Raw genomic sequence first — 243,793 nt, 5'->3', positions numbered from 1 at the left:
GCTGTTTTATGCAACCAGAAACATTTAGGCCTGGGATGCACCTGACATACCTGACATGAATGTTACCTGGCAAAAAAAGTTGTCATACAATAGAATATGTTGTTGGAATTTCTCTATTAACTGTGCCGGCCTAGGAGACGTTCCCAGGCACCCATCCCCCATCCCAGACTCCCCAAGGGCAAGCTTATGACACTTTGCTGGTGAGAGGAAGGTAGGGAAAGAGCTCATATTCTCATTTCCCTACACTGCTGTGTAGGGCCCATAATAACCGAGTCCATACAGAGCAAAGTCTGTTCCAACCTCTTGTTGGTTTTAGGTACAAAACATGACAAAGTTGTTTGCACAGCAAAGTCTATTTTTCATAATTATCTTGCTCTACTCTGCTTATCAGTTATACCCCCAATAATTTGGTCTCTAAATAGTCCAAATTCATATGAATTTGCTTTAAAAAAAAAAGTTACTTCCAATTGTCCATGATGTCACCAGGCAGCCTGTTTCTTGCAAAGAAAATTTGCATTCCTCAAGTGATATTCTTGTATGGAAAAAAGCACATTACACTTCTAAGTTTTAAATGAGAATCTGCAGTCCCCTTTTGCTCCTGTGAGAATTCAGTGTAGGTCTTCAAAGCTGCTGGGCCTGCCTCATGAAGCAGTGTGGAGGATTTCACCCTCTTCGGTTTCTCTGCAATGCCATTTGATTCTAGGAAAATCTGTAAACACTACAACCTCTCCTTCCCGTTCCTTTGTATTCAGGTGGATTCATTTTCCACTCCTTTGCCAGAGATTTAGTCTACTTCTTATTCAATATAATAAAGATATGAAACGCAGACTTGCTGGTAAGAGACTGTTCTTTATTTCCTGGCTCCTGTCATATGACATAAGCCAGGGTTACAAAAGTTTAGACTCCTATCACATGATAGGGGACCAGCATTCTCTGATTCCATTGGCTACTGTTACACAAGTAATATCAAAACCACCACAAAGAATGAAATTGTTAATGCACTAATTTATTTTTACTATCATAACTTTCTTTAAAAAATTATTTATTACAAATAATTTTCCATGTTTATTCTAAGACCAAAAACGAATATTTCTGTGGGAAGTTACAACAAAATTAGTTGATCTGTTTTAGAGTATGATGTGAGTGTTAAAAATGTTATGCATTCAGACATCAAACTTGCCATGAAATTAGTTCTCACTGAAGATAAGTAGCTTTTGTAATATTTAGCAATGTACTCAGTAGTCAGGTTGCCAGTCAAGACTGATTTCCCACTCTGGCGCTTTGAATGCAGAAGGTGGGGGCCCGCAAGGATTCCAAATATTAATACTGGCCACTCCAGGCTTGTATTAAACTCCCAAGGTTACAGCTTTACTCTGACCTTGGATGGGTAGATTCTGCCACCCAAGTGCAAAACCCCTTTGATAACCCAGGATGGTGCACTTGGGAATTCCTTCTTGTGGGGTACCCTCAAGCCCTTTCACCCCCTCCCCCTCGGGGAACAGCTGAGAAAGAAAAACAAAGGAAATCAGCTGTTGCCACCAGCTAATTAAATAACATGCACAAACCTCTTAGGACACAAAAATCCAATTCTGTTCTTAAAAAAGGTTAATTTTATTAAAAACAAAAAGAAAGAAAATACCTCTGGAAATTCAGGCTATTGCTAGATTTTAAAAAAACACTTACAAGGATTAAGCATCAAGAATAACGTTCTTGAGGTCCAGCAAAGGTTACAAGCAAAACAAAAGCATTTGGGGTTAGCACAGAGGAGACCACAAGCCATAAAGTAATAAAGAGATAAACCTAATCGTGTCTTCCTAGACATTTCCTGATCTACTAACATATCTGGGATTTTAAATGAGTAGTTTCTAGGTATGATACCGATGATTTTTCATACCTGGCCCCAAGTTTCTTACAGCATAATTGCTCTGTGTCCGCTTCTCTCCAAGAACAACAACAGACCGACAAAGGAGTCTTATTTCAATTTTAAAAAGTTCTAGCCTTCCCATTGGCTCTTTTGGCCAGGTGCCCATTCACTTCCTTTTACCTATGTGTCGCAGTGGGACTTTTAACCCTTTACAGGTAAAGCAAGTAGAGAACAGCTACTAAGAGGAATTTTATAGCTAACTGGGTGCCTGGGTCCATAAAAGGGAGGTACCCCCCCCTTCATTTATCACACTTTTAGAGAAGGCACAATATCTTTATTAATTGTACAAGCATTCAGCTCAGTCTTAATATGTTCAGGTTTCTGAACACACATTTTGGAAGTGTTTTAAGTGAATTCACAAAAAGGCACTCAATTTGGTTTAAGAGCATCAACAGAGGGAACTAGTGTGGAATAGCTCTTGGGCTTTAAAACCATACCCCAGCTTACTTCACAAGAGCCTCCTCAGGTAGACAAGCTACAGCATTAGCATAACAACCTTACATTATCTCCTTTTCATAGTCACTGCAACGCTACAACTTGATAGTTCAAAAGGGAGAATGTTAAGGAACTTACTTGCAGCCAGCTGAGTCAATGCTAAACATAACTGGTACTGTCTACACAGACTGCAAGGCTGTGTTTAACACTGTGTTAATTTACACAGATCTTCAAGGCTGGCATTCTAACAAGACCTAATTTTCTAGTAAAGACTAGCCCTAGACCACCACTTTTCACTGTGATACAACATTGCATAACATTAGATTTTGAAAAACTTTGCAGGGTCACTTGATTTAGGTTATGTCTACATTGTGCACCTTACAACAGCTGTGACGTTGCAGCCACGCCGTTGTAAGGTGCGCAATGTAGCCACTCTTTGTTGCTGGGAGAGAACCCTCCTGATGACAAAACAAAACCACCCCGAATGAGGGGTGGTAGATCCATCATCAGGAGAGCATCTCCCACTGAAAAAGTGCTGTCCACATTGGCGCTTTTTGTCATTAAAACTTATGTCATGCAGGGGAGGTTTTTTCACACCCCTGAGCTATGAAAGTTTTAATGACAGAAGTGCAGTGTAGACATGGCCTTAGTCTACTATTTATTTAGTGTATACTCATCTAGTCTTCTCAGGAAGAATGTCTGCTAACAAGACACAATTGATCTAGAGTGATTATGTTGCACCTTCAAGCAGGTGCCAACTGGATTTGGTAATGCTGATATATGTAATGATCCCACAATTTTTCAATATACACTGAAGGTTTTTCAAAAAGATCTGTTTTTGAAACCAAAGAGAGTATCTAGGAATCGTCAGAGATACACACATTTGTGTGAGGGACAATCCAGTGTTATCTAAGGCCATGTAGGCCCAGACCTCATGTCAAGTGGTCAGAACCGGACAGACTAGAAAAAGGGGTGGGGAGCGGGGCACCGAGGAAGCAGTGGAAAGTACCTAACAATCCCAGACTGAACAAAACAACTTTGTCATATCCCTTGCTGTCAATATGTAACCACATAAAATAGAAAAGCAATAACAGGAAAAGCGTAATATGGAATCAATTTACTCCTGCTCCAATCAGTTTTAGCCTTGCAATGTTTTGTAACCAGTTATTAAGTAAATGACGAATGTAACTTGCATATTAAGATTGTGGTTTTAAGCTTTATAAGGTTGTCTGTAACTAGCTTTGGAGAGGCCGTTTCCATAACGGTTCTTCCCTGCGCACTGGTAATCAATAAAAGGGCCTCGGGCTGATCTGATTGAAAACACAACGCGTGGATTGATTTTTTTCCACATCTTTGTATTTTTCTACAATAAATGGCTTAATATATTTCTGAACAACAGCAAGAAAGATTCCCCTTTTGGAACCCTACAAATAAGTTTTCAGTTTTCAACAAATCCTTTTCAAGTCTCTTTTAAGGCTGGAATTTTCAAAGGTGTTTAAGGGAGTTAGCAGCAAAATCCCATTAAAATTGAAATGAGAGTCAGGCACCAAACTCTCCTTGGCTTTTACAAACGCTAGGCTTATTTTTTTCTTCAAATATATCCAAAATATGTTTTTTGTCATGACAGGATAACATTATTTTAATCTCTGTTTCCAATATTCATTTTTAAATATTTCATTCCCATTTAACTTTAGTTTCTAGCAATAATTTAGAAGTCGCATTTTTGCAAAGCTCCTGCCATTTCTGAAGGGTAGTCTGAATAACGTTGTCTTTTTTTTAAAAAGTAAACCTTTTCAAAACATGCTTCCACTTCATTTATGTATCTCTACCACTTTCCCTGCTGTTACTCACACTGCCAAAATAAAACACATATGCCAGTTGTCATAAAAAACTTTACCTTTTTGCCTCTTGTGTAATTAATATCTTTTTTTGTGATATTCTTTATACTTAGGGGAAAAAACTTAATAGGAGACTTGAGAAGTTTCAATAGACAATTTCTCAATAAACATTTTGTTTTCGAAGATTATCTCCAAAATACCAGAGGAATGTCTTTTTTTAAAAAAAATAAGCACCCTTCCTTCTCTTCCTCCGAAGAATAATGAATCTGCTGGAAGTTCTTACTTTTCTTTCTAATGGCTGGTTAGAGTCCAGACTGCCGTTGGCTTCACCTTATGCCTTTAAGGGTACATGTACAGTGGGATAAAAGACCCGTGGCTGGCCTGGGTTAGCTGACTCGGGCTCACAGGTCTTGGACTACAGGGCTATAAAACTGCAGTGTAGACATTGGGGCTTGGGCTAAGACCCTCCCACCTTGTGGAACCTCAAAGCCTGGGATCCTACCCAAGCCCGATCATCTACCCAATCATCTACACTGCAACTTTTAGCCCCTCAGCCTGAGCCCCACAAGCCTGAGTCAGCTGACCTGGGCTCTGAGACTCAATGCCAGTGGCTTTTTAATTGCAGTGTAGACTAACTCAGACAACTATGAACAAATGGGTAACAGCTGGTAGAATCATCAGTGTTGCCAAGAGTAAGGTTCTCTTTTTCAGGAAGGATTTCATTGTCCAGATTTGTGGAGTTTTACTAAACCTTTCTATTACAGTAACTGCTTAGAGTACATTCACTATAAAGCATAAAGAACATAAAAATCACACATCGCTAATAAGTAAGGATATAATTTAGTCATGGAGGTCACGGATTCCATGATTTTAACAAATCTCTGTGGCTTCTTCAGCTTCAGCCCCCCTCCTCCTCTGATGGTGGGCTCAGGCTGTCCATTCCCCTGGCAGCCAGTCCCCGCTCTTTATTTTTGGTAAAAGTCACAGACAGATTGTGTGCTTCTGTGAACGTTTATTTATTGCCTGTGACCTGTCCCTGACTTTTACTAAAAATAACCGTGACAAAAACTTAATCTTACTAATAAGAAACATTTAAGCAATATCAAAACAATCCATTGCTACTCTGTTTGAGGAACTGACAGAGCTTGGCCTTTTGGATCATCAAATCTACTGTTTGTTGTGAGCTGCATGATCATGTGGATTCCATAGGTCAGGATCCATAATAAAACTATTGACGTTACCAAGCCCATCCAGATTCCAGGAGAGAAGAAAGATGTACAGTCGCTTGCGTAGGAAAACATGTTATTATGAATATTGAAGCCTTGAATCTGAGAACAAGAAAAAAATAGGTGAGCCCAAATGAATTTACACTACAAAATCTACTTTTAAGATCCATATATTCACTACAAAATCCAGGCCTGAAAAACACTGTGCCCTCAATTTCTATTGAAGAGGACTGAGCACCAACTCCTTTTCAGGATGATTTTTCAATTTCTCTCTCCTTCCAGGAAATTTCGGATGCATGACAGTTATTTGTTTTACAAAAAGGAAGTTGTGCTTCCAAACTTCAGACACTTAGGAATATTTTAAAGGTAAAATTCCAAGGGAGGTATGAGACCAATGTAACTTAATAACTGTTTCAGATTTGCCAACCTAAATGTTCAAAAATCATGAGTCAGACTCCCATAATCATGAGGGTGGATTAAAAATCAAGACAATTTTAAAAAATAACACATTTGGGGCTCTTTTTATTTTATTTTATTTTATTTTATTCCAGTGTTTGAGCATTAGAGTGTGTTTTTAAGCTTTTTTCCAGAACTCTGAAAGCTAGAAACTTACTTGAGGAGTAGGGGAACGGGAAAAAAAAAAGAACTGAGATTCTCACATATTCACATGACTCTGGGAGATGAGTCTTTAAGGAAAACACCAAATATCATGAGACTTGTGAGAAAAATCACAAGAATTGGCAACACTGCATATTTTTGTGAGTCAGTTGTTTGAATCACCTTTCCCCATCATGCAAATATAAGAAAGCAGAATTCCAAAGATAGCTAATATATTTTGCTCCTTATATAATTATCTCTGTGTATGTAATTCTGAAATACAAATTTACCATAGAACCAGCAAAATGGACCTACAAGTGGATACATCATTACCATTCATTGACCTGCCATGAACTACGGTGTGATTTTGTGGTAGTAACATGGTGGTTGTACTAGAAATACTAAGGTTTTCATATGAAAGAGTGATCTGGATTTCTAGCTAGTTAAGAATTTTGTCCATAGGTCTTTTGTGTCCCCAATTCACCAAGGGATAATAAGGGTGAGCATCCCCCAAAGAAGCCGTTTTATTTTTCCCAGGGCTGTATTTATTCATTTGTAATGAATTTGTACAAATTCATAAAGTAATTGCTTAGTGAAAATAAATAAAATAAATATTTCACAGCTCTAGGAGGCAGCTGGAGATGCAAACTTTTGCAACCCAGATTATCTGTAACGTTTGGAAATGTGCATGTGCTGTCTCTCATTCAGTTACTACAATGGCTTGCCAAAATGATGGTTAGTGCAATTCTGCATGATCTGAAAAACTAGAGCAGATGAGGAGGACTTAGCCCCTGTGGAGATAAAGACATCTTTGGAGGTACCAGCATACTTGGGCCTCTTTCAAGAATTAAAGACTGTTTTAATTGTTACCATAGTAGTTAACTTGTTAAATCTGACTGCTTTGCACTATATCCAATTGTATGTTTCTGACTCAAGCAGGATTATGGAAAACAAACATTTGGGTTGGGGGGCTGAGTTTGTACACAGCTTTAGTAAGTGATGCATTACCAGGGCATTTCATCTTAAGCCACTGTTTAGACATCACACTAAAGCTGGAATGGGAGCCACACAAAATGGTTTGAAAGATTGATTGAAAAAAAGCAGATGATACTCAGGGCCAGGGCTACCATTTAGGCGACCTAGGCAATGACCTAGGGTGCCAGAATTTTTGGGGGGCGCTATTTTGCCGGGGGGGCGGCACGCGGGTCCGGTGGACCTACCGCAGTCATGCCGGTGGATGATCCGCTGCTGGAAAGGCTCTGGTGGAGCTGCCGCAGTCATTTCGGCGGACTGTGCGCTGGTCTAAAGGCTCTGGCAGACCTACCGCAGTCATGCCTGCGGCAGGTCCACCAGAGCCTTTAGACTAGTGGACCGTCCGCCGGCATCACTGCGGCAGCTCCACCGGAGCCTTTCCAGCAGTGGACCGTCTGCCGGCATGACTGTGGTAGGTCCACCGGACCCGCGGGGGGGCGGTGAAATGGCCGTCCGCCTAGGGCATCAGAAACCCTGGCACCGCTCCTGATGATGCTTCATGTCATTTTGGTTCTCAAAGGATTGAGCTTCTGTGAAACAATACATGCTTGTTACCATTCTTCCAGGACACTTTAGGGTACTTAACAGAGGTATCAATCAGTTTTTACTAGGGCAATTAAATTTGTTGGAGCTACAGCCAGGAAGACTGAATTTTATTGTATGTGGTGGTATTATTCCTTATTCAAACAGGATTATGCCTAGCAAACCTTTAGGTGGGAGCTTTAATTATACATTCTTGAAATGCTATGTTTACTTTTAGGAAGCAACTGTAGTTTATTTCAGGTTCTCTTATTGCTTTTCTGATATTTGATCATTACTATACGGGTGTTGTTGGATCCCAGCTGGCAAATAAAGATGTGACTCCCTGCAGATTTGCCACCTGTGTAGAAGTTAAAAATACATAGATACATAATCCTAGTTAGTTACTTTTATATAAATCTGTCGCTAAGGATTCCAGCCCACTGTAGGTTTTAATTCTAGTGTTTCAGTTAGTATTATTGTTATAGGTTTGCCTATTTTGTATTTACTGTTTTTTATTTTTAAAATGAAATTGTATTTTGTGCAGTGCCTTGTACATTTTGAATGGTGTTTCCTAATCATTTGACCTTTAATGAAATCTTAACATAGATTTGTTATGTAGATTGTGATGGGTATCCTCAAGGGCAACATGTAAATGCTGAGGTTTGAAATAATTTAGCCTTGAAAATCCTAAAATTCCCAGCCTCGGTGTCTTGGGCATTTGCCCTGAGCAGCAAAAGGGGCTAACAACAAGTATGACAGACACTGAAGAAAAATGCAAAGCCTGGATGCAGCTTTCAGAACAACAACAAGCTTTCATTTAGTAGACTATGCAGACAGCACTAAAGGGAAAGGAAGAAGCACTTAGTAAAAGGAACCTCAGAATACTAGAACAGTCCACCATTGATCTATACACTGGTGCTGGTACTTCAGCCGTCTGTGACGGGTACAGATTAATGACCACATTCTCTGCTGGACTCTGGTCTGCAGTCATTGCTCATCTCCCAGAGAACAGTGCTTTTAGTGACGCTTGAGCACCCTGAACCCTAATCTTATGAAAAGAGCTATACTGGAATCGTCAGAGCTTCACTGGATATTAGAGAGAATACAGTGAGGGGGTGGAGGGGTTCTGGTTGTTCCAGACAAGTCAAACAGTTGCCCAAAGAGTTTGGGAACTAGTAGCCTAGAAACCAAGAGCTAAGAAAACTGCAAAGAGTGCGGCGCATTCACCCGCTTGGGAGCTGGGTCTTCTTCATCCATACAGCCTACTGGGAAACAGCATCTAGTGACCTTTTGAACCAGGGTCTCTGTCATAGGGGAAGATTTGGGGTTTGCCCAAAAGGAGAAAAAAGAGGGGCCTGGACATTGCTGTGATAATCTGTGTGGAACTCTGAGTGAAGTCATAACCCAGTGGGCGGGGCATTAACCTCATCACACACCTCTGCTGTGGCTATCAAACTGAGAGTCAAGTTTCACCACATCATAGAAGAAACTGTTGTCATTTGAAGTGGGGTTTTGTTTATGTGTATAAATATAGAGTGCATAGGTTAATACGTCTTTTCATCTGGTTGTAGGAAATAGCATAATGATTGCTTTAGTATATTTTAAAACCTTGCAACTCTTCAGTATATTTTGAAACCTGCCAACAAGTTCTCTCCCATTTTTAGCCGTTTCTGAGACAGATAAAGCTGTTTTGTTTGATTTGGTGATTTGTGTGTGCACCCTTTGAAACAGTTTAGGTTAAGATAAAGCTAATATCCCAGTTAGGGGTATATTACTTATTAGGGGTCTCTCTGGTAACTGGGTGGGAGCACTCCACCTCATAGATGGATCTGACATGGGTAAGAGCAGCAACTGGGGAGGAGGCACCATGACAAGAGGGTGAGGTGATTTGGAAGCTCCCTTGCTATAGTCTCCAGTGTTCAGGCTCAGTTCCGGGGTCTAACTAACAGCTGTGATGTCCCTCAAGAGGAAGGGTAATTGGGTTGCAGCCTTAAAGCCAATCCCAGAGTGTTCTGGGGACCCGGTAGGCAAGGGGATGCTGGTACAGCTTCGCTAGATAGACCAGGGGGAAGCTTCTGGAATTACTAATGTCCCATCCCTTCCCACAGCTAGGGAACTACACCCAGCCTGTTCCCCCAAGTAAAGCTGAGAGCAGTGAGAGACGGGTTGCTTCTTGTCTCACCAAGATAACTTAGGTTGGGGTCGGGTCCCATTTTATAATATGTCTTCCCCTATCACCATTACCTTGATTGAGTGTATTACTGTCTATTGTTTTTTTCCCTTTCTGTAGATGATTTTATAGTGATTTGTTTTTTTCAGTTGTTCTCATGTTGTTCAGAAGCTGCCTACTCCCTCTTTCCCCTGCTCAATAGCACCCATAATGGGCAAATAGCTTTCTTTTAATGTTTTTTTTAGAGTTGAACTAAAAGTACAAGTGTTATGAATATATGCTGTTCAACACGTACTCTAGCAAGTAATCGTTACTGGAATTGCTTCTGAAATGGCAGTGTACTCACTTGGAACTCTGAAAGGTAAACATCCCAGTTCTTTGCTTCAGTGTTGGCTGGAATCAGCTTTGCACCATAGAGACTGCTGGTTCCCACCAGCTGACAATGAAATGAATACTCAGCAGGAGCAGAGATGATGGAGACATTAAATCTAGCGACAATTTGGTTGTCATGTGCAATCTCGACAGAATCTAAAGTAAACCATTTTCGAGCAGAGCCTTTATAGAACTTCTGGGTCATTAGAAATCTACAGAGAAGAAAAACAAAATAAATAGAGTCAAACTGACAAGGAAAAAGTTATAATATTCATTGGTGTGCATGCTTAACCCACAGTAGAATCCAACAGGGACCATCACTCAAAGAAGAACCGATGGCAGACAAGATTAATCATCAGAAGCTCTTTTTTCAGGAGAGTGCAGTTAGTATCTCCTCATACAGGAGGACAGGTCATTGAGTGAAGTGACTTTGTGAATCTTGTTTTACCACTTGTTACAGTTTTGTATAATAAGCAATGTTTTTGTAATTTGAGTAAGCATTTATTGTTTCATTCTGCAGGGGACTGTTATAGTGCTATATTTCATAAATAAACCAGCAGAAGCTGAAAGATTGTCAGCAGAACTGCAGTATTTTGCAATAAATACTTGTATGGAATTTTTTAAAGAAAAGTATTTTTACGAAGGGTACAGACATGAAAACCACTTTGATTTATCATAGCAACTGTTTCTTGGCCATTTGCATGTTCAAATACCTGAATTTAAACCTGGAGGCACAATTTTATCACTCTAGGTATGTTTAGAACCCCCATCACTAAAATATGAGCACCTTCCAAGTATTCTAAAATAGAAAAATATTGAGATAATATGTGTAACGCCAACAGACCCCGGTCATCAGTGGGCAGGATTGTACCTAGGACCTCTGGAGCTTAGTACGTGGGCCTCTACCACATGAACTAAAAGCAAACTGGCTGTTAGCTACGGCTGTAGAGCAGACTCATTTTGCCTCTCTCTGTAAGTGTTCTTGTTGCCATTAGATGGGACAGAACACCACACCCAGAAGGTGTGTGGGTTACGTATTGAAGTTTCCCTCCTTTGCATGTTGCATTCAGGTATTCCAGTTCTCTCATATTAAATATATTCTCTGTGTCAGCTGAGAGGGTTGCTATTGGAGATTTCACACTCTTTTTCTTATGTTACTATGCCCTCAGTATTTTAATTCTACCTAGTTTAAATTAATTTTGACTAGTGCTAGCTGAAGAATTTTTTCAGTAACTTGCAATCACAGTCAGAGTCCTTGGGGTTCTCCCCTGAGGGTGAGTATAAATTTGGGTATTCTAAGCTGTCTACCCACCGGGAGTATTAGATGTGGATTTTGAAAATTTTAGGTGATATTTAGGTGCTGCTGCGATAGGTGCCAAACAAATCTGTAAATGCAAGTTACAAAAAAATCAAAAACAAAAAGCACATTAAAAATAAAATATGTGTAGGTAGTAATTTTTGTAGCAGATAAATAGGTAGCAAGTAAAATGGACACAACATATCAATTGTCTGACTAACAAAGATGATATGGCTGAAGTATCTATCTCAGAGCCAAAACCAGTCCTTAGTTTGAGCAGGAAACACCTTATTGTAGTAGAGATTCAGGTAATGAACAGGAATTGAATCTCTTCACAACATTTTTATTATTTTTTATTTGTATTACAGTAGCACCTGGGGTGCCAGTCACAGACCAGGACCCCATTGTGCTAGGTCCTGTACAAGCACAGAACGTTGTGAACTGTTGTAAGTCATTTATCTCAGTGCTGTAATCACTATAAATAGAGTGATTGTCCAATAAGATGCCCCAAAAGATGAAACAGGGCCACAACTTTCAATAAAACACACTATCACTTTAATGCCCTGTCATAAACAGATAGCTAAGGGTTAATGTCTCTTTCAGCTGAAGCACCTGACCAGAGGACCAATCAGGAAACCGGATTTTTTCAACTTTGGGTGGAGGGAATTGAGTGTCTAAGGTCTTTGTTTCTGGCTGCCTGCTTGCTCTGAGCTTTGGAGAAGTAGTTCTACTTTCTAGTCTTCTGTTTCTAAGTGTAAGGACAAAGAGATCAGCTAGTAAGTTATATGGTTTCTTTTCTTTGGTATTTGCATGAATATAAGTGCTGGAGTGCTTTGATTTGTATTCTTTTTGAATAAGGCTGTTTATTCAATATTCTTTTAAGAAATTGCCCTGTATTGTGTCATCTTAATACAGAGAGACTATTTGTATTTTTTCTTTCTTTTTTTATATAAAGCTTTCTTTTAAGACCTGTTGGAGTTTTTCTTTACTGCAGGGAAATTAAGTCTGTACTCACCAGGGAATTGGTGGGAGGAAGAAATCAGGGGAGATCTGTGTGTGTTGAAGTGGCTAGCCTGATTTTGCATTCCCTCTGGGTGAAGAGGAAAGTACTTTTTGTTTCCAGGATTGGGAACAGAGAGGGAGATTCACTCTGTTTGGATTCACAGAGCTTGTGTCTGTGTATCTCTCCAGGAGCACCTGGAGGGGGGAAGGGAAAAAGGATTATTTCCCTTTGTTGTGAGACTCAAGGGATTTGGGTCTTGGGGTCCCCAGGAAAGGTTTTTCAGGGGGACCAGAGTGCCCCAAAACACTCTAATTTTTTGGGTGGTGGCAGCAGGTACCAGGTCCAAGCTGGTAACTAAGCTTGGAGGTTTTCATGCTAACCCCCATATTTTGGACGCTAAGGTCCAAATCTGGGACTAAGGTTATTACATGGTGTGCAGCTGGTGGGACTAGAATCCAGAAGCCAGTAGGAATATTATATTTTTCTTTTCTCTGCTAAGGGCTTTTTAGCAGAGAGAAGCAGTTGGTTTTAAAAGGGAACCAGAGAGAATTTTTTTTTCTGCTCTCTCTGGCAGTTTGTGGCTTGCATGTTAAGCAGAAGTCGTTAAGGACTATTAACAGTCTTTTGTCACACAATAGCACTCCCATTGAGAGTCATACCAGCACTATATGAATGCAAATAAAGTGGTTTTTCAGGTTTACTTGACATTGAAGATTAGCTAGAGAGAGAAAAGGAAAAAAGCACTGTTGCTAGGCAGACTTCAGGAGGCAACAGAGAACCTGCAGTTCAGAAGATAAACACCGGAGGGCACCCCAACACAAGAAAACAGGAATCATGACTTCTAAGGCAAAAATTGCGGCCGAAGAACAAATCAAAGAAGCTGAACACAGGCGACAGATGGAGATGAAAGAAAGAGAAGAACAAATCAAACAGGCAGCACACAAAAGAAAACTAGAGGAAGAAGAGTTCGCCCACCGAAGGAAACAAGAAGAAGAAGAGTTGGCCCACCGCCGAGAAATGGAAAAGCACCAAAAAGAAATGGAAAAACAACAAAAAGAGAATGAAGAGAAGGAAAAACAGAGAAAACATGAACTGGAGTTGGCAAAAGCTGGGCTGCATGTGCCAGCCAACCCTAACAACCCGGCGCCAAATATTGCTCCACAGCACAGGAAATTTCCCACCTACAAGGCAGGTGATGACACCGAGGCCTTCTTGGAAAATTTTGAAAGAGCCTGTCTTGGGTACAGCATTCCCGAAGACCAGTACATGGTAGAATTGAGGTCACAGCTCAGTGGACCTTTAGCAGAGGTGGCAGCTGAAATGCCTAAGCACCAAATGAATGACTATAAACTTTTTCAAACCAAGGCCAGATACAGGATGGGGATAACCCCAGATCATGCCCGTCGGCGTTTCAGAAACCAAAAGTGGAAACCAGAGGAGTCATTTCCCAAACACGCCTACTACATTGCAAAAAACTATGAGGCCTGGCTAACAGGAAACAACATTCAAACCTTGGAAGAACTGAACCTCCTCATACAAATGGAGCAGTTCTTGGATGGTGTTCCTGAAGACATCACACGGTACATACAAGATGGACACCCCAAGAATATCGCTGAGGCGGGGGAGATTGGAGCCAAATGGATGGAACTGGCAGAAAGCAAAAAAGCTACTGTCAAGGGGAACGATTACCCCAGGGGGCACACAGACCATAAACCCTACCACCGAGGACAGCCAAAGACCCCACATACCACCCAAGTAAAGCCACAGATACCCTACCCTTCAACCTCACCAGTCTCCAGTAACTCACCTCGGCCCAGTGACCCATCAGATGGAAGATGCTTTAAGTGTAATGAACTGGGACATATCAAGGCCAAGTGTCCCAAGAACACCATGCGAGTGCAATTCATTACACCACCATCACACCAAAGATCCCCAGGCCCGGATGCCTCTCAAATACCCTTGGAGCGAAGGGAAAATTTGAGAGTGGGCGGAAAGAAGGTTACTGCGTGGAGAGACACGGGGGCACAAGTGTCAGCTATCCACCAATCCTTCGTTGACCCCAAATTCATCAACCCAAAGGCCAAAGTTACAATTTACCCCTTCATGTCACAAGCTGTAGACTTGCCTACAGCTCAACTGCCTGTCCAGTACAAAGGCTGGTCAGGAATGTGGACTTTTGCAGTCTATGACAATTATCCTATCCCCATGCTACTGGGGGAAGACTTGGCCAACCAGGTGAGGCGGGCCAAGAGAGTGGGAATGGTTACACGTAGCCAAACCAGGCAAGCTTCCAGACCCATTCCTGTTCCTGAGCCGTCCACAGAGGCCCCGTCTGTGTTACCAGAGACCCAGACAGAGGTAGTGGACCCGGATTCCATGCCTACCACTGAAACAGCCACAGCATCTCCAGTCCCAGGCCCGGAACTGGAACAGCAACCAGCACCAGCAAGTGCAACCACATCTTCAAACTCAACGCCAGAGGGCACCAGCGAGCCAGAACTGGCAGAAGCAACAGACAGCCATACCCAAAAGGCTCAGCCAGAGCCTGAAATACCCTCAGGTGCACCAGCGGAGAGCGGTTCACCAGTAACGGAAACAACCCCATCACCTACATCGCTTCCAGAGGGACCAAGCCCAAGTCCACAGTCTGAGGAAGAACTGGTGACCCCAGCCTCAAGGGAACAGTTCCAGACTGAGCAGGAAGCAGATGACAGCCTTCAGAAAGCTTGGGCGGCGGCACGGAGCACCCCACCGCCTCTCAGCTCTTCTAATCGATCCCGGTTTGTTATAGACCAAGGACTTTTATACAAGGAAATTCTTTCTGGTGGACACCGGGAAGAATGGCAGCCGCAAAAACAGTTGGTGGTTCCAACTAAGTACCGGGGGAAGCTCTTAAGCTTAGCCCATGATCATCCCAGTGGCCATGCTGGGGTGAACAGAACCAAGGACCGGTTGGGGAAGTCCTTCCACTGGGAGGGGATGGGCAAGGACGTTGCCAAGTATGTCCGGTCTTGTGAGGTATGCCAAAGAGTGGGAAAGCCTCAAGACCAGGTCAAGGCCCCTCTCCAGCCACTCCCCATAATTGAGGTCCCATTTCAGCGAGTAGCTGTGGATATTCTGGGCCCTTTCCCAAAAAAGACGCCCAGAGGAAAGCAGTACGTACTGACTTTAGTGGACTTTGCTACCCGATGGCCAGAAGCAGTCGCTCTAGGCAACACCAGGGCTAACACTGTGTGCCTGGCCCTAACAGACATCTTTGCCAGGGTAGGTTGGCCCTCTGACATCCTTACAGATTCAGGGTCTAATTTCCTGGCAGGGACCATGGAAAAACTGTGGGAAACTCATGGGGTGAATCACTTGGTTGCCACCCCATACCACCATCAAACCAATGGCCTGGTGGAAAGGTTCAATGGAACTTTGGGGGCCATGATACGAAAATTCATCAACGAATTCTCCAATAATTGGGACCTAGTGTTGCAGCAGTTGCTGTTTGCCTACAGGGCTGTACCACATCCCAGTTTAGGGTTTTCACCATTTGAACTTGTGTATGGTCACGAGGTTAAGGGGCCATTACAGTTGGTGAAGCAGCAATGGGAGGGGTTTACGCCTTCTCCAGGAACTAACATTCTGGACTTTGTAAGCAACCTACAAAGCACCCTCCGACACTCTTTAGCCCTTGCTAGAGAGAACCTAAAGGATGCTCAAGAAGCGCAAAAGGCCTGGTATGACAGACATGCCAGAGATCGGTCCTTCAAGGTAGGAGACCAGGTTATGGTCTTGAAGGCGCAACAGGCCCATAAGATGGAAGCATCATGGGAAGGGCCATTCACGGTCCAAGAGCGCCTGGGAGCTGTAAACTACCTCATAGCATTTCCCAATTCCTCACTAAAGCCTAAAGTGTACCATGTTAATTCTCTCAAGCCTTTCTATTCCAGAGACTTACAGGTTTGTCAGTTTACAGTCCAGGGAGAGGATGCTGAGTGGCCTGACGGTGTCTACTACGACGGGAAAAAAGACGGTGGCGTGGAAGAGGTGAACCTCTCAACCACCCTGGAACGTCTGCAGCGGCAACAAATCAAGGAGCTGTGCACTAGCTTCGCCCCATTGTTCTCAGCCACCCCAGGACGGACTGAACGGGCATACCACTCCATTGATACAGGTAATGCTCACCCAATCAGAACCCCACCCTACCGAGTGTCTCCTCATGCCCAAGCTGCTATAGAACGGGAGATCCAGAACATGCTACAGATGGGTATAATCCGCTCATCTACCAGTGCATGGGCATCTCCAGTGGTTCTGGTACCCAAACCAGATGGGGAAATACGCTTTTGCGTGGATTACCGTAAGCTAAATGCTGTAACTCGTCCGGACAACTATCCAATGCCACGTACCGATGAGCTATTGGAAAAGTTGGGACGTGCCCAGTTCATCTCTACAATAGACTTAACCAAGGGGTACTGGCAAGTACCACTAGATGAATCTGCCAAGGAGAGGTCAGCATTTGTCACCCATGCGGGGGTGTATGAATTCAATGTCCTTCCTTTCGGCCTTCGAAATGCACCCGCCACCTTCCAGAGGCTGGTAGATGGTCTACTAGCGGGACTGGGAGAATTTGCAGTTGCCTACCTCGATGATGTGGCCATTTTTTCAGACTCCTGGCCCGAACACCTACTACACCTGGAAAAGGTCTTTGAGCGCATCAGGCAGGCCGGACTAACTGTTAAGGCCAAAAAGTGTCAAATAGGCCAAAACAGAGTGACTTACCTGGGGCACCAGGTGGGTCGAGGAACCATAAACCCCCTACAGGCCAAGGTGGATGCTATCCAAAAGTGGCCTGTCCCAAAGTCAAAGAAGCAGGTCCAATCCTTCTTAGGCTTGGCCGGATACTACAGGCGATTTGTACCACACTACAGCCAAATCGCTGCCCCATTGACCGACCTGACCAAAAAGACCCAGCCAAATGCCGTTAAGTGGACTGATGAGTGTCAAAAGGCCTTTACCCAACTTAAGGCAACGGTCATGTCTGACCCTGTGCTCAGGGCCCCGGACTTTGACAAGCCATTCCTAGTAACCACAGATGCATCTGAGCGTGGTATAGGAGCAGTGCTCATGCAGGAAGCAACAGATCACAACTTCCATCCTGTCGTGTTTCTCAGCAAGAAACTGTCTGAGAGGGAAAGTCACTGGTCAGTCAGTGAAAAGGAATGCTATGCCATTGTGTACGCCCTGGAAAAGCTACGCCCATATGTTTGGGGACGGCGGTTCCAACTACAAACTGACCATGCTGCACTAAAGTGGCTTCATACTGCCAAGGGGAACAACAAGAAACTTCTTCGTTGGAGTTTAGCTCTCCAAGATTTTGATTTTGAAATTCAACACATCACAGGAGCTTCTAACAAAGTAGCTGATGCACTCTCCTGTGAGAGTTTCCCAGGATTCAGTCGTTAAAAAGTGTTCTTAAAATGTAGAAGTCTGTTAGTTATATACTTAGGAGTATATGTAAAGGTGTATGTGTTGTATTAATCTGTTTATTTTCAAGTTCTAGAAGGAAATCGCCGCCAGTGAGCTTCCCCACTGTCTGCAATTTGGGGGGCGTGTCATAAACAGATAGCTAAGGGTTAATGTCTCTTTCAGCTGAAGCACCTGACCAGAGGACCAATCAGGAAACCGGATTTTTTCAACTTTGGGTGGAGGGAATTGAGTGTCTAAGGTCTTTGTTTCTGGCTGCCTGCTTGCTCTGAGCTTTGGAGAAGTAGTTCTACTTTCTAGTCTTCTGTTTCTAAGTGTAAGGACAAAGAGATCAGCTAGTAAGTTATATGGTTTCTTTTCTTTGGTATTTGCATGAATATAAGTGCTGGAGTGCTTTGATTTGTATTCTTTTTGAATAAGGCTGTTTATTCAATATTCTTTTAAGAAATTGCCCTGTATTGTGTCATCTTAATACAGAGAGACTATTTGTATTTTTTCTTTCTTTTTTTATATAAAGCTTTCTTTTAAGACCTGTTGGAGTTTTTCTTTACTGCAGGGAAATTAAGTCTGTACTCACCAGGGAATTGGTGGGAGGAAGAAATCAGGGGAGATCTGTGTGTGTTGAAGTGGCTAGCCTGATTTTGCATTCCCTCTGGGTGAAGAGGAAAGTACTTTTTGTTTCCAGGATTGGGAACAGAGAGGGAGATTCACTCTGTTTGGATTCACAGAGCTTGTGTCTGTGTATCTCTCCAGGAGCACCTGGAGGGGGGAAGGGAAAAAGGATTATTTCCCTTTGTTGTGAGACTCAAGGGATTTGGGTCTTGGGGTCCCCAGGAAAGGTTTTTCAGGGGGACCAGAGTGCCCCAAAACACTCTAATTTTTTGGGTGGTGGCAGCAGGTACCAGGTCCAAGCTGGTAACTAAGCTTGGAGGTTTTCATGCTAACCCCCATATTTTGGACGCTAAGGTCCAAATCTGGGACTAAGGTTATTACATGCCCATCCCTTTAAACATGCCCATCCCTTTAAACATGGGCTGCAGAAAACATCAGTGAGGAATTAACATCTTTCCTTTAGGTGGTACACAAGAAAACTGTTCATAATGGAAGACAGTGACAGTTTAATACTTGATTCAAGGTTCAATTAATATGGAGATCTAATAATCATTAAAATATGGTACTACTGGGAAAGTAGTCAACTACTGCTTTTGTCCCTCAGATTTCAGATCAGATTTTCTCAGTGTAAATTTTTCCTAACTGCTAATCTTGAAAACTCAATCCAGGATCTAAGTCTCAAGCTGAGTACTTTTCCCCATGCATCTATCACCTTTAATAACAATCTGCTGGCCAAATTATGCCCCCACATTAACTTCTGTGGAACCTCCTTCAGCCCTAAGTGTCTTTGAACAAGTTGGAATTTAGTAAATAAGTCTATTTATGATCGACAAGAAGGAAGAGAACAAGCTTGACACTCATATCCTAGATTGAGTTTTCAGGACTAGCAGTTAGCCTCTGTGGGGCTAAGAGGAGTAAAATTAAATAATACTTTTTCTGTCACTGAAGTGAGAAGATACGATTTTGAATATACACAGACCTTAAGAATTGTTGAGGTAGCATGTGCCATTTTACACTGTAGCTTTTCAGAGCAAAACCACACTTTGAACTGTAAATAAAATTATCAGGAGAACCATTCTCTTCAGTGGACTTCCTGTCCCTCTTTTCTTGGCTGTCTCAAGATCTTCTTATGAGACTGGAGTCTATCTCTTATGCAGTCTTGGAAGAGCAAAAAACTTCTGTCATAACATTTCTTCCCAGATCTGGACCTTAGCGTCCAAAATATGGGTGTTAGCATGAAAACCTCCAAGCTTAGTTACCAGCTTGGACCTGGTAATTGCTGCCACCAGCCAGGAATTATACAGTGCCTAGCTCACTGTGGTCTCCCCAAAACCTTCCCAGGGGACCCCAAGACCCAGATTCCTTGAGTCTCACCACAAAGGGAAATAACCCACTTCCCTTCTCCCTCTTCCCCTCCAGGTGTTCCCTCCCTGGGTTCCTGGAGAGATATACAGATTCAAGCTCCGTGAATCTAAACAAAGGGATTCCACCCTCTTTACCTCCTCCCAGATTTCCCTGCCCTGGGGACCCTAGGATACTCCCTGCTTCAAGTCCCTGAAACACAAGTACCGAGAGATCTAATCTCTCTCCCCCCTCACCCAGAGGGTATGCAAAGTCAGGCTTAGTAAATCTAACACAAAGAGATTTTCCCCCTGACTTCTTCCTCCCACCAATTCCCTGGTGAGTGGCAGACTCAATTCCCTGGAGTCCCCACTAAAGAAAAACTCCAATAGGTCTTAAAAAGAAAGCTTTATATAAAAAGAAAGAAAAAGGACATAAAATGGTCTCTGTATTAAGGTGACAATATACAGGGTCAATTGCTTAAAAGAAAATGAATAAACAGCCTTATCCAAAAAGAATACACTCCAGCAACTACACACATGTAAATACAAAAAAAAAAAATATAAACCTATTGTCTTACTATCCTTGTACTTACAACTTGGAAACAGAAGATTAGAAAGCCTGGAGATTCCTGTGGTCCCTGTCAGAGCCGAGAAAAGAACAGACTCAGACCCAAAACTTCCCTCCACCCAGATTTGAAAAAGTCTTGTTTCCTGATTGGTCCTCTGGTCAGGTGTTTGGTTCCCTGTATTAACCCTTTACAGGTAAAAGAACATTAACCCTTAGCTATCTGTTTATGACAACTTCTTTTTAACAATGCCCAAATAAACAAGCCCCAGATAATCCCCTGTCATCTCTACTGTATAGTGAAGTTTAAAAGACCTTATGAAATTATCTAAATTCTGTGGCGGTCACTCCTCTTTCATTTATTGTTCTACCTGAGGCTGTTCAGATAGAGGGCATCAATGTTTTATTATATTGTTGCATGTTTCTATGAGCCCTTTACCCATTTTATTAATAGCTCTTAGAGCCCCAGTGGAGGAAAATGTAAGCTTTGTAGTTTAATACCCTTTCTAATTCCATCCTATTTTCTTTTACCTTAGATGGGGCTTGCTACTCTGTTTTCAAGCTGCCATCCAATAATTTCAATTCTCCTTTCAATTATTTACTCTATCCAATTATTTTCTTCCCCTAGATTTCATCTCCTTAGGTCATCTTCTAAAATGTATCCCGAACTAATTTCAGGTGAACTATGTCCTTATCTAAATCATAGTATTTTTAAGGCCATATTCTGTGCTCAAACATGTGCATGCAACTCCGACATCACTGGGAGTTACTCACAAGCCTCCAAGGTAGGATTTGGCTCTAGGTTTCATAGTAATCTTTCAAGCACAGGCAGACCCAAGATTGTTCCACAGAGGAGATCTAAGGACGGTGGAACTTGGGTGGAGGACAGTGGCTCATCCATTTCTGCCAGCTTGTGGGGCTCCTCTGCAGGAACTCCTGGTGCTTGGCTCTTAATAGTATGGGATAAGCATAACTGAGAAGCCATTGTCAATACAATGCTCCCTATAACCTTCCTGATTCACTGTTTCAAACATTTAAAGTGGGGGTTTTGTGCAAGACAATGGGTGTGCAGCCAATTAATCTCCTATGAAGCTGTGCTGCTATAGGGGATAGGTCTGGATTCATGTAGCTGTACTATGTTCTACCCATGGATGCTTAAGATCTTTGGGGTTTGCATGTCACAACCCCTTCTATTCAGTGAATCAGAAAGGAAGCCCTTGGAGGGAGACATGGAAGAAATTCTGTTAAGTGAATCCTTTAGCGTATCCTGTGAGCTTTCCCCTCTTCCATAGGTTCAACAAAGTGGTTGTCTCATACAGGGCTGTGAACTTGTAGTATAAGTAAAGAACAAGGAAGCCTTGTTAGTGAGTTAGTGCGTGGCAATCCAGGATGTTAATCTACAGCACACTAGCTTGCCACATTCTAACTGGCCATGTTACTGTTACTATGCACTGCAAATTCAGGGGATCTAGTACATGGTAGTAGAGTCCACACAACCAGTTGATATGTAGCAAACTAGTGCACTGTAGATCCATGTCCTGGCTTACCGTGAACTAACTTGCCATGTAGACAAAGCCTGAGTTCTAATCCTAAATTAGGCACTTATTCCATCACCTTGGGGAAGTAATTTAACCTTTCTTTCTAACTTTCCCTATCAGTGAAAAGGAATGATAATAATTACCTCACACCATGTTCTGAGAAGTGCTTAGTTAATGTTAATAAAGTGTTTGAGGACAACAGATGGTAAGTACAGTATGTATAGTTAAGTGTTCCCATACTTATTAGGAAGGGTTTACATTTGCAATTTAGGTATCTGATTAAATGGGAGCATGATCCAAGAGAATCACTGGCAGTATGTCTGCCTCCTTTATGGCAGGCTCCAAGAACACTAAAACATATTCTTGACTGAGGAAGAAAACATGCTCCTATTCTAGGTGTTCTCCAAACAGCATTAATTTACTCTAAAATCTTTCCAGGTTGCTTTACATTTCTTCTTCTCTAGATGAATCTGGGATTCAGGGTCATATTAAAGTTCTCTCCAAATAATTAATAAAAAGAACAAATTTTAGCAAACAGATGACTACACATAGGTCTGAATAATTCTCATTAAGTCCATATGCATGTATTTATGTCACATTTGATTTTATCCGCTGCCATTGAAATCTGAGATTAACTTTTCACATTCCAGAGTCTTCCAGAGTCTTCTGTTTCTATATTAGCATTCCCCTTGTTTTGGATTTACTGTTGTGAGGTCTAACAAAACTGCCTCCTCCCCGAAAAACAGTCTTTATAAACTTTAATTCTCTTCACTTAAATTAATTTTCCATCTTACCAACATAATATCTATCCAGGTACATCTTTTAAGTGCTTTAAGATTTATAGTATTTTGCAGGAATCTTTACCCCCTATATATTCTAGGAAACATGGTTATGCTGGGGGATTGAATGAAACCTTGTTGAAGTTGATGGGTTTGACTCTTACCCTTCATTCAGGATAACTGTAAGAAACATTTAGGGGTCTATATGGAATAAAATAGCTGATACAATAGGAACCACCACCTAAAATACAGGCCATGTGCAAGGCTAGTCAGAAATTGAGCTATGTGGGTGGAAGATAAATGCAAATTCAGGGGACTGGGTATTGTTTTGGGTGGAGAGGTGTGCGTGTGTGAGAGCTACGGAGAGGGTGTCTGCACTTGTACATGCAAGAAGCTGCCAAAGACTAGGCAGACAGAAGTGGCAGAAACAACACAGAACACACAGAAAAGGGTAGCACCACAAACAGCCGAAGAAGTGTTTGTAGCATGATCCCGAGAAAAAAACGAGAAAGGTTTTGGGCAAAGTGCTGGCTTGAAAGTGGTTTGGAACTGAGAGCAAAGAAATTGTTTCCTGTTGTTTGCTTTTCATTGTGTTCAGGGAAACAGCCCTTCGTACATTCCTTGTAAATAAACAGGATTGAATCAAAGAAAAACCTGATTCCATCATTAATTTCTCCTCCTAATAGAAACAACCTGCAAGACCTCATATGCTGGGTAATCACTTGGGTCAAAAAGGAGAACAACTTTAACTCCAATAATCTTCCTGTGCTATATTCCCCCTGACAAACATCTGGCTTTCTTAACAAAACATGTCATATTATTACTATCAACTATCACCTCTACATGATGACTGCACACTTGTCTCTATATCCCTGAAATTTCCCCCTCCTTTTAAACTCACATCTCTGACTGCCTCTATGACACATCTCCTTCTGGATGTGTCTCTGTCAACCTGAATTAAACATGTCAAAAATGGAACTCAGCTTACCTTCCAAAATGTCTCCACTTTTCCCCTTCTCTGTACCCCTTGGCAAAACCCCAATTTACCCAGGCTTAGAATTTGCTGCCATTTTCTTCTCTATTTCCACTTCCAAAAAACCTTGCTCAACTCTGATAATCTCCTGCCTTAACTACAGCAAGTTTCTTCTCTTTAACTTCCCTAACCTTTTCCTAGTCTTCCTCTGTCCATCTTCAACCCATCCAAAACACAACTGCAAAAATTACCTGTCTTGTCTGCTGCTCCAGACACTTTCGATCTTTTCCAATTTACATTCAATTTAAGCACCTTGTCTGTAAGTCACTGTACAATCTCGCTCCTGCATACTCCTCTGCTCTCATCTCTCTTTGCATCCCCAAGCTATAGAACTCTGTGGGAATTAGAGAATCATAGACATTTGGGTTCGAAGGACCCTCAAGAGGTCATCTAGTTCATCCCCCCATTCTGAGGCAGGACCATGTATACCTAGACCATCCTTGACAGGTGTTTGTCTAACCTAGTCTTAACCTCCCATAATGGGGATTCCACAACATCCCTAACTATCCTTATAGTTATGAAAAATGTTCTAATATCTAACCTAAAATCTTTCTTGCATCAGATTAAGTTGATTATTTCTTGTCCTACCTGCTGTTGCCATGGAGAATGACTGCTCACCATCCTCTTTGTAAAAGCTGTAACATATTTGAAGACTTATCAGATCCTCTCTTGGTCTTCTCCTCTAAAGACTAAACTCACCCAGTTTTTCTCATGGGTCACATTATCTAAACCTTTTATCATAATGGTGTCCAAACTTTTTCTCTGGCACTTCCCTTTACCAGTAATGGAATGTGCCCATGCCCTTCCCCTGGGGCTGGGAGCCTAGTTGCGGCTGGGCCGGGGGATGCAGGCAGGAGGCAGGAGTTCTGGATGGGAGCAGAAGCCAGTGGCTGGAAGCAGGGGTAGGGGCCGCGGCTGGGAGCCAGAGCCGGAGCGGAGCTCCCTCCCCGTCCTAGGGCTGCCAGGTGTCTGTTTTTCATCTGGAAAGGGGACTTGGGTGGCTCCAATCAGCACCGCTGACTGGGTCATTAGAAGTCCTGTTGCTGCAGGGCTGGCAGGCTCCCTACATGGCTCTCTGGAAGCAGCCGGCATGTCCGGCTCCTAGATGGAGAGGCAGCTAGGAGGGCTCTGCGCGCTGCCCTCGCCCTGAGCACCGGCTTTCTGTTTTCCATGATTTATGAAATAATGACCCATTGAAAGACCTTTTTAACTCATTAGAAAGGCTTGTTCAAACAGGTGTTCTTACAGATAACTCAGTTAGAAATCCCTCTAAGTTTATCAGTCAGGTAAACTAAGGTACCAAAGAAGAAATTTCATAAGTAATTAGGTAAAATGAGATATCAAAAACAAAACAAACAAACAAAGCCAACCAACTACATAGCAAAATCAATTGTGGGAAAGTAACTTTTCCCTCCCCACAAAGGAACTTCTTTGTCTCACATCCTATAAAAGGTAAGAGGTTTTAGGAGTTAGACTGGGAATATGCAAACTGCCAACATTCCACTTCTTACAGAAGAAGAGACTGGAGTGCCATCTTTTCATCATTCATAAAAGGTGGTAAAATACACTTTCTTTCTGTATTCTGTATAGCGCTGTATTAATCTTTGACTAATAATCTGGTTAAATAATGCCAACTGAGCCAGTTATTTGAAATCATGAATAATTATTAAATGCAAATATGCAACAGCAGTCACCCACTCACAGAAGATGTTCAGCACCTTGCAGCACTGGCCATTACTGACTTCTTTTGTTTCATTTTGCAAAACACTGAATACACTGATAGTGCTCACTGAATAATAAGACTGCAATCACGGCAATGGATATGGAACTACTGTTTAGATATTAGACTTACTTACACATCACTATCCCTACTATATTTATTCTGGCTTGTGGAATAGTCCTACAATGGATATGATTAAGTAGATGATTCATAAACCCAAGATCAGCATGGGAAATGGGTACACTTTTGACATTGTTAGCAGTAGGAGAGTTCATGGGCCAATGTCCTATGAACATAATTGTTTTGCTACAATTTTTTTTAATTAAGAGAAGACCTTATCTGTGGACATCTAAAAGGTTTACAGATCTTTAAAGTTATGTGTGCATCCTACACTATATATAAGGGTCTAGCCTATTGGTTGATGAACCTTCCATGCATTGTAAAAAGAGCCAGCATAGAGAAACACAAATTGGTTAACTTATAACATTTTTGAAAGATATCTACATAACTCTACAACCCATTGTAGACTTATTCCAGAACAGAAATAGTGAATAAAAAATTTGCACTTGACGATCCTCTTCTGTTTATGTCCTAATTTACAGATATTCCTCAAGTAGAAAGGTTTTATGAAGAAACTATAAAGATACCTTATTTTTAGGTTGTTGATTCCATCCACTAACCCAGTATAGTTCAATGACAACCTATGAATAAAAAAGTATTTTAAATGTTACAGTGTGACAGTTTAAATTAGGGCATTGCAACTTAAAATCAAACTCAATTTTCTAAATCAATAGACAACTACAAAGAAATTGCACAGCAAAAAGATACAGTAAACTGGACAAATATGACAAACATTTCAAGCAGAAATGCTTCATCTCCTTCCAGCAGGTGTTTTAAAAGAATGGAAAATAGAGAATGCAATGACAAGAGACCTTGTTCCATGAACATACTCACAGCCGGATTAATATCACGTTTTGCCACAGCTTCACTGTTGGGGAATCTTACAATGAAATTGTTGTCTCACTAATGCTAGTGGAGGTTTCAGTGGTTGTAGAAGAGAGACAAGATGCTAACAGAAGCTGAGATACAGCAGCTCAGAGACACTGAGGAAAGTAAAGATAACTATTCTAGCCAAACCTCATTTTAACTGTACTCTCATAAGCAAACAAGGAAAAACAATAAAAGGAAAACAGTCATAAAAAACAGAAACCAAGATTAAATGATTCCTGTGGTGTTGCCTCTGTCATTTTCCTACAAGAAAATGAAACTTGAGGTATTTTATCCAAGGTGGTTTATTAAATTAATATTAGCCTGTTAAAATTGCACTACTTCTGATTAGCTGTTAGAATCACATGCATTTTGTGGTATGGATTTTTGTCTGACTCACGTTGCATTGGCGTCTGAACAAACAGATGAACTGAAGTCCACCTTACGGGACACAAATGTTAAATTTGTCAAATCCGCATGAACTGTTTTGTTGGCTGTGAGGCTGAAATTACTGGCATAAAAAAGGATGCATGTGCTGGTTCCATTGGTCACATTCAGTGGATAGTATGCATCTGTCACTTGCGCTTCAGTGGCCATGAGTCGCCGTCTTGATTCCAACACTACATTGGGTCTTCTGGGAATCTGGGATAACAGCACATTAACAATTAAATTACTAAACAAAACGAAAATTGGGAATGGTACACAAAACTTTTCAGCTCTATATTGTCAGTTTGAATCCAGCTCAGGATTGCAATCACCAACAGTTATTAATATCTTATGGCTGTTCACCAAACTTATTTCATATAGACCACTGGTCTTAGTCCAGTTTCCAATGGGCAGGTATCCTCATCACAAAACCAGTCCCATTAACACTAGCTGGGCAACCTTGTTACAATCTTAGCAAAGAAGACTACATGGATATGGAGCCTATCCTGTCTTTTCATCTCTCCGGTGGCTTTTCCAGGTCAGTGCTGAGTTTCCAGCTCAGTGGCTGGGCATTGTGGGGAAGTTTGTGCTGTCACTGTCCATTGCTATCCTGATGTGGGTAAAGAGAGGACTCCATTCTCAGGCACTGCTGATTGAGAACGTTTCATGAATCCTAGTTCACACTACTGAAAACCCAACACACTGAAAAAAGAAGAATGGCTACATTCTATGGTCTCCACCAGCCTTGGAATAGTAGTGTCCTTAGTGCTATTACCTGAGAGAATTAATTGATTTTTTAAAAATGTTGATATAAGTTCATTTTTTTCTCTTATTGAACGGCAAACAAATTTCAGTTAGCCAAGCTGAAGAGTTGTGTTTTTCTGTTTTGTTTTTTGGCATGCCATTAATTTCAAAATTGCTTAAATTTTATATTTTTTATTTTAAAAACAGGCTACTAAATCATTGGGGATTAGGCTCCTATGACGGTTTTTGGAAAAACAATTTTTAAAATGGCCAGGGGGGCAAGAGGTTGAGGTTTGAAAGTATATAGTTTACTGCACATGCACAGCACTAGCTCCTTAGCAGGAGGCTTCCCAGAATTCCATTTGAGAGATAATATATTCTAATAAGTGTGCAATAGACATCCTGGGTGAAATCCTGGCAAAGCTTCCATTGACTTCAATGGGGCAATGATTTCATTGCTTGTTTTTAGGCACTCAGACAATATTCTATATCAGCGATTCTCAAACTCTGGGTGGAAACTCCAAAGTGGGTTGCGGCCCCATTTTGATGTGGTCGCCAAGGCTGGCTTAGACTTGCTGGGACCCAGAGTCAAAGCCCAAGATCTTCAGCCCTAGGCAGCAGGACTAAGGTTACAAGCCCCCTGCCTGGGGTTGAAGCCCTTGGGCTTTGGCTTTGCCCCCCCAGCCTGAGGCAGTGGGGCTTTGGCTTTGCCCCTCCCCCAGACCATCAGGGCTTAGGCGGGTTTGGGCTTCTCTCTCCCCTCTTGGGGCCCTGTAGTAATTTCTGTTGTCAGAAGGGGGTCGTGTCACAGTGCAATGAAGTTTGAGAACCTCTGCTCTGCATGATCCAACTGTGGCTGCAAGCTATGTTAAATCTCCCTTGTCTTATTAATGCAAAATTCTTATACAGCCTCTGCACTTCTAACAGGTGGTGTCTATGCTAGTGCCACATATGAAAGTATGAAGCAAAAAATTAGGGGTGTGGCAGGGACTACTGAATCTCTATTTATGTGGATCCATTAGTTGAGAACCCTTCCAAAAGGAGTGTCAAAGGACGATGGCCATTACTACAGCATATTGGTTGGAATAGAGGTTTCATTATAGCCTTACAACCTGTCTGTAGACTGTAGCCTCAGAGAACTCTGTCTCCCTAAGTTTCTGCTTAGTTCCCTGCAAATAAATTAATACATCCCAAACTGGGAAAAAAGAGTTAAGGAGCAGTCCTGGGCACAGGTGACTTCACCCCACCAGCCCTGTTGCTCCAGCTGGAGGAGGAGCTTAAAAGAGAGCCAGGCCATCTGAAAAAGGGGAAGACAGGAGAGACCTATCTTGGGAATCCCTCAGTAATGGTACAACAGGAGTCCTGGCTGCAAGGGAGAGGGCCTACTGGAGTGACTAGCCTTTCCCTAGGACTAGGGAACCCTTCACTCCAATTTCTGATGGATTATTTATGGGGCTTTGATCACACCTTGGACAGGGAAAGTACATGGTAGGAAGTGGCCCAGGGAGGCACTCCAGAGTGTTTGCTGTCACTGCCTCTTGTAAGCCCCAGGGTCAGAGCCCTGTGGAGGGTCTGAGCTCCTCTACCACCTTTCATGAAGTGGGCACAAACCCCTTCAGAAATAAGGGGGGATAGAGACACTGTAAGCTTTGAGTCAAGGGTGCAACACCCACAGTGGACAGAGGTGGGCTAAAGACACTTTCTTTTTGGACTACATATATTTTGTTGGACTTTGTTACTCTGAAAAGGGAAAATCAACTGGCAACCTGAGCAGAGGGCTGAGTCGCTACCTGAAGGGGGGATTGCTAGAGCTGGGATCCAGTGACCTAATCACCAGGAAGCAGTGGTAAGCCCAGCCCCATCACAATTGGCTTTGTGCAGGGAGAGGATTATTTTACCCAGTTCACACAAGCATAATGGGCTAAATTAAAAAGCTTTGACTAATATTAATCTAAATCATGCCCTCAATGTTATCTGTTCCCCTCCTCTCCATCTTAATACATAGTATTGTAACTCGGATCCTTTTTGATCAGAGCAGCCAGTTTAGGACCATGAGGATGTTGCAGTTCGAAGAAGATGCAGGAGCCTGGTATTCTTTGATATATTGTTTAGTCTTTGTTTATTTACAAGGAATGTACAAACTTTCACCCCTCTGAATGCAGGAGGAACCAAGAACAAAAAGAGCAGTTTCTAAGCCCACGTCCAGACTACCCCGCTGTATCGGCGGGTTAAAATCGAGTGCTCGGGGATCGATATATCGTGTCTAGTCTAGACGCGATATATCGATCCCCGAGCGCGCTTACATCGATTCTGGAACTCCATCAACCCGAACGGAGTTCCGGAATCGACACGGAGAGCCATGGACATCGATCCCGCGCCATCTGGACGGGTGAGTAATTCGATCTTAGATATTCGACTTCAGCTACGTTATTCATGTAGCTGAAGTTGCGTATCTAAGATCGATTTTCCTCCCCTAGTCTGGACGAGGCCTAAGTTTGCAGCCCAAGGCCTTGTTAGCCAACAGACCCAAAAGCTCACTGTCTAGCTTTTTCCAGCATCACATTGTGCTTACTTGTTAGTTCTTGGTGTTCTTGCTTTTTGCCTCTGCCTCCCTCTCTGTTTCTGTGTTTTCTGCCCTCTCTCTCACTCAGACACACATACCTGGTCATATGCTCAGTGGAACCTCCCACCTTGCCTGCATGGCAATAGCTTCTAAACAGACACTGTTAGACCTTATTTTAGGTGCAGCCCCTTAAGTGTTTCTTGAAACTATCCTAAGTGAAGGGTGCATTAACACATCGGTTTGAATGAGGTTTTTTATTTCATCCCATAACATTTCTCCCAGCTCATAATAATATATTAACCCACATATTTTAAATAAAGAAATATGTCTCCCCTAAAGAAAAGACTATTACAGAAGAAAATATTCAGTTTTAATATAAAACTTTGAATCTGTCCCTAGGCCCCTCCCCCCAAAATGTAATTATTTTTTTTGTATTGAGAAAAAGATCTGAAGACTAAATTGGATTTTGTCTAACAATTGACTGTACATTATGGGAGGATGAGCCCAGCATATCACCTAAAGAGGAGTTTTTAAACCACTTGCTAATAACTGAAAACAAGACTATAGGAGACAATGACTAAGCTATGGGGATTAGTTGAGTATGTCTGGAAAAAATATAAGGGATACATTCTCAGCAGACTAAAGCTTTATTTCCACTGCTGTACTGCCAATACTTTAACCAGGGGGTCTCAGAGAGACTCTTCCCTTTATCCTCTGAAAAAGCCCATATATCAAAGGTACATTTGCCTGCAGAATCTATCAGTTTGTTTCCCTATCTCATGCCCAAGAAAGGAGGCAACACCATTTGGCAAACAAACGTCTTTTAAATGCACTTTGCTGGAACGCTTACACTTTGTTGCTGAAAATAGAGACAATATATTGATAGTATAGCACAGCATTCAAGTGTTTGTGCTATTTAAAGGAAGGCAGAACAAATAACTTTTAGGGAAACCTGGAGGTGCCCTGTCTCGGGAAAGACTCAAAAATAACTACTAGTGTAATATTTTTATGAGTCCCAGGGATAAGTCATCTGTGGCAGGAATGATTTAGCAGGACCAAAAGAAAGAATTAATTCCTTCAGAGGCAGGAAAATCAACCCAACCTTTCCTTCAAGTTGATTCTGGAATTTAAACAAAGGGTCCCTCCAGAAAATCACTACCTACTTCTATTTCAAACATGCATTTATTGTTCTTTTGTTTTTTAATTTTAGGATCTATACCCTGCTGCAACAAACATGAGTTTCTCTGGTTAGAATAATCCTACCCAAATCTATACATTTAATGATAACTACAAACAACAAAATCCCTACTTGGAAAATTAGATAAGATTATATTGTATTATCTTAAATGAAATTTAGTCTCCATGTTCTAAATCTTTAAAGGATATTATTATTTTTTTTACCCTTTATCTTTCTGTTGGGCTTATCAATAACAATTCTGATCTCACATGCACAGTCAACAATCACTGTAGCTGACTAAACAAGGCACATAATGAAAGGGATGCACTTTGCATTGTCTTAGATCAAAATTGGGCTGACGTGGTAGAACTGAGTGTGGACTGAAAGTAAGAAAGGACCCAATTCTTTCCTTTGATCTGCATTATTTGACTCCTAATTCAGAATAATCTATGGTCTTTTTAAAGGAAGAAAGAGCCTCCATGGAAATCCTTTGACCCACTGACATTCCTCTCTCCTTCAGAATGGAGCAGATCCTCAGATCCATATAACTAGTATTTTTATGGTGGCTCTCCCAAAACAGTGTGGTTCATAGAGCTAGGGCAATGGGGCCCTGGTCTATGATTAGGGTTCCTATGCATGGTAGTGCTACAAATAAATAATCAAAACAAAGATTTTAAGCCAAAATGATTATATTAAGCTTATTGTACATGTGCAAGAGAATACAACAGAATGGAAACTGCTTATAATAAATGTAAAGAGAAGTACAAAATTAGTGGGGAAATAGTTATATAAGTAGATTCTAGGATTGTCACTGTGTGTGTCATTTTTTAAAGCCCATAATATCTGAGTCAGTGAGGAGCAATGGAAACAGCTGGTGAAGGGCTCTTTTGGTTCAGAATATGAGCAGGTTGAACCATCACCGGGATTCACAGTTTGTTACCAGACAGTTTTTAAATTCTCAGCCATTTGACTTTACAAATTACACTTGTGCAGTTTACAGCTGCAGTAAGTTATATCTAATACCATGTGCCAAGAGTCGTAGACCATTATGATCTCAGAGATAACCAATTCCTACCCTAAGCAGCAGTTTCGTTTGGTTATCTGAGGGAGACTGCACAGATCAAGGATTACTTGGCTCAACTGCAATGCCCAAGCAACAGCACAGGCTTTCAGCGACTAGTACAATAAACAGTTGTAACAGGATAAACATTCTCCACTGTATCTAAGGATGGGGTTTTTCTGAGTATTTGTCCAAAAGGCAGTACTACTTTTTCTTCTCCAAAAATAAGTTTCTCCATATTCTTTTTTCTTTGGCTGTTTTATGGCCCACATAATTATGGCAACGAGAAAAGGTCTAGTGGCACAGGAAAGAGTATGGCAAAAATGAAGAAATGGCTTATAAAGTGAGAGTTAGCAATGGACTGGTCCTTTCATTGTTCATCCTCTGGACTAGATTTTGGCCATCCCTCTGAGTAAGCTGCCCTGCCATGCCCTGGGAACTTCTGCACAAGGGCTGACCAGAATTCCCGTGGGAAATGTAATCCCTGCTCCCTCCCCCAGGAGTACACAGTACAATATTGTATTTATTCATTAATTTATTTAACCATTTGGAATCCAGAAAAGTATTTAATTGTAATAGTCTATAAGAGCCATAACATAAGGTTGAGGCTTCTCAAAGCTAAAGAGGGGATTTAGCCCTATAGAGTTCCCATGGAAATTAATAGAACTTGCGTGGTTAAATCCCAGAATCAGCTTGAAAATCATAACTGGAGATCTTCTAGTTTGTGCAGGTTATAAAAAAGAGGCATTGTGGATCTGAGAATAAATGCATCCTAAATGATCTGCACTTACATGTGTCATCAGACCTATGGTTGATACCAGAATGCAGTCTCTTCAAATAGGGACAGAAATATTCTATTTCCTTCTGAACTAAGCCTCTGGAATGTAGGCAGCATGAGAAGTAGCCAAAATGCTATTTTATAGGAATGCAGGCTAGGGAGAAACATGTATTGTGTGTGGATTTAGTCACTTTAGAAATTCAGGCTTTAGAAAATCAAGGCAAAAGTGTATTGCACAATTTGCCTAAGCTGTTTCGACTTTGGGGCCAAATCCTAGTCCTTATTCAGGCAAAACTTGCAATGGCTTCAATGGGTGCTTTGCCTGAGTGAAGACTGGAATATTTAGCGCTAATTACCATTGTGTGAGGAATACAACCCCCACACCCCCACCTCCAATTATAGTGTACTGATGTTTTCTCTGTCCAGTGAAGTAATAGCTAGAGATCCAGTTCTGAATTAGACAACCAGAAAGAAGTACCTGGTTAAAACCCCACATAATTAAATCCTCTGTATGAGTCATGTACTGTATAGTTTAAATACTGCCAATACTTGGCAGAAGCATGCACTTGGAAATTCCATCTGCAATGATACACACACAGAGTCACCAGAATACAGCGGTGTGTAGGAATTCACTGACACATGGCACTTTGATGAGTGCAAGGATCCTCGGAAGAGGAAAATTTGTACCAAAGAATGAATGAACTCATGCTTCACACAGCAATCTGTGTGGATCTGTGAGCCAGCTGCACATTGTAGGACAGTAGAATTGAGGGCATTCACCAGAAGAAGGAGAGAGAATTGAGGCAACAATCCTATTTACAAGTGCACAGCAGGAAATGTGTTTTAAAAATAGGATTTGCTAAAATTGGAATGAGCACTTTAGCTCCTCACACAGATTAAATGAAACTTTCAGAAAATGTACTGCTTCTGAGAACGCACTCTTCACATTCATAGATGCTTTAAGCACAGTTGGTAATAAATCATTAGAAGGTTACTTGCTAGCATTGTGAAGTGGATCATACATACTTTATTTTATATCTGTGTAAAACAGCTTCTAATAACTGCCATTGCAATGAATTCATGTCACTTTGCCTTGCAAACTCTCAAGATGAAGCAGTTCTACCTCTTTCCCCATCCTTACCTACCACTCTCATCACACTCTATCCTCTGTTCTTCCTATATAAGTTTAGACAAGTCACTCAGGGCAAAAAAATTGATCTTCTTAAGCAGATATCTTGGATGTATAAAGGAAAAGTGTGTGCATACACCTGCAAAGAAGTAGGGAAGAATGTGGACCTAGTATTCCCTTAATCACTAGTCAAGAAGCCTGGCTAATGCTTGCTTCAGTGCTCCAGGACGACATGGGCAGATCACCTGCTGACCTTACCATATTTCCAGTCCCCACGCCCCACCCCGACCCCAAACACATACACTGCCAGGAATGAACAAAACAGCTCAGGGACCTTTGCTCAGAATTGATTCTGCTCCCATGCTCCTAGGACCCTCACATTATTAAGGCTAGAATTTTGATTTTAGCACCTAAGTTTTGTCAACCAGAAATAGGTGTAACAATAAAGGGATATGAGGCAATGGCTGTAAAGCACTTTGAGATCTTCAAGATGGAAAAATGCAAGTAATGATATGGTGGCTGTTTAGTGGCCTGTGTGAAATGAGTTTGGAGTCTCAGCCCACTTTTCTACAGATTGGTGTGCACATCACAGAAACTTCTTGGGTGCAAGGGTTCACCCCAGCAGATCTTTTTGCAGAATGGGGCCTCTGAGATTTCCTTACAATAGCTTGCAACAAACTGCAGAAGTTCCCTCCATTTTTTGAAGAAAAATTGTGAAGTTTCCTGTTATTTTCTCCCTACAATATTCAGTTTTGCAAAGAAACTGAAGGCTTAAATCTCAGTTATCCTATACAGTTTAGTCATAAGTTTATTACATCAGAGTTTTGCAACTGACTTTAATGGAACCAGGATTGGATCCTAAAAAAAAAAAAAAAAAAAAAAAAAAAAAGCTTGCCTTGAGGAACTGAATAATGTTAAAGATGCATTTTGTGAGGGGCTTGTTTTTTCCTATATTTCCCAACTTAAATTGCATTTGGGACAAACAGAACAAACAAATGTAAACTAGTCCACTCAAAACAGGTAGTGTTTTGGTTTACTATCAGATTTTTAGAACTCATGTGTGTCCTTTTATTCAAATCAGATTTTTTAAACTAATATGAATGGGTTTAATTGTTTTTTAAGATATTGCACTGGAAAACCAAACTGCTGTTGAAAGGATTATTTAAACAACATATATTGGTCAATAGGTGTTCACTGTTGCCACTTTTTAAACAGCGAGAGTAATTAACCATTGGAACAATTTACCAAGGGTCATGGTGGATTCTCCATCACTGACCATTTTTAAATGAAGATTGGATGTTTTTCTAAAATGTATGTTCTAAGAATTATTTTGGAGAAGTTCTATGGCCTGCGTTATGCAGGAGGTCAGACTATATCACAATAGCTATTAATCCTGACCCAATTTTCTCACAAGTAATGGGATTTTGACCCCTGCTGTAGGTAATTTTCCCACAAATGAGAGAAGCTGCAACTTTCATACCATCTTCAGAATTCCCAGAGGAAAACGTGCTCTGACTGGCTGCCTTCCCTACTTCCTCACCTCCTGAGGAAGAGCAGCCAATCACAGATGCTGTAGGAGGTAGGCAGAGAGTAATCTCCTTCCTCACTGGAACTGAGAGAATTTTTTTTTTAAATGGGGATAGAGGGGGAGGGAATTACCAATACCGTTTTCCCAGGGAAGAGTGGTTAGAAAAAGCATTGCAGATCAGGGGAGCCCTACACTTGCCTCTCCAATCTTGTACAGCGAAAAATGGGTTCACTCCTCTCTGCTCTTCCCACCTTCCCTTCCCCTCCATGAGGGTTTATCTTCACTACAGAGTAGATGCAAGCTCCTAACAGTGCCCTTGTCCCCACTCCATTCACACACAAAAAACCTCTCACCAGAGTTTGCTTGTGCTTCCAATCCAGGCTAGCTGACATAGATGGGTTTACATCTTAGAGCCAGAGTGAAAGCAGAACCTGGGCCAATAACCCACCCACTTTGCAGTGAAAATGCAAGCTAAATCACATCCTCCATTGTCTTCCCACTATTCCCTCTCTATGCCCAGCAGGACAGACATTCTTCTATAATTCACTGGGAAAGAATTTACGCATTGCAGTGTAGAGAAGGACACAGTCCTGGGTACGGCTTTACAGTGTAGATATTCACATCCCAGCTAGACTAAACTAGGTGCTCAGACCAGGTGCCACTCACCCAGGTTAATTCTGTAGTGAAGACACACCCTAATGCCACACCACCAGGCCTGGGAAAGTGCGGCAGGCCACTCCTATTAGAACTGCCCACTACTCCAGACCCGGAAAAGTGGGTGAAGCACACCTGGAGCTGCCTCTTCCCAGTTCAGGTAGAGAGTGAAAAACTTCGGCGGTTACTGAAGGAGCAGAAATGTACCAGGGAAAGGGGTTGATTTGCAGCTGGAAGGATGCAGAATTGATTGCAGCATGTCACTGGGAGTTGCATAATTAATTTATGTAGGTGTGCAAGGACCAAATTGCATTACTCACTATATATCTGTGAGAGTTGCCACCACTAATTGTCAGACACATTTTATGAGCAGGGGAAGTTCAAAAATCAGAAGGCAGACCAAAACCACTATTTAATCCTTTTTATTTTATGATTTTTTAGGCCAGTCTCATGATTTTTTCAAATTTTGGGGTTGGCAATACTGTGTATTTCACTTTTTATTTTAAAAATTAATCCTTTTTTATGGAATGTAATTTGAAACCTCTATAAATCATACACCACCATCTTTCATTCCTTGGGGATCATCTGTAATCATAAATGGTAGACTGACAAGATGCTATTAGGCTATTCATATTCTCTGGGTCAAATTCTGCCCATAAGTTACATTATGTTCAGTGTGATCCCATCATTGTTACCAAAGACAGAAATATTTTTGGGGGGCTAAATTTTGCTTTCAGTAACACTGGTGTAAATCTGGAGCAAATCCACTGTAGTAAATTCTGAGGTACTCTAAATTTACATCAGGGTAACTGTAAGGAAAATCTGAGCTTTTGTGCTTTGCAACACTAATGAGTCATAGGGCAAAGGACAATAATATTAGTAAATAGAACCTGTGTGACAGGGTCGTCCAAGGGAACTTAATTAAAGCATGTATTTTGCCACAAAAGAATGTAAATAGAAAGGCGCTTGCCTTCTGTCCTGTTTTCTTATGCTTGGTAGCACAGTTGAGTTTACTGACAATATAGTAAAATTATGTAAGTTAGAGTGTAACTAAAAAAACAACCCCCCACACAAGAGACTCCACAACAGCATGTTTGGCAAAGCTAATCTTATAACTAACAGACTTGCCCTTTGGAAGGAGACTATTCAGAATTTCTTTCTACTTGATATACTTTCCTCACCCCACATTTCTCACATGATGGCCACAAGTGCACTGAAGTTCAGTTAACCCTTACAGCAACAGAGGACCAAATGTATGAACTCATCTCCTGTCTCAACAGAGTAGTTATCCCACTTTCCTGCCAGCTCCTGAGCCATCATCTCAATCAAATGAGTCTCTTTCTACCTTCTCAGGTCTCTGTTCACCGTTCCCCAGAATTTAGCACCAAAGCATGCACCCCTTACTAGTAAGCTGACCATAACCGTAGGCTGCTGGAGTTTGTGGCTACTGATCCCTGTCTCGTAACAGCAGCATTACATTTTGGAAATCTAATTGATGACAGGTGACTGGGGCCAGAAAATAAAACCCAGTTTCTTGCCAGCACACCTGTGTGTCTCACCTTTACTACACCAAAAATACCTTGTGTCTACTGTTCTTCTTACTCCTGTACCCAGTCCAGCCTCCCATTCTAGATAGCTCAAGCCTGGCCTCTGGCATGGACATCCCAACATGCTGGTTCTCAGCCTGACGGAAAGGTCAGGAACAGTAGCAAAGAGAAGATGATCATAAGAAAAGCATAGACTGGGAGAAGAGAGGCATTCCCAGCAGTAAGGAGGTGATGGCTGAGTCTGAAGACAACTCCCAAGAGTCCAGCCCAACTCTGCGACAAGAAATCCTCCTTATTCCATTCCATGACCTTCCAAGTGGGCTTGGCTGGAAGTCTGTCCAGTTCTTCTTTCTTTAGATGCAGACGTGTATTCCCCTTAGGTGTGTGCATGCCCAGCGCAGCACAGCCTTTTGGCTAGTGGTACCCGTAAAGGGGCGGTGCTTGCACCCCGTGGCTCTGCCTTCCCCAACTATATAAGGTGGTGCTGTCCTGACTTTCCTCAGTTCCTTCTCACCGCCCAGTGGCTGGAGTCAGAGCTCTGTGTGGTTGTAGTCAAACAACCTCGCATTTAGTCTTAGCCTAATTTATTTTATATAGTTAGTAACCAGTAGATTGCATTAGTTGATAGTTAGCGTTCCCAAGTGATACTTTTTCTTGACTAAGTGTTTTTCCATCAGAAAATGCCAGTTTGTCAAAATTCTGTGGGAATATGTCAATTTTTATGAAATTTTATTTTAAAGATTTAAAGGAAGCACTTTGTTATTTTTATATTGTAATTCTTTTCTAAGATAAATGAAAATATAAAAATAAAATTACTAAACGTAATACTAAAGTAAAAATAAAGCCTCATCTAAGGAGTCACAATGTGTTTCAGAATGAACATGATGCCAAATCTGTGTGTTTGGCTAGCTTGTCTCTAACCACGAGATCACACATTCTCCATTGCACAAATACACATCCAGGAAAAGAACCCAGGAATCTTCATTCCCTGCAGTCGACTGATATCTGGGAAATAGTAACCCACTGGCAAAGTGTGTGCTGCGTTCTTCTCCACTGGTTGGTCAAAATAAGGGATAGCAGTCACTTCTTTAGCTCAATGGGGGAAGGACAGTGTTATCATTAGGGCCCTACCAAATTCACACCCATGAAAAACACATCACAGACTGTGAAATCTGGTCTCCCCCCATGAAATTTGGTCTGTTGTGTGCTTTTACCCTATACTATACAGATTTCACAAGGGAGACCACAGTTTCTCAAATTGGAGATCCTGACACAAAGGGAGTTGCAGGGTGGGTCGCAAGGTTATTTTAGTGGAGACATGGTATTGCCACCCTTACTTCTGTGCTGCCTTCAGAGCTGGGCTGCCGGAGAGCGGTGGCAGCTCTGAAGACAGCAGCGCAGAAGTAAGGGTGACAATACCTGCCATCCTTACTTCTGCATTGCTGCTGGTGGCAGCTCTGACTTCAGAGATGAGATCTCGACCAGTAGCCGCTGCTCTCAAGCTGCCAAGCTCTGAAGGCAGCATCGCCACCGGCAGTAGCACAGAAGTAGGGGTAGCAGCACCGCAATCCCCCTAGAATAAACTTGTGACCCCCTCCCACAACTTCATTTTGGGTCAGGACGCCTAAAATTACAACACCGTGATATTAAGATTTAAAATAGCTGAAATAATGACATTTGCAATTTTAAAAATCCTACGACCATGAAATTGACCACAATGGACTATGAATTTGGAAGGACCCTAGTCATCATGGTTGCACAGGATGGATTTTTTTTAAGCAACTGGTTTATTTAATACACAGAGTGAGAAAGCTTCCTTTAGAACTTGTTTTACAGTTAACCATTAAAAATTATGACACAAAGTTCAACAAAACACAGGTTTCTCACATATTTTGATTGCCTGTGTTGCTACATTGGCATGTTTGAAGGCTGAGTATGCTACTGATTGGTAGTGGCTTATAGTGACAGACCATCAGAGGTGGGGATGATCATGGACAGCTGGAAGAAATAAATAAAAACCTACTCACTTTTGAGTGCTATTGTCACTCTTTGGGGAGTGGATAATGGGAGAAAGACACTGAGGCTGTAAAGAGAGATCTGGTATCTAATTAGTTGAGCTAAAATAGCTATATTTATTTAGTGCTTAGATTGTGCCCAGCTAGACAGACAGTCTGTGAGCCACTACAACTGCTTTAGGCAAATGAGTGAGTATAAATGAAAGTGAACAATAGTGTTAAATAGAGCTGGCTGAAAAATGAAAAATTATTCTCAAACAAAATTCTGAACTTTCAGAGTGTTATCATTTCAAAGTGTTCAAACATGAATCACTTTCTCTTTTAAAAAAAGTTCATGATTTTTCAAGAACAATTATCGAAATATTTTAAATTAAAAAAACCCAATTCCCAGTCAATGAAAAATGTCAAAGGCTGTTTTGATAACATTTTTATGATACTTTTGACAAAAAATAGTCAACAAATATTTTAGAAAAGGCAAAAAAAATTGATTATATCAACAGTTTCATGAAAGAATTCATTTAAAAATACGAGATGTTTTCTCATTGCAAAATTCCCTTCCAGAACTCATTCTAGTGTTGAGACAAAAGAAAGGCAAAGTACTGCAGGTGGCTGCTTAGCCAAAGTTGGGGCACTGTTCTGTCTACATGTGTGAGCTGTTTCAGTCTATCAGTTGGAATAGCTATCATCCTTCCTAAGCAGCAGTATCTGAGCACTTGAACTGAGTCCAGTAGCCCTTTTGCCACGCTCAGCTCTCTCACCCAACTGTTCACTTCTTCAGAACAACACTGTAAATCCCAAAAGTCTTGAGTTAGACCCCCACATGCGTGAAATTATTTTTTAAAAAAATCATGATTTTTGGTCAAAGATTAGATCATTTGAGGAGGGGTCTGTCTTTGTAATTTTTTTGAAATGCCCCTGTGAGACAGGGTAGCCTAATGCTTGGAGGAGCTACATTAGAGCAGGTTTCTGCAGTTTATAAAATTCTTATGTTGCATATGGTCTCATTAAATGAGTGAATGTGATACAAATGGAGTATAAAATATAGTCTTCTCTTCTCCCCCCACCCCAACTTGTTAGGTTTATTTACACTGAAGCATTTTTCTGTTCCCATTCATTTCCCACTTTCTCAAAAGCTAGGAGTGGGTAGCCAAGCTTCATGTGGTGGGGCGAACCCTTTGAGGACAGCAGGTTGAAGACCTCTGCTGGGAAACTTAAGTTTTTACTTCAGGGTTCTACAGTTGTAACATTTGTGCATGTTTTATCCCAGCTTGAGGAACTACAAATAAAACTTCTGTTTAACCCTCCAGAGACAGAAGCACCTATGGTTCTGTTTTACAAAAGCCAGACCCTCCGCTTGAGGCTTCCTTGCAACCCCTTGATGCTCCCAATATGTATGTGATAATTACAGCATTACCAACTCTTGTTAATATATTCAAGTGATGAGATTATGGCCCCTGCTGCCAGAGCTAGTGGTGGAGGGCCTATAGCTGGGTGGCAAAGAGTGCCTCTGTTGTGCCCTGTTAACAATTCCTCCCTTCTTCAGGGCTCTCCTGTTCCATTCACACCAAACACAGTCTCACAGGCCCTTCAGACCAGGCTTTTACCCTTTTACGTTTCCCCAATACGATAAACTAAAACTGAAAACAACAACTACCCTGCTAGTCTTGAGTTCTGTCCTCAGATGTCTCTTACCACCAAGCCTTCTGCCTCAAGCAGTCACTGCAGTTTCCTCATGCTTCTTATAGTAGAAGCACCTTACCCCATCTGAGGTCTTAATCAGGGTTGGATAACCTAGCCCTCGTAAGGGCAAGCCACTCTGTTACAAGGCCCAACCAAGATCAGGATCCTATTGTGCTAGACACTGCATGTAATAAAGAGATAGCCCCTGCCCTCAAGGGCTCACCATTCAGTTCAAAGAATGGTGGTGAGTTTGTGACACAGGAGTTGAAACCCATGAGACTCATTTCATGTGAGGGCTACCAAACGTCCATTAAGATGGAAACAATTTTTAATCCTTGCTGAATTGGGCTGGATTTAAACACACTCTTAAATAAAATGCCCTAGCCAGTTCTCAACTCCCATTATTTAGAGTATAAACACAAACAAATATAATCAAACAAATATTAACTCGAGTCTAATTCACTTCTAAATACATTTTTGCAATGTAAAACCTTTCCGCTAATTACTCCAGTGTCCTTATATCTACTTTCATACCTATATATCTCTTTTTTCACACAGCAGAATTGAACCCACATTTTTCAATTCTACAGCACAAATCTCCTTCCACTTCAGCCATAGGAGTAACTTGGGAAAGGGATACATGCTGTTATCCTCTAGGTGAGCCAGAGGGTCTCCTGTGCTCCTATCTCCCATTCCCTTCTCCCACTCCTTTTAAAAGAGTGCAGTCCCATAAGTGTATGTGACCAGGGGAGGCACTGAAAGTGCAGGCTGTGAGTTAGGAGGGAGATTCAGAGCTCGTTGAGAGACTCCATGTTGATTTCCCTGGTCTGCAGTGACCCTGAAGAATCCACACATTTGCTACTGGAATTATCTCACACTGTGGGAAGAAGGTAAAATCCACTCCCAGATGGAACAATGTGGGTGGAAATCTATGAACTTCGCTTTGTGGAGTGTTCTGCCTTTGGCCCTTTGTCAATACTGTTACACATTACCCATTCAAGTTCTTGGCTCAGAGAGATAGTCTATAAATATGCCAATGTCCTGGGCCCAAGATATTGAAGATGTAAATAATTAAAGGTAAGTTACTGTCCTCATCAGATAAGAGGAGGTTCATTTCTGCATTTCCTAGTGAAGTCAATAGGAATATAATTATTAAACACGAGATGAACTTCAGAGAGGCTAGAAAACACGTGAACTGATAAAGCACTACAGACGTTAATGTTTTTGCTGAGAAAAGCAGCACTGCAGCATCTAGGGTTAAAGGTTATAATATTGACTTGCAGTTATTTACATGGATATCATACTAGAACATGAAACAAATCATGGGATCTTGCTAAAAACATTTCTTTCTCCCTCTTCCATTCTGATTCCAAAATAACCAAGCTGATCTTTTCCCCCCTGTAGTAACATGCAACCAGCTTCAGCCAGCTTGAAGCAGTTCTTTGGTAATTATTTTAAACAACACTTTGAATAGAATATGAAAAAATCTGGCTGAGTTAGCTGGGCAATAATTAAGTATACTTTCTACATCAACAAGTTAAAGTTTATTTTTTAAATGTAACAGAATGCTCAAAGCTGGGGGGAAGGGATAGGAAAACCCAACTATTTCTTCCTTCTTGTAGCTAGCAGCAATGTATCTCAATATGGCCTATATATCCTCCCCCAGGTTTGAAGGTTATAAATGAGTAAGTGAATCTCCTACCTCGCCCCCCCACACGTACCCTACCCCTCAATCCCAGCATTTGGATGGCATTTGGGCCATTCTCCTGACACTTATTGTCCTTTGTCCTTGGCAAAACTCCCATTATTGTGATGTCAGAGATCATTAACTTCGATAGCAGATACTATCACTTTAATCAGAGACAGAAGAGGTGAGGGTGCCAACTGCAAGTGGATGAGGCAGCAGTTGCAAAGCATGTACAATCAATTAAAATAAAGTCACTGTACAAATGGAATTTTCCAACCCTGTCACTGGCCACAGATGATACAACTATTCTATAGGCAATAAGTAACTGTCACTGTGCTCAGCTGAGAGGCACAGCCTCCACTTCCTGTATGTTTTCATAGCCAACAGTAACACATTCACCACACAGCAGTTTTTGAAATCCCTCATATGTCACAAAGGACAATGAGGAATTGCATCTTGAACCTAGAGTCCTTGCACATGCAAAATACCTGTTGACACCACTGGAAATTTTATGTGCAAAACAGCAACTAGGATCAGGCTGATATACAGAACCAGAAAGTCTGAACAACAAGCTTCTTGAAATTTTCCTCACTACAACTCACAAGAATTATTGTGTGGCTCTGATTTTCATGTGGGACACAAAGGTGGGGAAATGTAGCTCCATCAGAAAAAGCTCACCTCTTCTAATAGAAAATTATTTGTCTGGCTCGGATTGAAACTCTCAAATTACTGCAAATACTAACTTTCTTTGAAGAAGCTGCTCCTCTTGACTCTACTTCAGGAAGCTCCAGCCTCTAGCTGTTGCTAGGCAATATGCATCTACTGCAGACCCCTCTCTCTAGTCTCCAGCTACCTTGTGGCCTGCCAAGGAGTTCCTGGCTGAAGCTGACAACTGAAATGGCAACAGCAGTGGCTCCAAGAGATGAACTACGTGCTGTGGCACCCATGGAGTGGGCCTGATGCCAAGTGTGGCAAGGCCTTTCTAACCCCCTTAACTTCTTGGGACCTTCACCTGAGAGGATGGGGTGACACCAAAAAGACATAGCTGCCCTCCCTCAGTTAGGCACATACAGGCTCCAATATGGGAGATATCAGAACGCAGGTAGAAACACTGAAAATTGTTCCGTCACACAGGAGAGACTGGGATTCCCTTTCCTGATGCAAAAATAAACCACTGTGTTTGCAGCTGAGGACTGACTCCCTTGCATAAGCAGTGACTGAAGGATGACTCTGTGACGCTGCACTCCATATTCTTAACAGTGATATTTTTATGATATGATTGTGGCATAATTATGATGAATTTTGTACAAGATGTGTCATGTAAGGTGTCATTGGAAAAATTATGATTTAATTAACATGATTATTCTGTTTGCATGCATGTATCATTTTTGTATCTGAAGTTATGAATACTATGGATCTGTATTACTCTGGAAAACACTCACAGCTAGCCTTTCAGGTACCACAATGATGAAGCTAGACAGTGCTAACAGCTAATCAACATAGACAATGGGCTATGGAAAAGCTTAGGCTTCCTGTAAACGTTTCAGCTGGCCTGTAAGTAATAGCTGCAATGACTCAGCAAGGGCATGTGATCAGACCACATGATACTGAACTCCATTTTAAGTACCTGTATTTTTCCACAAACTGGGCTGGGAACTGTTTTTGGAACAAAGGATTTCCACCATATGTTAAAGCTATATAAGGTGGGGTGTAACAACATCTAGGGCATCACTCACCACACAAAGACACTCCTGGAAACACCTGAGGAACAAAGACTGAACTGGGAAACTGCTGGCCTCAGGCTAAAAGGATTTCTAGCCTGTGTATGGAAACCTGGGGGAGTGCTTGTATCATCAGTCAGGGTGAGAAATTGCTAATTCATATCCAATCTTTTTAGTATCTGAGGTTTAGTTTGTAGTTTTGTTTATTTACTAGATAATCTGCTTTGATTTGTTTGCTATCACTTATAACCACTTAAAAATCTATCTTTTGTAGTTAATAGACTTGTTTTTTGTTTTATCTAAACCATGGTGTCTTTGAGTGAAGTGCCTGGGAAAAATCTCAGCTTGGTTAACACAGGCTTGTTGCATATCCTTCCCACATCGAGGGCAGAGTGAACTATTTATAAGCTTACACTGTAGAGATCTCTGTGCAGTGCCAGACAGTATAATTTTGGGTTTATACTCCAGTGGGGAGGGGGTGTGCCTAGGGAGCTAGGGAATTGGCTGATGTCTGCTATTTGCACTCAGGTAGCTCAGTTTGGGTGAGTGGCACCACCTGCTGTCGTGTTGGGTGTTAACAAGTCCAGGTGAGGCTGGTTGCATCTCCAACCAAGATGGTTGACTATAAAGCCAATCCAGCTGTGTGTCTTAGAGGGGCACAGTGGTTCCCATAGCTCCCAGGTTGCACCCTGGGGATGACAACCCTTCACATTACCCATGTGACAGAATCTAAATCCAGAGTAATCTTGAACTAGTTACCAAAACTAGTTAAACTAGTTCAGCATAGACTTGTTGTTCTAAGGTATTAGCCACTGAGCTCCAGGCTCATGACCCAGAAGATATGGCAGAAACAAGCAGACAGAGAAAGCCTGGGTAAATCTCTACCTCCTGGTGGATTTTCTATATGTTGCTTCCTTGGCTGTGGTCATCCAGGCCTCCTCTTGCCTGCTCACCAACCACCTCTCACCCACAAGAGAGCTCTCTGGCTGCACTTACTAAACTGGTCTTCCCCATCAATAGAGAAAAAGGACTTTAATCATAGGAGGATTTTGAATTCTACCACATTAATTCACTTTCTCAGAGAGAGACTCTCATCTGGAATCCTGCCCATGTTTTATTGTTGATAAGCATTTATCATAATTGCTTTAGTAGTGCTTGAGGCTATGGAAGCTTCCACTAGAGAGAAAGGTCTGCAGCAAAGAGGTACTACTACTAGTCATGAATTGCTTAGCAACAGCTAGGAGGCAGAATTACCTGCAAGGGAGCCAAGAGGAATAATTGTTCAGCTCTGGAGTGGGTATCTCCTTTGCAGAAAGTGAATGTACATATACAATACCAATCTTTTTATAAGAAGAGTATCATGATTGAAGTCACTCTCTTTTAAGGGTAAGGAATGGTGTCTCATAGACTATAAGGTCAGAAGGGACCATTATGATCATCTAGTCTGACCTCCTGTACAATGGAGGCAACAGAATCTCACTCACCCACTCCTTTAACAAACCCTAACCTATGTCTGAGTTATTGAAGTCCTCAAATTGTGGTTTGAAGACCTCAAGTTGCAGAGAATCCTCCAGCAATTGACCCGTGCCCCATGCTGCAGAGGAAGGTGAAAAACCTCCAGGGACTCTGCCAATCTGCCCTGGAGGAAAATTCCTTCCCGACCCCAAATATGGTGATCAGTTAAACCCTCAGCATGTGGGAAAGATTCACCAGCCAGAACTCAGGAAAGAATTCTCTGTAGTAACTCAGATCCCACCCCATCTAACATCCCATCACAGACCACTGGGCATACTTACCAGCTGATAATCAAAGATCAATTGCCAAATTATTTGCCAAAATTAGGCTATCCCATCATACCATCCCCTCCATAAATGTATCAAGCTTAGTCTTAAAGCCAGATATGTCTTTTGCCCCCACTACTCCCTTTGGAAGGCTGTTCCAGAACTTCACTCCTCTAATGGTTAGAAACCTTTGTCTAATTTCAAGTCTAAACTTCCTAGTGTCTGGTTTAGATCCATTTGTTCTTGTGTCCACATTAGTACTAAGATTAAATAATTCCTCTTCCTCCTTAATATTTATCCCTCTGATATATTTATAAAGAGCAATCATATCCCCCCTCAACCTTCTTTTGGTTAGGCTAAACAAGCCACGCTCTTCGAGTCTGCTTTCATATGACAGGTTTTCCATTCCTCGGATCATCCTAGTAACCCTTCTCTGTACCTGTTCCAGTTTGAATTCATCCTTCTTAAACATGGGAGACCAGAACTGCACACAGTATTCCAAATGAGGTCTCACCAGTGCCTTGTATAACGGTACTAACACCTTCTTATCTTTGCTGGAAATACCTCGCCTGATGCATCCTAAAACCGCATTAGCTTTTTTAACGGCCATATCACATTGGCGGCTCATATTCATCCTGTGATCAACCAATACTCCAAGGTCCTTCTCCTCCTCTGTTACTGCCAACTGATGTGTCCCCAATTTATAACAAAAATTCTTGTTATTAATCCCTAAATGCATGACCTTGCACTTTTCACAATTAAATTTCATCCTATTACTATTACTCCAGTTTACAAGGTCATCCAGATCTTCCTGTATGATATCCCGGTCCTTCTCTGTGTTAGCAATACCTCCCAGCTTTGTGTCATCTGCAAACTTTATTAGCACATTCCCACTTTTTGTGCCAAGGTCAGTAATAAAAAGATTAAATAAGATTGGTCCCAAAACCAATCCCTGAGGAACTCCACTAGTAACCTCCTTCCAGCCTGACAGTTCCCCTTTCAGTACGACCCATTGTAGTCTCCCCTTTAACCAGTTCCTTATCCACCTTTCAATTTTCATATTGATCCCCATCTTTTCCAATTTAACTAATAATTCCCCATGTGGAACCGTATCAAATGCCTTACTGAGGTAAATTAGATCCACTGCGTTTCCTTTGTCTAAAAAATCTGTTACTTTCTCAAAGAAGGAGATCAGGTTGGTTGTAAAACCATGTTGTATTTTGTCCCAATTACCATTGACCTCAGTGTCCTTAACTATTTTCTCCTTCAAAAATTTTTCCAAGACCTTACATACTACAGATGTCAAACTAACAGGCCTATAGTTACTCAGATCACATTTTTTCCCTTTCTTAAAAATAGGAACTATGTTAGCAATTCTCCAGTTGTATGGTACAACCCCTGAGTTTACTGATTTATTAAAAATTCTTGCTAATGGGCTTGCAATTTTATGTGCCAGTTCCTTTAATATTCTTGGATGAAGATTATCTGGGCCCTCCGATTTTGTCCCATTAAGCTGTTTGAGTTTGGCTTCTACCTTGAATGAGGTAATATCTACCTCTATATCCTCATTCCCATTTGTCATCCTACCATTATCCCAGAGCTCCTCATTAGCCTCATTAAAGACCGAGGCAAAATATTTGTTTAGATATTGGGCCATGCCTAGATTATCCTTAACCTCCATTCCATCCTCAGTGTTTAGCGGTCCCACTTCTTCTTTCTTTGTTTTCTTCTTATTTACATGGCTGTAGAACCTTTTACTATTGGTTTTAATTCCCTTTGCAAGGTCCAACTCTACATGGCTTTTGGCCTTTCTCACTTTATCTCTATATGTTCTGACCTCAATAAGGTAGATTTCCTTGCTAATCCCTCCCATCTTCCACTCTTTGTCGGCTTTCTGCTTTTTCTTAATCACCTCTCTAAGATGCTTGCTCATCCAGCTTGGTTTACAACTCCTGCCTATGATTTTTTTCCTCTTTCTTGGGATGCAGGCTTCTGATAGTTTCTGCAACTTTGACTTGAAGTAATTCCAGGCCTCCTCCGCCTTTAGATCCACAAGTTCTTCAGTCCAATCCACTTCCCTAACTAATTTCTTTAAATCTTTAAAGTTATCCCTTTTGAAATAAAAAAACCCAGTCCCAGATCTATTTTTGTTTATCCTTCCATCTAGTTTGAACTGAATTAGCTCATGATCACTGGAACCAAGGTTGTCCCCTATGTAAGCAGAGTCAAGATGAGCTCTACCCTGACATCTGGTGGTGAATTATGGGGAGTGTGGAAAGGAATTTCAGGTATTTGCATTGGCACACCCACCTCACCTAGCATAGACTACGGCAGCCTGGGATGGTTATTTTGACAGCTCTGGGATCCCCAATTTCTTTGTTATTGGGGCAGGAGGAATAAAGTGCTGTCACCCTGATTATGTGAATGAGGAATTATGAGACTGCTTTATGACAGATGTCTCACCATCAATTAAGTAGCACTTGCTAGACAAGGGACATGGGTACCAAAACCTAGTGAATAGAAAGAGGTTGGGGACTGGTGTGTACACTTGATAGTATGGGCTCCTTTTGAGGGCCTGGAACACCAATTGCACATTCTCCTCTTTCCACTGTTGAAGAGCAGAGCTAATTTTGAATCTATTAGGAGTCCATCTAGAGGCTTCTGAGCTGAATTCACATTGGGCCAATGGTGCCTCAGCACCAGGACTCCCCTACTACAAGCTGAAATCACTAAAAGAGCTAAGCTTACTGAGATGAGATCACTGAGTACTGTATTAACTAGTGGTGGAGCCTGAAGGTCTATCGCCAAGCGACTGGCAGAGCAGAGCAGTTTGCAGCATGTTGGAGTAGCCCATGGAACAGTGAGCGGAGTGGAACGGTTTGCGGGGACGGCTAGAGTGGCTCACGGGTCAGCTGGAGGAGCGGCACAGCTGGTGGAGTGGAGTCGGTCATGGTGAAGGCTGCAGCAGAACTCCATGGAGAGGTGGAGCAGTTGGCCCCTGGCCCACATAAGGTTCCCCTTAACACCCTGTGTACGCCCCCCCCCCCAATTTGCACCCAGGCTGCAGGGGAGAAAACTCTGCAGATAAACTTTTGAAATCTGGGGTGGCACTGACCAGAGACAGAGATTTTTGGGGTGATTGGACTTAAGACCCTAAGGGGGAAAGGACATTGCCAAACGTACTTGGAGGTGGGTTTTTTTGGCTTATGGTTTGTGTTATAATCCTGTTTGTGGTGTTTCTCCAGTGTGATGCCGCATTGTTTCCCTCCTTTATTAAAAGGATTTTGCTACACTCAGACTCCATGCTTGTGAGTGGGGAAGTATTGCCTCCTAGAGGTGCCCGGGGGGGGGGCAGTATGTAATTATCCCAGGTCAATGGGTGGGGTCTCAAGCCAGTTTTGCATTGTGTTATCAAAATGGAACCCCTGGATACTGAACCCAGCCCTTGTTGCTGCTAACTCAGAGGGGCAGAAAGGTTACACCTACAACCATTTCTTCTATAAGGTCCTCACTACTCACCAAAACCAAATCTAAAATGGCATCCCCTCTTGTTGGTTCTTCAACTACTTGGTGAAGAAATCCATCAGCCTTCACATCCAGAAAAATCTGAGCCCTATTATTATTACTAGCACTTGTCCTCCAGTCTATATCTGGGAAGTTAAAGTCTCCCATGATCACACAATTCCCATTAGTGTTTACTTCATTAAAAACACTAAAGAGGTCTCTATCCATATCCAAATCAGATCCCGGCAGTCTGTAGCACACCCCAAGCACTATCTCAGGGGAGGCTCTAGTAGCTTTCTTTTCCAATGTGATTTTTGCCCAGACAGACTCTGTCTTATCCATTCCATCACTTATTTCTTTACAGTTAACCTCATCATTGATATACAATGCTACTCCACCACCTTTGCCTTTATTTCTGTCTTTCCTAAACAGAACATAGCCTTCAATACCTGTACTCCAGTCATGACTACTATTTCATCATGTTTCTGTTATCCCTATAATATCTGGTTTCACTTCCTGCACCAGTAGCTCTAGTTCCTCCATTTTGTTATCTAGGCTCCTTGCATTAGTGTACAAACATCTTAATTTTTGCCATTTGGCTTCACTGACATTCTTTACCCGATTATGCACAGACATTCTACCACCAGTATCACCAATTAGACTGGTATCAACACTATCCTTCCTCCTTATGTCCATTCTCCTGCCCATGGCTGTATCCTCTCTTACTTTTTCTTCCCTCTCAATGTTAAATTCCAGCGTGGAGATTACCTGGACATCTCTCAACCATCTCCCCCCAAATTCCTAGTTTAAAGATCTCTTAATCAATTGTGCCAGCCTCCATCCTAGAATTCTATTTCCCTCCTTACTCAGGTGAAGTCCATCCGGAGAGAACAGTCCTCTGTCCATGAATGCTTCCCAGTGGCCGTACATCCCAAAGCCCTCCTTATAGCACCACTGCCTGAGCCATCTGTTGATTGCCATAATCTTGTCACACCTTTGTTGCTCTTCTCTAGGAACAGGCAGAATCCCACTGAAGATCACCTGAGCCTCTATTTCCTTAAGCGTCTTCCTCAGTCTGGCATAGTCTCCCTTGATACATTCCAGTGAGAATCTAGCTGTATCATTTGTTCCACATGAAGAACAATCAGCGGATTCTTTCCTGCTCCCGTTAGGATCCTTTTCTGCCTCAGGTCCACATCCTGTATCTTAGCACCCGGCAGACAGCACACCCTTCTGTTCTCCGAGTCAGCTCTAGTTACAGGCCTGTCTATTCTTCTCAGTAAGGAGTCCCCAATCACGTAGACCTGCCTTTTCCTGGTGACAGTGTGATTCTCTGGTCTATCCCCTGTTCCCTCTGGCTGCAAATCCTCTCGATTTCTATTGTCCCTTGGAGTCCTCCGCAACCCATCCTATATCCTCCTGGGGCTCATATTTGGTATTGTCTCCATTGACTCTTCTCCTCTTCCTATAGGACTAGCTGCTCTTCTCTTCTTCTTTGCCCTCTCACCTTCAGCAACCACCTGCTGTGCCCCTTCTTCATTTTCCAACTCTGCAAACCTGTTCCTGAGCTCTATTTCTCCTCCACTGGCCTGTCTTTTCCTCTGCCTGGTTCTCTTAGTCACATGCTTCCACCGTCCACTTTCCTCACCCAGCAGTCTCCCCTCAGAATTCTTTGGTCCTGCTTTCATCTGGAAGTCTGAGCTCATCCCTTCAGCCTCCTCATATCTTTGCTCCATCATCTGCTCAGACCCCCTTCTAAACTCTACCAGAGTTTCCACCTGCATCTCCAGTCTTCGGATCTTTTCTTCCTTCAGCTCTATCAGTCGGCACTTCATGCAGATGAAACTCTTTTCAGGTACCCCCTCCAGGATCATGTACAGGCCACAGCTTCCACATCCAGTCATCCTCATTGTGTCTTTCACTGCTGCCCCTGTATCGGTCATAGCCTTCCCACCTAAAACCTGTTAGTCCAGGAAACACAAACCAAAACAAACCCCCAACAGGCACCAGAACACCAGCAGAATACCACCCACTCCCTTCACTAGCTTGTCAGTTCCTCTGCCTAGATCTCTAAGTCTCCCCCGCAAAGTCCCACTGAAACTCCCCTGTTTACAGCTCTGTTTGCTGGCTCCTGTGCCGCTGCAGCTGTCTATGCCACTGGCTGGCTGCCTTTATAGGACCCCTAAGCAGAGAAGCCCCGCCCCCAATCAGGGCTCAGCTTGTCTTCCAGCACACTGCTCCTACCAGCCTCCACACACACAAACTACAAAATACAATACACAAAATACAAAAACGTTCTCCTCCAACAGAACTCCCACTGAAACTCCCCTATTTACAGCTCTGTTTGTTGGCTCCTGTGCTTAGCCTCTGTTTGTCAGAAGGTGGAGATGGATGGCAGGATTACCTGTTAGGTTCATTTCCTTTGGGGCACCTGGCATTGGCCACTGTTGGCAGACAGGATACTGGGCTGGATGGACCTTTGGTTTGACCCAGCATGGCCATTCTTATGTTCTCATCAATGGAGAAGAAAAACTCAGTGAAGGCAAATCTCTCATACCGAATAGTAATTAAAAGTAGAAGCACTTCCCAATTCCTTTCCAACAAAACAATATCAAATGAACTGATTAATGAATAAATACTGCATGTGACTAGAACATTCACGGAAAAGTACCCTGAGATATTAGCTTATAAATAGGAGTGAATGCCAAAAACATTATGCTGGATATAGTGTAAAGAGTTTTATTTAAAGCAAGATGCTGGTGACATTCTTCAGACGTAAAGAATAATGCAAAATTCCTTTTCACTTAAACAACACTTTTGTTATATATAATGATCAGCTTCGTGGTTGTCACTGGGGATTGAAACTGTAATCTCTATGTAGAGAATAAACCTCTATAGCATGAAGTGAAGGAATAAATTTGACTTTAGCTGACAGTTGAGTACATTCATATCTTCATTGGACTAAGCACAGACAGAGAAGCACAACACATATTGAGCACGGGTTTACACATAGAATATGATAGATGAATCTTCAGTAGGTGCTGTACTGGCTGCCTCCCACAGCCCTCTAGGGCAGCTGATAAAGCTTGAAAGTACTGCAGTAATTGAATATCACTTGTACTGTGCAAATAACTTGAAGTGTTTTTACATGGATTTGTGTTTAGAATGTAGAGGAGTTTAATAAGGCTCAATTTATGGAATGTAGAATAATTAAAAATGACTGCATTACTTTAATTATTGACTAAAGCCCCAGTTGGCTGAACTGAATCACTTTAAACATTCCTTTTAAATTACTCTCAATTCCTCTAACCAACCCCAATCTTTTCTTTCAAAATTTACCAAATGCATATCTGCAATTTGCGAGTGACTGCTTCCTTCCATTTCATAAAGGAAAGAACTGGGACAACTCGTAATTATTATTGTGGACCTTCTTTAAAATGAAGAATTTACTACTTATGAAAGAAGTTGACTGAAAGCCCTGGAGACTGAAGTCCACTCTTTATCCACAGGACATGGACAGCAGAGACAACGGCATGAAAGTGTCCTCAAATTGATCCACAACTGTATCTTAACCTGGGACCTGAGCCCTGAAAGCCCAAGTCAGCTGACCTAGGTCAGCCAGGGATTTTTATCCCTATGTAGATGTACCCTAGGACACTGAGATCCTTTTCAAAGTACCTGCTTTTAAGTGTATTTTTAGTATAGCCTATATTCTTTGTTCCTAGATATGTGACCTTGAATTTGGCTGTATTAAAGTTTATGTTGTTTGTTTTCAACCAGCTTGCCAAGAGGAACAGGTCACACTGAGGAAAATAACGTGTTCTCATCATTATTTACCTCTCTACTAATCTGTGTGTCATCTGCAAACAGTCCAGTGTCTATATCTATTTGATTACTGTTCCTTCTCCTCAGACTACCATCAAAAAGTGCAATCATTTCTGGCTAAACCTCACGTATCTGGAACTAGATTTAGACCACCAACTCATTTCTCTGGACAACTAACATCCATCAGCTAATTAACAACTTCTGGCTAATAATGACCTGATCTAGGTTTGAACCCTCTAGAGATGAAAGACTTGATAATCCAGTGCTTCATTAAGGCCCTTCTTATGCAAAAGACAATAATTAAATGGGAAAAAATATAAATATTATGCTTTAAAAAATCACAAGTTATGAAGACCACTAAAAAGGTGGCAAATTCACAAATCTATTAAAAATACATGTCAGTAATTGAAAATCCAGGCAATCCTTTCTGCTCAAAGTCTTGTACAGGACTGACTGCTTACTTGTGTAATCCTGAAAGTCATGTACAACATTCATTAGCAAGTATTGTTATATGCCAAAAATGTGACAGCTTTAGACACAGAAGACTACTCACCCTTGAAGGTCTCACTGCAGTATAAATTACTGAAAACTGAATTCCTTGTTCTTGCAGACTCATAGTCAGTCTTCCAATTATTATGTCTGTAAATACAAATGTGTATAGTTTACCAAACTGTAAACTGAGAACGAAAAATCTATGATCATAACACAAGTAACAGCATAGACAGGTATTTAAACTTACTAGTACAATTATTTAAAAGCATCTATATGACACCACAAGTTGCATGATAATTTACAATCACAGAAATGTAAGGTGGGAAGGGACCTTGAGAGGTCATCAAGTCCTGCCCCCTGTGCCAAGGCAGGACTAAGTAAACCTAGACCACCCCTGACAGCTGTTTGGTGAACCTGTTCTTGAAAACCTCCAATGATTGGGATTCCACAACCTCCCTTGGAAACTTATTCCAGAGCTTAATTATCCTTATAGTTAGCAAGTTTTTCCTAATGTCTAACCTAAATCTCCCTTGCTGCAGTTTAAGCCCATTACTACTTGTTCTACCTTCAGTGGACATGGAGAACAATTGATCACTGGCTTCTTTATAACAGCCCTTGACATATTTGAAGATTTCTCAGATCCCCACCCCTCTCAGTCTTTCTTCTCAATTCTAAAGATGCTCAGTTTTTTCAACCTTTCCTCGCAGGTCAGGTTTTCTAAAATTGTTACCATTTTTGTTTCTCTTCCTTGGATTCTCTCCAGTTTGTCCACATCTTTCCTAAAGTGTGGTGCCCAGAACTGGACACTCTACTCCAGCTGAGCTGGATTTACAAAAAGAGAGTAAGAGACATTCACTGCCCTAAGGAAGTTACAGTCCACATTAGACAAGACAACAATTCGGATAAAGGAGGGGTTCTAAAGTTGTGAAAAAAGTACAGTAGGAAGGATACCTGGGAGAGTGGGTTTAGGAAAGTGAAGGAAGAGATCATCCAGCAGATGAGAAAAGGATATCTAAAACTGCTAGTTAAATTACAAATTCTTCAGCTTTATTTTTAATTAGCTGGTAAACTGTATTTATAAGGGAAGAAACTATACCATGTACCCCAGAATGTTCAGAGCATATGATTACTGGAAAGCAAACAAAGCTCAAAGGGTTAGTATAAGTAAGATATGTGCACAATATGTACTATACTGAGAATAATAATTCTACTTGCCTTTGTGAATTTTGGGTGTGATACTACTAACTCTGAAGTCAATGGAAACTTTGCTGTTGACTTCAATAGGAGCAGAAGCAAATCATTAATTAACCCTGCTTTTAACATTTCTGAGAAAAGAAAGTAAGTCAAGTCATGAAGATGGTGGCAAAACTATATGGCTATATATGGAGGAATCATTACAAACTACCAGGTTTTTCAAATTCAGTGGCTTGCCATAGTTTTGCAGTTGTGTTCAGTAAGGGAGTCCAAAGAATTTTCTTATGGAACATTCATCATTCATAAAATCACAGGCTGTAAATTGTCATAATTATCTATCTCAAGTTTGCCAACTGAAAATGCTAGGAAAAATCTCAAGAAACATTAGCTTTTTCAGTGTGATTGATGGAGAAGTCAGTCAGTGGGCTAATATTTCCTGTCTTGGTACCTTTACTGCTTCTTATCTACAAAGCAAACCCTTCCAAAGAATGAATATTTCACAACTCAGCCAAAACAGGCTTCTCATATGGATTCTAAGTGGACAAGCTACAGTAATTGAGTTTAATTTTCATTTATCAGTATTTGCTCTCATTTCATTACCCCTTTAACCTCTTCTATTTAGTGAAATTGTGCTTTCACACTTAGGCAGCTTTAAGTAACTGTTTTTCAGCAAGATTTTACCAGGTTTGCGCAACTAAGCCAATAACTATTTCAATCAAGAGGGGCAGTTATCTAAAGATGCTTTTTTTCAATGATAATCAAAATTTATTTCCTATTAAAAAACCCACACATAGACTTTCCCCAGCAACATAAACGACAGTTTACATTTTATATATTTGATCTAGGAGTTCTGAGAAATTACATCCTGCAGATGTATATGCAGTAGGCACAGGCAACAGTTTCTCTTTAAAAAACTCAACAGCTTGAGTTACTATTTGCAGCAGGTATAACACTAGGTAAATGCATGTGTTTGCGTCTCATTTAAGATAATCAAAGACCTTCTGAGATGATAATACATTATTTAGCATTTCACTGAAACAAGGAGACAAGCGTAGCTATAGCTACCAAGAATATCAATGACTTTTGGCTTTCAGAAAGGTCTAGAGACAATCTGTTTATTCAGAGGAGTTGTCATGTGAACACACTCAGGACGGTATGTTTGATAAAGACTACAACTCACCTGTTACCAAAAACCCACGACACACACACTATCCATTTCTTCTAAAGTATCTTTAAGAATGTTCCTTAGATTATAAACTCTTCAGTGCAAGCACAGTGTCTAACTCTATGTCTATACAACACACAGCACAATACAAGCCCTACTTACTATTTAAGAAATTTAACTTTTAAACATAATTATTTTAAACACAAAAAAGCTGGCAGCAATACAACTAGAATCCTGCAACCATATATTTAGTACCTAACTTTTATATATCCGTTATCTCAATTAAGAACCTCCGCCAAAACTGATAACAGAAAATAATTCCCCTGTTCCCTTCTGAAAGGTCCAGAACCTGCAGTCTCTACTGAGGCTCCCATTAATTTCAGTGAACACTTTATTTAAATAAGAATCGCAGGATCAGCACTGGGACTATCGTATGTTACTTCCTAATCAATCTTCATTTCCTCACTGGACTTTTAACCATTGGGGTGGGGAGGAAGGAAGAGAAGAACTGAGGGAGAGGAAAGGGAATGGAAGGAGAGAAGTCAAAAGAAAGAGAAGGGTCAGAATAAAAAATAGCAAGAGAGGAGAATAGGAAAGCGAAGAAAGGAGAAAGAGGTGAAATAATGGAGAAAAGTAACAGGTAAGAAATAGGGCTTACGAGGAACAGACTGAGAATAAGAAGGAAAGGCGGAATAAATGAGGAAGCGATTAAGGGCCTGATCCCACATCATTGAAGTCTATGGGAGTATTGCCATTGACTTCAGTGGGTGCAGGAATAGGCACTTAAGGGAGAAGAATCTAACTGACAGCTGATATAGAGGAAAGGTTCTACTGAGAAGGAAAGAATCTTAGCAAAAGGGAAAAGGTGGGGCAGGAGCCCAAGTGAATGTCATATACTCTGCCTCAAACGAGAGAGAGAAAAAATACTGAAAGGAAACAGAAGGAACAAAAGACAAAGATAAAAATCAGGGGAAAAACACAGTATCTTGAGGACAGGAAAGAAGTATGGCCCATGAGAGAAAAAAATGATCTTTAAAAAATGAGAGACATAGTCAAAGGGATCTTTTCACAGTTATTACATATACACAGAGAGAAAAAGAAATCTTAACCAAAACCATAGGTCTGGATACTTGGAATTTTGAGGAAGTGTAGTGGGGCAGCTGCCCCACTCCATCAGAAAAAGGGCTGGAACAGGCCAAAGAGGCTGCACAGACCAGCAATCAATCAGCAAAGGCCTGTGGAGAGTCAATCAGGGCCAAGAAAGAGGCAGCCAATCAGGGCCAGGCTGGGCCTTATATAAAGACTGCCTAGCAAAGCCGAGGGCAGCCTCTCCCTGACTAGCAAGGAAGAAGGGCTGGCTCCTGAGGTAAGGAGGTAGCATCTTGGACAGAGCAGTGCTGGGCAGGCTTGGGGAGCAGACGAGAGCTCTGGCCCAGTTATCTGCCAGACTGTGGCCCCTGCTAAAAAGGGTTGAGAAGGTGCATGGGGCCAAAGGGGAAGTGGCCCAGGAAAGATAGGCAGATGAGAGGGGAGAGAAGGAGGGCAGAGGGAGGCTGCTGCTAGAGGGTCCCTGGGTTGGGACCCAGAGTAGTGGGTGGGCCTGGGTCCCCCCCTTGCACTGCATCTGGCCATTGAGGAGTGTGGCCAAGACTGACTGCAACTTGCCCTGAGGTGAGAGGCTAGACTTTGGGGTTGTGGTTGGTCACTGAGACAGCTGCAAGCCAAAGGCTGTTGTTACCCTCCCCTGCTGCCCAGGAAGGGGATGAGAGTAGAATAGTGGATGCTGCTGGAGGGCAGTGTCCTGAAGCAGACACCGCTGAGTGGGAAGTAAGGCAGTTTCCAAATCAGCAGAGCAGGCAATTGGTGAGACATAACACGCAGGAGTGCTCCACAGCTGACACGAGCTAATTCCCACAGGAATTAGCAGGAGGTGCCAAAGGTGGTGAGTCTGGACCCTGTTACACATGGTGGAGAATGCAGGCATAGACGATCACCCCTGATACAAGGGGCAGGGCAAGGAGTGTGGGACTATTGCCCGGATCTGAAATTGTGGAACTGAAGGTGGAGAAAATGGTGAAGCCTGTGTGGCCTGGCTCGCTGAGCAGCAAGGGGGACTGCTTCAGCTGCTGCAGGGGTAGGGCACATGGACCTCATTGGATGCCAAGCACCTGGGACAGAGGCCAGTCCCGGGGCCTAAAGACTGTTTTGCCTGTGGGTGACAGGGACACTACAGGAGGGAGTGCCCCTAACGGGTTGGGGCACAGAGACCCCACCTGGACAAGGAAGGAACTGAGGGAGCACTCCCTGTGAGGGTAGCAGGGGGGCCCCAAACATGTTGGGCCTGTAGGAAACTGGGGCACATGAAGAGGGAGTAGCCCTATGGGACTTGCAGGGCCCAAGCTAGCCCTGCAGGAAGGGCTATGCCAGAGACAAACTGTGGGAGAGCTGTGGCCAACAGACACTGGAAATGCTTCCTTTGCCACAAAGGGGGCCAGTTAAATCGGCACTGCACCCAGAGAAGGAGGGGCAGGCTGCAGGATCGGCCTGGGTCTGAAACTGCCCTGAAGGAGGGGGTGGTGAGAACCAGGGCCCTAGAAAGGGGATTGTCTGGGGTAAGGAGGCCCCAGATAAAAAGTGGAACCCACATGGGAGCTGAGCAGGGCTGGCTTTAGGCCGATTCGTCCGATTCCTGGGAATTGGGCCCCGCGCTTTAGGCGCCTTTTAAATTTTTTTGATTACCCTGGCTACGGTCTGCTCCGGGGACTTCCATGGCCCTGCTCCCCTGACCAAAGCCCCGGCTGGAGCTCCGGCCGGAGCGCGACAAGCCCCGCGGCCCCGGCTGGAGCTCCGTGCCCTTTAAATAGCCCCCAGAGCCCTGGAGTAGCAGGGGGCTCTGGGGGCTATTTAAAGGGCCAGGGCTCCAGCTGCCTCTGCCACCCCGGTCCTTTAAATAGCCGCCGGAGCCCCGCCGCCCCCATGCATTCCCCAGGGCTCCCATGGCTATTTAAAAGGTCCGGGGCGGGGTAGAAGCAGGGGAGCCCCACGCCCTTTAAATAGCCCCCAGAGCCCTGGGATAGCGGGGGGCTCTGGGGGCTTTTTAAAGGGCCGGGGCTCCAGCTGCCTCTGCTGCACCCCCTGCCCTGCCTGCACCAGCCCCGCCCCCTGCTGCCTGCAGCCAGCTCTGCACCCCCTGCCCAAAGCCAGCCCCTACCAAACCCCCTGTCCTGTCTCCAGCCAACCCCTGCCACACACCCCTGCCCGCACTAGCCCTGCACTGCCCGCCCTGCCCTGTCTCCAGCCAACCCCTGCTGCACCCCCCTGCCTGAAGCCAGCCAGTCCCATACTCCTGTCTCCAGCCCTGCCAACCCCTACTTCACCCCCCTGTGGCCCTGCCTGAAGCCAGCCCGCCCCACACTCCCCCGTCTCCAGCCAGCCCCGCACCCCTTGCCCTGCCTGCAGCCAGACCTTACCTCCAGTCAGCCCCTGCCCTGCCTTGAACCAGCCCCATGTCCACTGCTGCCCTGCAGTTCCCAGGCCAGTAACCTGCACACCTGCTTCAATGAGGGGGGCAGGAAGCAGTGGGGACCCACACATGTGAAACGGCAGGGGGTGGCAGGGACCCACACATGTGAAACGGCAGTCATTAATAACCAATCAACAGCATATATGATGCAATGTACATAATATACAATCTTTTTATTTATATAGTTATGGAAAGTAAATAATACATGGAAGAAATGGAAGGCTTTTTTTTTACACTTTTTTCTTTTTAAGTCATCCCTGCCGGGGCCCCGCCGAAAGTGTTTGAATTGGCCCCGCACTTCCTAAAGCCGGCCCTGGAGCTGAGCAGGCTACAGTAGGCACCCAAACCCTTGAGGAAGGGAGCTGGCTGCTCCAGACAGTGGAGAGCCTGTGGCAGGAGAGACATCTTGCAGGCCCAGCTAAGAGGGAAGCTGGGGAGGTAAGACCACATGGGGGGGCAGTTTCAAAGGGGAAGGGTGTGTACTGGGGCAGTTGTTCCACTCCTGGAGAACAGGGATTAAAAGCAGCCAAGCTAGGATGACTGGGGAAGCAGCCACAGCTGGGTCCATGCCTAATCAGGGCCCAGCTGGCCCTGATAAGAGGGCTGGGGGTCAGAAGCTAGAGGACTCTCACTCTAGACCTGGAGTGGGAAGGGCTAGCTGCCTGGGAGCAAGGTACCTGGAGCAGTGCTAGAGAAGGGCAAAGGGAGCTGGGGAACTCCAGCCTGGGAAACTCCCAGGCAGCAGGCCTTGTTAAAGGCCAAAGCTTGTATAGGGGTTGCAGAGGTGCAGCCTGGACTTAGGCAGAGGCAGCTGGTCTGACTCCCTTGCCAACTTCAGTCTGCTCCAGTGAGTGGGGGCTAGACGATGACTGGCAGTAGCCATTGAGGCAAGGTAGGTTTAGAGGGCTGGGGGTTCCCCTGGGAGGGGAGACCCAGAGTGTGGGCTTACCGCTGGGGCAGAAACCCAAGATAAAGGGCACCAGGGTCTGTGAGGGACACGGGGCCAGCGGCAGGTGAGACATCAGCCTGCAGAGGGTGCTCCATATGCTGGAGAGCTAATTCCCAAGATGACCAGCAGGAGGCGCCATGCCCGTGAGTCATCATCTCGCTACAGGAAGTTTAGACTCTGAACCCACAGCTGATCTAATTTCTATAAGATGCTGACCACCACCTACATCATCTTATCACTTCAAGTCAAACTTTGAGGTGTTTGAAATCCAGATCTGGCTTATCTTATCTTACACAAAACATGGTATCTCTAGTAAATAAAACTGCATGAGAGTCTTCTGGAATTTTGTTGTGCCATATTTTAAAACTATGTACAGTGGGGAGGAAACAGGGGTATGCGTGCCAGGGGAGGGGTGACCCCCAAGTGGGGAAACAAAACTCCTCCAAAGCCAGGATGGGAAGGGGGGAAGATCCAGCTACTTGGGGGGAGAGGAGGAGAGCCATCTCCCCTGGTCCTGGGGGCCACAGCGGGGAAAACCTGGTCCTCTGGCTGCCCAGACAGAGAGACCTCCTCCAGCCACAGGGTGCACAGAAAGTGCCCCTCCAAAAGTGGCCACATTTTTATTCCTGTGCATGCCCCTGTGAGGAAAGTAAAGAATTTACTGTGACATGCATACAAGTCTTTTTGAGTTGCTGTTCACTGTTACAGGTCTGCAGTATTTCTCCTGATTTTACGTTGGCGTTGTCAGAAACAATACACAACATTTATTTACGGCATTCTTTTCATGTTACAGGGATGTGATAAATGGCATTTGTTGTTACTGGTCCAAACATCAAGTAGTAGCTATCAGTTGTCAGTAAATAATAAATACAAATAATTAACGACCCTGCAAGGAATTGTGACCTCAAGAGGTCTCTTGATAGCAGTAACATTTGGTAAATGGATTGTGTTGTGCTGCCAATAATAAACAGATTTGCTCAAATATGAAATGCATGATTTAGAAAGTTGTAATGGGAACCCTTTATATAATGCAGTTATTGGAAGAGAACAGTGAGATTCCTATATGATTTTTGTCCCATCAATTCCATAGACCTTCAGCAGGATTTTTTTCTTTTTAAATCAGCAGTTCAGTAACTTTTCATTTTTTTTAAGTTTAAATTCACTGTCACTGATATTTTCAGGAGTTATTGGGCAGTGCTTTAGTATCACCGTGGTTGGCAAAAGATCACAAGCACTGAACGTGAATTGTGGAGCCAGTACACACTTCTACTTTTATATAGCTGATGGCACAATTGAAATGCAGGCCAGGGCCTAGCTTTTGCTGCTCAGGTGTGCAAAGGAAGCAGAAACAGGCCATTTCTTCGCTGGAGCAGTGAGTCTCCTGTACACATAGAGTGGGTATAGCTAATTCCTATATCATCCCACCACCTCTGCAGTTCCAGAATAGGAGAGATCTGAGGGTTGTGGCCAGAAAGTGCTACACTCTGGCAGTCCCTATCTGGCGGAATGTTCCTTGGGGTCTGCTACCAGCTGGTAGAGTTTAGAAAAGCTCTCAGCCTCTAGTTCTCCAGTGTTTTATGCTTTTTTTGGCTAGTGATGCTACCATAGTGTCTCAATGATTCAGAGACAGAGAGCTAATAATTCCTATTTAAAAATCAAATTCACTTTGTCCTATGCAAAAATAAAGCACCCTTAACTTCAGAACTAAGGTGTTCTTCCTGATTTCCAAAAGCTGCCTCTGATTTTAGATCTGCAGTTTTTGGGACACATATAATTGCAGGCACATTGTATAGCCACTTAGCCACCTCCAGTAATGACTTGATTGTGTGTGCAATCACTGGTGCCAATGAGATTGCCCCCCACAATTACTTGCAAGCTTCATAATAGGAGTTCTAATTTGGAGCCCAAGTTAAAACCCTGTGAAAACTAGTGCTGTCTAGTAATTGTTTTACAGCTAGCTTACATACCCGAGGGAAAAGAAAAGCTTTTTAATACAGAAATGTATGCACTGATGCCCCCTTAAAAAGCATTGTGTGGTACCTATAAAGCCAACAAAAAATTAAACTTAAAATCAGGCACTTTTTGAAGGGCCCCGTTATCATTTTACAGAGGCAAGAGAAGCATTTCCCAATCTTTTCAATCACATGTACCATTTTACTAGCCTAAGACCTCAATCTTGTCCTCTTGAGCTGACACCTCCTATTTAGTTGTGTGCACTGTAATGTACAGACATATGAGTGGATGGGCTAAAATTTACAGAAGTAAATAGGAGGCATGGTGAGCAGCTTATCACTGAACCAGGGATGGAATTCACAGTATCAATCACAAAAAGACCAGTCATATTTAGGGCCTGATCCAGTAAAGTCAACTGGGAGACTTCCATGTATTCCAGTGGACTATGGATCAGGCTGTCAGTACCTAAATGTTATGGTGATTGGCTATAGACAAGTAATATAGGGGCTGATAGATTAAAAGAATCCTAAAGAATTAGTAATAGTATCATACCACTTGTTGGGAATCACTAGAAGGTATAGCATAAACCCCTAGGAAAATAGGATCAAATCATGAAGCACTGGATACAGCGGCCACATTGCTTACCATTTGCAGCAAAAGCCTTTGCAGTAGAAATATCATTTAATCTATACAAAAAAGGAAAGATAATTAAAATATTGCATAGACCAGAAAAATATTCTCAAGAAACTTCTGGAGTTTTAGCATGCCCTTCCTATGCTGGTCTGCAAAGCTACTACTCTCTTCTTATTCAATCCTTCATTAAAGTCCATTTCTTTTTTCTGCAAAGCCCATAAGAAGCTAGTTAACTAAGAGATGTATTTATTTTACTCCTGAAAAACTCAAACTTTGCTCCACCATGCTGTTGAATTCCCCAGAACAAGAAACCATGTTACTGGTATTAACCTGGTTCTTCCCTCCCCAGACTCCCTCTCATTAAGTTTTGTCCCCTCTCATTATGTCATGTTGTCTGATATTAGCTTGGAAGCTCCTTAGGAGAGGACTCTTGCCTGTACCTGTATTGTGACATGCTATATATCATTATGCTATCTTAGGGTCCAGTTATGTCTTTGATAGAGAAAGAGTTATGCTGGAGCTAAGGAGGAGCTCCACTGTCCAAGTGATGGTGCATATATGGAGGCACTGAGGAATGAACTGAGCAGAGTGACTTGCTACACCTATGCAAATAGTGTAGCCAGACCTTCTCTCCCTAATGCTCTTATGTTGGTGCTTGATGGTTTGTGTTGGATATATACCTATCTTATGGAGCTGGAAGGGACCCTGAAAGGTCATTGAGTCCAGCCCTCTGCCTTCACTCACAGGACCAAGTACTGATTTTGCCCCAGATCTCTAAGTGGCCCTGTCAAGGATTGAACTCACAACCCTGGGTTTAGCCAGCCAATGCTCCAACCACTAAGCTATCCCTCCCCCCTGCAAGCAGGATAGGTTCTATCTTTACTAAGCACACACATGCTTCTTCTACGGTTTCTAACGGTGCTGGCAGTGCTCCTCAGCACAGCAAACCAACTTATAGCTGCGTCCTGTGCAAGTCCACTGGGGCAAGAAGAGACTACCCAGCATCTGCTTCCCCCTTTTGCATGGGACAGGCATAAATTGGCCTTCAGGGCACAGCAATAAGCAAAACACAACACTGTAAATAGGAAGTTAATATTTTAAAAGTTGCTTCCTGGTGATCTCAACATCTTGCAGTGTGGTTTGCAAATGTTTAGCATCAACTTCAAAGTAAACTAGTTGCTTGATTGTACTGAATTCTGAGAGTTATTAAAGTGTTTAAAGGCTTGAGGGTGTTACAGGGTAGATTTCAATGAGCACAGATGCAAAATAAATTTCAATGAAACTTTAGATTTTTCACATGTGCAATTTAGTTTTATGTTTAAAAGTATTTCCATGTGCTCTTGCCTCTCATGACATCAGTGACAGAAATGTTTACATTAATTTATCACTGCTGTCACTTGGAAGAGAATGGAAATACTGGTTAGAAACATGTCAAGTGGTGGTGAAATTGACAACAGAACAAGTTATTATCAGATAATCAAAGTCCTGTCAAACTCAATAATTTGTATGACTATATTGAGATAAAGCACCTAACAGGAATGTTGACAGCACCTGATAGGACTGCCTATAAACTTCATAGCTTTTTGTTGAAACAGAAACACAGAAATATACAGATTGCCATTCCAGCTCAGGAGAATGGTCCATATAGTTCAGTATCCTATCTCCAACAGTGCTATACCAGACACTCCAGAGAGAGGTGTAAAAGCCCCAGAATCAACAATCATGCAATAATAGGCCTATGAAGGAACTTTCTCCCTAACCCCATCAGAGAGAAGATGGCTTAGTCCCAGAAGAATGAAGGATTTGATAATGTCCTTTAAAATTGTATAATTTATTTTAATATTTATAATTTCATTAACCTGTCTAATGTGACTAAGACTGATCTCAATATTGATATAAACATCCAATCCTTTTTATAATCCTGCTAGGTTCTTAAACTCTGGAATACTTTATGGCAGTGAATTCCACAGGTTAATTACATGTTGCTTAAAATGATTCCCTTTATCAGTTATAAATGTGTTGCCATTTAATTCCATTAGGTGCTCCATGTTTCTAGTATAATGACACAGGTAAAATTTGACTGACCTTCTCTACACCATTCAAATACTGTCCTTCGTAAATGGACAATGAAATAATACAGTGTGTGTATTTAGGACAAAATATTTGATAATAACTTTCTTAATCCTGTAACCCTATTGTTTTAGGGACAGATTTTTAAAGGTTTTTAAGCGGTGCTGTGCTCAGCATTACAACACCTAAGTGATTTAGGATCCTAAATCCAATTTTCAAAAGGGATTTAGGAACTCAGTCACTTTACTGTCAATGTGATTCAGGCTCCTAAGTGTGTAAATTTCTTTTGAAAATAAGATTTAGGATCCCAAATCAGTTAAGTGTTGCAACACTGAGCACAGCAATGCCTCAATAGCTTTTACAAATCTGGGCCTTAGTGACTTATATACATGGTTAATACACATGGAATTTTCAAGAAGGCTTGAAAATATACAGAAATGTCCATTCCAATCTTTATTGCAACAAACTCCATACCTGTTGATTGGCTGTAGCCTTATCACAAATATGTTGGGCTTGGATGTGTCTACTTCCAGCTTAGATACTTCAAACTCATCTATGTCTGTTAGCTTCCAATCCATTGATTCTTGAAGATAATCCAAAAGGTAACTGGTAGCCTGACAATCAACAGCCGATAAAACTAAAGAGGATGATGAAGACTCAAGGAGTTCCTGTAATAAGTATGTGGAGAATTTAGTCATCTGCTTCATAGTTAAGACACTGGTGGATTGCTATAATCTTGATTATGATATTCAAATCTGCACACAAATCCAACAATGCAATTTTAAAAAATAACAAGTAATGAGCACTGGTAGAGATGGTTGAAAATTTTTTGAAATTATTAAAGCTTTGCAAAGCTTACATTTTTTTCTACTTTTTCAGCAGTTTATAAAGTTATTGAAATGTCTGAAAATTCCAAATTTGATTAAATTTTTTTGCAAAATTTGTTTGAATATTTTCACAAAGATAATCCTGCATTTTTCAACCAGTAATGTATTAACATTTTTGCCAACAGGTTTTATTTCTCTTTAAATTGATAGCACGTTTTATTTAGCACATACTCCATATGAAGCCTTGTAAGCATGATAGTGAAAGCATGACAGCTCCTGGTCTGCATTCCCCAGAACATATACAGTGCTAGTTTCCTCACACTTCTACACCAATGTGTCTCAATGTGACACAGTAATTCCGTCTACATAGCTACTACAACATGAGGAAGTGCATTCATACTGCCAGTCTAATACGTAAAGGGCATCAAACAGCTGTCAGACAGGAAATGAATGCCCTTGTAATTGAAACTAATCAATACAGGTAAGCACAAGTTAGAACAGTACAATTCAGTACCAGATAGCCACACTACCATGTCTACACAGTTTGCATCTTAAATACCCATTCTTGATAAGTGCTATGAGTGACTAATTCGTAACAAATAATTTGACAAATCTTGCCTATTTTGGGGTCACAGAATCTCATGCTGTTGCTATTTAAATTTTTATAAGTATTTTCATGAATTTCAATTACTTCCTGGCTTGCTACTCAAAACCTGAATCACAAAACTCCGACTGAGTTGGCTCAGCTGGGATTGATCAAACGGTATAATATCTGTTATTTGATCAGGTGAGCAAGACTTTTATTCAGGTGTCTGAGCCAAACTCTGATGGAAAGTGAATTTAAAAACAAAAAACAAAAAAACCCTCTTTCTGCATGAATGAATAAATAATGCTAATGTTCTGATGATGCTGATTCTGTGTCACTGCAAACCTACACTGTCACAGGCTCCTGAATTGAGACTCTGACAGGTGCTAAGGCCAGTTGGGCCTGTTGCCTTAATACAGTTGGGAACTAGGTGGGCTGCCATGCAGAAATCCAGTTCCAGAATGGCTGAACCATGTGGTTCTTCCAAAGAAGTGTGACAGTAGCAAGGCTGATCCACAAAGGGTGCACGTGAGAGACTAATGGAGTCTAAAACCTAGTTCACAGTATCCTCTCTTTTGCATTTCTTAATATAGGGATAATTGCTACTATATCTAGTGTTCTGATGTTAAACTTGTTACAGACTCTCTCTTAACTAATGCTAGTGTTATGGTGTTGCTAAAGCTTTTCTCCTCCTACTCATTCTTTTGTCCTTTAACACTTTCCTGAACCTTTTCTGTTTTTCTGATTGCTCAGATGTTTTGCTGTTGCTTATGTTTCCTGATGGTATTGATTTTAAAGGAGGGAACGACAAGCTAAGGCTAGACATTTTGACAGTTTCTCTAGCTGCAAAACAAAGATACTTTGGTTGCATTGTCTAATTAGCCAGGATGGTAGAAAAATAACTACAGGAATGAAAACAGGGCCAGGCTGTCTTGGTCACAGGCCTCTGAGAAGGGTTCTCAGCTTCTTCTACAGGAAAATGATGTCATAGCCTGCCTTGCTTGTTTTGATTAATGAACCTGAAGATAGTTAACATGTTGCATGAGAAAATCATGATGCTATATTTAATGCCAATAGTTTTGTTACTTTAATTCAGGGAAGTCTATGGCCTGTATTATGTTGGAAGCCAGACTAGATGATCACAAAAGAATCCCATGACACCTTATAGTCTAACAGATGTATTGGAGCATAAGCTTTCGTGGGTGAATACGAAAGCTTATGCTCCAATACGTCTGTTAGTCTATAAGGTGCCATAGGACTCTTTTTTGCTTTTTACAGATCCAGACTAACATGGCTACCCCTCTGATAGACGATCACAGTGATCCCTTCTGGCCTTATAGTCTCTGAACCCCTTGCTCCCAGCAGCAGGAATTGTTCCAACAATAGTATTAAGCAGTATTTAATTTTTTTGTTAAAGAAAAATTTCAGTGATCTGTGTCTTGATTTATAAAAATCATGAAGATGGATATTCAAAAACCTATATGAGTATTGCACACTTGTCATTAAGGAACCCACATGATGCTTTAACTGTCTAGTATATATTCAGACTAGTGTACATCTTTAGCTTGTCAGAATCCTGCACACTTTAAATGGGATTGAGACTGCATAGAGCTACCCAAAAGGGCCTGATTTTGCATTCCAATGAAGGATCAGGCACCAAGGGGCAAAACCAGTTCTGAGTAATCAAGCTGGACATTGGGAAGATCTGCAGGGGAAAGGGAGAGAAGTCTTCTCCCTAAGCACACAGAGTGACAGTGGAACCGCTTCATAGAAGCTGGAGTGTAAAATCTTTGTAAAAGGACATTCTGATGGCTATGTCAAATTATCATCTGAATGAACTTCATTGCCATTTTACAAGTCACATCTTTTTTAGATTAAACATTAGAGGAACTTTTTAAATTGATTTCATTTGTTTCTAGAAAGATTGTTAATTGCTCTAATTTGTTCTTAGATACAGATACTTTTCTGTCAATTTTGTAACAAAACATATTTTGGGGAAAAGATTCTTATGTTCCCAGACTTTTCCAGCCAAAAACAAGTCAGAAGTAGGCAGGTTTCTTCATATAAATGAGAGATCCTTGAAGTCTTTAATCCGCAAAAATGTCATTTAAAATATCAAAGTTGTGGGTTTATTTTCTATCACACTGATCAATTAGTGTCACGTATTCAAAACAAAGCAAAGCAAACAGAGTTGGAAGAACCATCTGTTTCTACTCAGGTAACAGTCTTTTGAAAATCAGTGACAATCACATGGAAAATTTGTGTTGTCACTGTTTTTGAAGCTTTCAGCTTATATAATGTATTTTATATTTTTAGATTAATAAAATATACTTTACCACAAGTTTCAGGAGGCATACATGAAATTATGCATTATAGTTCTAGGGAAAATTGATGCAATGTACTTTAGCAGGTAACAGTTATTTCAACTACTGAAAGTATTTGTGAAGAAGTAGTTTTTCATTCCACTGCAGTTTCTCAGCTAATGTTGTGACGGTTGTTATTGTATATCTCATTTATTAAATTTGTTCCTGCCCTTTCATTAAAGGTTAACTGCAAATTGTTCTTTTAAAATTGGGAGCATTGCTTGTTTTTTATTTATGTACTTATTTTGCTTCTTTATGATGTATAAAGAGGGCCTGATTTTATTTGTTTTTATTTTCTAGTTTTTAAAAAGACCCTTATAACTATCAGCAATGCCAAGTTTGGTCATCCCTACTTTTGCTTGAAAACCGCTTAATAGTAGGAAGCAGTGTTTTAGAGCATGTTTACCATATGTCCTCACACCATAGCTGAAGGGGAAGTAACAACAACAACAACCTTTATCTAAAAGGTTAGGTAGTCACTGAAGTTAAATAAATGTAAACAAAAACAAAGTTTTAAAGATTCTAAGGCCTTCTCTATCTCACGTGATTGTACCAATTTAACTAAATTGGTTTAGAAGCGGAATTTGGTTAAACTGGTGTAATCCTCTTGTGTAGAGACTCTTAAATCTTGTATCAATGTAGTTGAAGTCAGTACAAGGGTATGTAGCAATAGGTTTCTTGGTAGAGTAGAGGATAATATTTCAGCCTCTTTAAACAGAAGAGGGGAGGGGGACATGGGTGACTGAGGACTGGGCTACACAGTTTTGTACTGCTATAATTACTTTGGTTTAGAAACACACAGTTAAAATGGTGCAACCCTTACTGTGTGTGCAGTTATATGGATATAAAGATGCTTATGGAAATATAGTTTATACCTGTTAAGCAATCATGTTGAGATAGATAGGATTATATGACCCTGTTCAGCCAGTTGGTAAAATGATCAACAGTTTTCACTACCAATAACGATTGCAATTATTTTCAGTTACATACTTACGCTTGTTTTGACCAATTAGATTGTATTTGGCTATCAAAGCGTGTCTATAATAATAAGTCATGTAGCTGTTCATATGTCCATTTACACACATGCAATATCTAGCAAAAAGTTCTGACTTACAATAGTAATTACACAACTGCACAGCTGGCAGCTAATTATAATGCTTTATTTTACATTGTAATTCCATAAAGTTAAGCATCAGTGCAGAGAAAGCCAAAGCTAATACTTGGGAAAACAGTTTGTGGAATGTAATTTGCTTGACAGAAATTCTCCCAGAATGCTAATCTTTGTATTTTATTATTTAATAAAAAAATTATTTGAACCTTTAGGACAAATGGTGTACTTGTAACATCTTTTTCTGTATTAACTGGAAATGGAAGCCTCTAATTGCACACATACTCATTGATCCCAAAAGCTCAAAACAGCTGTTAATGTAGCTGAACAAATCTAATAACTGCAAATGTCTCTGAGGCTTATAACCCCATAACTCTCTTTTCAAGTTACATTTTTTCCTTGTATTACACATGCTGCTACATGCACGCATTCATACTAAATGAGATCTCTGGTTTTAGTCTGTGAATAAATTTGCATCTCTGAAGTTCAAGAGGAGAATGCTCAGGTAACATGGCACAGCTATTACTTCTTAATCACTCATACAACGAAGTTTGTATACTGAGATGTAAATGTTTGTGATCATGCAACATTAAAGATCTGAATTTGCCTAAGGTGAGGAAATTCATGGCTGATTTTCTCTTTGTCCCCTATTGTGTATATATTATGATAGGGTCTTTCATCAAACAATCAAGACTGGATTTCTTTCTAAAAGATATGCTTTCACTCAGCTGGAAGCTATGAGCTTGATTTGGAGATTATTGGGTGAATTTTTATGGCCTGTGTTCTACAGAAGGTCAGGCTCAATGACCTTTTCTGGACTTCAAATCTATGACTGTTCACAAATGCCCAAGTATTGTTAAAGTAATATATATGTGCATCTCAGAGAAAGAAAAATGTTTTGCTTAAACAATATATAATTAAATGTAACATATTTACAATCCTATTGATGGAGCAACATAGAAAAATGCAATTTCCAGTCTCCCTGGTCATCAAGTCCTACTCTAATACCTCCAGACTTCCTGTCCCAGTCTCCCGCCACACTCAGTTTCCTTGTCCACTCAGTCCCCTCCCAACAGCTCCATGTCCAGCCAGTCCCACTCCCCACTTCACCTGGCTCCTCTGATCTGGTCTCTCTCCTCCACCTTGGTCCTCATTTGCAACCCTCCACATACCCCCCCTCCCACACACAGATGTGCCCCATTTGCACTGAATCCCAGTCCCAATCTCCCTCCATGAACTCCTCAACCAATCTCAGTCTGCCTCTGCATCTACTGGCTCCCAAGTCCCTATCCTCCCCACCCCACTTCCTGGCTCCCAGTAACAATCTCTTTGCCCTCCCATCCATCTCTTGTCCCTCTGCATTCAAATCAGACAGCTTCCTTCTCCATGCTGCCTGGGCCCAACAAGAAAGGCACTGAGAGAGCAGGAGAGATGGCTTCCTTATTCTCAGTTTGAGTGCCCAAATCTGGACCCAGTCCCAGCACACCCCACAGCAGTCCAAAGCTGCAACTTCAGGGGAAGTCCAACTTAGTCCTGGGTTGGAGCATCCCCAGTGTAGAAGGAATCTTTGGGAAAAGCTGCTAAATCTGATAAGTCTCTACTAAGCCTGTGAATTTTTTCAAGGGCTTATAACTTGGCCAAATTTGGGTAGATTTCCATGGGGGCAGCAAAAGGCACATCCCGGACATACATGGCACTGCCCTACCAAGTCCTTTCTCCAAAGCATCAGGGTACTAGAGATTTTCAAAGAATAGATTACCATAATGTTTTGTCTTGGGCAAAACAATGCATTTTTCCTTAGCCTCATTCTCAAAAATGGCTGAATCATCTTGGCTGGAAAATTTCAGCCCAGACAGTTAAATTTGGAAAAGTTATAAGTGAACTAAAAGCAGGGTCTTATAATGAGAAATGTCAGGCAATATTAATAGGCAGTACAACCCGCCCCATAAATACATCATATGTACTGCATCCTATGTCCCATTGTTTGGCAAGGTATGGTCACTATGGGTCAGAACCTGCAAAGTGTTCAACTCCCTCTGAAGTCAATGTGAGCTGAGGCTGCTCAGCATGTTACAGGTAGTTATTATAGGAGTTTTAATTCTGTTTTCTGAATCTCATGGAAAGAACGTTTCAGACAATGTCGCAATACCACTGCTGATTCTCTTAAATTCTTTGATCTTTTTTAAAGACAAAGGGGCACGGCCTGTGCTACCATTTAGGCCAACTAGGCGGTTGCCTAGGGCGCCAACATTTGGGGGGGCCAAAAAGCGGCACCCCCATTTTTTTAAAAGCCTTTCAGCGGCCGCTGCGCTGGGAGGGAGAGGGAGTCTGAGTTACCAGCAGGCAGCCCAGGGGTTCCCGACAGGAGGGCTTCTGGAGCAGAGGTGAGCTGGGGTGTGGAGGTGCTGGATGGCTTCCGAGGGGGAGGGAGGGAGCTGCTATGCGGGGGTTCCTCAGGGCAGAGCTGCCACAGGGCTTGGAGGGGGGGTGCAAGTTGGCAGTTTCACCTAGGGCGCGAAACTTCCTTGCACTGACCCTGCAAAGGGGGGGAAGTATTTAATCAAAAACCACACCTTTGACTGAGTGGCTATGCCTCAACAATGCTTGAAGAGATTTTCTTCCAATTTCCCAAATGAATTCACTTCTGCAGTGAGAAGGAACATGTGAAATTTCCACCCTAACAGGAATGGTTAAAGGAGCCGCTGAAAATAAGGGCTTAGAATGAAAGTGCCATCTCAACAATAACTAATAGAAGCAGAGAATCATAGAAGATTAGGGTTGGAAGAGACCTCAGGAGGTCATCTAGTCCAACCCCCTGCTCAAAGCAGGACCAACCCCAACTAATTCATCCCAGTCAGGACTTTGTCAAGCTGGGCCTTAAAAACTTCTAAGGGTAAAGATTCCACCACCTCCCTAGTGCTTCACCACCATCCTAGTGAAATAGTTTTTCCTAATATCCAGCCTAGACCTCCCCCACTGCAAGTTGAAACCACTGTTCCTTGTTCTGTCATCTGCCACCACTGAGAACAGCCTAGCTCCATCTTCTTTGGAACTCCCCTTCAGGTTGTTGAAGGCTGCTATCAAATCCCCTCTCACTCTTCTGCAGACTAAATAAGCCTAGTTCTGTCAGCATTTCTTCATAAGTCATGTGCTCCAGCCCCCTAATAATTTTTACTGCCTCTTCTGGACTCTCTCCAATTTGTCCCCATCCTTTCTGTAATGAGAGGCCCAAAACTGGATGCAATACTCTAGATGTGGCCTCACCAGTGCCAAATAGAGGGGAATAATCACTTCCCTCGATCTGCTAACAATGCTCCTACTATGCAGCCCAATATGTTGTTAGCCTTCTTGGCAGCAAGGTTACTTTGTTGACTCATATTCAGCTTCTCATCCACTGTAATTCCCAGGTCCTTTCCTGCAGAACTGCCGCTTAGCCCAGAGCCAGCTCCAGGCACCATCCAAGCAAGCAGCTGTTTGGGGTGGCCAACGGTGAGGGGCGGCATGTCTGGGTCTTCGGCGGCGGGTCCCTCACTCCCTCTTGGAGCGAAGGACTAGCCGCCGAATTGCTGCTGTAGACTGAAGAAGTGGTGCTAGAGCTGCAGATCGCGATCATAGCTTTTTTTTTTTTGCTGCTTGGGGCGGCAAAAACCCTGGAGACAGCTCTGGCTTAGCCAGTCAGTCCCCAGCCTGTAGCAGTGCATGGGATTCTTCCGTCCTAAGTGCTGGACTCTGCACTTGTCCTTGCTGAACCTCATCAGATTTCTTTTGGCCTAATCCTTAATTTTTGTAGATCACTCTGAACCAATCCCTACCCTCCACCATATCTACCTCTCCCCCCAACTTAGTGTCATCCACGAACTTGCTGAAGGTGCAATCCATCCCATCATCCAGATCATTAATGAAGATGTTGAATGAAACTGGCCCCAGGACCAACCCCAGGCACTTCGATTGATACCGGCTGCCAACTAGACATCACCTTACAGTCCATTCATCCAATCCATACTTCTTTAACTTGCTGGCAAGAATACTGTGGGAGACCATATCAAAAGCTTTGCTGAAGTCAAGGTATAGCATGTTCACCACTTTCCCCATATCCATGGAGACAGTTATCTCATCATAGAAGGCAATCAGGTTGGTCGGGCCTGACTTGCCCTTGGTGAATCCATGTTGACTGTTCCTGATCACCTTCCTCTCCTCCAAGTGCTTCAAAACAGTGGGGCAAACCCAGAGCCCAGTGCCCAGCATAAGTAGCTTCTCTGGATGCTGAAGTGGATGCTGAAGTGGACACACGGAGGAATCCTACCTCCAAGGTTATGGAGTGCATAACGAGGTAGGTTCTGCAAACTCTTACATGGTCCCACTATAGGGCAAAGAACAGGAGGATCTGCAAAGTTGTGAATCTCTCAACCCTCCCCCAGAACACCTATATCTGTCTTGTAAGACTATCCCCGCACAGCGGTCTTGCAAAATGCAGGCTAGGGTGGCCAGATGTCCCGATTTTATAGGGACAGTCCCAATTTTGGGGTCTTTTTCTTATATAGGCTCCTATTGCCCCCACCCCCATCCTGATTTTTCACACTTGCTGTCTGGTCACCTTAATGCAGACATGTGTACATCCTGCACAGCTCCCTGAAATATCTCCCTCACTTGAACAGTCAAAGTGCACCAGTTCTCTGCCAAAGCAGCCTCTGTGGCCATGGAAGCAGGGGCAAGAATTGCTCCTTAATGAAGCAGGCACAATCCTGCTTCGATTTTAAAACCACAGGAGATGAGACACATTCAGACGTATTACTGCAGCCTTTTGAGGATGCAGCCATTAGCTCTTCAGTTACATTTTACTGTAATTTCCATAATTTACTCATTCCCAGATGCACTTTTATACTTGCCATATAGTTATCTGAATTTGGTGTCAGTCATGTTAGCATAAAAACATTATGATCTATTGTGCAGGTGACAAGTTCAAGAGTCCAGGAGTGCAGGAAAAGGGTGAGGAGGAGTGTTTACAACATCTAAAAGCCACATGCTCTTTGAGAATATATATGGTTTGGTGTATGAGATCTAAACAGATTTATGCTTTCGCCCCCCCATGCTCTACTATAAGCTACAGACACTAGCAGCAGGTCCTGCATTTTGAAGGCTCTGTTCTTCCAGCACTGTCTCCCATAATGCATCTATGACAGCCATCTGTGAACACTCCTTCACACTAACCAAGAGTACCTGGGAACGGTGGGTACATAAAGTTTGGTGCGTGTGTGCTTCTGTCAGTATGGACAGTGTATACTGAACATGCTGCATGAGAATTTTGTAAAGATTCTTAATGAGGAGAACTAGAGTGGGATGTCAGAAAGTGCTGACTGTGGCTGAGAGGACTGTTTTCAATGTCAAGTCTGCATTTTTGCTCCAATAAATAACAGTAGCACAACTCTGTAAGCCCACATTTAAAGTATTGAGATGACTAATCACATGCTATAAAACACCTTCACAGTTATTTGTGGGTGCATAACTATGGAAACAAAATAGGAGGCCATTTTTGAAAATCAGGAGCAGTGAACCTATTTCTGTTTCACTTTGTTCAGCAATTTTGTAAGTGGGCTTCACTATGTAACTTTGGAGGAGTGTCACTCTGAGAGTTTCTTATTTTATACTAACCAATATAATAATGTTTTTAGAAATAAGTTTTACAGATGATGATCAATGCACAGAATTTGACTTTCAGAAAGAAAATTGCTATGAAGGATATTACAGTACATGCAATTGCTTTTCTGCAACTCAGCTGTTAAAAGTGAAACACCTTCTTAAATTTAACTATCAAACAGCTTCATTTGAGAATCATTCTATTAACAATTGTCTGTCATGTCAGTCTAACATCATTTTTGTTTGTTTTTTAAATACCACTGGGAGATAACATATGGAATAGAAAGTCTTGCCTGAACATTGTGAAATGGCTTCTCATTTTCATAAGATTCACTGTAATGCGTGAAGTCATCGATGCTAAGCTGAAAAGCAGAAAAATAGTGCAGGTCAGACAGTGTCATCTCAACTCATTACACACAAGCTGTATTCTGCATTGACAAGATGAAACAAATTACCAGTACATACCGTATCTTGAAGGAACAAGACAAGGTTCTTGGAATCCTGGGTAAACACAGGTTGCAGCAGCATATGCAGCTCCTGCTTTGAGATAATGTGTCCCTCATGTAAAGCAGCTTCAGAGTTCCACAGTGAGCTAAAATTAAAGTTAAATATTTTCCTTTATACTTGTTTCATAGGTTGACATTTTGTTCACTTAAATATACAAATGCTGGTAATGATATCATAGTCTTCTGGTAAAGATCAGGTGTAATATCTGAAAGTCTATTCTAGAGGTGAATTCAAATGGATAAATTATTCTACTGTAGTTCATATCAAGTCAGTTGAGTTACACTAAGGATGAACTGGGGCATGGATGAGTATTATTTATTACTACTGCCATCTGTCATTAGTATTTATTATGATTTGTGGAGTGCCAGCAGTATGCTAGATGCTTTATTGGCATGTGTAAAATGGGGACCCTCCCATGAAGAATTTACATTCTCCATGTCCAGTCCTGCAAACACATACTACTAAATGAAGTGCTTTCCACTGTGGATGATCCCTTAGAAGTCAATGACACTGCCAATAGTAATAAACACTGTGGATCCAATTCAGCAAACCATCAGTGTTCAGCAAAGCCTACACTTAACTAAGAGACTGAATGGGACTTAAGTACATGATTAAGCGGTTTGCTGAAAAGGGATGGATTTAAGCATCTATATAGACATATTATTGTAACAGACAGGATATTTTTGAAAAGGAAGTTGATGGTACATGCCACCTTTCTTTTATATAAAATAGATTTTAAAAGTTGGAAGGAAGTCATATTGTTTGGTTGTTTAGAATACAAGATAAAGTTTCCATTTGCTTGCTCTGGATCTTTATAATGGTCCTTTCATCCTCTAGGGCAGTGGTTCCCAAACTTGTTCTGCCACTTGTGCAGGGAAAGCCTAAACAAGGAGCTGCATATTCACTTCTGAAGAGCCGCGTGTGGCTCTGGAGCCACAGGTTGACCACCCCTGGTCTAAGGTAACACTGCAACTCTGGAAAAACAGGAGCAGAACCTCGATCTTGCATCTTCTGGTCATGTGCTTTAACCACTAAACCATGATAAGTCAGTGTTCTTAGCCTGAACCAAATGAGTTCCATTGTAATGGACAACAGATGCACAATTTAGTATTTATTCAGACTGCTATTATTAATTGTAATCTGAGCCACAGGTGAATATGAGAGCATAATTTTTTAATCAGGAACTGTTGCAAGGAGAATCCTTTCAGAACTAGCCCTTTTCATGGGTGAAAATACTTTGGGTGTTCTGCCAGAATGGTGCTGTGATACTGGCAGTCAGGAAGAATAGTAGTCAGCTGAGAATATATTTCACTGTTGATTGCCAGTCGAAAGCAAAGTATATTTCTCTGTAAGACTTCCCAAAGTTTTGTGAGCAGACAACTCAGGGCAGTGGAGACAGTAAATTTATTATTATTATTATTATTATTTATTTGGGAACTCTTATCATTTGATATTTTCATATGCATGTTAAACCTCTTCATTTGTGCTTTGAAATTCATATTAGCGAGTATGCAGAAAGTCCAAGAGCTTAGAAATTGCTTAAGAGGTATGCTTGGAATTTTCAGAGATGGCAAACCCCATGATCTCAGCATCAGTCTTAAATATAAACTTTTAAAACATCAGGGAAAACCTCAAGGATTCACAATTATTATTCATATAGAGCTTTAGTGCCTCAGCTCAAGATTGAACCTCTGCATTTTTTACATTTATATCAGCAAGATACAGCATTAAAATAGTAAGGAAACTGATTACAGATTAATTTACGCAAAATTAGTAAATGGCATGTCTGAGGGCAAGGAGAAAGGACTGCAAATGTTTTCACAATTACCTTACAGCAAATCAAACAGTAGTTTAAAATCAGTTTCCCAAACAGCACTGGCAAAATTGTACAAAATAAATGTTCACAGGATTATTCCAGAGCTTTTACATCTGCAATTAATTGAAAAATACATGACACAGGAAACAGAATTAAATTAGATTCTAAATCAGCCAGGTAAACATTGGTGGGTTTATTTTTTGTTTAGCTCAACACAGGAACAATACAAAGATGTTGGGAAGTTAATAAGCCCATTTTAAAATATGGCAGTCTTGGAAAGGCTCACCTTTCTTAGGCACTGCTCCTTTGATGGCTTTATGAGTTGGTGGGGCACCTTTTCTAAGATGATTTAGATTCTGAACAGTGAACTTCGATAACCCCAGCATCATTGCCGGAAATACAATCTACATAGGTTGGTTCTTATCTCTCCTATTACTTCCTTTTATTACATTATTTTCACGTATAGTGTGTGCATGTGTGTGTGCGCGTGCACACACACACATTGTCTCAAAAACAGAGACTTAAAAAAAACTGTGGCCCTGGAAACTTTACAAGTAGACTAAAATCTGTTTAAGGGCACACTGAAGCCACCAGAGAGACTGCCATTAACTTTGTGTGCTGAATAAATAACATTAGTTCATAACTTAATGTGAACATTTGTTTAATATTCACATTATCCATATAATTTGCCTCTTTATTTTAAATCTCTTAATTGCAGTTGGCTGTGTGTGTTTACATACTCTACTGTCTCATTAAAGAAGGGGTGGGGAATAAAGTTCAGATGCCCTGCTTCCACAGCCCAGGTGTAGCACAAGCCTGCAGGGGATGGGTACAGGAAGGAGTTCTAAGCCTGCAGTTTGCTTCTCCCTCCCACTATCTCCACAGACATCCTGAACAGCCTGAATGTACAGTTTGGTTCTGTGATGGGACAGTGAGGTATACAAGGATATTATCCTATTTGTCTTCTCCCTAGGGCCAGCTTGAATTTGGACAGTGGTTTTAATGGAAGCAAAGATTTCAATAAACCCTGTATCTTGGTCTGGGAGGAGGATAGACTACGATTTAATAAGGTTTTTACATCTCTGACTTATGTGTTCCCATATACTCTTTGTAACTTACAGATAAAATCATTTTTAGAGTTTATTTTTTCATTTGTCTTTTTCAATCAGCAGGAGATTATTAGGCAAGCAATGATATTTTTGCCCTGTGCATCAGAACTAAGCAAGACCATAGCTAGTTAATAAAATGTCACTAGGAATCTGTAAATACAATCACTAGATATCAAGTTCACATGTCATCAGTGCTAGTGGCAAAGGCAAAATGAAAATTAAAGACTAATGGACCAGAATTTCAAAAAGGTACCGAAACATCTTATTGTACGATATCACCACGGCAGCTGGATACCTTTATAGGTGAAAGAATACATTTGGAGTGGCAACCCAGCAATGACCTGATACAAAATGTAATCTTACAAGGGAGAATATTTGATTCTTCTGAGAAAAAACATCCTCAAGGAGCTAAGGGATTTCTCAGCTTCTTCGTATTCACAGTATCACTTTCCTATGCCTATACATCAGAGTAGGTTTCCCTTTAAACTTCTCACAAACATAAGAAAAACTATTATTTTAGTGCTGAGCCTTACCTCTTGCTCGAAATCATTTATAATTTGCATTCACTGTACAAAGAGCCACCTCTGGTCTCGGCATAATACTGGCTGGTTATTGGAAAATGTGAAATGTTTTCACTGACTGTAAGCAAAGAACATTCCTATGACACGATGCACTTGGCTTTACAATTTTGGGACCCCCTAGTGAAATCCTTGTCATTGAGGCACCTAAGTTATTCCTATCCCATCTTTCTTTAAGGTTGCTGTTAGAAATACTAGAATTTGTCAAATTGTTTATATTCATTATAGAAGAGACCATTTTTAATGTATCGAAGTTACAGTAAGGATTGGTGTTAAATGCATTTTATACTTTGCACACTGTGTACATTTGAAATTTCAGGTTTCTCAGATCAGTGTATAGTGTCTGACATTAGAAAGCTTTCAGAAAAAGGCTTCCATGTAATCTGACATAAGAGAGATTTTGAAATGTGTTACTAATTATTTATAATTTATCAGTTGCCTTGCTAGTGCTTTACAAATATTAATATTTTTCATAACATCCATGTGAAACAGGTACAATACATTTTATTAGGCTCAATCCTGCTCCACTTGAAGGCAAGGATAATTTTGCCATTGATTTCAATGAGAGTAAGAAATGGACCCACTGACACCATTTTACACATGAGGAAACTGAGACAGAGAGAAGTGACTTCCTCAAGAGCACAGAAAATCCAGTGATGGATTTACAGCTCAGCCATTGCTGCCTCCTAATTTTGCTTACTTCATATTACTAAACCCTACTATACTTTTAAATGTAGATCTTATCAAATGGTACTTGAGGGGATGCTGATCACAACTCAACATCCTTACTCAACTACTGGCTACACTCTCCTTAAGACTTTATTTGTTTTAACGTTTTTATTTGGAAATAGTTGATTGCATCAATATGGTTAGTTACCAGTTTAAAAAAATACTCGAACTCTTATCTGTGCATCCCAATGTATGTTGGTTAAGGACACAGGCCAGATTCTGCTCTCAGTTACACTAATGTAAGGGAGAACAGAATATGGCTCACAGCACAGTCCATCACCATTATATATGGCAGGTTTTAGTTGGGTCAAATTCCACTCTCCGATAGCTGTGTACAGCTCCTATTGAAGATAATTTGATTTTTGTATGTTTAGCCCCAGGGCAGAATTTGCTCTCTCTCATTTTAAAGGCTCACGCCCTCTGCAGAGTTTACTCATTGACAGAAGGGGGTAAATCCCCTGGTCTTTCAGTGAGCACTTGGGTGATAAAATTTAGGAACAATAAAAATTAAACTAACCCCCCCACCCAAAAAAAAAAAAGAATTACGCACTGCCAAAACAAAGCTAGTAAGTTGCAAAGGAAAATTATCACAGAAGAAAAGAACAGGCTAGAGAGGTAACACACAAAAAGATTCAATTTTAAAGTTGGCTACTGCAGGTGCAGTTCACCATATAAAAGAGCATATGGAGCCAGGATAAATTCCTAATTACTCTTTCCAAACTTGTAACTGGCAGAGTGGTTGTGAATGGGTCCACTTCCTAAAATGGAATATTCACTCATTCTAGAAGTGGAAGGAGAGGTATCAAGACAGCAGAAAATGACGAGTATGGCTTTTTACATCTCCATGTTTACAGCCATCAGCTGTGCCCACCATTCCTTCCCTAAAATGTGATTTTTTTAGAAACCAAGTGAAGATTGAAATGATAAATAAATCCTTTAAAACATCTGCTTTTCTGTCTCTTCTGGATTGTGTTCATAGACCCGTCATGGTCAAACTTTTATGGAAAAATTCTGCAGAAACTAAAAGATGAAACCACCAAGATTCTATAGAACTAATTATAAAACCTATCGCACAACTTGTGTTAATTTGAACAGATTTGATTTTAAAGGGACACTGAAATATGTTCAGACTCAAATGTTACAAACCATGTCATATACCAGTAGTTTCATATTCAGTTAATGAGCTCCTCTTTCCTTGGTTTAGTTTTAATATCTTTGGGCTTAGAGTAATTAAAAAAACCTGTTACTCTTGGTTTAAGGTTCAAACAAAGCAGTGCATAAGAGCTATAACTGCAGTGTTTAAAACCAGAATTATGGACAGAGATATGCAGGAAAGCTTTCGTTATTAGAAAGATCCTCTTTTAAAATACTGCGTGTAGAATTTGGAGCCAAGCATACACAACAATTCATGCAAACCAAAGTCACTGCTGCCTCTGCTTTATTTTTTAAACTAATATACATCTGTTATTTACTTCATTTGCATTCGCCAAGAAATAATTTCTCCCACAACAAACATTGCATTTTCAAAATGCAAAAGATCATGGATATAGGTACATTTCCTCCTGAAAAAGTTGTAGGCATATAAACATGAAGCTGGTTTCACTACATTGCCTGCCTGATTTTCTTGCTGTTGATCCTGAATAAACTGTAATGAACACGTTGCTAACTGCTTGCCAGTGAAAAGTTTGTTTTCATTACTACTATGAACTCTTGCTTTCTGAACACGCCTTACCTTGCAATAACTTTTGTTTAAACACAAAAGCAGCACCACCTTGTTTATAGTGACAACAGATGTTGTATTTACAAGAAATAAAAAGCAGGACAAAGGAACATGGATTCATTTTTTAGTCATTTAGGAACATTTTTGTCTTGAAAAATAAACTATTGCCCGAAGCTACTTTTCTTTTCAGTACACAATTTTAGATCTCTTCCAGTTGTCTGTTTTAAAGATTCATAAATTAGTCAACTTCTACTACCTCCAATGTAGTACAAGCTCCTGAAATTAAAGATTCATCTTTTACTTTCCTTCAGAAAAGAAAACACAAAGCTAACTAATTTAATTTCATTCTCTGTAGTTACATCTGCATTTTTCCTACACTTCTATTCCCCAGAGACCAAAGGTGTAATTTCCACAGATGCCTTAGTGTAGTACTGACATTTGTCAAGTGTGGTGATAATCAGTGATGTCATAAAAGACACAATGACCAAAACACATTTGAGAGAAACATAGCACAAATTTCACACACTCAAATCTGTCTTCAAATGCAATCCTTCTACTGCCTTCATCACCACAGTATCACATTTAACAGAATGAAAGGGCATCAAAGAACTCTATATTGAAATAGCATTTCACACAGAGAGATATTCATTGCACTGAAAAGCTTATCATTAAAACCCTGAATTTACATAGTATACTATTTCTGCATAAACTTAGTAAATTAAGAGGCAAATGCAAATAAAATCAAGACACTTTTCTGGCCCTTATTCAATCTGTCACATCTTGAGTCAGCCCTGTACTCTTTTACAGAACACAAAGGAGGTCAAATGTACTCAGGGGAGGGCTGCTCCATCTCTAAGAGGAGTTTAACTTTAAGAACTCACGGCTGTAAAGAAGGGGACTGAATTTCTTGCAAGGATTCCGGGCCTACCACTGATAGCTCCATAGATCAGGGTGTCATGAAGCTAATAAGAGCAAGGCAAAGAGAGTCATTAGGAAATAGTTTGAAAATAACTTGGATGAACTTTATTACATTTCAAGCATGGTCAGCTGGATGGTTGTTATTATTTACATCACAGTGCCTAGAGTACACAGCTGAGTTCAGGGGGCCTGTTTTGCTAGGCATCATACATACATATGTACATAGAATAAAAGTCTCTGCCCTGCAGGATTTACAATCTAAATAGACATGGCAAAGGAAGTAAGGCACAGAGATTAAGTGATTTATACAGGCCTAAGGTCAGACAGCAAGTCTGTCTACAGTACAACAGGTCTATTGTTAACTTTGTCCTCCAGATTAGTCTCCTTCATCCTTGCTTAGATCTGGTTCAGAAGTGGCTTGTTATCTTGCAAGTCCTTTTGGATTCTTTCTTTGAAGTCTCTCACATGTCAGGTTCAAAAGTCTCATGACCGCCTAAGTACATTCAAATCCTTCACATTCAAGCATCTCTCATGCACTTTCAAAACCAAACCAGTATGATGCCACAAGTTCTACTAACTATCTGACATAATGCACACTGTAACGTGTTCTTTTACATGCAAAAAAAGCTACATTAAAAACAACATTAAGGTGCAAAATTAGGCACTCAAAAGTTAGGAAATACCAGTATTACGATTGCCTGTATAACCTTAATTCAACCTCCTTGTGTGTATGCATCACGATATAGTCTTTAATACATCATCTTCTTAGTGTATGCAAAACATGCCTCTGGTGGCACATGACCAGGATTTATCACTGAATTTGGTCTGCTGTTTGGATCATTAGCTGCCCTGGTTCAGGCTGGGTACTGACAGGGAGTGCAATGTGAATGCTGATCCATGCCCTACTTTAATTACATAGAATCATAGGACTGGAAGGAATTTTAGGATGTTTTTTTATAGTCCAATCCCCTGCACTCAAGGCAGGACTAAGTATTATTTAGACCATAGTGTCTCATATATTGTACATTGGGTCAAGGTCTCAGGAAGGGCGGAGCAGACATGATCATATGTGATTTGTTGCACACACAGACACACAGACACAGACACACACACACACACAATTTGTTCTGGTAAAGCAACTGCTAGATGTTTTAATTTCTCACCTGTGAGTTGACCAGAGCAGCATAGGTACATGGTCCACAGACAGAGCCAATTTGAGCAGCACAGCGAGGGAGTAGAACAGCCGGACTAGGGCCATGATTGCACTCAGGTTAGTATATGACTGACTAGCTGCAAAGAAAAAAAACTGAACATAAGATGAAGGAAGCTGGATTTTCCAGTTTAATCTGCAGTATCTGGATACAGCTAGAAAACTGGTTGGGCCTGTTTTATGTCAAATATATAAACATTCAAAATACTAATTTCACTAAGTCAAACAATGGTGCTAGAATTTTTGAATAACTTTCAGTGCAGCAGTGCAAATGGCCTATGAACTGTACATGCCTTGAATCCATACGCAGACCTCTCAACCGATCATTCTTCAGTACAGTGTTCATGAGGCCCAAATTTATTCCAGACCCACTGTTTTCTCACTATTACTGTAATTTATTGACAACTGAATTATTAAACCCTGAAATGAAGTTTATAGAAAACTTTCCTCATGTTGAAGAAAAAGAATCCCATATATTTCCATTTTCTTCCTCTAATATTTATTACCATGTCCCTAACCTTTTCACTGATTGTAGAAGCTGGTGTCACATACAGAAGTTGGCAGGTTTGAAAGCTGGAGTATATCTGGACACTGCAGCTTCCAGCAAGGAGAAAGAGAGTAAGAAAGTGATGAGATTGGAGCTTAACTAAAACATGGAATTGTTTAATTATCCTTTACTGGGGAAGATGCTGATCCATAAAACAAGAATGGCAAAAGTCAAACCAAATTACAATGTTCTCAGGACCTGGTATGACTCAAATACCTTAAAAACCAAATAGAAGATTAGAATGTTTATAGGAATTTCTTCTGCCCCATCATCACAAGCCTCTCTCTTTTTTAAATGCTGCCCCTCCCTCCCTCAGTGACATTGCTACAGACAAGTCATGCTTCTGCATTTGAGAGTCACCTTGTTAGGTAGTATCGTGTGCACTATAGGCATGCATGGGACTTTCCAATCAGAATAAAAGATGTGGTCCAGGCCTTTAGTAGGTTATGAGCACAATTACATCAAGGACCCAACAGAAAATGACAACAGACCATCGAGAGCAGCCATGGGGAAAGGGCAGGGAACAAGTTATCAGTAAATGCAAGGAGAACTCCTCTTGGAGAGGGCAATTTTTGCCATTGAGAGCAAATCATGGGGCTGAGTAGTTGTGAAAGCTCCTTGTGGGTTATTTTGGTGGTTTAAACATTCATTTAATATTCATTTTAACTATCTGAAATTCTGGATTTGGTGGATTAGTGATGAAAGGCTTCCATGAAGGGGAGAGTTGAATGGAAAGCAGGTTGGAGGGAGAAAGAAGCAGGAGTAATAGGCCCCAAGCATAAGAAACAGCATGAAGAAGGTGGGAGAGCAATTCTGGGAGAAACTATTGGGAAGAGGAAGGGAAGCTTGAGTGAAGTGAAGTGAATAAGGGTCGATCAGAACGTGAGCTGAAGTTGTACAGAGCTCTAAACGTAAGCCCCAGTGTCTTGAATTCATGTGACTCACTCGATTTAGTGTACTGTTTATTGTTGCACAGTTAATGCATAATGTAAGGCAATTTGTTCATATGCCAGTATAAAATCAGCTGTGATACAAGAGGAAAGCTACATTAAAAAAAACAGCAATCCTCCTCATCTCTTACACTGTATGCCCTCTTACTTTTTGTCATAACCTATTCCCAGATTTGGACCTTAGCGTCCAAAATATGGGTGTTAGCATGAAAACCTCCAAGCTTAGTTACCAGCTTGGATCTGGTACAGCTGCCACCACCCAAAAAATTAGAGTTTTGGGGCACTCTGGTCCCCCCAAAAACCTTCCCTGGGAACCCCAAGACCCAAATTCCTTGAGTCTTATAACAAAGGGGAATAAACCATTTCCCCTCCCTTCTCCCTTCCAGGTGTTCCCTCCCTGGGTTCCTGGAGAGGTACACAGAAGCAAGCTCCGTGAATCTAAACAGAGGGACGCCACCCTCCCTATTTCCAGTCCTGGAAACACAAGTACTACCCTCTTCACCCAGAGGGTATGCAAAGTCAGGCTAGTAAATCTAACACACAGAGATTTTCCCCCGACTCCTTCCTCCCACCAATTCCCTGGTGAGCTACAGACTCAATTCCCTGGAGTTTCCCACTAAAGAAAAACTCCAACAGGTCTTAAAAAGAAAGCTTTATGTAAAAAGAAAGAAAAATACATAAAAATGGTCTCTCTATATTAAGGTGACAAATACAGGGTCAATTGCTTAAAAGAATATTGAATAAACAGCCTTATTCAAAAAGAATACAATTCAAAGCACTCCAGCAACTTCACACATGTAAATACAAAAAACACCAAACCTATCTTTGTACTTACAACTTGGAAACAGAAGATTAGAAAAGCCGGAGACAGAAATCCTCTCATAGCCGAGAGAGAGTACAGGCAGAACACAAAGGACAAAGAACTCACACCCAAACTTCCCTCCACCCAGATTTGAAAAAGTCTTGTTTCCTGATTGGTCCTCTGGTCAGGTGTTTCAGGTTACTCCTTTCCAGGTGAAAAAGACATTAACCCTTAGCTATCTGTTTATGACACTTTTGTCTTTTATGCGTTTACCCATCTCCCCCACGCCCAGCCACTTTTACCACCTTCCATTTTCTGAAGTGATGGGTTGGCTGTGAATTATAACAACAGAATAGTGCAGATCAGTGTAAGACAGGGCAAGTGAGCCAATGCAAGACTAAATGGAAGAGAGGGAAGAACTGGAGCTTTCAGAGAAGAATTTAGTACAAGCTCAAGAAGTTCAGTCAGAGCAAGCAAAGTACTCAGTTGGCTCTAGGAATGGACAACCTCTCGCTGGTTGTGACTAGGCTGAGCAAATAAAGTATTTTTCAGTTCATTGGGCCAAACTGAAATATCTGAAAATATTCCAGTTTGATTTGAACCAAAATCTATTTTACTTGAAACAAAAACTTGAAAAAAATCTCTTTTCAAATCAATTCAATGTTTTGAGTCAATTGAAAACAATCTTTTTGACTTTTTGTATTGATTCAGACATTTTGAATGTTTTTCACTCTTTTTTTAATTAGCCAGATGTCAATTTGAAATGCTATTTTGAAAGTTGAAACAAAATATTTTGACTTTTGACTTTTTATGAACAAAACTGTTGAAATGAAATGTTTTGATTCTTTTGAAAAGATTTTCCCCTCCCCTCCCCTCATTTTTTGCCTCATTCTGAACCTTTTGACTCATTCAACATGAATTTGACTAATAGGATTAGGGACCTGGAAAATGCTTTTTTCGATTAAAATACTATTTGTCGTAATACATAAATAAATAAATAAAAATCACTCAATTCTCTAGCACTCTTCATTGGACTACATAGCTATGGCTTTGACTTGCCCACAGCAGGTCTAGAATGTTTCTGAATTGTGCATGTGCCTACTGCCCCAAAAGCTACTGAAATCTTTTTTAAAAAAGCCTAAAATACAGCTATTCTGCCGCTAGAGCACAAGAAGAAAGGCAGAAAGACTTATAATCTGAGAATACATGATGGGGTGATGTTAAGGGTACAAAATGTTATTGGTAAGAGTTCAGTATGTTATCTTTAGGAGGCCTACTTACACCCCTTTATTGTTGCAGGTGAAATGCAAGAAGAATAGGCAGAATTCTTTCCACTTTAGCAATACATGCCGAATGTCCTGAGGGGCCAGTCCAAGAGGAATGGCCACCATATTATTACATAAAAGCTTCTTGGATTCTATCACACCCATTCCTTCTTGGACTGGGAGTTCACACTCAGATGTGACATCATTGGTTTTCACTGTGTGGGCAACAAACTCTTTGCAAAACTGCCTAACAGGAAATTTTTTTAAAAAAAATGTCATTTACCTAAATGCCCTTTTCTCTGCTTATCAAAAGCTAGCTCCAGTGGGGCTTCACATCAGAGCAGCACTCAGCAATCTGAAAAGGGCTGGACTTTTGGAAGCTAGGCAGAACAATGCTAAATGTAAACTAATAGATTGAATCCCCATCTTAACCTACAAGTCATGAGTCATGTGAGCACACACTGGGAGGTGTGTGCAGTTTCTGTGATGAATCCTTACGCCAAACCGAAGAGAGAGAAGAAATCACTGAGATAAGGTGTAAAGGCACTTAGGCTTCCTACCTAAAACATTTTTGATCTGGGTAGGTCATAAAAGGAAAGGAGAAACTAGTACAATGGAGGGAATCATAGGGGAAGATTGTGTTGTGTCTCTTTCCCCATCCCCTCCCAGCCGTCAAGAGCTGGAGTGTGGATTACCCAGTGTTTGAGTTGGCACTTTGTTTTGAATGAAGTAAGCCCTGAAGAAAGGAATGTGAAGAAAATGGTAGTTGGGACTGTATTTTGCCATCGTCAGCTGGTTTGCGTGCAGTTCTAAATACATTTGCTCCCTTTCCTTACTTTGATTTTTCATTCCTAAAAATAAAACTTTCCTGACATGAATAATAAAGAAAGATCTGGCCAGGTGCAAGAGAGGCATAACAGAAACTGGGGGGAGAGAGTTTGCACAAAAGATGACTTGCCAAGACTGAACTAGAATGTGAGAAGTGCTCATTGGTTCATTTATCTGGCTAGAAGGTGCACAGATAGGAGTCTACATGTCTATATTGACGCTATCTAATAAGAAAACATATATTTTACTGCTATATTTTCCCTGGATACTTCCTGATTTGCACATAAACTAAACTCCATCTTTAGACACCTCTGAACATTGAGGTGTTTGAAATTCAGCACGAATTCCAAATTTTGTGACCCAGACAAATCTGGTTTTTAAGTGTTATTACAGTTTTATAATGAAGAAAGAGGATAAAATGTTACCTTTGTCAGCTCTCTAGCCACAATTAGTTTATTACATGAAAAGAATATAAAGGCTCATTTCCCAAGCCCATATTTAATTTCTACTCATAAACCTACACGCACCCATTTCTCCAGATTTATACGTTTTCTTTTTCAATCCTGTGCAGAGTCTGTAACCCACCTACCTCAATCTGTCAAAGCTCAAATGGAGGACCCAAGAAAAATAGTAAGCAAGGTAGATGTAGGCTTAATTTCTTTTGCATCTAAATCCTTCTTTTTTTTAAAAAAAAATCTATTTTATAATTCTGCATTCCTGATATAAATAATTCTGAACAGAAAAAGTCTGAATGCCAGATTTGTGTGGGACGAAGTTAAATTTAGGACTCTAAGTTAGGAAGAGAGGGATGTCTTTTGTAAAGGAGTATCAGAGGGGTAGCCGTCTTAGTCTGGATCTGTAAAAGCAGCAAAGAATCCTGCGGCACCTTATAGACTAACAGACGTTTTGGAGCATGAGCTTTTGTGGGTGAATACCCACTTCTTCAGATGTATGTGGTGGAAATTTCCAGGGGCAGTATATATATGCTAGCAAGCAAGCTAGAGATAACGAGGTCAGTTCAATCAGGGAGGATGAGGCCCTGTTCTAGCAGTTGAGGTGTGAAAACCAAGAGAGGAGAAACTGGTTCTGTAGTTGGCAAGCCATTCACAGTCTTTGTTCAATCCTGAGCTGATGGTGTCAAATTTGCAGATGAACTGAAGCTCAGCAGTTTCTCTTTGAAGTCTGGTCCTGAAGTTTTTTTGCTGCAGGATGGCCACCTTAAGGTCTGCAATAGTGTGGCCGGGGAGGTTGAAGTGCTCCCCTACAGGTTTTTGTATATTGCCATTCCTAATGTCTGATTTGTGTCCATTTATCCTTTTCCATAGAGACTGTCCAGTTTGGCCAATGTACATAGCAGAGGGGCATTGTTGGCATATGATGGCGTATATTACATTGGTGGATGTGCAGGTGAATGAACCAGTGATGGTGTGGATGATCTGGTTAGGTCCTGTGATGGTGTCGCTGGTGTAGATATGTGGGCAGAGTTGGCATCGAGGTTTGTTGCATGGATTGGTTCCTGAGCTAGAGTTATTATGGTGCGATGTGCAGTTACTGGTGAGAATATGTTTCAGGTTGGCAGGTTGTCTGTGGGCAAGGACTGGCCTGCCACCCAAGGCCTGTGAAAGTGTGGGATCATTGTCCAGGATGGGTTGTAGATCCTTGATGATGCGTTGGAGGGGTTTTAGCTGGGGGCTGTATGTGATGGCCAGTGGAGTCCTGTTGGTTTCTTTCTTGGGTTTGTCTTGCAGTAGGAGGCTTCTGGGTACACGTCTGGCTCTGTTGATCTGTTTCCTTATTTCCTCATGCGGGTATTGTAGTTTTGAGAATGCTTGGTGGAGATTTTGTAGGTATTGGTCTCTGTCTGAGGGGTTAGAGCAGATGCGGTTGTACCTCAGTGCTTGGCTGTAGACAATGGATCGTGTGATGTGTCCGGGATGGAAGCTGGAGGCATGAAGGTAGGCATAGCGGTCGGTAGGTTTTCGATATAGGGTGGTGTTAATGTGACCATCACTTATTTGCACCGTGGTGTCAAGAAAGTGGACCTCCCGTGTGGATTGGTCCAGGCTGAGATTGATGGTGGGGTGGAAGCTGTTGAAATCGTGGTGGAATTTTTCCAGAGTCTCCTTCCCATGGGTCCAGATGATGAAGATGTCATCAATGTAGCGTAGGTAGAGAAGGGGCGTGAGTGGACGAGAGCTGAGGAAGCGTTGTTCCAGGTCGGCCATAAAGATATTGGCATATTGTGGGGCCATGCGGGTGCCCATAGCAGTGCCACTGATCTGGAGATATATATTGTCATCAAATTTGAAATAGTTGTGTGTAAGTATAAAGGCACAGAGCTCAGCAGCCAGTTGTGCTGTGGCATCGTCAGGGATAGTGTTCTTGACAGCTTGTATTCCATCTGTGTGTGGGATGTTTGTGTAGAGAGCCTCTACATCCATGGTGGCTAGGATGGTGTTTTCTGGGAGGTGACCAATGCATTGTAGTTTCCTCAGGAAATCAGTGGTGTCACTGAGATAGCTGGGAGTGCTGGTGGCATAGGGTCTGAGTAGAGAGTCCATATATCCAGACAGTCCTTCAGTGAGAGTGCCAATGCCCGAGATGATGGGGTGTCCAGGATTTCCGGGTTTGTGGATCTTGGGTAGTAGATAGAATAACCCTGGTTGGGGCTCTAGGGGTATGTTGATTTCTTCTGGTGTTAGTGTGGGGAGTGTCCTGAGTAGATGCTGTAGTTTCTTAGTGTATTCCTCAGTGGGATCTGAGGGAAGTGGCCTGTAGAATTTGGTATTGGAGAGTTGTCTGGCGGCCTCCTTTTGGTAGTCAGACCTGTTCATGATGACAACGGCACCTCCTTTATCAGCCTCTTTGATGATAATGTCAGGGTGGTTTCTGAGGCTGTGGATGGCATTGCGTTCTGCACGACTTAGGTTGTGAGGCAAGCGATGTTGTTGTTCCACGATTTCTGCCTGTGCACTCCGGTGGAAGCATTCAATGTATAGGTCCAGATTGTCATTTCGACCCTCAGGAGGAGTCCATGTGGAGTTCTTCTTCTTGTGCTGTTGGTGGGAGGGCACCTGTGTATCTCAGGAACCAATTCCACCACGATTTCAACAGCTTCCACCCCACCATCAACCTCAGCCTGGACCAATCTACACGGGAGGTCCACTTTCTTGACACCATGGTGCAAATAAGTGATGGTCACATTAACACCACCCTATATCGAAAACCTACCGACCGCTATGCCTACCTTCATGCCTCCAGCTTCCATCCCGGACACATCACACGATCCATTGTCTACAGCCAAGCACTGAGGTACAACCGCATCTGCTCTAACCCCTCAGACAGAGACCAACACCTACAAAATCTCCACCAAGCATTCTCAAAACTACAATACCCGCACGAGGAAATAAGGAAACAGATCAACAGAGCCAGACGTGTACCCAGAAGCCTCCTACTGCAAGACAAACCCAGGAAAGAAACCAACAGGACTCCACTGGCCATCACATACAGCCCCCAGCTAAAACCCCTCCAACGCATCATCAAGGATCTACAACCCATCCTGGACAATGATCCCACACTTTCACAGGCCTTGGGTGGCAGGCCAGTCCTTGCCCACAGACAACCTGCCAACCTGAAACATATTCTCACCAGTAACTGCACATCGCACCATAATAACTCTAGCTCAGGAACCAATCCATGCAACAAACCTCGATGCCAACTCTGCCCACATATCTACACCAGCGACACCATCACAGGACCTAACCAGATCATCCACACCATCACTGGTTCATTCACCTGCACATCCACCAATGTAATATACGCCATCATATGCCAACAATGCCCCTCTGCTATGTACATTGGCCAAACTGGACAGTCTCTACGGAAAAGGATAAATGGACACAAATCAGACATTAGGAATGGCAATATACAAAAACCTGTAGGGGAGCACTTCAACCTCCCTGGCCACACTATTGCAGACCTTAAGGTGGCCATCCTGCAGCAAAAAAACTTCAGGACCAGACTTCAAAGAGAAACTGCTGAGCTTCAGTTCATCTGCAAATTTGACACCATCAGCTCAGGATTGAACAAAGACTGTGAATGGCTTGCCAACTACAGAACCAGTTTCTCCTCTCTTGGTTTTCACACCTCAACTGCTAGAACAGGGCCTCATCCTCCCTGATTGAACTGACCTCGTTATCTCTAGCTTGCTTGCTAGCATATATATACTGCCCCTGGAAATTTCCACCACATACATCTGAAGAAGTGGGTATTCACCCAAGAAAGCTCATGCTCCAAAACGTCTGTTAGTCTATAAGGTGCCACAGGATTCTTTGCTGCTTTTGTAAAGGAGGACAATTTATAGGTCTGATAAGCTAACATTTATGAATGGAATGTCTGCAGACAGGGAAAAAGAGACTGTCATCAGTTATGTGTGAATATGACCCAAGAAACAGAGTCAGAAGCTGACATATTGATGGTGGCACTGCATATTAAGAGATCCATCAGCAACCTGAGATAATGAAAGCAGATGTGTTTATTCTGGGCTTTGTTTTTAAAAAATGAGTAAGAGATTGCAATTCTTATCCCAGCTGTTACTGTATTTCCCTTTGAAGAAAGTATCTGCTGGGTACCAAATGTTGGTTACCAATAACTTTGCTACCGTCAACTATTTAATCTGTATTCCTATTTTATCATTGTATTTACAACTACCTTTTGGCACAAACTGGGAATGCATGTTTCCTTAATTGGGACTCAGCCTGTGGGAGGCAGGGAAAAAGGTTACTTGGAGACTCTTTGTTCCTCATCCTCTGAGATGTAATTGGAGGGTAATAAAGAGGTAAATCTCTGTAAGAGCACACAGCCTTCTGTTGCGAAGAGGGAGAGTCAGAAAGCATAAATTCCTTGCCAAGTTAACTGATTATCCATTTAAGCATGTGGGAGGAAAATTGGAGCATTTCCCTTTGGAAGTGGATTGAGCTGTATTGCTTGGTGTTGGGAGGAGGGGTATTACTACCAAGGAAGCCCTGTCTGGAGAGAAAGGTCCACCTTGCTGAGCCCCAGGTGCTGAAGAGGACTGATCCACTCTCGTGGAAAGGCTCTGATGGGTAGGAGGGAGGGAGGGGAACAAAGGCTCCCACATGCCATCCAGACTCTGAGCCCCTTCCCATGTCAAAATAAGCACCTGTGCGCTGGAAGCAATGGCGGAAGACCCTGGGGTTTGTGGTTAAAGTCCTCCTTAAAAACCTCATCTTATTTGCTGAAACTCCTTCTAAAGCAGCTAGGGAAGTTTGTGTGTTAAACCTCTCTCTCTTCTCGAGGGAGCCAAATTTATCAATCTGTTTTGCTTTCTTGAACAATTCTTTTTTATTTGGGCCCTGAAGTAAGGTGTACCCATCCAATGTAAGGGTTACGTTCATCTCACGAACATCTTGGGCACCTTGGGCTCCTGGAGCTGCCAGAGTGCCTCTTAACCTCCATTTAAGAGTATCCTTCTTTGCCAACCACTCATTCTCTTCCCTTCTATTCTGCAATTTTTCTATCCCTCTGAAATTCTCAGCTACTTTATCCATTTCTATCCACTGGCTGTCTAAATCTTGCTCCAAACTGTGATGGGGAGCACTCACTCCGCACTGGACAGCCAAGTGTTAACTTCTCACTGTGGGCTGAGGAAATCACACCCTCGCACTCCTACTGGGCATGCTCGAGGTGTAGCACCAGTATAAAAGAAAGTAGCCCAGCTGGCTACTGCAGAGGAAGGATATCTGTTACAGGCGCCTACCTTGGAGCTGCAGCAGCCCCTGAAAGGAGAAGCCAGAGACACCAAGATCCTGGCAGATGCCCCACTGTCTGTGAGCACCCCAGGGACTTCACAGCCAGCGGGACCAGCCCAGGCAGAGAAAACCAGGAACTTCAAAGTCACTCAGACCATGGATGCAGGAGTCATAGTAGGAAGCAGCCCAGTGGAGGAACTAGCCATAGTTGGTGTGCTGTGGTTAGATCCCTGCTGACAATCTCACTCGCTGCTGCCTGGGCTGGGACCCAGTGGATTAGGGAGGGCCTGAGTCCCCCTACTCTGGCCACCATGCCATCCTCAGGTGGTGGCCCACCCCTTTTCTGGCTGCTAGGTCTCACTGCCCCAAGAGCCAGGATATGCTATTGAATCTGGCTGCTAGGCCACACAGCCCCACAGCTAAAAGCCACTTGGTGGACTTAAGCCTTTAGGCCTCACTTCCTAGAGGCAGAGGGTGGCTTGAGGGACAGGGTGCTCTCATCCTGCAGTGGATGGTGACCCTCTACCCCATTACAAAAACCATTAACTTTTCCCCTTTCAAAGTTTATTGTCTCTTTCCAGGATGGAGCCACAGGCAATATAAGTTATATAGTGTATATATATGGAATATAGTGCCTGCCACCACGTCCTCACTGAGCTGGCTGAGGGTCTCTTGCAAATGATTGACATCTTGTCTTTCCCATTTTGATTGATCAAACGACCTACCCTCTAGGTAGATAGCAATTTAGATGGCAAAGGTAGTGGAGCAAATAATTAAGCAATCAATTTGCCAACACTTGGAAGATAAAAAGGTGATAATTAACAGTCAGCATAGATTTGTTAAGAACAAAATGTGTCAAACCAACCTAATAGCTTTCTTTGACAGGGTAACAAGACTTGCGCATGGGGGAAGCGGTAGACATGGCATATCTTGACCTTAGCTTTTGATACTGTCTCGCATAAACAAATTAGGGCAATAGAACTTAGATGGAGACTATAAGGTGGGTGCATAACTGGCTGGAAAACCATTCCCAAAGAGTAGTTTCAGTGGTTCACAATCAAGCTGGAAGGGCACATCAAGTGGGATCTGGCTGAGATTAGTTCTGGGTCCGATTCTGTTCAATATCTTCATCAATGATTTAGATAATGGCACAAAGTTCATTTATAAAGTTTGCACATGATACCAAGCTGAAAAGGGTGGCAAGTGCTTTGGAGGACAGGATTAAAATTCAAAATGATCTGGAGAAATGGTCTGAAGTAAATAGGATAAAAGTCAATAAGGACAAATGCAAAGTACACCACTTAGGAAGGAACAATCATTTTGTATGTGTGCAACTAGGAGATGACTGCCCAGGAAGGAGTATTGCAGAAACATCTGGAGGTCATAGTGAATCACAAGTTAAATATGAATCAACAGTTTAACACTATTGCAAAAAAAGAAAAAAAACACCACCAACATCATTCTGGGATGTATTAGCAGGAATGTTGTAAGCAAGACACGAGAAGTAACTCTTCCGCTCTACTCCATGCTGATAACGGCTTCAACTGGAGTATTGTGTCCAGTTCTGGGTGTCACATTTCAGGAAAGATGTAGACAAACTGGAGAAAATCCAGAGAAGGGCAAGAAAAATGATTAAATCTAGAAAACATGACCTGGGAGGAAACATTGGAAAAATTGGATTTGTTTAATCTGGAGAAGAGAAGACTGAGAGGGGACAGAACAGTTTTCAAGTACATAAAAGGTTTTTACAAGGATGAGGAAGAAAAATTGTTCTCTGTAACCTCTGAGGATAAGACAAGCAGCAATGGGATTAAATTGCAGCAGAGGTGGTTTAGGTCTGGACATTTAGGAAAAACTTCCTAACTATCAGGTTGGTTAAGCACTGGAATAAATTGCCTAGGGAGGCTGTGGAATCTCCATCATTGGAGATTTTTAAGAGCAGGTTAGACAAACACGTCAGGGATGTTCTAGATAATACTTAGTTCTGCCATGAGTGCAGGTGATTGAACTAGATGACCTTTTGAGGTCTCTTCCAGTCCTATGATTCTAAATGGCATGTAAAGGAAGTAAGTTATCTCTGCTCCATGTTTCAAATGAGTTGGCTGCCTCATGGTTAGGGACAGGAGTTAATAAACCTTGTCATAATGTGGGTGAAAACCTAAGTGGAAGTATAAGTGAAAGAAACTTAACACTTACTATTTGATATTTCCAGTTGTGGTGACTAGCAGTTTTCTTCCATGTGCAGGAAGCAGATTTTCCTCAGAGAAAAGGGGAAGATAGTTTAGCCTCTGTGTATGAAAGCTTTGTTACAGATGAAGGCAAAACTGAAAGTGTGAAGCTTTTTATCTTGCAGCTTTACTAAAACTCTTAGTGAATCCTCTACTCCAGACTTCTGTGTCTGGCTTGTTTGAATAGTATGCCTGACTGCACTTCTCTACTCTTTCAACAGGAAACTTCACTATCTCACTGTCAGCCTGGGAGCACAGTGATCAGAAGGGAACTTCCTTTTTCCTCTTTCAGCTTGTTAACCCTTTATGAACCTTTCTATTTTAGAGAGATGGGTCAAAAACACCTCTCTTCAAAAACACTTCTACACACCTTAAAAAAATTTCTCTTCAAGGGACTAACACAGGTGTCTTGGCAGGTTTCTCAAATTTGGAGTAGTAATAGGGTTTCTAAGACCTGAGTGAAATGATTTGTTAATGTTTAATTAAAGTCCCTTTAATTAAGGTTATTTTTACCTCATTATTTGATTTGAGAAAAACAATTGTTTGTTTTTATGGCTTTTAAGATTATAAACAACTAAAACCAATTTATTATATTTCCCTGAAGTACTAAATAATATAAGAATCAGATTGAGCTTACAATGTAAACCAAATTAATCAATTCAAGGAGTTAACAATAGTATGCATTAAAACTGATTAACAAAAAATCGAGACCCAAAATTGATCAAATTATTACATGAGCACAATCCCAAAACTAATATAAATACAAATTACTGAATAGTTTACTTAATAATTCTATTACTATGCAGCTTATTTATCAGTTTATGCTTTTCCTTGTAGAAAGAATGGGTTAAGGCTATAATCTTTACATATCTAGAACTTTTAATGATCTGTGGTAAGATTTGCTTGGAACCTTGGTTAATTGATGACCAATTATAACTTGTACTATGGGCTTATGTGCACGTGCTATTATTGGCCCCCCACACCCTAAAGAGCTAGGACAAGTCTCTCCTGGCCGGTATCTGTGCCCAGGTGTTCTGTTAAAGAAACCCAACAAAAAAAAATTATTCAGGAAAAGAAAAAGGAATCGCTTTTCTCCTTGCTGGATCTGAACATAAGAATATAAGAACGGCCATACTGGGTCAGACCAAAGGTCCATCTAGCTCAGTATCCTGCCTACCGACAGTGGCCAATGCCATGTGCCCCAGAGGGAGTGAACCTAACAGGTAATGAGCAAGTGATCTCTCTCCTGCCATCCATCTCCACCCTCTGACAAACAGAGGCTAGGGTCACCATTCCTTACCCATCCTGGCTAATAGTCATTAATGGACTTAACTCCATGAATTTATCCAGTTCTCTCTTAAATGCTGTTATAGTCCTAATCTTCACAACCTCCTCAGGCAAGGAGTTCCACAAGTTGACTGTGCGCTGCGTGAAGAAGAACTTCCTTTTATTTGTTTTAAACTTATTAATTTCATTTGGTGACCCCAAGTTCTTGTATTATGGGAATAAGTAAATAACTTTTCCTTATCTACTTCTCCACATCACTCATAATTTTATATACCTCTATCATTTCCACCCTTAGTCTCCTCTTTTCCAAGCTGAAAAGTCCCAGCCTCTTTAATCTCTCCTCATATGGGACCCTCTCCAACCCCCTAATCATTTTAGTTGCCCTTCTCTGAACCTTTTCTAGTGCCAGTACATCTTTTTTGAGATGAGGCAACCACATCTCAACACAGTATTCAACATGTGGGCATACCATCAATTTATATCAGGGCAATAATATATTTTCTGTCTTATTCTCTATCCCCTTTTTAATGATTCCTAACATCCTGTTTGCTTTTTTGACTGCCTCTGCACACTGCATGGGCATCTTCAGAGAACTATACAGGATGACTCCAAGATCTTTTTCCTGATTTGTTGTAGCTAAATTAACCCCCATCATATTGTAGAGCTTTAGAGTCAGTCAGGGACTGCAGTTTGGTGAACCACACAACATTTTTTAGCTGAGGTACCATCACACTAGTGGGCATTGTCCTCCAGTCAACTGGCTGGTCTGTAGTGTTTTTGTCTTCACTTTCCTTGAGACCAGCTCAGGGAAAGTAGGACCATCAGCTGTCTGATTGTTGTTGTGATGACCTCAGGAAGAGCATACTTTTCTTCCCTGTTGATCAGCCTGAATTTCAACCTTAAAAGAGTCGGTAAAGTCCCAGGGGACCTCCCTGGAGATCTCTCTCTGTGTGTGGAGGGGTGTTGATATGCATCCGTTCCAACTTCAGCCTGCTCACGTAATCCACGTCTTCTTCTCACATATGCATTCTTGAACCTACAGACAACCCTCTCCGGAGGCAGTGTTGATAATGCCACTGCCAAGCTGGCTGATCTTTCCACATGAGAAAGGTGATTTTTCAGTGTTATCAGGCTTACTATCTGGGCCTGTGTTACTCCAGCTGTATAATCAGAAGTAATAAGCACAAGGCTATTATTAATTACTTAAGCAATGTCAGAAGTGTGGAAAATCCTTTACAAAATAGGTAAGATACCCTACCCTGAGCAGCTTATCAACTGCGCTGAGACTAAACAGAGAAAGCAGGTAATATAAGAGGAGGTAGGACAGTGAAAGGGCAAGGAAGAGGACTATGATTATGAACTCACATGGGAGGCTACTGCACGTCTTGAACGTAACAACGGTTTTCAAAATTTATTTAACAAACAGTAATTATTCAGAGCATAAACATCTCTGAAGTGAATTTAGAGAAGGGTAGGAAAGAGGCATGGCATTTGAGGTCAGGGAAGGATTTCTCAGCTCAGGGAGACATGAAAGAAGATATGGGGATGGATTTGGAAAAAAGGACACAGGGTACTGAAACAAGAGACTTTACTGAGCAAGAGAGGCCTGGGGAGAAGGGGATAAATGGAGATGAGGCAAAAAAGAGTTAATATTCAGGGAGGATTGAAAGACAAGAAATCCTGAGATATAATCCCAGCTGTACCATTGACTCGCTGTGTGTCCTTGAGAAAGTCTCTGTATCTCTGCCTCAGTGTCCTCTTTTCTAAAGTGTTGTGAGAATTAATTAGCTAGCAAGTTACAGTTTGTATATTCAAGACAGTGTATAAATAAATATATTACAAATATTGTAGTGTTTCAAGCAACTGTGCTGCAAGTCTTTGATCTAAACAGCTTAAGGTGACAAAACAAAAACTATAAAAGGAACATCCATTTTTTCTAAAACATACTTGAAATGACTTCCTAGTTTGAAATGCAGATACAGATCCTCAATTTATACCCCCACCTCCTTCTTACTAACATAATCTTGGATTAAGTTTAGGGCTTGTCTACATGGTGGGGTAATATATACTATGCAGTTGTGATTTCTAAAACACGCTAACGTAGTATGCATTAATTAGTCCATGTAGACCCTGCTGGTGCACTTAGACATAGGAGTTTCAAATACAAAGATAATTAAGCTAAATGGAATTAAAGCCATTTCAATTCTGAATGAGAGTGTCTGCACAGGGGGTTAATGCAGTTTAACTAACCCACCTTAAATTCACACCTTTATTTAATTTAGATTAATTTTCCTGTGTCCCCATGTAGACAAGCTCTAAATTAGCTATGCCTGTTGGAGCTTTCAAGAGTGGGAATACGCAGAGGCCATTCAATGAACTATTAAATATTGTGTTAAAATGGATCTAGATTATGTATTACTGTGTGGAACAAAATAAGATATAAGATATTGGAGATCACAATAACTTGAACCTGGCTCATACCCCTCTCAGTCAGCTTTACCTGCCCCTACTGCTATTGCATATGCAAAAGCTCTTTTGTTTTTAATACTTCATCAAGAGATTGGTGTTTGTTTTGTTTTGATGGCATTTGTGAATTAACTTACATTAACAGCCAAAAACCATATGAACAGCTAACTAGATTAGAAAAAAATCCTAAAGTAAAAATCCTTTTTATAACATACATGTAAACAATATTATAAGAAATAAAAAGGTGAAAAGCATTCTTCTTACTATGGTAATTCCAGTAAATGTATGGGGAAGATGATAAAAGCAGCAATAAAGAAAAGCTAAAACTATTTGCTCTAAAAGAACAACAACACAGGCCACATCTAACTAGGTTTGGATACTGTTGCAGTCCTGAGTGCTTAAATGACACTAGCACATATTCTATTTCAAATTTATGATGGCTATATTTTGCTCCATCCTAATGATGTGACTTAATTAGGATTTCAAACTTACGAGCACCTTTGTCAGATTTTTTTGATTAAGTTCTATACTGGTGTCTCATGTTCTCCAAAATTCAACCCTCTAGAACCCACAATGGCTCAAAACAGCCATTTTAAAGCTACTCCAGTGAAAGACTGAAGCTTTGACCTTGTACAAGTACAATCTCCTAGTCTTTTCGCTTTGTGAGCTGAAAGGCTAGAAATTTCATTCTCAATGAGTCCATCAGCCAGCCATTGTCTCAGATACATTGTCAAGTATCCAATTCAGTTCAGTTTCAACAGAATTTAGCAGCAATTTACACACATGGGAAGCCTAAACAGCATGTCTAAACAGATACTACACAAAGCATCATTAAAGACTCAGAGGTATACAAAAGACCAACAGGCAAAGCATTTGTGCAAATGAGCTTTCCTCTACTGGACCAAAACACTTGTTTTCTTGTGAATTCTATAATCTCCAGATGCGGATGGCACACACAAATTATGAGACCAGCAGCTGAGTCCAGATTTGCCTGAACTAATTCCCTCATGCTCCTTGCGGACCAAATATGAGGGTCTATTTTTTAATGGCCACTTTTTAAGAAAAAATAATATACTGTATTCATTTATCAAAGGATGGAATGATATCTACAGGATTCATGCTTTTGCTTTCACCTGTAGCCCCTCTCCCGTACAACTGACCCAGTATGAAGTTGTTCAAGATAGGATAAGTCTGCCTTGGGGCTTTTTACACAACTTTAGGAAACTTGGCCTGTGTTATGTGTGCATGTGTATCACCTCAGACCAAACCCACTTAGACAAACAACCAGGAACAAAGTTTTATTCTGTTTTATCCAGCAGCCTCCTCTCTACTTGCTTGCCTTGTGCTTCCAGCTTCAGTCAGTGTTGAAACTTCCTGCTGGAAGGACAGAGGGGACTTTGTATAACTCAACCCTCTTACAAATATGTTCTAATTCCCACAATAACTAAACCTCAACACAAACAAGCCAATGTTCTCATTTTCTATCATTTAAACTCCTCTCAGGGTACTCTTTAAGCCCTTTTTGGTCCTACCTGTAAAGAAACATAGAACAGGATAACAGTTCAGCAGCTTCCTCTCTGCTTGCTTGCTTCGTTCTCACAACTTCAATCAGTGCTGAAACTTCCTGCTTGGAGGGCAATAGTACTTCTTGGCAAGAACCAGGAAGTTCTCTCAACATGTCACAGCTTGTAGTTCCTAGAGCTGCTACTGAAGGACATGACCTTTCACCTCCCAACTTTTCCTTTTTTTTTTTTTTTATTAAAAGAGCCTATTTTCTGGCTCACAGATGTCCATTCCTGGCATCCAGTCTTGTATTAAGGCCCAAATCCAGCAAAGAACTTAACTCAACTGGACTACTTATGTGCTTAAAATTATGCATGTGCTTAAGTGTTTTGCTGGATTGCAACCTAGGGGCCAAATCCCATTAAAGTAAATGGAAAGACTTTTGTTGACTTTAATAGGCATGGTTAGATCTGGTCTTAAGTCTCTGGTGAATGCACAGTGCTGTTCTAATATGGTTTGCTGCTAAATGTATATTTACTTATTTCAACTTTTAAGTGCCTCTACTTTACCATAGGCAATTATACTAGTCAAAGTAGTAAGCCCTTGGAGACTGGGGCCAAAGAAATGCCTAAAATAGTGGTTTGAAACAACTGAACAGAACTTTAGAACAATTTCATGTAACTTTTTATTGAATTTATGTAACAGAAATACAAAGGGGAAAATGACATAAGTAAACATATATTTAAGGGAGAAAACTGACTCCTGCTGTAACTTCAGATGAGTTAACCAAGAGATTAACATGTCCCAAACAATCTATTCTTGGTATTACAAAATACAGCCACAATTTTACAAACACTGACATATGAGTAGTTCCATTAAGCTCACAGGGATTACTCTCATGTGTGTTAAGTTATTCCTGTGCACAAATGTTTGCAACATAAAGGGCCTATATTGGGACAGATAATGAAATCTGTAGCTGAATGTGGATTACGTATTTTTGTTTTTGACCAAAAGGCCTCACCTGTTTAAAACACAGAAGAAATGAATTAAAATATTATAAAAAGTTTTATTAGTAGTATATATTGTTTAAAATAGAAATTGTGTATAAAGGAAATTCTCTAAATCTCCTCAATATTATTTATATTGCAGTAGCAGTAGACACTTAAGGATACAAGACGACAACCTCAGGTTTGAAGAGCTCATGGAATGATTATGATAAATTTTACAAATTATATTCTAAAAATGTTTTATTTTATGTTTAAAAACTTAACAGGCTTGCAGTCACAGAACATGAAATGCAATTATTACAATAAGTGGTCAGGATCAGAGTATTGGATCCTTGGAAGTTTATCTTGATACATGTTCCCCGAGTACAATTAATCTATAGATGAAAGAGGACAATTATTTACTCCAATTAAGTTAGTCATGTTAATCAATAATTCAGATAACAGCTTTATGTCTGAAGAGTTATGCTTTTGAACCAGCAGGGATAGGCTTAGTTATTAACAGTTCATTTGTATGAGCCTGATCACCATCTTTATGCAAAAATGATGCTATCTCTGGAATCTGAGAGAAAAAGTTCTTTGCCAGGATATGTTTGTGCTTTATCCTGTGAATAAATACCATTTCATATGCCTGAAAGGTAAGAAAATCCAAATTTTATTAAATGCAATCAAAATTTCTTATCTATATGTTGCTACATATCCTGTATAGTATAAACACTGCACTAGTGACCTACAAACTGTTTAACAAACCAAACCATAACATTCAAATCCAGACATGTTACTTAATGCAGTAAGATACAGCAGAAGGTAGTCCTGTATAGCAGTCTTTTAAGGCCTCAGTCTGGAAGGTACTGAGTGTCTCCTGTGAAGTGATGACTGCCTTAAACTCCTATTAAAATCATTCAGCATTTCCCCAGACTAGGTCTCTCTACATTTCCTTATTATCTTTTGAGTGATGTGAATTTATTTTTTATTATTATTTTAAAATTTTGAAAATCAGGGGGAGACTGGCAATGCTTAAACTTGTGCGTTTCTAAGCTAATATGTAAGGGAACTTTACCTTCTTTGGAATTGGACTGAAGCTTTTATAAATGCTCATCAGGGCATACCATTTTAAACCATTTTGTAGCATTTTTATGCAGCCTTGGTTTTGATCCAGTGTTCTATTTCTAGAAGTTCAATCAATTACCCAATATTCTACAAGGTAGAAATGTCTACAAGATACAGTACTATATTTAATTTGATATGAGAATAATTAGATTAAATACACAAAGAATGCTGTGGGTTAATTGAAGCACACTGGAATTTCAGTTTTCAGACTGTAGTTCAATCCAGGAGTGTTGTTAATGAAATTACTTTCACAGACCTTACTAAATTTCTGGTGATTAGCAACCCATACAATCATAAACAAATTAACTCTGACATTAAATGCAATGTTAGTCTCTTAGTCTCCCTACTCTCATCACTAGTAGCATGGATAGCTATTAGAAGGGAAATGTTTAAACTTTTAAAATTGAAATTAAGTAAAAAAAAATCTATAAAATATTTTGGGTGAGGTTAATTTTCATTTTAAACACAAACTTAAATTTGGGGCCTCAGCTAGTGGAGACTGTTCCTTTGTCTAATGACGTCAAGATTGGTACAATCAGGCAAGATAGCCACAAAATCAGAACTTTTGCCAGCCAAACAGAGGTAAGAGGGATACTGCCAGTTATATAAACAACAATATGCACAAAGGAATAATTGAGATTCCAGTTTCCTGAGCAGCCTTGTTGATTTAATGCAGGAGTGAGGACTCAAGGAAGGAACTCAGAGATTCCAGTTTGAAATTTATTTTATCTTTTAAAAAGTAATGCCACTAAGTAGTGCCATATGCCATTTAGAACTGAACTGGCCACCAAACAGCCACTACATAGCCACATACATCTTACGACACTACCGACATAAACCAGTAGCCTAGAGAAGGAAGACTGTAACCTATTTTACCTGATACATCTAGTTGTTAAGAAATCTCTTGAGCTTTGAAATACTAAATATTTCACTGTATTAAGTCCAGGTTCCTCAGAGTGGGACCTCTGCCAGGCTACTGTACCTTTAGATAGAGGACTTTTCCTTATATGTAACAGTTTCAAGGCAGTAGTTTCAAGGATTTCCTTAACAAATTATTTTAATTGATCTTTGATAACAGAGAATAGCAGATGTTGTGACATCATCAACTCAGAATAGCACATAAGCTTTTATAGTCTAATTGCAGGTGATCAAAACTCAAATAAGTGTCAGTGACACTTAAATGTCATCCTTCTGAAAAAGCAGATGTGGACAATCTTACTAAGATCTCAACAAAGGGGTAGTCATTATATACAGGACTATTTTTATGAAGCAGTTATAATGGGCCAACTGAGATACAGAGGACCTAAGTGCAAAATTTTAGTCACATGATTATAATAAAATGCAAAATACACGAAGAAAAATTGCATTAGTTCCATTTTACCTCTTGAAGGTTATGCAGCTTGAGATGTGCTTTTGCCTCATCTTTACTGAGGAGGACTGTGTTCCATGGAGACCATTCACAGTGCTTATCCCATCTGACCATAACCAAATCATGGAGATCATCCCAGGCACTAAGAGCTGACTGACAACCCCAAATGTTCTCCACCATGTACTGTAGATCTTTTTGCTGTAATTGAAAGCAGGTTGAGAAGAATAAAGCATGCTTAATTCTACCAGCAACTCACCTTACCTAGCCACCACTTAGGAAATGCTTTGAATTAGAATTATTTTGTGTACATGCCATAGAATAATTTTGGGTAGAGGTGGGTAAACATTTGAGTCATCTAGCCTACCCTACTACAGTATGGGGTGGCAGGATTGATTTAATTCTTCTTAGATCATCCCTAAAAATCAGATACTAATTTATTCTGGATTATTTCTGTTTATGGCAATCCTATATCTTCTGTTGACAGGTTGCTTCATTGCTTATAATTTTAAAGTTTCTTATATTTAATCTACATTGTCCCTGCTCCTGTGTATGCTGATCCCTACTAGTTTGGTCCTTGCTCATTAATAAATATAACTGATCCTTCTCCTTTATCAGCTTCCTTTATATTTGTATTTTAGAGTACATAATTAGTTTAAATTTAATAAATAAGTTATGGTACCATTCTATGTTACTGAAGTCAAACTCAGCACACAGCCAGAATAACCTGGGCTGGAGGACTGGGAGGGGGCAAAATCCAAGTAACTCAGGATGCACAATATCAAGAGGCTCATCCCCTGGATAAGCATGACAGGTTTTGCACTTCTCCCTTCTCACCCCTCTGCTTCTGTCCTACAAAGAGTTAATTATTGTGTAATGATATTGTTACTCATTCTCTCCCTGGAATTGTGACATCCTGCAGTGATGCTGCAGGATTTAAAAATAGCTAGTGGTTGCCCAGTTTGTACTGTAAGTTCTTTATATACAGACTTTAAATCTGATATTCCCCTCTGTAAAGTCATGTTTCACCTATACTTATTTCACTTTGTTTCATTTATTACTAATCATCTGAAATCGCTACTAATTATTTTAAAATAGTCTGTGAAGCAAAAAGTGGTTTGGGGCCACAGTTAATGTTGAACTTTGGCAAACTTTTCTATAATAAATACTCCATCACCAAGTTTTCTCTGCATTGGAGTAATGGAAAAAAGAAGGAAAGATTTAGTCAAAAGGATTCTTTACTAGGCCAATGGACTTTGAGGTAAGGCTTCTTCCATACCAAGCATGAAGTAGGTCCTTCTTCCCTTCTCCCAAAAATAAATCACTTGACTTTAATAAAATAATAGCATTTACATGTTAACAAATCAGATTCCTCACAGGGGGTGATTGGAATCATTCCAAGTCAATACTCTTGCAAAATGTCGCATCCTATACTCTCATGCATCTTGCTTCCAAATCCAGAACCTGGTCCTGCTACCACTGAGACCTTTGACTTGAGGAAAAACAAAAGGGTTCTTTGAATGTGTTGGCCTTAGAACCTTTTTGCCTCTGTTGTGCTAAGGCTGTGTACCCTACTTCCCACACTACTGAGCCTCGTTAAAGCTGGTCCCACAGACCCCACTTTCTTTAGCCTTCTTAAGGTTGGTCTCATCTCCACCTTCACTTTCAAAATATGTTTTTTCCATTTCATAGCAAGTCCTTGAGTTATTACTGTACTTTTTGTTGAAAGTCAGATACTAGCAACAAGACATATCAGCAAGCATCTATTCCAAGCAGTAGCTTCTTTTAATGCCACATTGCACATCACAAATGCTTCTTGAACTTGCTGTCATTTTAGTGCCACTTCTTACCATATTTATATGAGGTCCTTGCAAGTACTTTAGACTGGCAATACTGCTTGGCTCTTCTACCTTATCAGATTAAAGAAATTCTGCTACAGATAAGTTCTGTCCTTCAGAAGACGGATATTTGATGTTGAAGAAAAATCATTCTGGTTATGGTGGAAAAGTTTGATCTGACAGGATGGTTTTGCTGTATTTCCTAAAGGTGGTCAGACTATGGATTAATCTATATCATCTCTAGAAGTCCATTCCACAGCTGGGTCCCCTCGACAGATTGCTTTGACCTCTACTTTGAAATGCTTTGTGATTTTCATTGTCCCAAAGAAGTGAAACTGCCTTGGTGGCTCACAGATGGAAATTCAATCTTGAATGTAGTTAGGACCTAACCTATTAATTGCTTTGAAGATTAAGATCAAGGCCTTAAACTGGCAGTGGAAGTTGACTGAACCTTAACCAGAATGATTTTTCACATTGGAGGAATTTTGAGGTGTTCATGGTGGCCGAAACCATGGAAGAAATGGTCAGCTACATTTTGTACCAGCTAGAACTGCTTCCACTGGTTTAGCATTAAGCTTCAGAAACAACAATGTATAGAAATCCAGTCTCAACATGACAAATGCATCCATCAACTTGCCCAGATCCTTATCTAGTAAGAAGGGGTAAAGTTTCTTATCAAGCTGGCAACAAAAGATAAGTGTAGTGCTTTTTAGTTTCTAAAATGAATAGGATGCTCTCATCCATCCTGGCATTAGAGGGAGAGAAACTGGTGTTTCTTCCTCCTCCTCAATCCCCTTTGGAAATTTGGAGTGCTTCTGGAGATTCCTCTGGCTAATCATATTTGTTCAGGTAATAAGACTCATTATTACCCTCACCCTCTCCTTGATGCAAGTTCAGAATACTAAACAAACCTGGGTGGCAGCTGCATAAATAGTACTAGAGGAAGCACAGACTCCATATCCACAGATGCTACTGTGAAGTTCCCAAGGCTGGGCTGCCATCACTAGCTGAAGAGAGCCCCTTGCTGTCAGTCATTAAAAAGGAATGAGTGGGGGCATTTAGTGGCCACCAGTGTTCCAGGCAGAGGTAGGCATGTACTTGCCTGTTATTGCTTGTCAGCCCAAGACTGTAGCTGGGGAAATTCCATGAGTCATGTGCATGAAGCAGAGATCCAAGAGTGAGAATTTGTCATTGGGCTTTGGAGAACAGCCAAATTTTAAGGCAAGCAGTAATTTAGCGCCAGTACAAAGAATATAAACTCTCTTTTTAGTATTTTTAAACAGGAAAAGTACTTAATAAGAACAAACAGAATCTGTATAATCTATTTACTTGTATAATATTTCTTAACATGGGCATGGATAATAGTAGAAGCCTAATCTTCTATTATAGCATTTTTGGTAAAGCACTACAATAAGATATGAAATATGTTTTACACACTGAAAATAGTCAGAAAGTGTGCTTCTATTGTTGATACTGTAGTTTCTTAGTGCCAAAACCTTGAGAAAATTCTGCTAATCTTGGGCTTTTGGATTACTTTAGATAACTGTGCTTTGAGTGTACCTACTAATTTAAATACTGACAACTAAGGTTTTTTTTTTAAAAAGGTTAAGTGTGTGTGAATGAGGAGGTTGTTCCAAATGTTAACATGTTCATTGATTAATCATATAATTGCCAAGGATTATAGAAGATACTAAATAGTTTAGAAAAGTGAAACTAACTTAAGTAAATCTTAATTCTAACAAATACATGCAAAACAAAATAAAAAAATCCAGAAACCTCTAGATCCAAATCTTCTACTAACTGTAACATCCAAGGCTCAAAACTGGACTTCTCTGCTTTTTCTTTACCCAAGAACTCAATGGAAGACATTAGTAATTTTAATAAAATAAATAATACTTTGTATTTCTATAACAGCTTCCATCCGAGGATCTCAAAGAGCTTAACAAATATTAATACTCGGAACACCATTATAAATTATCCTTATTTTATATATGATACAGTGGCATAGTGAGATTAAGTGACTTTTCTGGCATCACAGAGGCAGTCCGTTGCAGAGCTAAGAATAAATTTAGATCGCCTGACTCCTGGTCCTGTTCTTAGACCCTCCTTCCTCTTTCCTGTTTTTATTATTTTACAATCACTTTTGAAAGTCTAACCATACTTTAAGATAGTAAGAGTGTTTCTTTGTATTCATCTATTAAAGAGAGAACCATTTGTTCCATATTGTAGGGAGAAATGTATGTAGTTTTTGGTTATCACTGTCTAAAATTAGAACTACCACCCTATGTAATAACTTAGACCAGTTGCTGTTAGCATCAGTGATATATTCACAGAAACAGGAAAAAATGGTGCTCAACACAAACACATTAATATTCACTATCAACACTATCCTTTCACACAGTACCTGAACTACATGAGCGATTTTAGCATCATCCTGGTAATCAGCTTCAGATTTTCTGAGATTTTTTAGCATAAGCTTGTATTTCAAAAAGGCTTCTCGACGCCGGGCCTCATTATCGAGCTTGCAACAACGGCGACACCTGCCGACAGTGCGTGAATTAGCAGGCACAGAGAATTCAGTAGAGGGCAAGTAACTTTTGCAACCATGACAAAAATAAATGTTTTTATAAAGCTTTAATGGATCTGGTGGAACCTGAAGAAGGATGATAAGAAAGATGCTCTACTATACATATATATAGGACTGAATGTCTTCCTATTAAATGAGTGAGTTTTAACATTACCAAGAACATATCATGCCTTACAGTACACAATACACCTATTGGCTAATTTTGCTAAGGCTTTACATGCAACTTGATGGCATTTCTCTATCTGTACATAGTACAATAACTTTTGAATGCCGCATTCGATCAATTCCCAAGTCTCAGGGAATGTTCTAGACATCACTGGCCAATATCCTATTGATTTGGTGGAGAATCAGAAAACCTAAATGGGAAAAACGGGGGACACATGGAGACCTGCCACCTGATTATCCCAGTCAGAGCTTCACTGTCTATGGATCAAAAAACTGATTGATGCCACGCATTAACACTTTCATCTCTATCTCATTTTTGCCTATCTTCCCAAAAGTTTAAAGTGTTGATACCTTGAATGACTTATCTCATAGACAAAAAGATTAATAAGAGGAAGAGAACAACCTCGGGCACTGGAGAATGCATGTGTACACATGGCCACTCGCATGGGGGGTGGGGGAGAAAGGGTATAGAAAGGAGGAGGGAAAGGGAAGACACAGAACCCTTGATGGGGTAGGGACCGGGGAATCCTGGCATTTGGTAGAGGACAGAATGAAGAGCACATTGAGCTCTGGGCATCAGAAGGTGAAGTTGCAGGGAGTCCCTGAAATAGATGGAGATGGGAGAGTGGCATAAGGGAACTTGTTGGGTGGAATGGAGGAATGCAAGGAGCCTTTGGAGTTTGCAATAAGATCGGCCCACACAAGCGACTAAGTGTGCAACACTTAACATTAAACATGCCTTTAAGTTTCAAAAGGCAGCAATACTTATCTGAAATTTAAAAAAAAATCAGTTTAGCTATTTTTAAACATCCTTTGTTCTTATTGTATTTATTAAAAATATTTAAAGAACAAAACAACTGATTTTATAGGACTAGATTAAGACCTCAGCTATTATGGTCCAAAGCAGAGGTGGGAAAACTTTTTGGCCCGAGGGCCACATCTGGGTGGAGAAATTGTATACAGGGCCATAAATATAGGGCTTGGGAAGAGGTTTGGGGTTTGGAAGGGAGTGCGGTATGCAGGAGGGGGTTTAGGGCAGGGGCTGGGGTGCAGGAGAGTGTGGAAGGGAGCTCAGAGCAGGGGGTTGGGGTGCAGGAGGGGTGCGTTGGGGACTCAAGGCAGGTAGTTATGGGGCTCATGGCAGGGGGTTGGGGTGCAGGAAGGGTTTGGGGTGCGGGCTACGGCCCGACGTTGCTTACCTCAAGTGGCTCCGGGGTGGCAATGGCAAGCAGTGGGGTTAAAGCTCCCTGCCTGCCCTGGCCCTGTGCCACTCCCAGAAGTGGCTAGCATGTGCAGCAGTGGCTCGCCTGCAGGTACCACCCCCAAAGCTCCCATTGGCTGCAGTTTCCCATTCTCAGCCAATGGGAGCTGTGGGGGCCGGTGCCTGCAGGCAAGGGCAGCGCACGGAGCCCTCTGCCCCCGTCCCACTCCCGGGGCTGCAGGGATGTGGTGCCAGCCACTTCTGGAAGTGGGGCCCGGGCAGGCAGGGAGCCTGCCGGCAATCCTACAGGCCGGATTGAAAGCCCTGATGGCTCGGATCCGGCCCGTGAGCTGAAGTTTGCCCTCCTCTGGTCCAAAGCAAATTACTACTAATTGTATGGAACCAGATACTAAGCAACTTTAGAAATACAACAGAATGGGGAAAAACAGCAAAACAGGACTGCTGTAAATCACCATGTAATCTATCAAATGCAATGTATCACATGAATCAAAATATAAAAGTGAAGATTATGGGCCCCTTACTATTTGGGCATGTGAGGATTAAATCATAAGGGCTAAATGTTTCTCATTTTATAAAAACATGCAGAGGGGAAGAAAAAATGGTTACCTACCTCTCGTAACTATTGTTCTTTGAGATGTGCTGCTCATGTCCATTCCATTATAGGTGTGTGTGTGCCCATGTGCACAATCACTGGAGATTTTTGCCTTGGTAGTATCCATAGGGTTGGCAGTGGCACCCTCTGGAGTGGTTTGCTCATGCATTGGTATATTAGGCACTGCCAGCCCATGCCCTCTAAGTTCCTCCTTGCCGGCAACTCTGACAGAGGGGTAGGAGGGCAGATAATGGAATGGACATGAGCAACACATCTTGAAGAACAACAGTTTTGAAAGGTAGATAACCATTTTTGTTTCTTCAAGTGCTTGCTCATGTCGATTCCATTCTAGATGACTCACAAGCAGTATCCCCGGAGGTGGGCTTGGAGTTCATGATCATTTGGCTTGCAACATTGTTATACTGAAGCCAGCATCATCTTGGGCCTGCTCGTTAAATGCGTAATGAGATGTAAACATCTGGACGGAAGACTAGGTAGCAGCCCTGCAGATATCCTGGATTAGCACCTGCCCTGACTTATGAAACAGCTTGGTCCTTTTGATGCAGAAGGCTAGCACCCTCCTAATGTCCACAGAGCACAATCTGTGCTCCTCCTATGACTAATGAGGTTTTGGAAAGAAGAAAAGTAAATATATGTCCTGGCCCATCTGAAACTGTGAAACCACCTTGGGCAGGAAAGCCGGGTGCAGACACAGCTGAACCTTATCCTTGTAGAATACTGCACAGGGCGGCTCCGGGGTAAGAGTAATCTCAGACTCTGTGGGCAGATGTTATTGTGACCAGGAATGAAACCTTCCAGGAGCGGGGGAGAAGGGAGCAGGAAGCTAGAGGCTTGAAAAGGGGACCCATGAGCTGCGACCATGTTCATTCCATTCTAGGTGTGTGTGCGCCCATATAAACTGCTTCCATTTGGCCATGTAGGTTGCCCTGGTGGAGTGCTTCCTGCTGCCCAACAGGATTTCCTGGACATGGGCCAAACATTCCTGTTCCTCCACATTCAACCATGCAGCAGCCTAGCCGTCAGATGTAACACTGCCAGGTTTGGGTGCAGAAGACTGCCATGGTATTGGGACAGCAGGTCCGGCCGTAATGACAGCTGTAACAGGGCAGCCACTGAGATGTCCAGCAGCATGCAGAACCAGTGCTGGCATGGCTACACTGGCACTCTAAGGATAACCTTTGTCCTGTCCCACTTGATTTTCATGAGGACTCTGTGGATTAATGATACCGGAGGGAAGGCATACATGAGGGCCCCCAACCACTGGAGCAGAAAGGCATCTGACAGGGAACCTCTGTTGATCCCCCAAATTGAGCAGAACATGTGGCACTCTCTGTTCTGCCTGGATGTAAGCAAGTCCACCTGGGGAGTCCCCCACCTCTGGAAGATGATGCTAACTACCTCCGGATAGAGAGACTGTGACACTACGCCCCACATTCTTCAGAGAGATATTATTGTGATATGGTTATGGCATAACTATAATGTACTTTATGCAAGATAGGTCATGTGAGATATCATTGAAGAGGTTATGATTTACTGAATATGATTATCCTATTTGTATACATGTATCATTTTGTATCTGAAGTCAGGAATATTGTCTATGCATCTATTACAAATGTGTTTACACCTGGGAAATGCCCACTAGGCAGAATGCAATCAGTCTTGATGGCTGGCTGGGAAGGGCCATTAGGAAGAACAACAGGTTTTAGAAGAAGCTAATCTCCCACTGGGAAGCCTTCCTGGGGAGCCCTCCTGAGGCTGCTACAAACAGCTTCTGAGTCATGGCTGCTGTGATCCTACACGGACATGTGACCAAGTCACCTGGTACTGAACTCCATCTTGAAATACCACTATTTTTCCAATGACCGGACATGGGAACCAAGCTTGGAGACAAAGGGTTCCTGCCATATGCAAAAGCTATTTAAGGCAGTGGAGTGACATTATCATGGTTCTTCACTGATTCCACACCCAAAGAGATTCTTGGAAACACATGAGGTACAACAACTGGACTAGGGGAGAAGAGTTGGACCGAGCCTAGAGGAATTTCTAGCCTGTGAAACCAATACCTGGGGTTTTTAAGCTGCAAGCAAGTGCAGCTTGCCCCTCAAGAATCTTTGCAAACTGACTAAATAAGCAATTAGGGAGAGAATTTGCTACTCATATCCAATCTCTTTAATATATTAAGCTTAGATTGCATTTTTGTTTATTTGTAGGTAATCTGCTTTGGTCTGTTTGCTATGATTTATAATCACTTAAAATATATCTTTTGTAGTTAATAAACTTGTTTTTGTTTTGTCTAAAACCAAAGCTGTGACATAAGGCACTCCAACCAACCCTCACGGGCAGGAAGAAGGAACTGAGACGGTGTAGGGCCGGCAGCGCCTAATATTCTGACGCATGAGCGCGGCACTCCAGAGGGCACCACTGCCGACCCTACAGATATTGCTATGGCAAAAATCTCAGATGCCTGTGCATATGGGCGCACACACACCTAGAATGGAATCGACATGAGCAAGCACTCAAAGAAGAAAATAAAGATGTCATATGTGCTTCTTCCCTCTCACTATGCTCTGCAGGACCAGTGGAGATATGGTGTGGACAGGGGCCAGACTCAGATCTATAATTGGGCTACTTTCATCAGCTTGCCAAGTCAGTCCCCATGTTTAGCCAGTTGACATTTTGAATGTGCTCCTTTGCTTGTCTCCACTGCCTGGCTGCCATTTAGCAGCCATCCTATTTGTGATGTTGTCTGTACCACATGCCAATTAGAAGGCCTGTGGCACCAAATACAAACATAGCTAAATCTGTAATGTTTAACCCACCTGCAGATAACCCGACTCCTCAGAAGAGACAGATCTCACCCCCCCTCCAAGTCTTGGCTATGACTGAGCTGCCGTCTGACTACCACAAAGTTACTGCCTCTAGGTCCCCTGTCCCTACTCCCTGCTGCTGCATAGCCAATACATGCTGGTTATTGATACCCAGTCACAGCTTACTGGGTCCCCCTACCCTGGATGCCAACAAATCTCCAAGGGATGGGGGACTCAGTTAGCTGCTCTTGGTCAGTACTGGTTGCTAAGTAAAACAAGTCCGCCTGAATGCCTGCAAGAAGGCAGAAAGCAGATGTAAAGAGCAGGAGCAGCAGCAATACCACCCCAGAAGCACAGGAGGAGCAACTGTATAGGCAGCAACCTGATCCCCACCCAGGGGAAGGTGAGCATGCGAGGCCCAGTGAAGCATCATACCCCACACAAGACAAACTGAGCCTAATGAAGTCTGAGGGCCTCCAGGACCCACTGAGGAGAAGCCAAGTTCAGCGAACCATCTGTGTCAAACAGTTGAAGCTTTTTATCCAGACTTTAGTCTAAGTGGGAAGTGGAGCCGGTTGCTTAGATTGATTGTTCACTAGCTTCTTCACCACTCCATAGCTGTGGCCCCTTTTCATGAGAGAATCATGGGTCATACAGTTTTAACAGAGGAGTGGATGTGTCTGTGTTGTGTTGGAATTATCCAGTATAGGCACTTTTCCCATTCGTGCATCCAACTATGGTATTTCCGCAGCACTGCTTCACTACATCCTATTTACCAAGGAGCTCAGAAGATAAGTCTTAGACGAGGGTCTTGTTGTTTAATGAATCAATTGTTTCACTGAATGAGTATTGCTTCTAATGGCATGGTAAGTATATTAATTTGTACATATATTTATGTGGTCATAAGCCATATCACACATCTTTAATTTTGTACAATATACAGTTTTTGAGGATACTACTAAATAATAATTAATGGAGATATCCTATCTCCTAGAACTGGAAGGGACCCTGAAAGGTCATTGAGTCCAGCCCCCTGCCTTCACTAGCAGGACCAAGTATTGATTTTGCCCCAGATCCCTAAGTGGCCCCCTCAAGGATTGAACTCACAACCCTAGGTTTAGCAGGCCAATGTTCAAACCACTGAGCTATCTCTCCCTCTCATGGATGCACACAGCAACTAACTCTCTTGGTCAGGCTTTCATTATATCCCACTTTGACTACTGCAATCTTTTCCTTCTTTGGCCTCCCTAAAACTCTCATTTTCCCCTTCTAGTCCAAACAAAATGCTGCAGTGAAAGTCATCTTCCTGCTAACCATTTTGATCAAGTCTCTCTCTTTGAATCTACTAGTTCCCCATTTGATATTGCATCAATTGTAAGTGTCTTGTCATCACCTTCAAAGTTCTACATAATTCTGCTGCTTCCTACTTACCTAAGCTTGCCTTACTTCACTCCCTACAGCTCCTGTGCCCTGCGAATGCTCCCACACAGAGAGCCCATTGGTTAGTCTCAAAAAAAAAAATCTATACTGCTCTATATATGTGGTATGACCTTCCTGAACTCATCTGTGAGGCTTCTACCATTTGCACATTTTAGTTCCTCTTGAAGACCCATCCCTGCAGTTCTACCTATGGCCAATCTTACATTAATAACAAGAAAAAAGCATATGATGTTTCCCATTTCCTCTCTCCCATTACCTTATGCATGACGACCCATCCTTAAAACTACGAGTTCCTTGGTAGAGAGACTAGTTTTGCTTCTCTGCCTGTAAACACTGAACATATAGTGAGCACTACCATAGACAAATATCATGATTATAATAGAAGAGAGAAATACCTTAAGTACTCTAGCAACCTCAGGGTTAAAGATTGGAGTTTTAATATACTGAAGAAACAATGTGCATATTCTTTTTCTGAGTCCTTCTAGATTGCATTCTTTCACGCCTCGCATCATAAGATCAGCCTCTCTGTCAATTAATTCCACTATTTCATGGGTGAGTTTACACTCGTGTTCCTACAGAAAAACAAATAAAGTTACAACACAGATACTTGCTGATAAGCCACTAGATTTAGAACAAGTTGATATTAAAACAAAACATGCAGTATATATTCTATATACCATTTATACTCTACATGTATGCATTAAAAAGAAGCTTAAACCCTTCTGTGTCTTGGGAAGCATGCCATATAGAATATCCAAAGAAAGGACAGTAGTATATAGCTATGTGTGTGTTATATATAACACCAACCATATCAGCATAATGTTCTGTGGTGAAATCCCTGCAGGTTTGACAGAGAATTATAGTAGAAAAATATTCTTTTCTAATGCTACCAACCTTCCTCTACCACTATCTCAAAAACACAGAATGGGAGATGGATGGTGACCGGTAAATGATGCCACTTAAATTCAACCTTTGTTCCTCCAATAGAAATCCTGATTGTACATCAATTCCAGTTTTCCCCAGAATGCAGATTTGATCTGGATCATTATTATTGTGAAACCAACAAAAACCAATAACTATAAGCTCCTTCAGCAGCAGTTGATTAACCAGCACTATTTCTAGAGCTGTTCTGACTTTGGACCCAAGGCAAAATCCTCACTTTGGCTTCATTAAGATCAGGATCAGGCTCTTCTATTCTATTTAGGTACAAGTACCATCACCAAGGTTGCTGAGTACCTTCCTGATGTTCAAACAAGGAAATCAAAAAAAATTGTGATAATTTTTTATCTCCACTAAAAAGGGGAGAGGAAATCAATGTTTGTGAGACAGAAAAATTGCAATCCAAACCAAGAGACATTTCATAGCCAAGCTTCTGAAAAGGTATTTCAAATACTGCAGCATAAAAAATAAATGAATAAATAACATTAAAAGTATCTCTCCTGGTTTTATCCAATTACTGTAATTATTAAACTTCATTCTAAAACTACATTAAAATGTAACACAAATTTAACATTACAGTGGAGGGTTATAACTTTAAAATTACCTTAAGAAATCAATACTTATCATACAAAGTGATAGTGAAACATGAATTTATATTAAATTGACCTTTCATAATTTAACAAATAGCACTAGTTAGCACACTAGGCTTTCGTTCATGCCACCACATCCTCACAACTGTTTGCCAAGAGAATCCTTGCTGATGTGTCAGCACCAATTGAATGATTATGGCTCTAGGTATGGAAAGTATAACCAAAAGCTAAACTTAATGGGAAGACCAAAACGTACCTTCACCGTATGTTTGAGTGTTAACAGCACATCCAGCCTCTCATCTTTTGGGAGGTCTTTCATACTAATGCTGCGGTAAATCTCAAGCAGTTCTCTGGAACGTAGTGTAAACTGGGTATCCATTTCAGTTATTTTTCCATCATATGCTTTCCATCTTTTTGGCTCTGCACACTTCAGAAACAATTTGTATCAACCAGAGTTATTTTAACTTGATCAACAGCCGAAAAAGTACATTGTGTTACAAAATGTCTTTCCTTAATAAACAAGGACTCAACTTTAACACTTATCTAATACAGAAGGCTCTTTCTACTATCAATATATCCACAATATGTATTGTACCCTAGAGTAAAGTTGCAATATTATATGACTTGTAAAAAAAAAAAAAAAGGCAGGCCATAATAATTCAGACTTACAACATACTAAAAATAAAGGACATTCTCACACAGAGAAATGGTTTATTAGTTTAAAATGAACTTACTGAAAGTGGTACTGGAATACACACTCAAGATCTGATCCTGCAGTCATTAATCAGGCAAAACTGCCACTAAAGTTAATGGAAGAACTGCCTGTAAGGATGGCAGGCTTAAGCCCTTAAAACCTATTCTGCTGTTGAATATTTTCTGGGAGATGTTATTTAAGATGAAATATTATCACTGGGTTGTAAAAATGACCAGTTTACATATATACTGGGTCCAAGCAATCACAGAATCAAAGAATATCAGGGTTGGAAGGGACCTTGGGAGGTCATCTAGTCCAAAGCAGGACCAATCCCCAACTAAATCATCCCAGCCAGGGCTTTGTCAAGCCTGACCTTAAAAACCTCTAAGGAAGGAGATTCCATCACCTCCCTAGGTAACCCATTCCAGTGCTTCACCACTCTCCTAGTTAAAAAGTTTTTCCTAATATCCAACCTAAACCTCCCCCACTGCAACTTGAGACCATTACTCCTTGTTCTGTCATCTCCCACCACTGAGAACAGTCTAGATCCATCCTCTTTGGAACCGCCTTTCAGGTAGTTGAAAGCAGCTATCAATTTCCCCCTCATTCTTCTTTTCTGCAGACTAAACAATCCCAGTTCCCTCAGCCTCTCCTCATAAATCATAGAATCATAGACTATTAGGGTTGGAAGGGACCTCAGGAGGTCATCTAGTCCAACCCCCTGCTCCAAGCAGGACCAATCCCCAGATTTTTACCCCAGTTCCCTTAATGGCCCCCTCAGGGATTGAACTCACAACCCTGGGTTTAGTAGGCCAATGCTCAAACCCCTGAGCTATCCCTCCCCCCAATGATGTGCTCCAGCCCCCTAATCATTTTTGTGGCCCTCCGCTGGACTCTCTTCAATTTTTCCACATCCTTCTTGTAGTGAGGGGCCCAAAACTGGACACAGTACTACAGATGAGGCCTCACCAAAGCCAAATAGAAAAACACGTCCCTCGATCTGCTGGCAATGCCCTACTTATACAGCCCAAAATGCCACTAGCCTTCTTGGCAGCAAGGGCACACTGTTGACACATATCCAGCTTCTCGTCCACTGTAAACCCTAGGTTCTTTTCTGCAGAACTGCTGCCAAGTCACTCGGTCCCTAGTCTGTAGTAGTGCATGGGATTCCTCTGTCCTAAGTGCAGGACTCTGCACTTGTCCTTGTTGAACCTCATCAGATTTCTTTTGGCCCAATCCTCCAATTTTTCTAGGTCCCTCTGTATCCTATCCCTACCCTCTAGCATATCTATCACTCCTCCCAGTTTAGTGTCATCTGCAAACTTGCTGAGGGTGCAGTCCACGCCATCCTCTGATCATTAATGAATATATTGAACAAAACTGGCCCCAGGACCGAAACTTGGGGCACTCCACTTGATACTGGCTGCCAACTACACATAGAGGCATTGATCACTGCTTGTTGAGCCCGACAATCTACCCAGCTTTCCATCCACCTTATAGTCCATTCATCCAGCCCATACTTCTTCAACTTGCCGTCGAGAATACTGTGGGAGACCGTATCAAAAGCTTTGCTAACGTCAAGGAATAACACATCCACTGCTTTCCCCTCATCCACAGAGCCAGTTATCTCACCATATAAGGCAATTAGGTTAGTCAGGCATGACTTGCCCTTGGTGAATCTATGCTGACTGTTCTTGATCACTTTTCTCTCCTCTAAGTGCATCATAATTGATTCCTTGAGGACCTGCTCCATGATTTTCCCAGGGACTGAGATGAGGCTGACTGGCCTGTAGTTCCGCAGATCCTCCTTCTTCCCTTTTTGAAAGATGGGCACTACATTAGCCTTCTTCCAGTCATCCAGGACCGCCCCAGATTGCCATGAGTTTTCAACGATAAAGGCCAATGGCTCTGCAATCACACTCTCAGATGCAGTCCAGCTTTTCTAAATAGTCCTGAACCACTTCTTTCTCCACAGAGGGCTGGTCACCTCTTCCCCTTCTGTGCTGCCCAGTGCAGTAGTCTGGAAGCTGACTTTGTTCGTGAAGACAGAGGCAAAAAAAGCATTGAGTACATGAGCTTTTTCCACATCCTCCGTCACTACGTTGCCTCCCTCATTCAGTAAGGGGCCCACACTTTCCTTGGCTTTCTTCTTTTTGCTAACATACCTGAAGAAACCCTTCTTGTTACTCTTAACATCTCTTGCTAGCTGCAATTCCAAGTGTGATCTAGCCTTCCTGATTTCACTCCTGCATGCCTGAGCAATATTTTTATACTCTTCCCTGGTCATTTGTCCAATCTTCCACTTCTTGTAAGCTTCTTTTTTTGTGTTTAAGATCAGCAAGGATTTCACTGTTAAGCCAAGCTGGCTGCCTACCATATTTACTATTCTTTCTACACATCGGGATGGTTTGTTTCTGCAATCTCAATAAGGATTCTTTAAAATACAGCCAGCTCTCCTGGACTCCTTTCCCCCTCATGTTATTCTCCCATCAGTTCCCTGAGGGAGTCAAAGTCTGCTTTTCTGAAGTCCAGGGTCTGTATTTTGCTGCTCTCCTTTCTTCCTTGTGTCAGGATCCTGAACTCATGGTCACTGCCTCCCAGGTTCCCATCCACTTTTGTTCCCCTACTAATTCTTCCCTGTTTGTGAGCAGCAGGCCAAGAAGAGCTCTGTCCCCAGTTGGTTCCTCCAGCACTTGCACCAGGAAATTGTCCCCTACACTTTCCAAAAACTTCCTGGATTGTCTGTACACCACTGTATTGCTCTCCCAGCAGATATTGAGGTGATTGAAGTCCCTCATGAGAACCATGGCCTGTGATCTAGCAACTTCTGTTAGTTGCCAGAAGAAAGCCTCGTCCACCACATCACCCTTGTTGCTCACACTTCTAAACTTAATCCAGAGACTCTCAGGTTTTTCTGCAGTGTCAGATTGGAGCTCTGGGGCTCTCTTACATACAGTCAATCTTCCCTCAGTCAATCAGTCAAGCATTTATAATTCTGACAACACTAGTTCTTGGCATTTTTTGACTTTCCATTCATAAATTTGGGGAAGATCAAGCCCTATAATAGGTGTTGCTATTGCTGGACCTCAAGTTCTCTGTCTCCTAGATCCAAGTGTGTTAGTGCCACTTTCACATTTCAAGAGAATAAGAGTATGGGTATGTCTACACAGCAATGTAAGCCTAGAGTTAGTGGGACTTGAGTCAGCTGACCTGTGTCAAGGAACCTTGGGCTTGAGCACCTACATTGCATTTTAAGAGAAGGTTAAGAATTTTCTGACCCATGCTGAAACCTAAGGTTCTGGCATCCACACTGCAGTGCATAGACATGAGTCAAAGTAACTGTATCCCACACTGCCTGGTGCCCTTGCATCTACCAATGTCACTGCTCTAGCCTTAGGAAGGTGGTGCACTGGGGAAAAACTCCACTGCCCACTCTGCATGTTATAGGAAATTTGAACGGCCTGCCAGCATAACCTGCTGAGCAATCCTTGTGTTCTGTCTCTGTCAGCTACCAGAGCCAGCCATGTGAAGGAGGCACCTGTTGATGAACTGCTCTTGTTTGTGCTTTTACTTCTGTGTCAGGAAACTAGCAAAGCATCTGCAAGGTGCTGATGGACATTTCAGTGGCATTTTCTGTCTCAACAAAGGTCCCTGATGGATCTGTAGGAGGAGGCGGTGGCAGAGGAGAACCCTGGTATTGTAGACTCTCACTGGCAGAAGCTGCTCAGTATAATTGGCATAGCTACTGATACCCCCTATGTAGACTGCTGCTTCTGGTGCAGGGCCACAAGCACAGACTGGTGAGACCACATTGTCATGCAGACATGAGATAACCAGCACTGGGACCAGAACTTTTGCATTAAGAAAGCTACATTTCTGGAGGTTTGTGAGCAGCTTGCCTCCACACTCCAAAAGAGACACACATGAGATCACCCTGGCCAGTATAGAAGTAGGATGCTATAAACTGTATGGAAGCTGGCTAGCCTGCTGCAGGTCCATTGCCAACCAGTTTGGGGTTGGAAAGTCCATTATCGATACAGTGGTGGCAAAGATAACTGAAACAATCAGGTGTGTGGTTTACCCAAGGTGGTGGGCATTAAGGATATTCCAGAGGTAACTGCTAGCTTTGAAAGAATGGGGTTTGCTAACTTTGGTAGTGACATTGATGGGATTCATGTGCCCATAGTTTGCCCTCCTCAAGGAGCAACGAGTACATAAACCACAAAGGGTACTACTCCATTGTTATGTAAGCACTAGTGGACCACAGCGGCAGATTTATGAATGTCAATGTGGTCTGTACAGGAAAAGTTCACAATGCCAGACTTTTTCATCACTCAGGAGTCTACATTCATGGACAGACTGGGATACTAGTGCCACCAAATGACATTGACATAAATAATGTTACTGTTCCCACTGTTATTTTGGGGGACCCTGTGTGCTCTCTTTTGCCTTGGCTTCAGAAACTGTACCCTGATTTCAGAGAGCCTGGCAAAAAAAAGGCTTAATTACACTTTCAGCAGGTACAGAATGGTTGTTGTATATCCTTTCGGCACATTAATATCACATTGGAGGTGTTTACAAACCCATTTGGATGCCAGTGCAATTAATGCTTGTGACAGTCTATACTATTATGGTCACCACTTTTAAAGGCTATGATAAGTTTGTACAAAGTATGTCTTGTGAAGTATCATTTGAAAAGTCATAATCTGCTGAGTATTATTGTCCTTGTAAAATGTGCATATCAACATTGTATAGGAAGTTATAATGTTCTACTATATATCATTGTTAACATGATCCAAGGGCCAGATAAGCAGGTCCAAACCAGTTTTTCAGAGACAAAGACTCACTGGTATCCCAGCCAGGTGTTAAAGAGCAATCATCGGCTTAAGCAGCCATTCTTCAGCACCGGAAGGGTGTAAACAAGAAATTTACATATAATCTCAGAGACTGTTTATACCTCACATAACAAGACCCTGTTTGTCTGCACCCCGGTGGGGGTTAATCCTCAAAGAGGAGAGAGGGTATAAGAATGAGAGACAATGGCCTCCACCTCACCTCTCCTCCTTCCATGTCTCTGCTCATGACATCTATGACTCTCAAATAACTGAAATAAGGAGGAAGTGGTCCCAGGCTGAAAGGAGATGCAGACTGTGAAATCTATAACAGTGTATGATGAGACAAAAACCTTTGCTTCTAAATTCACTTAGCTTGTTAAATTAGATATTAGTTTGTGTATTACTCTTTTATTTACTTTAGTAACCAATCCTGACTTTTAAGCATTATCACTTATAATCACTTAAAATCTATCTTTCTGTAGTTAAACTTATCTTATTGTTTTATCTTAACCACTAAATTTTGATTAGAGTGTGTGGTAAACTCCATCTGTGATGCCAAGGCTGGTGCAGATATCATTTTCCTTTGCTGAAATGATGGACTTACCATGAGTTTGTATTGTCCAGGAGGGTACTATGGAGTACAAGATGCACATTTCTGGTGTCAAGACTGGGGCTAAGAACATGCAGGAGTCATCCTGTATGTAATCCATGAGTGACTGGTCAGAGTGCTTATGTTTAGCTGTGAATGAATTTACATGCTAAAGGCTATAAGCAGGCCAGCAGTGGATGTTCTGACAGCAAAGCAGTGTAAAAGGCACCCTAGGCTAGATAATTAAGGGCACATAGTTGTTAAACAGTCCAGATTGTACCCTGGGGAATGTCACAATGCTATCTAAATTACTCTGGCTTGCTGTGCTCTTCACAGCCTTTGTGAAGCCAGAAGTGTGCCATTCCCCCTGAATGGACCTATGACAGCGAGGGGATGCTGAAGGGGTGAAGGGGTACCCTCAGCCAGAAAATGCAGCTACCACTGCAGGAGCTGGTTGTACCCAGGCAGCAGAAGTAAGGGATGCTTTGTGTACTCACATTATGGACTTGCATGGCCCAGTAGAAGAGGAGGAATAGTACTTGTATGAATGTGTTTTTTTGAGGGGGAACAATTGGCTCATTGGAGGGGCAGTCCATGGGGGAGGGACAGTCTTGATGCCATGCATTATAAGTCACAAGGACATGAGGAAGATGAGTAAAAATGAAATTGTATGTGGTTCGGGGATTCATCATCACAGTGAAAGCCACAAGCCTGTGAGTTTTAATCCCAGCTCTACCACTAACTTCTATGAAGTGCTGAGCAAATCACTTAGCCTCTCTGTGACTCAGTTTCTCTCTCTGTTAAATAAGGATATTCATACTTTCCTATCTGCAGAGCAGAGTTCTAAGATTTAATTAGTGTTTAGACAGCATTTTAAATGGGTAAGGCGATAAAAACTTCTTACCACCTACTGCACATGAGTGCTTGGAGAATAAATTCATGACATTTGTGAGGCACTCTGAGGCCATGTCTACACTACAGCATAAAATCGAAATTATTAAAACCGGTTTTATAAAACCGATATTATAAAATCGATTTTATGCATCCACACTAGGGCACATTAATTCGGTGGTGTGCGTCCATGGTCCTAGGCTACCATCGATTTCCGGAGTGGTGCACTCTGGGTAGCTACATTAAAGGAATGAGACCAATAACTTCGATTTCCGTCCACACTAACCCTAAATCGATACAGTAATATCGATTTTAGGGTTACTCCTCTCGTTGGGGAGGAGTACAGAAATCGATTTTAAGAGCCCTTAAAATCGATTTAAAGTGCCTTGTAGTGTGGACGGGTACAGAGTTAAATCGATTTAATGCTGTTTAAATCGATTTAACTGCGTAGTGTGGACCAGGCCTGATAGTACGGCAATAGGGGCCATATAACAAATGTGATTAGTGCATATTAGGAACTAAAAGCCTGTAAAGTTTTATTTTAAGAAACAGTTTAATTTTCAACTTATGTAAGCACAAAAAAGCAAAAATCATTGAAAATAGGACTTTATAATTGCAAATTTGACCGATTCTTAACTATATCATCACTAGGTATGGAACTATAATTAAATGAGGTATTGTGTGGGGCTATAATTAAATGAAGTACAGCTAACTGGAACTGATGGTCTGGAGCCAAAACTGATTAAGAAATCTGAAAGAAAACAGGACAGGCTCTATAATGAAATCCTAAATCTTTGAATTAGAGCTGGTAAACTCCTGCAAAATTGGAAAAAAGCAATTTTTACTCTACCGACAGAAGGTTTATTACTTTGTTTTGTCATGCATGCATGGTACGACAAATCCTTTAAAAATGTTAACCTGTATCATTAGACTCCAATGCCAAAAAAGCAGTCAGTTCTCTAATATTACACCAAGACAATTGGTATATGCATTCCATTTCTGGCCACCTCCCCCCTCTCCCCAATTAAAAACTTGACCTTTGGCTCTCCTAGTTTGAGACTTGTTGTGTCCGGATGAGTTGAAGTGCAAGGTTCACTTTAAGAAATGCTGATTACAGCTAGTTGAGACAAATTTACAAAATACTTAAGTGATCTAGCAGTTTTATACAGTGCAGAAGGTCTCAAAAATCCGGTCACCAAATCTACAACAGCAGGGTTAGAAAGTATAAAAATCTTGTTATAATCTGTCATTTTGGAATTTCTAATGATATTGTAAAATGGTACTATAAAAATGAAATGATGCACCTAAATGTAACATGCAGCTTCTCACTGAAGAAATATTAATGTCAGCAGTATGAAAAGCAAGATTGCCAGTGCTTGAGAATGAATCTCAAGCTCGCTGATTTCAGGCTTGTTTTCATGTACTCAAGATTGATGCAAGAAATTTAAAACTTCCTGATTTTTTTCCAGCTCTCTCCTGCCTTTTAGTTTGCTGGCAGCAATGTGGAATTTGCAATAATCCTGTTATCTGAATTGCTTCAGAGAGCGGGACTACTGTAATTGCACTCTGCTGCCAGCACATAAAAGCAAAGCAGAGCATCAGAGGAGAGCAATACAAGAACACAGGCATGAAGAGAGAGAAGAAAAGAAAAGGGAGACAACATAGAATGGGGTGCAGAAAAGGGGGATGACAAACAGTACAATGCCTGAAAACTATGAACATCATGAGCAACAGTAAATAACAATAGTCATATAGTCCTCCCTGAAGCACTCTCATGGGTATATTATGTTTTTTATTGCTGTAAGTTTTACCTTTTTAAAACACATACATATACAATAAATGATGTCCAATTTAAAAAGAGAGAGAATGGGTTTGGAAGGGAAGGTAATAAATAGAAGGCCAAGAGTGGTCATTCTAAAAATGCATTAGTCTCTAAGGTGCCACAAGGACTCCTCGTTCTTTTTATTAAAAGCACTGTAACAATTACAATTTAGAAGCAGGAAGGGATGAAATGAGAAATATTTCGCAGGGGAGCAAGTTTCACACCCAAGACTATTGCAACAAAAGTGCAGTCGCCTGTAGACTTCAAATATGATGGTGAGATCTTTAAATGGCAAGTGGGGTGCGACTGCAGTTACATGTTAGTACAAGGTTCAAGCACCAGGCCTATAATGCAGCCAGGCCTAGTCCATGAGAGGCAGACAAATTAAAAAAAACCCACATAGCAGTATCATAAGAACACTGAGGTTAATGGTGCTACTGAATTGGGAATAAGCAAAAAAGATGGAGAAGCCCAAGTGACAGCCCTACAAAGAAGGAATTAAAATAATCAAGCCCAATGTTCACAAGGGCATTTATAACTGTTGTTAGGTTATCACAGAGACAATGTGAGTGAAGTAATAACTTTTATTTGACCAACTTCTGTTGATGAGAGGGACAAGCTTTCGTGTTTATACAGAGCTCTTCACCAGGACACTTTGGTTATTGTGACATAAATATGTAACCTGCACAGATTCTGAACTTAAAGAAAGAAGCATTTCTGTATCATATCAAATATATGGCTTTCTACAGAAAGCGCACAATCAACAGTGATGCCAACTTTCTAAACTCAGTCACTTCCTCTCAAGGAATTCCCTCAACAAGTGAGGACACAAAAGAACAAGTGTTTCTACAAAACAGCAAGACTGGTATTCCCAGTCTAAGGAGGAGAAGCATCCAGCTGGTAATATCAATTATTTTCCCAGAGCAGAAACTAAAGCTGCAGGGTCCCGGGGTCAAGAGACATCCAGTTTTGTATGATTAGCAAAACAAGGATATTCTAAACCCTTGTCCAGGGATCATCTCATCAACAACATGAGTACCTGGAGTAAAACCATTTTTCAACATGGCCATTCTGTGGGCACTCTCCTCAACCTGCTAAAGAAACGTCTACACTACACACTTAGCCCAGGTCTGTGGTACCTGGGTTTGGGGACTTGGTGTTTCCAAGCCCATGTTTGAGTATCCACACTGCGTTGCAAACCTGGGTTTACAATTGCTGGACCCGGGGGTTTCACAGTTGTGCTAATGCATCCATATTGCACTACACAGACCTTTGGGTCTGTGGCCTGACCTGTGTCCACACTGCAGAATGACAGGGCTTGGACATGAGTCATAACAGGAATGGGGCTCTGATTCACCCCCCTAGCAGGGTTTTAGGACCTGGAGCCTGAATGGTTGCTGGCACGAGTCAGACTGATTTGTGTGTGGACGGAAGAGGGGTTGGGTCTCAAACTTGAATCAAAGCCCATGCTTAGTGTACTACATACATACCTGAAATAAACTCAAGGAATTATTCTTCCAGGAAATCCTGTGCTTTGACTGATCTGAACAATATCAGTGTTAACACAAGATCAGAGAACTCAGTCATGAAATTCCCTATTAAATATAATGTGGCCCACACACCAGCAGAACCATTAAGTTTTGTCTTGCATCATGGCCAGAGGAGAAGATAAGAAATGGCCAGATGTTCAAATAATCTACTGCAGATACTGGTTTATCTCATGCATTTCCACAGTTACACTGCACCTTCCTTTCATTCACCATGAGGTAGGTGAAGCATTCAATATCTACCCGGAACCAGCCATGCCAAACTGGACCTCTGCATCATGAGCCAACCAGATTTCAGTGATCCATACCAATGTCTGGATAACATTCTACACAACAAGAACAGGAGTACTTGTGGCACCTTTGAAGAAGTGAGCTGTAGCTCACGAAAGCTCACGCTGAAATAAATTTGTTAGTCTCTAAGGTGCCACAAGTACTCCTGTTCTTTTTGCAGATACAGATTAACACGGCTGCTACTCTGAAACCTGTCACTCTACACAACGCTCAAGAAGTAAAGGGAAGTTATTCAAAACAGACCTAACATTATCCATTCAAAAACTCATGCAGGAAGAGCCTATGATACCTGTTTCACTCTAGCCACATGAATTCTTCACAATGTGAGTCAAAGTTATTTGCTAAAGAAACCTAAAACCAGGAAACTTTTGCCATTGTTGAGACTCACTTGCTAACTCCCTCACCCACATCATTTTCCCCACAAGGAAACCTTTCATCTACCCCAACAGTAAAAACACAAAAGGCAGGAATTCTGACTCACATTACCTCAGTGTTTGGCAGAAGAGAAATTACGATGAAGAAAACTCATACCCCTAAACATTCCATACAAAAGAAAAACTACAAAAACTAAAACAAAAGTGGGGGACAGCTCACTAATTCTTTACTTAAAACATCAACAACCAAAGACGACTTTGCCATAGACTCACAATATAGAAATTAAAACAAAAAGTTATTCATAAACTCAATCAAACATAAAGATTCTCCAGAAACATAACCATTAGGGGGGAAGAGGGAGAAAGGAACAAACAGGTAATAGGAAATAAAATGCATTTGCTGACCTCAGCTCCCTACTCCCTGCCACAAAAATCAGGGTAGTCTGAAGGAATAGCCTTTTTCTTTGCTCTCCTGAGTTAACTATGGAGCTCCTGGGCATACAAGTAGAAACTAAAATACATGAGATGATATTTGGGAACAATCTCCTTACACTTAAAAAAAAGAGGGGTCTGCAAGGGGGAGACTTAACATTAAAAAGCAGAAGTAATATAGATCACTCATTTTTTAGCAGTATTAATGCTTAGAGAGGAGACTGAAAGGGTAAAAACTCAAGCTTTTGATACCAATTCCATGATTTTACTTAGCAACTATCCTGATTTTTGCACTCTTGAAAAAGAGCAATATTGAGTGAGCCTACAGCATACACCAATGTAGCAAAGTTTTAGACTCACCTACTAATTCCCATCAACATTTCAAATTAGCTGTTCATAATGAGAAAGGTCAAATATATTATCTAATCAGTATCAGCTGAGCAGTTCTCTTGCTTCAGCTCATAAATTTTAACTTGAGTACTCAACAGAATTCTACGTTTGGCAAAAAAAAAAAGACATTGAATAGCATGAAGTATTTGCTTCATACAATATTGCTATGCTTTGTTTTCAATTAAAGATGTTAAACTGCAACCAAAATTCAAACATTTGAAAGTTATATTGAAATACTTCTGTTTTGTAGTAGGCTAGTAACATCTGAAAGTGGATAAATTAACTCAACATATTACTATTGCTTTTGAGTTCGGCCCCTTGCTGGCCACTTCTGGGGGCTGCCTGAGGTAAGTGCTGCCTGGCTGAAGTCTGCACCCTGAACCCTTTCCTGCAGCCCAACCCCGTCCCAGCCCTGAACCCCCCTCCGCATCCAAACTCCCTCCCAGAGCCTGCACCTCCTCTTGCACCCCATCCCCTTGCCCCAGCTCTAAGCCCCCCCGCACTATGAACCCCTTAGCCCCAGCCCAGAGCCCCCTCATGCACCCTAAACCCCTCATCCCCAGCCCCATCACAGAGTTTGCACCCCAGCTGGAGTCCTCACTTCCTCCCACATCCCAACCCCTTGCCCTAGCCTGGTGAAAGTGAGTCAGGGTGGGAGAGAGTGAGTGACAGAGGGAGGGAGGGAGGATGGAATGAGCAGCAGGCGGGGCCTTGGAGAAGGGGTGGGTCAGGGCAGGGCATCAGGGAATGGGCAGGGCAGGGGGTGGGACAAGGGTATTAGGTTTTCTTCGATTAGAAAGTTGGTAACCCTATTTCTACTTAAGGGGAAGATTAGGTCTTCACCACCTCTAAAGTCTTACACTGGATAAAAACTGACGACGACAAATTCTGGGCCAGATTTTCAGCTAATGTAAATCAGCATATGTCTGCTGAAGTCAAAGTATATAGAGTTACTCTATCTGAGAATCTGGTTTTCTGATTCCTAGGCCCACATTATCAACACATGGATCGTGGAAGCACAGACACAAAAATGCAATCGGTTATGTAAGTAAACCAGCAAATAGACTCACATCCAGATAATTAAGAGCCTGAATTCCCTTTTGCCCACACAGCTGTCTGTGCAACCAAAGTACATAAGTGTGTAAAAGCAGCCATTACAGTTGCCAACTTCCCCTCTGCCCCACCTCTGGCCCTGCCCCTGCCCGCCCTTGTCCCACCCCCATCCCAACCCTTCCCCAAAGTCCCTGCCCGACCTTGCCTTTTCTCACCCCATCCCCACCCCCTTCCCACCCCCATTCCACCCTCTTTCCCCAAGTCCCCGCCCCTGCCCTGCCTCTTCTTCGCCTCCTCCCCTGAGGGTGCCACATCCCTGTTCCTCCCCCTTTTTCCCAGAAAGTCCTAAGTGCCACCAAACAGCTGTTAGGCGGCGGGAGGCGGGAAGCACTGGGAAGAAGGGGAAGGAGCGGGGATGCGGCATGCTGGGGAGGGGAGAAGGAGGAAAGGAGGGGGGAACTTGGCTGCTGGTGGGTGCAGAGCACCCGCTAATTTTTCCCCGTGGGTGCTCCAGCCCCGGAGCACCCACAGAGTCGGCACCCATGGCAGAAATGCATTTATGCATGCATTTCTTCATATGTAAGAAGGCTTCTATCTTTGGAAAAATTGGTTCTCAAAATCTAGAGCTGGTCATGGAAAATGGCACTAAGGCCCTGTCTTTTACTGAACTCCTCAAATCTTGATTTAAATCAAGCTACAGAGAATCCACCATCTACTTTAGTTCAAACCAGCAAGCGAACTATGCCCCAGGCTGCAAAGGAAAAAAAACCAAAACCCAGGGTCTCTGCCAATCGTACCTTGGCGGGGGGGTTCCTTCCTGACCCCAAATATGGAGATCAGTTAGACTCTGTGAACATTTGAGACCCACCAGCCAGATGCCTGGGAAAGAATTCTCTGTAGTAACTAAGAGCCTTTCCCATCTAATGTCCCATTTACCATTTAATGAAATCTTTAGATTTACTGCACTTGGACTCACTGTCAGCTTGGTCTTAAAAAATAATGTAAGAATTCCTCTAGTTAAGTAAAAGTACAAGTACATTGTTTCTGATAATGCAAGCAACAAAACCAAGGAGAATTTTATAATGTCACATTTGGAGACCAATGCTGATCAAAAATCTGTATGTCTCCCAGCAAATTCTTTATTTTTATCTTTTCAATAAGCTTCACATATAACAAAATGCCAAATAAATCTGTCTGATAGTGTTAGATTTCACAAACACCATATTATATAAATTTACATAAAGTATCAATAGTAGCCACATAAAAGAATTGTAAGATAAAATTTACCCCAAAGCTTTAGCAGCAAATGTTTTAAAAAAAATTAAGATTAATGACATTTCTCTTCTCTCTCCTTGATTTCTTTATTGTACTTTCCCCGCTTTTATATTCTTGTATCAGTGTTCCCTGAAAGTAGGTTTTCAACAAACTAATTTTTTTGTAATGTTAAATCATTTTTTAGGTTTTCCATTTATTTTCTTTCACCTGTTCTCTCTCACATTTTCTCTTCTGATTCTGTCTCGCTTTTCATACTATTTTTCTCTTTCCTGTCTACATCTTCTATCAGTATGGTTTATTATACATTTTAGATATCTTTTTGTTCCTTCTTCTCATCTCTTCATTAGTTGAAATTCTACTAAAAATCGTCCTCTCCCTTTTCACATTTTCTCTCCTTACCACATTCACTTCTTAGGTAACCTCTGCTAAGTTTCAAAAGGCCTTCACTTGGCCTAAACATGCTCTCCTGTTCCCATAACAGGGCTGAGGTCATCCCAAAGAATCTCTTCTCCACTTGTCCCAAATTGACAGGGTCAGAAAAACACTGAAGAGTGTCTGCCAACTTCATGCAGTATTATGGTTGTCACACTACTACCTTAGTAGTTCTCTGTGCTTCACAGCTGTTTAAGCTTTTCTGATCCATTTGTAGAAAGCAACAGAATATTACTACATCTCTTAGCTAAGAGTAATGAATATTTCTAAGCGCTTCATGCTGAGCCTTAGCATTAACTTATCTTTATGTCATCTCTGTTAGGTAAGTATCATCCCCATTTTACAAATGAGAAAACTGAGGCACAGAATGGTTAAGTTACCTTCCTAAAGTGAGACAGGAATAAAATCCAGGGATGAAAACCTGCCCCCACTGAAGTCAGTGAGAGTTTTGACACTGAGTTCAATGAGGCCAAGATGTCACCCAAACTCTCCTGACTTTCTGTCCTGTGCATTGAACCACAAGTAAATTCTTCCTTCAAACTAAGAGGCAGGATTGTCTGGCAGCTGCAGCCTATGCTGCATTGGGAACCACTACTATGTCTGGTTCCTGCAGAATAAAATGTTTAGAATGAAGAACAGCTAACAAGTCATTCTTCTCCTGAGCCAAAATTCCTAGGTAATCTGTGGTTACAAAGAGTTATTAGTTACTACAAGAAGTCTTACAGATACTGTGAACAGCTCAGAACCAAGCATCTTTTATGAAGGAAATTTGTTTTAGTTAACCAGCATATGGGAACTTAAGTGAAGAGAAAAAGGAGACACAGCTATATAATACATTTGCTGATTGTTAAATGCATTCAATAGTCATTTTTGAAAAAAAAAGTGCATAGGTCACTTTGGAGTTTTGAATTCCACTCTCAGTCTTGTTTTTGAGGAATTTATAATTTTGTCATTTTAATTTGCTTGATGCTGAAATTTTCCATTCAGCGCCCCACTCCAGAAAAATTTCTATTTGTTCCTCCCCACCAAACATTTTATTTAAATTGGTTTGGCCAGTTCTTTGTAGGGTTGTCAGCTTTCTATTTTCTGAAAACAGGGTACTACAGCAGGAGTGCCAGAACCTTCCCCTGCCCCACCTCTTCCCCCACGAGGCCCTGCCACCTGCTTCACCTCTTCTCTTGAGGCTCTGCCCCTTCTCCATCTCTTCCCCCAGCCCCCTACCTCCTGCTTGCTTCTCTCCCCTCCCCCATACTTCCTCATCACTCGATCCTCTCCACCTCCCTCCGCCATCTGGGCTCCCTCTGCTCTGGGGCCGAGCTTGGAGCTGCAGTCCCTGACTTGGAGCCCACCTGCCCATGAGATGCAGGTAGGAGGTGGCCCTGTCTGAGCACACCTGCAGTAACTGGACTTTTGGTGTCCCTACGCCTGACTGGACACTGTACAGGTCCCCTTTCAACTGGACTTTCTGGTTGAAAACCAGACACTGGACAACCTTTGTTCTTTGTTTTATGCTTGCTCACACACACACACACACACACACACCACCCTACCCAATAAACAAAATGAAATTTTACAAGCACCTAAGGCATGTTTTGACAAAATGCAGTAACTGATTTTTCAAGATACACAGTAGCTCATACAGTATATCAGAGGGCAGGATCAAGCGGTTATTCATTAGTTTTGATTAGTGACACCGGGTATTTTGGAGAGAGAAATTAATTGGCAGAGTTATTTAAAGTTTCAAAAAAAGATAATGCATTTAAAGTAACTATTTTTCATGCATGGGTTCCTACATGATAATAACTTATACTGTACTGTGCAAAAACTAAAATAGCACACATTATCCTGACATACTGTGTCAGCTCTAAAATTATATGCATTCTGTTAGGGCCTGACCTTGCATCACTGATGTCTAAGAGCAGAATTAGGTCCTTTATGCAGAATATTCTTATAAGGCAAAATTCATCAACTCAGAGTTAATGTCATTATTATACTATACTTATATCTTGCTGTGCATAGAGTGAAGCACAGATGGTAGGTTACATGATACATTGTTCTCATATCTCTTCAAATAACTAGATAAGTTATGAAGTTATTAAGTGGCAGTTTGAACTCTGTGCTTGGGAAAAATGAAGTGTTCATTAAATTGTACCAACATGAATAAAGACTTAAAAACTGTAACTAATGAGGCAATTCTATTCTCTGACAAACGTGAAAGTCTGCACTATGCATAACTGGTCAAGCTAATTACAGTGGTTTACTTTTGTCTGCTAGTTTGTAAATGATATTAGGTTTTTGAACTTTGGGTACATTCATGTTCAGATTGCAATTACTTCACTGACCTTATCCAAAAAGAACAGTATTGCTTTTTGCTGGTTCTCTTCATCTGCATTTAGTTTGTGTCTCCCAATGGAAGCAATCAGCTGTGTCTCTTGTTCTAGAAGTGCACAGAGGGCTGCTTTTCTTTCTGCTCCAGCGAAAGTGCTGTTAATGCGCTCAATCTCCTCCTGCCTCCATACTATATTCATTAAAAAAAAATATGGATTTTAAAACTTCTAAAAGTTTACCAGCTGGACATTTTTCTTTCACATTCTGTTAATGTGTATTTATTTTTCAATGTTTAATGCCAAACTTTCAGTTTCCTAATAAATGACTTGTACATTTTAAAGTTAGTTATGCACATTTTAATGCAAATTAAACAGCATAGAGATGGATCAAATTATGATATAGATATGCTATGTACATTCATCTCCCCAAAGTTGCCACCTTGTGCTCCACAATCTAAAATGTTATTAAGAAAAGATCCCTAGGCCTTACATTTGTGAAGAAAATCTTCAAAACATGAATCAAGTATAACTGAAAAAAATGAATTCTCCCTGAATTTGCAGAGAGCCTGAAACAATAGTTCTGAAAAGTGTGAACAATTCCGGTTCATTTCAATGAGGTATTAATGCAGATGTCCAATGAAAGTTTAAAAACCTATATTAACTGTTTCACTGCTGATCAAAGTATATAAGAAATCAGAAACCATATATTATGAACATCTGCCCAAGTTACCAGAAGTGATATCTCATTTTGGCATCATTAGTGTTGCTGCTTAGAGTCCTACAATTTCTGTTCAATCAATCAAGCCCAAGGAACCTAGGGACATCAAATACCCACTGAGGTGGAGTCAAGCCCAGACAATCCAGCAGAGTCCATGCATTTATTTGAATCCTTTTGAGAGGAAGCCACATCCAAGGAGTCCGCCAATGGAGCTCAGCTGAGGACTCATGATCCTGTTTTGAACATTTACAGAATATACTGTACAGTGGGCAGAGTTCCATTTGTGGGCAAATCTAGGTAAAATACCAATACTTCCTCCTTCTTCCCCTCCCCCCAATAGTTTGATCCCTGAACATAGATATTGTGCACCAAAATCATGAGATAAAACAACGACAGCATGTAAATCATATTGCACAGCTCAGAATCTGGACTTCTGACTCATAGAACCACATTATCAAGAAAACAAACAGTAGAAACCCAGGCAGCAAAATGTTAGAGCAACTGCAGCACTTGAATATACAAGCGAGGCAACTGTACTAACTTGTTTAAACAACTATTACATATATATATCTATATATCTATAAATAGATATATAAATATAGATCACAGGAATATTGGGCTGGATGGGACCTTGAGAGGGCATCTAGTCCAGCTCCTTGCACTGAGGCAGGACCAAGTGAGGTTAGATCAACCCTGACAGCTGTTTGTCCAACCTGGTCTTAAAAACCTCCAATGGTGGGGATTCCTCAATCTCCCTTGGAAGCCTATTCCAGTGCTTAATTATCCTTATAATTATAAAGTGTTTCCTAATAGCTAACCTAAATCTTCCCTGATGCAGATTAAGCCCATTACTTCTTGTCCTACACCCAGTGGACAAGGAAAACAATTGATCCTTGATCTCTTTATAACAGCCTTTAACATATATGAAGACTGTTATCAGATTCCCCCTCAAGTTGTCTTCTCTCAAGATTAAAGATGCTCAGGGTTTTTGTTTTTTTTAACTTTTTCTCATAGGTCAGGTTTTCTAAAGGTTTTATCATTTTTGTTGGTTTTCTATGAACTCTCTCCAATTTGTCCACATTATTCCTAGTGTAGCACCCAGAACTGGACACAACACTCCAGCTCTAGCCTCACCAGTGCCAAGTAAAGTGAGACTTTCACACAACACAGCTGTTAATATAGCCAGAATGATATTAGCCTTTTTTGCAACTACATCACATTGTTGACTCACATTCCATTTGTAATCCAATGTAACTCCCAGATCCTTTTCAGAAGTATTACCACCTATCCAATTATTCCCAATTTTGCAGTTGTGCATTTGAGTTTTCTTTCTTAAGGGAAGTACTTTGCACCTGTATTTACTGAATTTCAGACCATTTCTCTAATTTTTCAAGGTTGAGTTGAATTCTAGCACTGTCCTCCAAAGTATCTGCAACCCCTCCCAGGTGGGTGTCATGGGCAAATTTTATAAGTTCGCTCCACTGCAGTATTTAAGCAATTACTGAAAATACTGAATAGTATTGGACCTAGTTCAGACTCCTGCAAGACCCCACAAGACGTTTGTATGCAGTTTGACAGTGAACCATTGATATCTACTCTTTGATTAGTCTTTCAACCAGCTATGCACTCATCTTATAGTAATTTCTTCTAGACCACATTTCCCTAGGTTGCTTATGACAATATCATGTGTGTCTGTGCCAAAAGCCTTACTAAAATCAGGATATATCATGATTACAGTTTCCCTGCATCCCCCTCAGTAACCCTGTCAAAGAAGGAAATTAAGTTGCTTTGAAATGATTTATTCTTGACAAATGTAGGCTGGCTATTGCTTATAATCCTATTATCCTCTAGGTCCTTACAAACTGATTGTTTAAGAATTTGTTCCAGTATCTTTCCCGATATTGAAGTTAGGCAGGCTGGTGTATATTACCTGGTTCCTTTTTGTTCTCCTTTTTAAACACAGATACTAAGTTTGCCCTTCTCCTCTCCTCTGGGACCTCAACCGTTCTCCATGAGTTCACAAAGATTATTGCTAATTGGTTCCAAGTCTGTTTCAGATAGTTCCTTAAAGTAGCTTAGGATGAATTTCATCAGACCCTAGATATTCTTTTACCTCTTCTTTCCCTATTCTAGCTTGCGTTCCTTCCCCCTTGTGGTCAATATTACTTGTGTTAAATATGTGGTCATAGTTAACCTTTTTAGTGAAGGCTGAAGCAAAATAGGCATGGATAACCTCAAACTTCTTGATGTTACCCATTATTAGCTCTCCTTTCCTGCTAAGTAGTGGGCCTACACTTTCCTTTGCCTTTTTGCTGCTCCTAATATATTTATAGAACCTCTTCTTATTGCCTTGTATGTCCCATGCTAGGTGTAATATGCACATGAACATCTATCTTGGCTTGTTTTGTATTGCCCATTACCACAGTACATACATACATACACACACACACACACACACACACACTCTTATGAACTTCTTTCTGTTCCTAACAATATCATAACGTTTTAAAATGAGATAGTGACTTTTCTTTATGTATTATATAATCAATCTGGAATTTTCTTTGTGATTTTTTTTTTGCAAAGTTAAGAATTCTCTACATACATAAAACCTATTCCAAAACAGTTACACAACAAAGCATACATATGTCAAGAAAACAGTATAAAATGCATACTTACTGGGGGAAAAAAATCTAACATAATACCCTATCCCAGGAAAAAGCTGCAGAAAGAAAAGGTTTATTTACTTCTTATCTCCAGTTCCTTATGCTTTTTCATTTTAGAATATTTCAACTCATTGCCTTAAGGCTCCTTTTGCTATGGTTTTAATGCTAGGTTGCCTGACAAGTCCACAGTATCCCAAGATACTTCTAAGAGCAGCCATTTTAGTCAACAATAGCATTGCATAGCCCAAAGCTTCATATACCACAAGGAGGCAGCAATTTAAAAGACAAAACTAATAAATATAGTAAGCAAGGTTGTGTTTAAGAGACTAAAAGGTGTTTAGATACAGTTATTGGAATTGTCTAGATTCACCTATTGATTCACTGGGAATAGGCAACTTGTTTAAAAATGGACCTTGTAGTGTAACTGCTTTACAGATACTGAGGAATCGCCAGTCTTTAACTATTCCCATATACCCATTTTACATTTTAATAATAAAATTGCCTTACTAAAATATTATATATATTATATAAAATAGAGCTTGTTTACTATCCAGGCTCAAAAAACAAACAAAAACTGACAACACTTCTAGCCAGTTTTGGCTAACTCTGTAACAAACCACCCCTGTTGTGATCACTAGCAATGCCCTTCACAGATCTTTAGAGGACAGTAATCTCATTCCATTACTGTCACAGTGATTTAGCTTGTATAGTCTGCTGACACTGTAAGAATGTGAAAGTTCTTCTAGCTGCAGGTAGAGAAAAAAGTGGTTCCTAGAATCTGTAAGCTCTGTTATGAGGTGAATGACTGCAGGTCACTGTATAGAGAAGCAACTAGTCAACAAACAAACAACAAAAGCAAACAGTCAATAATTTATATAATGAGTGATTTCTTTCCAACATACGATGCTAAAGACATTTCAAGTAACGAAATTTTGTTTTACATTGTTTGTACTGGCACAAACTTCTTGTGTTACTTAGATACTATATTCCTCAACCTGCACAGCTAAGGATTTTATTTATGAACCAGATGGTATTTTAACTAAACAAAAGAAACACTTATATAACCACAAGTTTCAAATCTAAAAATAGAAAGACTCATTCTGGATTTCAACTCTGATCTTTGTTGGTTCTATCTCAAATAAGCCTCTTAAAAGAAAACCAAGTGGACTGGGTCACACTGCTAATTAAGAAACATGTTTTAAAATAAATCCTATGGGGCTCCAGATTCCAAACATAAGCACTAACAATAAATGGCCAAGCTTTTCAAAATGACTTGCGATTTTGGAGTCCTCAATTTTTAGGTACCTAACCTGTCACACATCTTTCAGAAGCCTGGTTTAGGAAAGTGCTGCATACTCACACTCTCAAAATTAGGCCACTTGAAGGTCTCACATTGGCTGCCCTCAAAACACCCACAATCACTAGTCATTTTTGAAAATTGTGGTCAATAAACTCAATACTACTTGGCATTTGAACTGCAGTTTATCCTTTCAGATTCTTGAAGTGTGGCAGAATCAGTGAAACAGATGCAAATAGAACTACAGAGTTTTTAGCTCTCTATTTTGAGTTCAGTTCACTAGACAATGCAGTCCCCATCACCGCTTGAGCCACAGAAGTAATGTTATCAGAGGCCACCAATGGACCACAACATTCTTATTCAATGTGAGAAATTTTAGAGGAATTCCTGTACTTTCATTATATGACAACACTTGCACAAGGCCAGTTTTTAGATATTGATTTTCTTCAGAAAGGTATGCACTGATATTCTCAGTGTAATATCTGTATGTTCAGGTCATTCTCCTATTGCTGTTATAGCAGGTATCTCTCTGCAGCACCTACTTCATGTTATTTCAAGGGAAAGTTATAAAGGTCTTATCTATATTAGAAGATATGATTCATTTCAGTGGGGGATACAAGTCAGAAGACTCACGTGCAGTATACTAAGAACAAGTTCAGTAAATCATCAGAGGGAAATAAAAGAGGAGAGGAGAGAAAAAATAAGATTAAAAGGACATCAGAGGATGAGAGAAGATGAAGGAAATGTGTATGTTGTCTTTTGAGTTTTGGCTAAAATATTACAAACCTCTGTGGCAGTTAATTCTGAACTATGGACATTAAATCTGCATTTTGTATGGATTTATTTTCAGCTATTTAAGTGCATCACAGTTATGTTAACCTTATTGCATTACAAACAAACTAACAACAAAATTTCCAGTTCTTCCACCTGGAGTTAGCAATAGAAATGGATGAAGACAACAGTAAATCTATCAGATAGCACAATTATCAGCTGTATTTGGTAACCTGATTACTTCCTAATATGAAACAGAAAATATTTGGCTGCTAGATAGTAATTTACTTTTAAAAGTCCTTCATTTTTAAAGTACTTCCATTGCAAATTGAAAAAAGTAATGGAAACATTTCCACTGACATCAGGGTTCTGTAAAAGTTTATTTTTAACAAAACCTACATTTGAGGTCTGGGACAATTTTAGAATGCCTCTAAGAAAAACTTACATTCTAAAGCATGGTAAAGTAGTTCAAAGTCTTCCTTTGTTTTAGGATTCAATCTTCGCTCATGCTCTCTTCTCAGTCTTTCTTCCTTCTCTCTTTTTTTCCTTAACTCTTCTTGTGCCTCCCATTCTAATCGCAACCTTTTTTCTTTTCTTAATTTCTGTACAACATTTATGGCATGCCATCGTCGGAAATATGTCTGTAATACTATTACCTAAATAGAGTATAAAACAGATGAATAATTATCCATTTAAAGTACAATGCCAGAAATTTTGTTTTCAGTAGAAGAGAAATTTGTTAGAAATTACAGTTTTGTTTAAAATGTACAAAAACTAAATCATGACTTTAATTGTACTCCGACCAAGGTACATGGTAGTTCTGTTATTGACTTCAGTAAGAGCACAATTGGGCCCAAGTGTACAACTGACCATCTAGCTTTAAGTTATCAAATATATGCCTGACTTGTGATTATAAAAAATGGCTCTCTCATGATTTTACCTCAAATTCCTCCTCAAAACTCTCCTTTGCCACGCCAAGATGCCTACAAAAAACTTGCCAAGAATTAGGCCGCTGGTATGCTGAAACCACTGCCTACTATATTGACCAATACTGTCTCATTGTTTCCCTGTACTCCCTCATGTGTCTGTATCGCTCTGTTGTCTTATACATAGATTGTAAGCTCTGAGGCAGGGACTTTTTGTACTGTGTTTGTACAGTGTTTGTACAGTGCGTAGCACAATGGGGTCCTGATCCATGACTATGGCTCTTACGTGCTACAGTAATACAAATAATAATATATAAAAATGTGCAATAGCATGTACAATGGGTACAACTTAGGTAAATATACTTGAAAATCTGGCCTTTTACACTTTGAGAGAAAGTGAAAATTTAATGGAAAATCAACTATTTTTTGTTTGTGAACTAGTGGTTGAAGTGAGACTACCAAGGCTATGTTCAGGGTATTAAAGTAAGAGAGCAGACCTGGTTGTTGATACACAACCTTTTAAAATTCTCTTTGCATTTCTTAATGTACTTCCTTAATGCATGCAAAAAAATCTCACAATGCAGCCACCACCATCAGTTTGGGTAAACAGATTTGCCATGACAGATGGGGACAGACAGTAGAGGATAGAGTTTGCTGCTGAAGATCTCCGAAAGTAAAGAAGTTCTTGGTGCAAATATCAGTCTAAGGCAGGGATCGGCAACCATTGGCACGTGGCCCATCAGAGAAATCCACAGGTGGGCCGGGATTGTTTGTTTGTTTGTTTGTTTGTTTACCTGCAGTGTCCACAGGTTCAGCCGATGGCAGCTCCCGCTGGCCGCAGTTTGTTGTTCCATGCCAATAGGAGCTGTGGGAAGCAGCGTGGACCGAGGGATGTGCTGGCCATCACTTCCCGCAGCTCCCATTGGCCTGGAATGGCGAACCAAGGCCAGTGGGAGCTGCAATCGGCCAAACCTGCGGAAGCTGGAGGTAAACGAACTGTCCCAGCCCGCCAGTGGATTTCGCTGATGGGCCGCGTGCCAAAGATTGCCGATCCTTGGTCTAAGGAGACCATTCAGTCGACCCAAAGAGACAAAAACTGGCAAACTGAAGCTGACACCTGTGCACCTAAGGAAACATGCAGTCAGCCTGGGGAAGGGATTAGGGACATGGACTTTGGCTCTAAATGTGATAACTAGTTTGCGGATAGACGACAAGAACTTGCAGCACAAGGGGACCTGCAACTAGACTAAGAACATAAATCCTAAGGAGTCTCTCAGCAGATTCCACTACATCATGTAAATCCACAGGACTGCTCACCCAGTTCAGCTTCCCCTCAATGAATAAACAAAATTTATTGTAGAGTAGATACATTGTAAGGGTTTTTCAAGTACAACGCTGTAGTATCTTTTTGTTTGTTCTTATGCATACAATTTGCCTAACTAAAGAAACTTTATGAGAAGGTTTTGAGGAAATGAAAACATGTTTAGACAAACTTCTAAACATCGCAGTTGGGATGTCACTCATTCTGAGAGAGAAACCACAAAGTCTACAGATCAAATTTCTCAAGATGTGCAGTAACTAATGATTATTTCAATGTTGTTAAAATATAAGGCTGATAACACTGTAAATTAGCAGATACATGCTCTCTCCCTATCCCACTGGCAATCATAAAGTTTAAAGATTAAAAGGCATTTTTGCCATTCATCGTTAAACACATTCTTTGAACACTTATCCCATCATATGTATAATGTGTTGCTTTACAGATAAATGGAAAAGAACTTACTGCATCAAGTCTTTGTTTATGATATTCTTCTGCTGTAAGATATGTTCTTGGTTCTATTAGCTTGTCAGTCATGTTTGACACATACAGGTCAATTTTAGTCATCTGTGTGGAGGTTGTATTTCTAGTCTGTTGGCACTTATTTTTCTCCACAACAGTCTGGAACAAAAATATAGTTTATGTTAAAATAGGACATCATAACAATCCTATACTGAAGATTTTTGTATTTTTTTCAATTAAACTGAAAGTTGGCTACTTAAAATCATGCAAGTTAATCTCATTAACTATTTGTTTTTAAGGTAAACTGCTTATTTTGATATATATTTCCAATTTATGTTCAATTATTTCTCCAGTCAGCTTAATTTCTGACAACAATGTCAATATTCTATTCTGCTTAGCAAAAAATGTTCTAAGTGAAAGACTGTGAAAATATTACCTGTGTCTCCCTGCAAAATACTTGAATTCCTTTGTCACATCGTTTTTTGGGTACTGTTTGTGATCCTGCATTATGAAATTCCACACCTGTTACCCTATGCTTAAATCCTCCCAGAAATGGTTTACGATAGGTAGGCCTTTCAATCTCTACTGCTACATCTTGGAATGTGTCAGAATCTGTTCACATATAAAAATCATAGATACAATTGTATACTAGTCTGTAAGTAATCTGATAACAATTTGACACAAATATTAATACATATTTGAAAAACTCTGTTGACCTGTTTGCACTCTCACAGTTATGACATCAGGCATGTTGTAGTCCTGCTGCAATTTAATTGCTTTGATTGGGTACTGTTCTGGATCAAGAGAGAACATCTCAATCTGGATAGTGCCATGAGGCCTAACTCCAATATCCATTAGAGTCTCACTATCCTCAATTAGCCTCCCTAAAAGAAAAAAAAATTAACAATGTAAGGTGTTCTTCTCTAATAAATGAGGATACAGTTAAGAATTTTCCTCAGGAAAAAATAAAAACTACAGATGATTTTAGTGAAACATATAAAAGAATAATCATGGTGTTTTCAGCCAGTTTGATGCTGACTTTAGGGAAAGTTTGTGGTACTTCTGCCCCAAAAGATGTCAGATGTAGCACTCTTACCATCACACAAAGAGAAAAAAATCATTCATATTCACTTTCTAGAAAAAACATCACAGCAATTTCAAGTATTTACTTATCTTATTTGTTAACATTAAATACATCTGAAATTCTAGCTTTTACATTTAGTTATTCTTTGCCTGCCTTGAGGATTTAATGTATTAGTAAAAACTCTGCTGAATGACTTTTAATACATTTTAGTTTTAATATGAAAACTAAAAATAAAATTTCTGGGTTACACAGATAACCAAACATGACAGCACCTGTATTCTAAAACATATTGAGAATGCCCTCACTCCAGTCCCCGATGATTAAAATTTGGTGGCTAGATTCACCAGCTGGAAAGGTAAAAGCAGACAGAATTCCATGGGATTTAAGCACTTCAGAATATTCTACCCAGAAGCAATACGTTTTCAAGTTTCTTGTGACTTTGGCTGCCCAACTTAAGATACTTTACAGGCTATGTGCTCAGCACTTTCTCAAAGGTGTCTCCAGTTGGGCAGCCAACAACTGAGACACACAAACTAACTAGACACTTTTGAAAATCTTGGACATGGTATTTTCTATTTAAAATTTCTGTTTACAAACTTGCTAATGTTTGTGCAGAATTGCTGTGTGTGCACAATAAACAAACTGGCCAGAAACCTGAAATACACTGGATATTCTGCTGCAGACCTCTGGTTTAAACACTATAACGCAGATTAAAATTAATGAAAGATTGTATCAATGTACTTGAAATGGTTCATATTTCTTTAATGGAAAGATGTTACTAAAATACATGAAATTGAGCCCTGGGTCTGTTAGACAAGGTGTTTGAAATGCCACTGTAACAGGTTTGAAAAGCCTAGCCTGCCAATTCCATTGCTGCCCAGCATTGAGCCACTCTGTGCTGCTTTTTGGTCATCTCTGCTCCTGCAGATCCTCCATGAAAAAAGAAGGAAAGGAAAGGAAAGGAAAGGAAGAAAGAAAGAAAACTGACTCAAGCAGCAGTTATAAGAAAAAGATGCCAGGAAAACCACCTTCTCTGTGTCAATGCTATAAAGGAAAAAATTAAGGACAGTAATTTTCCAGAGCAGCCTCTACCACTTCGATCTTACCATTTTCTAGTTCCCGTAACCACAAAACACCAGCTGTTTCCTTTCTAGTCCTACCTAGCTCTCTGCTACTAAATCAGACATGCTCTAAGATTTCACTTACTCTAAGTTTTCTGAAGTAGAAAAAAAAGGGTCTGGAACTTTCCAAGTTTGGTGTCCACCCTGAGGTAATATTTTTGTGAAATGTTTAAGGAAAATAACTGGACTATAATAAGACACGTTTTCATCATTAGAAAACTATTAAGATTTTGTTTGGTTTATCAATAAAAAATGTTTGAAGTGTGGTTCTCCTGTGAGGAGTTGATGTAAAAATGCAACTTCTTATTCAACAGACCTGTTCCCTGTGCATTCAGAGATATATCTACTGACTGAAATAAATGTTTACTGCTTTTTGTCATCCAGAGACGAAGCCCTTAAATGAGTGTGAGCTGAATCCTATTCCTCCAGGGGTAAAATCTTTCTGGGGGTAATTACATTGATTTCAATGATCTGACATCAGGCCTGTTAAATTTACTATATGCCAGCAATACATTTCTACTAAGAGTACAAAATAAGATCCTGATCCTGCAGTTGGAGCCACATGATCAGACTCCTTTACTCATGTGGAGCCCCACAGAAGTCTACCTTTGATGATCCAATTGCAGGATCGGGGCCTAACCATTTATTATTTTTAATAGGGCTGAAGAACAAAGGAAGCTTTTAATATATCCGTTACACGTACCTTGAAACATGACCTGTAAGACATCCTGTGGTACTTTTAGCTGTGACGCAAAGCAATGCTTGAGCATCCCTACAGTTTGGTCAATGTTAAAAGCCATTGTGATCTTCTGGATATCAGGAACCAACATGATTTTAACTGAGGAAAATAAACAGAGATGCCAATTCCTGTTATATTAATTAAAGGATTATAAATATCCTTTTATTTAGATTGAAAAACTGCATCTCAGCTCTTGCAATATCCATAAAGCACTTGTCTCTCCTCCATCCATATATGCTGCATGTGCATAACAGTGTACATTTTATATCTATATATAAGAAATACATTTATATTATAAATGTTATATTTAAAATGATTTACACCTAAATTATAAAATGTAAACAAATCAGAATGTAAAACATAACAATGGCTGCACTATGTGATCTTGAATGCTAATACGACAGAACTGCTCAGTTTATTTTGTAGTTCTCAATAAAGAGAACATTCTAAACAGAGAAACAGGGATCAATATATAAAACACCTTTCATTTATTCTACACTTTGCCACCGCATTAGGAGTAAAATATTACTTTAATCGGTTTGTTTGGTGTTCCAGCAAGTGGATATGGTGGAACACAATTTTTATTAATATAATATGGTTAAAGTTGATTTTTCCATCAAAAATACCAAATATTGGCCGGAGTCCATGTTGCCTCAATAAGGTGATGAGAAAAAGCCAAGAAACAGTTGGCAAGTTGTGAATAAATATGGTAAGACAGCTTTTGTAAAAAGATGGCAGTAACAACCAATTTTTATGAGTGGCAAATTTTATACCTGTTGCTGTAGCATTTGTCATCACTTCTGGCAATGACCTCTCAGATTCCAAAGCCTCTAGCTGCACCCTATCTAAGTTGTATGTTTCAGCTGCTAACAACTTAGCAAATGTTTCTGTAGTAATTTGAGAAATTTCTTCAGTTATTTCAGTTAATGGAGCAGTTGGCTCAGATACACCTTGTTCACCTTTTTCAAGCAATTCTTCTTGATTACCCCCAGCAAGATCATTTTCCTGTTCAAGAACTGGTTCCTGCCCTTCTATACTTGTCTGTTCTTGCTCCTCAAGAGCTGGTTCCTGCCCTTCTATCCTTGTCTGCTCTTGTTCTTCAAGAGCTGGTTCCTGCCCTTGAGGCTCTGAAGCGGGTTCCTGCTCTGGTTCCTGCCCATGAGGTTCTGGAGCAGGTTCCTGCTCTGGTTCCTGCCCGAGAGCCTCTGGAGCTGGCTCCTGCTCCTTCTGTAGTCCATCCTCATTTGATTGTGATGCATCTGTTCTTGTTTTCAGAAGAACTGATGCCTCTGCAGTGCTAATGTGATCAGTCTCTGTATTGTCTTCTGCTTGTGGCTTTATGTGCGTGTGTTCCATCATTTGCTTTTCAGTGTCTGATGCTTCAGTTTTATCTACTTCACTGTTGCTATCCACCACCTTCTCTGGATCAGCCATTTTCCTGAAATTTAAGATTACCTATTTTTAAGCTTGTTGCATGAATAAGCATAATAATTCAAAAACTTTTTTATTTACTTCAGAATTACATAGTGGTGCCTATCACCAAGCATATGGGTACTTTCAATCACCAAACACAGCCAGCCCTGCCACCCTTCCCCTCCCAACACCAGCAGGGGTCCCGGGCCATGGCCGCAGCCCAGCTCCCCCCTTCCCTACACCAGAAGTCCCAGGCCGCGTGGCACAGCCTGGCCCAACCCTCCCCTGCAGGGCCCCGGGCCACCTTCCCCAGCACCCACAGACCATCCCCCCTGCTTCTGAGCACTGATGGCCCCGCCATCCAAGCTTTAGTTACAGGTATTTTTAGTAAAATTCATGGACAGGTCATGGCATACACGTAAGAGCCGGAGTGGGGCCATGACGCTGCTTCCGGGAATCGTGTGGGCCGGCTCCTGACCCTGCTCCCCAGCTGGAGTGCTGGAGCAGGGCAAGCTCCAGGCCCCATTCCCCAGCGGGAGTTCGAGGGCCATCTTAAAATGGCTGGCGGGCAGGATCCGGCCCATGGGCTGTAGTTTGCCCACCCCTGATCTAGACCATTCCTGACAGGTATTTGTCTAACCTGCTATTAAAAATCTCCGAAGATGGAGATTCCACAACCTCCATAGGCAATTTATTTCAGTGCTTAATCACCCTGACAGTTAGAAAGTTTTTCCTAATGTCCAGCCTAAACCTCCCTTGCTGCAATTTAAGCCCATTGCTTCTTGTCCTATCCTCAGAGATTAAGAACAATTCTTCTCCCTCCTCCCTGTAACAACTTTTAATGTACTTGAAAACTGTTATTATGTCTCCTCTCAGTCTTCTCTTTTCCAGACTAAACAAACCCAGTTTTTTCAATCTTCCCTCATAGGTCATGTTTTCTAGACTTTTAATCATTTTTGTTGCTCTTTCTCCAATTTGTCCACATCTTTCCTGAAACATGGCACCCAGAACAGGACTCAACACTCCAGTTGAGGCCTAATCAGCACAGAGTAGATCATAGCCTAGCCATTAGTTGGTAAATTTCCCTCCCCTACAATGAAGACCTCACAGAGCAAATTTCACTAGAGATGGCAGCCGCTTATAATTTCCTTCTCTGATACTCAACCCACGATGTGGGCCAAGTGAACCTGAATCCTGTCTATTTTCATAGCAAAATATGTAAAAAACACCTTATGGTAAGAGAGCCAAGGGAACTAATGCAAGCTGGAGTCACCCTTTTGGAGAGTGTTCAGTCAGTGAGACCTTGCGAATAGGCCTAAGGCAAAGGAACATCTCTTTTGCATCTGTTACGTGCACAGCACAGGAACATTCTCTGTGCTACAGTGGAAGGAGCTCAGAGTGACTTTCCCAACAGCTGTGCTCTTGCCTCACTATCAGCCTCAGTGGATCTGCAGGGGTGTGCCAGGCTCCTGCTGTGGAATCTGAGGACATTTTGATACAGTGTCACGGTAGGTTGATGCTCAATGGACAGTCACTGTACCAAGCTCATGCAACAGGATGCCAATGCACCCTCGTGTTGCCTCTGCACCTCTCCCTTGCCATCATGCAGTTGAGATTTCCCCACCAAGCCCAGAACATGGTTTTATTCGGGCACTGGGACTGCGGGCTGTGACCCCTATTACACTGCCCTCGATCAGCAGCTGATGAAGTACATCCCCCAAAATGCACCACAGGGCCTACAGCTCCCAGAATGCACCGCAGCCCCCGACGCCCACAGAGCCCTGTCTACATTTACAGGTAGAGCAGTTAGACTCTAACTCCCTGCATGCACTGCTCCGCTCCGCCTCCTAAGCTCCTACTGCGGGAGGAGCGCACGGCATGCTGGGAACTGTAGGCGCTGACCTCCTCCTTTTGTACGCGTAGCGCTTCCCTCAGCGGCTCCGCTCCTCTATGCCGGCTGCCGGCGCCGCGCGATTCCCTCACCCGGGACTGGTTTACACCCCGACTCGAGGCCCCTTTACCTCAGCCCCGCTTCCCGAACAAACCACCTCTCTCCCCCAGCAGTCTTGAGCACCGCTCGGGTGTCGTTGTAGCCATGGCAACCTGGAACTCCACACGTTCTCGCGAGATCTAGGGCGGAGGGGAAGGAAATGAGAGGGGTGGGGCGCACAGGCTGGGGCTAAGTGAGAGCTGGTAGGGCGGAGGGGAGTCTTCTACTCGGGCTGGATCCGGTTTGACACCAGCTCGCGCTATGCTGGGGGCTGCTGCGTCTGAGATCTGCACCAGCTTCTCGTCACTAACACAAAGGGGAGACTAGGGGTTGCAAAACGCCGGGGCTCGCTCCTGGAGCCCAGCGAGCCTCTTGCTAAATACGGCGCTGGTCACCTGCACTGAACCGTAAGCCAGGTGCGTGCTGCTGTGTGAGCAGCATTCGTGATTAGTTACGCAATTTAGATTCAAGTGGCGTTTGAAGAACACGTAGAGATGCAAGTGCGCACCTCGTTTGCGTGAGTTGTATTCATTCCTGCGCGCAGAACTTATAATTGTGCATGCACATTTTTGAAAATGCGACCTTTCATCAGATGTCACTTCACCGTTATACATAGAACCTGCTCTGACGCTTATCAAAAAAGTAAATGTATTATCTGAATGAGCCCACAAATAGTGCATGTAACCTAAATGACACATATTACATTAAATTAAAAATAATATGTGCGCACACACTGTTCAGGTGTCACAAGGTAGTGGCAGTTGACCTATTGGCAGTGCTGTAGCTTAAACATTTTACAGCTAATGCAGAACTGATCCCCTAATGAGCTTCCACTTGTTACTAACAATATCCTGAGTAAGTATTCTGGTTATTTTGACTACAATAGGCAAATTACAGTGCACAGACAGACTTGTTGACATTATGTGAATATTTTGATCTATTAATATAAAGTCTTAACACTTTTTAAAGGAATGGAGACACCCCTCATTCATCACAAACCTTCATCACCAACACAACCACCATTTGACTTTCTGGTGTGTCTTACTACTACTTACCATAGCACACTACATGTTCGAAGTGCTGTGCAAACATTCACTTGCCTCTAAAGCAGTGGTTCTCAACTTGCAGTCCGGTCAGCACACAGTTGCAGCCCATGAGACATCTTCAGGGCCATACAGGTAGTACTGGATGCAGCCCACAATGGTAAATAGGTTGAGAACCACTGCTCTAAAGAGTAATCATTGAGGCCTACTGCAAGAATTCATGACAGATCAGATTTTCCTCACTGACCTTCTGGTGAATCAGTCATGCCTGACTGTTCATAGCTTTGTCCTCTCCTGGCTGTCAGAAAAATTGATGCCAACAGTGGAAAAATGAAGTCATCTTTCTTCCAAATCTATTTCCATCATTCCTTTCCTGTTTATTTTCAGCAACCCTACTACCTTTCCTGTCCTACAAGATCAAGCACTATCACTTTTGTCTTCTCTTCAAATCATGTTTTTCTCCTCTTCATTTCCATCACTAAACCCTTTTATCATTTCACACCTCATCTATCTGGGTTATTATAACAGTACCTCAGTGCTTCCCAAAGAATGAATAACTATATTCAAAATAGGTCAGCTGTATAACTTTCTCCCTATTTTCCCCATCATCCTCATGTATTACTCTTCTCTCTTACCCTCTCTCACACTGTCCTTGACTTTGCTTCTGTTGATTCATTCTTTCTTGCTACAGTTAGTTGTACAACCCTAAGCTGAGGTATGAATTTTACATTTCCTTCCAAAGATCATACTAATTTCCTTCAGCCATGTGTTCCAAAGCCTTGGCCCTTCTCAAGAACATCCTGAATTTTACCCTTGAGGATAACAATTTCATAGATCTGGAGGAATGAAGCTGAGAGGTCACTGTCACAAAGTCTCTGAGACACCAGGGGCCACTTTCTATGGAGGGCCCTGCAGAATGGGCCAGACTTTGAAACTGATGGTTTATTCTGTAAGGAACAGTGACTGGAGCACTGAGGTGATGTGCTATCAGTGGCTGGTGTTGGTGATGCATTCTGCAGGCTGAAGCATTCTGGTGTAAACAGTTTGTTTTTAAATGCTGCATGCTCATAGTAAGGAAAAATGAGTTGTATTAATCCAACCTGGAGATCAAGAGGCTCATGAAATAATCCAACAGGAGACTTATAGCCTTTGTGTTAATTTCATGCAGATGTTTTAAATTTAAAAAAAACAGGAGGGGGTATTTTTGCAGCTACAGCTATTTAAGCATCCAACAGCTTTCAGAGGTAGCCATGTTAGTCTGTATCAGGAAGAAAAAAAAAAAAAAAAAAAAAAAAAGTCCTTAGGGCACCTTAGAGACTAACAAATTTATTTAGGCATAAGCTTTCGTGGGCTAGAACCCACTTCATCAGATGTATGAAATAAAAAAAATACAGGAGCAGGTATAAATACATAAAAGGATGGGGGTGCTTTACCAAGTGTTAGGTCAGTCTAATCAGATAAATCAATTAACAGCAGGATACCAAGGAAGAAATTTTTGAAGTGGTAAGAGAGTGTAACCTCCCTTGGTATCCTTCAGATAGATGCCATAGCCCTATAGTATCACATATCAGACAAATTTACAGGTATGAATATGGGCCTTCTCATCAGTGGAAATATGGAGATATCCCAACAGCTGTCTCCATTCCAAGACCTGGCCTGAAACGTGACTGGAGAAGGTCAGGATATTGACAGTGGATGGGTGCAAACTCATTCTCTCTAGTGACTCTCCTTGGCCTCTCCACTTTAAACACAGCTATGAAAATCATCCACTTTCCTACCACAATGACCATAGCCAGTGCCGCTGAATTCCTTCAGAGGCTTCTTCTCACCTTAAATATCAAATTCAGTCCTATAGTTCTCCCCTTCAAAACCCTACAAAAACTTAGTTCCCATCTGTCTCATGGTGTTTGGCTTGCTGCTGTCTAAATGACGGGCTTAACAAGCCTTTCATTTCCTTCTCCAACTCTTGTCCACTGTTTCTCCTCCCCCACCTTCCCCAAAGTGTTTTATATGTTTTAGCTTAGGCTGCAAGCTCTTTGGGACAGGGAAACAGTCATTCACTTGTATATAAAGAAAAAATTGCAGTATTTTTTTTTTTTTTTTAAATACACAAACCCTGGAGAGTTCTTGCAGCCAACAACAAAAAAACCTAGGTCACATTCAGAGCATAGCCACCCCGAACAGATCAGGTAATAGTAATGGAGAGCTCACTCACAGTTGCTGTTACATGGTAATAGGTACATTGTGTGGTCTAATAAACTCTGAACTCTTGCATTAAGTCCCATCCTACACAATACTTTGAATTTACATATTGACTTTCATCAGAAAATCTCAAAGTGTTTTAAAGAGGTGAAGTTTCTTAACTTTAAAATTTGCTCTGAGTTGCCATACTGTACTACGTCAGATAATTATAATGTTTTCTTTTATTACATATTTCCAGCATTATTAATAGGGGACAATCAAGTGCTAACAGATTGCCAAAATAATCAGTCTCTTTAAAATATGCTCTGCTAGCACATTTGTCTTAGAATGAATTACTTTTAATTTATATAAGATGTACAATATTACATCTGACAAATTAACTCTTCTCTGTAAAATGTGTGTACACTTTGCTGGTTACTGCAGTGATTTTGATTTAAATACCAAATATATACATTTAATTTTAGTGAGTTAGTGTGTAAAGTAAAAAAAATTACTACACTTCCCTTTTCTGCAAAGATGCATTTTTTGCTGGTTAGCATAAAGAGTGAAATGAAAATAGACACTTAAAAACAATAGCACACATTAATTCATCATCGAGCTCTAATTCATTACTTGTCCCCACTTTATTACCAGCAATTGGTATTTAATGTTGAATCCACAACATAAAATCAGTTAAATTTTCAGTCTTATCATGCAGAGCACATATGATTTACTTGCTGTTTTCTGCAGCTTGGTCTACCACCATAACCACATCAGTCAGGGCAGGGGATGCGGGAAACCCAGGGAACCCACACCCAGCCGACATAACTATGCCAACCTAGCTGCATCTACACTGAGCACTGTCAATGGAAAAATGCTTCCGTCGCCATATCTAACTTCATTCAGGGAGGTGGCATTCCTACACCAACAGAAAACGTGCACCGATGGAAGGAGTTAATGTCAACAGTACAGCTAGCACAATCTCCATAGTGTAGATACAGCCCGAGATAATTAAACCCCTTGCAATTATTTTCATTATGGGGCTTAATATAGGAATAAGCCATAACAGGGTCTCAACTTGTAGTAACAGTTTAGAAAAAGAAAAGCAAGAAAACCCGTTAGCGAATTGTAGGGTTGTTTTCACTGAAGTGTTTAAAAACAAAAGCCAACCCACTAATTAATTTATTCCCAGCTAACTCCAGGTATTAACATATTTGTACAGGCTAGTCTAGACACTCACCAATTGTTTGTTCCAGAGTGATTTCCTAAACTTTAGAAGTATACCATTTTAATAAAAAACTAGAAATTATTGTAGCCTGGAACTGTGGGTGAGGTAATCTTTTACTGGACCAACTTCTGTTGGTGGAAGAGACAAGCTGAAGAAGCTTGAAAGAAGCTCTATGTAGTTCAAAAAGCTTGTCTCTTCCACCAACAGAAATTGGTTCAATAACTGATATTACCTCACCGGCTTGTGTCATGTCCTAGGACTAACACAGCTAACTTTACAAAATGTGTTAGCCACCTTGAGGTAATTTGCCAATTAACCAAAGTCAAAAACACTAGTGCAGACATACCTTGTGTGTGTGGAGAAGGGAGAAAGGACTGGAAGATCGTTTTGAAGACTACAACACATACTTCTACTTAACTACTACATCCCTTTTCTTGTTTTCAGCAGAGTTGGCACAAGATTTTTTCTTTGTGTTTCAGTTGCTACTGTACTTTGGAGACGTGATAAGAAAAGTTTTTTTCTTGTGTGTATGGGAAAACTACTAAATGCAATAACATAATTCATACTAATTTGCGTATCTTCATCTCACATCAGCTCAGTACCCATTAACTAAAACCATTTATTTTAATTACTCTTTCATCATCTGACATTGCTCACCCTCACTCAGCTTATAATCATTTGTCATTTGTCATCTAACAAAATTGCATTTTTTTTACCTCACTGCAGTCCTCATGTGGAATGCCATCTAGTGGCTTTATCTGGGAAGATACTAGCCCTTACCCATTTAAAAAAAATCTTATTGTGGATTACTAGCAATACTACAAATAAACAAATCCAGCTAAGCTATGGAACCCATTAAAAATTGGAGGCATCTATTAAAAACCTCTCATTAACATAACCAAAAGATACTTTAACTTGGCAATAATCTTTTAAAATGAATATTTTAGAACTTCATTTTTCAAAATGTAAACATTCAGATATTTACAAAATATAAACTAGCAATTTTGTCCTGAAAACATCAACTGGTCAGCTACTGTAACAGCTCTGTCCATTCAATTCAGTATAAATATAAATTTTAAAAATATTTAGAAATTCTACAAATGTAGTAAATTAATATATATTTTGTTCTGTATTACAGTACTTTCCCAAATACATGCTTGGTGCTGTAAAAATAGGAACACCCCCTACACACACCAAATAATATGCACTCTAAACAGATATGTCAAACATTTAAAAATATGCAAGCAAAACACAGTGGTATGATACTACAAATCTAGTTTCTTTGCCTGTATACTCTCCCCAACGATCTTCTCCTTACCATTTCTCCAGTATCCTAAATGTATTCAACTTTAAGCTTGCTCTTGCCTGTATATTAGGTATTTGGATCTCATTAGTTCCTCGTAACAAAAAAAGCATAGGTTAAATCAAACTACTTATGTGAAAATTCATAAAGAAAAGTCCACCACTATGAACGATGTATGATATTAAACTCCTAAAAGTCGAGTCCATATCCAACCATTAATACATTTTGAATATCTAAAATATATATTTACAATTACCTCCTGAACATCAAATCCAATTACAGTAAAGAATGGTTGTGCAGTTTTTGTTACTGAAAATACCACTCAGTAGCTGAAGCCCCATTTTCCTTTGTTTCCTCACAGGTTTATAGGTCAAAACACTTTGATATATTTACAGATATTTCAAATCAAATCAAATCCTGCCTGAAGTGTGAATAGCTATTCTTTAGTGACAAAAAGATACAGACTTAGACTCTTTTCATTTAAAAGTTGTAAAACATCTTTTCCATACAAAATTTCAACATCTCATGTTGAAAATGCACATAACCGTTTATTTGGTGTTGCCCAATACTTTTATCTCCTCAGCCACAACCTGGAATCTCAACATTCTGGAGCTCTTATTTTTGTATGAGTATCAACTCAAAGCAAGGTCCCAATCCATGTCAGTTTACTGGTATAATCTGATAATTTGCTTAAAAAAGAGTACATGAAATATTTCACATATGCAGTTGGCTACTCCTTACCTGAAAATACTTGTATTGAAAATTACAGTCACCTGTGCACTAGATAGCCATATAGACAATCCCTTACTTTAGCATTCAAGTCTAATAGCATTTATACGTAATCAATTTTCATAGCAGGGATTCCAACCCTTTGTAATAATACTCTTCTATATATAGCAGTGCTAAAACGTCTCAGTTTATGTATTTTTTTCAATGGGAATAAAACAAATAGCCTTTGCAAAACAAGTGGTGCATTTGGGAAGAACAGTTTAATCAAGTGGGCTTAGCAAATGAAACATGCCTACTGTGTACAGAGTTCTAGCTTTGCCATATCCTAAGCTGAAAATGCCTCTATCACTCACTTTTTCTTTGGACTTGTTAATTATCCCCCGCAAGAGGTTAACTGCCTTGTATATACAAGTAATGTGAAGTAAGTTCCACGTAACTACCCAACATTTTGGAATCTTAGTTGTAGTCTGCTTGCTAACTTCATGGTATCTCCACGATGAACTGCAGATTAGAGTTCTCCTGCAACATCATCCATGTCTCTAAATGCAACAGTTTTTAGTTAAGGAAATAGCCTCTCCAAAACTAGCTGTTTTATATATGAATGTACTGGCAGTCTATTAATCTAAATCTTTAATGCTCACTGAGTTCTTCTGTATAAAACTGCATTGTTAGCCTCTGAGGAACAGTATGTAAGCTATATGTCACTTGCAAACTTGAAAGCATTGCTTGGATCATGGTACTGAAAGAATAAATAAAAATAGCCTCAGCTCTGATCCCTGTGATTTCTAACTGTTATGCTTTTCAATGTTGAACTCTACAGGTTTATTAAGCACATTGAAATATTTTCTTCACAAATGATCTTACTCTATTCCCATTTAAGTAAATAGGAAAACAATCTGGCCCAAACTATCAATTATGAATGTCAAGTTCTTTTATCTGAAGGCTATATGCCAGTTCACATCAACACAGCATGAGCTGAGTTATAGATGCATTTGTATACTCTTAGGATTATCCTCAGTGATTCTCAAATCCTTAAAAATTACCAGCACACTATCAAACAAAATTCACGTGTGGAAGAATAGTGGAACTTTAAGTTTAGTACTTTTTGCCTCTATTAGTTAAAAAATTTTGGTTGCAGACTTGTTTTTCATTATTTCCTTTTTCCCCAGAGTGACTTCCAAAACTTTACAAATGTACCACTTTAATCAAAAGTATCAAACGGACACAGTTTTATCTGTATTTATCTCACCACGGCTGATCATCAAGCATTTGTGTAAAATGCAGTTCACCCCTTCCTCTTCTTGCCTTAGCCAGTTCAGTGTAGCCACAATCCAGAGTCTGAGACATGAAAATTGCTTCTATGCTGATAAAATGTCAAGAAGTGGATCAGACAAGAAAAGAAGGGTAATTACACAGAAGAAAGTTTCTGTTTCTGCTTAAATATATTGTTAAATCAACAAGCTAGGGAAGAAAATAATCAGATTGCTCAATAGCTTAAAGTTTTAGTAAAGCATTTTTGCAAGAAAGTCAGACTGGACCTTTACATCCTGCTAAATGTAAATAGAGGCAAAACAAATCATATACAAAAAGCTATTTTCTTTAATTTAAAGACAAACAATTTTCAGTAACATGATACTAATATTTAATTAAGTGTTTTTTTCGATTCTCAAGTAGTTACAGAAATAATGCTGACTATTATATTGGCCATCGCCATTGGTCAGTAGGAGGTTCTTCAACTAAAGGCTCCCATGGTTTCCACTGTGCCATTTTTCTTGCCAGAGAGAGCTCACTTTCAGCCTGTTGATAAAAATATACAAGAGATTTTTAATTTTAATTATATTCTGAAATATTAATCTAAATCTAACTAATCTATAATTGGAGAACATATTTTATGAATTTACAAGCTCTTTGGATACCAAAGTTCCATGTAGAGTGCTTTGCAAGCAATTCAGTCATTGGGCCAACGGATCACAAAGCAAAGCCATAAAATCTATTCTCATGTCTGATGTGGCACCTTAGAGACTAACAAATTTATTTCAACAAGTACTCCTGTTCTTTTTGCGGATACAGACTAACATGGCTGCTACTCTGAAACATGTCTGAACAGTCCATGAAGCCCACTGTAATTATGATAGAGTTCAAATTTACAAGAGTAAGTAGAATGGCACTGCAGTAAATTAAGAAAATGCAGAAATTTGCATTTCTATCTGCCCTACCGCTAGGGCCATACCAAGTTCATAGTCCACTTTGGTCAATTTCAAAGTCATAGGATTTTAAAAGTTGTAAATTTTATTATTTCAGCCATTTAAATCTGAAATTTCACAGTGTTGCAATTGTAGGAGTCCTGACCCAAAAGGAGTTGTGGGGGGAGTCACAAGGTTATCACAGAGGGGTTGCGGTACTGCTACACTTACTACTGCCTTCAGAGCTGGGCAGCCAGAGAGCAGCGCCTGCTGGCTGGGAGCTGAAGGCAGAGCCGCTACCACTAGCAGTGCAGAAGTAAGGATAGCATGGTATGGTATTGCCACTCTTACTACTGTGCTGCTACTGACAGGGCACTGTCTTCAGAGGTGGGTGCCAGGCCAACACTCACCGCCCTCTGGCTGCCCAGCTCTGAAGGCAGCATAGAAGTAAGAGTGGCAATACTGTGACCCCCTCCCAAATAATCTTTCAACTCCCTCTCCCCCCACAACCCCTTTTTGGGTCACGATCCCAGTTTGAAAAACACTGGTCTCCCCTTAAAATCTATACAGTATAGGGGAAAAGCGCACAAGACAACCAGATTTCACAGTCTGTGACATGTTTTTCATGGCCGTGAATTTGGTAGGGCCCTACCTATAGCTACAGTTATGTCATGAGCGGTATGTTCTTACAAGAATTCTCTATTTGTGACATAACCTCTACTTTAAAAAAAGCTAGAAGTGTGCAGTTTAATTATCTGATTAGTTGAACATGAGTGAGAAAAAACTCTGAATAAAAACAGAATAGCAGCAACCCAACTTCTCTTAAAGGCAAGCAGAAAATGTAAATTCTTATGTGTATTGCAGTAATTCCTAGGGTGCTCCAAGATACTAGGTGCTATACAAACATAACGAAAAGATTCTTCTGCCCTGAAGAATTTACAATCCATTTGTAAAAGGAGATTAATCAGATATTGAATTAAGGCGGATTTATAACTAAATTAAAACAAATTGTAGAATTATGTTATATAACCCCAAATAGCATGAATGAGATCATTCATTACAAACATACCTTTACCCTGCCAACCCAAGATCAGATTACTCAACACCCACTCCAAGTGACACTGCAGCATATTGGTTCCCAAACTAAGAGTGAGGTTGCCTAAAAGGAGTTCAAGACCATTCCAAGCGCGGAAATGGTCTTAGCTCCATGTAACCAACAGAGCAACTCAATCCACATCTTTGGGGGAAGGGAGGGAAACAATTCACAGAGAAACTTCAGGCTCCAAGGGCTGCTCTGTCACCTTTCCTGTCTGACTGGCACCCATACGAGAGGGAGCTACCAAAGATTCCATACTCCCAACTCCAGTGCTTCCTAACTGAAGAGCAAAGAATGACCGACACCTCTTTATTAAACCACCCACCTTCCTGCCTTTCCTCCCTCCCTCCCACATCATGGCCATGCAGTCTGAGAACGTAACAAGCAGGAGAGGTTGTTCAAGCAGTACACTTCTCCTCTTTGGCCCACAGGAATACTTGAGCACTAACATTGTTCCTCTAAGCCAAGCATGGATCCCTCTTAGGGTTCGTATGTGGGTAGGATAGATAATCCTGGGGAAATTCTGTGCCACTGTGCATGCAGAATTTGTGCTGAAATTAACATTGAGAGTGTTGAATTTCCTTTTTCCCTCACCACAGAAATGGGCTGCAGAACTGTTGCAAGAAGAAGACACTGCTGCGGTGGGGAGGGAGGAGGAGCTGGAGGGTTCCTGGCAGCTGCAGTTCCCAGCATGTGCTGAAGGAAGGAGGTGGCATGCAGAAAACTCCACACAAACCCAGGACCCAACATCAGGCTGTTTCTCCCTCTGGCTCCCTGGGCTCTGGGGGTTAGGTTGTGTGGGTGTCTAAGCTGGGAGGGGCCCGCAGCTGGGCTCTGGAGGGGAAGGGATGCAGGTGTCTGGGCTAGGGGGACCCACAGCATATGAGTGTCTGGGCAGGAGGGAGCTCTGCAGCTGGGCTCTGGGGGTTTCTGGGCTGGGAGCACCCCACAGCTGGGCTCTGGGGAAGGAAGGGGCACAAGTGTCTGGGCTGGGAGAGAGCCCTGGCTGGGCTCTGGGGGGTAGGGAGTGCAGGTCTCTGGCCCCCTGCTAGGCTGGATGGGCAGAGAGACAGGGTTTTCTTTAACTCTGAATTCCTGGGGGAATTTTTTTGTGTCTGTATTCTTACAGCTTCAAAAGGCATGCTGCTATTCTATATTTAATACACTCTTAATACTTGTCATTTCTGTTTTCACAGAAGAGAAAGAAAGCACTCGTATCTAGTTGTTGCTCTTCAGCAAGGCATTTTTAAACAGTATCAAACTTTACCTGTATTATCACTTCTTCTATCTGACCACTTTTCATTTTGTCTTCTAGTTTTTGCACATTAGGTTCCTGTGAATTCAGGTAAGATAAAATAAAATGTTTAGTTTTATTTTAAAATCTCAAGTGCAGAACTCAAAGACAGAACTTAAAATAGATCACACACAGTGTCCTTTTCTTCCTAAATGGAACCACTCAAATGAGTTAGCTTCAAGGTGACCTATTTTACACTGCAGGAATACATGATTCCAGTACTGTTCTTTCCTGCTATAAGCAATGTCTCATTAAAAATATAAAGAGAAATACCCCCCCCCCAAAGATATTTTATTGCAATTCAGATGTACAGAGAAGCAAAAATAGCATTCTGTTGCACCACAGATTGTGGACAGAAAGTGTGATCATAGCTTTCTGGAGAAATAAGATATTCATCCATTCAACAAGTCACTGTAGTCAAACAAAAGCAAGAATTCAACACTAGAATGAGCTATTGGACCCTGCCAGATAGAAAAGTGGTTGTTTAAAAAAAATGCTGAATGACAAGAAAGAGCTAAAAGAATAAGTGAGTGTAAATAAAATACCCAGAAGTCTGCTATTCTGCAAGTCTTCAGATAATTACTTTCTATTTCTATTTTTAGCAGAAATCAGTGATGAGACACCATTGCTCTTTTCTAGTAAAATACACAAAAGAGTAGTAGTTTATGTAATCAGAAAGAGTACGTGACCTTGATCATCTCTCTGAAACAAATAACTTCTGGATGTTCTTTGAAGATAAACTGAGATTTTGAGAATACTATAGTCTTTGTTGTACAAATTCTGTATATAAAATATTTACAAGTAGTGCTATACTTACTGTTTTTACCATGTTAAACCGCTCATTTACAATCTGTTCAGTGTATTTCCTATATGCTGCATCTTTGGGGATGTCCTGCAGAGCAGCGAGGATTTTTGTATACAGTATTCTCAGGTGCTGAAATGATTGGAAGACATGGAAGTGTGTAAATAGTAAATGACTGTTAACAGAAATATTTAAATAATCAGCAAGCCCACAAAGTAAAACATAGAGAACTACAGCATTCAAATTCACACTGGCTATACCAATAAAGTAGCTGGGTCTGACTGCAGAATTCTGACCTGGGTTTGGGCCAGGATGTGTTTCAATTTGGGGTTCCAGTTTGGACTCATCTGTAGAGTCTAAAATTACCTTGCTAATCTTGTTTACTACTTTCCTCATGAAGTGTGCTGTGAATATTTTAATCTGTTCTCAAAATCTGGCCCTTAATCTATCCCAGAGATGTTAATTGGCACAAAGCCTTAAAGAAAAAAAGCAAATAATCAAAACCAAAGATACTGCCCTCCGTCCCCCCCCACCCCAGTCCATTAAAAAGGGCACCTATTACCGGTGCTGATGTTAGGATTTCATTTACATTCATCTGTAGAAAAGTCTGTGGATTTGAATGAACACCCTCCGCATGTTTTTAAGAAACTTCAGGAGTTAGGAAAAAATTCACAGCAGCTGGGAAACAGATGAGATTGGGTTGTAGTAGGAGAAGGTGGACAGTGGAACCAACAGGGTAACTTCTGAGTGGAAAGAATAGGAGTGGGAAGGGCAAGGAGCAGAAGCAGAATTATACAGACAACAGTGGGAGAAGAAAAGGAGAACAGCCTTGTTAAGACCAAGGGATTAATTGCAGCCCTAAATTTACTCTTATAAAAGTTGTAAGACAGCCCTGTAGATATGGCTCTTTATCTGCAGGAGCTTTATACTCCTGTTAACTCTTTCCAAGCAACAGTAGCAGTGGCACTGGCATCAGCTCTCCCTAGTGGGATTATTGCATAGTCTGAAAATTTCAACGTTTTAGAGAAAGATATGGGATTGCTGTAATATTAAACAATCTAAGAGTCCTTTCAAATGTTAGTGGAAAATCTTATGTGCTAGATCAGTGGCCCCCAAACTTTTACCTTGCACCCCCCCTTGCCCCTGCCTGCTTTCTCCCCCCACAGCCAGAAGCAAGGCCACTGCTCTGGGAGGGGGGGAAGCAGACAGGGGTAAGGGAGCCAAGGCTGGGGGCAACCGAGCCGTGTGGGAAGGCAGGGGGGCCTGGGCGGGACCAGGAGCAGAGCTAGCAGCTGGGGGGCAGGAGCAGAGCTGAGTGTTGTTCTCTCCTCTTCTCCTCTCCCTCCCCCGTGGGGGCTGGTCCAGGCCACAACATCCCCCGAGGGGGTGCATCCCACACATTGGAAACCTCTATCCTACATGAAATAGCAAGCTACTTCCTTAGGAGTGCCACTGAGAATTATCAAGAGATTTATTCTTTGTATTACAGTGATGCCTGCGAGCTCATGTCTTGAGCCAAGGCCCCACTGCACTAGACACTATACACACCTAACAAAATATGGGTCCCTGCTCCAAAGAGTTTACAATCTAGACACCGCTCCTGCCCCGTAGATCAGGTACAGTGAAACCCCGCTATAACACAATCTTTGGGGTACAAAAAATCCCATCGTGCTAAATGCGGGGTCGCAGTATAGCAAGGTTTCAAATCAGTCAGGTGCCTACTGCCCAGCAGGGGAGAGGAGCTGTGGCCCCCCGCCTGCCGGGGACACAGAACTCCGGGGCTGCAGGTGCTGGTGCTCTTTGTCCCCGGCAGGCGGGAAGCCGCGGCTCCTCTTGAAGCGAGAGGGAAGCCGCAGCCCCGCACCTGTATTATACTGCACCGTACTGTATTATACTGTACCTTAAAGGGGAGCCAACCTGCGATCGCATTATAGAACACAAAATATCTGCAGAAGAACTGCCTTTTTTTAAACTTTTAAAAGTAAACCCTTCCAGGCCGAAGCCAATATTCTCCATCAAACTGAATGTTTTGGAGCTGGTCAAGTTTTAGATTTCAAATAACTGTTCTCCCTGTAGCATCATAAGAGACTTAAAATATAAATATAAATAAATTAATGGAGATATCCTATTTTCTAGAACTGGAAGGGACCTTGAAAGGTCATCAAGTCCAGCCCCTTGCCTTCACGAGCAGGACCAAGTACTGATTTTGCCCCAGATCCCTAAGTGGCCCCCTCACGGACTGAACTCACAACCCTGGGGTTAGCAGGCTAATGCTCAAACCACTGAGCTATTGATCCCTCCCCTGCCCACCAAGGAGGGGAGTCAAGCAAAACAAGTGAAAACTCTGATTTCCAGTCTATGTCAATTAGATATTAAAATATACTTGAAACATACCTCGTGAGGATTCTCAGCTACAGCTAGTCCCACGAGCCCAGTGGTCTGCACAAACAGAACACATTTAGTAAGCCAAAGCATTTATTTCAAGTCTTGCTGTAATACACACTACTGACTCATAACATCAGTGAACTGAAACATATATTGGGAATTACAGCATTTGGAGTTAAGGGTCAGAAAAAAAAAAATCACACAAATCCACAGGGCTGGGAGCAAAGATCCTCCAGCTCCCTTTTCTGAGGGCTTGCCTTACTTACAGCACTGCAACTGCACTTCTCCCGTCTGCATACTTAATCCACCTCTCCAAGAGGTGGTAGCTATGTCGATGGGAGAAGCTCTGCCAACATATCGCTGTCCACATAAGGGGTTAGGTCAGTATAACTATGTCACTGAAAATCCACAGCCCTAGCAACTTAGTTATCCTGATACAGATCTGTAGCGCAGACCGGCCCATAGCCAGCGCAGCGATGGGTGCACTACAAACGCGGAGAAGAAGGGGGCAGCGCACGTTAAGTAGAATTAACGCGTTCCGTTCCGCCCCGCCCCCACCGGCTTTCACACGGGCTATTGCTCTGCTTTGCCCCCACAGCAAAACGAGCAGGCAGCACCGCGGGGCTCTCGGCGTCAGGGACTGTCCCTGGGAAGGGCCCTTGCCAGCGCCGGCTGCTCGGCGCGTCCCGAGGATCCTCGGCTGCAATCGGGGGGGGGGGGGGGGGCGGTTAACCAGGCTCACCACCGTGAGTGTCCGCCGGCCGCCAGGCCTGCCCTTCCCCCGGGGGAGCCCGAGGCAAGCAGCCCCGGGAAGGGACCCCTCAGAGACCCGGGCCAGCAGTGAAGCAGAAGCCCCTGACCCCGGCCCTCACCTTCTTCAGCGCCCCGGCCATGGCTGCGGACAAGCAGTACAGCGCTGACTCCAACGCCGCCAACTGAGCAAAAATGCGCATGCGCCTCGTCATATTAGCGAAGCTTTGGCTGTTGATTAGAGGACAAGCCGGGGGAAGACGAAGGCCGCATGCGCCTAGGAGGCCGGGCCTGAGAGCGAGGAGGGAGGAGGGGGGAGTTGTGTCTCTGAGTGCGCGTGCGTATGCGGTAAGGTAATCGCAGGCGCTGTTTCTAAGCGGGGCTGGCGCGAGAATGGAGGATTGGAGAGTATGAGGAATGCGCATGTTCTCCGCGCAAGAGCGTCGGTAGCAAAATGAGCATGCGCTACCTGAGCTCAGCGAGCGAGCCCATGAGCGGCTGGTACAGCGCTGTGCTTGTGTCTGGCGCCCTCTGGCGGGTGGAGGGGGAGTCACAGCGGCAGGAGGGTTGACCGCCCGCACACGAAATTACACTGTCAAGGTGTCGTGAAGCGAGAATGGGGCTTGTTCGGGGCTCTGGAGTGAGCCGGCTCCTGCCAGCCCCAGATGCACCACATGCCGGAGGATCTTGGCCCCAGCCCCTCTTGACATGCTGTGTAATGGAGGACTCTCATCCCCCAGCACTACGGTCATGCCCACAGCCCCATGAACACACTGCAGGAGAGGGGCTCTCCACTTGCATCTCGGGGGTGCCAGTTACACTGACAGTCTCAGTGCCACCGAGAGAAAAGTGATTTTGTGGTTCTGTAAGCAGCCAGTCCTCTGTCTCCCTGCCACCAGTCACTGGATACCTACTGAAGTACATGTAGTACTGTGTCACCTATCAGAGGGGTAGCTGTGTTAGTCTGGATCCTCTAAAAAGCGACAAAGAGTCCTATGGCACCTTATAGACTAACAGACATATTGGAGCATAAGCTTTCGTGGGTGAATACCACTTCATCGGACGGATGATATCAGATTCACCCATGAAAGCTTATGCTCCAATACATCTAGTACTGTGTTTCCAGGGCTGTCAGCGGTTGATGCTCAGTGGAGCGCTCTTCCCTTGGGCTGCTCCTTGACATGTGCAACTGGAGTCGGGCTGTCCATAATTTATGTAACACATTTTTGGTGATTTTTCAAGACCCACTCTTTGTAACACTGAAACAAACATGGAAAATTAAGGCCCCCCACCCCGCTGCCATCCTCAATGCAAGATGTAATTTTTGGTGGACACCAGAACTGCCTTCCAAGCTTTCTCTGTTGTGAAGACTGAATATATGGAACCAATTCTTGGTCCCAATGAAGTCAATGAGCATTTTTCCACTGACTTCAGTGAGGTCCAAGATTAGCTCTTAGGACCTGATCCAAAGGCCTTTGCAACCAATGAGTGGTTTTCTTTTACCAGGATCAGGCCCTTGATGATGGTAGGGATGTGTGTTTATGGCAGGTGCATTCTCTGTGCAGGATGGGACATTAATAACATTTTATGTCTCTGAAAAGTGTTTTATATGGTTTTTGAAAGCACTTAGTGACACCTACAGTTTGATAGTTATCATATTAGCTAATGAATCAAAGCATTATTTACATATATTTGGAATACATCAAAATACACTGCTGAGAACATGGAAAAGAATTGTTTAAGATTTGCAGTCCAGAATGATACTGCAGGTGTCCCTGCAGCAATTATTTTGATGTAAATAGTGTTGGTAACAAGTTCAAATCAGTTATTTCTGGATTAGATGCCATTATAAACTTGGTTACTAAGGACAGACGAAGAAAAAACAACTAACTTTGCTTCCTCACTTAACTAACTCACTACTCACTTCATCCATTCATTATGCTTCGCTCTATTTTTCATAGTATATCTGAATATAATTTTGCAGTGCTGCCCAACTACATGAAAGATAGTTGCCCTAGCTTCTAGATGGGAGCTGTTTAGTTTAAGAAACTCCAACGGGAAAAACCAGGAATCTCATGTTTTAGCTGCTTCTATGAACTTTTCTATAGTGCAGTAGTGCCTGGGGTCCCTGTTTAGAATGGGGACCCCATTGTGCTTTATACCGTACAAACAGATATGAAGATGGGGCAATGTAGCTATGACAATTTGTCTCAGCCTCAGTTTAAAATCTAATAAAATTAATTTGATCAGAGTGGTTAAAGGATAGGCAGAGATACTGGAAGCTTGTGGTCCTCATCTCTAATCTGGGGTGAGTTTAGGTACTTGTGCCTCACTCACTACATAGATAATAAAAAAAAATGTACAATAAAAAAAAACAGGACGTAACTCATTCTGCATCTGAGCTGTGTTTGTGTTGGTAAATAAATTAAATGGAGAAAAAATCCATTTGCCACTCACACCGTGGCTGTGGTTTAACTTGCTAGATACTAATGTCCCTGATGGCATTACTCAGAGCTTCTTGGTCAGACTTGTCAACATTGACTATCATGCTGTGTCTCCATCTTCTGTGTTAAATGGAAATTATTAAAATCTAGTCAAAGACTAGGACTCGCTATCATGGAATATGTAAATCTTGGCATCACATCAGGCTCACCACGTCTACAAAAGTTTGAATAGTGAGAGATTGGGAGCTATTTTGTGAAATAAAGTGATGTGACAAGATCTGTCACTGTAGAAGACTAAATATTTGTACAACAGCTAAACCTTTCTTGGTTTTATTTCTTTTTAGCTCTATGTATATATGTTACTACATTTTTTTAATACAGCTAGTGAGTTTAAGTTGGCAGATCATTTATTTTCTTAACGAGAGCTGTTTGAACCAATCAAGGAACAAATTATCTTATTATACCAGTCAGACCTCATGTTACTTTTGATAAGATTCTAGAGAAGTCATGTGTAATACTTTTCTGTGGGGTGGAGTCTGCTTATGTTACGGTTGTACAAGGTCAGACCTTAATTTAACTCCCAACTACATACTTAATTTTAGAAATACCACAAGACGCACCAGCGTGCAGGGTACTATTCCTGTCTGTTCAAAATACAGGCCCCAGAGTAACAATGACAAGATGATGGGTTGAAAAGGTGAGAATATAATATGTTTTATCTGTATCTTGCCAATTAGCCTAATGGTGAAGTAGATTAAATTTGTGAATAATGTGTAACAGAGTGAATCCAGATTTAAACTGCTATTAAATTACTGTATTGGTGTGAATAAAGTCTTCAGGCTTGGATACCTAAAGGCCTTCCAGTTATAGAGAACAAAGTTAGGACTGCTTAATTTATTTCAAAAATGTGAAATCTGATTAATATGTCTCGCTCGCATAGCACTAAACACCTGCCTGATATGCTTAATAGTAATAAATTATTGACACATCTGTTTCTAAGCAAAGACTCAATTTCCATGATTTGTGAGTATTTCAAATCTTTTGAACTGAAAGAGAGTGGCTTAAACTGGAACAAATTCTTTTCTATGAAAATTGATCCTTCAGGTTTAAGATGCATAAATACTCAAAAATTAAAAAATCTACAGTAATCAGTAGTTTCTTGGGAACTTGTTTTTTTTCAGGATAAAATAAAAATGAAACAATTCAATCTATTAAAAAAATTCTGGAAAAATATTATTGATCTTATGAAGATTACTATATCTGTGCCTTAACAACAGTATTTTCTAGAAAAAGCAACTACCGTCTCATCTAGCAATGAGCTTGGTCTGAAAAATGAAGAACAAATTTTCCATGGGTGAAGGAAAGGGAATTTGCTGCTGCATCTTTTAACAGCCTCTTTGCTACTTTATATACAAGTAACAAGTATATCAGACAAAATATTCTTCTTGTGCTGCCCAATGTACCAGTGTTCAGCCATATTCCATTGTGATCCTAGTGGAATATTCACACTTCAGCAGATTGTCATCACCTCAGATAGCATCTGACCAGCAGTGATATAGCAAATCAGGTACCCAAAGCATTTATAAACCTCCGTCAATGTCTACCACATGCACTTTGGTGAGTTATTTACTTCATCATACTTGTTCTACCATGTCACAGCCTCTTGGCCACTGTATTAGCTTTTTCCATTTTATTATTAATTATCATCATCATAATCTCATACAGGATAAGTGGTAATGTCTAGAAAGACACTTTGGAGAAAATATATGCCAAAACCACCGCTTACCTGACCCCAGATAGGCTGAGTTTGTGCTCCAGCAGAGTTCTGTGATGACTGTGAATTCTGAGAAATCACAGCAGAAGAGAAGTCTATTGTCCAAGCAGGTATTGACCTTGTGGGTCTAGAAAGAAAAACTATATAATTTTATAATAATTTTAAGTCCCTTCTTAGCTTTTCTTTTAGTGCTGGGGTTGGTTTGGGCATGCATCATATTTTTCTGAGAAGTAAATGGAATTTTTGTAACGTTTTATTAAATTATTTGTATTTCTACAATGTGTGAAAATCCTGATCCTGCCAGGTAGTGAGTGGTCTCAGTTCCATCTGGAGTCAATGGGAGTTGAGGGTACTCAGTACCTTGTGGGATTGAGCCCTACATGAACATCTACCCTGCGTAAATTGTACCAAACCACTGATAGTGTTCTTATTCAAGGTGCTTTCTATCTATGGGCCTGATCCAAAGCCCACTGAAATCAATGAGAGTTTTTCCATTAACTTCAGTGGGCTTTGAATCAGGCTCTAAAGGTATAAGGGAATAGAGATGGTCAGGAATTTTTTGACCAAATGGTTTTTGTAAGAAAATGCCAATCAATCAAAACAAACTTTTCAAGGTAATGTATCAGTTTTGACAAAAGTTTTTTCAGGTCCAGAATGAAATTTCTATATGTGTAAGAGGGGAAGGAAGAGAAACCAAGAGACCCCCTCCACCACCATCACCACCACAAGAACAGCCAATAACCAAGGTCACTCACCTGGGGCATAGGAGACCCTGGTTCAAGTCCTTGTTCCAAATCAGGCAGAGTAGTGGGTATACAGCATGTTCATACAGATTTGATATAGCTAGATTGCTTCCTAGGCTGATGGATTTTCAGAAGTTTCCTGAAGGAGAAGGGAGGGCACTTGACGTACAGGAAGCCTACCCATCCATGGTGGAGTCTATTCCAAGTGGAGGGAAAAGTGTGAAGGAAGGCATAACATTTTATATTACAGCCTAGTGTACATATAGCACCACTGAACTGTTCTGGTTGGAAGCCAGAACTGATGAATACCATTCATTTTCTCATAGTACATCTATAGAAACACCTATGCTAAATAACTACGTGGCTTCATTGTGAAAATTCCACGTGAACTTGCTCTAAAAACTTCTAATTTTTTAGCTGTGTATGCGGAGGAGATAAGTTAGCATTGTGTGCTTTGGGATATACTCTATAAATTACTGGTTCAGTACTTTTTAAAGACTCCCTGCCCTGACTGCTTGCAAGGCATAGCTGTCCTTTACATAACAGTGTACATTTGTTGGTTTCTTTGTATCTAGTTGACACATTTCAATGAGGCAAAAGGGATTTTTTTACATGCCATTGAAAGTATAGAAATAGATGTAAAGATGAGTAGAAAAATAAACCCAGGAGAGAACTTCAAATCAAGAATTCTCCTATATGCCAACCAAGTGTACTTCCAACAGGATAAGATAAAGGCAGAAGTTCAGTCTTAACTTTGAATATTCTTGCTGTTGTGCATTTAAGTCAGGCTGCCAACTTTTAATGCTATTTGAAAATGTCTGTGTGATTTAATCTATAATGCATTTACCTTGAGGTGCTCTTCCACATATTGACATATTTATGGATTTCTTAATAAGATCCTGGGGAAGAGATTTGGAAAATACTCTGTCAGTCACTTTACTTTGTAGGCTTAAAAAAATCCTTTGTACTACCCTCTTTCGAAGTTCAACGTTGAATTTCTTCCTCTTTTGCCTAACAAAGCCTGGAAATTGTCAGAAAAAATATTTGTCTACCTTTTTCTTTTGTATGGGATCAAACTCCAAAGGCTTTGGTAAACCTTTTTGCATTGTGAGGAGTTTCACAACTTCTCTGGAATTCTTCTGTTATTAACAGTATGGAAGTGTTTATATTGCATTAGATCCTTCCAAGAATCTTGGTCAAAATCCTCGAATCTTTACAGTCATCCTTTTTTGCACAGGGAGTGAATTTAGGACTTCAGGATTTGACTGATTAAACAGAAATGTTACAAACAGGACCTTTTGTTCCTGGTTAAGCCTGTGCAGTGGTGTGAAGGGCCTTGGAACATGATTCTGTACCCTGCTGACCAGTTCATCAGATATTCAGCTGGTGTGTGAATCTTTTTTTAAATAACTATGTTGAAGCCTGGCTCTGAGACACAAAAGCAGGGGGAGGAGACCATTAGAATATCCCTGACTATTATGAGCTACATAAAGTCTGCTGAGCAGGAAAAAAAAAGATTTATGTGTCCGCAAAAGCTATTTTTTATTTTTGGAAGTTATTGCTGTCAGAGCTGGCGGTCAAAGCAAAAGATGTGTATGTTTACCTTTAAAGGCAATGGGGTTGTGGTGGTGTTTCATTTGCCTTCAGAGAGCCCACCCTCATGGGTGACAGTGTTGGCCAAGAGCCTTATGTCTGAGCATTGGGAGAGGTGTGAATTCATGCTCAGTGCTAGCATGATAGTATTGCAAAAGCCTGAAATTGGAGTCCTGCAATGACACTTTTAGTGTCTGAGTCATCTTGACTCTATGCCATTATTGATCAGTTTTTGTTTCCTCGGGTCTATCACAATATGATAAATAGTAAAGCATTTAGGTATGGGCTTGCAGCACTTGTGTATGAAGTTTTGAAATCAATTTTTAGTTTAGTGCTACAATGCAAAACATCCAGTGCACAGACATCAGGTTAGCACTTCATGTGTGAAGATCTGCTTTAAAAAGTGACCTACAAATCCTTCTGACAAAATTACAGCCGCATTAGCAATATGCTGGATGTGCCCCATGGCAATTCTAGGAAAAGTAGTCAACATAATGCTCATTTAATTTGATTGATTAATTTTTGTGCAGCACTGACAAAAGTAAGGCACTATGAGAGTGCTAATTGGTAGCAGTGGTAGTTTAAGTTCCACAACTTCTAGTCCCTCTTAGCTAAGCCCCACTAATATAAAGACCAAACATGCCCTAAGCAGTTGATGTCAAAAAGAAAAAAAAAAGATAGTCTCCGTTTTATTCTCTATCTTATTGCCCTTATATAAATCCATGGTACGCCCACATCTTGAATACTGCATACAGATGTGGTCTCCTCATCTCAAAAAAGATATACTGGCATTAGAAAAGGTTCAGAGAAGGGCAACTAAAATGATTAGGGGTTAGGAACAGGTCCCATATGAGGATTGATTAAAGAGGCTAGGACTTTTCAGCTTGGAAAAGAGGAAACTAAGGGGGGATATGATAGAGGTATATAAAAGCATGAGTGATGTGGAGAAAGTGAATAAGGAAAAGTTATTTACGTGTTCCCATAATATAAGAACTAGGGGTCACTAAATGAAATTAATGGGCGGCAGGTTTAAAACAAATAAAAGGAAGTTCTTATTCACACAGCGCACAGTCAACATGTGGAACTCCTTGCCTGAGGAGGTTGTGAAGGCTAGGACTATAACAGGATTTAAAAGAGAACTAGATAAATTCATGTAGGTTAAGTCCATTTATGGCTATTAGCCAGGATGGGTAAGGAATGGTGTCCCTAGCCTTTGTTTGTCAGAGGGTGGAGATGGATGGCAGGAGAGAGATCACTTGATCATTGCCTGTTAGGTTCACTCCTTCTGGGGCACCTGGCATTGGCCATTGTCTGTAGTCAGGATATTGGGCTGGATGGACCTTTGGTCTGACTCAGTATGGCTGTTCTTATGGTCTTATGGTCTTATGTCACATCAGTCACAGAGATCTTGATGGAACACAGAGCTGGCCTTTAGAGTTAGGTATTATTTGGTATACTGTTTTATTTTTCAAAGTATTTAATATTTACATTTTGTTCCTTTTAAGATATAAAATACCACATTTTAAACTTTGCAAAACTGAAGAATATAATAAAAAGGGAATTTATGTGACCCCCCTGCAGAAGGACAATTTTGCAATTGTTATTTACTGACAGGGTTTATTATTTGATTTAATATCACTAGCAAAATGCATGCTAAAGGATCAGAGTGAAAGTTGGAGCAGTGCCGGCACTAGACATAAGCAGACTAAGCAATTGTTTAGGGGCCCAAGCATCTCAAGGAGACTCCCCGTTAATGATTAATATGTGTTGTGGGGGATGGGAGGGCCCAAAATATTCCTGCTTAGGGCTCCCAGTGGGCTAGCATCAGCACTAAGCTGGAAAGCTAGATAGGGTGAATTCAAACTTGATTATAGTTAAAAGATGCAGTAGATCCCATTATTGATCCACTCAGACAGCCGACTGCCCCCTCCACACACACTTTGGTAACAGTCACTAAGAGCCTAACCCTGAGAGGTGTCGAACACTGCACTGACTTGTGTAAAGGCATTGTGAATGTCTAGGCTCTCTCAGAACTGCAGAAATAATGCAGCGACTTAAAATTCATAGTATAGTTATTCAGACCATCCAGTGATACAGACTGGCAATTCAAGGAATAAAACAAAAGGTCTGGATGTGCTTCAGGGTGCATCTTGTCTGTGGCACAAATTATGAGGGTTGTGGACAAGGGGTACTGCCCCCCACCCCAGGATGGCCACCTTTTCAAAAGGCAAAAGTGGGATACCTGCAGGAGCCCCGCACCTCTCTGTGGCCCCCACCTTCACCTGAGGTCCCGCCCCCTGCCCCTCCTCTTCCCCCAAGCTCCTGCCCCTTCTCTTCCTGTCAAGGTCCCGCCCCCTGGCCAGGCCAGAACTTGGAGCCCAGGCTGCTGTGGGGAGCCTCAGACCCTCCACCTGCCCTGGGCAGGGGGCTGGGGTGCCCAAGAGCAGACCCTGGCCCATGTTCCTGCCCCCCGGACGTGCCACTAAGGGCAAGTGGAGGGTCCAGGGCTCCCCACAACAGCCTGGTGTCTGACAGGTATTTTGAAATAAATGACCAAAAATAATTGAAACTTGTGTGATTATATTGTGTTATTTTGACAAAAAAAATATGTAGAATTTTGCAGAATTTGAAAATGTGCGCAGAATTTACAAACATAGAATTATGTACAAAAAAAACCTGAATTCAAAAATAAAAAAATGTAAAACTTTAGAGCCTACAACTCCACTCAGTCCTATTTCTTGTTCAGCCAATCGCTCAAACAAACAAGCTTGTTTACATTTGCAGGAGATAATGCTGCCCACTTCTTGTACACAATGTCACCTGAAAGTGAAAACAGGCGTTCTCATTGCACTGTTGTAGTCAGAGTCACAAGATATTTACATGCCAGATGTGCTAAAGATCCCTACATCCCTTCATGCTTCAACCACCATTCCAGAGGACATGTGATCATGCTGATGACAGGTTCTGCTCGATAACAATCGAAAACAGGGCAGACCGATGCGTGTTCATTTTCATGATCTGAATCATATGCCACCAGCAGAAGGTTGATTTTCTTTTTTGGTGGTTCAAGTTCTGTAGTTTCCACATCAGAGTGTTGCTCTTTTAAGACATCTGAAAGCATGTGTCACACCTCGTCCTTCTCAGATTTTAGAAGGCACTTCAGGTTCTTAAGCCTTGGGTCAAATGCTGTAGCTATCTTTAGAAATCTCACATTGGTACCCAGGACCGGCGCTAGGGGTTTGAGCGCCCCAGGCAGACGGCAATTTCGGCACCCCGCGCTCTGGTCTCACAGCTCCGGTGGAGCTGCCGCAGTGGTGCCTGCGGAGGGTCCGGTGCTCCGTGGCTCCGGTTGAGCTGCCGCAGTGGTGCCTACGGGCGGTCCACCGGAGCTGCGTGAGCAGCCAACCGTCCGCAGGAACGACTGTGGCAGCTCCACCGGAACCGCGGACCAGCGGACCCTCCGCAGGCACCACTGTGGCAGCTCCACCGGAGCCGCCTGCCGCCCCCTCCGGCAAAACGGCTCCCACCAATTATTCTGGCGCCCTAGGCAATTGCCTACAACAAAAGTATTGTTAAAATCTGCAACAAAAGTATTCTTAAAATGAACAACATGTGCTGAGTCATCATCCGAGCTTACTGCAACATGAAATATATGGCAGAATGCGAGTAAAATAGAGCTAGAGACATACAATTCTCCCCCAAGGAGTTCAATCACAAATTTAATGAATGCATTATTTTTTCGACAAGTGTCATCAGAATGGAAGCATGTCCTCTGGAATGGTGGCTGAAGCATGAAGGGGCATATGAATGTTTAGCATATCTGGCATGTAAATATCACCTAATGCCGGCTACAAAAGTTCCATGTGAATGCCTGTTATCGCTTTGTGATGACATTGTAAATAAGAAGTGGGCAGCATTATCTCCTGTAAATGTAAACAATCTTGTTGGTCTTAGCGATTGGCTGAACAAGAAGTAGGACTGAGTGGTCTTGTAGGCGCTAAAGGTCTGTATTGTTTTGTTTTTGAGTGCAGTTACCAAACAAAAAAAAAATCTACATTTGTAAGTTGCATTTTCATGATAAAGAGATTGCACTACCGTACCTCTAGGAGGTGAATTGAAAAATACTGTTTCTTTTGTTTATCACTTTTACAGTGCAAATATTTGTAATAAAAATAATAATATAAAATGAGCAGTGTACACTTCGCATTCTGTGTTGTAATTGAAATCAATATTTGAAAATGTAGAGAAACATCCAAAATATTGAATACATCTGAATTCATATTCTATTGTTTAACAATGTGATTAACACTGTGCTTAATTGTGATTAATTTTTTAATTGCGATCAATTTTTTTGAGTTAATCACTTGAGTTAACTGCAATTAATTGACAGCCCTAATTTAAACTGAAAACAAAGGGGCTTAACTATGATATAGTAGTGTCTACATAGGATGTTACTGTGCTGCAAGCTGATGCGTTCACATTCTGGACTGCTATATAGTGACTTGCCATGAATACAAGCCCTCAAAGTGAAGTATCATTCACCGTGAATAAGAGTGGCAGAATCTGGCTCCTAAGAGTACATTTTTCAATTTTTTTTTTCTTGACAACAGCTCAATCTTTCATATAAGATGATGGAAGGAAATGAGGACTCTATTGAAGACCATCTCACTGCTTATGCAATTCAACTTAGTATTCAAGAATCAGTTGAAGCCAGTCAACCACCAACTTCCCATTACCATGACAGGTACTTTAGTTAAGTCAGAAATCACATACATGTGATGAGAAAATAGCAAATTCTTTCAGTGTTCTCAACAGTTGAAATTAAAAATTTCTTTATGTCATCTAAGCATTTTAATTTTAGTTTGGCGATTATCTGTGTTTGTGTTTACTGCCAGGCCCTGTATGAAGACATGACTGCATACAGCAAACCACAATATAACTCTCTTTGTTAGTTACGTGCTAGTAAATAATTCTCTCTTTGAAGAAAATGGATGATGTTTTGTTTGTACTCTCTGGGTATGTGTGATGGGTTTCCCCTGCCCTCTGGGGTGCTACCTGATGTATTGGGGTACCACTGAGCCCTCCTATTCCACCAGCCGGGGCTCCCTTACACTGTCCTGCTGAGCCAGGCCCTCAAGCAGCACACACACAGGAAGGGACACACCCAGCTGTAGAAAGACACAGACTGAAATAAGCAGTACGCGGGAGGCTTCAGCTAGGGAATTGCCCAGTACTCAAGTGCACATCCCCTCTGAAGTATAAACCCAAAATTGTATTGTCTTATGCTGCACAGAGAAAGATACAGCATAAGCTCATGAAATCTTCCCCCTCTCTCAACGTGGAGCAAGATATGCACAGCTCCCCTCCCCCCCTCATTATGAATTCTACAAACTTGTTTTAGAAAAAAACAAAAACAAGTTTATTAACTACAGAGAATAGATATTAAGTGATTATAGAGGATAGCAAACAGATCAAAGCAGATTACCCAGTGAATAAAACAAAAATGCAATATAAGCTTAAAATACTAAAAAACTGGTTATAAGTAGTATTTTCTCACCCTCAATGTTGTTTTAGGTAGTTTGCAGAGGATCTTGCACGCAAGCTGCTCTTGCTTGCAGCTTAAAACTCCAGGTATTTCTTTCACAGGCCAGACACCTTCCCAGCCTTGTCTCAGTCCTTCTCTCCACCTTTGTCTTTGTTTCTCAGATGTTCAAAGCAGTCATCAGTGAAGAACGAATATTGATTATGTCATTCCCTGGCCTTAAAGAGGTTTTACAAAAGGCAGGAATCCTTTGTATTTTGGTGTGGTTCTCCCCACCCCACCCCGCAGTGGAAAAATACTGGTATTGTATCATTGAGTCCAGTACCACGTAATATGATCACGTGACCCTCCAGTGTCAAAGCAGCCATGATTCAAAGGCTGTTCGTAGCATCTCGGGTAGGTGGGAAATTAGCATCTTCAAAGACCTATTTTTCTCTCTAATGGTCCATTGACTTATCCCCAGCTAGCCAGCCAGACTGATTGCATTCTGTCTGGTGGGCGTTCCCCAACTGCAAATACTTTTGTAGTACAGATGTATAGTCAATATTCCTAACTTTAGATACAAAAATGAGACTTGCATACAAATAGGATAATCATATTCAGCAAATAATAACCTTTCCAATGATACCTCATGCCTTATCTTGCACAAAACATATAGTTATGCTTTAATCATATTATAACAATATATCTATGAAGAATATGTGGTGTAGTGTCACAGTATGTCTACACTGCAATGTAAGCCCAGGGTTAGTAGAACTCGAGTTAGCAGACCTGAAGTTTGTTAACCTAGTGCTTGAGCATCTACACTCATTTGTAGCCCCAGGTTAGGAATTGTTGAACTGTGGGTCCCAGCATCTACATTGCATTATGCAGGTCCAAGTCCAACCACCCGTATCCCACACTTCCTAATGCCCTCTCAAAATGTCACTGCTCTAGCCCTTTGTTTGTGGTGCAAGCATGGGAAAACTGGACTGTCCACCAAACTTGTCTGTCCAGAGGAATACTTCTGGCGGACTCCCAGAGCACAAGCCCAGTAGTGCTGCCTCTACACAGCAAGGCAATAGGGCTTGAACCCTGGGTGACTCAGGCCATGTCTACACTTACCAGGGATTGATGCTGCTATGATTGATGCAGCGGGGGTTGATTTAGTGGGTCTAGTGAAGACCTGTGAAATCAATCACAGAGCACTCTCCAGTTGACTCCAGTACTCCACCAGAACAAGAGGAGTAAGATACATTGTACAGAGTATCTCCCATTGACGCAGCACGGTGTAGACACCTCTGTAAGTTGACCTAAACTACGTCAACTCCACCTATGTTATTCATGTCGCTGGAGGAGCATAACTTAGGTTGACTTACCCCAGTAGACAAGGCCTAAGGCTCAGACCTTCCACCTCATTGTATTTAACTATCTGATTTCATAGCACTTCCACTCAGAAAATTGAGTTCCTGGGCCCGGGCCCTGGATTAGTGTGGAGTGTGTGTAGATGGAAGGGGGTTTAGGCTTGAGCCTGAGTTCAAACCCTGGTATTACATTACACTGTAGACATACCCTAAGTATTCTATAGTTATAACCACATTTAAAAGGCTTTCTGGGGAGAATTCTACGAGTGTACTGAAAATGGTGTAGCAGCCACGTTCTGTAAAAGAAACTTTATGTCTTGATGGAGCACAGATTTATGCATATGACTAACTTTATGGATGTGAGTAAGTCCCATTGATTTCAGGGTTGTGTCCTTAATGTACATTCAGAATCTAGAGCTTAGAAGCTCAATGCAAAATACATGTCTTATGTTGGAAGAAATGGAAGAGCTCTGTGCAAGGACTATTGGGCATAAGCCCAAATGTGTAGAACATACCTCTGACTCATAGACTCCACCTTATAGCAGAGGTCTTGCAGAGCAGCCTGTGCCACGTATTGGGAAGAGCCAGAATACAGGAAGACAACTTCTACCTCATGCCTCCATCACATGCCATGGATTTTCTGATGGATAATTGTGCAATGACTGCCAACATTTCACCCAATTATAGTAACTCAAGAAATTGTATTTAACTATCTGATTTCATAGCACTTCCACTCAGAAAATTCTCACTGAAGTCAATGGGAATTACCCACACAGAGGAACTGCAGGACTGGACCCTAAAACAGCAAAACTGATAAAACTGTAGTACAGTTTTATTTGTTTTTAAATTGTGAAAAACAAAATTAAGTTTTGCATTAAAGACATGGTTAGTACTTTAAAAATCATTAGTATATATTTGCATAGATTGTTTTCTGTTTGAGCCAACTACCCTCAGATATGACATGTAGGAAGCATTTCTGTTGTAGATGTTGAGTAAAATTTTCAAAAGTGCCTAAATGATTTAGGAGTCTACAGGTCCCATGGGCTTTCAATGAGACTTTGATTTCTAAGTACCCACATCACTTTTGAAAATTGGTCTTCATTTTCTGAGTCATTAAGATGCTTTTGAAAATGTTCCCTGTTAGCTGCTTTTACTGATGAAACAAAACTTGGCTTTAATGGGAGTTGTATGGCAAAAACCCCACCATATGTTTCTGATCACTATAAATTGAAGGACTTTTTGTAAAATGCTGTACAGTATTTGAAAATGAAGACGAAGGCAGACAAGCGTTAACCGCCCAATTCAGCTTATGACTTTGATCCTATAATGGGATCAATGGAACTCTGAGAAAGTAAGAAGTCCACGTGTGGTTTCTATTTCTTGTTGCAAGGTCAGAGCCTGTTTCTTCACTGAAGACTGTCAAACAGTGTCACTGTCCATTTTCATCTATGATTTGGCTGATTCCTATTATTATGCTGTTGTACTTGTTGTTATAGTATCTTAGGGTCCTGGCAGCCATTGGCATTTTTACCACTACATGATATAGAACAGCTCTGAACAGGTTTAAATGACATTTTAAAAATGTTGGCAACTGTCTATGTACATTGGAACTGTATTATGTTAGCTGCAGATAGAAACTTCAGAAAAAAGGCTAGCATAGACACAACCAAACAGACCTATCACTGGCCTGAGGCAGAGCCTAGGTAACGAGTGGGGGGCATGTAGGGGTCATATGCCACACCCAGATTTGCTGCTTGGCTTGTACTGAGCATGCTCACATGGACTAAGCAGGCTCAGTAACACTGCTGAAGTTGGCTGCCCTCACTCCTACTATTGGCAGGTCCGGGTCATCTTTGGCCTGAAGCCTGGGGTCCAGAGTCTGTTCAAATTCTCATCCTGTATCTAACATTCCTGAGTCCTCTGTCAGGTCACATAGTGAATCAGGATTTGTAACTGAGGTGATACAAACCTAAAGATGAAAACCAATGGAAACAGGTGATTAAAACCACTAAAAATTGTGCTTTAATGTCATGTATCTGTATCGTGTATACTTGATATCTTTTGTCATCCTTTCAACAGATTTGTACCACCCAGTGATCAAAATAGGAAACTTATAGCAGCCATAAGACAAGGTATAAATATTGAAATAAAATATTCACTGCGCAAAGCACTGAGCTTGTCCTATTTTTTTTCAGATATGCACTATTTTTTGTTTCAGGCCAAGTATTTGATCTTCAGAGCTATGTGAAACATAAATATGCTTTGGATGAAGCTGATGAAAGAGGCTGGTTCCCACTTCATGAGGCTGCAGCTCAGCCAATTCAGCAAATACTTGAAATCATTCTGGATGGTAAGTGAGCTCAAGACACCCCACAGGGCTACAAGATTGGAAAGATACAAGACAAAGAGCAATAAATAGACAAACACAAGAACAGAATCAATAAATGCAAAATGTACGAGAAAACCCTTCACTGTTGCATGGCTTGGTCAGTCACATGGGCCAAATTCTCTGCTGGTGTAAATTGGCACAGCTCTGTTGACTTCAGTGAAGCTCCACCTATGTACACTGGCAGAAAGGTTGGTCCGTTTTGAATGACTTTGTTCAGAAAACTACAATTATTCAGAGAAGAGCTGCATGAGCTAATCACTGACTACAGTAATCAACCATGTGGCAGGACTAACTAGTAAGTCAAAGTTTAAAATAGTTGTAAATTCATTTTCATGCAGATATTTATCAACATGGCATTTTTATTATGTCCTAGATGCTTGTCATTTTAATTTTGTGTTTTGTTTTCTACTTTCTGAACTCTAGCATCTTATAAATCAATGTGGGAATACAAAACATGTGATGGAGAAACACCGTTAACTTTGGCAGCAAAAGCTGGTTTTGTGGAAAATGTAAGAACATTATTGGAAAAGGGTGTTTGGCCTAATACCACAAACAATAAAGGAGAAACTCCTCTTCTCATTGGTAATTCCTTCCTTTCTATGAATTAAACCAACATGAATAGCAGAGTTTTCAGTGTTCTAAACTATTCTATCCAGTTCCTGCATTCCCCAAAGCCAACCATAACAAGGGGATCTGGGGTCTGCTCCTGCAAACTCTCGTTCATGTGATTAGTCCTTACTTGACTATTCCAACTGGCTAAAATGGCTTAGTTGCTATTCAATTTTTTAAGGGAAAATAAAAATGGATTATGCCGCCACCAAATAATGTTAATTTTGCTTGAGTAAATTTTCAGGGTTAATTGTTGACTTTCTGGTACCTGTGGGTATGTCTACACTGTAATGTAAGCCCAGCATTCGAACTCAAGTTCGAGTCTAACCCCCGTTCTGTCTAGACACAAATTGGGCTATCGCAGGGCTCAGACTCAGGGACCCAGGACCCCAGAGGGGTGGAGGGTCTGAGCCTGAGTCAAGCTGTGATTCAGGTTCAAGTCCTGTTACTTTATAATATAAATATTGCCTCACTGGATTCATGCTCTGGGAGTCTGCAAAAAATATTTCATAATCCCACGAGCCAACTTTCTTTGTCCTCTGGACAGACAAGTTTGGTGAACAGTCAAGTTTTCCCATGCTTGCACCACAAACAAAGAGCTACAGGGGCCACATTTTGAGAGGGTGCTAGGAAATCTGGGATATGGATGGTAGGATTTAGCCCTACATAATGTAGTGTAGAAACTGAAGCCCCAGATTGGGACACAGGGTTCAATTCCTAACCAGGGTTACAAATGACTACAGGCCCTCAAGCCTTAGGTTAAAAAATCCAGAGTCTGCTAACTCAAATTCTCCTAATCCTGCAGTGTAAACATGAGTCTGATCCCTCACTCTTGAAATCTGTGAGAGCTTTGCTATCGACTGAAGTGGGTGTAGGAAGAGACCCTGCATGATGTTATAGGGGCATGTTTCAGAAGTGGTCATGTTAGGTTTCTTCCCACTGTAATTAATTTATGTCCTTAGAGTTATAAACATCAGACAAAGGTAGGTGAAAATAATGAAAGAAATATAATCTTAAATTGAACTAATAGAATTTGGACTAAGAAAATACAAGCAACACAGTTATAAAAACGAGTTGATCTATACGCTAAATGGAAGGAATACCTTTGTACATTCAGGAAAAGTACTTCAAAATAACTCTAAGTAATTAGGAGTGTGATGGTTTGGGACACAGAGACCCCCTTGGGTCTGCCACCTGATATGCTGAGACTACCTCTGAGCCTGTTTTCCCTGCCAGCTTGGGACTTCAGTACCCTGTCTTTTTGAGCCAGACACGCTAACCTGCTGCAAACACAGACCCAGGTCTGAACCATGGCCCCCAAAAGCTTCAGGGTTAATTGAAAACGGCTTAGAAAGTTCTCCTGTCTCTAGTACCCAGATACCCAGTTCCCTATGGGATCTAACCCCCAAATAAATCTGTTTTACTCTGTATAAAGCTTATACAGGGTAAACTCATAAATTATCCACCTTCTATAACACTGATAGAGAGATATGCACAGTTATTTGCTCCCCCATGAATTAATTACTTACTCTGGGTAAGCAAAAGTGATTTTATTAAATATAAAAAGTAGGATTTAAGTGGTTCCAAGTAATAACAGACAGACCAGAGTAAGTTACCAAGCAAAATAAAATAAAATATGCAAGTCTAAAGTAGATTATAAGCTTTGTAATTATACCTTATAAGAGACTTTTTGCATAATGCATATTCCAGTTATATTATATTCACACTCATTTACATATATTTATAAAATCATATGGAGTGCAAAGTCATAAGGAGTCCTCTTTCTTTAAGAAGTTTCACCAACTACCTTTCACCAAGAGACTGCCAAGGCATCTTGGGGAATTTCCACTCTCATGCTGTATGAACAGCTGAGGGGGTTAATTTACTGACACTGAGTTTGTGCTGAACATTTTAAAAGAACCTTTCTATAATAGAGATGAGAGATTTATATTTCAGAAAGGCAACATTTGTCTCCCTGCATAAAGTATTTTCTATTCTTTGTTTCACATGAATTACAAAAGTAACCTTTATAGTCTTTCATCTATTCTCCTGAGAGAAAACTAGGTGTGGACCCCAAACTTTGAATAGATGCTATTCCAATATTCCATCTTTTATCTTTCTCTCCTGCTACCGTTTCAGCAAATCAGAGCACTTTATCAACCTAAATTCCAGCACCAAACTCCCACCTATGAGTCACAACAAACACTCAGTTGGGTGGGCTGGCTGGCTTACAGCTCCAGAGTGAATTTGAGATGCAGTCAGACTCTGATCAAATGATTTCTGGAATGTGTATCCTGAGTTGCCTTGAAGATTTGGGGCAGACATCACAAATTCTAATGCACCTGGTAGAACATTCTTATATTGGTTGCAAGGATTTGACCAAAAGATGCATTTGCTTTTTGCAACTATTATGTTATGTGACAGAACACAGAGGTTGTCCCACAATTAAAAAAAAATAGTTGCACCTGGAAGTTCTGCTGCTTTGTTTTTCTGGAGAAATATTTTAAACCATTTTATTTTTGTTAAAAACAACAAGAAGTCTGGTGGCACCTTAAAGACTAACAGATTAATTTGGGCATAAGCTTTCATGGGTAGAAGAAGTGGGTTTTCTACCCACAAAAGCTTATGCTCAAATAAATCTGTTAGTCTTTAAGGTGCCACCAGACTCCTTGTTGTTTTTGTGGATACAGATTAACACGGCTACCCTGTTATTTTTGTTGTTCCATTTGATTAGGTAGAACTTTTCTTTTTAAAATTTTTCATATGAATTTAGTGCATATGAAAGATGCAGGGTTGATGTTCCTGGAAACTGAGTTTGTTTCCTTATTTACAGAATAGACACAGCACAGGCAGTGGCAGCTGAAGTTTTCCTACACTGCCTTGCCAATGTGCCTTATCCCTGAAACAGAGGGACCATCTGTAGGTGGAAGCAGATAGTTCTTTTCTGTACATGTTTAGTTACCCAAAGTGCTTTGAATGGAAAGACTCCCATTGACTTCACTGGGCTTTAGATCAGACCCCAGGGGCCAGATTTGTAAAGGTATTTAGGTGCCTAGAGATGCAGATAGGCACCTAATGGGATTTTCAAAAGCACCTGCATGCCTAACTCCCATTGATGTCATTCTACGTGACAATCTGCATCTTAAAATGCTATCACGGGGACCTCTGCTCACCACACCTGAGGCCTTCTGATGGCCACTCTGGAGATTAGTTCTTCCAGCCCAATGTCCTTCTTGCAGTTCCTCGGCTCCTTGTCTCTCTTGGTCTGCAATCCCTCTCTTGCTCCAAGAGTAGCAACTTCTTCTTTGTGAGTCAGCCTTCCAGCCAGTATTTCCCCTTCCAGGAATACTGGAATATCAACACCTTCCTCGCCATCCCAGGCAATCCTTAAGTCCACTGCCCTGGGTGGGCCACTTACTCGCAGAACACCTGGCCCCAGAAAGCCTCTAAGTTCACTGCCCAAATTGTGCCACTCACTCAGTAGCTGGGAGGTGAACCCAGGTCCACCCTCTACTCTGGATTCCAGTCCAGGGCCCTATCTCCAGCAGCAAAGATCCAGACAACCACAACCCATCCTGTCACTCGGAGTGTTTCCTACCTCACCTTCTCCACTCCTCTAGCCAAATCTTTTCCTCTGGGTCTACTAGACAAATCCTTCTTCTGGGGTCTAAATCTGTGTATCCCTTTTCCAGGGAGAGGGCCTGCAGCCCTCTTCCCCGCAGCCCTCTTTCTGCTACCAGCTCCCTGGTTTTATAGAAGCCTCACCTGTTCCTGTACAGGTAAACTTCCCTTAATTAGGGCTTGCCTCTCAGCCTAAATATTCCCTAGTTTGCAGCCTTATAGGTTAATTGGCGTATGTGGTCTAAACTGACCCCTTCAGGACTAATGTGGGGGGAACATACCCCATCAGAGGTGCCTAATTACCTTTAAAAATCTGGCCTCATGTGACGGCTCAAGGCAAAAGTAATGGTCAGTAGCCCAAGTGAGGGTTTAACTAGAGGCTGCACAAATTTTAATGAAATCTTGGATGTTTTACAAATAGTTGTTTATGACTGTGGGTGGCCTGCTGGAGAATATAATGGAATTTTATTATTTTTACAGGATTTGTCAGAAGTAGTTGGGTATTTTCATTTTCAGAAAGAATTTGTGGAAAATGACATGCAACAATTACTAAGAATTAACTCAGTTCAAAGCAATATTTTTTTTTGGAAAGTTTTCTGCTGATATATTTAAATGAGCTTTACCCTATATTAGTAATTTAAGTGCACCAGCTTCCAGCTCTTGTTGAAAATGAAAGTACTCAAGGCCTTATGAAGAAAATCAATCTGTAAAATTAATACAATTCCCACATCATACATACCAAAATACAGTGATTAGACTTATTAAAACATTACATTTGATGGGTACTAACTTTTGTCAATTCTAACCACAAAGAATACCCAATGAAGCAATTAATGTATTAAAATATTAAGGTCTGAGCCACAAAGGATCTATAAAAGTTTCTTTAGATTTATTGCTTTGTATTTCTCCAGTTCTTTCCAGTAGTTGCAAATCCATAGAACTTTTAAGATAAGATTATTAGCCATTGCTGCTTGATGAATACCAGAAAGAGTAAACTCCTACAAGAATTGAAGGAAAAGGATTTTTGTTTCTTACCCACTAAATTTATTCTCCTGGATATTTCTATTTATGATTTCTTGATAGGTAGAGTTTTTTGTCCATGTAGTTTTCTTACTCTCTGAGGCTGTTGTCATTTGTAATCAAGGCCGTGGGAGTGGAGGGTGTTCTGCACCTTACGGTTCGATCCTAGTCACACTGAAGTCAGTGAGAGCATCAGCAAACCCTTACCACTCAATATAAGTTACAGTTGAGAATTGCTTTTCATTTAACTTAATTATTCCTGCACTAACTTTACAAGAGAGCTGTAGATTAGAGGACTCTTTAGCTGGGTACCTAAAACTCCATTGAAGACAAAGGGCTGTATTCAACTATGACAAATGGTGGTGCAAGTTATACACTAGATCCAAGTTGGAAAGAAGAATGGGTCTTCATGTTAACTAGCAAATGTATATCAACATAGTGTTCAGTGGAAGGCCAATCTTACATGCCTTGCATATGTGGAACACTGATAGAAATCTTTGGGAGATCCATACATGAAGAACAAAGCCCTGAGAATGTACCTTACTTGCCAAGGGGGAAGGAAAAGTGATCTGGCTGCAAAAGCAACTAACTGGATGGAGTAAGATAAAGCAGTACCCTTCTGTTTTTGCTTTTACCCTTTTGTTTGTTGCTTTTCTTGCAATACTCCTGCTTCTGTAGCCTCAGAACATAAATTTTGCATACACGCTGAATGTCAATCAGTGCCGGTTACACTATTTTACCATTTGCATGCAAGTACAATGATAGGCTGATTAGCTTACACCCAGCATGTAACTTTCACCACCCTTTACTTGCCAGTGTATTTGGTCCATGGACTGCTAGGACAGAAGTCTGAATTTGGCCCACATGGATGAACTGCTTTATTTTCTCCAAACACTGAAAAAAATGTAAGCCTCACGATTCATCTTTCAGCATGTGTAACGAGATCTCTAATGGTGTCTTTTTTTTTCTTCCTTTTCCATATTTTTAAGCTGTGAGACGGGGCTCTTACGAAATGGTATTGGCTCTGATTAAATACAACTGTCATATCCACCAGCCATGTGTAAAACGCTGGTCAGCAATGCATGAAGCTGCAAAACAAGGCTGCAAAGAGATTATTTCTCTGCTTCTGAAGAATGGAGGAAATGTGCACCTGAAAGATGGTTATGGGGTAACGCCATTAGGAGTTGCTGCTGAATATGGACACTGTGATGTGCTGGAGCATCTTATTCATAAAGGTATGTAGGCAGGTAGCTTCAGCAGCTGCATACATACTGTCTGGTTACTAGAGCATATGTGAGGCCACGTATATTTGATCACATTAAAAGGGCGGTAAGTGTCACTGATCTTACACTGTGTTTAAAAAAATAAATATTGAAGATCACAGTTAGCTAGAGAGCAACTTTGGTCTAAAAAAATCAATTTAATTTTAGCTTGTTTGGGGTTCTCCATTTGATTTTCTCTTTTTCATCTTGGTTCCAAACATAACTTACTCATTGCTGGGGTTATTTATTGTGTGATCACCAGGGAGATGGCAAGGGCGTGTCCACACTGCAATAAAAATCCCATGGCAGAGAGTCTCAGAGCCTGGGTCATCTGACTTGGGCTTACACTACAGGGTTAAAAATAGCAGTATAAATGTTTGGGCTTGGGCTCTGAAACCCAGCAAAAGGGAAGGATCTGAGAGCCCAAATGTCTACACTGCTATTTTTAGCCCTGTAGTGCAAGCCCAAGACAGTTGACCCAGGCTCTGAGGCTCACTGCTGAGATTTCTTATTGCAGTGTAGACGTACCCCAAGAGGCAGCTGATAACCAGAAAATGATTTTAAAGCCTATTCCATGACTTTCCATGAGTGGAAACCAATGTTTGACACCACAGAAAGTCAGGAATCCTGGATTTCAGTGGGTAGATAGCATTAATTTCTAGCCTCAGTGAACTGTGACTCTTTCAGGTGTGTTGCTTCCCCCTTCTTTCTGAAGCCGCAGTCTCTCCCTCTCCTTTCTGTCACATCATTTAATATTTCTGTATTTGTTTCCACATCTGTTAAACAGGGACAATGTTCCTTTAAGATCTATGAGTAAAAGTGCTAGAAAACTGCTAAACACTATTGTTAATTTGTATTCTAGTGCCATAGTATGCTAAATGTTTTACAGACAGGTGTGAAGACAACATACTTACCCTGAAGCAATCTAAATGGATAGTTTTCCAATAAAAGATCAGGGATCGGTGTGGCTAAAAGAGATGTGCTTATGCAATGAAATTGAACAGGCACTTCATTAGTTCCACAATTTTTGTTTGGATAGTTTGAAAAATGTGTCACATTTTCTTTTCAGTCATCTGACCAGTTAACGCACAAAAAGACTAAAGGGCAGGTCTATAGTAAAAAGTTATGTCAGCGATGCCCAACCTATGGCCCACCAGAGCATTTCATAAGGCCCAGGGCCTGCTTCAAAACAATCATCAATTCATTAGCATTTTGTCATCATGTTGACATCATTTTAGTTTACACACATGTGTAAATAGACAATACTGAACATAGAAACAACCTATCTAAATACCTATGGAACAAGCTGAACTTAAAATATTAATCAGTAAAGGTGATATTAAATCTTATTAAAATATGTAGAATTTGCTTGGCCCATACAAGGTTTTGCTTAGGTTTATAGAGACCCTCCTGTGCAATAAGTCTGAGCATCACTGAGTTAGGTCAACCCAGGGACATTACTCAGGGGTATGAAAAGGTAATTAAACTGACTTAACCCCCGATGTAGATGGTATTAGGTCAATGGAAGAATTCTTTCGCCTCTGCCTCTCGGGAAGGTGGATTAACTACAGCAAAGGGAGAACCCCTCCCGTCACTGTAATGACTGTCTACTCTACACTGAAGCGCTATAATGCTGTAGCTGCACTGCTGTAGTGTTTTAAGTGTAGACATAATCTAATTTTTCCCAATTTCCATCTCAGCTATCCCTTTAGTCAGTGAAACCCTTGGACTTTGGGTTAAAAGCATGAAACGCAATGTGGTAATACAATGGTACATGCTGATCTCTTTTCCGACAGGAAAACCCTCATAGAACACACCTGCTGGCAATAAAAGGAACTAATCTTCACTGTCCATAATGTCAATCTACAATCCATCTTTTTTTAATATTCATTTATACTTGTATATTTCCAATGTCACTTATTTTCTTTAAAAAAACCCAGCATATTAGGAGTGTCTAGAATACAGATTCAGACTCAACTATGTAAACCCCCCTTTACACAATGGGCTTAGTTCTATCACAGTTAAATATGTTTTAAATGACAGAAGAGACCACAGTTGAAAGTGTATCCCAGAAACAAAAAAGAATTACACGACACTCATGAGTGTTTTAGATAGATATTTTTCTACCAACACGGAGCAATTTTCACCTGTGCACAGCAGCAATATTCTCGCTTACTCAGATGTTCATTTATTACTTATGTTAAGCTATATTTAATATTTTAAACTTCATACTATCTAGTTTCCCAATACCAACGTAACAGAGTGCTGTTGTAATGTGTTTAAGGTTTCTGTCAGAGTTCATATCATTGTCAGCATTCCATGTTTATAGCAATGATTGAAGTTTGTTAGTTGCAGACTCAAAGAACAGTCTTTTACAGTTATTGCTCTGGCATGCAATTAAATTACTAATCTACATAGCAGCTTCCATCAGGGCTTTACAGTTCAGTTACAGTTCAGTATATTTAGCATTGGCTGTATGTTGTTTATACTGCCCTCTGCAAGCTGTTTCATGTATACAGTGTATCAATTTATAGCACACATTAATTGCTAACTGTACTTAGAAATTATGTAGCACTTTATATTTTCAAAGCACTGTACAAATGTATCCCAAACTTGGCAATCCACAGTGCCTTCCATCCTGACTTCTCTCTCTTTTCATAGTCCCAATCATCTGAATGGGTAGTGTCAACTCTTCCAGATGGTCCTGAAATATGTCCACTTTGGCAGGCAGCATGCATAATGTAATATATCAGTGGAGCATTGGAATTATTCTCCAAAGTGCTTGACTATTTAGAATAATATTTTACACTTACATAGTGCTTTACAGTAACGAAGCACTGCACAGACATCCTCATTACATACCTGTGAGGTAGGTATGTATTATTACCCCATGTTATAGGTGGGGTAACAGACACAAGAGTGAGACAATAGCAGAAAATAGATTAGAACTCAGGAGCTGCTTGCTTCCATCCCTAAAATCAGTCCACTAAATCACATGGCTCTACAAAATTGGCTGTTGTTTGGCTTCATTCACAGACTTCAGCTGTTTTGGTCAGAAGGAATTAAACTTTGTTTGTCTTTAAATGATTGAGCCATACAAACTGTGGAGAACTAGGAAATATTTGTATTTTTTAATAAATATCTTATGCCCTCAGTGTACCTGAATGCACAGAGTTAGATGAAAAGGGATTGGTTACAAAACTAGGCAGGAAAGATAAAACAATGACCTAGATAAGGAGCTTCCTCTCAAACAGCATAGCCAGATTTATAGCTGTGAAGAGGGATAAAATAAATAATAAATCATTCTTTGTTCTGGAGAAGCTGCAGATGTGTCACTGCACATTCTACTGGCTGAAGGCTCCCTGAGGGAAACTTTTGCAGGTGCCAAGCCAACTTGGCCTCCTAAGTAATATGATTGGTAACCAAAAGGGTGTAACATAAGCTCCCAGGGCCTGTGAGGCCTACCTATTGGGTGGAGCAGGACCTGGCCTGGTGGTTGTGATGGCAGTTCAGGTAATGATGAGCATCCAGGGATCAGGCACTGACTCCAGGGTGAAGCAGGAATCAGGGGCCAAGCAGAAGGTCAGAACTGAAGTCAGAAGTCAAAGTCTAAGCCAAAGGGTAAGCCAGAGTCATAATCAGGGACGTCACCAGGAGTTGGAGCTAGAAGTCAGAAACCAGAATGGAGAAGGGAAGCTGTGGCTGGGGCAATAAGCCAAAGTGCACACAGTGTAAGCACTGCCACGGGCATGGTTCACATTGAGCAACTGCTGTAGTGGTGCTGCCGCAAGGTTCAAGTAGCAGGCTGCTGGCTCCCCTGCCCAGTTAGGAAGCAAAACCATTAGGAGAGGGCTCATTGGGCCCAGCTGAGTTTGCTGGGTTGCCTAATGACCAGGCTGGGAGCCAGCTGTTTCCCGACATGTAACTTAGAGACCCAGTCAGGGAATGGTTGTTCCACAGGCACTTTTCCAAAAGAGGTGTGGAGGCACAGGCCTGTCACTTGAGAAGAGTGTACTCAGGGGTCTGGTAGAGGGTCTTAGCGGGGCAGTTTACCAGGAACCATGACACAGACAATCAGGAATAGGATAGGATACAGAGGAACCTAGACAAATTAGAGGATTGGACCAAAAGAAATCTGATGAGGTTCAACAATGACAAGTGCAGAGTCCTGCACTTAGGACGGAAGATTCCCATGCACTGCTACAGACTAGGGACCAACTGGCTAAGAAGCAGTTCTGCCAAAAAGGACCTAGAGGTTACCGTAGACGAGAAGCTGGATATGAATCAACAGTGTGCCCTTGTTGCCAAGAAGGCTAATGGCATTTTGGACTGTATAAGTAGGGGCATTGCCAGCAGATCATTCCCCTCTATTTGGCATTGGTGAGGCCTCATCTGGAGTATTGTGTCCAGTTTTGTGCCCCACATTACAAGAAGGATGTGGAAAAATTGGAAAGAGTCCAGCGGAGGGCAACAGAAATGATTATAGGGCTGGAGCATATCACTTATGAGGAGAGGCTGAGGGAACTGGGATTATTTTGTCTGCAGAAGAGAAGAATGAGGGAAGATTTGATAGCTGCTTTCAACTACCTGAAAGGGAATTTCAAAGAGGATGGATCTAGACTGTTCTCAGTGGTAGCAGATGACAGAACAAGGAGTAATGGTCTCAAAGCGCAGTGGGGGAGGTTTAGGCTGGATATTAGGAAAAACTTTTTCACTGGGAGGGTGGTGAAGCACTGGAATGGGCTACCTAGGGAGGTGGTGGAATCTCCTTCCTTAGAGGTTTTTAAAGTCAGGCTTGACAAAGCCCTGGCTGGGATGATTTAGTTGGGGATTGGTCCTGCTTTGAGCAGGGGGTTGGACTGGATGACCTCCTGAGGTCCCTTCCAACCCTGATATTCTATGATTCTATGAATATCTTCTGATGTTGACGTCAACACTGCACATACATCTCTTACCATTGGGAATGTATATTTCTATGCCATTTGCTTATGTCTCTAGCCAAAATGAGATGAGAAAGGCACAGAAAATGGGTAAGGCCTGTGTAGTCATTGCTTCTTGTTATTAATTATTATTATTTGCAATTTCATGTACTGCAGAACACTCAAAGTATTTTCCAATATTCAACCATATTTCCATTGTTTGAATATTTTCTAGTTGTTAGACCCATATCATCCGTGCCTGTTGTGCTCCCCTTAATTCCATGAAAGCCATGCTGAGTGGTATCTTCATGCTTATTGTGTGCAGCAATTTACATATCAGTGTTCTCTGGCTGCACTGCTATGTGTGGCTTGTGCCCTTCCCCCTGGTGAGCAAAGCACCTGTTCCCTAAATATACTGCACCACTCTTCACTTGTCTCCTCTGCTCTGTTAGAAGAAACAGTTGTTTTATTCTGATCTACATCCTGGTAGACTTTCCTGTTCCTAGGAAGATTGCCAATTACAGGCTCGCATCTCTTCTCCCATGCAAATTTTTTCAGCAAACTTGATCAGCAGACATCTTAAACAACATCCAGCCTTTTCAGTGGCTCCAGCTGTCCTGAGATTATGTTAAAACAGGGGTCAGCAACCTTTCAGACGTGGTGTGCCGAGTCTTCACTCTAATATAAGGTTTTGCTTGCCAGTAATACATTTTAATGTTTTTAGAAGATGGGGAGGATAGCTCAGTGGTTTGAGCATTGGTCTGCTAAACTCAGCATTGTGAGTTCAATTCTTGAGGGGGGCCACTTAGGGATCTAGGGGCAAAAATCAGTAGTTGGTCCTGCTAGTGAAGGTAGAGGCTGGACTCAATGACTTTTCAAGGTCCCTTCCAGTTCTAGGAGATAGGTATATCTCCTATTATTATAATTTTTCTATAGGTCTATAATATATAACTAAGCTATTGTTGTATGTAAAGTAAATAAGGTTTTTAAAATGTTTAAGAAGCTTCATTTAAAATTAAATTAAAATGTAGAGCCCCCCGAACCGGTGGCCAGGACCCGGGCGGTGTGAGTGCCACTGAAAATCAGCTCGCGTGTTAGTGTGCCATAGTTTGCCTACACCTTTGTTAAAATCTTGAAATGCCTTTGCTGATCCTGGCAACAGCACTTAAACTATGGAAGCATCATGCAGTTCTTTTGCATCCTTCTGTGAGGTGTCTTTTGGAACTTTTAGCTCTAAAGGTTGTCTGATTTTGTGCCCTCTTATTTCAACAAACTGACAGTGAAACAGCCATGGCAGGCTCTCATTTATTTAAAGCTAAGAGTTGTATGCTGTGGACAGGTATGAGAAAAATGTAGTCATTTTTCAGTACTGTAAGGTGTGCTTTGAAATAATCTTTGCTACGTAATTCTGTAGCACCATTGAGGGAAATGCTAAACAGACACATATATAGGCATGGTCCCTCACAAACTAAATAGACTAAGCAAACAGAAAGTAAGGAAAATGTCAGATGTACATGTCTTAAGTTGCGTTCTATCAATATATTTCCCCACAGCCTTCCTCCTTTACTGCTGACTCTGTGCTTCAGTCCTTCTACACTACCACTGTTGGTCATTGTCCTGTTTAAATGTTTTTCCACATATTCAGGCAAATATCAGTGCCTGACCTTCTTTTGTAAAAGACAATTAATTGCATACTTTTTGCTTATTCACATTAATGTGCTTTTTCCCTTGGTGCAGAAGGTTGCCTTTTCAAACTACTAAATGAGTCTTTTTGACATATTTCAGGCCTTGTAAGTATCCAGCGCCTAAATACCACCAGGATTCTAAGTGAATCCCACAGAACCTTGGCTATATTTATCAAAGCATTAACCTGTGGTGTGCTCTGTCTAATGTCCAACAAACTCCAAAGCAGAATAGTTGATACGTCACTGGGAGGATTCTGTGCATAAAGAACACATGTAGTGGATGTAGAATGAGAGCCATCAGAGTTAGTTTATTTGGTCCAGGACAAATACCCAATATGTGAGCTGCAGCAGTGTCTCAATAGATAGATTAATACTGGATAATCAAATAAGATAAAACTGTGTAATATATACTTATATTTTAATCCCATCCATAGCCACTAGGATGCGCTGCCACAATGGTTCCATGTTGCAAAGCAGCCTGCCTATAACTATGCCAGATCTCAAGCTTTTAACTCAGATTACAACGTTTTATGATTTAACAGACACAGAATGGAAAAACGTGACCCTCACTCTTTGGTTTATGGAACCAAAGCACTCTAGGGATTATCTCAATTCATATAAGACTCTTAAAAGCTAAACTTAACATTGAAATCTTCACCTCAGAATATGTAACTACACAAAACAAAACAAAAATTGTCTCCAGCTACCTTGCTGGCCCTGCTTCCAAGTCTCAGAAGGAAATATTCACAGTAGAACCTCAGAGTTATGAGTTACAAACTGATCAGTCAACCACACACCTCATTTGGAACTGAAAACACGCAATCAGGCAGCAGCAGAGACGAAAACAAAACAAACACAGTACAGTACTGTGTTAAACGTAAACTATTCATACTGAAAAAAAAAGGGAAAACAGCATTTTGTATAGTAAAGTTTCAAAGCTGTATTAAGTCAATGTTCCGCTGTAAACTTTTGAAAGAACAACCATAACATTTTGTTCAGAGTTACAAACATTTCAGAGTAACAAACAATCTCAATTCCCAAAGTGTTTGTAACTCCGAGGTTTTACTGTAACTGAACGTGTTTTTTTCCCAAGATTGGAATTTTTTGGGAGGAAGGCATCACATGGGAATGTTTTTGCTCCACTGGAAGAAAATAAAAGGTTTACAGTAATATATATGTTAGAAATGACAAGAAAGGACTACTTCTGCTCCTACATCAATTTTTTTTTTTTAAAAAAGTAGCAACATGCAGATCTGAGATTATGCACATTTGAAAGGACTTCGGAATACTGCAGATCCTCAGTTTAGTATCTCAACCCAAAGCAAATGTCACTCAAGGGATTTCTCTCCACTTTCCCAATATATATATGTTTGTATCTGTGATGGTTAAATTTTACATTTAATTTCTAAACTGGTTACTATAACTGGTTCTGTTCTGTTCTTAGAGGTGCAATTTTAATAACTGAACATGAAGAGAAAAGAAATTCAGGATATTTTAAAGACAAGATATATCTTCCAAGTTCCTTTGGACATAACTATTACCTTTATATCCTTCCACCAGGTGGTGATGTTCATGCTTTAGCAGATGATGGTGCATCAGTACTGTTTGAAGCAGCTGGAGGAGGTAATCCAGACTGTGTAGCTCTTCTTTTGGAATATGGAGGAAGTGGTAATGTGCCTAATAGGGCAGGACAGCTCCCTATACACAGAGCAGCCTATGAAGGACATTATTTGTGAGTATAACTGTAGGCTTCAAATTCTCCCCTATAATACCGCATCTAGTACTATGTCACATTAAAGGGTTGATTTGAAAAGTCCAAATTTAAAGATCATTCATATTTGACAAGTATGTACATTAAATTATTTTTAATTAAATCTTAAATGTGGCTTCAGCATATACAATAGGAAATATAAAACAAAAAACAAACCCTAGCAGAACGAAAAGAAAGTAATTAGGACATTCGGTGCTAATTTACACTTTGTACAACTCCATTTAATTCAAAAAGGTTCCATGTGGTGTAAGTCAGGACAGAAATTTGTCTGTTGGGGTTGTTCAGGAGTAAATGAGGGCAGAATCTGGCTTCTTGGGTGAAATGTTCAGTTAGGTAGTAGAAAGTCACAACTGGATGTCCTGTTTTCATGAGGTTGGGGAAGGGGTTTATGCCTGGGTGGATTTTAGCTGCAGGATGGGGAAGAAGTTGATGTCTGGGTGGATTTTAGCCAGATGAAAATTTTCTTCGTTATCTTTTTAGGTCACTGAAATATCTAATTCCAGTTACATCCAAGACTGCAATCCAGAGAAGTGGGTTAAGCCCCATTCACTCAGCAGCAGATGGCCAGAATGTGCAGTGTCTAGAGCTCCTCATTGAAAATGATTTTGATGTCAATACTCTTCTGGCTGAACACATTTCTGAAAACTACGATGATGAAAGGAAAACGGCACTCTATTTTGCTGTTTCTAACAATGACATTCTCTGCACAGAAGTGTTACTCAAAGCTGGTGCAGACCCAAACAAAGATCCTCTAAATTGTCTTCTTGTAGCAGTGAGAGCTGGTAACCATGAAATTGTACGATTGCTTCTGTCCTATGGAGCAAATGTCAATTGCTACTTCATGCTCGTGAATGACACCCATTTCCCCAGTGCCATTCAGTATGCTTTGAATGATGAGGTAATGCTAAGGCTGTTGTTGAATCATGGATATAATGCAGAGAGGTGTTTTGATTGTATGCATGACGACATCTTTGGAAGTTCTTTTGTGTGGTCACTTCCAGAAGAGGAGGTATTACCAGGATGGACATCTTGTGTAATAAAAGATACTCCAGTAAGCACATTCCTCATTTTCTTCTCTTCTTTTTTCTCTTCAGTGTAACCTTGCTTTAAATTTATTTTATATTTTAATGCAGAATTAAGATTTCTTGATATCGACATACTTATTTCGCCCCCCCCATAACCTTTCTTCAGTTTTATTCTGGTATAGAGAAAATGACACATATAGAGTAGTTTTAGTTTTGAAACTGAGTTAGAGGTTGTAGCAAGGAAGTTTTGACTAGCAATTAAAGGAGCGAGCTGGAAGGCAGGAAAATGGGTTCTATTCCCAACTCAGCCATTTATTTGCCAGCATATTTTAGGTTAAACATAGGGCATGATCCTGCAAACTCTTAAGCATGTGATATCTGCTTGTGTAGTAAACTTATCTAAATCAATGGATTTACTCACACAAATAAAGTTATATATATGAGTAAGTGTTTGCAGGATTGAGATGTTAGACCAAATTTATGAAACGTCCAAATTTTTGATGCCCAGCTTGAGATGTTGAGATATTCAGAGCCAGTGAGAATCCAAAACTTTGACTGAAGTCAAATGAGACCTGTGGATGCTCAGCACTTCTGAAAATCAGGACCTGGGTATCCCAATAACTGAGACACACAAAGATAGTGGGAAAAAATTCAAAATGTAGGCATTAACCTGTCGGTACTTCAGTTTCCCCATATAGATAGAGGGAATAATAATATCTAACTGTCACAAGAGGGCTGTGAGGCTTACTTTATTAATGTTTGGATAATGCTTTGAAATCCTCAGATAAAAGGATCTGTAGTTATGTAAGTGCAAAGCATTACTATAAAGTGGTGTCAGTACAATTAAACAGAGTACTTATGAGATACAATTCTTGGAACATTTATATCTTTTGTATAAAATGGTGGGTTTAAAAGAAAAAATATAACTGTATTTGGTTCCAATCCCTCTTCCACTGAAGTCAGTGATGAAAGTCCCATTGTCTTCAATGGGAGCAGGACGCCTTTTAGCATTCTGCTAGCAGCAGGCATTCGCACACAATTAGAGTGCATAAGATACTGATGAGTTGTTATTAGTAACACAGGTAACACAAGATACTGTTTGAGGATTTTATACTTTGGATGCTTTACGATCAATGATTTCCAAAGGTGCCATATTATTTCATAAGCAGTTTTGAGACTGACTCCAAACCCATTTTTCAGGGATATATTCAAGCAAATTTGAATGCAAAGTATAGCCGAAAAGTGTAGAGTTTTGATAGTAGTAGATACAAATGATAAAGGCCTAAGAGTTAATGTCCTCCAGGTTTTCCTCTGAGTTTGAGATTATTGTTTGAGGAATAATGCTCAGCATACATGTAATGAAAGCGTACTTTTTAGAGAAAGATGTTTAATCCTACTACTAAAACCAAAGTGGAATAAAACAATGAGGAAGTTATTAAGATATTGTCATCTTTGACATAATGAAAATTGGCCTTCAGGTTTCTGTTCAAACAAAGAATCAGAAGTTAGAGATTGCTGGAGTTGAGTTTTTAGGTGATCCATTGTATCCCCATGGGATGTCAGTACAGGACTGTTTCTTACAGGATATTTCTGTAAATAAATTCTTTAAAATTCCATTACTTTGGCATTTCCCTGGGTGAGTTTTAAAAGTAATCTGTGTTTTTCCTTTCAGTTCTGTGCCTTTATTACAGTTCCTTGGTTGAAACATTTAGTTGGACATGTGATTCGCATTTTGATAGACTATATGGATTATGTTCCTTTGTGCTCAAAACTAAAGTGTGTCCTAGAAGCACAGAAAGAATGGCCAGAGATACATCAGATATTAGGTAAATGTCTAACATTTGTTTAATGATTTGATCTGGTATTAAAGGTTTGTAAAAAATTACTACTATTACCAGCTATATTTAATTCTGATATGTTCTGTTTGCATCACCTGGTCTAAGGCCCAGTTCCTGACACCCTTTCTCAGATTGGGGCAGATTCTCAGGTAGAATCAGTCATCCTAGTTCCATTGACATCATTTTACTAAGACAATTTATACTAACTAAGGATCTTCCCCGCTGAATAGTATCGTGTTCTGGGGGAAGCCCCATTTATTTCATCTGGAGAGCAAGGTACCTCCAGGTGAATAGTGGTGGCAGAATCTCACCCTACACTGACATATGTATTTCTAATGCACCCATCACTGTGTAATCCTGTGAGAGGCTGACCCTTTACCGAGGGGCATTTGTCCACACTTTCATTTTTCTACTCCCTCCTTCACCTAATAGCTCTTCAGAGACCAACATGAGAAAGCGTGTGGAACACTTCGACTGTAAAATGTTGGCATTTAGTGTGCCACAATGTCCTAAATCTGATTTACACAATGTGCATTATCGGGGTATCATTTTTTGTATTTTATTTGAGCCTCTCACAGGTTCCTGTGTATACCTGTCTTTTAAAAGGCTTACATTCTACCACAATATTAACCCCAGGACCGAGAGGGTTCAGGAGCAGCAGCAATTCGGGAATCATGGAGACTGGGGGTCCTAGAAGCACTGAGGGGGCATGGGAGCTTCATGCAGATTGCTCTTGATCCAGTAGATCATTCAGGATCTGCCAAGATTTTAGGAAAGAATCCTCAGGTTTAGGATGCAGAAGTCCTTTCCGGTTCTGGGTGGAAGGAACCCTGACCCTTCGGAAATCCTACTTGTCTACTAGATCGGTCCAGCAGACAGGGCCGCCGAGAGCAGGTTCAGGCCCTTGTGAAAAAAATTTTTTGGGCCCCCCAGCAAGGGCGGACTGGCTAAACAGGGCTGACAAAGCTGGGGAAGCTGGGCCTTGGGCCCCCTTCAGTACCACCGGGCCCTGGTAATTTGTACTGGCTTCCCCTCCCCACCCTCTCGTCGGCCCTGCCAGCAGAAACACCATGAGTGACATCCTGCCCCTACTGAAGTCAATGGAAATTTTGTCATAGACTTTAGTGGTTATGTCTATATTGCAGCTGGTAGCACAGATAGACAGACTTGTGCTAGCTGTGCTCTAACTAGCGTGAGTCTGTTTGCCTGAGCTGGGAATCACACCACCCAGCTGAAGCATAAACATATGCAGAATTTCACCTCATAATTATGAATTCACAAAGTTTCCTGTCCCTTACATAGGCTATGTAGGGTATATGCTTATGTCTAAGGGACACTTTAGTCCTACATTTTAAAAAATTGCCCAGTTTCATTAGTTTATTAGTAATACAGGCAAGGAATTAATTTATGATATAGACTCATAGACTCTAGGACTGGAAGGGACCTCGAGAGGTCATCGAGTCCAGTCCCCTGCCCTCATGGCAGGACCAAATACTGTCTAGACCATCCCTAATAGACATTTATCTAACCTACTCTTAAATATCGCTGGAGATGGAGATTCCACAACTTCCTTAGGCAATCTATTCCAGTGTTTAACTACCCTGACAGTTAGGAACTTTTTCCTACTGTCCAACCTAAATCTCCCTTGCTGCAGTTTAAGCCCATTGCTTCTTGTTCTATCATTGGAGGCCAAGGTGAACAAGTTTTCTCCCTCCTCCTGATGACACCCTTTTAGATACCTGAAAACTGCTATCATGTCCCCTCTCAGTCTTCTCTTTTCCAAACTAAACAAACCCAATTCCTTCAGCCTTCCTTCATAGGTCATGTTCTCAAGACCTTTAATCATTCTTGTTGCTCTTCTCTGGACCCTCTCCAATTTCTTCACATCTTTCTTGAAATGCGGTGCCCAGAACTGGACACAATACTCCAGTTGAGGCCTAACCAGTGCAGAGTAAAGCGGAAGAATGACTTCTCATGTCTTGTTTACAACACACCTGTTAATGCATCCCAGAATCACGTTTGCTTTTTTTGCAACAGTATCACACTGTTGACTCCTATTAAGCTTGTGGTCTACTATGACCCCTAGATCTCTTTCTGCCATACTCCTTCCTAGACAGTCTCTTCCCATTCTGTATGTGTGAAACTGATTTTTCCTTCCTAGGTGGAGCACTTTGCATTTATCTTTATTGAACTTCATCCTGTTTACCTCAGAATATTTCTCCAATTTGTCCAGATCATTTTGAATTTTGACCCTGTCCTCCAAAGCAGTTGCAATCCCTCCCAGTTTGGTATCGTCCGCAAAATTAATAAGCGTACTTTCTATGCCAACATCTAAATCGTTGATGAAGATATTGAACAGAACCGGTCCCAAAACAGACCTCTGCGGTATTTTCAGTGCCACTTTAAAGCAGCTGCAATTACATTCTGAAAAGTTTCCATTAGATATGTATAGGAAGATGTCCTAAAACAATTTCCTAAGGGTACGTGTAACATGCCTAAATACATATTTATATACTATATTGCGATAGAGCTGTTAGTCTACTGAGCATCTACATTTATTTTTAAAATATATCTGTATGTATGTGCACACAAACTGGAATTGGTACTCTGAAATGAAGATCTATTTAATACATTTTAATTTACTGAACTGTGGAAAATATGTTTGTCTATATTTATCTGGTACAGTTCTCTTTGGAGCTGTTTCAGTCTAACAGGTAATTAATACAAATGTTTGTGCTTTTATAAACCTTCACCAAAGCAGTTCTCTTTCTATTAGGGTAATAAATACAAAATTCTGTCTGAATAATGTGGAGATTGTAATATCAACTGATAAAAGGCAAATTTAAAGCTGATGCTGTCTTTATTTTTGCTTTTGTATTTCACACTGGTGCGCAAAAGAATTACTTTTTTGGATTTTGTTGTTTGGTGTCACAGCAGCTTCAAAGTAATTTGGTTGTGCTAACTGCTTCAAAAGGTCAAGTATTTTGAAATATGCTGTTCATATAAAACATTTAATTACAACGAACTCTCTCTGGTGGCATGATATATCAGTTATCTTATGATATTTGTAGTCTTTGTTTAGATGTTGCAATAACTCAATCACACAGGGTCTAATACTGCACCTTCAAGTGTTACTGAGTCAGGGGGAATTGAAGGTGCTTAGCACCTTTCAGGATTGAGTACATAGATCATGTAATTAGTCACCATTTATTGTGCTAATTGATGTGTTGATCTAAGCATCCAAATGAAGGGTTTGGATATGCTATTCAGGTGCCCACGTTTGAAAAATTGAGACCATGGTGTTACCATAATTTTAAAGGAAAAGTTCCAATTATAAGGTGTTAATAGCACATAAAATCACCATTTAGAATTTAGCTAAAATAAACTGGCTTGTCAATTAAAAACAAGAAAGAAACAACTTAATGAGCATCCAATATGAAAATAACATATAAGTACAATAAAACTGGCCACTGGATGTCACTGTTGCTCCAGTGAAATTTTATTAGTGGTGCATTTATTTGGGAGTAAATTAAAACTGTATTTTATTAAAAGGAACAGGAACAGGAGAGCTTTCAGCTGGTAGTTTTCTGAAGTGAGTTTCATTAGAGCGCATGTTTTGAGATTCTAAGTCTGAGACACACTTGCCAAATTAATGGTCTGTTTTTTCCCTTAATGTCTTTCCCTCACTATTTTTCAGAGAATCCTCGCCCATTAAAACATTTGTGCCGCCTGAAAATACGTAAACTGATGGGACTAAGAAGACTATGGAGACAAGCAGCAATGGCGAAGCTTCCTCTTCCACCAGTTCTAAAGGACTATATCCTATATAAAGAATATGATCTTTATGGAAAGGGGCTAAATTTAGCTTAGATTTAAAACAGTCATTTAAAACTTGTAAATTAATTCTTTAGAATTTTTTTGCTAGATTGAGAATTATTTAATATTGTTCTATGTACTCAAAACATGTGATATTTGCTATAAATAGGCTTTTTATGGGAACCCTTTTAAAAAAAGTGGTCTGTAAAACTCAATTTGTTTTTTCTGTTTTTACTTAACATCGTGTCTTGATATTCTAAGAGCATGGAGAAGGAGGTGACAGCCATTGTGCAACCCAAAACCTCCAGGATTGGCTTTTAAGTGAGTAATATGTACACGTCAACCTGGAAAAAAAGTGTTGTTAACGTCTGCTACGAGTAGAGTTTTCTTAGTGGGTTCTCTGTTGAAGATGATAAAAAAGATCATGTTTAAAATACTGATTTATTTTAAAAAGCGTACATGTGGAAGTTAGAAGTATGATGAAAATAAAAATGTTCTGTTTCATGTGTATGATAAGGTTTGACTCCAGCCACCTTTCATGTGTTTGGCTTGAAATGTGATATTTTGTACATTTGAAATTGTGGTCCTACTGTAAAGTGCTCGAAAAGTAATAAAACAGTTCTCTTTTATTTAGATGTAAAGAAGTCAAGCACAGTAATCATCCTTTAAATCATGCTGTAGAGCTTCAGGGGAAGGATATTATGGCTTAGCCTTCTATGGCTTTGGTGTTCTTTGGCAACAGTTGTGCTTGTCAGTGAAGTTCACTGTTAAGTCAGACAGCCACCCAAAATATCGCAAGCCCAGAGTTGTGCCTTTTGCTCAAAAGCCTCTGGTAGAAATTGATTTGGACTGTTTAGTGAACATTGGAGTCTTGTCACCAGTTTCACACAGTGAGTGGGCTACACCCATCGTACTAATGATCAAGAAGGATGGCTCAGTTTGAATTTGTGGTGATTTCAAAGTGACATTGAATCCAACTTTATGTGCAGACCAGTTTGACCACTACCTCGTATTGAAGATTTGTTTGCTAATCTTAGTGGTGGACAGTGTTTCAATAAATTGGATTTGTTCAATGCATACCTACAAATGGAGATTGATCTGGCATCTCAGAAATATATCTCAAGCAACATGCAAAAAGGCTTATTTTGTTACAACAGGTTGCCTTTTGGTATCATGTCGGTACCTGCCCTGTTCCAGAAAGCCATGGATGAGATTGTGAAGGGACTGAATGGAGTTCAAAGTGCTATTTGGATGACATCCTTGTTACAGGTGTAACCCTTCTGCCCCTCTGAGTTGGCAGCAACAAGGGCCGGGTTCAGTATCCAGGGGTTCCGTTTCAATAACACAATGCATAACCGGCTCAAACCCCCACCCAGTGACCTGGGACACTTACATACCACCCTCTGCCCCCAGGCGCCTCTAGGAGGCAATACTTCCCCACTCACAAGCACGGACTCTGAGTGTAGCAAAATCCTTTTAATAAAGGAGAGAAACAATGTGGCATCATATTGGAGAAATACCACAAACAGGATTATAACACAAACCGTAAGCAAAAAACCCCCCATCCAAGTACGTCTGGCAATGTCCTTTCCCCCTTAGGGTCTTAAGTCCAATCACCCCAAAGTCCAACAACCCGAAAGTTTCTGGTAAGTGCCACCCCAGAGTTCAAAAGTTTATCTGCAGAGTTTTACCCCCCCCCCCCCGCAGCTTGGGTGGAAATGAGGGGAGGGGAAGCCGACACAGGGTGTGGGGCACCTTATGTGGGCCAGGGCCAACTGCTCTGCCTCTCCGTGGAGTTCTGCTGCAGCCTTCACCACGACCAGCTCCACTACACCAGCTGTGCCGCTCCTCCAGCCGACCCATGAGTCACTCCAGCCGTCCCTGCAAACCACTCCACTCCACTCACTGTTCCATGGGCTGCTCCAACATGCTGCAAACTGCTCTGCTCTGCCAGCCGCTTAGTGATAGGTCTTCAGGCTCCCCCACTGGTTAACACAGCACTCAGTGATTTCAGCTCTTAGTACAGGAGCCCTGGTGCTGGTGCACCATTGGCCCAACATGAATTCAGCTCAGGAGTCTCTAAATGGAGTCCTAATGGAATCAAAATTAGCTCTACTCTTTAACAGTGGAGAGAGGAGGATGTGCAATTGGTGTTCCAGACCCTCAAAAGGGGCCCATACCATCAGGTACACACACCAGTCTCCAACCTCTCTTAATTCACTGGGTTTTGGAACCCATGTCCCTTGTCTAGCAAGTGTCACTTAATTTAGGTTGAGTCATTTCTGTCATAAAGCAGTCTCATAGTTCCTCATTCACATAATTAGGGTGACAGCACTTTTTTTTCCTCCTCCGCCAATAACAAAGAAATTGAGGATCCCAGCTGTCAAAATAACCATCCCAGGCTGCCGTGGGCTCATGCTAGATGGGGTGGGTGTGCCAATGCAAATACTTGAAATTCCTTTCCACACTCCCTAAGATTCTTTCCACACTCCCCATAATTCACCAGCAGATGTCAGGGTAGAGCTCATCCTGACTCTGCTTACACAGGAAAGGATCAAGAGGATCATTGTCAGAATTTGGATGCTGTCTTGTAAGGTTTGGAAAATGATGGACTGAGAAGACATCAAGACAACTGTGAGTTTTTCACACCTTCAGTTGGATACCTTGGACATACAATTGATGTCAAAGGCTTAAGGAAATTGCCAGAAAAAGAGAAGGCAGTTCTTCAAGTGCCCCAGCCAGAGAACATGTCATGGTTACACTCATTCTTAGGACTACTTAACTCTTATGGTAAATGTCTGACTAATCTGGCAACAGTATTGGCCTTACATGACCTGTTACAAGCAAAGAAAAAATGGAAATGGACTGAAGAGTGTAAGCATGCATTTAAGTAAGCAAAGAAATTATTGATGTGAGTGAAAGTTCTTATGGACTTTGATGTTTTGTTGCCACTGCTACTGGCTTGTGATGCTTCACAGTATAGGGTGACCAGACAGCAAGTGTGAAAAATCAGGCCAAAGGTGGGAGGTAACAGGAGCCTATATATAAAAAAGACCCAAAAATCAGGACTGTCCCTATAAAATCGGGACATCTGGTCACCCTATCACAGTATGAAGTGGGTGCAATTCCTTCTCACTTTCTTCCTGATAGCATGGAGAAACCAATTGCCTTCACTTCACAAACAACTTATTACACCTGAGAAGAAATATATGTAAACAGAGCGAGAATTTCTCAGCATTATCTTCGGAATTCAGAAGTTCCATACCTATCTGTATGATAGACATTTTAGCTTGCTGATGGCTCAATGGATGTTACTTTCAGTTTTTGGATGGAAACATAGAATTCTGTCATTAGCTGCTGCTCATATGCAACAAGGGGCATTGCTACTTTCAGCTCTTTCCTATACTCTTCAATTCAGTAAAGGAATTCAGCATGGCAATGCGGATGGGCTGTGATGACTGCCATGACTGCATTGCTATCAACCCAAAGAAACTTCAGATGAAGTGTTTTATCTCAATTTGATGGATAGGTTACTCATCATTAGCACAGATATCAACAAAGAAACCACTAAGGATGATGTGCCTTCTCTTGTGAAGGAAGTGGTTCTACAAGGTAGTGTTGGATCAAAAAAATTCCCAATGTGTGCAATTCATGTCATGTCAATGTGAATTGTCTGTGAATCACAGTTGCATATATTGAAGAGTGCATGCGATCATTCCAGGATCACTCTAATCTCAGGTTTTGAAAGCTCTTCAAAAGAACATTTTGGCATTGTGTGGATGATGGTCATAACCCGGAGTCATGTCTATAGCTGGGGATTGACAATGATATTGAGAGAAAGGCAAAGTGCTGTATTGTGTCAACAAATTCAACATAATCCTGGACCATCTTATCTGCACCCTTGGTCATGGCCTCAGACTTCTTGGACATGTATTCACGTGGACTTTTCCAGACCTTTGGAAGGTTATATGGTTCGGGTTGTAGTCAGCACCTATTTGAAATGGCCAGAAATTTTCAGGATGACTTCTACTACAGTTACCAAGACCATTAGACATATTCATACCTTGTTTAGCTAATTTAGTTTACTGTTACAGTTGGTGAGTAACAATGGACCTCAATTCTGTTCTGAAAAATTTCAAGGTTCCTAGCTTCAAATGAAATTCAGCACAAACAGTCTGTTCCATACTACTCAGCTAAAAATGGACTAGCAGAACATTTAGCTTTGTACAAACACTTAAGCATGCCTTAAGAGCCAACTAGTTACTAGTCTATTTTGAGTCATCAACAGAAACTGCACAGAAACAGAAATTTGTTTTGCTTTTCTGCAGGAACACAACACATGTTACGACCCAGGAGTCACCTGCAACTCTTTTCTTTAAGCAGTCTTTGCATACCCTTTGGGACCTGCTCCATCCTGATGTTGTCTTACATATAGCCAAATCCCAAGCTATGCAAACTAATTGATGATGTGAGACTTGTGATTGTGCTTTTCAAGTAGGATATTTAACGTAGACTTGCAACTATGACCGTGGAGGGAAATGGGTACTTGGAGAACTTGTAAAATGCACCGAACCTCTTTTGTTTGTGATAAAACTATCTGATAGTATTTTTTAGAAATAACGTATGACCAGTTGTAATCTTGACAAGTACCAGAGTCCAGGGATGTTCCAGTAGGACTTTCTGTTTCTCAGATCAAACCTCCTTCTGTTAAAACTCCTAATTTTGATGACTTGATGAAAGAAACTTTGGTATTAGATCCAATTGATTTCTTACCCCCAACTGTTCCTGCTCTTCAGGGAATTGCCACACCACCATCACCATGTTATCCCAAGAGAGTGAGAAAACCAGTTGTGTGCCTGAATTTATATGTTGTTCAGTTAGTGAGTTGCTATTCCAGGGGGCCATGGTATAATTCCCCACTCTGAACCTTAGTGTCCAAAAGATGGGGTACTAGCTTGAATTCCTCTAAGCTCAATTACCAGCTTAGTACTTGTAGCGCTGCCACCAACCAGGAATTCCAGTGCCTGGTACACTCTGGTCCCCCCAAAACCTTGCCCAGGGACCCCCAAGACCCAGTCCCTCTGGATCTTAACACAAGGAAAGTAAACCCTTTCCCTCACCGTTGTCTCTCCCAGGCTTCCCCTCCCTGGGTTACCCTGGAAGATTACTGTGATTCAAACTCCTTGAATCTGAAAAGAGAGAGGAAAATTCACCTTCCCCCCTCCTTCTCTCTCCCCCTCCCAGATTCTCCCTGAGAGAGAAAGTAATCCTAACACAGAGAGAAATTAGCCTCTCTCTCCCCCTTCCCTCCTTTCTCCCCACCAATTCCCTGGTGAATACAGACCCTGTCCCCTGGGGTTTCACACCAGAATAAAAAAAAACAATCAGGTTCTTAAACAAGAAACTTTTAATTAAAGAGAGAAAAAACAGTAAAAATTATCTTTGTAAATTTAAAATGGAATAGGTACAGGGTCTTTCAGCTATAGACACTGGGAATACCCTCCCAGCCTAAGTATACGAGTACAAATTAAAATCTTTACAGCAAAATACAAATTTGAACTCCTTCCAGCCAAATACACATTTGAACTCCTCCCAGCCAAATACACATTTGCAAATAAAGAAAACAAACATAAGCCTAACTCGCTTTATCTACCTAGTACTCGCTATTCTGAACTTATAAGAGCCTGTATCGGAGAGATTGGAGAGAAACTTGGTTGCACGTCTGGTCCCTCTGAGAACCCAGAGAGAACAACAACCAAAAACTAACAGCACACACACAAACTTCCCTCTCTCAAGATTTGAAAGTATCCTGTCCCCTGATTGGTCCTCTGGTCAGGTGACAGCCAGGCTTACTGATCTTGTTAACCCTTTACAGGCAAAAAAGACAAGAAGTACTTCTGTTCTATTAACTCTTAACTATCCGTTTATGACACAGGGTAAAATAATCATTTGCAATTTATGAGTCTGCAGTAGACCACCCACAACTTTAGTTAGGTTAGATAGTTTTTGTTAGCTATGTAAATGACAATGTCAAACCACAATTTGAGGACTTCAATAACTCGGGTATAGGTTAGGGGTTTGTTGCAGGAGTGGGTGGGTGAGATTCTGTGGCCTGCATTGTGCAGGAGGTCAGACTAGATGATCATAATGGTCCCTTCTGACCTTAAAGTCTGTGAGTCTATGAGTCTACATATATATTTGGAAAGCTTTTTTAAAGTAGGGTGGAGGAATGTGATGTCCTATCCTTTTAAATGTTTCAGCACTCACCCTTCCTCAGTGCAAAGCCTCATTGTCGTGTTGGTTTCAGTTTTACTGCCAGAAGAACAATAATCTTTCCACAGCAGACAGCTGTGTATCCATTAGTTCCATCTGTCTATACCCTTCTCTGCTGGGTCCAAGTATAACAAAACCATTGGAACATGTTCCCAAGAATTATAGTGGATTCTTCATCACTGACAATTTTTAAATAAGGTTGAACTTTTTTTCTAAAAGAGATACTGTTGTTCAATCAGCAGTCAAGTCAGGGAAGTTCTATGTGGTCTGTAGGAAGTCAGACTAGATGATGGACAGTTAAGTAGAGAATAGCTTTTTAGCACCTGGCTGACTAGATGATCACAGTAGTTCCTTCTGATTTTGTAATCTATGAATTGTTGGAGCCCAAGCTCCTAAACTTCTAGGCTCCCTCTTGGAGCTGAGAGAGAGCCTTGAAGTGCCAGATCCCAATCTCCTTGCTCAACCAGAACTTCCAGGCTCCTAGTTCCCCCCATAATATCTTATACCCATGTTCACCACTTTTAGAAGGGTATGATATATTTTGTGCAACATATACCTTGTGAGGTATCATTAGAAAACTCATAATTTGCTGAATATCATTATCTGATTGAAATGTGTGTAACATCGCTGCATGTAAGATTATGAAATTTTGCTATATGATTGTTACTGAAATATGTTGTAGTTCTGTGTAATGCACACAAACCATTTTCTAAGAGACAAAGGCACACTAGCATGCCAGCCAGGTGCTAAAAAGCTATTCTCTACTTAACTATCCATTCACCAGCACAGGGGGGAGTGTAAACAGAAATTTACATTGCATTGCAGGAATGTTTCAAACCACATATACACAGCAGACTGTTTGTCTACACTCTGGTGGGGGTGTAATTCTCAAAGAAAGGAAGAGGGTATAAAAATAAGAGATAGGGTCTTCCACATCACCTCTCCTCCTTCTGTCTAGAGAACAAGGCTGGGACTGAAGAATATGCAGGTGTTTCCCTGTGTGTAATTCTTGAGTGGCTGAGACAGCATTCATGGTCATGTGGCTGGGAGTGATTTTACATGCTAGTGGCTGTATGTGAGCAGGCCAGATGTGGTGTTCTGGCAGCAAAGCAGTATTAAAGGCACCCCAGGCTATAGAATTAAGGGGACACCTCTATTCTATAGTCCAACTTGTACCCTGGGGAATGTCACACACCCCAACCCTCCTGGCTGACCAGGAGCTGAGAAACAGAAACACTGGGAGCACCAGCTCCCAAGTTCCTAGGCTTGTGGTGCCTTAGCATCCTGGATTTCTAGGGCTGCCAGGGACCACAGATTTAGGGCAGCCAGCCGGTAGACTATCTCAGATAGGGAACCCTAGTGTTTCCAGGTCAATTAAATTTGTGACTGTACTCCTTGGGGGGAGAAATGTATGTCTCCTGCTCTGTTTTACCTGCATTCTGCATAGATTTCATGTTATAGCAGTCTCGGATGATGACCCAGCACATGTTCATTTGAAGAACAGTTTCACAGCAGATTTGACAAAGAAGGTACCAATGTGAGATTTCTATAAATAGCTACATCACTCAACCCAAGATTTAAGAATCTGAAGTGCCATCTAAAATCTGAGAGGGAGGAGGTATGGAGCATGCTTTTAGAAGTCTTAAAAGAGCAGCACTCTGATACAGAAACTACAGAAACCAAACCACCAAAAAAGAAAATCAACCTTCTGCTGGTGACATCTGACTCAGATGATGAAAATGAACATGCGTCAGTCTGCACTGCTTTGGATCATTATCAAGCAGAACCCATCATCAGCATGGAAGCATGTCCTCTGGAATGGTAGTTGAAACATGAAGGGACATACGAATCTTTAATGCATCTGGCACGTAAATATCTTGCAACACCAGATACAACAGTGCCATGCAAATACCTGTTCTGATTTTCAGGTGACATTGTAACCAAGAAGCAGGCAGCATTATTTCCTGCAAATTGTAACCAGCCTTGTTTTTCTGAGTGATTGGCTGAACAAGAAGTGGGACTGAGTGGACTTCTAAAGTTTTACATTGTTTTATTTTTGAATGCAGGTGTTTTTGTACATAATTCTACATTTGTAAATTCAATTTTCATGATAAAGTGATTGCACTACACTACTTCTATGAGGTGAATTGAAAAATACACCTTTTTTGTTTTTTTACAGTGCAAATATTTGCAATAAAAATAAATATAAAGAGAACACTGTACACTTTGCATTCTGTTGTAATTGAAATTAATATATTTGAAAATGTAGTAAACATCTAAAAATATATGGTATTCTATTATTGTTTAACAGTGCGATTAATCCCATGTTTAATTTTTTAAATCGCTTGACAGCCCTAGTAGAAACTTCTTTAAACGAAATCTGATCTGTTTCATCACCTTTTCCCCAGAAGCTGAAGATTTAAGAAAGAAACAGAATATGAAATTCATGATAAATTATGAGAGTTAACAGTCCTGGGGTAGATATACTGCTGGACCTTTAAAACACCAATTCCTCTGCCTTGTGATTATTTGTTCTTTGTAGTTCAGCAGACCCAGGCCCCAACTTATATTGTGGCCCCATTGTGCTAGCCGCTGTACAAACACATAGTGACAGAGTTCCTGGTCCAAAGAGCTTACAGTCTAAATAGACAAGACAACCAAAGTGGGGGAGAAATACAGGAAGTAAGTGGCTGGCCCGAGGTCAGACAACAGACCAGTGGTACAGCCAGAAATAGAAGCCAGGTCTTTGACTACCCTCTCCATTGCCTTCTCCACTAGACCACATGCCTGGGGAGCTGAATATTGTGTTGGTGGAGAGAGGGGGAGTAGCTGATCTGGAACTGGGTGGATGCAGCAACCACAGTAGCAAGAGGAAGGTGCAAATAGTCTGCTCCTTCATCCCTTGTCTGAGCTTCCACTGGATCCCATGGGGTGTGACTTATCACAACCCAGTGCTGTCGTGTGTCCCACTGATATTGACTGAGGCATGTTCGAGGCCAGGCATTTTTATCAGTGATATAGGGGTTTTTTGGAAGGTGACAGGAGGAAATATTTCTGTATAATTAGGTCTCCATTTCTCATAGAATCTGACCCATTATCCAGGAGAGACAAACAGCTGCATCAGGCACATGAGCTCCAGAAGCAGCCAGACATTTAACCTCTGCTTTTCGATGCCACCTTTAGTTATTGCTGAGATCCTGCTTTTTGTCTCATGCACAGCCTGGTTCAAAGCACCAAATTCTACCTCTGAGCTGTGGATCTGAACAGTTATACTTGTGAGGGAGGAGCAGCTCTTGCCCGCTGATATTGGAAGCCTGACACTGCAGGCCTTGTGCTGAGCTGTGAAGGGGTCTCTGGGTGGGAGTTTACAATTAGGGGACATGGTTCATATGCTCCAGTTCAAATCCTTCAGATTTGTCCTTCCTGCCTCAGATTATTCCTGTGTACAGCAGCAGCTGCAATCTACTTGGGCAGCAAGAGTGGGAGGGCAGAAGGTGGTCACAAACTAGTGCTGGGGTGTGCCGATTTGGGGGAATTATTTTGGCCCTTAGTTGCCCAATAACTTGGAATCAGATAAAAATCTTCTGGAATATCGATTTTACAGGTGTCTTTTGTTTGCTATGTGATGATGTAAAGACAATGTTACAACTGATTACAGAAGATCTCTGATCTCTTTTCCATCCCCCTATTACTCCATCCTTGCGGCACATTTCACCAACCTCTCCCCCCTTGGTTTCCTTCTCTCATTTCTGCTCCTTCTTTCATGCAGCCCCCACAGCTGGAACTCTCCGATCTTGTCTGCTATGCTTCCACCATCTCTTCCAAGCCCTGCCTTCATGGACACGACTTCCATGAATCCTATAAATACTTCCACTCAGGAAAATTGTATCAGAAAAAGTGGACCTGACCAAGACATGTTCCAACCATAATGATTCAATCATTTGCTTCCCTGTTTCCATTCCTTATCTGCAGTTTTTTAGGCTGCACTAATTGAGTCAGGAACCATGTCATTTTACATATTTGAAAGCACCTAATGCATTTTCTACACTATATGTTTAAAAATAATAATGATCACTGTTCTAAATGGTTTCTCCCTCTCCTTTTGCACTGAAAGCTCTTCTAAAGACTCCAGACTATGTTACCAGGACAAATAGTAGATAAAGCAAATAGAAGTTGCCACAGATCCACAGGACCTGTGCTTTGTCCCGACATGCAAACAATCCTTAGGAGGTATGCTTTGAGTGTATCAGACTTCCACAGGGGTTATGCTCTTCCACAAGGGTGAGGCAAGTGGCCTCAATGCCTCTGAGACTGAGCCTCCAGCTCCAGCACTCCTGTTTCATCCCACGAGGTCTGCCCACCGAGTCCAACTGAGCTAGATGCCTGTTCAGAGACTATTCCTGCTTCAGGAATCAATGCACCTCAGTAAGTATTTGCAGTGACATCAGGCAGATTTTTGAAACATGGTTGGGTTTATTAGTCAACTGGCGTGCAACATCAGGACGTCCTTAGCTTAGCATGGAGAAGCAAAGCTTAAGACCTAGTCCATAGTAGCCAACACCAGGGCATCCTTGAACCATGCTACTGTAGGAACCATCTTGGGGGTTTCCTTTCTCTCTCTCTGTCCTTTATCTTAGTCTTTGCCTACACCACACAGCTTTTAGCGACACGGCTGTGTCGACACGGCCATGTTGCTAAAAGTCAGGCAATGTAAATGCTGTTTGTCAGCACTTTTGCAGACAAAATACTTCCTCCTAAGAGTATGTCTACAGTACAGGATTATTCCGATTTTACATAAACCGGTTTTGTAAAACAGATTGTATAAAGTCTAGTGCACGCGGCCACACTAAGCGCAATAATTTGGCGGTGTGCGTCCATGTACCGAGGCTAGCGTTTATTTCTGGAGTGTTGCACTCTGGGTAGCTATCCCGTAGCTATCCCATAGTTCCCGCAGTCTCCCCCGCCCATTGGAATTCTGGGTTGAGACCCCAGTGCACGATGGTGCAAAAACAGTGTCGCGGGTGATTCTAGGTAAATGTCGTCACTCATTCCTTCCTCCGTGAAAGCAAGGCAGACAATCATTTTGCGCTCTTTTTCCCTGGATTGCCCTGGCAGATGCCATAGCATGGCAACCATGGAGCCCGTTTTGCCTTTTGTCACCATATGTGTACTGGATGCCGCTGACAGAGGCGGTACTGCACTGCTACACAGCAGCATTCATTTGCCATTGCAAGGTAGCAGAGATGGTTACCATCTGCTGCTGTCATGGGTGCTCCTGGCTGGTCTTCGCTGAGGTCAGCTGGGGCTGCAAAGATAAAAATGGGAATGACTCCCTGAGTCAATCACTCCTTTATGGTTTATCTAAAAATAGAGTCAGTCCTGCCTAGAATATGGGGCAAGTATACTAGAGAATCAGTGTATCAGAGAACCAGACAGCACAGCCACTCCGTGTCAGATCCCACAGAAATGAGGAGCTGCATGCTATTCTAGGGGGTGCCCCTGCAACAGCCCCACCCGTTGCTTCCCTCCTCCCCCAACCTTCCTGGGCTACCGTGGCAGTGTCCCCCCATTTGTGTGATGAAGTAATAAAGAGTGCAGGAATAAGAAACACTGAGTTTTTAGTGAAATAAAATGAGGGGAAGGCAGCCTCCAGCTGCTATGATAGTCCAGGCAAGACATTAAACGGTGGGGGGAAGAGGAGCCCAGCATCCCACTGCTATGATAGTCCAGGCAGTACAGAATCTTTTCTTTAGACATGAAAGGGTGGAGGGTGATGGAACTCAGCCTCCAGTTGCTTTGATGAGGACAGTTACCACCAATTCTGTACCATCTGCTGGGAATGACCGGGAGTCATTCCTATTTTTACCCAGGTGTCCCCGGCCGACCTCACCTGAGGCCAGCCAGGGGCACTTACAGGATGATGAGAACAGCTATCAGTCCTTTGCCACCGGGGAGGGGAGGGGAGAGAATGCTGCTATTCAGTGCCGCAGCACCGCATCTACGAGCAGCATGCAGTAGACATAGGGTGACATATAAAAAAGTCAAGAAATGATTTTTTTCCCTTTTCTTTCACGGGGGGGAGGGGTGGTAAATTGACGACATATTCCCTGAACCACCCCGGACAATGTGTTTGACCCTACAGGCACTGGGAGCTCAGTCAAGAATGAAAATACTTTTCGGAGACTGCGGGGACTGTGGGAAGCTGGAGTCCTCAGTACCCCCTCCCTCCCTCCATGGTGTCCATGTGATTCTTTGGCTTTCCGTTACGCTTGTCACGCAGCACTGTGCTGTGGACTCTGCATCATAGCCTGGAGATTTTTTTCAAATGCTTTCTCATTTTGTCTTCTGTAACAGAGCTGTGATAGAACAGATTTGTCTCCCCATACAGCGATCAGATCCAGTATCTCCCGTATGGTCCATGCTGGAGCTATTTTTGGATTTGGGACTGCATCACCACCCGTGCTGATCAGAGCTCCACGCTGGGCAAACAGGAAATGAAATTCAAAAGTTCGCAGGGCTTTTCCTGTCTACCTGGCCAGTGCAGCCGAGTTCGGATTGTTGTCTGGAGCGGTCACATTGGTACACTGTGGGATACCACCTGGAGGCCAATACCGTCAATTTGCGGCCACACTAACCCTAATCCGATATGGTAATACCGATTTCAGCGCTACTCCTCTCATCGGGGAGGAGTACAGAAACCGGTTTAAAGAGACCTTTATATCGATATAAAGGGCCTCGTTGTGTGGACGGGTGCAGTGTTAAATTGGTTTAACGCTGCTAAAATTGGTTTAAAAGCGTAGTGTAGACCAGGCCTAAGATTGGGGTTCATATTGTCAACAGAAGAACACTCCTGCCAACAATGAGCTGTTTACATTGCCATTTACTATTATAAAACTTTTGTCTTGGTGTGGGGGGGGGGACTTTTTTTAACCATCTCTGAATGGCAAAAGTTTTGTCATTCAATTGGCAGTGTAGACAAAACCTGTAAGTCTTAGTTCCAGGAGAGAAATATGTACCCTGCTTCTCTCTCTCTCTCTCTCTCTCTCTCTCTCATCCCAATTCTTATTACCTCCTATCACCTCCCCCCATTGCCTTCTTCCTGAGTTCATGTGTGCTCCACCCAGCCAAGCTGGGAACCTCCCACTAATAGGTGTCAAATGTTCAGTCCTTAGGGTTTCCACTGTGTCTTTAGTGTCTTCCACTGATATGGGTTAGTTCCCAACCAGTCCTTAATAACCTTTCCGAGACAATTACATGACAAAAGACCTCATGTTTCCTGCTTTGTACACTCCATGCACAGCAATACCAAGAGGAGAGGGAAACCAAGGCATGTATTGACTTCATAAAAATGTTGCCAAAATTCCTGCATTTGTCACAGAAGTACATTGAGTAAGTAAATAAATATTTTAAAGTGTTTGTCTGGGGTTCGGGAGCATTCTCCCTTTGAAATAGTCACAGAAATCTCACTAGCATTAATGGAAGCTGTGCACATAAATCAGGGAAAGAATAGTGCTGTGGCTTATGGTTATTGTAATATGTATATGTTCTAATAAAACATACACAAACTGTTACTATTCCTAAGGCTGGTTTTATAAAGTGGAGCTTTAGTGACATGCACAAAGCATTCATTTTGCTTTCATAGTTGATACATAATTGATATTTTCCCCTAAAACTCCTGAATATGATACAGCTTCAAGGCAAAATTATTCTCTCTTGTCTGCACTGCACTGAGAACGTCCATAGGATATTCCATGGTGGCCAGAATTCCCATTATTGTCAATATGAGCGCTACTTATGGGACAAGGACAATGCAACAGAGAGGAGAATTTTGCCCTTACATTGTACGTCTATTAGTAGCTAGATCCCCATGTATTACAATCTTCATTTACAAGTGTTTTTAGATTTGTTTGCTATTCATTTTTAAAAGCAAAAATGCACAGCTTTTTAATCACTTGAGAACTAGATGAGCAAAGGAAACAAGAGGTGTATCAAATAAATAATACCACAGTGGTGCTGCTATTGGTATAGAAAATAGAGCAGCCTTTCAGTTTGAAATGCAAACTATGGGCTGTTAGGCCTCCAGCTGTCCCCAGGGTCAGGGAACAGTAGCTCACTTTTTGTAGCTTTCCCACCTCTGAGGAACTCAGTACAGGATTTTTGTAATTACATAATAATTTAATAAATACCAGCTCTCAATTGAACATGCAGATGATCAGATTTTTCCAAATGTCCAGAGGAGTATGTTATGCTTGCCTGAGTCCCATGGCACTTATTAGGAAAGAAGAAGTTAATTTTAGTGTTCTCTTTGTGTTACTCTTTTAATAATTATGTTCTGTTTACCTAAAATATTGCCTCTTGCATTTTCAGTGAGACACAGACTGTATTCTCCTCTTCCTGTCCTAAACTGTTGTGTGGTGTAGCTGTGTAGCTTCAAAACAGCTGCTGTGTTTCACCCTAAGCATGTCTGTACTTCAGCCGTGAGTGAAGTGGTTTCTATATATAGTTAATAAATCTGCTGGTAATGCCTGTAAGGCATGTTGAGAACCCTCTTGAGGGATAAAAGGAGCTATATGAAAATAAGATCATCATCATAATCATGTACTCTATTTTGTCTTTCTTTTGCACTGTAGTAACTGATATTGAGGAAGTGTATGGTCAGCAGAGATAGGGAGAAGTACTTGCTTTGAGCAGAAGCCACATGGAAATAGTTCGTGCTATCGAAGGTAACAGCCTCATCTCCCATTACAGGACACGATTCTTATTTTACTAACACAGAGTGATAAGAAGGTGTTAACTGTATGAGGAGAAAAGGAGAGTGGAGAAGAAACCTTTGTACACTTAACTTTTGTTTGCCTATATTGGATTCTCTATTTCGTTGTTATTCAGCAAGGTGAAGTAGAAGTACAAGGGCTGGTTTATTTTATTAGCACAATGCCTGTTTCATCAACTGACAATATTGAAAGTCTGCTGTATCCTGTGACTCAAGTTTTGCTGGATAATAAAACAGACCATCAGTATCTGGGTCACTGGAAGTTGAGGCGAGAGGGCACCAGGCAATGAGCTTTGCTTCTCTGAATCAAGGTGGGCTGGTACTTGGATCACTCCAAACTTCCCATGATCCCCTCTGCCTTTTCCAAACAAACTTTTCCTCCCAGTGCCCCTCCCTGGGCAGAGTGCTCCTCCCAGCCAAGGCAGATTCTCACACTCTTCTTGCTAGCTCCCCCAAAGAACTGACTCATCTTTATACCACTCATGAGTTCACCTTCTTGCCAAGAGAGGCAGCCCAATCAATCCTAGCCATCCAGCTGGCTGGCCTCATACACTATTACTTTCTGCTTTGTGGGAGCCAATGCTGCACCATTTCCCTTCTGATTGCAGGGCCCCGATCTCCAGAAGCCACATAGCATCCTTCTGTAATGGGAAAGCTCACCTAGAATTCTTCATGAGAAGACCCTCTCATCTGCGTCAAAGCAGTCTGGTCCTTATTATCTCTCTTTTGGAAAATAACCCGTGAATGTTCCTTGCTCTAAGATACCACCAATGTCCACATCCTTTTGAAACCTGTCAGGTTTGGAGACAAGTATCTTTCAGTATGATACACAATGTTAGGTTTCAGTGAGAAAACAAGATTAATGGTAATACTATGCTATAGAAGCATGAACTCACAACTGGAGCACCTTCTCATGGCTGAACATGGCCTAACAGTTCTGTCTTGTGTAGTGCCTCCTGCTGACAGCTGCTCCTGTTCCACATTGGTCAGTCTCTTCCCGTGACTCAGCCCTCTGGCCAGGTCACGTTTAAATCCACTCCTTCTGGGGTAAGAGAAAATCCAATACAACAAAAAGTTCAATGTCTTTACATCAGGATTGTTGGCCCTGACCCTGAGCCCTGTGATCTTCATGTCTTTCTCTCAGGGTTTAATCATCTCTTATCTCCTTCTCTCAGGGGCAATTTCCCACTACCTTCCCCAGTGGCTGGCAGCAGGGGCATCATTTCAGAAAAATTGGGGGGAGGGGACAACAAAGTTGTGTCAACATATAGAAGATGTAATTATATTATATCCTACAAAGTTGGGTGGGGGGGTGGTGGCAAAGAAATAGAGCATATAGACCTTTGAGAAGTTAGGGCAGCCCTGCCCCATAAAATATGACATCCTTGGCTGGTAGGGGAACCTCGGCCCTCGCTCTCCTCTGTGCTTCTTCTGATGTGAGCCTATTACCAGGTCCCTCCACAGTCTCTCCAAGCTTGCCTTTCTTGTGGGATTCACAGGGCTATCCTGTAGAAGTCCCCAATAAATCTCAGCATAAAAATATAAACATAACTCCCTTTTGCCCTCTTCACACTTGACCTTTTATCCCCCTCTTGCTCCTCAGCTGAACACCTTGCAGGGCTCTTCCCACGCTCTGGGCCCAGAGAGAAACTGCAGAGTTCCCTTTCTCTCTCTCTGTGGCCCCCTCTGCTACAACTACATACTCCCTCTCTTTATTCTAGCTCCCAGATCCTCCCTGCCCTGGGATTCATCAGTAGTTGGGGCTGGCCCATCCTCCAGATGCAGCCAGGTACTTTAACAGAGCTCTCCAGTTCCCGATAACTCTTTCATGTAAGTGTAGGGTAGGCACTCCATTGAATCCTATTTCATTTAAAGAATAAGCACCATAATTTGATTGGTCTTCGGGCTTACATTTGGGCTAGGCTAGGCTTGAGCTTTGGTTAGAGTTTTGGCTACAATTAGATTTGCAGTTATAGGTAACCTTAAGGTAATATGGTCATCTTTAGAGTTAAGGCAAAAGAAAAGCTTAGGGCTAAGATAGCATTTGCTAGTAAGATTAGTGTCAGGGTAATGGAGGTGGTTAGAGTTAACGGTTAAGACTAGAGTGATGGCTAGCGTTAGAGTTTGTGGGTATTCTGCATTTTATATTTATCAGTACTAAACTTCACTAATGGTTTTAGATCTGGAATGTGCCCTTTCAAGTCTAGGGTATTCAGGTCAGAGGTTTTGGTTTGGACTATCATAGAGATGGAGATCAGTTGTGAAATCCAGATTCTAATTCTAGTTTTCAAGGGAAGGAAGATTTTGGCTCAGGCCCATCTCTAAACTCTCATCTCTTTGTCTTTCCTCAGCATGGATGGAAGGGAAGGAGCCTTCTCTCCCATGTGACTCCTTGTTTACAAAATCACCAGGACAGATGATCTCAACAATGGAATCATCTGGCATAGAGAAAAGCAGCTGAAAAGTTATTCCTTCACATGCCTTCAACACATGTTTTATCGAGCTTGCTTTGCTGATACCACTGTTAAATGTAGGTGATGACACATAGCTTCCAAGGACAGTTCAGTGTGCACAGGTTTCAAGAGTTGTGTTTGTCTCTAGGGTAAAGCAGAGACAGCTTGTCCCATCACTCTGTCTTACAGCCATGTTTAGATGTTACACAGGACTGACTTTCTCTCTCCTTTTTTTGACCTTTTCTCTTTAAAGAAAGGCCTCTGAAGTGCAGATTTAGGCTGAACTACTTTGAGAAGGTTTAGGCACTTCTGAATGCAATGGTATGTGACTACTTACAGCGAAAGCAAATATACTGCTCCCTACACACACCTAGAATACTTACTATCAGTGGGTCAGTCATATTGGACTATGCATTCACACTGGAACTGTAGGAGTAGCACCTAGGAGTGTCTTTCTAAAGATGGAGTAAAGAGCGCAGAGGACATGCAATGGGGAACTGGGGAGAGTGCAGGGGTTATTCAGTGGGGGAGGAGGAATGCACACGGGGCATGCAGTTGGGAGAGAGGAAGAGAGAGAAAGGAAATTACAGGAGGAGAACACTGAATGGAGGATGGCAAGTGGAGGAGAGAGTAAGAGCCTAGATGAAGAAACAGAAGGAAAGAAGAGAAACATAGGGTAGAGAAAGAGGAAGAACAACCCAGAGGGAGAGAGATAAAGGGGACAGCCAGATGTCCTTTTTATTTGCATAAATTTATATTGTTTGAAACATGCACAGTAATTGAACAGTGCTCCTGAGCGTGGGTTTCCAATTCAGCTGTTTTCTTTACAACCTAAAATATTTCTGGCAGGCTTCCCTTGTGCTCTGTGATGGAACTAAATGGCATCTCGACAACAGGACATTGCATATACTTTGATAACCTGTTGGTCAATAGTTTGGTCAGTGGAAAAATAGTGCACAAATGACCAAAGTGGAGGTGGGACTTTGTGGTGTATAAACCCCTGCACAGGTGTGAATTTCACCCTTCAGGCATTGGACATGGGCTTTCAAACTATTGGGTCAAAATGACCAAACTTTTGCAACTTGTTAGAAACTTGACAACATTCCAACTGTTACTTGAGACAGTTAATTCGTGGAGACGAAATGGACGGGGAGAGTGTCTGGAAGGACCTCCTCTTCCAAAACTTGGAAAACAGTTCATAAGAGAGAAAAAAGATTCAAGTCAGCCCTAAATATTAGTTGCCAATGAGAGGCTTAGGCCCCATATATCTACTACTACCATTGGCTAAAGAAGGTGTGGAAAGACACTATAGAAAAACACACTCAGGAAAAGAAACTTATATGCAAAGTATCTTCAAATTTGGGAACGAATCCTAAACTTATATAAATGGCTGTAATTCCTAACTTTACTATGCATACTTCATCCTGCATGAAACAATCGTGCAAGTTAGTCAGTGGCTGTACTAGGGATTCTAGCGGCTTGTAAGTAGTGGTTAAAAAAAGAAATGGGTAAATTAATCTAAACTAAATGCTTGTATTTCCCCAGTGAGAAGTGGCCAAACTCAGTTTAGCCTTGACTATTCTACTGCTTGTAAGCCAAGGAAAGATGTGCATTCCCTCTGTGTGTGGCTTTTGCAACTTTGCAAGGTTTTATCAGTCTGAGTTTTAGATGGGTATATTACTAAGCCAGATTGAGTGATATGCCTCATCCTAAATAACTGCCAATAAAACTTTTAAAATCAACCATCACCATTTGTGGTTCTTTATTATTGAAGGGGCTGGCGACACCACATATTATTAAGGTTGCCATTAGAAGAGCCTGTTTTTAATTTCTTATAACTTTGCCAAACTTTAATTAATTGGGCTAAAATTTGCCATGCTGGGTGTCTGCCTTAGGCTGACTTATTCTGGGGAAAATTTTCATCAAACAGACATTTCCAAGAATGAGGCTAGGGAAAAATACATTATTTTACCTGTATTAAAAAATTCGGCCATTCTTTTTTCTTTGACCCTCCTGCTTCTCATGATTCAAAGCAAGGACTTGAAATTTGGCAGGAGTGGGAGCAGTATCAGGGAGCCAGTTGCAGCAGGGTCAGTCTCCTAGCAACATAATATGCATAGCTGACTCTGGCAGGGACTGCCTGATTGACTGCACCGTCTGATCGGTGGAATAACAGAGCTAAGCTCCTACTTGACCCAACAGTAGCCAGAACTTGCTGGCTGCTCAATATGTTCCATGCTACCGTTGTGTTTGATCCTGCTGTCTGTGCCTGCCCCTGCACTGCTCTGCTCTCAGCTGTACCCCGTGGCCCTGATTCTTGATTCTAGCCTGGCTTGGCACTAACCTTCAGGCCTGGCCACCTCCATGGCTCTGGCCATTAGGCTCCACCACCTATGTCTTAAACATAACCCTGGCGGGGGCTTTGAGTCAGGAATGCGACTTTTGCCATCCCCTCAGAACTATGCCTAAACTTTGCCAAGTTATAAGCCTTTGCACAATTGCAGTTTGCATACACTTAGTGGAGACTTCTCAGATTTTAGAAGCTAAATTCCCTGAAGATTCTATCCACACCAAGCATGCGTCAATCTGAGGCTGAGCAGGACTTTCCCTGCACTGCTGGGCTGCTGTAGACGGTGTTGAGACTGGATTTGGGTACCTGAAATGTGATCAGGGCCCCAGTCTCTCCTGTACTCTCCATACTCCCCCTTCTGGGCCTAGCAGCGTGGAGGAGCAAGAACCTTCTGATCCGACACAAGAGCAAGGCCAGTGGAAGGTACGGAGGGCTGTAGGTCTGGTTGATGGTCTGGAGTTCCAGCGGCTGGTCCCTTGCCAGCCAGGGTCTCGGCCGCTGGCCCTGCTCAGCCCACAGCTGACCTGAGTGAACGGAACCCTCTGCTGGCAGCTCAGCCTGCTGCCAGTCTGAGGTTCCAGCCGCCGGCCCCTTGCCAGCCAGGGTCCCAGCCATTGGTCCCTCTCAGCCTGCTGCCACCCTGGGATACCAGCCGCTGGCCCCGCTCACCTCGCTGCTGGTCTGGGGTTCCAGCCGCCCGGCACCTTGCCAGCTGAGGTCCAGGCCTCCGGCCCTGCTCAGCCCTCCTGCTGGCCTGGAGTACCGGCAGCCAACCCAGGGCTCTGCTCCTGGCGTGGTCCCAGCGCTCTGCAGCCCTTATAAAAAATTACACTACAATTAACTTAAAAACTTTAAAACTTTGTATATTACAGTAATTGTTAAAACATGTAGTGTTAATAATTACATAGGTTTGATTAAACAAAGTAGTTGTACTTATGTGCCTGTGATTAATTTGTGTTTTCGATGATTTACCTTCTAAAAAAATTTCACGTGTCTCGCACCCCCAGAAAGGGCACCTCGCACCCCCAACTGGTTCGTGCTCCCCAGGTTAAGAATCCCTGCACTAAACTGATAAGATCTGCATTTTAATTTAATTTTAAATGAAGCTTCTTAAACATTTTTAAAACCTTGTTTACTTTACATACAATAGTTTAGTTATATATTATAGACTTATAGAGAGAGACCTTCTAAAAACGTTAAAATGTATTACTGGCACGTGAAACCTTAAATTAGAGTGAATAAATGAAGACTTGACACACCACTTCCGAAAGGTTGCCGATCCCTGGTGTACAGGATAGACTTGCTTTGGGGATGTAGCAGGGTTGTTAATGAGGATGTGAAGGTGCAAAGAGTCACAAAGGAATCTCACTAAACTGGGTGACAAAATGGCAGATGAAATTCAGTGTTGATAAGTGCAAAGTCATGCACATTGGAAAAAGTAATCACAACTACACATATAAACTAATGGAGTCTAAATTAGCTGTTACCACTCAAGAAAGAGAGTTATCATGGATAGTTCTCTGAAAAGATCTGCTCAATGTGCAGCAGCAGACAAAAGGCTAACAGAATGTTAGGCACTATTAGGAAATGGATATAAAATAAAACAGAAAATATAATGACACTATATAATCCATGGCATGCCCATGCCTTGAATACTGAATGTAGCTCTAGACGCCCCATCTCAAAAAAATGTATATTAGAATTGGAAAAGGTGCAGAGAAGGGCAAAGAAAATGAGTAGGAGTGTGGCACAGCTTCTATATGAGGAGAGATTAAAAAGACTGGGACTGATCAACTTAGAAAAGAGATGACTAAGCGGGAATCTGATAGAGGCCTATAAAATCCTGAATGGTGTGGAGAAAGTGAATTAAGAGATCTTATTTACGCACTTCAGATCACACACAAACCAGGAGTCACCTGATAAAATTAATAGGCAGCAAGTTTAAAACAAAGGCAGTACTTCTTCACTCAATGCATAGTTAACCTGTGGAACTCATTGCCGTGGGATGCTGTGAAGGCCAAAAATGGGTTCAAAAGAGAATTACATAAGTTCATGGAGGATAGGTCCATCAATGGCTATTAGCCAAGATGGTTAGTGATGCAACCCCATGCTCTCACTGTCCTTAAACCTCTGGCTGCCAGAAGCATCTGGCACTAGCCACCGTCAGAGACAGGATATTGAGCTAGATGGACCATTGGTCTGAGCCAGTATGGCCGTTCTTATGTTTTTATGTGAATGAGGCAGGGGATTGTAAGAAGAGAGATGATATTCTCAAAGTTCAGTCTGTTGAATGCTGCCCTGGAGAACTGGATTTCATCCCTGCCTCTTCCAGAGTTCCTAAGGGATGCTAGTTGGGTCACTTCAACCAAATTTTTCACATTAATTATGTGTTCCTCATTTTCTCATGCCTGACTTCAGACTCAGGTGGCTGATCTGCAGAAGTGCTAAGCACTCACAGCTGCAGTTGAAATCAGTGGGAGCTGTGCTTTGTATGGGTCTGTCTACCCATCTGGGCTCACTCCCAGCTGCAGTGTAGAGAACTGTTCATCCAGTGCAATGAACAAGGCGGGGTCCTATGGAAAATAAAGCATGTGATTATGTAATTATAGCCTGGGGGCTGTTGCATAGGTTTCTGAGTGCTTGACTTTGCAATTTTAATAATGTTCTGTATACGGTAGTTTTTTGTGTGTAATATATCATGTATTTAGTAGCAAATCTGTTTCACAAATGTTCTAGCGAGTGTTAAAAAGTTTATTGAGGCTTTTCCCTTATCCCACAGCTTATAGTCAGAGGCCTTTGTTGTCACTAGTCCAATTGTACAGGACTCAGAGGCAGCCGTAACCCCATCCCGAATTACATAAAATAGCTCTTCCATATTTGCTAATCTCATGACTTTAAAATCCATTAGTTTAGGCCCTTCCAGAGTTAGAGCCATATGCTAGTTCCTAATGGGAAGCTGGGCATCACCCTTTTCCAGTTTTGTAAACTTCTATTCCTAGCACTAGACTGCCACAAGGTATTCAACATTAAAGCTGTAACATTATTGTGTGTCACTTGTCCAGGGCTTCATCTTGCCCATCCTGGGCCTCAGCCAGGGGTAATATTGAGGGGTGGGGGATGGAAATCCACTGTTTGGGGAGAAGAAGGAAATACTTTTCTGACAGGTCATTTTTAAAAATTGGCTGCTGTTTGCATCTGCTCAGGATATGAAATGGCAGAATTAGTCTCAGGGTGCTAGATAAGTGGGCAGTTGAGGTTGTCAAAGGTGCATAATAAAGTCATTTGTATATCCTTACCAGACAGTTTTGAGAGAGAGAGAGAGTGAGAGAGAGAGACTGTGTGTGTGTCAGAGTCAGAGTGTTGACAGTTCCTATTTTATTTGAATCTTGGTGGGTCTTTCTGGTCTTGTCAATTAGATTGCTAACTCCTCAGGGCAGACTGTCTCTTACTATGTGTTTGTATACTGCCTAGAACAGTGGGGCCCCAGTGCTGATTATTAGGCTCTGAAGGAGCTATCACAATACAAAATAATAAACTATATAGTTAGCCAGACTTTGGTCACCACTGTGGCCCCATTGTGCCACTCCCACAGTATATGGGGTCTATAACTGACCAGAGAAGAATTCCTCCATTACAGCTGCTGCATAAGACCAATGTTTGCTACTGCGGTAATCATCCTCACAGTCCCCAGTATAGGGGCCATTCCAGAGTCAGGACAGTGTGTTACAGGTATGAGGAGGGATAGCTGAAGCACTTAACCCATAAAGAACTATGGGAAGGCCACCATAAGTGAAAGGAGATTCTTAAAGACACCTTGCGGGTCTCCTCCTCTTGGTCTGAGCCTTCTGTTCTGTACCTTTCAGGAGCCCAAACACAGAATCTACCCCCAAATAAGAGCTGGTCAAAAACTGGAATTTCTATCCCACAGGATAGCCCAAGATTTTGAAATTTTCTGTGAAATAAAATGCTCCAAAAAATATTTTGTTTGACCCTCATCAAAACATTTTGTTTTGACTTTATCATTTTAATAATATAATAAATATAATCATAATTGAAACAATAATATAAAAAGTTGATAATTTCCTCTTGAAATTTTTTGACAAAATCAATACATTCCCAGTGTTTCAATTTAGTCAGATCAATATTTTCCGATAGAAAATTTGTCCATCAGAATTTTTTTGCTCAGCTCTGCCCAGAATGTTTGTTGTAAAAATTCTGTGCATTATATATAAATTACATTGTGTTGCTATGTCACAAACTCAAATGGTAGTAAGTAGGTTACCATCTTAATATACTGAAGAAATAAACTGAGAATTCTGACATATATTGAGCAGAAATTGCATTTCATCCACTCTACCATCAAAGCCATAATTCCTGAACACAAAAGTTAAAAGAATAAACAATACATATTATTTCTTTCATTTTTTCATATGTTTCCAAGATTTTGGCTAGGTGTAATATATGCTAAACGCAGTTTGTCATCTTAACAAAAGAAAAATGTGCACAGCTACCATTGTGTCAAAGTATCATCTGGATACATTTGACACAAGTTTTGTTTTCTTCACAGTAGCTCAAGCTGCAATGATGGCACCTAGCTCTGTAACAGACAACAAACAAGAGAGGCACATTGTTTTCAGGTTATGGTAAGATTTAGCAAGCATAAGCAATCTGAACACACTTATGTAGGGCCCTACCAAATTTGCGGCCATGAAAAACATATCATGGACCATGAAATCTGGTCTTTTGTGCGCTTTTATCCTATACTATACAAATTTCATGAGGGAGACCAGCATTTCTCAAACTGGGGGTCCTGACCCGAAAGGGAGTTGTGGGGGGGGTCACAAGGTTATTTTAGGGAAGGTCGCGGTATAGCCACCCTTCTGAGCTTCCTTCAGAGCTGGGTGACCAGAGAGCAGTGCCTGCTGACTGAGGGCCCAGCTCTGCCAGCAGCAATGCAGAAATAAGGATGGCAATGCCATACTTTGCCATCCTTACTTCTGTGCTGCTGCAGGCAGTGGCACTGCCTTCAGAGTTGGGCTCCCAGCCAGCATCTGCCGGTCTCCAGCAGCCCAGTTCTGAAGGCAGCACCACCGCCAGCAGCAGCACAGAAGTAAGGATACCAATACCGTGAACCCCTCCTAAAATAATCTTGTGACCCTCCCAGAATTCATTTTTGGGTCAGGACCCCTAAAACTACAACATCGTGAAATATCAGTTTTAAATACCTGAAATCATGAAATTTACAATTATCAAAATCCTCTGACTGTGAAATTGACCAAAATTGACCATGAATTTGGTAGGGGCCCAACACATAAGTCATTTGATTACATGACATTCAAGTGCATTACTTTAGCCACCTGGCTTTGCTAAGTACTTCAAACTTTTACATTAATACTTTATGCATTGATTAATTTTGTATTCCCCAGCTTTGATCCCATTTCTGTAGGATACTAAACTATATGAAAATTCAGGTGAAAACAAGTGAAATAAATAAAAAAATTAAAATCATAAGAGGAACTTAACCAAATCTGTATATGAACAGCATGCGGCTACATCTCCTCTGCCCAGTGCCCCTGAAGAATCAATCCGCAAATAGATGTAGAATATCCTGATGAACATCACAGATTTAGTCTTAGACACCATTCTAAAAAGAACCAAACAAACAGTGATGGTACAGAACAAAACCAGTGGTCCCAAACCACCTCCTCTTCCACTTGCACTGAATATACTCTTAAAACTCTGTGAGATAAAAAGGACTTGGTATGAGTGTGTACATGGAGACACTGTGCATTTTTATTGACTTGATCCTGACTTATTCTGCTAAACCAGTCTTTCTCCTGGTTATGGACAAGGGCACAAGCTTGAAGAAGATCACACAGTGCTGGGCTAAATGTTTGAGAACAGCGGCTCTGGTTTAAGCATTCGATATCTTTCGCTTTTAATAGAAAAATGTGATATATCATGTATTATTTAAACAATACCATATGATTGTGTATTTGAAGCCTGTGTTACAGTGCCTACGTATGAAGGGGCAAAGGAAGGTTGAATGTGCAGCTTTCACTCTGTATTTTCTTACTGTTGGGTGCCAAAGTGTGCAAAAGTAATAGCATATTGACATAGTTTTTTGCATTAATTTATGGCTATGATATTGTCCCATCTCCTTAGGATTAAGAAAAGGAACGCATAGCAGGAGTTAAGGGGCACTTGCCCCTGGAAGAGAAGGAGATGCAGCCAATTGCAAAATGGCCATTATAGATTTGTAGCTGCTTGGTTCTGTCAAGGTTAAAGCTGTGATAGTGTTACATTGTGGACTTTAGGGCCCAGTTCCACACTAAGGCCTTGTGAAATCCAATTAACATGAGTGGCTCATTGTAATCCTTAATTTTAAATAAATCCTATTGACTTCAAATAAACTTGTCAATCTAATTCTCCCTCAGATCATTTTTCAAAATTGAAATAAAAATCAATAGCCCACTTGTATGGTCAGTTAGGAGCTATATACGACACCCGGGGTGGTGCTTTCCATAAACTCTGGAATGGTGACTTACTTGGTTTCACATTACATTACTGCTGATTACGAAGTCTTCACAAAGTCTTGGCTTGATAACATTATAGGTCCCTCAAATAACCGTGAAAATGAGTGGAACTTCCCTTAACAGCTGGGCAGTTGTTTAATTCCCCACCCTCACTAGCAACTCAGAATTAAAGTGCATTTTCATTGTTCCCTTCCCATTGTTGCTTGAGAATAAAGTCAGTGTAATTATGCTGCTTGATTTATTTCCTGCCATTCCCCTCTGCCCTGCTAAGTACATGGGTTAATACTTTCTCCTGCTCTCAGGCTACACTAAATATGGTAATGGTCAGTGTGTCAATAATCCCCCTGTTTAAGGGACCTGCAAACACTAGTGATGTGACAATCTATCTGTTCAAATGTCTAGCTGACGTCTGATGCTTAAAACAGAGCATGCTTTCATCCCTTCATGCATTGTCGTAACTCCCATGACGACTCTTAAAAGGGTGCCTCAGCTAGTCAGGGAAACAGTTGCCGACCAAAAGCGATACAGCCTACTTGATTCAGCTTTCTTGAATGCCTAATTATTTCAACTTTCTATCGGCCTGACCAAACGGGACCATGTCTACCTTTGGCTACAGAAGAGAGCTTAGTAAATACGAATCCATTGATGAAGATGAACTCCTTGCTTCTCTGACTGACGAGGAGCTAAAGGAGCTGGAGAGGGAGCTTGAAGATATTGAGCCCGACCGTAACCTTCCAGTGGGGCAAAGACAAAAGAATCTAACAGAGAAAACTCCTACAGGAACTTTCAGCAGGGAAGCGTTGATGGCCTATTGGGAAAGAGAGACCAGAAAACTCCTAGAAAAAGAAAGGTTGGGGACATGTGAAAAGGTAGGATTTCAGAGCATTCACTGTGCCCTGGAAATATTCAATGACCTTCCATCACTTACCTTTATTTTCTTCTGATCTACTACAACATTATAAAGAAAAGCCCCAGTGACAATCTTTTGCTAGAGCGCTGTAAATTGGCAAAGGGGATTTTTGTTTTGGGTCTTGCAGTGCCTTAAAAGCTCTTTTGGGAAAAAAAAATCCTGGAAAAGGAATTGGCATTAGTGGTTAAAATAAGTCATAATATAGCAATGATTAAAGTGATTTTACAAAATTAGGCACAAATTGCTGTGTGCTTCTAGCCAGCCACATAAGTTGTTAGGTAAGTTACCTTTTGCGGGGGGAAGAGAGGGGGAAGACTAGTAGACTGCTTTTTCCTCTTGGGAAATAAATAATCAGTATTGCTTTTTGAGGAGCAATAGACTGAAAGAATGATCAACAGGAAGAGAATTCTGAATTTTTAGCAGAGGAGAGGCTGGGCAAAAAAGTGCAGCAGAACCCAGATTTTTGTGTGGTGTAACTCAGCATAGCTCCATTGTGGTCAATGGAATTATGCTGATTTACACCAGCTGAGAATCTGGCCCAATATCTGATGATTTCAATGGCACACTGTGTGCTGTCTTATCAGAACGCAGCTGTAGGAATTTGTAATCATAGAGGCCCGGAGTTGGTATTCAGTCAATCAACATATTAATAGAGTACTCATCATGCAATCTGTCCCAGGGAGCTCTATATAAATAGTAACAATAGATGTTGGTTGCTGAGAGCAGTATAACTCAGTAATAATAATTAAGGGCTTGATTCTGTGAGATACTCAGCACCCTCGATTTTCATTGACTTCAGTGTGGGTTGATGCTACCCAGTACTTTGCAGTAACTGTTCTCAGGATTAAGCACTATAAAAGGCAACTTTTTTTTTTTAACACCTGCACTATAACTTTCAAAGCACAGCATGGAGTTTTAGCTGTGTGAATGCCAATGATTTTGCAGCTAAAGTTCCATACTGAGCTCTGGTGATTAAGGATCTGACTCTGCCACACTTGCTCACAGGGAGTAGTATGCTGTTCGGCAAGTAGTCTCATTGATTTCCGGATTAAGGGTGTGTCTACACTGCAAAATAGAAAAGGTGTATTCTTAACGCAGGTTAGCTAATCCATGCTAACTAACTTGGGTTAAAGTAGAATTGAAGACACAGCAACTTGCCTTTTAATTTGGGTGAGCAGCTCAAGTTAAAGCCTAGAGAGCAAAATGGATTTGAACTCAAACTGCTAACTTGAGTTAAAAGCCAAGTCACTGTGTGTCTTCACTGCTATTTTACCTGACTTAGCTTGTGAGAGTTAGCTGACCTAAGTTAAGAATCTTTTTTTGCAAGGAGACATGCCCTCAGGGTGGCAGAATGGGACACATAAGTCAGTTATTGTTAAAGATGTTAACACTCTGGATCTACAGACTACAAAGGGTTTACACCAGGGATGAGTTGGACCATCTTTGCATAATGAATATACTGTTATCTTACAATCAGGGAAGACTAACCAGGCACAGGATTTGACTGCATATAGTGTCTGTTATACTGGTTGTAATGTCTGTGTAGGCAACTACAACCACCATTATACACTAAGCACTAGCTCCCATAGCCTCAGACATCAGAACCTATTTTGCTGAGATATGGACATCTGGACAGGACAGCAGAGTTAGCCACTTACTTTTTTCGACTGCATCTTTAACTTACATCCAGAAAGGAATAAGAAATGGCCAGAGAAGTCCTAGTTTTGGTGTCTTGTCCATAAGGCATGGTTTCTGACTTGGCAGCAACCTTCATCCCAAATGGCAATATTGAGTTAGCATTTGATATGAGCCTAGGCTGTAATGTGTCAGTAAAACCCACACTCTTTGCTATGGAGGTGAAAGAGCTACAAAATGTATCCATAAATGTCAACACACTGTCATCTGATGTCAGCAGAATCTGCGGGTGAAATCTTCCCCACACTGAAGGTAACAACAAAACTTTCATTGATTTCAGTGAGGTGAGGATTTCATCCTAGGTGTATGTAGCAAGTGTGCACTGGGATATAATCTGATCAAGATGACGGAGAGCAAGCCACTGAAGAATTTAAAGAGAGAAGTAGCAATTTTAAACTTACTGCTAATGCTAACAGCTGGTTATGAAATTGAAGGATGGATATAATATGAAAGAGAATTGAATCCCTCCCCACTTCAAACACAATTCTGGCAAGGTTTTTTTTTTTTTTTTACACTAATCTTCTAAAGTCACTGTAGAATATTACCAATCAGTCACAATTACTACATTACAAAGTTCAGGTCATGAATAGGTGCTCAGAGACCATGCTGAAGAGTGTGCTATCAATGTCTAGATAGATATATGTGTAGGAATCAAAGGGGATGTTCTGTGCAGCAGGCATATTCTCAACTTTTAAACTTATCTGTACTGAAATTATAGATATAGGTCCTGATCCTGTAATGAGCTCTATTGAGGCAGTGGCATTGAAGTCAATGGATTTTGGGGGGTGGGAGGGTTGGTCAGGGACCTGCCTGCACAGAGTTCATTTTAGGATCAGCTTAATCCTGCAAATTCTACATGTTTTGAGCTCCCAATGAATCACACAGAGCATTTGTAAGATTGGGCAAATGGTTTGTTACCCTGATGCCTTTTGTACCTCAATAGTCAAGCTTCTGTAAGCATGATAATGATGATAACCCTGTTTAGTATGTGTCCTGCCACAGAAATCTGCTCAAGACTATGAGATAGCATGCAAGGTGTCCAGGGCTGGCTTTAGGAAGTGCAGGGCCCAATTCGAACAGTTTTGACAGGGCCCCAGCAGGGATGACTAAAAAAACAAACAAACAAAAAAAAATGTGGGGCTTGTACTCACCGGGTGGTGTTCCGAGTCTTTGGAGGCATTTCGGCGGTGGGTCCTTCACTCACTCCAGGTCTTCGGCGGCACTGAAGGACCCGCTGCCGAAGTGCCGCCGAAGACCCAGAGCGCCGCCGGGAGAGTAAAAATTAAAAAGGTGCCTCTAGCCAGGGAAGGGATTCTCACTGGGCGCGGGGCCCAATTTGGGGAAATTGATGGAATAGGCCTAAAGCCGGCCCAGAAGGTGTCAATACTGCAGGGATATATATACACATCATTAACCACACTTCGTTTAAATTGAATTAGCAGTTTTGTGGGGATTTAAACACTGATGGTTGGGGCGTTGCCATATTAGTAACTTTTTTGCATGACTCCTGTCAAAGTCAAAACCAGCATCTCTGTAAGTATGTTGCATGGACCCAATCCTTATGAGATATTTTATAAGGATTAACGTATTCAACTTAATAAAGCAGCACATGCAGAGCCTATGTTTTTCACCCAGAATTTTACTAAAAATTCAATATTATGGATTTATAGGATTTATTAGATTATTTATATGGATTTATTAGAGTAGAGCTTGTGAGATCGTGGGATTTAAGGTCAATTGTATGCCAAGGACCAGCACAAGCCTTTGCAGCACTTCATTGCCTCTTAAGCTGTCAAAATGGAGTTGAAATGAGACCTTAGTGGTGCATAGGCATGGAGCTGGCCCTGTGCACTCGACAACTAGCCCAAATTCTGGGAATACCACTGAACTTCAGGACAGTTTGTATGTAGGTCTGAATTTGGCATGTCCATCCCATCGCAACTTTGAACTTATTAAAGTATTAAAGTGATGCTAGCATAACGTTATGGAGCATATTTTCAAACAGCCTCTAAGTGTGCACGCCCAAAATTGTCCATCCAGAATCTTGGGTGGACAGCTATTGTAATTCACTTTTTTTTTTGCTCGAATTTTCATGTGAAAATGGTATTTGTGTGTGAAATTAGGCAGCCATTTAACTGATTTGAATGCATATATAGCATTTGTGCAGGGAAGTCTGAGTTTTGGGACATGCAATAATTTGGATACCTAAACTCCATGTCATTAAACAGGAGCATGTCATTTTGCATGTAAAAAATGTAGCTGATGGGTTGTAGCCACTCTGAAAAACATAGTACTATAAAAAGAACAGGAGTACTTCTGGCACCTTAGAGACTAACAAATTTATATGAGCACAAAATGGGTCTACAGCCCACTTCCTCGGATGCATGTAGTGGAAAATAAGTAGGAAGATAGATATATATATATGTGTGTGTGTCCATTTATTATTTGAAGTAGAGACTGTCTGGTTTGGCCAATGTACATAGCAGAGGGGCATTGCTGGTACATTATGGCATATATCACATTGGTAGATATGCCAGTAGATCTCCCTGGTCACTGGATTACAGTCCTAAAAGTCACAATATTACAACAACAAAACTTCAAAAGCAGACTAACAAGAGACTGCTGAATAGGAATTAATTTGCAAATTGGACATCATCAAATTAGGCTTGAATAAAGACTGGGAGTGGATGGCCCATTACACAAAGTAAAACTATTTCCTCATGCTTATTTTACCCCCCCCCCTACAGTTCCTCACATCTCCTTGTCAATTGCTGGAAATGGGCCATTTTCATTACCATTACAAACAGTTCTGTTTCTCTCCTACTGATAATAGCTCACCTTAACTGATCATTGTCCGTATAGTGTGTATGCTAACACCCATTGTTTCACATTTTCTGTGTGTGTATCTATATCTTTTTACTTTATTTTCCACTACATGCATCCAATGAAGTGGGCTTTAGCTTACAAAAGCTTATGCTCAGATAAATGTGTTAGTTTCTAAGGTGCCACAAGCACTCCTGTTCTTTTTGCGGATACAGACTAACACAGCTGCTACTCTGAAACCTGTCATCATACTATAAGTCTGTCTGAGTGAAATCCACATAAGCATGGAAATTCAGATAGGGCAAATCCATCTGACATTCCATTGTGAATATATCAACTAATGGGTAATTTTATGTATATCTATGTTGCAGTGTCATGGGCCAGATCTTCCACTGGTGTAGATCAGCATAGCTCCTTTGACTTCAGTAGACTAAGCCAATTGATGCCAAGGATCTGGCCTCTAGAGAAAGGGGAGGAAATTAAAAAAAAAGAATATTAAATCAAATGAGATTTTTTTCAGTTCTCTTAAATTTCCATGCTTCTGTCAGTTTATTTTAAACCTTTAACATTAATTTCATATAGTTTAAGTATAATTGCTGTTGGGGAAAATCAAAGTAAAGCTTAATATTTTTGCTATCATGTGTAATACCGACACCTACATTCCTGTTCAGGATTCAAAGCAAGAAGATGACAATTCAGAAGATACTGAGGAAGAATATTTCACAGGAACTAACAGTGAAATTTCCGAGGAGGCATACACTGAAGAGGAGGAGGAAGAAGAAAAAGAGAAAGCAGAAGGAAAAGAAGAAGTAGAAGAAGAAGAAGGAGAAGAAAGTGATGAAGATGACTCAGAACAAAAGGAAAATGCTGCAATTTGTGAAAGGACTGTGACTTGTGAAAGTGACAGGAGTTCTGACCACTCGAAACGCAAGAAATGCAACATCCAGAAGGAAAACGAAAATGTCATGAATGGCGATGGTGGCAAAGACACAGAAGACATGAGCTTTAAAATGGGTGCCATCCACCCTTGTGGAAACCCAACCGTTATTGATGATGCTTTGGAAAAAGTTAGGAACAATGACCCTGACACCACTGAAGTCAACTTAAATAACATTGAAAACATCACCATACAGATGCTGACACATTTTGCTCAAGCCCTCAAGAACAACACAGTGGTTAAGATGTTCAGTCTAGCCAATACTCATGCTGATGATAGTGCGGCAATTGCTATTGCTGGGATGTTAAAAGTGAATCAGTATATAACGAGTCTGAACATTGATTCAAATTTTATCACAGGCAAAGGGATATTGGCCATTATGAGAGCTTTGCAGCATAACAAGGTTTTAACAGAACTACGATTCCACAACCAACGGCATATCATGGGCAGTCAGGTTGAAATGGACATAGCTAAACTGTTGAAAGACAATACCACGCTGGTGAAGCTAGGGTACCACTTTGAGCTTGCTGGACCAAGAATGAGCATGACAAGTATCCTCACAAGAAACATGGATAAACAAAGGCAAAAACGTATGCAGGAGCAAAAACAGCAAGAGTCTGGTTGTGATGGAGCAATCAATCCAAAGACCAAAGCCTTGCAGAAAGGAACTCCTGGGTCTTCACCTTACGCATCGCCTAAGAGCTCACCTTGGTCCTCTCCAAAACTCCCTAAGAAAGCTCAGCCTGTCAAAATCCAGCCTCCAGCTCCGCCTTCACCTCCTCCTCCCCCTCCCCCACCACCTCCCCCACCTCCACCCGTTGTTCCAGAGAAAAAGGCGCCAACAAGGAATATAGCTGAAGTCATCAAACAACAGGAGAGCTCCAAGAATGCCTTACAAAATGGACACAAAAAGAAAAAAGGAAAAAAAACCAAAAAGCATGAGAATAGCATATTGAAAGAAATTAAAAATTCCTTAAGATCAGTCTCAGACAAGAAATCAGAAGAAGGATCGCGACCCTCTACCCGACCCTCCACCCCACAAATGTCTCTTCATGATAGCCTTATGGAAGCAATTCGGGGAAGCAGCATAAAACAGTTAAAGCAGGTAAGTAAGGACCACAGTTAAATAACTGATTATGGCTCAAATATGGCATAATCCAAAACATGCATCATGAATTTTAAAGCACAGATATTTAATACAAGATTACACTTTGATAAATATCAGCATAAGTACATATTTGGGAGCAGTTTTACATTTGAACTTGCTTTCATGACTATGCTTTCCATTTTAATTTGACCTTAGTTTTGATGGAATCCAGGGCGCTGACAGAACCCACGTTCAGACTTCTTAGGGCTTGAGATTGTCAGTAGAAAGTTGCTGTAGAAGTGAGTATAGCAAGTAATGAGCCAGAGGTGAAATTTTGCCACCTCCCAGTTAAACTAGTCTTTTTCAGCAAAGTCCTCTCTTCAGAATTAAGTTGTGAAATGGGCTTGATTTCTTGCTCAAAGAAATAAGACTTCAATCTGACACCTCTTAAAATAGCATTACACTATGGAGGAAGGGATGGGAATGGCTGCATGGGCAGTGGGATTGGCTAGCTGTCCCGAGTATGTACCTAGGGTTTCAGATGGGATTGTACTTGTGTTGGCTCCTGCCACCCATGCAGCCATAGCTACTCTGCTATTTTTAGTGTGCTAGTTCAATGAAAGTTAGCATGGGTATGTCTTCCTGAGAGAGAAATTACACCTCCAGCTCCAATGTAAATGTACCCTAGTCTTCTTCACAGAGTGAATGAATGTACTTCTAAATATGTTTAATGGCATCCATGTACTATGACATCAGGCACCTTAGAAACGCATGTAAATCACTATCATATTATTTAAGCACAATATACATATCGGGACAGACTACACTGCTGCTGCTTTTCCAGCCAGTATTGTAAATGTAATGAGAAACTCTCCCACTATCTTGTAGGTGGAAGTTCCAGAAGCTCTTCGATGAAAGCATGCAATATAGAAGAACCAAAGCTCTACAGTGGTCAAGGGAAGGTTACTGAGTTATTCAATGATGGTAAATAGACTATATTGTGAGCTGCTTCCAAAGAGATAGACCTATTAAACATTAACCAACGCTTTAAGAATGCATAAGCCTTGTAATCTGTAAATATGAAAATAAACATCTTTTTTTATTTAATGAGATTTCTATTGGAGAAATAGCAGTTTATTTAGATATTCTTTTCAATATCTGAGTGATTGCACATCACTGGACATGTTCTTTACATTGAGATGTAATTGTTTAGTGATCTGTGTTTTTTTTTCTTTTTTCATGAATTTACAATAAATGTGGTTTGAAGTTTTTAAGCAACCAAAATGATTTTAGTCTCGGGTTTCTGTGATTACAAATGGGGCAGGTGTTTATGTACAGACGTGTCATTGGTTAAACATCCAGTTATTGGGGTGAAGAGGTTGGTATAAATGCCTAGAGGTCTTCTTTTTGATTTTTTTCAGAATCACTTAGCACACACAGCATCCGTTGACTTCAGTAGGATGTGCAGGTGCTCAGCACCTTTGAAAATCCAGACATAGTTAGATTGATTAAATAATGCATTGAATCTCTTAGTCAAGAGCATAGGAGCCATTAAAAAAGGCAAACAAGATTCTTATTTAAAATATCAATGGAAATCTAATATATAATAAAATAAGTGATTGGGCAACAAAATGGCAAATGAAATTTAATGTGGATAAATGTAAAGTAATGCACATTGGAAAAAATAACCCCAACTATACATACAATATGATGGGGGCTAATTTAGCTACAATGAGTCAGGAAAAAGATCTTGGAGTCATCATGGACAGTTCTCTGAAGATGTTCAAGCAGTGTGCAGAGGCGGTCAAAAAAGCAAACGGGACATTAAGAATCATTAAAAAGGGGATAGAGAATAAGACTGAGAATATCTTATTGCCCTTATATAAATCCATGGTACGCCCACATCTTGAATACTGTGTACAGATGTGGTCTCCTCACATCAAAAAAGATATACAGGCACTAGAAAAGGTTCAGAAAAGGACAACTAAAATGATTAGGGGTTTGGAGAGGGTCCCATATGAGGAAAAATTAAAGAGGCTAGGTCTCTTCACCTTGGAAAAGAGGAGACTAAGGGGGGATATGATAGAGGTATATAAAATCATGAGTGATGTGGAGAAAGTGGATAAGGAAAAGTTATTTACTTATTCCCATAACACAAGAACTAGGGGCCACCAAATGAAATTAATAAGCAGCAGGTTTAAAACAAATAAAAGGAAGTTCTTCTTCATGCAGCGCACAGTCAATTTGTGGAATTCCTTACCTGAAGAGGTTGTGAAGGCTAGGACTATAACAGCGTTTAAAAGAGAGCTGGATAAATTCATGGTGGTTAAGTCCATAAATGGCTATTAGCCAGGATGGGTAAGGAATGGTGTTCTTAGCCTCTGTTTGTCAGAGGATGGAGATGGATGGCAGAGAAAGATCACTTGATCATTGCCTGTTAGGTTCACTCCCTCTGGGGCACCTGGCATTGGCCATTGTCGGTAGACAGATACTGGACTTGTCATAAACAGATAGTTAAGGGTTAATATCTCTTTTACCTGTAAAGGGTTAACAAACAGGGAACCAAACACCTGACCAGAGGACCAATCAGGAAACAAGATACTTTCAAATCTCAGTGTTTTTTGGGTTTGGCTTTGTTCTTTCTGGATCCTGGAAGGGACTAGATGTGCAAACAGGTTTCTTGCTAATCTCCCTGCTACAGTCTCTTATATATTCAGAATAGTGAGTATTTAGTAAGAAAGGTGATTATAGTCTTTTGATTGTTTTCTGTATTTGCAAATGTGTATTTGGCTGGAAGTATTTTAAATTGTATTTCTGCTGGAGGAGGCTTTTTCTCCAGTTTCTATAAGCTGACAGACCCTAAAAATAAATAAAAAGAAAAAAAACAAGTTATCTCTACAATTTAGATGGTAAAAGTTACAGGGTCTGTCAGCTTATAGAAACTGGAGAAAAAGCCTCCTCCAGCAGAAATACAATTAAAATACTTCCAGCCAAATACACATTTGCAAATACAGAAAACAATCAAAAGACTATAACCACCTTTCTTACTATTCTGAATATATAAGAGACTGTAGCAGGGAGATTGGCAAGAAACCTGGTTGCACATCTAGTCCCTTCCAGGACCCAGAGAGAACAAAGCCAAACCCAAAAAACACAAACAAAGGCTTCCCTCCACCGAGATTTGAAAGTATCTTGTTTCCTGATTGGTCCTCTGGTCAGGTGTTTGGTTCCCTGTTTGTTAACCCTTTACAGGTAAAAGAGACATTAACCCTTAACTATCTGTTTATGACAGGGCTAGATGGACCTTTGGTCTGACCCAGTATGGCCATTCTTATGTTCTTAAGTGATCTTATGTTGTAAAGCAAATGTTAGACAGACTCCATGTAGAATACTGTGCACAGTGCTGATCACCATGCCACATGTCAAAGAAAACATATTAGAGCCTCAGAAAAGGTGCAGTGTAGGGCAGCAAAGATAACAGGTAATAGGAACCTAAATTATGCCAAAAAGTTAGGGAAATGGGGCTTATTCCCATTATGAAAACGGCTTTGAAGTGACCTAGCCATTTACATAAAAATGAAAAGGAGTGACATAACTGGTGAAGTGGCAGCTGGTATTGAATTAAGAGGTGTTGGGAACCCCAGGGAGAACAGAGAATAATACAAAGAGGAAAAAATGTTTGAAATATACACTGGAAACAACTATCTCATACAAATGCAAGCTAATACACCTGGGGTGAGGGGAGAAGAGGAATAATCCCAAACAGAGATTCAGTGGAGTGGGAAAACCAAGAAAGCAAGGCCAGCAATCAAGCAGAAAAAGACCACCAGGTTATAAGGGCTGAACTTTCAGCTGGGTGTGAATTTTCAGCATGATTTGTTGAGAACCAACAAGATTTTGGGATAAATGCAACAGAGGTGTTGCATCACAGACAACATAGTGGAAAACCCCTCTCAATGCAGCAAGGGTGAGTCTCCCAGTCTAGTCAACAATCTAGAATATTAGTTACAGTTCTGAGCACTTCAGCTATCAGAAACACTATGATAATTTGGCGGGAACTCAGAGAAAGTTAGTCAGACATTAAGTTCAAAGGGGTGTGAGTTTGTGAGGAAAACAAAGAACTAAATATGTTTATTTTGTTTCAACATTAAATAATATCTGTTCTACCTCTTTATATGTATTGGAAGGATATAAACACAAAACGATTGTTCATGTTGTCCCAAGCAAACAGAATCAGCTGAAACTGAAAAAATAAATGTAAGCTAAAGTTCTGGAAATATTCTTAAGATATCAGAAGGGTAGCCGTGTTAGTCTGGATCTGTAAAAGCAGCAAAGAGTCTTGTGGCACATTATAGACTAACAGACATATTGGAGCATGAGCTTTCGTGGGTGAATACCAACTTCGTCGGATGCATATTCTTGAGATATAGTCTATCCTTCTTAGGCAGGAGGTGAAAGACACAGGTTGCTGGTTGAGTTAAATAAATCAGAATGGACTAAGCATATAATACTATGTTGTGAACAATACTCGTACACTGGCAGGGAAGATAGACAACGTAAACTAATGGATCTTTTCCATTTCTAATTGCTTTTATAATATATAGTATAACCGCTTCAAAAGCAATTGATAGCTGACTGAGGCTCCTTCCATGACTTACCCTTTTGCCTCAGTATCACAATAAATATGGTCTGTCTGATTATCCACTCTTTGGAAACCTCTACAATTCTTTAGGCTTTTGAGGCCCAAGGCACAATCCACAGCCTCCCTCAAGCCCATGGAGGCTTGAAATCAGGATGCTTAAAGGGTGGACGCAATATGGCAACCTTACAGTGGAACACAGACTGCAACCAGGATGAGGCATGCGAGCCCAAAATCTTTTGCACCAGGAACCTATTCTGAAGTAAGTAAAAGCTAGAGTGAAATGGCAGGCAAATATGGAGGGGGCAAGCCAGTGCTTGGAAAGTAGACTGAAGTACAAATGCAGGGTTCAGGGAAAGGGCAGCATAGGAAATTTGGAGGTAAAGAAAGCTATGGAGGTTGAAAGGGAAAAGGCAAACAAGCAGTGTATAAGCCAACAGGGAGAGGAAGAGGAGAAAATAAAAAGGGAGAAAAAATGTACAGAAAATGAAAACAAACAGAAAAAAAGAAATGAGGGAAAGTTGCTGGTAAAAAAAGTGTTTGTGTGAAGGGAATGGAAAACCTGAAAAAGGGAAGAAAAAGCAAGAAAACACATACTCAGCTTTGAGGTCAGTAGTAAACATTGCTTAATTTATCCATGATTTTAAACACTTCATTTAGTCTAACTGCCATAATGGGGGCAGGCAAACAGACATTGACCCTTATAGTTGCTGACAAGTTGTTCAATATGGCTGCACAGTGCTGGGGCCCAACTGTGCAAAGATGAGAATTATAGATAAAACGTAAAAACAAGGCAGCCCTGATCACTTACAGTCATTCAAGATCCCACGGCACTCTTCATGATGAAGTGTTACCTTGTGTCCTGGTCAAATTCTAATCTGGGGCATTACATTCTGTCTACCTAAATTTCCCTGTTTCAGCGGGAGAAATTGCAAATCCTGCCCTCTGTTCACAGATGTACTAGACAGGAAGGTTTCCGGGCACACGTAGTTAATATTTTGCCACCCAGCTGCAGGGAAGGTTAAGATGATTTCCCTGCCTTGAAGAAGTTTGCTCTTTCTGTTGATGTTGCTGTCTTCTCCCTTCCAGAGTGCTGGAAGGGAGAATGGTGCTGGAGAATAATTTGCTTACATTTAACTAGACCCTTTTGCACCAAATGAATGCACACAAAAACATTCTGGGAGATGTTGTTAAGGTGAGAATGAGACTTGAGAGTTTATGTAAGGGTCTGAAAGCCTCACATGAGTGAAATATTGGCAGTTATGTTACTGTCTAGTTCAAAATCTCATGGGGAAAAAGCAGCACCAGAAGCTTGTATTTTTCCTTGGGCTCACTTCCTGCTCGCAGGCTTAGGTCACATTCTGTACTATTCCCTTGAGTCATCAAGGCAGGCAAATAATTTCCTCTGGAAGCTGATGGCCTCCTGTTTGACCTCTAAAGAATGTGATCCTTAGGTCAACTGCACTATATCAAGTAATCTGCTCTCCTTGAAGCTGATTGTAGTACCTTACAAGGGAGTCCAGCAATGCAAGTATGTTCCTCACCTGATTTTCCTGAGATTCGTAGTAGGATGATGGTGGTGCTGCTGTGGGACCACCTGTCTGATCACAATCAAAGCAAAGCAAAGAAAGCACTTGCGTAGTAAAAGGGGTCTAATCTAGCAAACCTTTCCCTATTGGAATCAAATGGATGGTCCATGTGAGTAAGAACTGAAGGGAAAAACTGACAAAGTAACCAAGATTGCTCTGCCTGGACTGTAACAGAATGAGAAGGATCTAGGTGCAGAATTGCTGACTCACACACAACACTCCATTAGGAATGCCTTACATTACTTTTTCCTGTCATCAGATGTTGAAATGACTGAGCCACTGAAGAGCAGAGATATTGCAGTTGCATGAATAAGGAAGGTAAGGAGATTCTGCCACCCTTACTCACACTTAGCAGTACCTTTCTCTAGTGCGACCCCATTGAAATGGAGGAGTAGAGTACTACATAACGTGAGCAATGTTGGCAGATGCTGGCCCTTTAGCTTTTACAGAGGGTATGGCTGCACTTGCAGCTGTACAGCGCTGGGAGTTAAACCTGTCTTCGTACAGCTGAGTAGGGAAAGCGCTGAAGTCTGTCCACACTGACAGATACCAGCGCACTGTCGTGGCCACATTTGCAGCATCTGCAGCAGCACTGGGAGCGGAGCATTATGGGCAGCTATCCGAGCATTCAAGCGGCTGCAACGTGCTTTTCAAAAGGGGTGGGGTGGGGTGGAGTGTCACAGGGAGCGTGGGGGAGAGAGAGAGTGGCTTTTTGGAGCCGACACTCTGTCAGCAGCTGCCTTGCAAGTTCCGACCCCCTCCCCCACCCCTCCTCACTCACTGAAAGCAAACAGACCAGATAAGCAGCATCCCCGAAACGGACCCCCCTCTCCCTCCCGTGCGCCGTGCCGCTTCTCTCCTCAAGCCCCCTACCTCCCCCTCTCTCACTCACTGAAAGCAAACAGCAGCTGTTTGGTTTTTGTCTCACAGACCAGATAAGCAACCGCTCTGAAATGGACCCCTCCTCCCTCCTGCCCGCTGCACTGCTTCTCTCCTCAAGCCCTCCCCCTCCCCCTCCCCTCAAGCATACACTAGCTGTGGGCGTTCCAAAGGGAGACCCCTGCCTCTGCTCACTCACAGCAAACAGGGACTGTGTTTGGTTTTTTGATAAGCAGGTCCCAGAGTCCACAACAAAACAAAGAGCGGGACCTTCACTTAAAAGGATTATGGGAAGCTTCCGGAGGTCAGTCATAGCG

General features: G+C 41.2%; 5 protein-coding genes across 15 annotated transcripts; 2 read left to right on the top strand and 3 right to left on the bottom strand.

Annotated features, from left to right (window-relative positions):
• Positions 1-835: 835 nt before the first annotated feature.
• On the bottom strand, positions 836-103,128 carry LOC127042833 (V-type proton ATPase subunit S1-like). 3 transcript variants are annotated; one of them, XM_050936277.1, is made up of 12 exons: positions 103,042-103,109; positions 97,725-97,786; positions 85,319-85,445; positions 77,244-77,370; positions 77,072-77,140; positions 66,735-66,928; positions 64,203-64,243; positions 54,835-54,920; positions 26,863-27,104; positions 26,123-26,176; positions 10,091-10,328; positions 836-5,525 (listed from the first exon to the last, which is right to left on the bottom strand). In XM_050936277.1, the coding sequence occupies exons 3-12, from the start codon at positions 85,411-85,413 to the stop codon at positions 5,316-5,318; spliced, it is 1,356 nt and encodes a 451-aa protein (XP_050792234.1). In that variant the 5' UTR covers positions 85,414-85,445; positions 97,725-97,786; positions 103,042-103,109; the 3' UTR covers positions 836-5,315. The 3 variants fall into 3 exon arrangements, with proteins under 3 accessions (XP_050792234.1, XP_050792233.1, XP_050792232.1); XM_050936276.1 differs by lacking the exon at positions 97,725-97,786 and having other exon boundaries at positions 103,042-103,128; XM_050936275.1 differs by lacking the exon at positions 103,042-103,109 and having other exon boundaries at positions 97,725-98,219.
• A 605-nt stretch (positions 103,129-103,733) lies between these two features.
• Positions 103,734-150,301, bottom strand: IQUB (IQ motif and ubiquitin domain containing). 2 transcript variants are annotated; one of them, XM_050936123.1, is made up of 13 exons: positions 150,179-150,301; positions 147,518-148,182; positions 146,709-146,843; positions 144,517-144,684; positions 144,237-144,412; positions 143,804-143,959; positions 141,540-141,750; positions 135,661-135,836; positions 118,950-119,120; positions 117,560-117,736; positions 110,735-110,983; positions 106,508-106,693; positions 103,734-104,647 (listed from the first exon to the last, which is right to left on the bottom strand). In XM_050936123.1, exons 2-13 carry the CDS (start codon positions 148,176-148,178, stop codon positions 104,480-104,482), a joined length of 2,634 nt encoding a protein of 877 aa, XP_050792080.1. In that variant the 5' UTR covers positions 148,179-148,182; positions 150,179-150,301; the 3' UTR covers positions 103,734-104,479. The 2 variants fall into 2 exon arrangements, with proteins under 2 accessions (XP_050792080.1, XP_050792081.1); XM_050936124.1 differs by lacking the exon at positions 144,517-144,684.
• Positions 150,302-153,996: 3,695 nt separating this feature from the next.
• On the bottom strand, positions 153,997-170,138 carry NDUFA5 (NADH:ubiquinone oxidoreductase subunit A5). Of its 2 annotated transcripts, XM_050936390.1 has the most exons (6): positions 170,115-170,138; positions 169,372-169,428; positions 164,401-164,445; positions 162,022-162,138; positions 161,178-161,243; positions 153,997-158,428 (listed from the first exon to the last, which is right to left on the bottom strand). In XM_050936390.1, exons 1-6 carry the CDS (start codon positions 170,121-170,123, stop codon positions 158,327-158,329), a joined length of 396 nt encoding a protein of 131 aa, XP_050792347.1. In that variant the 5' UTR covers positions 170,124-170,138; the 3' UTR covers positions 153,997-158,326. The 2 variants fall into 2 exon arrangements, with proteins under 2 accessions (XP_050792347.1, XP_050792346.1); XM_050936389.1 differs by lacking the exons at positions 169,372-169,428; positions 170,115-170,138 and adding an exon at positions 165,264-165,552 and having other exon boundaries at positions 157,786-158,428.
• Positions 167,955-207,654, top strand: ASB15 (ankyrin repeat and SOCS box containing 15). Of its 7 annotated transcripts, XM_050936223.1 has the most exons (10): positions 167,965-168,282; positions 176,306-176,439; positions 180,660-180,712; positions 180,799-180,930; positions 181,393-181,551; positions 187,209-187,454; positions 195,646-195,817; positions 196,337-196,907; positions 198,554-198,707; positions 202,417-207,654. In XM_050936223.1, exons 2-10 carry the CDS (start codon positions 176,324-176,326, stop codon positions 202,587-202,589), a joined length of 1,776 nt encoding a protein of 591 aa, XP_050792180.1. In that variant the 5' UTR covers positions 167,965-168,282; positions 176,306-176,323; the 3' UTR covers positions 202,590-207,654. The 7 variants fall into 7 exon arrangements, with proteins under 7 accessions (XP_050792181.1, XP_050792185.1, XP_050792184.1 ...); XM_050936224.1 differs by lacking the exon at positions 180,660-180,712 and having other exon boundaries at positions 167,955-168,282; positions 180,776-180,930; XM_050936228.1 differs by lacking the exon at positions 198,554-198,707 and having other exon boundaries at positions 167,960-168,282; positions 202,417-202,527.
• Positions 207,655-229,337: 21,683 nt separating this feature from the next.
• Positions 229,338-237,653, top strand: LMOD2 (leiomodin 2). Its single transcript, XM_050936232.1, has 3 exons — positions 229,338-229,786; positions 235,017-236,387; positions 237,258-237,653. The coding sequence occupies exons 1-3, from the start codon at positions 229,514-229,516 to the stop codon at positions 237,282-237,284; spliced, it is 1,671 nt and encodes a 556-aa protein (XP_050792189.1). The 5' UTR covers positions 229,338-229,513; the 3' UTR covers positions 237,285-237,653.
• Positions 237,654-243,793: the final 6,140 nt, after the last annotated feature.

Source organism: Gopherus flavomarginatus, chromosome 1 (genome assembly GCF_025201925.1).
Source record: "Gopherus flavomarginatus isolate rGopFla2 chromosome 1, rGopFla2.mat.asm, whole genome shotgun sequence".
Lineage (NCBI taxonomy): Eukaryota > Metazoa > Chordata > Testudines > Testudinidae > Gopherus > Gopherus flavomarginatus.
The sequence above is the reverse complement of the archived record's forward strand: the minus strand, read 5'-3'. Positions and strand labels throughout refer to the sequence as shown.

What these genes read in the sequence shown, in the direction of transcription:
- ASB15 (XM_050936223.1), top strand. Translation starts at nt 176,324, where the DNA reads ATGATGGAAGGAAATGAGGACTCTATTGAAGACCATCTCACTGCTTAT. An exon ending in ACTTGAAATCATTCTGGATG is followed by an intron (nt 180,931 to 181,392) that starts GTAAGTGAGCTC and finishes TCTGAACTCTAG; the next exon opens with CATCTTATAAATCAATGTGG. An exon ending in GTGTAATAAAAGATACTCCA is followed by an intron (nt 196,908 to 198,553) that starts GTAAGCACATTC and finishes TTTTCCTTTCAG; the next exon opens with TTCTGTGCCTTTATTACAGT.
- LMOD2 (XM_050936232.1), top strand. Translation starts at nt 229,514, where the DNA reads ATGTCTACCTTTGGCTACAGAAGAGAGCTTAGTAAATACGAATCCATT. An exon ending in GGTTGGGGACATGTGAAAAG is followed by an intron (nt 229,787 to 235,016) that starts GTAGGATTTCAG and finishes ATTCCTGTTCAG; the next exon opens with GATTCAAAGCAAGAAGATGA. An exon ending in GCATAAAACAGTTAAAGCAG is followed by an intron (nt 236,388 to 237,257) that starts GTAAGTAAGGAC and finishes ACTATCTTGTAG; the next exon opens with GTGGAAGTTCCAGAAGCTCT.
- IQUB (XM_050936123.1), bottom strand. Translation starts at nt 148,178, where the DNA reads ATGGCTGATCCAGAGAAGGTGGTGGATAGCAACAGTGAAGTAGATAAA. An exon ending in AACTGTGAGAGTGCAAACAG is followed by an intron (nt 144,413 to 144,516) that starts GTCAACAGAGTT and finishes ATATGTGAACAG; the next exon opens with ATTCTGACACATTCCAAGAT. An exon ending in AAATCGCTCATGTAGTTCAG is followed by an intron (nt 106,694 to 110,734) that starts GTACTGTGTGAA and finishes TTTCAATTACAG; the next exon opens with CAAAAAGATCTACAGTACAT.
- LOC127042833 (XM_050936276.1), bottom strand. Translation starts at nt 85,413, where the DNA reads ATGGCCCTAGTCCGGCTGTTCTACTCCCTCGCTGTGCTGCTCAAATTG. An exon ending in CTGCAGTGAGACCTTCAAGG is followed by an intron (nt 27,105 to 54,834) that starts GTGAGTAGTCTT and finishes CTGTTATCCCAG; the next exon opens with ATTCCCAGAAGACCCAATGT. An exon ending in TGTTCAGACGCCAATGCAAC is followed by an intron (nt 26,177 to 26,862) that starts GTGAGTCAGACA and finishes TTTTATTCATAG; the next exon opens with GTTGTCATTGAACTATACTG.
- NDUFA5 (XM_050936389.1), bottom strand. Translation starts at nt 165,356, where the DNA reads ATGACGAGGCGCATGCGCATTTTTGCTCAGTTGGCGGCGTTGGAGTCA. An exon ending in TGGCCGGGGCGCTGAAGAAG is followed by an intron (nt 164,446 to 165,263) that starts GTGAGGGCCGGG and finishes CTGTTTGTGCAG; the next exon opens with ACCACTGGGCTCGTGGGACT. An exon ending in GGTTTAACATGGTAAAAACA is followed by an intron (nt 161,244 to 162,021) that starts GTAAGTATAGCA and finishes CTGAATTCACAG; the next exon opens with GAACCTAATGTGCAAAAACT.